Consider the following 288,358-nt stretch of genomic DNA (forward strand, 5'->3'; position numbering starts at 1 on the left):
GACAGGCCTTAGAACTTACCTGAAGGCTACCTGTGTAGAAAGATGAGTAAATGGAACAGGAGCCTGCTGTTTCAGTTCAGGGACGGGAGCATCAAAAATCTATTACGCTTCCCAATAGGATTTAACAGAAATTTGGAAAACCTAAACTGTCCCTGTACCCATGGCGGCAAACAAAGCCTTTTACACTTTACGCTTTTTTGCGGCTTTTATGTTAAATACACCAAACATTTTTTAATGCCATATTTTCGTAAAACTGACCGGCCTGATTTTAATTTAGCTTTCGGGGATTTATTAAGGTTGAGCTCTGATGAAGTTATTTTTAGAGTCAGTTGTTTTCTCAAATCTGCAGTCCACTCAAGAGCGTCATTGAACTTGCCTTGAAAAGTTTTGCACTTTGAATTGCTTAGTTTGCACATTGCGCACAAATAATTGCCATTTGCACATATTATAGAAATGATCTTTGAAGAGTCGTCAATCGTAGTGTATTTTAATTAGTACTCATAATCTGCTGATATCTCTACCCTTGCAGTTATCTGTATATACACACCATGATGAATTAGATGATTTTATTAGTTCTTTTTAAAATTAAGAAGCCCATTGGATTATGTGTTTTGTATGATGTTGTGATTTTATGGATGTTTAATCCGAATAAAGATCTTTGACTGACTGACTGATGGAAGGCAACCAACTGTACCATAGAATGTGATGCCTTTAAAGTGGTTCTTAGGGGGATATGTATGAAAGAGGACATAAAATCAAGAAGGTACTTCTGTGGTACCTCCTAGCTAAAGAGATGCGAATTAGGGACCTAGAGATATTCTACCTGTGACAGAAGATACATCCCAGATAGCCCTAGGTGACCTAGGAAAAGAATATAATGAAACTCTAACACTGCTATGTCATTCAGACTATAAAGAACACAGTGCGTGCCAACAAGAGTTTGGTAATAAGGCTGGGTTGATGCTAGCATGACTGCTTAGGGCAGATACCCCTAGGACTTACCATATGTGTCATTAGTTCCCATGATGGTAGGATAAACAACACAACATTAATAAGGAATTCCATATTTACTCTGAAAACTTGTATAAGGCCCCTCCTGGTGTCACCTGAGATGCACAGACGAGTTACTTGAACGGCCTAAGGCTACCGGCACTTAACTAAACAGAGTGGTAGGAAATAGATGCCTCAATATTACTGCAAGAGATTAGATTAGCCATAAAGCAGATGGTGAGGGGAAAGATGCCTGGGACAGTTGGAGTCCTGTAGAATTTCTATGACACATACACCTCTAAATTGGCACAGCGCTTGCATCAGAAATGAACGGGGACTATAATATGGATAGGTTGCCAGCCTCCAAGAGGGAAGCACTAATAGTTGCTCTCCCCAAGCCTGGCAGGGAATCTCTTAGAGTGGGATCATATAGGCTGCTTAAACTCAAATATTGATTACAATATTCTGGGGAAGATACTGCTGACCCTCCTGATTCCTGTAGTGCAGTCCCTTATACAACCTGATCAAAACAGCTTCATCCCGGTAGGAACATGTTCTTAAATTTACAAGGCTTGTTCAGGACTATGTACTGGGTCAAGAGATATAAATGCCAGCACTAGGCAGCATCACTCAATATCAAAAAAGCTTCCAAGACTCTGAGTTGGCCATACCTTTTTGCAGTGCTTGCTAAACTAGGAGTGGTCTGGATTTCCAAGAGTGGGAATGCCTGCTGTATACAGATCCGATGATATGGGTACGCATCTGTACAAAAGTGTCAGAACCCATTGAAAATCAGAGGGGAACCAGGCAGGGTTCTAGCCTATCCCCAATATTATTTGCTCTAGCAGTGGAGTTTTTGGCATGTCTCTTGTGAAAAAAGGCACCGATTGAGGCACTACTTTTGGCCAACAAACCTACAATAAATCATTATATGCTGATGATGTTCTGATTTATCTGCAGGCAAATGATACCAACATTTCATTATTTATGGACTCCCTCAACAAGTTTGAAGATGTTTTTGTCTCAGGGTCAACTGAGATAAGTCCTGTGTGTTCCTACTGCTGAAACTACCTGAAGAGCAAGTGTCCTAACTGCCAACCACCTACCTCTCCTGGATCTTAGAGATGAAAAAATATTGTTGCCGCCATACCAGTAACACTCAGCTCCTTGTCCTTTAAGAGCTATAGGAGTTACTTACAACCCTGATCTGGGGAGCTGGAAGACAAAGAGTGGCACTGGGGAAGCTATGGGCCATGTTATCGATAAAGGGCGATACATTATCGCCGCTTTTATCGGCAGAAAACTGCCGCTAAAGCAGCGATAAGGGGCTTGATAATGTGCCCTTGTGAATTCCCATAGAAGCCCAGGTTAACACCAGAACCTGGGCTTCTATGGGAATTCACAAGGGCATATTATCAAGCCCATTATCGCCGCTTTCGCAGCAGTTTACTGCCGATAAAAGCGAAAATCATGTGTTGCCCTTTCTTGATAATATGACCCTTTATGTTTCGCTAGAGTAGGGATGACCAGGGGCCCCTAACTATCTGTTGTACTTCGCTGCAGCCCAGTTGCAATGGGTAGTACTGGTTGGCTGGTGGACATTAACATAAAAGAATTGGAAGATATTTTGGTAGACCTGGGAGTATACAGTTTCCTGGAGTACCTGATGGGTGCAGCACCAGAGGTCAAACCCGACAACATGCTATTGAAAATTGGCAAGAAATGCTGGAGGAAATATATCCTTACCCACGGAGGGGCACTCCCATACTCCCCAGAGCTTTCCATATGGCCTTGCCTCAGAGCAGACATTTGAAAGTCTCCCACCAGACCAATAAATGGACTAAAGCAGGCGTAGACATGTGGGGAGACCTAGTAGATCAGGGGCTAATGAGGACAATTCCATAATATGAGACATATATGTGGGTTGACTCCCTGGACAATTCTTGTTGTATAGGGGCGAGACAAGCCTGGGGACTGCACAGAATGTACTCAACTCAGACCAAGGTCTAACCACATTACTGACTCATGGACACCAGATAAAAGTGGTTGCATGCTTTCCTTTGGAAACACCTGAAACATACACCATAGTTACTCAAGGTATGGTGGGAACAAACACTGGTGCTGAAATTCACACCAACCATGTGGAGGCAATGTCTAGGGTCAGTGAAAGAGGTAACAATAGACGCCAGGTTACATTTCATGCATTTCAATATAATGTCTCCCACCAGAAAAGGTAGAGCAAATGCTTCTTGGAGCTTCTTCCACATGTCCGTACTATGCAAAGTCATCCGCAAACTTCTTTTACTAGTATGACAGAGTTCTGTGATAACCCAGTATTAGGAAGACGTGCTCAGACACCTGGGGGAAATTCGCGGTGGTCTCTTCCCACTTAACCTTGTTCAGAGTCTCTTAGATGTACTACCTGTATCCAAATAATGCAAACACATTTATAGATTTCCAAATCTGGCCCTGGTTTTGGCCAAGCGCAGGATCATCATGGCTCTGAAGTCGGCAGCAGCCCCTGCACTTACAACATGGAAATCAAACCTACTGAAATGGTCAAAGGCTGAAATATCAGTAAGGGTGGGAACATGGAGACACTGGAGAGGAGAAAGGGTATATAACAAATAGGATGGGTTCATGGGAAAAATGGAGGCAAGTTGGATACCTACCATTGTGAGGGGATATACTGATGCACGAGATTTCTCACAGGAGGAGTCATTCTGGTTTAAAGGAAATGTATTATGGAGAAGTGCTTGGCCAGTAATAAATCCCACAATCCTGGCAGGTCAAACACACAGTTTCAATCATTTAAACCTGGGCTCAAACCCTCATAGCTATGACACAGAGCAGCCAGGCTTAACGTAGGAAAAAGTGTGACGTATTCAGCCACACTAAAACAGTCAAAGATTCAAACCAAAACAAGCAACATCCCACAACCAATTAGAAAAAATGTACTACTAACATAATGACAAAAATCCAGTCACTGGAACCAGAGACATGAGTTTTTAAAGTTTGAAGTAAAAAAAACACAAAGAAAAAGTGAATCGAGAAAAAAAGTCACGGGATGCTGTTAAGCAGAGCTAAGTGCTAAATCAGGTTGAGTGCGATGGAGCGAAGGTCAAATACACCAAGTAAGTCATCCGAGTCAAGGGTTTACCATTTGACTAAATCTTTTCATTGGAATTTAAAATGCTGTAATGCAACATTCAAAGCTGTGTTCAAGACTGCATCCAACGAAGTCTCCTCGAAGTTGGATAGTCACTAGACAAAGCTCTTATGAAGCTGCTGGTTTGCAAGAACAGCTCTGATCAGGGAAATTCGAATTTTGCAACTGTGGAAGTGCTCTTGTCAGTCTTATACTTTTACACCTTCACCGGATCAAGAGTTCTACTTTCTGACTTAGGGTGTGATTTAAAGTGTGGCTATCTTTACTCAGTTCGACCCTGCTGGAAAGAAGACTGCCATATTTAGAAATCAGCACGGATTCGGAACTGATCTCTATTCCTTGAGGTGAACAGCCAACAAAGCACTTCCTCAGAAGTCACTGCAAGTTTGGTGTGCTGCCGCATGAAAGATGGCAGCTGTGCACCATGATTATTTGTTTTACAGAATCAAATTCCCAAAGTGGGCACTGGTTATTAAAAAAATAAATGACCCTCACACCCTGGGGGTTCTTTTTCTTCTGGTTGGGGTTTCCAGATTTTTACAGACAGTGACTGACAGAAAAACAATAGTCCAACCATCTGCTCTATATAGGGTAGGGGGTCTGATGTCCCTACTCCATTGGTCCAAACACACGAGAAGTTGAAGACAATGCCCAAAAACGTCTTCCTAGTTCTACATATGAATCACACACAAGTGCTTGGGTAAGACTCACAAACCAATGCCAAAGCTCACATGCAAGGCCCCAAAGGTGTCCTATCTAAGAATCAAAGAAGAAACTTGAGGGGTTGTCTCTCCTGCAATTACTCATGGCATGCGTCATCATCGGCAGCCCCCCACACAGTGAGGTAGGTCAGTGCCGCTTTGATGCAGTCACCCATAGAGGGAGTTGTTAAATATTATGTTATACAGGACAAAATGCAGGGGTCAATTTTGGGTTTAAAGATATCTAAGAGTATACCCAAAGCTGGCATGATCTACCTTGATGTGGGAGGTGGTCGATGATGAAGCATGCCAAGAGAAGTTACAATTGAGGGGTGAATTCTCCGAATATTAACCAAATGGAGTTTTTCGACACTACCTCACTGAGATTAACTACTAAAACACGTATGCCAATTTGATGGGTAGCAAATGCAAAAAGAACAATTAATGGACAGAATGCAGAACAATGTCAGACATTCACCCCAGTACAGAGATCTGGGCCTATATCCATGTTTTTTTTGCTCACCTTGCCATTCCAGTTTGGACCCAGCCATATGCAAATCAGTCTTAACTCTGCGCCCAGTGGGACCAGTCCAGCCCGAACTGCCAGGCCAGGTCCTCCCTGGACTGGAAACAAGCATCCTAGGACCGGATTCAGGCTTTCAGCCCTCATCAGCCAGGATAGCTTGACTCCAGTGGCATGAAGAGTACGGGATCTACGTCTAGGCATACCAATCCCACTTCGGGTGACAAATGCAAAAAGAAGAATTGATGGACAGAATGCAAAACAATGTCAGACATTCACCCCAGTACAGAGATCTGGGCCTAAATCCATCGTTATTTTGCTCACCTTGCCATTCCAGTTTGGACCCAGCCATATGTAAATCAGTCTTAACCCTGCGCCCAGTGGGAACGGTCCAGCCCGAACTGCCAGGCCAAGTCCACCCTGGACTGGAAACAAGCATCCTAGGACCGGTTTCAGGCTTTCATGCCTCATCAGACAGGATAGCTTGACTCCAGTGGCATGGTGAGCACGAGACCCACTTCTGGGCATACCCGCCCCACTCGGGGTGACAAATGGAAAAAGAACATTTGATGGACAGAATGCAGAACAATGTCAGACATTCACCCCAGTTCAGAGATCTGGACCTAAATCCATTGTTTTTATTGTTCACCATGTCATTCAAGTTTGGACCCAGCCATATGCAAATCAGTCTTGACAATGCGACCAATGGGAACAGTCAGCTCAAACTGCCAGGCCAGGTCCTTCCTGGACTGGAAACAAGATCCTATGACTGTTTTCGGGCTTTCAGCCCTTATCAGCAAGGATAGCTTGACTCCAGTGGTGTGGAGAGCATGGGACTCACGTCTGGGCATACCCGTCCCACTCCGGGAGACAAGTGCAAAAAGAACAATTGATGGTCAGAATGCAGAACAATGTCGGACATTTGCCCAGTACAGATATCTGGGTCTAAATCCATAGTTTTTTTGCTCACCATGACATTCCAGTTTGGACCCAGTCATATGCAAATCCGTCTTGACCATGCGCCCAATGGGAACAGCCCAGATCGAACTGCCAGGCCAGGTCCTCCCTGGACTGGAAACAAGCATCCTAGGACTGGTACGTAGCTATTTTCACCCTAGGTGGGATGGGTATGCCCAGACGTGAGTCCCTTGCTCACTGTGCCACTGGATTCAAGTTAGCCTGGCTGATCAAGGGTAGTGCCCAGAAGCTGGTCACAGGATGCTTGTTTCCGGTTCAGGGAGGACCTGCTTGACAGTTCGGTCTGGACTGTTCCCATGAGGCACAGGGTCAAGACTGATTTGCATATGGCTGGGTCTCAACTGCGGTGGCATGGTGAGAAAAAGAACAATGTATTTAACCCAGATCTCTTGACTGGGGGTGCATGTATGATTTATGCAGCATTCCGTCCATCATTTAATTTCGTAGCAATTTGATGGGTAGGACACCAACTGCATACTAGACATTGTTTTTGATCATTCCCATCCACTGTTACAAAATACTTCAGCTGCTGGAATAACCCAAGCATTTACGAGATGGACACTGGACTGGAGAGTCATAGATGTATGGCAGAATATTCACACAGGAGAGAGAATATTCTTCTACTCTTTGCCAAATTATATACATGTCCACCTGAATAGAGTTATAGTATTGCAGGAAGCTTCCTTTCTATTTGTGATTATGCAGTCAGACTACTTATGTCACCCCATGTCAGTTTGTAATCCACTAGTGCCTCCCATAACTAGTTGGAGGCTGCAAGGCGTAATGATGGAGGACTCGATAGTTCATGGCAGAATAGGGAAGGTTATTAGTAATTATTTCAAAGATAATCAAGACACATACTCATCACCAGTGGAATGGGAGGCGTTGAAGATAGTTGTAGAGATGGTGGATAGGAGAGACCGTAAAAAGATTCAAATCACTAGAAAAATAATAACTAGGGGGTGGATGTGTCATTGAGACAATTAGAAAAAACTGTAATACCTGACCCCATCTAAAGGGGCACACTGGCATGTCAAACAGAATGTCATGCAGAATTAGTCAATAGACTGAGGGGCTGATTTTTATCATGGCAGATGACCCATTGTTCCACCAAGGCGAAGGTGTAAAATGCTGCATAGTCTTGATGGAAGGACTACCCACCAAATTTATAAATGAGTGCCAGTGTGGAACCCTGTACCATAAAGTTTACTTTTAGAAACAAAATGAGTTCCCCTATTTATGGGAGTCCTCAGCCATGGCGAGGGAGCATTTTGGGATTTTTAACTGCCATTTACTACCAAGGATTTTATATTGGTGGTGGGCAGTGAAAACTGACCTGTAATTCTGCCCATCTAAATTAGGTAGGCAGAATCACAGGTCAGAATTTGACAGCTCTTACTCCGCAGGGCCGATGGGTGGGATTATTCAGACAGAGTGGTCTCCGTCATGATTAACCCTATGGTCTGCCCGCTTATAAATTGGCATGCGGACCACATTCTTGGTGCTACGGATACTCCATCACTGTTGCAACATAGTATCCTTACCGAAAAGAATTGAATCAGACCCTGGCATACTTAAATTGTGCTGAATACCTCGCTAGACTACACAAAGAGAGGCAAAATGTGGAGAAACTCTTGGCCTGGCTCACAAAGCAGAAAATTAGAAATACTATTATTACTCAAATTCATAGACTCAAATGGAAACATACAAAGCTCTAAAGCTGAGATCAATATACTTTTCCTTGAAAAGTACAGGACACAATACAGGCAGCATCCGGACGCACATGAGTCAGTGATCAGGGACTGCCTATGCCAGTGCACCTTGCAAATTCTCAGAAAAATCTAGGGCACAGTTGGGTATCACTATAAATGAACCTGAGGTAAGGTAGCAATTAAGTTAATGAGAAAAGGTCTGGTAAGGGATTGGGCTACCAACAAAGTTCTATCCTTCCTACTCAGACATACTTACGATGCACCTCCAAATATAATTACCATTGCCAAGGAGACCAGGGCTACACCATTAATCACACAGATCTGTAGACCAATAGTTCATAAATGTTTGGGGAGCCTCAGTCATTCAAATCAGCTAATACGAATTCCCTCAACTCAGGGGATAATTCTAATTGGTATAAATGCTGCACGCTAAATGGCTGAAACAACGTTCCACATGTTTAGGGCATTCTGAATGGCTGCTAAGTAGTTAACCAGACACCTCACACAAGGAAGCGAGAGAATCTTTTTATTTATTTATTTATTTATTTTATTTTACGAATTTATAAAGCGTGACTGTCACCATTGCAGGCATCCTGGCGCTGACAGAATCAGAGGGGATCTAGAGGTAGAAACCGAGGGAGTAGGCTAGCCAGGGAAAAGCCAAGTTTTCACCTTTTTTCTAAACTGCAGAAGTTCATTGATATGCCTAATCTCGATGGGGAGAATACTTTAGGAATCAATCATTAATTTTTAGGAATTAATACTTTCTATGGACCACCCCTCAATGCCCCGCTGGCCCTTATTTAGCCACAACTGTCTGCCAGTGTTTTCCCCCAACCTGTGTGATCTGCCTGCTTTTTTTACTAAGAGCAGTATTAATTAAATGTAGCTTGTTATTTTGAGACAGAAGAACATGTAACTCATATAACAGTGTTTGTTAGACTTTTTCAGCGGGTTTATCCCGAGACTTTTTGGCCTCCTGTTTCTGACTGCTTTTTATTGATGTTATGACTCTGGGCATTTTACAACTACTGATCAGAGCTAAAGTGCTTATTTTCTTCATGTAAATTGTGTTTATGGATTTGTGTTTCCATGATTGGATTATTTGATTTACTACTCAATCCCTTGTACAGTGCACTGTGTGTCCACAGTGCACTGTGTGTCCCCAGGCCCAAGGTACCCCTATGGCAGGGTGCAGTGTATGTGAGAGGTAGGACATGTACTGGTGTGTGCGACATGTCCTGATAGTGAAATACAGAGTATTTTGTTTTTCACTATTGAAAGGCTTTCTGTCCCATAGGATAGAATGTGAGATATTTTGTAACAGTTTACAAGTATAACTCCCATTGGGACATGATAGAAAGTTGGAGTTTATTATGCTTGAATGAAGAGAATAAAAATGCATCATAGGTAATTTTTATATTGTTTGTTGGAAAATACCACTTGTAGAAAGTGGCTATTTTCTTGCTTAGCCATTCTGACTGCCTCTACTGTTTTGTGGATTGACTGTCTGGTTTTAGATTGACAGGGGCTGGGGATGTGCATTCACTGTAGACAGCTACTGGGAGGCAGAGGTGTGTACCGCATCTCCTAGATGAGTCAGTGCTGAACTTAATAGACATGGACTGCATTTAAAGTAGTAGAAGGACATATCTCTGCACTTGAATAGGTGCTGTCTGCCCTATACAATGCCGTCTTCACCTTCTGCCGGAAAGCTGGGCCAGAGAGGACAGAATTAGTTTTGACTGAGCACAGGAGCCTCTCTGCCACACGAGAACAAAGAGAAATGGACTATAAATATTGGGGCCCAGACCCCAGAACTTTAGATTACTTCTGGACTCAAGAGGAACGTCTGCCAAGGAGAAGAACTGGGAAAGCACTGCCCCTTTACTGTGTACTGTGTGGGGTTGGCCTGCGGTGGCTGTTTCTGCCAAGGAGATGACCAAGACTTAGCTGTGTGCTGTGTATCCTACTTGAAGAATATCTCCAAGGGTCCAAGGGCTTGGTGTAGAGCGTACCTCTTTTTTTTGAAGTCTCATGGATACAAAGACTTCATTTCCTCTGTCCTCCTGCACCTTTAACTACTTTTTGAGCAACCACAGAGGGAAATTGCAACACCGGCGTAGGCGAATAACGACCTAACCGACACCAGTGCTTCATCATCGGGTAGCTGATAACTGACGTGGATGACCTCCTGAATCTACCAATTCTGCATTGTCGTAAGGAACTGGTGCCTCAGTGCTACTGTGATGTCACCTCCCCGGCAAAAGTAAGGAACTGAAGCCTTACCTCCCCTGCATCGCAGTAAGAAACCAACGCCTCACCTCCCCTGTGGTCGTAAGGAAACAATGCCACACCGGCGCCACCATAGCATCACCTCCCCAATCCCTTCCACCGTCTTTGTTTTCATCTTTTTTTTAGGTACCGTTCTTTGGGGTCCATGTAACTCCAGGGACCGACGCCGCGCACCTCGAGGTCGGTGTGAGAAGTTGGCCTGGCATATGCTGTCCACTATTCTAGTGGGCACCTTGCACCAGTCCAAACAACCCTTATTGATGGTAGGTATAAAGACAACCTACATAGAAAGCTATCCTAGTGGTAATTGTGGAAAGCAGCCTTCAGGCTAAGTCTTGAAGGAATGTAAAGCAGCTTGTTTTACCAGTCTATAATCTCATGAATGACCAAATGAAAGGAGAACCACACCAGGTATATATATCAAATATATGTATTTATTCTAAACACATCCCTCTAGTGCCTTTATGAGGCTTGAGTCAAAAGTACATTCAGTAAACTTAATTAGCACACAGTAAATTAGCACAATATACGTTGAGCCCTAGGGGTGTTCCAAACCATATATTAGGAAAGTGGCATAAGAACCCCAACTGACATAGATACAAGGCCTCAAGCCTTTAGAACCACTGGGGCCACCAGGAACCCCCCAGGGTAGTAACACCGGGGACCCACGGGGGACACGTGCAGAGTTTAAACACAGCTGCGAATAACCATTAACTTCTATGGGAAAAAGTCACATTGGAATTTTAAAGATTAAGGACACTTAGAAGAGGACTTGGAGCAAACCCCTTTAGAAATAGGAGGTTCTGGAGTCAACACCCACGGGAGCACCAGAGTACTTGAGTCACCTCTCCTAGGGAAGCCAGGTGCATAGGTGTCATTTCGGGTCAGGTTTCAACATCGATTTCAATGGCGATCTGCTGCAAGGTGCTGCTGGCGACCAAGTGGAAAGTGTACGGTGGATCCAAGGGTGGATCGGAGATGTGAAGAACCTGAAAGCAGAGGGCACAGAGTCTGGGTCACTTGCCAGTGACCAGGAAGGTGATGAGCGGATGCCCACTGATGTCGGGTGATTTCAGGTGAAGAAGGTAAAGGTTGACTCTTCAGCCATGAGGACCAGGTGGCATCGACAGCAACCAGGTGCTGGATTTAGGCTGTCCCACAAAGGTTTTTAAGTGCTGTTGCTGTGTTGTCGGTTTCCGTATTGGACCCAACAAGCCCTGGCAACAGCAACCTATGCAGAAAGCAGAGATTGGCTTCGATGCAGACCAGCAAGGTCTGATGGACTCACCCCTTGGTGGAGAGTTGGGGCACGTCTGGAGATACCAGGGGAGTCCAAAGGAAAGAAGAGTTACCTTCGTTGGGACCCACCAGTCGACAGACCAGGGAACACGAAGGAGCTTCATGACGAAATGCTAGAAGCGGGCTCACGGAACACTCGGGGAGTGTAGGCCCACAATCTTCATTGCAGATGGTGCTCAGGGCTTGGACTACAAGTAGCCCAATGCACAACTTCAGGAAAGCTCAGGAAGTGGATGTATAAGCAAATGTGCACGGTGTCTACGAGTTCCGGTCCCACGTCACTTGCGAGGGCTCCTGGTCTCAGCATTGCTGGGATCTCGTGTCGGCCTCTTGGAAGTCACGAAATTCATGTCTTGAGTCGCAAATACTTCGGGGTCCGGCTGGAGCCTTGGAATTGCAGACAGGCAAGATGCTTCTTTGGTAACTGTTTCAACAGGGGAGTCACTCCTTGACCCCAAAGGAGATTCTTCCGTCTTCTAGTCGTGTAGAATGTCAAAGTTCCAGAATGTATGTTGCAGAGTTTCGTCAAGGTGTAATTTGAAGTCATAAGGACTGTGGGGCATATTATCAAGCACGGCGTTAACATTACTTCCGCTTTAGCAGCAGAAAATTGCTGCTAAAGCGGTGATAATGGGCTTGATAACATGCCGTAGAGAATGCCCATAGAAGCCCATGTTCACACCAGAACATGGGCTTCGATGGGAATTCACAAGGGCGTATTATCAAGCCCATTATCGCCACTTTAGCTGTACTTTTCTGCCGCTAAAGCAGCGATAATGTTAAGGCTGTTTCTTCATAATATGCCCCTACTTCCTATACGTATACTAAGAAAGGGGGTTGGACATACTCTGGGGACCCACCTATGGGAGGGTATGGGAAGAAGGGTGGTTACACCCATTCCCTTTGTCCAGTTTCGCACCAGAGAAGGGGTTGAGTGCCCCTTCAACTGGTTTGAACTGGGATTTGTACAGGGACACCAAGTGTGCCCCAGCACTGTCTAAAAAGCATTCTCTGAATGCACCCAACCAGCCCCAATACACTAAAACCTGTCTGGGAGGTGTTAACACCTCCCTGTGACAGGAAGCCTATTGTCCAGACCTCCCCTGCTGGAGTTTTGTCCTGAAGCAGGAGGTCAGACCTGTGTCTGTGGCTGCAGCATTCATTTTGTGATGCCAGGGATCTTTTAAACTATTACCAATTCGACCAGTGTGTACATGTCTCTCCCTCTAGAAGGGTGAAATTCTACCCCCGTTGTCAGGACTGGCAGGTGGGGTAGGATTCCAAAGTGTTTGACACCAAACACGACATGTTTCCAGGCAGCCATTCCAAAGTTAGCATTTACTGCGAGGTTGTAATGCACTTAAGAGTATATGGTCTGGCTGCATCACAGAACAGCCTCAGAGAATAGATTCTGAACGCTAAAGAGGGGTCCTACTCATGCATGGGTACCCTCTCACCCAAAACCAAGCACTCTGCCTTCAGGATTGATAAGGCCTGCCATAGGAGTGACTCATGGGTTTATTTGTGTCAGTGATTAAAGGTAGATATAGGTAACCTATATCTTAGTAAGGGGTGCATGCACCACCTTACCCAGGCTGCAGTAGCAGACCTGTGGTGTCATTTTTCGAAGGCTACCCAGGGGTGGCATAATACATGCTTCAGCCCCTGGTAGGCCTCTGGGGTACCTATGCCCTTAGTACCTAAGGTATCATATGCTAGGGACTCACAAGGGTAACCCAGTAACCAATCTGGAGTGTACCTTAAGTACATGCCATCATTTTAGAGAGGAAGCAGCTAGGCTGGGGTCCTGGTTAGCAGGACCCAGCCGGACTACAGTCGAGAAACAGTGAAACACCAGCAAAAAGTGTGGGTAACCATAGTAAGCAGATCCTACTCTCCTACAGTCTGCACCGTACTTTGGTATTTTCATCTATCATGACGTCCTAATAGCCCTAGGTGGAGCTGTTTGTTGCTACAAGCTTTATTATTATGAATAACCTATCTTTGGTGGTACCTTGGTAAATGTATGATGGATATTTGTCATTTTGGTCTTGTTTTGTTAAGATAAAGATTTCCTATTTTTTAAACTAAGTGTGGTGTCCATTTGTAGTGTTTTCACTGTGTTACTGTATGTGTGCACAAATACATTACGCACTGCCTCTGAGATAAGCCTGCCTGCTTTTGCCAAGCTGTCAAGGTGTGAGCAGGGGTTGTCTAAGGGCGTAAACCCTTTACCCTGACTAGAAGCAAGGGTCCTTACTTGGGCAAATGTGCAAAGGTGCAAACCATTGCCAACTAGAGACCCCCATTTCTAACAGAGTTACAGAGTGTGCTCATGCACATGTGTATAGGTGATGTCATCTATGGGTTTTCCAAACAAGAGCCCTAAGCTTGAGCACTCTCCACCACCATGCACATAACACTGTAAGAGAGGAAGCCCAGACTGCCATATGTGTACAATGAGGGCAGGGCCGGACTGAGCACCAAAACCGGCCCTGGCAAAGTGCTCGGCCAGCCCCATGGGGGTGCAACCGAGCTCTTTGCCGGGGCCGGTTTTCGGCCGATTTTGTTACAGGGCCTATTTTGCAGCTATGCTGCAAAAACGGCCCTGTAACAAAAACGGCCCCCAAGGTCCCAAAACCTCCCCCCACCCTTGAGGCGCACCAGGGGATTGCCCGGTGCCCGCAACGGCCAGTCCGGGCCTGAATGAGGGCCAGATTTACTAAGAAGCCACAACTGTATAGAACTACGCAGTGCTTTTATCTTTTTTTACTTTCAGCCATGCTGTGCAGCAGCTGCTCTGTTATACAACATGATTAAAAACATTGACAAAGCCAATACCTCCTATAGGCAAAGTGTGCAGGCTTTGCCAGTGCTTGTTACATTGTGCCTGGTGCCTGAGCAACCCTTCTCCATGACTGCAACAAGTACTATGAGCACCTTTCCTTCTAAGGAAAGTATGTGCTTCTATTGGAATGCTCTCGATATGGATGTGCATGAAAAGTGTTCTAGTTCCAATTGTTTAATACACTATATAATATGTGCAATTTGATATGTGTCCTAACTAATTTCACTAGAGAAGAGCTATGGAACCTTGGTCAGTTAGCTGCTGCTATTACGCATACATTCAAGCTGTTGCCATTGATTTATGTGAGGTTTTTCACATCTCACACCTGTGAATATATGGTGGAAGTGGCTACCTTTGAAGTGGTGTGCAGGTAGATGAGTAGTAGAGCTCTGCAGTCCCTGTTGATACTAGGAGGGTTAATTGGTGGTAGGTACCCATTTCACAAAGGGCATCTACAGCAAAAAACACAAGGTGATGGAAGGAATGCTTGAATTATTCTGACTGATGCTGACCCTCCAATCTAGGTTTGCATCAAAAAGCAAGGAACTTAGGGGTAATTTTTTTATCTAAATTAGCTTTTGGTGACCATGTAAATCAGGTGACATCCTCTTCTTTTTTCACATTAAAAGTCTTAAAGAAGATCCTTTATTTTCTTCCCTTACAGCTGCGGAAAACTGTGAATTTAGTCTTGGTAATCTCAAGGCTAAATTACGGTAATGCCTTGTATGTAGGCTCTTAGCAGCCCCTACTAAACAAACTACAAACTCTCCAAAATGGGACATCCGAAGTGCTGATGAATCTTTCTAGATTCAGCTCAATCTCACAGACCATGTTTGATCTTCATTGGTTACCATTTAGGGAGTGGATCAAGCTCAAGACCCTACACAATGTTGGTCCCCTCTATTTCCAAAAGACTTTTAAATAGTATGTACCTAAGCGTAATCATTGATCTTACATTGCGAGCAATGTAGTTGTCCCCAGAATAAAAAAGACATACTGGGGAGAAAGACGTTTCTCCCATACCACATGTAAATGGTGGAAAGCTCTGCCTGACCGTCGCAGGTTGCAGCCCAAAATGTTGAAATTCAGAAATCAACTAAAAGCGTGGGTTTTTCCTCTGCCGCTAAGCATGTCTTAGTTGTCCTTCTCTCCAGTACATTGTACAGACACCAGCACCAAGATGCCAATCTGTTTGGTGTTCGCGCACAGTAAAAAAATATTAATATAACATTAACGTAACCGGCAATCTCTCCCGTTCATATTCCAGACCATTGTTTCTCACCAACTGTGCCATTCTAGACAGAGACTCACCTTATGTAAACCAGTCTTGGCCCTACTCCAGAAGAGAAAATAAAGCACGAAGTGTAGGCCAGGTTCCCGTCAGATAGAACCACAACCAACTATGTAGCAGTATCCACTTAATCAAGACCCATTGGTGAGATATAGGTTGAGTTCTATGGCACAGATGAGTCGAGGATCCATGTCTGTGCATACTTGTTGCACTTGTGGTGTCAACTGCAAAACACAGGTTGTTGGAAGGAATATTGAAAAGCCACCTGCAATCCTCGGGAGGTATTTCAATTGGATTTGAATCCAACATTTTTCTAGTTCAGGCTGGACAGTTCCTATTGGAACAGTACCAAGGCTGATTTTCCAATGGCTGTATCTAATTTGAGGTGGAAAATTTGGCAAAAGAAAATGATGGGCGGGGATACGGCCCTGAGTAGTTACTAGTGGCTGAGATTCATTCAAGCACTCCATCCATCACGTACTTGTATTTTTCATAATGATGCTCTAAATGTGAAGGGTTGCCCAAATGTGGGTCCTGTGCTCACTGTGTAATTGGAAACAAGCTGCCCCCCGAGCGGGGAGGCCCAATAAGGCCGGAACCAATCTTGGGGTGCTCCTGTTCCAGTATGGAGTGGATCCAGTTTGGGCTGGATTATTTCTTCAGCAGCAGGACCAAGGTTGATTTGCCTATGGCTGGGTCTAATCTGATGTGTGATGGTTGGTGAAAATATGATGGATGAGATGTTGCTCACATAATACCAGTGGCTGAAATTAATTCAAGCATTCCATCCAGCACTTTTTTGTATTTTTTCATTCAAGTTTTTTCAAGTTTCTGTGACTGAGGGGAGAGACACCGATGTATCTAGGATACTACAGGGAATGCTGTATATATTATTTTATATGTGCTAAATTATGATGGGATACAGTTTGAAGTTTTGTGATATGACAGAGGATTTTGGATTCATAATAAAATAAATGAAGGAGAGCAATGTGGAGTTGTGGGCATGTGAGGTGTCTGTGCAGAAAGGTCATGTTTAAGTTAGTTTAGCTGAAGTGACATGTCAATTCCTTTATATCCAATTAGTTTATGAGACATACGCCCTCTCACTATCATGAGAGGGCGCTCCCTCATTTGCGTGGGAGTGTGGGCCAATGCAAAGGAGGGAATCACTTTACTTTTGTGCCCACACTATATTATGGATGCAAACGCAGAGGTAGATATGCCCTCACAAGGCGCTCTGAAAGTGCACCAAAGTAACCCCTCTGAAGGGGAAAAAGGGGCTCCTATGGACCACCCCCAGAGCTGCCCGTGCAAGCGGGTTCAATTACTTACCGCACCTGTCTGCAAGGAGATCTCTCTCCCGTCTTCAGAGTGCAGATGGCATGCCTCCTTCACTGTGAAACAGGGAGCAGCTTAAAAGCAGTTGCTCCATATTTCACTTGAATGCGCTGCCCCAAGGGGAAGCACACGTTTGCGGGTGTCCTAGGCGCAATGCATTCTTTCTAACACGGCACGCTGTCAGTGTTTGCACCAGGCACGCCTTTTGAAAGCTACACCATGGAACAAACAGCAAACGTTGACGTGAATATAATACGGCCCATGGGTGATATTTTCTGATTCTACTTTTCAGTTCAAAACAATTCTTGCACAGCAATGGTGCTATATGAAGTTATGTGGATTCTGGCCTGACAGTGTTGCTTTATATGCAGGTGAATAGGAACTTTGGCCTGAGTGTGGTGCATAACATGTCTCCCCAATGTCTTCTTTACCGCTGGAGTGGCAGTGTTGCCTTACATTACACATGAAATGTTGAAACTGGCATGGCATTGTACACTTTTCCTACTGAGCTTGTGATATAATCTAGGTACAGCAACCTAATAGTTACCTGTCAGCATTTATTTGACGAAGGAGGTTGCTAAGTGCAATTTTGATCTTATTTTCCAGTATCTGTTTTAGAGGTGTAACTCGCCTACACCCCACTCACTGAGTGAGAAAGTCAGAGATGATTTGAATTTGTTGATCCAGGTCTCTTTTGGGGTTGCCACACCCAAGAGCAGCGGGTACAGGATCATCAGGAACACAGCGGTGTTCTTTACTTCGCAGTGGGACAGCACCCACTGTTTTCAGTGCGAATGCAGATTTGGATCCCAGAAACGATTTACTAACCAGAACACCTACATCAATCTATCTGTGTTCTTTTTTTCTTTTACAAAGAACTCAGAAAAACGTGTTCCGTCCACATACATATGGAGGCGCTGCAGCCAATTTAACTCTGAGGCATTCACAAAACACACGATGGGCGGTATTTACAAGAATACGGCTCACCCCTGTGTTTTCCCTTGTGTTGGTACTAAAAAAGCTGCCTAGCGCCAACACAGACTCCCATGCGCCATGGTGCAAGGGTGTCTGTGTTGCAGGGATGATTGTTTATGTGCAGAAAGCGACCCCTTCCTGCACATAAACAATCTTTAATGGTGAGTTGCTCTTTCTATGTGTGCTGCTGATTGCAGCACACATAGGGGCATATTTACAAAGGGATTGCTCCACCCGAGCATCAATTTTTACGAAGCTCCAGTGGCCCAATGCCCTTCTCCATATTTACAAGGTGGTGCTACACCACTTTGCGTGACTTAAAACTGCCTTGCAAATATCCTACCCTATGATGCAGTTTTCTGAGAGAAAGAGGCGTGCAATGGGTGTTTCTGTGGTTGTGCACACACACAACCCCCATTGCTTTTTGAGACTGGACTGCCCCATATTTACAAGAAAGGGTAAGTTTGAAGAACGCCAACAATTGATACCAGTAAAAGGGTGGCATTAGAATGACGCAACAAGGAGAAATACTTGTATTTCTCTTTGCATTCTGCAGCACACATAGAAAGATCTAATCACCATAAAAGATTGTTTATGTGCAGAAACATGTCCCCTTCCTGCACATAAACAAGGGACACAATTCCTGCACATGAACAATCATTCCTTCCACACAGGCACAGGTGCACTATAGTTCAAGGGAGCCTGTGCTAGTGCTAGGCAGCTTTTTCAGTGCCAGCGCAAGGGAAAACACAGGGCTGCACCATATTTTGCAAATACGGCACAACCCTGCATTTTTTTAATGATGCAGGGGCTGATTCACGGAACTAATCTGAGACAAAATCCTAAACTTACTACTTTTGGTATTCACAGAAGACATTTAGTAGTAGTAAAGTTAGGTTTTTGTCTTTTGAATGAAGACAGACTTAAGACAGACTTAAGACAAACTTAAGACATACTTAGGACAGACTTAAGACAGACTTAAGACAAAATCCTAACTTTACTTCTACTAAATGCCTTCTGTGAATACCAAAAGTAGTAATTTTATGATTTTGTCTCAGATTACTTCTGTGAATCGGGCCCGCAGTGTGGCCCAGCTGAATCGCTTGCAGTGCTGTGCTGCGTCATTTCTTTGTACCTATGCCTAATAGAAAGAGCAAAACAAGGAGAAATAAAAGCATTTGTTCTCGATGCGCCAATCTAACACCTGATATTCAGTGGCATTCGTTTTTTGATACTGCCTTAGAGTTACACATCCGTGTAAATCTGGGGCAGCGTCAAAAAGCAACGGGTGGTGCAGTGGTATGCCCACAGCAACTCCCACTGCCCGCCCCTTTCACGCAGATACCACCGTGAAAGGGAACGATTTTACAAAGAGGTGTTCAGCCAGGCAAAGTGGCTCAACGCTGCTTTGTAAATATAGAGCAGGGCACAGCACCACCGAAACATCGGAAAAAGTGACATTCCGGTGGTGTAATGCCCTTGTAAATATGCCCCAAAGTAGAGACAAAACACAACTGTGAATTTGTAGCGTCCCCGAGAGATGTCTATCTTTAGGGTGGCACCCCCTTTAGATTATATTTCATTCAGCTTTGCTTTGGAGACTTTCAAGCTAAAAGCCAGCATTGGTCAGTGAGACTTTCCACACCTCTATTATAACTTTATGCTGCGGAGAGCTGCAGAGACCGAGTGTTGTCCACAATCGGCGGACCGCGCCCTGTCTATCTGCGCACGTTTTTCCCCTTCTTTGGAGTGTCCACGTTGCTGTACTTTTCTCACCCCGTTACAGGTGCAGACAGACCTCTTCCGACCACCAGAGGTCCCTTGGAGCCCACTGTGGGACAGGCCAATGCTGTTTCTGATGTTACCTCAGCCAGGAATGCTGGAAGGGGCCGCTGTCTGTCTGGACGCTTGCAGTGCTGTGCCAGGATATTGTACTACAGCAGCTCTGGATAGAATGGAATCTCCTGCCGGCTCTGTGTAGGCGAGACGGCAGTCTGTGCTGGGAGGGGCACCAGGACGAAGACGCTTGTCGCAGACACCAGGCTCCAAGCACAAATGGACATCAGCTTGCAGGATGGGAAGGGCTCACCAGAGAATCTCCTGGGTATGTGTATATAGATATTCGTATGTATATCAGTTACAGATTACACTGCATGCCAACATAGAAACACGGTGCATGCCAACATAGAAACACGGTGCATGCCAACATTGAAACATGGTGCATGCCAACATTGAAACACGGTGCATGCCAACATAGAAACACGGTGCATGTCAACGTAGAAACACGGTGCATGTCAACGTAGAAACACGGTGCATGTCAACGTAGAAACACACTGCATGATAACATAGAAACACGGTGCATGCCAACATAGAAACACAGTGCATGTCGGTTAAAAGGAGGAGTAGAAGTATTTACAAGAAATCACAACGACGTTGTTAATAACTCCTGCTAACAGACTCCAGAGATAGTTCACTTTGCACAAAGTGCTATAAATGCACCATAATGTACCAGAAAACAAGGCACCTGGTTCACAAAAACGTAGTAACTTTTCACTCGTATGAGTAATTGTAAGCCTGGTGTAGCGTAGCTGTAATGCTTTTTGCAGTTCACATATATTGCAGGTTCTTTGCCCTGAAAGCTGCACCAGTCACAGGTTTCCATGTGTATTGCTGGCAATGGCATGAGACATTTTTACAGATTGCTCCTTTACTAATGAGGAAGTGTATGCATAGGACAATTCCGGACTGTGGAAAACAGCCCTGGTGTAAATTGTTTTCTTTTTCTTTTTTTTTTATACGCTGACGAACATTGGGGATGTTTATTTCACCTTTCCACCCTGGAAGGGCATAGTGGGCCATATTATCAAGAACGGCAACAATATTATTGACGTTTTAGCGGCAGGAATCTGCAGCTAAAGCAGCCATAAGGGGCTTGATAATATGCCCTTCTGAATTCCCATAGAAGCCCAGGTTCTAGTGAGCAGGACAACAAACCTGGGCTTCTATGGGAATTCTCAAGGGCATATTATCAAGCCCCTTATCGCCGCTTTAGCGGCAGTTTCCTGCCACTAAAACGGCGATAATGTTATCGCTGTTCTTGATAATATTGCTGTGGCAAATCTAAAACCATTTCCACGGTACGAAAGGATCGGAGAGATTTCTTAATACCCACAAACTCACAAGACAATCCAAGCCTACATCCTCCCATGTGTCTACCCCTTGGGTAGGTTTACTAAGTGGTGTACAACTATGAAATCGTAAATGCAATTGCACTCTCGAGTTATCCTTTTGTGGATACCTGACAGGCCTAAGTCCAGGCATTTTTTTGCCATAAATATATTTCAAATGCCAAGAATGCTTTTGTGGACCGTGCCCAAAATGTTTTAAGGACAAATTCATTTCTCAGAATAATGTCACAGATACAATGACGTTTTACACGTAGTTCTGAATCTGAAGTATGTTACATATAACTAAAACATTATACTCGGAGGCTCATTTTGAGTCTGCCGGAATGGTGAAGCACCTCATATTGCTGGCCCACCTGCACAGCTTATGTCATGGCTCCCCGACACAGTTAGAGGAGGGGAAAACCGGACCTGTACCTGACAGTAGTCTGTTAGCTACTGCGCCAGCAGGTTGTAATAGCAGTCATCTCGCCCTTTTTCCATAGGGACAATCAATGGATATTCACGCCTGGGATATCTATGCACAACATGGTAGTTCTAAACATGGAAATTAAACAAAACGAAGGGATAAACTCTGCACATCAGGATTATTGATTTTTTGTTTTTCAAAAACAAACTCCTGATTTGGGAGTTTGTTTCTGAAAAAAAAGAAACTTTGTTGAGCAGGACCAAAAACACAAATCTTTTTGTTTCAAATTCATTCTACTAGATTTCAATGCCTATCAAGATCACAAACTATGAATCTTGCGTGGCACAGTAATATACATATTGAGTATATACACAGTTACAGGGTACCTATGTAAGAACTAGTATGTTGAATAAGATGTGAATATTTTTCAGTGGGACAGGTTTTTCACAAAAATATATGCTCGAGAAAAACCTCTAGAATGTTTGCATAAATCCTCAATTTATTCAGTTTTGCGATGCTCTAAATAATATCTGTTACTACACTATGTATGCAGAATAACATGTTATTAAGCTATTTATGACATGCACTGTTTGAAATTGGGGTAGTAGTTGAGGGAGGTCCGTACCCACCTGCAGCTATACCAACAATCCTTGTTAGTGTGAATTAGTAAAGTCACTAAATGAAACTGTTATGTTACTAGTATTTATTTAGTGCACATACACCGTGTCGGTTTCTTAGCGCTTAGGTAACAGAAGCGCAACACGCTGCTCATGCCTTTAGTCATACTCTAGTCTGATCAGACACATTTTTAAGAGTTGCCTGAATCTCACATCGCTGAGGGTAGATCCAATCTCGAGGGGAAGGAGTTCCAAATGCGGGGAGTGAGTACAGAGAATCTGGAACCATCCAGTTTCTTCTTCTTGAAAGTGGCAGCCGCGGCCGGTCTATTGGGGGCAGAAGGGTCTCGCCCCCCACATTTTGCCCCTCATGAACAGTGTCTGTCAGGCTGAACAAAGGTCAGCATGACAGAAACTGTTCATTTTCAGGTCAGGCAGCCTGGAGCCAGACATGAGCTAAATGTGCATGCTCCTGGCTGCCTGAGCTGAACTTTGCAAGGCTGAGGAAGTCACAGCTCTTGTTGGCGGGACCTCCCCAGCATCGCAAAGGTCCCTGTGGCCCTCACCTCGGTGGTGAGTGGTAGCGCCACTGATTGTCTTGCACCTGGGCGCTTCAGTTTTAGGCCCTGAAGCGCCCAGGGCTGAGTGTCAATCAGTGACACTTCATCACAGAGTGGGGTGGGGTCAGCTATTTCACTGACCCCCAGCTCACTCTGTGATGATGTTGGAACTGCTGCCTTACCTCATTGGCTGACCTAGGGAAGGCAGCAGCCTAAAGCTTTCTGGGACCTCTGAGGCAGAGCTGCAGGACAGTGTGTGTGTTTTTTTATTAATATTTGGTGCATGCATGTATGAATGTTTGGTAACAAGTGTTGTAAATGGTTGTGAGCGTGTGTGGATGCACGGCTGTGAATGTGTGTGTGTGTGCATGTGTGTCCCACCCGCCCCCCTCCCTCCTAGGCTTACCGGCCACCACTGGAAAGTGGGGATTGTGAGGTGATTCAAATGGGTGGATCATAAGTTACGGTTGGGATATATTTTTGGATTTGGGCTAAAATAAAGGCTGGGCTTCTGCCATAGAGAGATTTTAACATAATCCAGTCTTAAAGATGGTTCATTGATCCACCGGCATCTAAGTAGAGAGCGTTTGTGTAGTCTATCCTTGAGATGATTAAGGAGATGATGACCCGAACAAGGACTTTGAAGGTGAGGAATTTGCTAATTTTCCCGATTTTGCGCAATTGCAATACACAGGAAGATATAACCACTCTTAATTGAGGTTTCATGGACAAATTTATGTCAATAAGGGCTCTGAGACTCCTTTCTAAGTTCTTGGGCTGGAGGGAGCACCCATCGTAGAGTGCCTGAATGAGGAATTCCACAGATCATACGTCTTTGGCTATAACAATTTCTGTCTTGTCAGAATTTAATTTTAGTTGCTTGCTGTTCATACCGTCACGAGTGAACAACATCATATTTTGTAAGGCTTCCTTAGATTAAAGAGAGTTATCAATAGTAAAGAGAAGTTGCATATTGTTTGCATAAATGTAGACTCTGACATTCAATTTTCTTTTTAGGAAATGCACTAGGGGATGCATATACAAGCTAAAAAGATGGGAGACTGAGAGGATCCCTGAGGTACTCCACAGGTTAGTCAGACCTTGGGTGTGCTGAAGGGAGCAGCCAGACTGATTGAGAGAGGTATTTTAAGAAGATAATCCAGTTGAGCACTGTGTCCTGTAAGACTGCTGCCCTGACACAGTCCACCAGGAGCTCATGGTTGACAGTGTCAAAGACAGCTGATAGCGCAAGGGTGACCAGCGCCGTAGTGATGCCCCTGTTGGCTTCCGCTTGCAAATCATTCACAACTGAAAGGTTGATCACTTCAGTGGAGTGGGCTGACTGAAAGCCTGCCTGATGGGAGTCATTGAAGTTAGATGTGTCTAAAAGGAACACAGATATCTAGTGACATGTGCCTCTTGTACCTCCACCAAATAAGGTAGCAAAGAAATAGGGCAGTATTTTTTAGGGCAAGTGGGTCTCCACTGGATTTGTTTTGGAGCAGAACCACTTTAACCTCCTTAAAGGGACAAGGTACAGTTCCTTGACTATGGGACTGGTTAAGAAGGGAGATGACTGAGTTGGGAAAGAGTGATGAAACAATGTGTAAGACCTCAGAAGGCAGGGGTCATTTGGGGATCCTGACTTGACTATAGTCAGCAGGTACACAAGGCAATCCTTGCTGAGAGCAAGACATTCAGATAATGTGATCTGGTTTCTGTCTTCGATGGGTGTTGCATTGGGGGTAGGGCTATGAGGTGTGCTGTCTTTCATCATCTTGATCTTATTAATAGAGAAGGAATGCAGGGTGTCCCATAGGTTCTGAGTATGTTAGATGAGCGCTGTCACTCTCTAAGGATTTGATGGTTCAGTAAAAATGCCAAAGATTTCCTTAGATTGTTCATGAAATTTAAGATTTAATTCAAGAAGGTGGATTTAGCTTGCATAATTGGTTGTTTATATTCTTTGAGTTGAAGTGAATAGGCTGCCTCTTTGTCAGGTGAGTAATTATTCAACCATTTACGTTCAGCACATTGGAGTTCGAGTTTGGCTATTTGTAGATCTATGGAGAACCATTTGAATGCACTTTAAACAGTTCAGCTTAGCAGGTTGTCCCTGACCTTCAGAGGTCTTTAGAGGCAAAATAATTTGAAGTCCTAAGTTTCAGGAAAAGTTCGTTTTGACACTGCTGAGGGTCTCAGGACCTTAGGGACAACACTTGGGTGTCAAGACTCACTCCGGCAGAGGCGAGAAACAGTGTCCAGGGGAGGTCTAATTGGTACTGACCTGTTGAGCAGTTGTAGAAAAAGCCTCTTTTAGCTTAATGTGACCATGTTGCTTTAAAAGAAATTTAGCTTTATGAGCCTTCGGGTCTACTTATTTGTCCTGTGTACAGGAGAGCGAGCTGGTCTAGTCTTCTAGACAGAAGGTTCAGTCCTCTTTTGATATTCTACAGGTTTAGAAAATGTCCTGAGGCCGGTATTGTGGGTGCCACATTTATGCTTCATCGTTGGGTTCCCACTGGAAGGACCTAGCGTCCTCCCAGTGTGCTACAACGCATGTTTACAGCGGAGCTGGTTCTTGTGTGTGTTGAGGTGATAAGAATAACCCAATTTTGCTCGGTGAAATGCAAAAAAGGGGGGGAATAAAAGAATAAAAAATGCTAGGTTGTGACTGTCAACTATTTTATTAATAGTCCAACCAGCACTGGGTAAAAACAAGTGATGAGTGGAATCATAGGGAAAGTCTCAGTAAATGGAGACCCCTAGTCCTCAATAGATATTAAACAAATTTGGTCAACATGTTTCTGCTAACGGAGCCCGAGTCGCTCAGCATTCATCAGGACCAGTAGTGTAATCCCCCGGCGGTCTGCACGCGCTAAGGTGCATCCAACCGTGAGGATATTAGTGTGAAAAAAAGGTCTAAAAAGCAATACTTTACTCAAGTATACTCACGGCTACTGCCGTAAGGAGGCACACTCAGCTAATTGCTGGGGCCATATACCTGTAAAACAAAATTGTATTAGGCATATTACAAACGCTTCATTAATAATGTTCAAATCTTTCGTGGAGTACTTTATAATATCACTCCCTTCACCAAATTCCACCGTTCCCAGTGATCTCAAATGAGGAACAGATGTGAAAATGTACGAAACACACTCTGCCATATTCTTAAAGCAGCGTATCACAGTGTGTGTCTCGTGTGCCTGTTAACATGTGGCAGGCAAGATATTCAGAATCCACCAAAATTAATGCTAAGGTGAATGAAATGAGGTAAAAACGTAGTTATTTAACCAATAGACCTCCCTTTTTCTAGTCTAATCTTGCCGGTGCTCTGCCCTCAATCCTGTTCTTAGCGCCGAGAAACCTCCGGGTAGCTGTGCGCTCTATAAACTTAAATATAATAATAATAATAATAAAAAGTCCAACAATGAAATTCATAGCTGTTTCCTAGCTGGAGAATAACACTAGAAGATTTAATGTTGCATCCCAATAATTTTCTAAAGTACCACCCTCACTACATTGAAAATAGCTTTTGGGACTTTTTCAGTGTTAGAACATGTTAAACATTAAACTTTTGAATGTCCTACAATTAATATCATGCACCCTGTCTTATGGGCGGTAAGGTCTACTTATAGGTGACTTATCAACCGTTAAAAGGTTTAGGTCGGTGGCCAAGATGGCGACGGAGTAAGATGTGCCTGCGAGCTCCTCCGGCACCCCGAGCCTTTCATAGCTTTGTTTAGCTGCACTGGGGCGATTTCAGCCCCGGCTTTGACTCTCCTGGGGTCGCTGAGGTGTCCTGAATTGGTTTGATCCTTCTCCCGTCGAGCTACGACCTAGGACGGCGGACTTAGCCGAGGTGTTAGAGTGGTGACGCACGAGTATCGGAGCGGCCTACGGAGCTTCGCCTGGGCTGCATCGGCTCTTAACATGAGGGGACCCTGAACTCTGGCAAGTCGACGGCTGAAGCGCTTGCTTTGCGGGTCCCCACCCACTGGGATTGTAGGGAGCCTGCCTGTGACCCCGGCGATCTATCTGGTTGATGTCGCCGAGCGGAGGTGACGAAGAGGCGCCGACTTGTCTGGCGGCTGCTGGACAGCGCGGAAGGCTGAAGGAAGGAGAGGTGGTGCCATCTTGCCTCTCACCCTCTGTGCCCTGGGGGCGACCCAACGGACGACCCTACGGACTTTGAGCGAGGAGGCGAGTGCTGCCCTCCGATCGCATCGGTCCCCCAGTGTCTACGGAGTGGAAATAGCTGAAGGTGGTGGAACGTGGCTGACTATCCGGGACGTTCTGGGAGGTCTTGAGGAGCCTGGATCTAAGCTGAAGAGTCGCACCATATCGACTAGGAATCGCTTGAATAAGCCGGGGAAGGATGGTCCTGGTAAGGGGGCGTCCGGATCGCCCCCCGGCCCTAGCAAGTCGCCGGCCAAGGACGACACTGGGGGCCCGGTCACGAAGGCCTTCCTGATAGAGCTTTTTTCCTCCATCAAGGACAATATCACGGAACTGAAATCGCAACTAGCTTCCGACCTCCGTGAGGTCCGCCGAGATGTGGACGGCATCGGCAAACGGGTAGAGACCCTAGAGGACCACGACTTGGGCCTCAGTGGGGATGTCCATCAGCTACAGCAGGACTTGCTCCAGCTCCGCGAGCAAAATCTGGATCTTCAGACCCATTGCGAGGACTTGGAAAACCGGTCCCGCCGTAATAACATTCGCATCCGAGCGGTGCCCTGGGATGGAGACGGTGGGAACCTACGGGAGTACGTGGAGGCTCTGTTTCTGCAAATTCTGGTAGAGGACGATCGCACAGAGGTCCAGATGGACAGAGTACATCGGGTAGGCCTGCCACATGGAGCGCGCTCGCCGCCTCCCGACATCTTGGTCTGTGTCCACGATTTTCAATTGAAGGAGACAATCCTGCGGAAGGCGAGGGACACCAATAACTTGCTTTTTCGTGGGCACAGCCCTCAGCTTTTTCAGGATCTGGCGGCTTCCACCTTGCAAAAACGATGGGACTTCCGCCCGATCACGGCCTTCCTGAAGGAGAACGGGGTATCCTACTCCTGGGGTCACCCCTTTCGGCTCATTTTCAGGTGGCAAAATAGACTGGTGCAAGTGAGATCCCTAGCAGCCGCCAGGGAACTGCTCGGCATGGAGAAGCTGCCGCGTCGGCGGGCGCCAGCGCCTCCCCAAGAAGACGTCGCCGTTCCCGCTCCCCAGCATGGCAGAGAGTGGGCCGACTTAGTGTGGCAGAGGGTCCGACTCCAGCGGCGAGCCAGAGTGAAAGGGGAGAAGTTTTGGCCTCACTGGCCCTGGTGACTGAGTCGAGCTGAGTGGACAGCTCCTCGGCGGCATAGGCTCCCTCTACGGCAGCCCGTGGGAGCCGGGGGGGCTCTACCATCTCAGGTACTCTGTGGGACAGTTCTCCACTGGAGGGTTACCCCGACCCTGAACTCGAGGGGGGCATTACCAGGGTCTTCTACCCCCGACCCTTAAGGTCATGTCGGACTTTCATTGTTCTCTTTCTAGACTCTTTCCTTTTTGTGTTTTGTTTTTGAGGCTCCTTTTGATTGTGGGAGGGTTGTTTGGGTAGGGACCCAGTGGTGGTGGCTGGGGACTTGGTATGACTGTAGTGTGTTTGGTTTGGTTCTGGCGATATGGGGTGCACTGATTGGAGCGATGGGGGGAGGTGTTTGACTCAATGTCGCCTGTTACAATAGGCTCCTGGAATATTAAAGGCCCTAATTCTCCTCAAAAGCGCCAGAAAGTGTGGAAGTATATTCTTGATCACCAGTTAGATGTGGTGGGCCTGCAGGAGACCCATTTGGCCCGTAAAGATGAATCTAGACTTAAGCACAGGCAATATCCCCTGATTTACAAATCCTCTGCCGCTACTAAGCACCGAGGAGTGGCGCTTTTGTTCCGCTCTACACTTCAATTTCAACCTTTGGGGGTGCGGGGAGATAAGGAGGGGCGGTGGCTGATGGTGAAGGGTATGCTTATGGGTAAGCTTTGCACGTGGGTGGTTGTCTATGCGCCGAATGCGGGCCAAAATGGGTTCCTTGAGGCCTTTCTGAGGGTGGTGGGGGACTTTGGGGAGGGAGCGTTGATAGTGATGGGGGATTTCAATTTGGTTTGGGACAAATGTCTGGATTGTTCACATCAGCAGAGGATGGAGGCGGGTCTCTTCTCCCCGGAACTGCGTGATACTTTGATAAGTCTGGGCCTTATTGATAGCTGGCGTTCCCTCCACCCCCGCACTAGGGACTACACGTTCTATTCCCATGTCCACCACACTTATTCCCGCCTTGATCACATTTTTTGCATCAATCTCTGCAAGGCGACTTGCGGGATAGCAAAATATTTCCACTCTCGGTCTCCGATCATAGCCTTTTGGCGACATGCTTGATCTGGGCCCCGGAGTCGTCCCCTCACCGCAAATGGTATTTCCCTGCATCCCTTACGCGAGATGAGGAATCCTGCAAAAAGCTTAGGGCAGCTATTGGTGAGTTTTTTGAGCTTAACAAGGCTGGTGACACCTCGGTCTACACCCAATGGGACGCCTTCAAGGCGACGACGCAGGGCATGTGCATTGCGTTGAACTCCGCCCTGAACAAGCTTAGGCGCGAGGAGAGGGAGGCGTTGGAGGCGGAACTGGCGACACTGGAAACTGCGCATAAGCAGAATCCTTCTCGAAAGACCCTTCGCCCTCTTGCTGCGGTGCGGGGGAAGCTCAGGGCGCACTATAATAATCGGGCTAAATATACCCTCTTGCGCCTGCGGCGCCTCTCTTATTGCTCAGGGCAACAAAGTGGGGAAACATCTGGCACGGCAGCTCTGTGATAAACGCGAGAGGGAATATGTGGGTGGCATTCGGACGCCTTCCGGCGTCGTGGAACATAGGGATGCGGTTAAAGCAGAGCTTTTTGGCGACTTTTATGCCACCTTGTACTCGGCAGAACGCCTGGCGCCAGCCGCTCAGCGGGAATACTTGGAAGCCCTGTCGCTTCCACAGGTTTCCAAGGAATGGAACGAACTCTTGGAGGCCCCCTTTACTAGGGAGGAGGTGTTGACCGCCATTCGATCCCTTAAACCGCAGAAGACTCCGGGCCCGGACGGCTACACGGCTTCCTTCTATCAGACATTTGCGTCTGAGCTGGGGGACCACTTGGTGACTCTTTTCAACAGCATGAGGGAGGCGGGCCACACTTCGGGCACTATGGCGGAAGCTATGATCTCGATCATTCCCAAAGCGGGGAAGGACCTTTCTAAATGCGAATCGTACCGCCCCATAGCCCTGTTAAACGTAGACGCTAAACTGTACTCCTCTATCTTAGCTGCCCGGCTCCAGGACCTCATGCCTGCCCTCATCCACCCCAATCAATCGGGCTTCATAAAGGGTCGCCAGACCCATGACAACACTAGACGGCTAATCGATCTGATCGAGAAAGCTAATCGCTTCAAGATCCCAGCTGTTCTGGTAGGCCTTGATGCTGGAAAGGCGTTCGATCGGGTGGATTGGGACTTCCTCTTTAGTACCTTCCAGGCCTTCGGTTTTTCTCCCAAGTTTATAGATATGCTTCAGGCCAATTATCATGGTCCGCGCTCGAGGGTTATGGTGAATGGTCATGTCTCACCCTTTTTTGCGCACTCTCGGGGTACGAGGCAGGGCTGCCCCCTATCTCCTCTACTTTTTGCGCTCAGCATCGAGCCTCTTGCCCTTCGGATACGGGAAGACCCGGATATCGTGGGCCTCCCCTTTTCGGGGGAACAGCACAAAATATCTCTTTTTGCTGACGATGTCCTATTGTCGCTAGCTGACCCCGGGACTTCCCTCCCGCGTGTGCAGGACGTGCTCTCCCAGTTCGAAATGGTGGCGGGTTTTCGGGTCAATCCTGGCAAATCCTACATTCTTAATCTCACGCTGCCACCCACTTAGGTAGCGTGCATCCGACCGCTCACGCCCCTGTCCTGGTCTAGCTCCTCCATACAATATCTCGGGGTCCGGTTGACCTCATCCGTCGCTACCCTGTATGGCCAACTTCCCTCCTCTGCTGACCCAGATACAGGCCGAGCTTAATCGCTGGAAGCCCATGTTTATCTCCTGGTTGGGGCGCGTGAATGCCGTCAAGATGACGATGCTCCCCAAGCTCCTCTATCTGTTCCAAGCCCTCCCTATTACTTTGGAAGGGTTTTTTTTTCGGCGTATTAAATCTATGCTTCTGCGCTATATCTGGCAGGGAGGTCGTGCTAGACTCTCCTTTATTACGCTGCGCCGGCCATTGCGGAAGGGCGGGGCTGGCCTTCCAGACATGCTTCTTTACTATAAAGCGGCGCAACTCCGGGTGCTGGCCGAATGGACCCAAATGGAATCGGAAAAGCACTGGCTACATATGGACAGGAGTGTGGCGGGTCGTTCCATATGGGACCTGGTTTGGAAGGCGAAGGGGGATCGGCCACGCAATGCCTACATCAGCACCCCTTCGAGTACTACTCTGAAGGTCTGGGATTCGGTCTCTAGTGATGAAAGGTGGACCTCCTTCCCCTCCCCCTTCACACCTATTCACTTTAACCCAGCGTTTCCGCCGGCTCTTGTTGAGGGGCCCTTTGATGGGTGGAGGGCGGGGGGCTGCCACGCACTCACACATTTGTTCCATGGTTATGAGCCGCTCACCTTCCATAATTGCATGCGTGACTATGGGGTGCCACCTACTGAGCGCTACCGGCACGCCCAACTGCTGCATTGGGCACTGTCACCTGAGGTACGGGATGCCGCGGCGAGGCCTCCCACGGATTTCGAATCTTATATCACTCGCACATCATCTATGAAAGGGGTGATTTCATTCCTCTATGATTTGCTATTGACCACTGCTATCTCACCTCGCCCTAGATACATGGGTTTGTGGGAGGAACACCTGGGGCGGGATATCTCCGACGAGGAGTGCTCTCACCTCTGGTGTGATCTACACAGATTTAACCATTCTATCGATCTTCGGGAGGCCCATATGAAGACTATGCTAGATTGGTATCTGTGCCCGGCCCGGTTGAAAAAGATTTTTCCTTCTGCATCAGACAGGTGTTGGCGGGGCTGTGGTTTCCTCGGGGACTTTCGCCATATCTGGTGGGATTGCCCCATCATATGCCCCTATTGGGAGGAGATACTGTCTCATATCAGGGAGATCCTGGGCTACCCGATTCCAGATTCCATAGGCTTCGTGCTCCTGGTCCTTCGGGACTCGCTTTTGGAGCACCAGACCAGGGCAGACAAACACATCCTTTGGCTCCGCGTAGGTGCGGCCAAGTTGACCCTGGCTGCAGCATGAAAGAAGAGGGAGGCCCCTGCTCTTTCCCTTTGGTTCGCTAGGTTGTGGAAGTTGTTGAGTGTGGAACGTATGGCTGACATTTTCAGAAATACCTTTAAGAACTTTACTTTCAGATGGGGCCCATTGGTCCGCTTTCTCTCTCGAGGGTTGCCGTCAGCGGTCTGCCCACCCACCATACTCGATCGACTCGAGATATTGGGTCCTCATATTCAGAACCTACTTAATTTGTCTTTTGCCAAAGGCCAACTTCCATCTGCCTGGAAGGAAGCGGTAGTGAACCCTATTCGCAAAAATTCCACCATGCCCTGGTCTACACTCTCCAACCTTCGCCCGATTTCTCTCCTTCCCTTCATCAGCAAACTGGCAGAGAAGCACGTCAACACCACCCTCTCCAGTTTCATCGAAGCGACAGGGGGCCTGGACCAATCCCAATCTGGATTCAGGCCCAACCACAGCACTGAATCAGCCCTCCTCTCTGTGACAGATCAGATCAAAATGTCACAAGACAGAGGGGGCTCTATGATTCTAGTGCTGTTGGACCTGTCTGCAGCCTTCGATACCGTGTCTCATAACACCCTATTGAACCGGTTGCAGGGAGTAGGAATCGGAGGCGTAGCACTATCTTGGTTGGAGAGTTTCCTCGCCGGGAGATCACAATCTACCAGCCTGGGCCCCTTTCGTTCCATCTCAAGGGGGCTCACGAAGGGGGTGCCACAGGACTCATGCCTTAGCCCTACATTGTTCAATGTCTATGTGGCCCCCCTTGCTGAGATTGTGCGGAAATACGGGTTCATACCGGTCTCCTACGCTGATGACACTCAGCTCCTCTACCCTTTCAGCTCCCTTGACCCTAAAATCAAGGGGAATTTTGCTGAGGGTATGAGAGCGGTGTCACACTGGATGGCGAGGAACTGCCTCCAGTGTAATGTAACAAAGACTGAGGTCTTGCTCTTTGGCAAAGCAAATATCCTTTGGACCCCTGACTGGTGGCCACTCGACCTTGGCCCAGTACCGGTACCCAAAACACACGTTAAAAATCTTGGAGTGAAGTTTGATCAAAAACTGACCATGAAAGGACACACCAACTACATCGCGGGTCTGTGTTTTCACACCATTGGTCTACTCAGGCGTGTCTTTCCTTTTCTTCCTGCCACATGCAGAAAGACACTTGTACAGGCCTTGGTAACCAGCCGCCTGGACTACTGTAACGGCCTGCTGACATTAGCCAGTACGGATGCAGTAGGCCGCTTACAGGTGGTCCAGAATACGGCAGCCAGATTGGTCATGGGTGCACCTGCCAGGACTCCTTCCAAGCCCTTGCTGAAAGAACTGCATTGGCTTCCCATACGACAGCGCATCCACTTTAAGATCTGTTGTACGGTACACAAATGTCTGTATGGAGCAAGCCCCAAATACCTAGCCCAGTCTCTTGAACTGTACCAGCCTAGCAGGTCCCTGCGCTCCTGCAACCAAGCCCTGTTAAAACCTCCCAATACAAAGAAGACTAGACAGGGTGACCGTGCTTTCTCCGCTGTTGGTCCTGCCCTTTGGAACAACCTTCCCATTAACCTAAGAACCACCATAAATCATTTGTCCTTCCGAAAGGCATTAAAACCCCTCCTTTTCCAAGAAGCATTTCCACCCACATAAACCTCTGGCTGCTCTACCTAATAACCTTCTTAGCTGGCAAAGCGCGGAGATACCCCTCCGGGATTGATTCCTGCGCTTTATAAGAAATTAAAATAAATAAATAAATAAATACGCGCTCTACATCTGTTCCAGGTGTGAAGTCTGCTTGCGCGAACGTCTGTTGCTAGGCTGCCACCACTGGGGGGAGGGACGTAGCTGGGACGTTGGAGCCTCTGGGGGGGGGGGGTTTGGTTCGTTTTTCTTTTCTAGAGGGGGATGGGGATTTTTTGTTTTTTCATATTCGGCCTTGCCGCACTGTCTTCATCATGGCCGGGACGCTTGGAGGCGCAAATGGACTTGGTCGAATAAGCCTCTGATTTGGACAGCTTTGCCCGGTGCCAGTAAGGGCTTTTGCCCCTCCGGGACTTCTCGGGGGGTTTGATACTGTCCCGGGTGGATTTTTGTGCTTTTTCTTGCCCTGAGCGATGACGCTGTACGACCCTTCATCACTATTGCTGCTGCTTGGCCTTATTGAGTTGGCCCCTGCGAGGGCACTTCTTTTTTGCATTTCATGTGATTCCATCCCTTCTCTCTTCTGTTATTTCTGTCTTCCTGTCTTCTCAATAAAAATATCTTTAACAAAAATAAAAAGGTTTAGGTCTGTCAAAAGAGGCTATTTTGTCGGGTCAGATTTGCAGTTTAAAACTGCCACAGTCAGTCTGCAGAAGGTAGCCCTTCAGTCATGCTTCCAGTGCCATTTTAGTGGAGAAATAATGGGTGCATCAGTACACAATTGACATTTAACTTACATACCCTCAGTACACGTTGTATTATAAAGTAGGGAGAATATACTGATCAGGGTTTTGCCAATTCCATCATTTTGAAAAGAGGAGCGCAGGCTCATTGCCACTGGGTTGCAGGGTCAAAATGCACAGAAATCTACAGACAGCAAAAATATATAGGTTTAAAATCGCGGGTATACCATGCAAACAATGGTCACTTCCTACACCTATGTTTTGATACATCCTGTATGTGTTTTCGTGAGGTATACAGCAGAATCAGATACTTTTCTCACACACATGTCACGTCCTTCTTCATAAGTGCAGTTCTGAATGTGGTTTGCTAAAACTGCAGTCTCATATATTTAAATAGTTCTTCTTGAACTATGGTTTAGCTAGTGTACACCATTTAATACTATGTGAAAAAATGTCAAATAAAAAGATCTTGATGTATTGCACCTTTATCAAAACATTGTTGACTAATTTAAGATAAACTTATTGAAAGTAGAACTGTAAATGTGGAAACCAGGCTAATTTGCTCCAGGAAAGAAAAATACAACTTTATCTATTGATGAATATCGTACTACAGTCTTTGTCTCTGGATTGTAAGTGAAGAATGTTCTCTCAAAATGTTTGTGGAGATATTTATCTGTAAATATAATTTAGACCACCATCCTAACCTAGGAATTTGAGCCTCATTTCAAGTACTTGATTACGTTTTTAAAACACAGATACCCAATTTAGTCACCTCCTTTTTATGTAACCCATCTGAGTGTAACAATTGTTAAACTCGAAAGAGAGTAACTGCCTCAGAAAGGTTGCATGCTAGTGCACAGAGTGTATCGGGTTATTAAAGTCTGTACAACCTTTCTGCGGTTGTAGAATGATTGGCAAACAGGAATTAGGTATCTGTTTCAAATATGTTGCTTATCACAAGCCATATCCTCTGAGACACATTTATTGAAATAAAACATAAGATTTGTACGCTACGCTAGATACTTGCGGATCACCTTACATGTCAACTAATTATCTGAAAGAGCGATTGTGAAACTACTCGTTGCCCAATAAAGGGCAATTAAAATGTACTTTAAAATTACAAACTGGTAGCTAAAAATAATTGTTGTGCTTAACAGACATTCTGAAAGATGTTATGCAAAGAAAACTAAATTCCACATCATACAAACCCTCCCGATGTGCCATAGGTTACCGTTTATGGGATGTTTTTGACCACATATCACAATTGATCACAAACATTCAGAATTGATTGAACATGATGAAAATCAGAGGAAGTTGAATGACTCCTCATCAATAATTCCATAGTATCTAAGTCAAGTATCATATTTGCTTCTAATCTCAATTCCTTCTCCCTAATACCCCCTCTCAGTCACGTTGGAATGTTCACAACGCCTCTGTATTTTAATTGTGGTACATCAGATTTTTTGTTTTCTTGTGTGTTATAGAGCGTGAACTCGATCCGAAGATATCAGGTATCAGAGCGCTTTACATGAGCACCAGTTTCGTTACTGATGGACACATTCATTTTTGTTAGGCGTGGGGAGATTAAGTGATTTCACCAGAATCACAGGATGTTGAGTGTCCCTGCTGAGACTCGAACCCGGTTCCCCAGCTTCAAGGTCGACCACTCTAGCCGTAAGTCTACATCCTCTCCCCTAACTTTCAAGCATGGTTCTATAATGTTTTGATATTGGATAGGACAGGTCAATATTATGAATAGTTCTCAGATGTTGCAAAATACGTTTATGCAGTGGTAAGATATTGCTGCCTATTTATTCTGTTGTTATAAAAAGGCGGGGGGATAGGCCCAGCAGAACGGGACCAGGTAGGGCCTTATATATAGTGTACACAATGAATTTACCTGGTATCCTTGTCATTTACCATTTTAGTTAGGACAAATCACTCTATATTCCTTTCGTGATTGGGTTATTTAATCACCCTATTTTTTCAAAATGTCATCATTTTTTATAAGAAGGAATCTGAACTTCACACAGCTACACCACCAATTTACAAACATATATAACATATATTTATATATTTACACAATTTACATTGATACATACAAACGAAAATCTTAAACCAACAAATACAACTTTTACAATAATTTTTACAACCACATAACAACGACACCAATGTGGATCAAGGATTAAACTCTTTTTGTTATACCACAAATGAGAAAAAATTCTTTTTCAATTTAAACGCTATTGTATTTTAATAAAGTATCAATTCCATTCCTTTATCATTATCCTTTATATAAACCAGCTAAGTTAATCGCTGAGCCGACGTGTTTTAAACCTCACTGTTGTCTCTGTAGGCTCTCATCATGGCATCTTAATTTCCCACATTGGACTCATCTATAAACAAAAACACCTGTCACTATTTTGCACATATATCTTGTTGTCTTTACTGTTACCTTTGAAGAATTGGAAACATACCTGCCAATATGGGGAATTTCTTTTCTCTGTGTATAGGCTCTTTGTGTAAGCTCTTGGAACGTAAGCATGGACTAATTTAATTATACCTGTAATTAAAGAATTTCTTATGTTTTATATGGGCCATCAATACATACTACTGTTGGAAAAGGCTAACTAACTGTCATGCCAACGGGACATACCTGAACTCCTGTTTATTCTGTAGGATTTACAATCTCCTTTTCTCGGAGTATTTTCCCTTTCTTTTTTTACTCTTTCAACAAGCCCGCTCACGAGGACTGATTCTCTATCCTTCAATGATAAGGGAAAGTATCTTTCAATCCTCCTTATTCAAAAAACCATTTTGTATTTGCGCCTTCTAGCCTGTAGGTGGTGCCCGCTTGCCTAAATGCGGGTTCTTGTCTGCTCGATGTTTGCTCCGATGTACTTCCGACTCATTTCTGCCAAAGACGTTGCATACAAGTTTACGCTTAAAGTAGACGTCTGTGTACAGCTGGGAATTTTAGTTCTCCATGCTGCTGAGACTTGATAAATGGGCCGTACCTCATACGTAATTCAAAAAGGCACAGCTTTATTGTTCCAAAACTGCAGATCATGGTATCCTTTCCATGATCTCCCTAGCGCATTTATGCCTATTGTTACGTTTTATGCTCTCAGCCAAGTGTTAATGGTGACTTGAGCGAACCACAATTCTTATTACGGAGGCTAGATATTATGTTATTTAATAAATATTCTTCAAACGAATATTGGAAAAATAGACCGCGTTACCAGTCCTGTGACATGTGACCTATCAATGCGGTGTGCACTGTTTGGTGCATTTTTTTATATAATTACAACCAGCATTGACTCAATTACTTTATGTTTATTGACTGGAGACAGTTTATCAAAATTATCTTGGCCGTGTTTCAAATTCTCGAAATTTCCGTCATCTCATTCAACCCTGTCTGTACACTGTTGAACTTCATAATCAAATATGCTTCTTTTTTAAGTAAAAGAGACTCGACATCAGCCTTCTTTTTTGACACATTTAATGCTACTAGCAACGTCCATTTCAGATCTCTCTCAGAGTGGCCAGCAATCATGTAGTGCTCAACCATGGGGGCAGTCAGCACCTTTTCTTTAATTCGGGACCTATGTTGAGTTATCCTTTGGTTAATCTGTTGGCAGGTCTTCCCAATATATAATTTCGCACACGGACATACTGCAGCATGAACAACGTTCTTGATTTTACAATTACTAAATGTGGTGTGTTTCCACTTGACGTCATTATGGACAAATTCCGTACCTTCAATTGTGCATTCACAAGCGACACGATTCCCACATTTGTGGTGGCCTTCTACTGGTTTTAGGCCCCACTGACTACGTAGATCTGTCCTGACCTCCTTTGGAAAAATGTCTGATTGAATTGGCAGTTCTGGCTGGACTGTTCCCATGAGGCACAGGGTCAAGGCTGATTTGCATATGGCAATGTCTGAACTGGGGTGGTGTGGAATGCCCAAAACCGATGGATTTAGGCTCAGATCTCTGTACTGGGGTGAATGTATGACATTTTTCTGCATTCTGTCCATCAATTGTTGGTTTTGCATTTGTCACCCGGAGTGGGATGGGTATGCTCAGACGTGAGTTCCATGCTTCCACACCACTGGAGTCAAGCTATCCTGGCTGAAAACGGCTGATAGCCAGAAACCAGTCCTAGGATGCTTGATTCCGGTCCAGGAAAGACATGCCTTGGCAGTTCGGGCTGGACTGTTCCCATGAGGCACAGGGTCAAGGCTGATTTGCATATGGCCATGTCTGAACTGGGGTGGTGTGGAGTGCAAAAAAACGATGGATTTAGGCACAGATCTTTGTACTAGGGTGAATGTTTGACATTGTTCTGCATTCTGTCCATCAATTGTTGGTTTTGCATTTGTCACCCCGAGTGGGATGGGTATGCTCAGACGTGAGTCCCATGCTCTCCACACCACTGGAGTCAAGCTATCCTGCCTGAAGACGGCTGATAGCCAGAAACTGGTCCTAGGATGCTTGATTCCGGTCCAAGACATGGCTTGGCAGTTCGGGCTGGACTGTTCCCATGAGGCACAGGGTCAAGGCTGATTTGCATATGGCCATGTCTGAACTGGGGTGGTGTGGAGTGCCCAAAACCGATGGATTTAGGCCCAGATCTCTGTACTGGGGTGAATGTATGACATTGTTCTGCATTCTGTCCATCAATTGTTGGTTTCAAATTAATTCTTGGCCAATCCTTCTGTTTTTTTTCATAGCAAATAAAGGCACAGGAAAGCTGCATTCTAGATTTTCGATTAAGTGCCAATTTTTTAACACAATTTGTTTATATTTGTTGGTATCTGGTCCAAACGTTGAGACACATACTGGTCTCTCTAGCGGTGGTTTGCTCTTTTTCTCAAGTAATGGTTTCACGAGGTGTGAACCATGCCCGTTTTTTGGGTGCTTCAACATTTTTTTGGAATATCCTCTTTCTGCCATCTGATCGCAAAAATTCTTGGCATGATGTTCAAAATCCTCTTTTACTGTACAATTTCTATGAATTCGTAGTAGTTGGCCATATTGTGGTAAATAATTTTACCGTACAATTTTTGATTACATTAATTGACAATAAGGATAGCTCAATCAAATGAGAGGCAGAGTCCGTGGTATCTGAGTTATACGGGCTTTAATGAAATGCCTCGAGGCATGGGACATCGGGTTCCATCACCACTAAGGTTCAGGAAGGGACATTCAACATTTTATTAACATCACACATTATATATAGTAAAACAGTATAATTGAAATGAATACAGTAGGCGTAACAGGTGAAAAAAGAGAGATAAGAACACATGTGCATAACAGGAGGCGTGTAAGAAGGCGTACACATGGGTGTGTACTTGACATGTCAGAGGAACGTCACAAGAAACGTCACATGTGGGCGGATGCTTAGAGAAAGTTTGCAGAATCAGCAGAAACTTTTGGCATACATGCGCGCGCAACTGAGCATGACGTGTAACCGGGGAGAGCTGGGGCTTTGACTTAAGCACTAGTAGAGGAGACTAATGTCTGGGATGTCAGAACGACCTGCACTTAAAGCATATCTGATATCTTATGTTTGGAGGATGTAGTGTCTGAAGTAAAAGGTCTCTCGGGCAGAGGCCGTTCATCACTGAATGCTAGTGCGTGCATATGGATCTTCATGTGAAGTGTGGGGGCCATGGGCCTACCATGGTAACGGGAGCAGTAAATTACTTGCATGGAGACAGGAAGGCAGGACCCTTTGCTCTGCAGCCGTGAATATGTTTACCTATTTCACTAGACTGGAATGTGTTTTCGAGGAGGCTGAGCAGATAAATTGTAGGTAAAACATCGTCTTGGCAAGCAGACCAGGCCGAGCCGGGCACCGCTCGTCTGAGCAGGAAGAAAGGCAGAGGTCAGGGATGCATACCTAAACTGTAGCTTTCAGAGGCAGAAAAGAACTCGGAGCCTCGATTAGGGGTCTGGCTCGACTGGGCCAGAAAACATGGAGAAAACGTGTACTTTACTCAAAAGTGTACCATGTAAAGACGTTGGCACCATAGGCCTAGAAGCCTAATTAACGTGATATTCTTGGGGAACTGTATAACTGACATGTTAACGTTGGACGCAAATGCATATGCGTCTTTCTAGCAGGCACGGAAAAGGAATTACATGACATACAGGGGACACGTGTGTTTGTATAGGGTGCGAGTGGGGGACACATTAGCTACCTAAAAATTTCTATTTCCTCATTCCCTCCTTGGCCCCTACTACACCCATTAGGATATATCTATTTTCATGAGACCATCTATCTGTTCATATAACATCATTTGTTCATCTTTTATCATTCGGGAACGGGAACTTGGACTGGGAATACAAGCTGTGGCGCACAAGCCGCAAATCGCTGGCCCACATTGCAGACAGAGACAACAACTGAAGAGGATAAGTAGTATTATTCCTAGGAATGATAGCAATTTCCATCCCCAGGCGGACATTACACTCCAGAGCCAACCGGACCAAGTCCAGGTGCCTGGATTCTGGTGTATCAGGTGAGCAATTTCGTGGAGCCGTGTTATGGCCTTATACACGGATGGTGCGTTATTAGGAATAAACACGCAACAACTGGATCCGATCACTCTACAAGCCCCGCCCCTATCGGCCAGGATGACGTCAAGGACAAGACGATTTTGAAGAACAACAAGTCTCATAGCAGATTGCTCTTCGGTCAGGTTACCTAAAGCAGAAGTAGTTTCATTCACTACCGCTTCCAGTGTTCTAGTTAATCTGCGTATCAGTTTACTGTTTTGAACAGGACCTACAAAGAAAAAGAATCCTTTATTGAAATCTGTATATTGTTCCCATGTTGTCTCAGTCTGATCGACTATTGGGGACTTGATCTCCCTTCTATGTCTTACATGCACAAGGCGTGAATTTCGATGATAATCAGGTGGGGCTAGGAAAACAGGTGGTAATAGGAACGCAATGTAAAACGTCCCATCCCAATCAGGGGGCAGATGTACATAAGCGGTGTGACCACAAATAAAATAAGAATGGCGAGAGGCTTTGAAAGTAGACTTTCCTTTATCGCTGAATTCGACCACAGTATTACAATCACTGTGTCCTAGATGTACTGAACCATTCTTTCTAACGCATAATTCGCCTTTCACTGGCAAAACTGTTATAAACGGCAAGTTCGAATTAGTCTCGGACTGGACGTTCAGGATCATGAGATTGAGGGAAAAGTTACCTAATTCATACACTTCATTTTCTAGGTCGGTCCCTCTCCTTTGGGGAAGACCGTCTGCGTCTGGGAAACATGCTTTATTCATGACTGTATTCAGGTTCCCCCTTTTCCAATTGCCTTGAGAAACTTTGGACTTACTGTCTAAAGAAGACATTAGAGCAAACCATGCTCCACATGAACCATTATGTGTAAACGGATAGGGAAAGAGAGGCAGAGCTCCCTTGTATTTCTGATAAGGTGGGAGTCGGCCACATACCCAGCAATTGGTGGCATTGCTGGTCTGGTGAGTGTGGTGTAACATACGAATGAATGTATTGTTGCGCATTGCTAATCGATAGGATAATTCATGAGGGGGCAGGTCACTGAAAGTGTGCTCTACAGAGTCGTTAGAGGAATTATGTGCATGTGAATCAAAAGAAGGAAAGAATTCATGTAACATGAAGCTTATACATGTAATCGAAATGCTCAGAATAAACATGAAAATTAACGTTATGATACATCTGCTATGCAAATGTTTGCAATATTGTTCTCTCTTTTCGATTCGCCTATCTCTCTGACTCCTTGGGTCTATCTTATTCATGTCAGAAACCTGTCTAACCGCTTCACCCGAGGGGGACTTAAACAATTAAACGCTGTCTAACTTACTAGACCTCAGTTTGGCTCGATACTCCTGCTGCGGAGTTTTCTCTAACAGGGGGAGTTTAGAGTCAGTGTCTGAAACGGGGCAGTCTTTGATATCAGTCTCTGGACACAATCCATAAAACCGCTTCACGTGGCTGGAGTGGAGCCACCCCTTGCGACCTTCCAGTTTCACTGCGGTCCTCGTGGTCATCAACACCAACTTTGGCTGCTACCACCTTGGCTCCAGAGGGCTTGTGCGGTCGAAGTTGCGCACATAGACATAGTTCCCGGGGACGATTTCATGCGGTTTTACTTGGGTGTTGTCCGGGAAGGCAGCCGCAACCTGTGAACGACAAGATAGTAGAGCAGACATCAAGGAAGCTAGGTAATCTGTCAGCATATCACTGTCAACATCCGTAATTCTGTGAGGCATAGGCGTTCCCCACATATTGGGAGGTCGGCCAAAGACTACCTCATAAGGAGATAGTCCTGTTCTGGAATGAGCTACCATGCGCATATAGAAGAGGGCAACCGGCAGTGCTACTATCCAATCTACACCTTTTTCTGCACAGACCTTTGCTAATCGTGTTTTCAGAGTTTGGTTGTGACGTTCGACTAGACCTGCTGCTTCGGGGTGTCGGACACAGTGAAATTTCCACTGGTAACCTAACAGGAGTGATACCTGTTTCATAAGCTCGGACGAGAATGGCTGTCCATTATCTGAGTACACGACACGAGGCAAACCGTATCGCGGGAAGAATTCACGAACCAACTGCTTGGCAGTGGTCGCGGCAGTGTAATCTGGGACTGGATATGCTTCTGTCCATCTGGAAAGGGCACATACAATTACAAGGACATATTTAAATCCTCTACATCGGTCCATCTGGATATAATCCATCTGGAGGACTTCAAAAGGATGGTCAGGAGGATGGAATCCACCTTGTTCCACGGGTATGCCTTTGCCTGGATTGAACTGACAACAGATCATACAGGTACGCACTTTCTGTTTTGCTGCTGCACGCAAATGCTTGTTGAACCAGAGGTTTTGAATGCTGTCTAACATGGCTTTTTCTCCTAAGTGTGCTGGACTATGTGCTGTATTAATGATAACTTGAACCATAGAGTCGGGGAGTAACCATGTGGCTCTACCCTTCGTCATCCATCCCTGATCTGTCTGGATCCCTCCTTGTTCAGTCCATTTCTTGATTTCGTCTGGAGTAGTATGTGTCTGTATGTCGAGTACATCTAGAGTGGGATCCTTCACTGTCATACAATGTGTCTGTGATGATATTTCAGTCTTTGTCGGATCTGTCGGTATGTCTGTTTGAGTCTGAGCTGTGAGTTTAGCTGTTCGATCTGCCAGGTCGTTACCCTGGGAAATGGTGTCAGTGACTTTCGTATGTGCCTTGCACTTCATGATAGCAATGGATGCAGGTAAGTGTATCGCTTCTAATAGAGCTTGAATGAGGGGACCATGCTGTATCTTGGCGTCATGAGAAGTTAAAAAACCTCTCTCTTGCCAGAGGACGCCGAAGTCGTGAACGACTCCGAATGCGTACTGTGAATCTGTATATACGTTTACTTTCAGGTTCTTGGCTCGGATGCAGGCTTGGGTCAGAGCAATGAGTTCTGCTGCTTGGGCAGACAATGTGTCAATACGATGTGTTTCTATGACTTCAGTCTCAGTGGTCACTGCATAGGCAGCCACTAACTCTCCTGTGCTTGTTCTCATGCATGAACCATCCACATAAAGTGTCAGGTCTGGGTCGGGTAATGCAATGTCTGTCAAGTCTTGTCTTGGTTTTGTTACAGTATTGATGACTTCCACGCAGTCATGTGGTGTCGGGTCAATTGTGCTCGAGGGTAACAATGTGGCAGGGTTTAATGTATTGCAACGTCTGATCTCTATGTGTGGCTGAAACAATGTCAATTCATATCCTGTCAGTCTTGCTATGGTCAAGTGTTGTGTCTGGGTTCGGTTCAAAAGAACTTCCACGGAATGTGGAACTTGTACTGTCAGGGGATGTCCTAACACTATTGAGTCGCTTTGTCTGATTGCTAGGGCTGTTGCTGCAACTGATTTGAGGCACGCAGGCAGAGCCTGGGCCACTGGATCTAATGTACTAGAAAAATAAGCACAAGGCTTATGGTGTCCTGCTTGATCTTGTGTGAGCACAGATAATGCTGTGCCATCGCGTTCAGTGACAAAAAGTGTAAAAGGTTTTCTGTAACATGGTGTCGCTAAAACAGGTGCTTGACATAAGGCTTTCTTCAATTCTTCAAAAGCTTGTGTGTGTTCCTGAGTCCAAGGGAAGACAGTCGAAGTCGCTGCCTCCGGTGTTGTCAACTGTATGAGTGGCTTGGCTAGATATGCGTACTGAGGGATCCATTGTCTGCAGTAAGAAGTGAGGCCAATGAAGGCCCGTACCTCCTTCTGTGTCTTGGGTTGTGGCAGATGTGCAATTAACTGGATGCATTCTGGTGTCAACTGTCTCCCCCACTTGGACAGCAAGTGCCCAAGGTATACCACTTGCTGGGCACAGAATTGTAGCTTCGAAGGGGACACTATATGCCCCTTTTCGGCCAAGAAATACAAGACAGTCAGTGACGCGTGCTCGCAGTCACGTTCGGTCCGTGCTGTTATTAACAAGTCATCAATGTATTGCAGCAGAGCAGTGTCAGTAGGCATGTGAATACCATCTAGTTGTCGTTTCAGGGCTTGACTGTAAATACTAGGACTTTCCGTGAACCCTTGAGGTGCACGTGCAAATTTGAAGCTTCGGCCATCTAAAGAGAATCCGAAGAGATACTGGCTTTCAGGATGAATGGGGACACTAAAGAAAGCGTTCTTGAGGTCGTAAAGAACGCTGCTTCGGAATCAATGGCAGTCAATAAGGAAAAAATGTCTGGCACTACTGGGTACTGAGGAATGATGCATTTATTTAATTCGCGAAGGTCAATCACCAATCGGTAGACTGGTGGTGCATTTGGATCAGTTTGTTTAAGAATCGGAATGATTGGAGAATTACATACATTGGAGTCAGTTTCTATAACTACTCCTTGGGCAATCAGTTCGTCAATAATTTTCAGTAAGGCTGCTACAGCCTCAGGTGGCAATTTGTATTGTCGGATTCTGGGTAGTACAACTCCTTGCTTGAGTGTAACACGATAAGGTGTAATGTGCATACAACCTACATCAGTCGGACCCTGTGCCCATAAATGCTGTGGTACATTTTGCAATCTTGGATCAAAATCTCTCAACACATAATGACCTTTGAAATCACGTAAAAACAATCTCACTCCTTCTGGAGAACAACATATCACTGCTCCTAGAGCTTTCAACGTTTTAATACCAAGCAGATTTTCAGGACATGCTTTTGTAAGTAACAAGTCTGTAGTACGGGACAATGAACCAACTTCTAGGGAAACTGGCTTTGACACTTCGTTAACAATAGGCTTTCCAGAAAAACCCAGGGAAACATTCTGTGAGCCTGAGAGGGGTGCCCCTGGAACCTCGTCATGACTGATGGTAGTTCTGCTCGCCCCTGTGTCAATCAAAAATTTTCTGTCTTTCCCTAATACCTGACTATGTACATAGGGACCCTCTTGATCTACAGGAACCTCGATAAGAGGCAAGCCAAACTCCCTCTATGGCTGTTTCATGAGTACTTCTGATAATCGGGGTAATCTGACTGTGCATACTGGTACATTTGCTGTGTGACATGTTGCATGGCAGCAATAGGTTGGGGTTGGGGTACAGCTACTGTCTGTTGTGTGTTCTGTGGAGGTTTCGTATTCTGCGAAATATTCTGTGGAACATGGTCTTGTCTAGGAGGACGTGGTCTTTCGTTCGTCCTGCCTGTAGCAGTATTATATTTCAGAACGGTACATTCGTTGATATAGTGACCTGGCTGTTTACAATAGTTGCAATTCCCTTTAACGGGAGCTGCAGAATGACCTGGCGGTGCTGTACCCTTTTTCTGACCGTCAGCTGGAACAGACTGAGCAACTAGTACTTTCATTTTTGTGTCTTTCATACGTCTCTGTTCGTGATCATGTTCCTCTCTAATTCGGTTCTGGTGGTACTGTAGCATTTGTAACATTTGAGAAGGGGTATTTGCTTGCCATGTACTCTGGACTTTCAGTACTCTATTTTTAACTTGTGGTAAGGAATTCTCGACTAATTTGGTTACAAAAAGATGTGGATATGATTCACTACTTGTTTTCAAGCCGCTATTAATTATGAAACATTTCTCGAATCTGGAATAAAAATCACTAGTATCTTCGTCTTGTTTCTGTTTGCAGGCTGAGATGGCATCCCAGTCTTCCTTTTTAATTGCCAATAACCTCGGCAAGACCTGTACTAATAATCCTGGTAACGCTTTAGCTTTGTCCCCAAGACCAGTACCTGGGACTCGTCTATTTTCTTCGTCTTCTAATTCAGTCCAACTAATCTTTGTATCTCCCACCTCCCATTCTTTTTCTTTGAGTTTTTCGTAAATGCCGGCAGGCAACAATACCTTTAACATTTTAATAATATCGGAATATGTATAATCTCCCATAAGTAGCATGTCTTTTAACTCACGGTGGAACCCTGCTGGATCTTTATCATGACAGGGCACTAATTTCTTCATTTCCAATAGTTCCATTTTAGTCAAGGGTGTGTATACGAATACTCGTTGAAGCTCACCCCCTGGGGTCTGGACGGGATGAACTTCTCGTAAGGGATTCTGTCTGTCTATGTAAAATGGTTGTCTTATTGGAGGTGGAACAGGAACGAAATGTGGAGTCAGGAAAGTTCTGTATTTATGGCGTTTTTCTAGAATGATGTTAATTAAATCAGTACCTAGGCCTCTCCATCTTTTTAGGAGTAATTCTTCCAATATATTATATAAGGGACCTGGATCAGAATGCTGACTCTCATATAGTGTAATGAGATGCTGGATCATGTACATACCAGCTAGTCGCTGTTCGTCTGGGGAAAGAGTAAAAAATGTTTGCGCTACGGAATCATCTTTATATACGCTGTTATTTCCAGCCCATTGTACTGCTGATCGTGCAAGTTCTTGTTCACGCATGGCACTAAGTTCACTGTAACCTATTCGTTGTTTTAGTACTTTATCAGTGTCTTGAAATAAATGTTCAAGAGAACATTGTTCTGGTATGGGAGAAAGAAAACGTTTCTTGCTTTCTGGGCGTATGGGTCTGTCAAAAGGTCTTGCTCTACCTACGTACGCTATTCTACCTGTGTCTGCTTCTGTGTCATCTATATCTTCATCCTCTGTGATTTCATCGTCCTCTTTCTCGGCTTCCCTAGCTGCTTTCTCTTTTTCGTGTATTACTACAATTTCTTTATGAATCTTTCTGTACATGGATTCTACACAACTTTGTTTATTATGTTTACCATCAGCTATATTGTTACTCCAATTAATCAGGATGTCCATCTCTTCCTGGCTTGTACCTGGTCGATCTCGTTCCCTTATCAAACAATTTATCAAAAACTGTAAGATCATTCTCTGTGTCTCAACCTTATTGTGTGTCATGGCCTCGTGAATGCATTCTGGTTTCTCCCCTGTTCTAATGAAATTATATATGTTATCTAAATGTTGTTTAATATGTGGTAGAAGAAACAGATAGTTTGTGACTCGTCGTAAACGTATTGAGAATAGCATCATCTCGTCTTCGCCTGGTACAGGATCATATCTGCAATCTGTAAGGTACTGTCTAAGGGTTGAGAATGACGCCGCTTTTGGAGTACGTTGTAACGCTATTTCTCTAAGTGTCATTCGTTTTACTTGAGGTGGGGTGACAGGTTGACCTCCTGCTGCGCCTCCTGAAGTGGAAGCGTAACCATCAACTAACTATGCTATCGGTGGTAGTAACGGATCTGGTCGAGTAGGTGAAGTAGTAATAGGTGCAGGTAATGTAAATTGGCCATGTGTTGCTGTCCCAAAAGGATTGTTAGGAGCAGTGGCAGGAGGAACAGTAGCAGGTGGGACAGTGGGAGGGGTCGTGTCATCCTGAACAGACTGTTGTGGAACAGTATTAGCAGGAACATTATTAGGAACATTATTAGCAGGTGGTACAGGTACACGTACATTGGTATACACTGGAGCTACATCATCTAAATAGGAAGAAAGGAAAATGTCTGCTGCGGTCTGTTTATGACGTAATTTAGTCGGAACCAATGGTGGTGGCAAGTTACGGGGTACTTCCGGGGTCGCCTTGGGCAGGCCCTCGGCGAGAACAGGATACATGCCGGTAATAAGGGCATTTCTTTGTCTGTCTTGTTGTTCTATTCTGACTCGTTCTCCTTCTTCTAGTAACTCTTTTTCTCTAGCTTTTTCAGATTCTTCTCTACTTCTCTCTGCTTTCCTGATTTCTTTCTCTGTTCTTCTATGCGCTTCTTTACGCCATAATTCTATGGCATCTTTCTGTGATTGTCTGGCTTTCTTTTTCCATAATGCTTCTTCTACTCTCATGATGCAATCGGCATCCCATGTCCCTGAGACAGGCCATCTATATTTCTCTTCCAGATCTTTTGTATACTCTACCCACAAATCTAGCTACAGTATGGCATCTAAGCCATGCTTGTGGTACATAAAATGTCCTGGAGTGTCCCTAGGCGGGACGGGAACTGCTTCTTCGAGTATCCCTTTCCTAGTTCCTATCTGACATAGTTTCGAGAACAGTGGCATTTTCGGACTGATTTAAACGTAAACACAATAAACACAGTAATGAATAGCAAACAATCATTCATACCACGACATGAACCACATTAAAACATTTCAGACTGATATTACCTGGTACATAGAAAAACATGAATACTGAAATCTCGAGATACAATACTAGAATACTGAATCAATAGATGCACTGCTAAACAGTACAGACAATACCGGTCCCATAAAGAGACACGTTTTTACCGTATTCACCTAAGTGAACCCGTCTGAACTGGACCGGATCTGTGTACCCAGACCCGTCTTGACCGGGCACAAATTAATGAACCCGTATAGATGCGTTCCCAACAACGGTACTCACCGGGAAGCAAAAACTGAAGGCCTCAGAAACTGGACTGGACTGGACTGCGACGTCTGGCTGTTACTACGCATGCGCTTCGGAACAGGTGGGCCTCCGGATACCTCGGACCTTGCTCTCTCGACTTAGGGCTCTGGTCGGGATCCTCCACATTCCTGACCGCCTCGTCTGGATGCCGGACCGCAGTCTCCGTCTCCTCCGTGGGCCCGAGGGGGATAGCAGGAGAACCCGCAGGTGTGCACTGGATCCGTCGCAGCTGTAGAAGGCGTCAGGGGCCTGCGTTACATCGCCGGCGAGTGGGGAAGGGGGGGTTCCTGTTCGGGCGCCAGAATTATGTGGTAAATAATTTTACTGTACAATTTTTGATTACATTAATTGACAATAAGGATAGCTCAATCAAATGAGAGGCAGAGTCCGTGGTATCTGAGTTATACGGGCTTTAATGAAATGCCTCGAGGCATGGGACATCGGGTTCCATCACCACTAAGGTTCAGGAAGGGACATTCAACATTTTATTAACATCACACATTATATATAGTAAAACAGTATAATTGAAATGAATACAGTAGGCGTAACAGGTGAAAAAAGAGAGATAAGAACACATGTGCGTAACAGGAGGCGTGTAAGAAGGCGTACACATGGGTGTGTACTTGACATGTCAGAGGAACGTCACAAGAAACGTCATATGTGGGCGGATGCTTAGAGAAAGTTTGCAGAATCAGCAGAAACTTTTGGCATACATGCGCGCGCAACTGAGCATGACGTGTAACCGGGGAGAGCTGGGGCTTTGACTTTAGCACTAGTAGAGGAGACTAATGTCTGGGATGTCAGAACGACCTGCACTTAAAGCATATCTGATATATTATGTTTGGAGGATGTAGTGTCTGAAGTAAAAGGTCTCTCTGGCAGAGGCCGTTCATCACTGAATGCTAGTGCGTGCATATGGATCTTCATGTGAAGTGCGGGGGCCATGGGCCTACCATGGTAACGGGAGCAGTAAATTACTTGCATGGAGACAGGAAGGCAGGACCCTTTGCTCTGCAGCCGTGAATATGTTTACCTATTTCACTAGACTGGAATGTGTTTTCGAGGAGGCTGAGCAGATAAATTGTAGGTAAACCATCGTCTTGGCAAGCAGACCAGGCCGAGCCGGGCACCGCTCGTCTGAGCAGGAAGAAAGGCAGAGGTCAGGGATGCATACCTAAACTGTAGCTTTCAGAGGCAGAAAAGAACTCGGAGCCTCGATTAGGGGTCTGGCTCGACTGGGCCAGAAAACATGGAGAAAGCGTGTACTTTACTCAAAAGTGTACCATGTAAAGACGTTGGCACCATAGGCCTAGAAGCCTAATTAACGTGATATTCTTGGGGAACTGTATAACTGACATGTTAACGTTGGACGCAAATGCATATGCGTCTTTCTAGCAGGCACGGAAAAGGAATTACATGACATACAGGGGACACGTGTGTTTGTATAGGGTGCGAGTGGGGGACACATTAGCTACCTAAAAATTTCTATTTCCTCAATATGGCAAGTTCTCTTTTAAACTCTTAGGGTGCGCACTATTATAGTGCAAAATTGAGTTTTTATCAGTCGCCTTTTGATGCAGTACAACTGTTAGTATCCTCTCTTTCGGGACTACTTCCACATTCAGAAATGTTAATCTTGCCTTACTTTTCGTGTAACTGAATTTGATGTCTGGATGCCTGCAGTTAAATATTGATGCACGCAAAAAAACAGGCAGGATTCGGATCAGATACCAACAAATATAAACAAATTGTGTTAAAAAATTGGCACTTACTCGAAAATCTAGAATGCGGCTTTCCCAGGCCTTTATTTGTTATGAAAAAAACAGAAGTATTGGCCAAGAATTAATTTGATCAGGCATTTTTCCAAAGGAGGTCAGGACAGATCTACGTAGTCAGTGGGCCTTAAAACCAGTAGAAGGCCACCACAAATGTGGCAATTGTGTCGCTTGTGAATACACAATTGAAGGTACGGAATTCGTCCATTATGACATCAAGTGGAAACACACCATGTTTAGTAATTGTAAAACCAAGAACGTGGTTTATGCTGCAGTATGTCCGAAATTATGTATTGGGAAGACCTGCCAACAGATTAACCAAAGGATAACTCAACATAGGTCCCGAATTTAAAAAAAGGTGCTGACTGCCCCCATGGTTGAGCACTACATGAATGCTGGCCACTCTGAGAGAGGTCTGAAATGGACGATGCTAGTAGCATTAAATGTGTCAAAAAAGAAGGCTCATGTAGACTCTCTTTTACTTAAAAAAGAAGCATATTTAATTATGAAGTTCAACAGTGTACAGAGAGGGTTGAATGAGATGACGGAAATTTCGAGAATTTGGAACACGGCCAAGATAATTTTGATAACCTGTCTCCAGTCAGTACACATAAAATAATTGAGTACATGCTGGTTGTAATTATATTAAAAAATGCCATAAACAGTGCCCACCGCATTGATAGGTCAAATGCCACAGGACTGGTAACGCGGTCTATTTTTCCAATATTCATTTGAAGAATATTTATTAAATAACATAATATCTAGCCTCCGTAATAAGAATTGTGGTTCGCTCAAGTCACCGTTAACACTTGGCTGAGAGCATAAAAACATAACAATAGGCATAAATGATCTAGGGAGATCATGGAAAAGATACCATAATCCCCAGTTTTGGAACAATAAAGCAATGCCTTTTTGATTTACGTATGAGGTATGGCCCACTTAGCAAGTCTCGGCAGCACGGAGAACTACAATTCCCAGCTGCACACGGACGTCTACTTTAAGCGTAAACTTGTACGCGACATCTTTGGCAGAAATTAGCCGGAAGTGCATCGGAGCTAACATCGAGCAGACAAGAAGCCGCATTTAGGTAAGCGGGCACCACCTACACGCTAGAAGGCGCAAATACAAATTGGGTTTTTGAATAAGGAGGATTGAAAGATACTTTCCCTTATCATTGCAGGATAGAGAATCAGTCCTCGTGAGCGGGCTTGTTGAAAGAGTAAAAAAAGAAAGGGAAAATAATCCGAGAAATGGACATTGTAAATCCTACCAAATAAACAGGAGTTTAGGTATGTCCCGTTGGCATGACAGTTAGTAAGCCTTTTCCAACAGTAGTATGTATTGATGGCCCATATAAAACATAAGAAATTCTTTAATTACAGGTCTATTTAAATTAGTCTGTGCTTGCGTTCCAAGAGCTTACAGAAAGAGCATATATACAGAGAAAAGAAATTCCCCATATAGGCAGGTATGTTTCCAATTCTTCAAAGGTGAAAGTAAAGACTACAAGATATATGTGCAAAATAGTGACAGGTGTTTCAATTTTTGTTTATAGATGAGTCCAATGTGGGAAATTAAGATGCCCTGATGAGAGCCCACAGAGACAACAGAGAGGCTTGAAATGCATCGGCTCAGCGATTAACTTAGCTGGTTTATATAAAGGATCATGGATTTTTCCAAAGGAGGTCAGGACAGATAAAGGAATGGAACTGACACTTTATTAAAATACAATAGCGTTTAAATTGAAAAAGAATTTTTTCTCGTTTGTGGTATAACAAAAAGAGTTTAATCTTTGACCCACATTGGTGTCGTTGTTATGTGGTTGTAAAAAGTATTGTAAAAGTTGTATTCGTTGGTTTAAGATTTTCATTTGTATGTATCAATGTAAATTCTGTAAATATATAAATATATGTTGGATATGTTTGTAAATTGGTGGTGTAGCTGTGTGAAGGTTAGATTCCTTCTTATAAAAAATGATGACATTTTGAAAAAATAGGGTGATTAAATAGCCCAATCACGAAAGGAATATAGCGTGGTTTGTCCTAACTAAAATATTTATTTCTGCTGGCATGCTAGCATATACCCCACGTAATCATGCCTGCCAGTTATTTTACCCCATACACGAGTTTTGACATTTTCACATGTATAAATAACTTTTAAAATTCTGACCATTTTTACAGGCCTTACAATTATTACACTTGATAAAGCCTTCACATGAAGGCAGCCATGTTCTAGGGCTTTTAGTAGTACTCACATCCCTTTTTACTAGATCATCCCTCGTAGATCTAGCTCATCTGAAAGCGAAGAGATGTCTTTTAGAAACTAAGGGTGGGCGCAGTTGGCGGAGTACTACTCAGCGGAATTCCACAAAGCTGAACAAACACACCATGAATTCCGCAACTTCGCTCCCTCTGACTCCCAATTAATAAATCACAGACCCTATATACCTTTGGTAAAATAACAAGTATCTCTGTCTTTACATGCTATAAAGCATATAGTCGTTTCACAAAAGTGAAAATGAAAATTTAGCAAGCAGTGAGAGAGGTGAAGATTTTGGGATCCTCCCTAACCTAGGGAGGGAACCAAGCAGATGCCTTGAAAATAAAGAGTACATCTTGCTGAACGATTTGGTGGTGGTCCCATCCTCGTAGGACCACCCCAAGCACAGTTAAGGGCAAAAATACAATCCCAACTAAAGGCCCTGCAAAGCATTATGGGATGAGATTAGCAGTGGGCAGTGAATTTTATAGTATCAAATATCAAAATAATTCTACAAAGAGCTGCAGTTCAACTAGTCGTTACTAGGTGTCCCTCACAAGTCAAATGCAAAAGCATTGAAATTATTACATCAAGCTGCAGTTCCACTAGTCATTACTATGTGTCCCTCATGATTCAGATGCAAAAGCATTGAAATTATTACATCAAGCTGCAGTTCCAATAGTTGTTACTAGGTGTCCCTCAAGAGTCAAATGCAAAAGCATTGAAACCCTTTCATGAAGCTGCAGTTCCTCTAGTCGTTACTAGGTGTCCATCATGAGTCAAATGCAAGAGCATTTGACTCATGAGGGACACCTATCAACGACTAGTTGAACTGCAGCTCTTTGTAGAATGTATAGTATTAGCTCTCACCTCAGCCCCAGAGCTGCTGCCCTTTGAGGAATGTTTTGATATTGGATACTATAATATTCACTGCCCACTGCTAATCTTGTCCAACAATGCTTTGAGTGGGTGAGCGAAGGGGTGCATGAATAAGTGCCTGGGTGGGTCTGTGACTGGGAGGGCGAGTGTCTTGGTGGGTCCGAGAGTAGACACATAAACCATGACTGGGTGAGTGAGTGGGTGCTTGTATATATGAGTGATTTCATGAGTGGGTGGGTGGGTTTCTGAGTATATGAGTGAGTGACTGAGTGACTGAGTCCATACATTTCTGAGAGGGTATGTGACTGAGTGTATAAGGGATTGTGTGGGTTTGTGAATGGATGTGTGAGTGTCTGAGTATATCTGTGAGTGGGTGTATGAGTGTCTTAGTGGGTTTGAGAGAAAATACGTAAGTGTATGAGTGGGTCTGCAAGTGAATGCATGAGTCTGAGTAGGTCTGTGCATGGGTGAATGATGCTCTGATTGAGTCTGCAAGTGGGTGCTTGACTAATTGAGTGGGTCTGTGAGTTGGTGCATGAGAGCCCAGGTGGACCTGTGAGTGGGTGTAAGAGTCTCTAAGTGAGTATGAGACTGTATGCATGAGTCTATGAGTGTGTCTCTAGTAGGTGCACAAGTCTCTGAGTGAGTCTGTACATGGGCGCATCACTCTCCAAGTGAGTCTATGAGTGGATGCATGAGTATGTCAGTGGGACTGAATGTATAAGTATTTGAGGGGCAAGTGAATGGGTATATAAGTGTCTGAGTGTGTTTGTGAGTGAATACATGAGTGTGCGACAGTGACGAGTGAGTGTGTACAAATATATTTTCAGCAATATTCACGATGACGACAAGTGAAGTAGTGTGGCTCACTGGTTAGAGGCGGCAGACCCGAGAGCAGAGGACGGCCCGGGACCAGGGTTCGATTCCCGGCGCGGCAGGTTTCTGGACCAGGGTCAGCGGACTCGATAATTCTCTCGCCTCGGTGCCCACTCTGATCAGCGATCACACTCGGCAACTCTGGGCATTAGCTTGCCTCATCTTCACTAACGGCCCCACCAGACCGCTGGGGATGCCTGGTCTCACCCTGGAGATACCCATTAAGGGACCATCTCTCAGGGAAGCCAGGAAGGGTTTCGCAGCGGTCGAAGCGCCTTGGGACCCTACGGGTAAGTAGTGCGCTATATAAATGCCAATACATTTACATTTACATAGTCATAATATCCACGCAAAAACCCAAGGGGGCCACATTGGCGCTCACAACTTCATTGCAAACATCGCGCATGATTAAAAAAATAATTTTTTACACATAACTTTTGTCACTAACACACCTATTTCACAAACATGGGGTTCGAGTATATCCACCCTGACCCCTTATGTGGGCTTTCACACACATTTTCAGCCCCTGAAACCATTTCCAGACAATAAAACTGGCAGCTGCAACTTCATGTTCAGGTTACATCCTGCCAATCAGAACATTCCCATTGGGGTGTACATTACCTGAGCTAACTATAATTCACTCCCCCACAATGCACTCCTTATGACCTCACATATTAAAATCACTCTTCTGACATGGTCAGTGATGTCACTGATCACATCACTGATGACATCTCAAATGACATCACTGATGGTATCTGAACATCACTGATGACATTATCCAGTGATTGTGAGTGTTTTCTAAAAGTTACTGAGTGTTAAAAATATATTCTAAGGTAACTTGCTGTCAAAGTGCCTGTGTGGGTAAGTGAGTGGGCATGTAAGTGATGTGTAGAAGAGAGACTGTATATATCAGACAATGGGTGTGTGAGTTTTCATATATGTCAGTGAGTGGGTGTGTCAGTGCATGCATGAGTAAGTGAGTGGCTATGTGAGTATCTGTATAGTTAGCTGAGTTGGTGTATCAGTAGTTGTAAATGGTGAATGAGAGGATGCATGAGTTGCTGAATTGGAGTTTGAGCAGATTCATGATTGTCTGTATGAGCGAGTGACAGGTTACATGAGTGGCTGTTTCAGTGCATCAATGAGTGTGTAAGTGGGTGTATGGGTGAGTGAGTGGGTACACGAGTAGCTGTATGTAGATGTGAAGGAGTGTTTGATTGGTTGTATGGGTGAGTAAGTGAGTGTGAGAGAGGTTGTATGGTAAATATGTGGTTCTCTCAGTCACTGTATAGATGAGTGAGTATATGTATTAGTATATGTATAAGCAACTGAGTGGACATGTGTGATGGACTATAGGTGAGTGAGTAGGTGTGTGAGTAGGTGTCATTTGTGTTGGTGTGTGAATGGGAATACAAAAGGTTATATGGGCATGTGAGTGGGTGTGGGAATGGTTCTGTGGATGATATCATACGTGCTTTCATCAGTGATGTCATTAGAGATGTCATCTGTGATGTCACTTATTACGTCATGAGTGATATAATATGTGAGGTCATAAGCAGTGCATTGCAGGGTGTAAGTTATAGTTAGCGCAGGTAACTATCACTGCTGAATTTCTATGGTTTTGTACAGGTGAAATCTGAGCCTATCTATAACGTCCCAGTAGTCTTTTGTTTTTACTGTGAATTTCTAAGGTTTAAAAAAAATTATATTTCCTAACTATAAAGTCCCTGTAACCTTTGTTTTTTTAAGTGAATTTCTATGTTTTTTAACTAGTAGCCACGTTTACAGTTTGGTGGAGAAAGGAGGGGGGCTCCGACCAATTCTCAGCAATCTTGCTATGTGGCACTTACTGGAGGTAACAGGAAGGGTTCTTGGTCCCCAAAGAGCCTCCGCATCCAAGAGGTCTTCATCCCCCAACCATTAGTGCACCAGGAGGTGTGTTTGCAGAGTGGTGGAGAAAGGGGGCATGGCCTCTGACTACCACTCAATAATCCAACTGTGTGTAACTTACTGGAGGTAACAGGAGGGGATGTTGACCCCGAAGGACCATCAGCAGCCAAGAGGCTTTCATTCCCTAACTAATTGTGCACCAGGTGGCCCTTTTGAAGAGGGGTTGATGAAGGGGCGTGGCCTCCAGCAACTTCCCTGGGCCGGCCCTTTTAAAAAAAAATTAATGAGGACAGGGGGCTGCACGGCCTCTTCCCCCACAGCCTGGCCATGTCTGCTGGCTGCCCCCTGCTTTCAGACATAGAGAGCTGTTAAACATACAGCTCCTGAAAGCAATTCTACTCTGCTTTCAGCAAGTGTGAGCATTTTGTCAGCTCTCACTTGCTGGAAATGGAGCATTTGCAGTGACTTAGTTGGAGCGTTAAGGCTCCCGCCAAATCAAACAGATATGTCCCAGGGGTGGGCACCCGGGGACATAGAAGGAGCTGGCCTTTGGGGGTGTGGGGATCCCCAGGGCCATCTATGGCTCTAGGTTGTTTGTAGTGCCTGCCTCGGGGAGGTGGCCATGCTCAGGGCTCAGAACTCCTGGGAGGGTGATAGTTTGACCCCTTCACATTTAAAAAAAAAGAATTTGGCCCTCAGGGAAGTGGTTGACCTTGGGGACCAGTGGGTCCCTGAGACCCCCTTTGCAAATGAATATGGCCCCAAGAAAGTGGTGGTTCTTGGGCCCCCAATAACAGTGCAGAAGTCCTGGGAAGTTGGTGGTCCGCAGGCCTTTCTGTGCTACCCTCTCTTTAATTTACAAATACCCCCCAGGACCTGGCACACCTGGGAGCCGATAACTAAAGAAGCACGGAAGCCAATGTTTCTTTTTTTTAACTTTTTGGTGGGAGTCGCGGATCTAGTGTGGGTAGGTTGGACTTGGACCTTTTTGCAGGGTTATCCCCAAAATTTCTTCTTCTTCTTCCAATTTTTTTCCTGACCTGTTGTTTTAGGACTGCTGATCAGTGCTAAAGTGCATATGCTCTCTGTGTAAATTGTTATTATGATTGTTTCTCCCTGATTAGCATATTTGATTTACAGGTCAGTCCCTAGTAAAGTGCACTGAGTGTGCCGGGGCAGGTAAATCAAAAACTTTTAGTGGGCCTGCAGCACTGATTGTGCCACCCACATGAGTAGTTCTGGAACGGTAACTCAGAACTGCCACTGCAGTGTCTGTGCGCAGTTGTTTCCTGTCATGTCGACTTGGCAAGTGCACCCACTTGCCAGGCCCTAGCCTTCTTCTTGAGGCAATTCTGGGCAAGTCCAATATGAAATCAGTAGGGACTCTGTGGAGTTGTGCACGTGGCTCCAAGTAATATTCCCTGGTTTCCAATGCTTCTTCCTGTGGGATCTGAGTATATAGCGAAGTTACATCTGATCAAACAAGACAAGCCATTGGTTCAGGGGGTCAAATGTTTGTCTCAGATTTTTATGAATTTCAGGGAGTAAAGAAATTACAGGGATCCTTGAATGTAATTTGTTTAGGAACTCAAATTATTTTGGCCCTAAAATCTATTGCTCTAATCCCCATTTGAGTTTGTTAGTAATTTCCTTTGAGATAGGGTTACACTGTTTCGATATTGAAAGATTTGGTGTATTTTTCAAACTTTTCCCTCAAGAAGAATTATTTTAAATTTGAGAATACATTTTTCATGCAAGTCAAGGGGACCGCAGTGGGATGTCCCTTTGCCCCAGAGATGGCCGTATTGTTTATGGCACTGTTCGAAGACAAGTTTATCACCAACAATAATCAGTTTAGCAAATTTATTTCGCAATGGTACAGGTACATAGACGATGTCAGGTGCCTGTGGAGTGGCACAGAAGAACACCTGGAACAATTTCATAAATGGCTGAATGTAAGGCACCAAGACATCAAATGTACCATCACAAAGAGCAGGACTCGTATTACATTTCTTTAATGTAGAAGTATTTGTGCATGATCACAAGTCGACAACAACTTTACACGTAAACCTACGGACAGAAATACAATACTTCATTATCAAAGTTTTCACCCGCGGAGTTTAAAGGATAACCTTCCTTATGGGCAATTACTAAGGATTCGGAGGAATTGCGCATGGAAGGAAGATTTCATGATAAATGCTGAGGCCTTTTGTGATCAACTCAAAGAAAGGGGTTACTCAAGAAAAATGCTCAAACATGCCATTAAGAGGGCATGGTATACACCGCGAGAGGTATTGCTTTCAAAGAAAGTAAAAAGGCCTTTGGAGAAACTAGTGTGCGTGTCCACGTTTGGCCCACGCACAAATAAATTCCGTCAGATTGTTTTAAAAAATTGCCATCTGTTAACCCAACTGGATTGTCCAATGGAGAGACCCTTGCAATGAAAAAGAACAAAAGCGTTGGCCAAAGAATCATTAGAGCAGATATTGCTCATACCATCAAGAAGACAGAACTAAGGGCCCAATGGAACATGCAACCCATTGAAGGATACCACAAATGTGGCAATTGTTCCGCATGCAGTACTACCATCGAAGGTCATGAGTTCATATATGACTCCATCAAATGGACCCATAAAGAATTCACCAATTGTAAGACCAAAAACACAGTCTACGCCATTCAGTGCCCGTAGCCAAAATTGTACATTTGGAAGACAAACCAGCAAATCAATCAAAGAATAGTGCAGCATCGTTCTCGAATCAAAAAGCAGGTGCTAACAGCGCCATGGTGTCACACTTTGTGGAAAACAACCATTCAGAGGAATACTTTGTATGGACAGTACTATCAGGAATAAAGCAACCACCACGTGGAGGCAATGTTGAAAATCTACTATTAAAAAAGGAAGCGTATTTAATTCTGAAATTAAACTGTACTCAAAAAGGCCTCAAAGAAATGTCAGAACTAAATCAAGCAATGGACTAATATCCGAGAGTTAGAGCATCTTAAGTATATTCTCTCAAACTATTTGTAGTCTGATCACACTATTTGAATGGAAGTTCAAGCAATATTCAGGCAACCTCATAAAAGAATCCAAGATTTCAAATTCTAAAAGTCCACAAACAATAAGTGAAATCTCAAAGACTACAACTCCCATAAATCCATTCACATCTTCGAGAGACTTCCTGCTTCCAAAAATTTCCAATAGTGGAAGCATCAGCACAAGCACAACATGTTCTCTTGAGCCTGAACTAGTGAGCAGGTGTAAATTGTAGTTGCTTGTATTGAGACCAAATACTTATTCTTTAAGACCTCATGGTTGTATAATAAGTTTGCTTAGTTGGTCTGTTGATATTTTAGCCCCGGGTTGTCTTAGCCAGATCAGTGTCTGCTTTTGGTTGATACCTGGTCAGGCGCCCAGCACCCCTGTACGTGTGGTAGATTCATTTATTCTATTTCTGCAAAGGCAAAGAAGTAACATTGTTTTACTGTAGTATTTTGAAAGATTAGTCGCACGCATATAGTGTTAATGGCTTCCAGAGGGGCAGACGTAACTTTTTTTCAAGCTTTTGTTTCTAATTAAAGACCCCACCGTTACTGAAACACAAGCATAGATATTTACATTTTTTAACCCAACAGAGCTTCAAGACCTGCTGAGATAAGAACTGGGAACAGTCTAGCTTACAAGTAAGCAAAGTAAGCACACAAGAGATTTCAATATACTTGAAAGTGGAGAATGGAAAATGAGATAACTCTCACCAATGATTCTTATTATTCAGAAAACAAAGGTTGCTCTGAAGATACGGCTAGGCAACCAGACGACCTTACGCCTTCACCCAAAAGTACAGGTATACCATAACCTCTTTATAAGGTTATAACATTATGGAAGAGAAGGCCAATATCATGCTAAATATTGTTTTTTTCTTTTAATTTTCACAGATTGCATCGTGGTTCAGCCCTGACGATAATCCCTAAAATTATATGGGGATTGGAAACGCGTTGGCATTTTCCTTTTCTCCTATGAGGGACAAAAATCGCACTCGGACTCTAGAAAAAGTTTTGTTAGTACATATATAATTTCCTTCCCCATAGGCAGCTTGTCTCTAAATAGAAGCCAAGTACAAGGCCCCTTTGATAGAGAGCTTATGTTCAACCAATATAAACTGATGTAATTGTTTGCAAAATTATGTATGCAATTTTCACTTTTTTTTTATTTTCTCATTATTGTTCACTTGTATGTTTAAAATGATGTCTGTAAAATGAAGATTGTATCTTTTGAATGCCCCATTGAATATTAAAATGGTTGTAAAATCTGTCTTAAACAATACAAAGTAGTGAAGTAAGGTACAGTGACTAAACACATTGTTCCTCAGTCTGCTGAAATAAATAGCAGCCTCCAAAACTGGCGGCCAGGCATTCTCTTTTTCATAAACTTTTAGAAAGTAGGCTGTTTCTTGTTTAACCATTTTGTGTGCCCCTGCCTGTTTGTGTATTGACTGTCTGGTTTTGGAGTGACAGGGGCTGGGAAGGTGCATTCTCTCAGACAGCCACTTGGGAGGAGTAACACCTGTACCTGAGTAGGGCTGTGCCTGCCTTCCACAATGCCTGCTCCAACCCCCTGTGGTGTGTCTGGAGCCATGGCTCACACTGACAGTGGATGTTGTTGTGCACTTGCAGAGTGCCCCCCAGAACTGGCTTGCACTGGACTCAGAGCCCCTTGCACAAAGAGAACAGATGTAATATAAATAATTCCCTTGGATTATACCTCACTCATAGTCATCATCTACCATACATTCATCCCCAACCCAAAAGTACGTTCCCTTACTAGCTGTGGATACAAGCACAAAATTAAGGCTACCAATATTAAGAAAATGTGCAATTTTATTATCACAATTTGATATCAGAGATTTAAAACTTAAGCAAAAATATAATCACATAGACAATCCCCCGACAATATAGACACATTAAAATCATCACAAAAAAGACATTTTCTGGTGATTCAAATGTGAAAACACACTAAGTTATTAATTCATCAGGATCTATAAAACACTATTGGGTTAATGTCATCAATCCCAAAAGATAGTCCCTTGAATTTAATACAGTAGAAGCGTTAACGTGTTTCGGTGTATTGCTTGTTACGCACCACCTTTATCAAGACCAAAATAGTTGAGTGTCTCTTTTTTCTTATAGGACATTAAAAAAGATTGTTGCCATCATCTCTAACAAATTACCCCTCCGGTATCCTGCAGCATGAACATCGTATATTGGGTCTGCAGAAATCTTTTAATAGCTGTATTCGATAAAACTATGTATATGCGACCCTGATTCTTCAATTGCAGCGGTCAGCTGAAATAAGTCTTTATATTTCGGACTACGGGTGGTGGCTTCAGCGGTTCAAATTAGGTTCTAACTATAACTACCTCCTGGTGACCACCAGTAGGTTTTATATCCCTAAATATACCCAAAACTCACTTTACCACTATCCAGCCTAAATCCCAAATTTACCCTTACAGTTTTTTACCACTACCCAACGGTGAGAAATTAGGTTACTGATATAGGATGGTAAAGCCCTACTCATGCAGCACCCACAATTCTTGCAAGGGTGAAGTAGAAGGAAACCCCAGATGAACCTTTGCTCTACCCTCTGGTATCTTGGTGCAGAGCAGTCAGGCTTTACGTAGTGGCAATGTGCAGTGGTGTAACTAAGGAGGGCAGGTAGGTGGTCCGGGCTGCATGAGTTTGGGGTCAGCGGCCCCCTTCAGCTCCTACCCGCCATTTCGGGGGTCCAGCAATCCCCCCCCCACTGTACATATCTCATGGGAGCCATCGTCCCCCACTCTGCAATGGGGCAAGAGTGGGGGGGACATCTAACCTGGACTTCTATTGGAATTCTATAACGCATATTAGCAAACCCATTATCGCCATTTTAGCGGCAGTTTCCTGCCGCTAAAACGGCGATAATTTTAATGAGGTTCTTGCTAATATACCCCCATATTTTATGTGGAGAGCTCAGTGGGGCACTGCTTTTGTGATAGAGATGCTTTTGTTACTTGCAGTTCATAAGTTACAATCGTAATATAGCATAGGGAGATATGTACTGCCATCACAGATCTGAATGCAAACTGCACAATACAGATTAGAAAGTTATGGTTTCCTAGTCTTTCTTCACCCTAATGTTGCTGAAAAGCGTTTTTTTAAGTAGAAATTATTAGTAGTAAAGACAGTCTCAACCACAGAGTTATATTTTGAGTCATCGGTTTGTGCTCTTAAAAATGCTTTCTATGTGTGTGGTTTAAAGTGCTTTGACACCCTATACTGGTATGAGAGACACTAAAAAAATGAAATACATGTGGGAGAGGGTATGAAGTGGTGAGGGGCACTGTTAGAGAGTTTTAGTGATGGGATCAGTGGGGGAGGACGTCATTGGAGGTGTGGAGCAACCAAAAATACTTTTCACATTGGAGGTCACCAGCGCTAGAGACCTCCCTTCTGTGCTGCTTAGTTGGTGTAGAGGATGCAAACATCTCTAACAAGCATTTGCAATGCAATAGGTCTCGCATTTACGCATGTTTGAGCTATTGACATTGCAAATAAGAATGCCTTTTATTTTTGTTTTCGTTTTTAAAACATAAATAAAAGGCAGTGTCAATGCCAATAGCTTAAACTTGTGTAAATGCGAGACCTCTTGCATTGCAAATGCTTGTTGATTAATGTGTGGGGGGGGGGGTTGCTTTCCACAACCTTAACAACCTTAACAGTTTATAAGGCATAAAGTCCATGATTTTGGAAGCATACTTCACCGAATAAACTTGGATATTGCAACAAGGCAGAGAGTAAAATTACCTAATCCCCGTTAGTCCCAGCACCCCCGATAGTGGTGGAGGTGGGGCATTCTGTTAAACCCAACAATCCCACAGTTTGCATTTCACCTGCTAAAACGTGTTCCCTCTTCAATACAAATCCAACAGACACAATACCTTCCCTGGATGTTTTCTAAACTCCCCTCTCTCTTGTCTTTCCCCAAATATTGTCCTGCACATACATGTTACCCACATGAATTGTATAATCAGATCAACCAACGGTCCTACCTGCCAGCCACTGGAAAAGAAACAGAAGATAGGTGAATAAATTAAAGCTGAAAGGTCCTACATTGTAAACTGCTTCAGCAGTTTCCAAATAACCGCGTTCACCTAACACCCCAGTCCGTGCCCATTGCTCACTTTGGCGTGCGGACTGGGAAGAAATTGCACTTTTATTTGCCATGTATGGCATTCCTTTGAGACAGAAGGGGGCCTGTGGGCATTAAAGCATTAATCCTACCTTCGTGCCTCTAGAACAGCTCCGGCAGGCAGACAGGGCCATTTCTAGGTGTTTTGCCACCCTAGGCGAGAATTGAAAAATGCCGCCCCCTCCATTTTACTGCGATCTCTATCGCCCCCGTCATCCAGACTAGAGGAATTATTCCATGTACCTGGAGAACACTCTATAGGCAACAGACGCTACTACATACATTTCCTCTCTCAGCATCATTGTAGATGAACCAGCCAGAGCGAACCCTTCCCAGCTCTGGTAGAAGGTCGAATCATGTGAGATCTCCAGGGACACCGTTCTGCCCACCCTTTGCACCAATCACTACTCTCTAAGCCCTATTGGTTCAATATCTCCATGTCTACCTTATTTTATTTATTAGGCCTGGCTAAACGCAGCAGCTTCGGAAAGACCTATTGTAGCCAAGTCTACAAAATATCCACAGAGTAGCCCGGAGGAGAATTTTCCTCTCCTACCTCTTGCTACTGGATGTTTAATGCACCACTCCTGCTTCCATTGCAATGCAGGACGGATTATTGTACATCTCAAAAGCACAAGGAATTCTTGCACATTATGTTTTTTCATTTTATGTGTGCATTGCATACAGAAAGAAAATCGTTTTTTTCTGTGCATCAGGCTTCTTTGCTCTTTTTGTCAGGAAATGTGCATGAGTCATAAACACACATATTTTCAAAAACTTCTATCCAAACAGCTCAGGAATCTAAAATATAGCATTGGCTAAACGAATAGGTCTGGCATTGCATGAAGCACAGGCACTCACACATACAGTTTAAATATTTTGCACGCATACACTTTAAATAATTTGCACATTAACATCAGTTCTATTGGCTTTGCCAAAGCTTGTGGCTCAGAGGCTCGCTATCTTCTTTTTATTTTTTTCGGATGCCTCCACGCACGTCTTTAGTGCTAGCTAGGAGCAGCTTCGCCTTATTGCCTCCATGTTTCCATTCCTGGCTTTTGTTTTAAAAAGTATAATCAGGGTTAGGGCCTGCTGCTGCAACAAACAAATGAAACCCACGCCAACATCAATATCCCTCACAGTTGTGCGCCCGTCTCTGGGGCCGTGAGGACCGAGATGAGTTCATAGACTCACTCACAGGCCTCTTTTAAAATTACAAGTAAGGACTCGTTACAAATATTTTGCATGTTCGCAGTCACATGCAGCAGGCCTGAATGATGATGTTCTAACTTCTTACTCACCTGTGGTCACATCCACACGCACGTCCGCTCTAGCAGAACAGACCCTAGAATCGGATGTACAGTTTGCAGGCTCCGAGGCTCGTGGTTCACTGGTGGCTCGTGGTCCTGCTGCTGCCTGCATGTTTTTGCCGCCCCCACCTTTTGCCACCCTAGGCGGCTGCCTAGTCCTGCCTAATGGCAGAAACGGCCCTGCAGGCAGATGATAAACATGATACCGACTGCAGTGAGGAGTTTCGTGAGCGTGGACTTGGCGCCGGCCCTGCACATGTCACGGTGTATGCGGCGGTTACTGCCATAGCATAGGAATGCAGGGCTGCTTAAAAAAATCAAAGTGCGCGTTGAGAATAAAACAAGCACTGGTGACGGCGGAAAACTAGGAATGTTGCTGGACGGCCTGCCGTCCGCTCCGCCGGAAGGGGGAGTAGCCCAAAGTTGTCAGCCAATGACTGAAGGAGGGCCCTGCGTGGGAGACCCCTAGCCCAGTGCCCATGTCTGTAGCAGTCTCGAGACTAACAAAATGAAAGTAAAAGCGAGTTGAAAATAACAAGCTGTCGCCATTGCACAAAGGCAGCCGCATGTTTATATTAGCATTGCGCTTTCACTTTACAGTATTTGTCAATCTACTGTCCACATCCCAAAAATTGCTTTGCACCAAAGTTAATTAGCAAATTAGATTTTTGGGGGGGAGTAAACAATTTGTCTTTGCAAACAAAGTAACAAAAAAACTAATATGTAAGGGGAACACCATGAACAATGGACACACTAGCAATAATGATATCTCCCTGTAATATTTGAGCAGCTCATTAACACAGTTTGCCAGCACCCTGCACTTGATGACTACGACTAGTAGCATTTTATCTTCCAGCACTAGAATTCTTAGTGGATGTGGAGCCTACACTTTAGTGGGCACTATATATACCGCAACATTGTTTAAAACTGGTATCTTGTCTCTTGGTACAAGAAGACAAGAGTGTCCTAACTACTGCTGATGCACAATGTATCAGAAAGGCAGCATTCTTTCTTCTGTTCCATAAACATTTTTCTGCTGTGTCTCTGGTGCTCATGGCAGTCACACCTTTTTCCTGATATACAACATGTATGTGATAATGCAAAGGGCTCATTCTTCTGGGCAGTGTGGCACACAATGAAATATTGGATTTTAACTGAGCTGTTTTTAGATTCAGCAATCTTTTAAAACATAACTTTCTTGCTCATCCATCTGGATAAATAAGATTAAAATGCATAAGTTCACTGTGCTCACTGCAAATTGTTATTCGTTTTGGACAAAATGTGCTATTGGTTTTAAAAAGAAAAACATGATCAGAATAATGAACACATGAGTGTAATTGATGCTCTGATTATGTATCTGCAATTGGCTGGCTCTTCGAACAGTAGCAGCACCCCACCTCCCCTCAGCGCCTTGAGACCCTCACGGGTAAGTAGTGCACCTTACAAGTACTCTGAATGATTGATTGATTGTAAACAACAGTGGTACCCGGAAAAGGGAAATATGCAAACAATAAATATAGACTCAATCGTTACTATATTAAGTGGACATGTTCAGCCTGAGAGAGGTCTTATATTTTCTTAATAGGCAATGAAGAAATTTTACAAAACAATACATAAAATGGGGCACAAGCCTGTGCCCTACTTAACCAATAGAATACAAAACAGGGGGCGGGGGGGGGAAACGGGACATGCAGCGGGCTCAGGCAAAACTTTTCGGCTCGTTGCACGCAGGGAATAAACAGTGACAAAAAGAACAAATCGCATAACATCTTTACGGTTAATTGAACAAAGGTTTCTTGTGTATAAGGTGTTTTGAAGTGTCTATACACAAGAAACTTTTCTTCACTTAACTGTGCTGCGCTAATTTCATATTTTTCTAAGATGTGAACCGCAGGAATCTTAAAGAAGTGTTTTTGAATGGCTCACATGCTCTGTTTCATTAGGTTCTTTTCAAACAAAATATGAATTGAAAAAGACCGACTTGCTTTCACTCCTTGGTTTCCACCTGCTAAAAATCTACATCCAGGTTCCTGGAAAGATGTGACCTCTCCATCTGGAGCTGTCCAGCCAGTCTGTCCTCTGCTGCCACCTACTGTCCAGGAGGTACCTAGGCACACATCATGGAGACGTCAGGTACGGTCCAAAGTTCTAATGAGATTTAGACCAATCCAATCCTTCAACCTCAGAAGCTGTTTGAGGCTAGCCCCCTTAAGACTGCAAATCTCTTAAGAGCTGCTCACTGTCTAGCCTGAGCTGACTATTTACCAAACAAAGGATCTAACAAACTGCACAGTAGGATTTTGCTGCCTGCTCCGGCAATAAGGGATTTCAGTGCTACGTGTGAGGAGGCCCAGCCTTGGAGTTTTTGTTCCCGACTAAAATTCAATAAATGCCACATCTAGAACCCCTCTCCCCTGACCCCCCACACACACTCCCATTTTCACCTATTTCATGCATTCCAACATTTAAGGAGAGGAAAGTGAGACTTACAAAAATATATAATTGGAAGAATGTATTTCCCCCATTGACTTCTATTGAAACAGGGGCAATTTCAGGCAGGAGACTGCAAAAAGAAATACATTTTTGGCTTTAAAAAATCGGTAGTCTTCTGCTTGGAACTGGTGTATTGCATGTGTTCTATTTTAAATTAAATATATTGCTTTCACACTTAGGTCTTCATTTACGAAGAGGCTTGTATAAATTGCTTTAAGTGTGGCCATAAGATATGAGTGCAGTAGTACATTTAGTTCTCTTAGAGTTTTGGGATCATGTGATATCTTTATGTGGACAGTAAGAAATAAACCCGCTATTACCATGCAAAGAAATTTTAAAAGAACTCAGAAAAGTAGTTTTACACACTGTTTGTCAAATTAACTTTTTCCTTGTATAAATATGTAATTGTGCACGTAAATTAATCAAAATGATCACATTTTAACGTAAAGTGGATTCACGATTGGCAGATATGTTTAAAGGACTAGTGTTGAGGAGGAAATCTAAGCTTTTGCAAGTATGTTTTAAGTAACATTGCTTTGATGCTGTAATTGCTCACAAAAGAGGGAGGGGGTGACACCAAACACAAATAGATATCAGCTTAACATGCCTATAGGTTTGAAAATCACCTTATGTATCACCCTGCATGCTCTTTCACTTATTAGGTACCATGTGCAGTTGGGTTGAATAGAATTCCTTTCTCCTTCAGTTGTCTGTCCACTCCTTTGATGCACAATAGCCCCCCTACCTCAGGCTAGCCATATCAATACCAGGATGAACTGCTTGGGAATGCTTTTCTTAAACATAGGAAAGTATATTATGAAAAAAAGACTGTGGATCGCTGTTCCAAGAATCTTCCCACCTTGCCCTTGCCTACACAGGCCCAGAACTTGAGAGGGGCTGGGGGAGAAAAGCAAAATAAATAACTGAGGGAGAACAGTAACTTTGTATGCTGCACTGCAAAAAAAGATTTTTCTATTACCCAACTTATCACAGGTACTCAATTTACCTACCTCGGACGGACGGAAGACTGAGATGGCTTTGCTGGGATTCAAATTCACCTGCTTGCTTAGCAGTGAGCGATTAACTCACTGAGCCATCCTGCTGGCTATCGGTCTATCCAGTGCTTAATTTGTAAAAAAATAAAGAAAAGTGCCAGGATTGTCGTCAGGAAGCCACTACAGCTTCTACCACACATTGCCTGAGCTGTGCTGCTAATGATCATAACAAAACAAATATTAACCATCATACTCCTACAAGTGTGACAATTCTGAATATTTCAGGACCCCAAAGCTTTAAAAAGGGCTCGGGGAACAAATAATAGTCATTTTTAATTAATATAGCATTAATAATTAACTGTTGCTGTGATCATTTCTATAGACAGTGCCACCTTGTGGCAGGCTGTCTGAAGCGCCGGTGCTGACAATTGTATGCCGGTGCAGAGCATCTGAAACCACTGGCTTAAATTAAGCACCGGGGTCCAGCAGGACCTCAAGAACAGGTATGGTACTGAAGAAGAAAGACAATAACAGGTAATGATGATTTCTCAATGTCCATTTGCGTCCGGCTGCCGTGGCCATAGCAGGTACGCTGGTGACGAGCCCATAGTAGGTTTGAAGATCAGCCACGTAACGCATGTACATGCGTTTCCTCCACAGGCAGAAGTGGAAAATACACCAATTGACAAGATGGCTGCGGCCAACTGCGCCACTAGGCCTCATTCTGCAGGTGAGCCAGGCTGTTGGCGTGGCCAGCACTATAAGGCCCTTCAGCAGGCAGTCCACCTGAGATCTCATTAGGGTGTCAAGCGGAGAGCGTTTCGTTTCCAGTCGCCTTGTAGAGCCCGGGAGTGCAGAATGCAGCACAAACACGAGCTGTAATCTGGCATCTCCCACCTCCCATACCCTCCGGGCCGCAGTTTGAGCACAACGCACTTGGACCCACAGATGCGAAAGAACTGGACAAGCGTACCCTTCTTTCTCGCTGCCTTAATAGAAAGCTTTCGAAACACAAGAAAAATGCGCCTCAATCCCTCTCGAGGAGCCGCTGGAAGACGGGAACATTAGCCGCGTAATCAGCACTCTGGTGCCAAGCTGTCTGCAGGGGCATTCACGGGGGTGCATGCCAGCTCCTTGAAATAAATACATAAATAGAGAGCTCTTATCTCAGACATGACTCCCAAGCTAGCCACATGTGGTTGGATAGCATGGAGGGGGGTGTGCAAACCTGTAATAGAAGATGTGACAATTACCCAAGTTAATGTTCTCAATTTGTCTCACCAGGGCAGGATGAAGGTCTGGGTTGGCCCTGCCAGGTTTCAAACATAAGTCCAACAAGCGGCACTGAAAGTGATCGCAAAAGCGATCGCTATTGCAAAAAAAAAACCACTCCCACGAATGGTGCACGCCCCACTGCGAACCATATGTTTTCAATTATTGCGCCCGTGTCTGGGCACGATAATTGAAAACATATGGGCTTTGGTGCGCGTAAAAGACACCAATGGGTGGAGCAATGCGCCCGCCTTTGGCCTATTGCGTGCTCTGTTTAAAAAATGCACGCACTGAAAGCCCAATATCAGTAGACCAAACAAACAACACACGCAGAAGCGTGTACAATTCCAGGGTCCATTTCAGAACTCCGGACAAAAGAACTCTCGCTGCGCGCGCACGCTGCGCAGTGCATCGCTAGGTGCGAGACCTAAAACTGGTCTTTCATTGTGTTCTCAGCTTGTTAGCTGTTCGTAACAGTGAATGTGTACACCTATGTTATATTTAAATTCATGTTTAATGCTCAACATCTTATTTTTGTGTTCTCTGTAAGAATCTCTCTGGGTATGACTGGGTATCGTGGTGCAATGTTTACTATGCTTTAAAAGCTAACACAATTGAATATATAATGAAAAAGGTGTTTTACAGAATGCACCATTTTTGCCATTTATCCCAAAGTTGACTTGGGTGGAATACACCCAAACCCTTGTGGTAATGGTGAGGCTTGCTTGCAGCTCTTGCTCGCTACACACTGTATGGTGGCTGATCTGATAAAATTGCCAAGGCTGCTTTGGGTTCCCAGTCCGGCACTGACCACTACCCACCCCTGAACTCTAAAATTACCTCCCATTACAAATGATTTAAATGATATATTACATGTATTTATATACTTTAGTATCTAATGCCGCCCTGTTACTTGTATCACATTATTTCACTAAATTCAATCAAGACATATTAGACAGTTTCAATGTACAAAACCATTTTTAAATGCCTTCATATTTGATTTCGAAGAGACTCAGAGACCTGGTACATTATGTGCTATATGGTTTAATACTAATTTAAGAATATTTTTCCAAGGTTATATTGGATTTGATTGAGCAAAACGTTTAAACTCTGCGGAGAGACTTTGGCAACGGTTAGTAGCAAACTGTAATAGGGCTGTCACTGTCTAATTTTCCATCCAGACTGTCTAAGCTTCAACTGGAGGGCCTATTTGAAAACTGCGGAAGTAAGCATTGCAAGGTGAACTTTTAACCTGGGTCTAGGCCGGAGTTTAGTGAGCGAGTGACAAACATTGGACAACATTTTGTTCCATGTTTAGGTTTAAGAAACACCTCATCTGTCAAACTCCCCTTTTACTTATGATTACTTAGCATGGTCTTCGGGTCCACCCCCTTCAGCTACTTGTGTTTTTGGTCTGCCTCTCTCATCCATTGGCTTGACACTTGTCAGTCAATTCAATTCAATTTCAAAGCTTTTATTCGATTTGTAAATACAAATCATACAAGCAAAAACTTATAAAACAATTCATTACATTAAAATTATTATGAAAGGTAAAGTTATACAAGAGAACTCCGGAATATTTCATATGGGGAGAGAACATATACTAACAAGCACTTGACATCAATTCATGATTGGAAATATAAGAATAAACTAGAAAGTGCGGGGATTATACGTGTACAGACAGGAATAGAGAAATTATCGCATGAAGTGCTTATCCTGGCAGCTGTACATTTTAAAACAAACCCAAAGCCAAAGACATGGGACATTGTAAATTGCAATGTAAATTTAAAAGACAGGTAGGTACAGACAGGACGGTGTGAAAATATAGCAGCACTAGACACTTCCTGGCAGCTGTAAATTTCGAAAAATAAATAACTACAAGTGCAATATCTGCGTTATATAATAAAAACATTAAAAATGCTAGAAGTCAGGGGAGCATACATGTACAGACAGGATTAAAAGTAATTATCGCACTATGTGCTCTTCCTGGCAGCTGTACATTTTAAATCAGACCCAGAGTAAAAAGGCAATTTGCATAATTATTTGCCACATGCTATAAAAGAGACAAATAAGTACAGACAGGAGTATATAAAATTATGGCAATACAATACATTTCCTGGCAGCTGTACATTTCAGAATGAAAGTGGCAACAAAAAAACAAATGTCCACATTTTCTAGGGCTGATAGTAACGCAAGGGCATTCTTAAAAGACTGTATATTATATTTAATAAAGATAGGTTTTAGGTACCTTATTCTTAAAAAATTATCAAATTTGCAGAAAAGTAGAAAATGGCAGCAACTCTGCCGTGCAATGTTGTCACAAGGGCAGGGAGTTTCTGATTTGAGTTTCTGTACTGGGAACGCAACAAGATGATGTACGATACCCAACCTGACACGAGTTAGGACAAATTGATGAGATGGACGGCTGACTTTTAAAAGATAGGCTTGGAACCCCGATGGTAAATTAAGTTCCTTATAGAACTTCACAGTAGCCAACTTGCCATACACCTCATCTCGCCCTTTCTTTTTGCACTTTAAAAAAGTTTGTTTAATTTCTTTTTTGAGGATTTCAACCGCCAATTCAGGGTTAAGGAAAACATCAATATCAAACAGAGTTTTGTACCAGAAGTGAATATGTTTCAACCAAAGGATGCGTGATGAAAGGTCCAATCCTATACAATCAAGAATAATTTCTTGAGTGAATCGGGTCCACAATAAGAGTGGGCGAACGGCTGCTAAGTCAGAAATAAACTCGACCCCAACCTCGTCATGGATTAATTGAACAGAAGCAGAATGGGGGACACATAACACTCTTTTTAAAAACGTATTTTCATCTTTTTGTAAGGGAGTGCCATCTATGTGACCCCACACACCCGCCCCGTACAATGCCGAGGGAACACAGCGTATGTTGTATATGTTAATCATATCTCGGATACTTCTCGATCCGAGCTTGGAGGCAAATCGAAATACGCTGCTAGTAGTTCGCAACATTTTCATCCTGATATTATCAAGCTCGGGTTTCCAAGACCCATCGTTGGCATAGGTGATTCCTAAGTAACAGAATGATTTGACTTGTAGCATTTTGTCACTATCTAAATAAAAACTGGACTTCAGTTTATTAGCTGACTGACCACACAACATGACATAGGTCTTAGATTTATTTACGCAGAGTCTCCTGTTTTGAATAAACAGCATAAAACTGTCAATGAGACGCTGTAAACCTATCTGGGTGCGGGATAAAAGGACAGCGTCATCCGCATATAATAAGATTGTGACAGGTTTGCCTCCAATCAGCGGAGAGTCTGCCGGTATAGTAGCTAAGGTGCGATCAACACAATTAATGAAAAGGGAAAATAAAAGAGGGGCTAACACGCATCCTTGACGGATGCCCCTTGACACTTTAAAAAACGGTGTACATTCACCTAGGGTACCGTATCGGACTTTACAAGAAAGTTTCTCGGAGAGCCTTTTGAGCGAATTCTGCTCATGACCTTTACTGAGGCGTCCAATAAAGAAATGGGTCGATAATTGGAGGCCTCGGATTTACTACCTTTTTTAAATAAGGGGATGATAACCGATTGGCCCCAGGAAGGGGGAATGTTACCTTCGGCTGCACAATTGAAAGTCCTCACCAGAATGGGGGCCCACAGGTTAGGTTCAGCTTTTAATAAATCTATAGGGACCCCATCGGGGCCCGGGGCCTTCCCCCCCTTGCTGTTGGCAAGGCCTTCAAGTCCCTCTTCCAGGGTTATCCCCAAGGGTATAGGTGTCCATATGGACGATTCAACAAGAGGTAAGGTTAATAATAACCCTTCTGGGTTAAAGATATTGGTAAAGTGGATGATCCACTCCTCACATGCAACATAAGAAGTAATTTCCGGAATGCCTTCTGTATTTAAAAATGGGCTGTTGACTATTTCCCAGTAGAGTTTACTATTTTTAGTCTCAACTGCTTCATTCAACTTGTCCCATGCTTCTCTCTGTAAGACCTTTTTCCTATTAAAAATAGCCATTTTGTAGTTAGCCCTTGTTTGTTTAATTCTATTGCTATCTCGGGGTTTAGACCCTAGGGCAAGCTTCAATTCCCGTAAGGCTACTGTACAGAAGTTATCAAACCATCCCAATTTTACAGTTTTGTTAGTTGATGATTTCTTGCTAAAAATACCCTCGATAACAATATTGATATTGATGAATTGTGATAACAAGAGATCAGGATTAATAACATCATTTAAACAATAACTGATCTCAGCTTTGCAGCTAACTATGACCTCCCTTTGTTTGGCCGCAGAGTTGGCCCCTGTCCATTTAATCCTCGGGCCATTAGGTCTGCTTGAAACGATATCGGTGGTACAGGTTTCTCCGGTCTCTAATGTGACACACCTTCCGGGAAGGGTGACGCAGATGCTATTGTGATCACTAAGACTTTCTTCTCTCACATACAAGTTTAGGTAATCACCATTGCTAGGGAACAGGATGTGATCGATAAATGTCCCAGCTTCCCTCCCTGTAAAAGTGGGGCAGATGGCATTCTGATCGTTTTTGTTACAATTTAACAGGAATAGATCTAATTTGAGTAACAGTTTATTTAAAATGGAGCCATAGTGGCAATGTGGAAAATGGGGAAAATCCTCGCTCTTGCCCACACCCCCACTAAAATTATCCTGCTCCATCCCAAAACCACATGGATTCCCCTTTGATAGCTGACATGGCTACAGATTAAAATCCCCAGCCCATAGGATGTCTGTCTTCTTATTTGAAATGCCCATGGCCTTAGCGATTTCTTTTTCCAAAGGGAACAAAATATTCCCTCTGGTGGCATCAAAGATGTTATTATAAAAATTAACAAGGACCAGATCATTTCCCTTGCCACATTCAATCCTTAATACCTGGCTATGAGCTCCCACACTTGTGCTGCTTCTAACTTTGTAATTACTCAATCTGTTAGATAGGAGTATCAGAAGTCCCCCCTTTGCCCTGCCTGAGCTGGATTTAATGGCATTGAGACAATAGGATGAATAACCTTCTATATTTATATCCTCCTGGCTCCAGGTCTTCTGGAGGAGGACTATATCAAACCCTTCTCCTATAAACCTGGGCCAAAAAGGGGTGTTTAATTTCCCTGCAATACCTGCAATATTCCAGGAGATCAGGGTAAGATCGGCAGACTTAGTTGCCTGGACTATTTTCCTGGAGTGTCCAATTGCTGACCTCCTAGTGAGGGATTGGGTATTAGTGGGATGGTAACTAAGAGGGAGGGATTGGATGGAAGTACCTTCCGGTACAGAGACCTTCTGTAAAACCATATGTCCACTAGGAGATGCAGGGGCCGCAGGTAGAGACTGCTTGTATACTGGCAAGGGCAGATTGCACACTTAAACCAGATCCTGACTGCCTATTGACTGGTTGATTTGATGGTGGTGGGACATAATGTCAGTCAACCATCTCCAGGCAGTCAAATCTGTTGGTTGTCTGAATACCTTGCCACCCGCCATCTGCAAAATGGTTTTTGTTGGAATACCAGGGGCGAGGTACCCATTCCCTGCCCCTGTTCTGTTGGGTTCGCCATGGGTCACCATAGTTCCATGGATGTTCTTGGGTCATGGCCCAGTTTGGTGGTGGAATTGGGTAGTGGTAGTTAAATGTGGGGGGGTAGAAAAAGGAGAGTCGATGGGTATCGATTCCCCCTTTCTTCTCTAGATCTGGCCATGAACATATATGGTTCACAGTAGAGGCATCCTCACATGTAACGATGACACAATCCCCCTGAATACTCTTGGGGATCTTCCCCACCCATGGTACCCTACGTACAGATGATATTCTGCAGATGATGGGAGGCTTCAGGGGCCTGTTGATGCTGAGCCACTGGAGGATTTTATTCCGGCGGGACCAATGGGGTTCATCTGTTCCTGCTGTAAGTTCAGGTACTCCTGTTAAGATTATGGTAAATGGAAATACCTCAGGAGCCAGATGAACTGGACGTTTAGGTCTGGGCCCCTTCTTACCTACATGGGAATGAGTTTTAGGGGGAGCCTGGTGTTTGCTATTAGATTGCTGAAAGGGCACATTGGTCGTAGTGTGGTTAGCGTCAGTTAACGTAACTTGAGGGGTATGAACAGCGGGAATTTGCTGACTAGATTAAGGTGTCTGTGGTACGGATTTGACTTTGGGCTTGGATTTTGTGCAGTTTACGCAGGTATTTGAGGCAGATGATGTGGGAATTGTAGAGTCTTTTGTTTTGTGTTGTGCGTTAAACGTAACAGACGGTCTATCTACGTTAGCTGGAGGGACCCCCGGACAGACCGCTGGGGACACCCCCCCAGATTTGTCAGTTCCTGCCCTAGACTGGTTGGATGTTTTAACAAGAAGTATGGCAAGCTGTTTTTCAATTGCCATAATACTCCGTTCCAGCGGCTGGAGGTGATGTTTAAGTAGGTCCCTGAATCTTTCAAAAAGCTGAGAAAAATCGCGATCTGACTGACAAGGGACACCCTCCTGAACGTTAACCAAAGTGGGACAATATAAGTTAGGCAAAACAGATGATACAGAATTAGTACTGGAGGTAGCGTTCGTGATTGAAGCTGTTGTTGAACCTTTCTTTTTCTTGTTTTTGGGAAGTTGGTTGACCTTGTTCCCTTTATTTATGAGCACTGGCTGCTTGGGTACAGCACCTTCTCTCACCCCCATGAACCGAACACCTTGAGCAATCTGCTCTAGGTCCGGGGTGATCTCAAGGTTCCCAGTGGTGTCCAGGTCCAGTGACAGATTTGTGGCCGACAGATCAACAGCATTGGGGATAGAATGGACTTGTGCTGTTACATTTCCAGGCTGAGTTAAAATAGGAATAGGTGCAGCTGTTGGAAGCGGGGTTAGAGCCGCAGCTATAAGGCCCAAAGAAGATCTCCTAGCGATCGCAAGGTCCTGGGATACCCTGCGCTCTAGGAGGGAAATATTTAGGTTAATAGCCTCAGTAGTGGTAGATATAAATTTATCGATAGGACCTGTAAACTGCACAGTTCTGAGGGCAGTCTTACTTCTAGATCCCCTTGTTACAGACATTATAGCAGGGGTGCAGGCTCCAAGAACTAAATCCAAGATCACAAATGACAAAAGGAGAGTACCTTTAACAGGAGAAAGGGTCGACTGACGGACGAAAACCAAGGGAATGGGCCCAGCCCAGCCTGGCTCAGTCTGGAACGGGCTGAAACGGGCCCGCCCTTGGCCCGGGCTTGGCCCGGCGTCCCGCTCGCGTCCCGCGAGGGAGGGTAAGCGTGACTTTATGCGCCTCCTGTCGCTCCTTGAAGGTGGTGCTGGCGCAGGGCTTGTTGGGGGATGTAGTTCCCCGGCCCCCGCTCTCCGCTCGGCGGCAGTCTCCCAGAACCAGCGGGAGTCGTGCGGCGGGAGGCGGGGGTAGTCCCGTGGCGCTTCGGCGGGTTGGCGGTGATTCGCTTGGACAGCCAAACAGCTTGCAGGGTAAATTATTCAGCAAAGGTTTCCCACTTGTCAGTCAAATTTGACCTTAGCCCAGAGGAGTATTTTGCTCCCACTTGCCACTAGATGCAATTGGCTATTAGGGTGCATCTTTACACTGGCTAGTGCACCGTGCCACAGAAACGAAAGAGAGTCTATAATAAAAGCTTCCTTGCCAGACCATATTTAGTTGAAATGGAAGCGAAAGCAGAATTGTATCGAAGGAACGGGAGCCTTATCTACAGATTGCCTTTGCTTTCTCTTTCTGTTTTCAATGTGCTTGCCTTGCATGAACATGAAACATACACGTGGTGGCTTTGTTAATGCTTGTTTACCCTGGTAGAAAAAAATCTGTATTTACTATTTACAGGAGCTGATCATATTTACATCACTTCTTGTTACCGAAGCAGCAAAACAATACAAATAAGCAACGACAAAACTTACATCTATATTTTTTTTTACTTGCCACAAGAGTCCTAATCCAGTGATAATGAAGATCCTTTCTATGTATTGTATTTACCTATTACATGCTACAATTTTTAAATGATTTATGATAATGGATGTTTACACGTAAGGGAATATTGCCCGAATTTCTCTATTATATTATTGTATTTTCTAATGTTTCACAAGACTATCCAGATGAAATGTACTCCACACATGCAGATTTTACGCTGATTGGAAGGATGTTTTGCAGCTCTTGTTAAAAACTCTGCCCCTTTGAAATTTGGAAACACAATCCCTTATCACTCAACTCGGAACTCTTGTACTGCACTCTCTAGAGGGGCACAGCGCTTGTATGTGCAGACCATTATGTCCTTAATTAGGCCATAAAACCCTTCGAAACACCACAGGCAGTGCTCTGTCTCCCAGAGGAGGGACCTCCCCTTCATGCACCCCTGATGACAGATAAATGCGCCCATCTGGAGACAGGCATCTGGCTTCAGGGCTGCATGAAGGAATGTCGGATACCAGCTCCTGAAACACAAAGCCAATGAGAGCCAGTGGAAGCAAGTGTGGGCAACGCAGCTTCCTGCTGGGCACTGCCAGCAGGTCCACCAGCACCTAGAAGCATTTACTAGGATTACGGAAGTGGCCTTTGTGGACCCAGAAACACCTAAACAATCAACACAACTTCCTTCATATGAGGAGTGCTGCTTCTGCAACTCTGCTGTTTTGAGATTTTTCATGATCATCTTGTCTTGTTGACTTATAACTAGCTTGTGATAAAAGACCTGGCTCGCGGCAAGAGGATTTCTGGATGTTTCCAAGGCGGTCTTTTGGGTTGTGCTTGCAGCATGAATTTAGCATTGGATGGCAGCCTGGAAGGAACCGAATCGAATTTGAAGGCCCTTTGTGTAGAGGACTATCGCTGCAAGAGTGAAACAGTCTGGCAAATGATATATGCGCCACATCATGCGGACCCATGGCAAGTCACGCATTACCACACGATGAGTAGGTCTGCTATTCTACTATTTTTATGGATTTCTGAGTGCACACCAACACATTTTTCTCAATTAAAAAAAATGTAAAAGTCTACAAAAAACACATGCGTGAGCTGACGCCTCGTATTAACACTCATTTTTGAGAATTGGTTGCTGTCTTTGTACAATCGGTCAATATAATCAATGACGCCCTCTCTGGGCCCTTCTAGTACTAGGCTGACCTTTTTATTTGCTATATTGTTACTTGCGCCCACTGTAGACCCTCACTATATCACATATGTTACGTCACATGACAAATATATTGCATCTACTACTTCAACCTAACCTCTATGTTGCAAGGTAAGAGTAAGTAAACAAACCTGGAGTTAAGAATAACAAAAACATATTTATAATGAGGACGTAGTGGGAGGTGATGTAGGTGATATTTTATAACATTTGTGTGGGTCGAAATCACTCTTGATATTGGGTTGTAGAACCATGCCCGCTGTTGACTTGCGGAGTCATACGGTTCCAATGTTTTTTTTCATGAATCAGTCCTGCGTACCACTATTGCCCCGCCTCTCCCCATGCTCTCTTCTTTCCCTTTGTCTGCCGTTCATAGCGTAAGGCTTAGATATACCTTCTAATGCTGTGAATGAATATGCACGTGTTGTGCAAAAGGGAGCAGTAGTTGGCTCTCCCTTTTACAGGATTGATTTTCAATGTAGCATTGATTTGAGTGGAAGCCTGCTCTTTATAGTTAACACCAAACGAAACGTATAACAGGCATCCTGTCCAGTGCAGAAAGGTGCTCTGTCTAAGAAACTACTCTCTGGTACAAGAGACAGAACTTCCCATAAAGAAAGTGGTTAAATGGGTGAATGCACAAAAACCCTCTCACAATCAGTGCTGCTTTGCTGGAAGGGTCAGGGTCTAAAGGACGCCTAAATATTATAGACTGGCCTCGCCCTAACCAATGACACTACTTCCCAGGAGCGGCCTAGGAGCCTCTCACTCTGTAGACACGTCATTGTTAGAAGTATTACCTTCACTGACCAAGTTGTATAACTACCTGCACAACGAGGGGAGCAGTCTGACATCTCACACGTGAATCCAAAGACATTGCTGCGGCAGAGACACTCTCCACCTACACAACCTGCTCCTTTGTTCTACATCCGAGAGGTGAAGCTTCCTTTTCCTTCAAAATACCTTTATCGTTTGGTTTCCCTTCCCGCGTCCTCTGTTCATGCTCTTGAATCTTTACCTCATTGCATTTTATGTCATTGCCTTTCCTCCATGCGCCTCTTACTCCATGTGTCAACATCGCTGAAATCTCAACTTGTCACTCCCTCATCATACTCATTTTTCCTCTCACCTTTACCAATCTTGCCCCTGCTCTCCACCCTGCCAATCACTGCCGCCACCATTCTCCCCTATCTAACTCCTCCCAACTCTCCATTCCTCTCTTCCCCTCACATTCCTGTTCACCTTTTTCACACCTCCAAATTCTCATCTCAACTTCTGTTCTTCCTCTCATTCACAATCCTCAACCACCTTCCCTCGTCACTCACTACAACCAACCTACCAATACTTGCTCTTTCTACCATGGTCCTGTGATGATTTCCTGTACCTCTCCTCTCTTAGAATCTGATCTTCACTTCCCGGCTTTTCCAGGAGCCGGCCCTGGGGGGTGGCAGTCCCCAGGGTGATCAAGGGCTCCAGGAGGGGGGCCGAGTGGCCCCCTTCCCTCTATTTGTAAAGTCCAGGGGGGGGGGTGGTGGTCCCCGGGGCCGGGGGCCGTAATGGACCCCCAAATTTGTTTCTCAGTGCTTACAACGCACATCCCATCCCTATCTTCTGCCTTATCCCTTAATAATTGTTCCCTTCTCTCATTCTTTCAAATACAACACCCACCCTTCCCTTTGTTTTCACTTCTTCCAACACCAGTTCCACCAGTCACTTCTCTCAACAACTACCCGCACTTCATTTCTTTTTCCTTGCTTTCCACCTCTTACCCTTTTTTTAATTTTTTTTTCCCTCTTGTCCCATCACTTCAGCCACCTTCCACACCCTCCCTACTAACTACTCCATTACCCTTCTCTTCCCCTGTGGCCCTCCAATGTTTCTATCACTTCCTGCTGCTATATCTCTTCTAACTTTTTCAGCACGTTTGATTCATGTTTCCTTTGCTGTGCATTTTAGAAGTTATTTCTTTATTTTCCTCTTATGCTGAATTTTTAGATCCACCTTGACAGCACAGCTTCCAATTGTTACCAATTCTTCGTAATATGTATTGGGTGGACTTTGGGTCCTCCCAGAGGAGATTTACTCGCCCACTGTTCGGTGTATCATTCTTCTCCCGTGTAGTACTTGCATTGCTGTACATGAGGGACTATTTTACATCTGAAACATGTACCGTACTTTGCTTCTCTGTCATACAGGCATTATATCGTTTTTGTTACTTCTTCACTGCATCTCCTTTTTCTTCATTATTTGGTGAGCTGCCAGTATGCTGTTAAACCATGCCAGTCTCTTTATGTTTACAGACCTGAGTGGTAGACTAGGTGCAAACATGCCTCTGTGCAGTTACGTCTGCCCTAACAGATATAGTGCCTGATTCTAAATCCTAACATCAAGGGTCTGAATCCCGCGGTGGTCCCCATGGCAGTGTGCTCCCCCACACCTATTTTATATTAATTTAAGTCCCGTGGAGGTGGTGGTCCCCAGGGCTGCGGAGGGGCCACGTGCTTTCCCCCACACATAATTAAATAAAGCCCCGGGGAGGTGGCAGTTCCCGGGGGCCTGGGAGCCCCCCAAACATCCAATTAGAGAATTTTGCGGTCCCCAGGGCTGTGGGGGGCGGCAGAGGGGCCGCGTGCCCCTGCATATAATTAGCATAGCCCCGGGGACCTGGCCCACCCGGGAGTACATTAAAATAAAGCACAGGAGCCCGCCCTTCAGTTTGTTTTTTTCTTGGCTAGATTCCTGCACCCAGTGCGAATTCTGCAGATTTTTTTTTAATAGGTTTTTGGGCCCTGGGGTTCTCTGTGGGACCCCCTGAGCAGGCCAGGGGGTCAGGGTGTTTCTACCCTGCCCCCTTTTCTTGTTTTTCATCTTTTTTCTCCCTTTTTCGTGAGACTCGGTAACCCAGTCACAAGATGGCTACCAAGACTTCATGGTTTGGATTGTTGGCAGCCATTCAGAGTGAAGCTCGTGCCTGGGAGGGTTCGCGAACTCTCCTCGGTGCTCAGATATCGATACTTTTATTTCTTGAATTTCTCAGCAACTACTGAACTGACTTACACCATTAAAAAAAACTCTCATTCTGAACCAAGAGCTACCTTTTTGCCAAATTGGGTGTAATTCCATTCAAGAGTTTAGGCTGTAACCTGTTTCAATTTTTCCTATAGAAATGAACATGGGGAAAACGCATTTTGGGACCCCCCTTTCTTCTCTGCCCCCACTTGACAAATCACCCCAAAATTATTGAGACCGGAGCTAACCGGAGCAGGGCATTAGTTTTCAAATTTTTGCAAAGATTCGTCACACGGCGGCAAAAATATTACAAAAGAAAAAACGCTTTTTGAATAGAAACAAGGTCCTAACTATAACTGCCTACTGGCGACCGCCAGAAGGAAATATATATACTATAGCATAAGGCAGTGCACATTTTATTGGGATATATAACTATATATATATATATATCCCAGTAAAATGTGCACTGCCTTATGCTATGGGTTGATGCAAGTCCACAGATGAAGATATTTGGTGATGGGTCAATAAATATTTATATATTCACTAACCTGTAGTTCCTCGAGTCATTAGTAGAGGTCCCACTCGAGTCAGATGATATCTCTTCATAGTTCTTTCCCCGTTCTGCAGTTTCTCAAGGCGTTACCAGAGTACACACTTGAGCCTTGAGTCAGATGCAAGAGCATTGACATTCTTTAATGAAACTGCAGTTCCTCTAGTAGTTGCTAGGTGTCTCTCTCAAGTCAAATGCAAATGCATTGATATTGTTTTGTAAAGGTGCAATTTTGCTCATCGTTACTAGAGGTACCTCTCGAGTCAGATGCAAGAGTCCTGAAATTCTTAAATGAAGATACAGTTCCACAAGTCATTACTAGTTGTCTCTCTCAAGTCAGAAGAAAAAGCATTGAAATTCTTACATGAAGCTGCAGTTCCAGTAGTCATTTCTAGGTGGCGCCCTCAATTCAATTGCAAAAGCATTGAAATTCTTACATGAAGCTGCAGTTCCAGTAGTTATTACTAGGTGACACTCTCAATTCAAATGCAAAAGCGCGGATATTCTTTCTTGAAGCTGCAGTTTCACTCGTTGTTAATAAAGGTTGTGCTCAAGTCAGATGCAACTTCATCAAATGACCTATATCAAGCAAAGGGGGCGTGGCTTTAATATCTACATTTGCATACACATTTCTGCTATTTTAACAATCTGTGCTTGTTTACCATAGGATTCATTATTTGACAAAGCTGCTTCATAATAATTAATCAAAATTAAAGATTTCAAGGCATTGCTTGCTTTTTATTAAAGTGATTGCACCCCACTTTATCCAAGCCGTATCAGCAGTCTGGCAATTGACTTTTCTCTGAGTAGCTGAGTAGCATCCTCTCCAAATGGCATGATACAGCACTTCAACATGGTAAAAAAAATCATTTGAAAAGGTGGAGTTCTACAAGTAGTTATTAGTGGTCTCTGTCTGACATGAGTGGTTGAAATGTCAATCACAAAACTGAGGGGTGTGTGGTTTCAAACTGCGTATACACTCTAGGTACCATACTGACTTGTGTTCATTTTCTGTAGGACAAATACATATAGAAAAATTGGTTAACCATGATTAATCAACATTGTAATTTAAAATACGTTTCTTAAGAGTTACGGAAATAGTTGAAGAAATCCTACTAAACTTAGGGACTATCAATCAGTATGAAATGCAAGGGCTCAGCAATCTCTATTCTTGGGGAACTATTTTATAGGTACATGTCTACATGTACAAGAGCAAAATGCCGTCACTCAAAGTGAAATCATCCAATGACTTCAGTGGCCTGCTCTGTAGATCTATATCTTCTGTTAGGGTGAGAAAAGTGTAATTTGAGCGAGATTTCAAGATACCAATGATGAAAAAGTGTTGATTGGGAGCCTTTCAATATGCATGTATTTTCGTATGATACTTTTTGCAAAACATTGAGCTGGCAAGACAGCTTATGCTGTCTTTAGGCGCACACGTTACGGCAACTCGCAGTATTTGCCCGGTCCTGCACCTAAACCGCGAATGCCAAGCGAAGCTCAGTGGTAACACGGTGGCACGCACATAGTCATGCTTTGCACAAAAAGTAGAGGACTTGAGTGTCACTGGTGGTGCCATTTATGTTTGTAACTTGTGATATGATTTGGGACATGATGTGTGAGATCAGTAGTGGTGCATTGGGGTGAGTTATGGTTGCATGGTTCATTGGCAACTTCAGTGGTTTTAGGGCTTAAAGTCTCACCATATCGTCCCTTCAACTGGAGCTTTTACGTTTTAAAGACATTTTTATATTTTAACAAATGTTATTGCCTTCTGTGTCCTTAATCATAACACTTATCACTGTGTAGATATTTTTAGAGCTGATTATAGTCCGTGTTTTTCAACAGTTTCTGACGTTGGCACTTTTTGGTCCAAAATTGTCTATATAGTATGAAACGATCTTTTGGTTAGTCCTGCAATGTCGTTTGGCACTTCTAATGTGCCTGGGGTCGGCTGTGCACGCTATAAAACTTGGTAAATAAAAAAAAAACGTAATCCAAGCACTTCCAAGTAAAACATTTCAATGTTTGCAAAGTAGATTCCATGCAGAAAAGTGAAAAGTTAAACTTCTATGTTACCTTCCCAGATACAACACTGAAGGGCTCACAAGCCAAGCGTTGTGACTCAGTGCCAAGTGCCTTCTTTCTGGATGGATTTTGTGCATATAAGGATGCAGATAGAGTCATACTATGAAAGAGAAAGACACTCGCAACCTGACAGCAACACGAATACAAATAATGCTGACCTTGGCCGTCGCCTGGCTGAGAGAGGTCGAGGATGAAGTGGGCACTTTAGGCTATCAGCACTGCCATGCAACAACCAAAAAAACAGAACACCATGCGTCATATTATGTCTAAATATTCTCTTCCTTCTGTGGCAGTCAGTACCCCCTCCCTGGCCCTTCTGCCTCCTTTCTCCCACCCACCCCCTTTTGAGATTTTTGAGGAGGTGGTGGAAAAGGTGGTCCCAGACCCAATCTCATTGCCTGTTGTCGCGGAGTGGGCGGTCCCTGCTGCAAACCTAAATCCCTGGCTGCGGCTGGCAGGTGCCCACACTCTTCTCCCTGCAGAGGTGCCAGTGAAGCTCGGGGCGGGCAGCAGACGAGGCAGGCATTCGAGTCTCGCTGAGATACCGGACAACAGGTGAGCAGCCAGCGTGTCAGGGATTCTTGGAGAAACTATCAGGGAGGAGGGGAGGCGAAAGCGCGGGCAAATCTGGGGGGCTCGGCCACATTCCTGCCTTGTAAAATCTCTGATAAAGATAGGGTTTCCAATCTAGCCAGCAATGACAACAGCAGCCGTGTTTTCAGCAGCTTTGCCTCTGGGCGTTCTCTTGCATTGAACAAGTACACAAATCACAGGGCTGTCCAAAAAATGTGGAACAAATTTTTCGGAAGGTGACATTTGCCTACTATGTTATTACATGAGCAGCTGAGCTCTGCTGCTGTGCGTCGGCCCTGATCAGTGTTTTAAACTGAGAGAATGAGATGCAAGGGGCTCAACATTAAAGTCGGCAGAATTTTCGTCAAGGGAAAGAGTATACAAGTACCGAATCTGGAAATTGAATAGATCCTGAGGTTGTAAGCTGTCTTCACAAAGTAAGGGTAATAAAACATGTGTATGTGTGTGCTGTGCTCTCCTTGTGATGCACTGCACACGTGATTGCAGCAATCTCTTCTCATGCACTCCGTGTCCCGCAATCTTTGGAAAGATGGTACAGCCTGATAGATAGAAAAAGTTAAGGGACATTATTATTTAAAATATATTTAAAAAACAGCATTGCATAAATGGGAACATTGGTGCTTTCTCAAACATATCTAGATAAAGATTGAATTTGTACCTAGTTCATCTCTGGAAATGCATATTTTCGTCTAAATCACCGTCATTTTGGGATATTAAAATGTTTCAAATAATTGGTCCAATTTTCCAGGGCAGGAGTTCTGTCCAGGAACGTGCAGCCAGCCCCGTCACGGTGAATTTTCTGAATGGTTGTTCAGCAAATTCGTGCCACGAGCTCATATATGAAAAATATTTAGACTGTGCTGAACAAAACGAAATCACAGGGCAATTGCAGGGTGTTTGGAATTTCCACAGAAAATGAGTATATATATTTTTAAGGCTACGTGGTTGTTTGTGAATTTATTTACTGGGATGCCGCTATTGTGACTAGTGACGTCACCGTTATGTATGATAGGACACAGATACACACAGCGCAGAATGAGTCCCAAAAGCTGCTGAAATGAGATGCATTGTGTTCTGTGGAGGGCACTGGTGTAATGTGGGCACCACATACAAAAGTAATATTTTATGATTACAACAGAGCACAATTTTGCGATTTGCTATTTGGTAATCGCAAACACCAATGTACAAATGTGTCATTGATACCTTTTTGAGATTCCCAGTGGGTCACAAATAGACCTACCTCATGAATATTAATGAAGTAAGTCTAGGTCTGCGACCCATTGGGGGAATTGCTAAAATCACAGAGCTGGTGGCCGGCTGGGGTCAGGTCAGCAGACCTCTATGCCTATGATCGCTTTTAAATAAAGCAATCTTTTTTTTGTAAAATGCACATTTTTTATGACTGCCTTAAGGCCGCAAAACATTCACACACACCACTGCGATTCAATTAGGAAGTAATGCCGTAAACACGCCGCTTTCTAATATCGAATCGCAAACCCAATATGAGATAGAGATTTGTACTTGTGAAAAAACATTTTTGCATTTGCAAATGGGCCAATTCTGGGAATCGACCCATTTGCAACCAGAAAAAACCTTTGCACATGTGGCCCTAGAGTTTTTCACCATCTTTCCTTGCAGTGTAAGGTCAAACACTATCTTTATATGTGTGCTAGGCTCCCCATGCTTCCTTCCTATGCTCTGCTGGATTCTTATGTTTGCTCTCTGTTCATATGCTCTAAAATACCCTGGCTGTCTCCCCATGTGCCTCAAACTACCTCAAACTTTCTGCCTACATTTTTGCATAGGGTATCTTATGAATGTTTGCTGTCTTTGGCTGTCTCTTGGGAGGACACCATGTCTACTACAGTCTCTGGGTGTGCCCCCATCCCTATTTGCTGACTTACCCCACCTTACACTCTGGGTTTCATGCTCACAACAATCTTTCCATGTGCTTCCAGCTACCTGACAGCATCCACCCATTTGTCTCAAACTCTTAGCGTGCTTATCCACATGTCCAAAGGTACCTCACAGCATTCACCTGTATGCCGCAAGCTCTTCCAGTGCTCTTCCATGTGCCACTATCCACCCATATTCCTCAAGTTCTCACATCACCCTTCCATGTGCCTCCAGGACAGTGCTCGTCCATGTGCTTCCAGCTACCTCACACCATCCACCTGTATGCCTTACGCTCTTACAGTGTTTGTACCGATTTCTCCAGTGCCTCAACTTCCACACTACATTGAGGTCCAAACTCATGGTCCATACTTGAGTTCCAAAGAGGCTCCTCACAGTGAAACATGCTTCTTACACTGTCTTTGCATGCTCCTCAAGATGCTCGCACTAACTGTGCAGGTGCCTCAAGCTGCTTTTGCTGTCTGTTCATGTTACTCAAGCTGCTCGCACTGACTGTGCATGCGCCTCAATCTGCTTACACTGTCTCTGCATATGCCTCAAGGTGTACGCACTTTCTATACAGCATAGGCCTCAAGCTACTTGCACTGTCTGTGCATGTGCCTCAAAGTGTCTGCACTGTCTGTGCAGCATGTGCCTCCAGCAGCTTGCACTGTCTGTGCAGTAGGTGCCTCAAAGTGACACCACTAGAATCAGTGCTTAATTTGAGCCTGTGGTTTCTGGTGCGAGGCACCGGCACTTAATTGTCAACTCCGGCGCTTGTGACAGTCTGCCATAAGGTGACGCTGTCTGACATGACCACAACAACAGTCAATTATTATTTCAATATACATTAAAAATGACTATTACCTGCTGCCCAAGTCATTCTTAAAGCTTTAGGAGCCTGGAATAGTCTGAAGTGTCACACTTGTAGGAGGAGTGTGATGGTTATTAGTTGTTTTTAAAATGCTATTGGCAGCACTGTCAGGAGCAATGCTTGGTGCAAGCTGCAGTTGCCCCTTGACGAGAGCCCTGGTACTTATATTTTTTTACAAATTCGCACTGACTAGAATGGAGATACACATGGGACACTGGGCAAGAATGGAGTGCCACACAGCTAGAATGAAATAGCACATGTCTAGAATGGCAGAGCACAGTGCTAGATGGAAGTGGCAGTGTTAGAATGGATTCATACAGGGCTAGATTGGAGTGACCCAGTGCTAGAATTGAGTGACAGTCACTGCTAAATAGATTGTCACAGGGCTAGAATAGAGTGACACGTGACTAGATTGAAGTGGCACAGTGCTAGAACGATTTTTGTCATGTCTAGAATTGAGGGGCGCAGGGCTAGAAAGGAGTTACAGAGTTAGAATGGAGTGACTTTGCTAGAATGGGGTGACACATGGCTAGAATAGAGTGACACAGGGATAGAATGGAGAGACACATGAATAGAATAGAGTGGCACAGGGCTAGAAGGAAGTAACACATGGTTAGAATGGAGTAGTATAGTGCTAGAATGGAGTGGAGTGACAGACACACAGCTAGAATTGAGTGTCACAAGGCTAGAAGGGAGCGACACATGACTTGAACGGAGTGGCACAGTGCTAGAATGGAGTGACAGACACACAGCTAGAATCGAGTGACATGAAGCTAGAATGGAGTGACAGATACACGGCTAGAATGGAGCGATGCAGGGCTAGAATGAAGTGGCACAGCTAGAGTGGAGTGGCTCAGTGCAAAAATGGGAGTGACAGACACCTGGCTAGATTAAAGTGAAACAGAGCTAGAATGGAGTGACGCACGGCTAGAATAGAGTGACATAGGGCAAGAATGGAGTGACACACAACTAGAATGGAATAGCAATGTGCTAGAATGGATCGGCATAGTGCTAGAATGGAGTGACAGTGTTAGGATGGAGTGACACTGTGCTAGAATGGAGTGACACATGGCCAGAATAGACGGGCACAGTGCTATAATGGACTGACAGTGTTAGAATGGAATGGCACAGTGCTATAATGGGATGACACATGGCTACAGTAGAGTGACATAGGTCTAGAATGGAGTGACACATTGCTAGAATAGTGTGACACAGGGCTAGAATGGAGCAACAAAATGGAGTGACAAGGTGCTAGAAGGAAGTGACAGACACAGCTAGAGCAGGGTGACACAGGATTAGAATGGTGTGACACATTGCTAGAATAGAGTGACACTGGGCAAAATGGAGCGCCACATGGCTAGAATGGAGTGGTGCAGTGCTAGAATGGAGTTGTGCAGTGTTAAAATTGAGTGACATGGTAAGAATGGAGTGACACATGGCTAGAATGTAGTGACACATGCCTAGAATGTAGTGACACACGGCTGGAATCGAGTGGCTCAGTGCTAGAACAGAGTGACAGTGTTAGAATGGAGTGACAGACCTCCCTCTCCAAAGACATTGATGTGCCCAACTACAGCTGACATAGCTGCCACAAGGTGCCCTTAAGGATGGGGCAGTGGGGTAACATGCTAGTCATAGCATGGTGTATGTCACTCTATCTTCTGCCGTACCGTAGCCGCTTCCCTGTAGTCCAGGTTGGCTCAGTCCACACGTGTATGAATGCAGAGAGTGGCTGCAGGGGTTTCACCCTAAGGCACACCCAGGCAGCCTTGCTGTCACAGCCTGGATTTCGATGTTACTGAACCAAACTTGCATACTACAAAGTTGTTAATGTATTGTTTTAGCTATGTCAAGTCTTTAGTAGGTATGCATTTTACCACTGCCCTGTATGTACAATTGCAAGGATCCCGGACCCCGAGGAATGAAGCAAATAAATAGAGGGGCATATTATCAAGGGGGTTTATCTCCGCTTTTTTGGCTTTAAAAGCCAAGAAAGCGGAGATAAAATTATCTCCCTATTACCTAGCTGTCGCTAACACCAGTTAGCGACAGCTAGTAGGAGATAGCGACCATCTTGGGCCCCACTTTGCATGTCAGTGATATTTATCACTAATGACATGCAAAGTGGGCGTGCCAAGATGTTAGTGACTGGAAACAGTCGATAACATCGCTATCTCCCATTACCAACTTTTGGAGATATTTGCGCTAAGAGCGAATATCTCCAAAAGCTAACACCTGCCCTGAGCAGTTCTTAGCCATGGCTAAGAGCATTAGCTCAGTAATGCATGAGTATCGCTGACTTTTCAGCGATACTCATGCATTGCGGCTGTTTTTTATCGCATTTGCGATAAACCTTGGTAATGCCATAGTTTATCTGCGATAAAAATCGCCGCAGCTCAGCGGTAAATTTTTGTCTCTAACCAAGCATATCGCTATTGCTTGGTAATATGCCCCAGAGTTTCCAATTCATGCACGAGGTTTCCAATTTGTACTCCTTCTAAGGCCCCGCTCCTTTTGTAAATGAAGGAAACGAGGTACGTGGAGATGGCAGGTTATGAGCGGATTCACAAAGAATCGGGTTCACGCGTCTTTCTTGTGCGTCGAAGTCTGAAGCTTGACTTGCGTGAGACCCTCTCTTAATTTTCCACAAGTCAGACACACTTACAGAGGTGAAACCCGGTTGTGATCGCGCACACAACGTGTGGGGTGCAAACAGAGGCGCGGGTCTCAAACCAGAAGAAAGGGTACCAGGTCACCAGGTTTACAGCACGAGACCTCTCGAGTCCCGAGTCTCCATGCCCAGACGTCTGAGGTAACAGAGATCTGGCGACTCGCCAGGTGCTTCCGCATCTACCGGAAAATACCAACGTGGTCACAATTTGTGTGGTTCGAAATCAGAAGACAAGAGAGCCTTGTGATGTGACGAAAAATACAAAAGAAGCTGACTTTTTTTGTTCCGAAGTCAGCAGCCACTTGTCTGGAGATTAACCAAAACTTCCCGACTGTGCTCAAAAACATTTCAGAGTAGGGTACTTCTTTTTAGAAATCAGGAGCCACCTGCCTGGAGACTAATGAGGAATGCCCTAATGTCCCGAAATACAAAAGCAGTCAGATTTGTGTTTGTTTTCAAATGATGTACCAGGATAATTCCTCACTTATTGTCACAGCTTAGTGTTTGGGACGATTGTGAATGATATCCTATTGTTTTCACAACTACTGGGTACCGATTCAATCAATCAATCAATCAATCAATCAATCACGGCATTTATAAAGCGCGATGGTCTCAAGGCGATAAATCAACCACCGGAAAAATGGCAGAGTTGGCAGGACGGATATTCAAAAACTGTGAGCTGCAGATGGTGTACATCTCAGCAGCAGGGAATTAACTCACTGAGCTGACTTGCTATTAGTTTCAGCAAAGCGTTTTAAAAACACAATATCAGCATGCTGGTGCTCTCCTCATTATTGTGTTATTGTCTGAACATTTTCTGCAAAGGTTCAAGGACACTATGGGAAAATTACAGATTTGTAAAAATTGACATACTGTGAAGTAAGTTTCAAAATCAACCTGACATCCAGCACAAACTTCCATAGGGCCCAAACTTAGATTATCAAAGAAGATGGGGGAGATACTTAGTTTAAAGGGGAAAATGCTCTGAATTCAAATCTAAACGAAGAGAGATATATCAGAAAGGGAAACAGATCAGAATGAATTATTCTAATGTCATGAACAAAGCAGCATTTATATTTTATGCATAACTTACATATTCAAATAAACGTTAATACAAGGTAAAAATGTATCACATTTTCGTTTATTTTTCTACTGAAAAAAAGAAAGAAGCCGGGTGGGCTGGTGTGGGCCCTGGCTTCCATCTTTACCGGCTACTCTTTATATGTGCAGTACACGCCTAGTCAAAGTAATGCGCCTTTTAGGATGGAAGCCATGCTCGGTTTAGGACAACACATTGTATATTTCTGCTGAGATGGTTGTTAGCAAAACTTGGTTTACATTTAGCGAAAAAAAGCAAGTGCCCCAAATCGTATCCGAGAAGTAATTCAATTACACAGCCTTCTTTGTCTCGCCTCGGAGCCATCAGCGATTTACTCCGGCGGACGGACAAACATTTCCTAGAAGCTGGGAAATCATTTCAAACTCTCAGATCTCCCATCAGACTTTCTTCTTCGCCCTCCTGTTAGCCGTGTCCACGAGACCCTCTTGCGTTATCGAGATTGTCACATCGGCTTCTTCCTGCCTTCTCGAGCTCCTCCCCGAAGCGCTATGTTGCGACCCTCTGGCCCGCACGACCCTGTACGAAAGCAATCAATAAATGATGTCATAGTTTACATTTCTTCCTCACTTTTTTGAGGCCTGTGACTTTTTATCTGTGGAACAATACGTGGTCTGTAAAATTTAATTTAATTGAAAAACTGATCGGTAACACGTTTGAGAATTCTCTCTTCCACGTGAGACACTGGCGGGGAAAGTTCGGGGAAGAAAAACCATTCACGCCAAGGAGGCGTTTATTTTCAAGAATGAGAACTCTCCGGGCGCAACGGTTCACAGTCTGAGACCCTCATGTGGTCTTTTCAGGACTATATGCTATTTTATTTTACTTTACTAATAATTGTGGCTGATTGCTGCTAGGACGGACCGGCTTTTGTAAGTATTCATAACTGTATAGTCAAAGAGGTAATACTGATCCTACTCTGATAATCTTACACATTAGGAGAAAACAATCTCTTAGTAAGGGTGCCCCGCGGCACATATCATTTTCTGGAATTGAGCTCAATCTTACTGGTGCTGCGATAACAGCTGAGGCTGTACAAGTACTGAAATTCTCATGGTGGAATTAAATCATGCATTAACCAGCTTTTCTTGAAGTCTGGGCTTTGAAGCAGGGTATAAGTTTCGATCCGTGCGGAACTCCCTAATTCCTTCAACAGGTTTGTTGCTTTAATAGGGATTTGTTGATGTCTGGGTATCACTGTGTATATGACTTTCACCAAAACAAGCAACATTCAGCTCCCATCCGACTAATCCCCTCAACAAAGATACCAACACGTTTATGGAAAGAAGCACAGACACCGAAATACTGACACGGACAAGCACATATTCGTAATTCCAGACTCATACTCAGTCCAAGGCCAGAAGCACAATGCTAGAAACCCTTTTATAAACCTCCAGACAAACTTTAACACATACAAACACACACAAATGTAATTACTGACATAAAAAATAAACATATTCCAAAACTCCCAACAAAAATACCTTGACAGAGGAACTTTATATATTTCATTTTCATTCTTTCTTTCTCACCCTCTCTTCCATTTTCTTTGCCGCTTTCATTTTGCATTTGTCCCTTTTATTGCAGTCTCTCTTCATATTATATAACTTTGATTTTTCCCCTCATTATCTCACACTTTCTCCCCTCTCTAAATGTGTGTGGTTCTTTTTCTATATACATTTAACTTTTCATCATGTTGCATTTTCATTCCTTGTTTGTCCTTGACCCAGTCTCCATTAATATTTGCTTCCTTTTTTTGCTCTCTCTCTCTTTATCCACACACGCATACACTTAGATACTTATTTTTCTATGCCCTCTCCATCTCTTCCTCTTAGTGCTTATTTATGTATGTGTCTTTTTCACTGAATATGTCTATTTCTAGTGGTTTGAATGTATATGCCTGTTTCTCTAGCTCCATATTTATGTGGCTACTTGTTTCGTTCTCTCATTTTATTTATGTGCGTGTTTTTTTCCTGTAAAGGGACGGGAATGAAAAGGTAGTCTTGCATGCTTGTCAGAATATAATATGTGAATTCAGAAGAAAGCGGGCACTATATCATGGAAAATGTGCACTAGAGAAGAAAAAAATAGGGCAAATCCACATACACTTTTTTTTGCTACTTGTGTTGTATGGAGGGGACCAAACACCTTTTGGTCCTGTTTATGTCACTTTAATAATTGTGTACCATACAAAAAAGGAAAACAGGTTATAAATCAACTGCAGCACACATGTTTGATTATTATTAGTGAGTCACCTAGATTTTAACAAAAAGAGGCTAATTCAGTAAGGGCTTTTAAAAAGAAAAAACAAAGTAGTTTTGGACCATTCTTTTTTCTAATTTTTCTAAAAGGGAAGGCAGTGTTTTTTCATTAAGTGCAGACAACTATTTCACATTTGAAATGGGAAGAGCAGTAATTTTATGAACGTCATATTGCATAAATACTAAAAATGATCTGAAATCTGCTTGCTCCACGTTTTACTCTGGTTCCTGGGACTGAGCCTGAAACATGAGACTAGAACACATTCATAAGGCTGAGATTTCTATCGGTCCCTCGGGCGTCGCTGAACCATGGGCCATGCAGGACATGTCTCAGAAGTGAAAACGCTCCAGAAGATGCTGCTATCTCGGCGAGTCATGATGGGCATCGTTTATGAAAAGTGTTGCATCGCTGCATGACAACAGTGAAGCAACACCTTTCAGTGCACACTCCTTGCAAAACCATGGATGCGCCGTATTTACTGTACGGCACTTCATGTCATCGCAAGGATTTACAGGTGCGTCAGTATTCCTGACGTACCTGTAGGTGCAAAATTGACGCATTGCTGGGGTGTGTCTGAAACAAACGCTACTCCAGCAATGTGTCCTTTCACATCGAGCAAGCCCATGTGAAAAGGCCTGTGTCAGTCTTCGTCTGCTGTGAGGCAGGCATAAGATTTTAACACAGTTGCATCCTAGAAGTCAAGTGGTGCAGTGAAATCAGATTTCACTGCGCCACTGCTATGACCCTTTTTGTGGGGGGGACACCCACCCTGCATACATTACACCTGATGCAGGTATAATGTAGCGCAGGTCTTCACAAAGTGACGCATCTACTTAAGTGCGTCACTTTGTAAATTAGGCTCAACATGGCACATTTTTTACGCCACCACTGGATCACAAAAAGAGACGCAATGGTGGTGCAAAGGGCTCATAATTAAGCCCAGATATGTTTATGTCCCTACCTGCTCAAGCTGTGCAGAAGATCTCTACACTCTTGCTTCCCCTCATACCTGCTGTACGAACATCAGATCAGCATTGCTGGAAGTGTCTGCAAGGTCCAGGCTTCCGACCTATTTGTCGGCTGAACAAATATCTGGGTTTGGCAGTCGGAGAGCTAGATAAAATCGAAAGTCGGTTGCACTCAGTGAGTTGTCGGGTGGACTTTCTTTGGGGTAGAAGAGAGGAAAGCTTTAAAACCCCCTTTGTGGATTACTAGCTGACATTTTTGCATTAACAACTGACAGCTGGTTTTAGGTTCTTTGTTTCGTACTACAGGTAAATAAAGTGACTGGTGCCTTTTCAGGAACAAGTGTCTATAAAACATAGTGGGTACCCGTATATTCGTGATCAGGATTAATGCCACAAAGTCCACTTACAGCTCAAGCTATATATCTCTGGTTATACGTTATTATAATAATATGGGCAATGTCACTATTAGTCAAAGCATGTCCACTTTATTTCCAGATTTCGCAGAAGCACACAGTCAGTTTTTTTTTAATAAGTACTTTCATCAGTTTCCAAAAATGACTTTAAGGTTTTATTCGAATTTTTTGTGGGATTAATCATTTTAACACTTTTATAACAGCTGTTCTGTTAGGCATCCATGTATGTATGGTTTATGCAATTTTAATACGGTCGTTTTTATGTCTATCGCATCGATTAAATGTGCTGTCTTTCTCCATAAAAGCATCATCTATGGGAAATAGCCTTTCCGAACATGAGTTGAACAAGTGCTGTGTATTATATGTGGCGTTGTATAGGCAAACTTGTGGAGGAGTGTGGCTCACTGATTAGAGCGGCAGACCCTGATGCAGAGGTCTGGCCTGGGACCAGGGTTCAATTCCCGACACGGCAGGGTCTTGAGCCCAAAAATGTCCACGGACTCGATAATTCTCGCCTCGGTGCCTACTCTAATCATGGGGTCCCACGCTGCAACTCTGGGCAATAGCTTGCTTAATCTCCACTATGGCGGCCCACCCTCTGCAGGATGCCTGGCTTTCACCTTGGGGATGCCCAGTAGGGGTTATCTCACAGGGAAAAGCCAGGACGGGCTCCCAAGGCAAGCGCCGTGATGCTTTCGGGTGATACGTGCGCTATATAAGTCGCAATACAAACCTGATGCTGATAAATCCCTTCTGTAATCTCCCTTTTAGTTTCCGAGCAGTAGAATCTAAGGCTTGTTTTCTTTCTTTCATATAGTCTATCTGCACTCGGGTGTTATGCTTTATAGGGAACCTACAGTTTCTCTGTCACCAAGACTACACAATGTGTTCATATGACTTTGTACAACTTTGTAATTATTTTAATTAGAAGAACACATAAAGTTTACTTCCTCTGATTCAAATACGAATTGATAAAATAGGCAGACATTACACAAGCAACAAAAGCTGTGCACATGGATTCCATGGGTTTTCACAATTCTTTTTTATACTAGTGCAAATGTTCTGTGACGTAGCTCTTTGTCTACCGTACAAGTGCTTCGACGCTCAGGGAGGAAGTGACACTACAACGTGCCTCCTGTATGTCTTGTTTGTTCAAATTCATTTCATAAAGAATTCCAGTGCAAAAAGTACTTACATTTCATACCTTAGGTGGAATGCTGAAATGGGTGAATCAGATCTGTTTCTGAAATATCATAACGCCACCCCTGCCCCCACATAGAAATTAAAAGGTGCACCATGACAATGTTTCATATAACCTCTTTTAATTAACAAAGTATTTACTTGTAAGGTGCGCATACATTTCATAGAAATGAATTAACGGCATGTTTTTGGCAAGTATGTCTTAATAAATTGGCACACAAGACTTTACAAAACAGTGCCTTAAATGCTGTCAGTCTTTTAACCAATGTTCACCATTTGTATGTCACTGCCTTAGCCTTCATCAGTAGGCTGAAAACTCTCTTGACTGAAGGCTCCGTTTAGTAGAAACCCTTTTTAGGTCTCGCTAGAGTCAGTGCTTGCGCTGTCTTGCGAGAAATTTAGTAGCTGGGTTTTAAAAGTGCTACCCACAGGCTTTTGCCGGCCACCAGCTTGCTGGTACACGCAAAAGCGCACGCGACATGCACAGCTGCCATCTGGATTTCTGGCACCCCTGCCCCTCCCAAACCACAGAGCGTTTCTCCACCGGCCGTCAAAGGTATTTTTCTGTTTACGCCCCACTCGCGTGTTTTTATTTTATTTTCATTTTGCTGTCGCGCCACTGGGAAACTCACTATACGTAGACACAAATCCTAAAACCAGCACTGTGGCGATACTAACTAGATCACGCCTTATTTGCATCAGGCTTACTTTAATAAGACACAGTCACAGCATTCACCTAAGGCACATCTATTTTGATCGCGCTGCAAACTTCCAGCCCTGTTCACCCTTTGAGTCCTCGGGGCAGGGAGATGCCAGCTTCCCAAGGCTTCCTCTTCCCAGAGCTGGAGGCTGTTCAAGTCACTGTTGCAGGCTCTGTGATGGAAAGTCAACACCTGGCAGCGCACTCCGACTTGTGGCTTGCAGGTTTCCAGAGACCCAGACAAGATAGCGGTAGCACGACCCCCTTGAGTTGCCCAGCGATTCCCCATTGCTTCCCCCACACATGTCGTCAGTGTTGCTTTCAATCCCTTTGTTGCTGCTGCGTTCCTCAGGCTTTTCCTTGTTGCTTTTACATCCCATCCAGTCCTCCCCCTGATTGCTTTCACGTTTCCTCTCCACCCTTTCCGCTTTTTGTTCCCAACATGCCACTTATTGCGTCTGCATTTCCCCCAGCCCTGCATTACATCTGCTACAGCAGCACATCCATGTAAAAAAATATATATATTTTATGCAATTTTTCTTTAGTTACCTGTCCAACTCGGATCTGTAGCTGAAAATAAATTCTTTTAAACCCACCTGCATCATTTTGTAAACATGCGCACTCACAAAATGACACGGATGGATGCAGCAAAGGCTTTTGTTTTTGTCCTTTTTTTCTATCTTATTTTTAACTTTAGCCATGCTGCACAGGATCTGGGATGGCTAAAACCATTAGCAAAGCAAATATGTCACAAAGGCAAGACATATTGGCTTTGCCAATGCATTTTTAGTTTTAACAATGCACAAACCGGTACATAAATAGAAGAGCCTATGGCTATTACAAATTTTTAATGAGGTTTTTTTTTTCCTATAAATGATTTTAACTTTAGTCTCCTCTCCGTAGAGACTTTTTTGACCTTTTTAAAGGGATAAAAAAGCAGCTTCACAAAATTTCTGTGGTAACTCTCCTAACAGATATGGGGGCTTATTTACAAGACCCTTGAGCCACTTTTGCGTCATTTTTAACATGGGAAAAGTGACGCACAGGGGAAAGGCACCTTGCCTGAGGGGTCCCTGTGGATGCTTACAAGCCGGGGATGGACATTTGGGCCCCATTTATGACCAAGGTTTTAAAAGCTGCTGGAGCAGCACAAGTACTCCAATCCTGGGCCTGTTCACATATTATTCCTATCTTTAAAAAGGGGTCGAGACAGGATCTGAAATGCTGCTAACCAATCTTTCTACCCAACTCCTCTGCCAAACTACTGGGAAGGGTCCTACTAGATAGATTGGAAACTTGGGCTGACTCAAATGATATCATAACACATGCCCAATATGGCTTTAGGAAAGGGATGGGATCTGTAGAGCATCCGCTCAACCTAAATTTGTTGATGGGTATATACATCCAAGCTAAAGAGGGCTCCTTGTACATGTGTTTTAATGGTTTAAGTTTTGATTTGGTTAATCTTCAAGTCTGGGAATGTATGCAACAATTAGGGGCACCAAGACAAATTATTTTGCTTCTCTCATACTTGTACGGTAAATTAACTGCTAAAGACCGTTATGCGTTGGAGGGGGAATTGACTGCACTTCCTAACAAGCATTGGCAGAGCCAACAGGTCTCACTTTTGGGACCTTTTAAGTATTTAGGTATGCAACACAATATCCTTGATGCAACAACATCAACTGTTGCATGGCTAAACACTTATGAGGTCCCAAAGGCAAGACCTATTGGCTATGTCAATGCTTGTTCAGTCAGGCTAAAAACCACTGGTCAAGCAGGTGATTATGCGTGCTCTCTGTGCCCAGCCAAGATCATCTGAGCTCAGCATGGAGGGCCCTCCTTCTGCTCTGCCGCATCACATGGGTGACCTTTGAACTGCTGGTAGGATAATAACAAAACACAAAAAAGTTCCTGCCATAAACCAGAGCACTTGCATTCTGAATTTTTGAAAAATGCTCGTGAGAAACTAGGGACCTCACACCCAATTATCACAACATGTAGGTGATGTCACGTTATGTCAAAGTGGGCTTATTGCCGGTTTTTGTTGCGGAGTTTTTCAATCCTTTTAATTTAAATAAGTCACTCAAAAATATTTTGTATTGCTCTTTTTAAAAATTCCACTAGTGAAATAGGGAGAAGTTCAATATTTTTTTTAAATCCCCAAAGTTGTTGATTTTCTTACCTTCACCCAGTTCCACCTTGGAAAGGATTTTCTCCTATTGGCAGAAGAAAAAGTTGATTTGCTATTAATACGAATTAGCACAACTTCAGTTACTTTGTGATGCTTCCCAGGAAACCTCTTAACATGTGACGCAGTTAAGGCAGGCACATTCTCACACCTCCAGCTATCATAGCTCTAAAGATATTGGATTCCGGGTATTCACTTTATCCTTTTTGTTTTCATTATTTTGAGGATTACCTTTGAGAACTTGGCTTGAGCTTCGCCTGTATTACCTTGAATTGAAACACCCCATTTGTCGTGCATTATTACACCTTTTCACAGAGAGTAAGTCTTGATATCAGCTCTTGCAACTAAACGGTGAGGCTAAAATACATTCAAGGAGTCTCCTCGTTTGCCTCCTGGTGTTCCTTTCACCAGATTATTGTGGGAGAATAGGCACATAATATACTAATGTATTTGGCTATCATCTACCTTAAAATGCAAGGAAACTTCATTACCATGGGGTTCAAGATGAAAGCAGAAAGAAACTTCTTGATGACTAATAGAGAAACAGGATAGGTTGGATATAAAGGTCTCATGAAGTGAAAACACTGAAAATAATAGACACGAATGATAATACAAATCACCATACAGAGGAACCTAAATAGCTGATGTTAATAGGCAGATATTTGACCGAGTAGGGAAGTATAGGAAATTGGGTTATTGGTTGACTGGGATGTTAGCCCTGGCGGAGCAGCAACCACAATCTTTGTCAGGGTGAGGCACAACCAATCCTAAATGAACCTGTACTCAAACCTCAGGTAGCTGGGCACAGAGCAATCAAGATTAACTTAGAGGCAACGTGCAAAGTATTTGTGCAACACTTCAAACAGTAACACAATGGAAATACACCATAAAAGGATACCACATCAGTATAGAAAAATAGAGTAATTTTTAATAAATTAAACAAGACCAATATGCCCAAAAAAATGTTAGTTGAACAGAGATATTCATTTTAAAAGATCTTTGTGAAAAATAGTAACAATAGGTTTAAAGCACCAACTGTGGATATCTGGTCGTTTCCGACCAGGACAAAGACACAAGTTTGAGGCAATGGAGGATGGGCCTGCTACAGGCACCTAGTTAGGCCTGCTGAACAGAGTCACTTAAATCCTGGTTTGCGCAACTTTGCGAGGATCCGTGTAGAAAATGCGTTGCGCAGCTGAAGCAATGCATTGGTTCCCAGATACGGCAAAGCTGAGGTGCGAGGTCCTGTGTCATAGTCGAGGATGTCATTGACCAGGCTTGCAATGCTAAGTCAAGAGTCAAGGATGCACCATCCAGTCGGAGCAATGCATAGGTTCTGAGGAGCTGCAATTTTAATTCCGGGATCATCGCTGAAGCTGCCTATCTACGAGGGATGCAAAGGTCTGTCGGAGGATGCATCGCACAGAGGTGGTTCTGATGTTATGATGGGCTGCGATGTGATGTCCCTCTTCGTAGCAGTTCTGATCCATGTAGTAACAGCAATGCCTTGGTTCTTTTCAGGGTTGCAATGCAGAGGAGATGCACAGAATGCCCTGGATCCACAGGGGCTGGCAGAGCACCTTCGGCCCACTTCCAAGGGTCCAGTACTGGGGTGGCGCTACTTGACAGAGTAGACTTACACCACTAGGCAGGGCAGATTCACAGATTACACAGTCCACGTGCTAGGTAAAGGTCTGTGCGAGGCTAAAATCGGGAGGCCAGCCAACTAGCCTTTGCAGTCACTCTAGGGTTCTGGGTTAAGAGATTCAGGTCCAGTCCTTCTCACCCAGGCAAGGCAGTGCGTAGCAAGGCAGTAGTCAAGCAGGGCCGCAGTCTATCAGAGTGGCAGCCCTTCAGCAGCTCAGCAGTACCTCTTTCTGGCAGAGTATCCAAGTGTACTGAAGTGGTGGTGTCTGCTGTCCAGTATTTGTACTCAGTTGTGCCTTTGAAGTAGAGGAAAAGCTTCTGCAAGTGCCCCTGGCATCCTGCCTCCAGACTAACAACAGGGGGTATGCAGCCCTTTATGTGGAGGCAGGACACAGCCTATTCATGTGTAAATGGGGCTGAGCCCAGGTCCTACCTCCCATCCTGCCAGTGATGGCCCATCCATGCAAACCTAAGCAATCTATTATGTGTTGCTCTCTAGGGGAAATACATAAAGATCAACTGTCAGCGACACCCAGTCATGTAACCCAGGTACAGGTTGGAAACACTAAAGGGCTAAGGCAGTAAAATGCCAACTTTCTTTTTGCTGCAGAACTTTCTAAAAGTGGAATTTTCAAAATTTTAATAAAAAATCCGACATCACATAAGTTAGTATTTTTCATTACAATTGCAGAGGCACCAAACATGAACTGGTTACCTGTTCCCATTTGGAAATTACAGCATATTAATTGTAATAAGGTAACTTCAATGTTAGTCTATAGGAGAGGTAGGTCTGGCAGCACTGAAAAGCACATTTTAGAGTTTTCTTTCGCTACAAGGACATGTGAAACTTAAAAGTACACTTCTAACTGTTTAAATACACTGCACCGTGCTGGGCTGTCCAGGACCTACTCTAGTGGGGATTTATATGTATTAAACTGAAAGGTTTCACGCCTTGCAAAAGGTTTCATTTGCCAGGACGGGATGGTAGCTTCAACTGCATACATGAACTACAATGACAGGTCTGAGACATGTTTAAAGTGCTATTTAAGTAGATGGCACAGGCCGTGCTGCAGGCCCACTAGTAGCATTTCATTAACAGGCCCTGGGCACATGTAGTGCCACTTTACAGTTGAGAAAGCAACTGCCGGATCCCCAGCATTGCTTGGTAATGGGAATTCTAGTCTCACTTGGGCAGGAGATGCACTTTTTGGCAGGCGTAGGGCTGATTTATAGTAGTTTGTACACAGTTCTGATTTCCTTCCATTGACTAACTTCACTACTGTAAGTTAGAGTAGGGCCCATTTTTGCCATCATTACCTTATGCAGCTGGTCGTGGCTAGGGCCTTATAGCTTCTGGGCAATGGACGTATAGGCAAACAGTAAGCTGGATCCCTTACTGTTGGTCGAGTGAACATGGTCGGTGAAAGACCACCTGCTGCCTAAGAAGACTCCCAAATACATGTAATCTTTGCACTGTGCTAGGGCTTCACCATTGAGATACCATCTATTTGTCGAGCTGGATCTTAAGCTAAAGGCAAGCATTTTGGTTATAGATTGGTAATTGCCAAGCATGTTTGCTGTTGTGTAGTCCTGAAGCATTGATAAAAGTCGTTGTAGACCTATCTTTGTCTGGCTAAGGAGTACTATGTCGTCTGCATATAGTAAGTGAGTCATTCTTTGCCCTCCAAGCTGAGGAGGTGGCAAATTTGCTTCATTGAGGTGGTTGGACATGTCTGCTATATAAAGGTTGAAGAGCAAGGGTGCCTGCACACAGACTTGCTTTAGGCCAGAATTAGTGTTAAATCCTTGACACGCAGCGACCATCCCCCAGCTTAACCTGCACCCAGGTGTTCAAGTGTAGTTCTATTTTTTATGCCCTCAGGAAAATGTCCGGTAGACTCCAGTCCCATAGCTTGCACCAGAGCCGACTTTTAGAGATGCTATCAAAACCGGCCTTGAAATCCACGAAGCAGGTGAAGACTGTTCCTTTCCATCTAATAGCTGTGTCACACATTAGGGCAAGGGCCATTAGATTCATAGTGGTGCTGCAGCTGTCTCTAAAGCTGCATTTATTCATGGGGACGATCCCCAATTCTTTCACCCATGTTCTGAGGTTATCGAGGAGCAGAATTACATATATCTTGGCGTCATTGTCAATTAGTGCAATCAACTGGTAGTTATGAGGATCTGATTTGGAGCCTCCTTTAAAAATTGGTTGAATAATGCAGCATCTCCATGAGTCTGGAAGGTGTTAGCTGTTAGAACAGGAGAGTTAGTATCTCGGGCCATAATACAGGTTTGGAGGCAAACAGAGCAGTGCGAAGCCTATTGGGGCCAGGAGCACCTTCTATCCGAGGGTGGTTTGCTCGGCAGTATGCTGGAAAGCAATGGACATGTCAGGTGTGTGGAGAAGTGAGCCATGAGGGGTAAGACCCACATGGACCCCGAGATGTTTGCACTTAGGATTCATCTGGGACCAATTGTGACGCGGTTTATTAGTGACCAGAATTTTGTGTGTTTTCCCTTGCTAGCTGTTAGCATTTACATCCAGAAGTCCTTGTTTTTTCCCTTCTGACACATCAGATGGCTTCCCTAAACTGTGATCCTCCTTTGCTTAGGCTGTGTCTGGCTCTGAGATTGAGGATGGTTGCTTTACAAGGGCTCATAATTTGCGGTAATCATTTCTTTTCAGCCACTTCAGATTTTCCGTCAGTATAAGTTTAGTTAGAGGATTGGGCACAAGCTTTGGGGCATGACGGAGGTTTGCCTTGAAAGTCACGCAGGATTTGTTCTATGAGATCGGTTTACTGTGAGATGGATGTGTTGCCTTCTGTTAATGCCTTCATTAGTCAGTCTTGTATCTGTATCGAAAATAAGTGCATGTGTATATGCATGCGGGTGTGTGCATATGGAAGTTGGAGTGTCAATTTGACATGAGCAGTTGAAGCCAGGAGGACCAGTGTCTCAAAGACTGATCTCAAAAGAGGTGTTCTAGGGTTGTATCTTTTTTAAACCTTCTCTGTAGTCCTCCTTGATATTACTCAAAGTGGAGATCCTTATAGTCTGCACTTACACCTGGTAATGTTAATCAGCTTAATATGGAAGAGAGGTAGTCACTGAAGTAGTTGCACTTCATGTGAGTTTCAGGGTGACACTAAGTTTCAGAAATTATGTAGGTCCCTAAATTAAGACTGGGCAGTTGACTGGACAAGGGAGGCCAATGTGTAAAAGATGGGATGGATGATACATACCAGAGAAAATGGAAGATGAAGAATTGACTGTTACAAACCTAGCAAATGAGAAGGAAAGAGTGATGGTAGCTTTAACCAATGTAAGATATGTCTTTTATTGTACCTCAAGAGTGTTATCCCTTGTAAGACAATCAAGATCTTAATGTACAGGATGAAAATTCAAGTTTAGAGAATAATTGCCTTATAGGGGAAGTTATAATGTGGATGAATGGGGATTAAAAGCAAACCAGAGTGTAAGAATGATAGGCTGAAATTGCTGTTAGGGTGTTTTCTTTCTAGGAATTGAATTGAAGGTTGTATAGAGTGCATGGCTACCCGGGGGCTTCCTAGCGCTACGGCAGAGAACTATGTTTGTTAAAATTACTGAGGAAGAAACCATGTCTTTAACTTTTTCCTAAATCTGGATTCCACTAATAGCAGTCTTAATTTGTGAGGCAAGGCATTCCAAAGCTTAAGTACCTGATGGAGGGAAGGATCTGCCACACCATCTTGCTCTCTTAAATCTTGTCGTTCTGAGAAAGCGTTCTTGGGATGATCGCAAAGTTCGTGTGGGGACATGACGCACAACCAGGCTTTTGATTTTAAGGGGACCGCTGTTGTTTAAAGGAAAAAGATAAATGAGAGTATTTATAAGGATCAAAGAAGTGACTTTGTTAATAAGGTTATGGTGTGGTGTGGCAAGGGAAATGAACATTCTGGTGCATGGTGGGGTAGTAAAAGAAAGGTACAATTGAGGTGCTGACAGCCCCCATGCCTCCGCACCTTATGAACTTAAGAGAGCAATGCCCTGGCCTGGAGAAACGTGTTTGCTGTGCCTGGTGTTGGAAAAGATGATAAGTTTAAAGTTTCTTTTTCATACTGTATTGTAGCATGTGTATAGTGCTTATTACGCCTATGTAGGGTGCTGAAGCCTTACCCACAGCAAGCTGTGCAATGTAGGGTGTTTGGTTGGATTGGTATTGTTTTTGTTTGAAATGTTTTTACAATGTAGGCGATAAGCGCTGAGGTGTGGTTGTCTTGCTATAGGATGCACTGCCTGGTAGTGTGTGATGAATAAGTGCAGGTACTAGATAGAAGCCCACATTATAACTGTAATCAGGACTAAAACATGAGCAGATACTCAGCACCAGTCAAGCCATTGGGATACTAAGTGCGTGTACACCAATAAATGAAGAAATCAGAGCAGGCTATGTAATCCATGTTACAACATGCGAAAGGAAGTTACTGTCAATTGAGTTAAAGTGCCAAGCTTTGACCAAAGACCTGCAACTGTACATAGTTTGTGAGAAATGGGATATTTAGATGCTAGCTGGATTCTCATCTAGGTTCTCTATGTTTTATATATTAATTACTCACAGCAAAACATATTTACAATAATATATCCCATATTTACAACTTGACAACACACCACCTACTTAAAATATAATAAGGCAGCTGATAAACACAATGCAGCAATCAAAATTCAATTCAAATTTATTTGACCCACTCAGTATCTAGTTTAGCACGCGTCCTTCTGAAGAGCCTCCCCACAGGACACCATGTCCAGAAGAATGGATGTATCTGTGGTCACCTTGAGCCTCCAGCATCCAACTTCCCTCGTAAGAGCACACCCAGTCCTAAACATTGACCCTATAGCATCCCAGCTATGCATAAAACAATAAAATTCGTTTTTTGTCAAGGTATTATCTGTTTACTCACCTGCTTCTGAATAGGACCAGTGACATGTTCCCCTCCCAGAAAGCAGGCTGAAGAAGCCTTCATGGGGCACCTGTCCTACGAGAGGTCTGGCCACGTGCTAGCGGGGCAGCGGCGTTCCTTTATAGCTGAGGCGGCAACAGTGGGAGGACCCTGGATACAAGTAGCAGGTAGGATTAGGCTCTGCTAGACAATGGCAGGATCCTGCGATCTTGATTTCACAGTGCAAGAGGCTAGGCGCCGTCCGAAAACATCAAGCACACCGCCCTGTCATCAGAGTAGGGATGGGAAATATAGGATTGCTTCAGGAATCAACAGTTAACTAGATTTACAGTTTAAAAATCCATTTTACAGTCACTGATATGAGTGACGAGTTTAGAGCTGAATATGCCAATATCCCAGCTTTCCTTTCTTCCTGCCAGTTTCCCGTGAAGGGTCCAGACCCCTCCTCTGCCCAGAACAACTCTCTCTAGCACTTCACCCAGGAAACATCAGTTACCTGCTTCAGAAGCCTCTATTGGCCTCCACACGCCTAAGTCGCCTTGCTGCTTGCACCAGTTGTCTGCAAGTGGTTCTAGAGCGCCACATAGGGTTACCCGAAGCCCCTTATCTTCAAGCCAAAAGCATCCAAACATGCTGTCCCCTCACCAGCAGCTCCCAGCAGTGCAACCCACCATTCAGAAATTCATCACCGAAGCTCCAATGCTGTCCAGCTGCTTCAGAGATTCCATATTCATGAAACAATCTTTATTCTTCATTTCCTGCCACTTCTTTGGGCATCTACAAACCCCTTCAGTTCTTCAAGCTGACGATCCCACGCCGGTGTGTAGTGCCTTCGAGCTCGGTTGCTGTGATGTGACAGCACTCGTGTGTTGTTTAGACCCTCCGAGTTGTTCCAAACTGCTCTTATTGAATGATTGACAACAATTTTCATCCTATTAAAATCTCCTGTGACCTTGCAGTTTTACTTTTGCTTTTTGAGAATGTTTATGTATTTCCCCTCCACTATGTCACTGATCTAATTTCTTAACACTTTTTTATTATAACATATTTGGTTTAAATATGTAGGTGGTTATGTGACTGTCTGCTCTACAAAGATGCCTTGCTGCATATGCCAAGCGACAAAGTGAGCCAAGGTCAACTTCCAGAAACAGGTTGTTTCAACTTTGGGAATCAATCAAAACTCCTGTCATGCGTGCGGACCTCTCTTTTTCAGAGCCAATTTGATTCGATGCAGCTTTGAACCCTCTGTTTCAAATATCTTAGAGCCCTGAGTCCATTTCACAGCAGAAGAGAAGGAATGTCATAAAATAAACACCCTGGACGACCGGGAAATCATATTTTTCCACACTCACAGATGAAGAGCCCCAGCTGCAAAAAACAATACTGCGGCAAAGAGTCATGCATCGAAATAGCCACACTCAAGAGCTCCCAGATTAATTCCCCTCTTCGGTATAATTGGATAAAATAGCTATCAGAGGCGCTGAAACTAATAGCAATCTGGTAATTCTGACAAGCTTTAGAATAGGGTGTCAAAGTTTGTGTTAAAACAAACACAGATGGTGAGCTGAGAACCGCAGATCCCAAACTCAGAACTCCACTGGCTGTGCACAGCTCCTGTACACAGACTGGTTCACAAAACTGACCCTGGAGCTGTGCCTAACCTTGGAGTGCAACAGATGACATCGACAGCAACAAGGAAAGATCCTGATTCGAACAACCGGATTTTCATAAATCTGCAAGTGCATGTGAGGCGGGGAAGTCCTCAGAGTGGCATCATCTTCAGCAGTAGCCAGTGTAGTTTAGAAGTGGGAGCATGCTTTTTTTCTGAGTAGAATTGCAGGAGTGAGGTAATTGTAAGCACTGGAAATACCCATAACTAATAACTTGCTAGCTACATTTTAATATGTTCAATGCACGAACTAACCTACTTACAAGAAAGGAATCCTTAAACAAACAAAATAACATGTAACGCTCTTTTATAATAATATTCCATATTACCCAGCAGCAAATCACTTGAGAAGGCAATACATTTTTACAGAAACTCTACTTAAAATCAGAGTAGAATTTATATGGCTACCCCAGTGGCGGCTGGTGACATTTCAAAGGGGGGGCGTAAAAGTTGGGGATGACTTTTAAATAACAAGGGAGCGAGCCCGGCTAACATAAGGGCAGTTAGAAGTGGTCTTATCCCTGAGAAAAGTTTGAAAAAAATAGCAGCAAATAGCGCATTTTAAAAATAATTTTAATGAAGAATTTTGAGGGAACAAAAAAAGGTATAGAAAGCAATAATGAACGTGAAGTCTTGAAATATTTAGAACATTTTTTTTTTTTTTTTTGGAAAACCTTTATTTACAATCCAAGGCACACAGCTATTCAGCCTTACATCCCTGAGGCTAGGCAGCATTGTAGAGAACGGATGAAAGGTGCACACAAATCAGATCAAAGAAACATATCAGGTATAATTTTATAATATGAGAACAATAAACCTATAAAAATACTAACGAAAAGGAAACACTAGGAAAAAAAAGGAATTGGCAAGGAAAATACAAAAGCGACAACACAAAGTCCCGGGAGGTGGGTAGGGCCAAACGGCTTCTTAGAGTAACTATACTGTAGAAAGCAAACTAACATGGGGGGAAGAAAGCCAGGATGTCAGCTAATTGGGAAGATGGTTGGAAGGGAGGGCTAGGGAGAAAGACGGACCTCTATCGGATCAGCATCGGGAGGTAAACAAATGTCGCCCCTATATTCGTTCCAGGCCCCCCAAACCACTCTCCACCTCCTGGGTTTACCCCGGGCCACGTACACTGTCTTCTCACGGAGCATGCACCAATCCATATTGGTTTTCCATAGGTCCACGGAGGGGGGAGATGGGGCCCCCCACTTCTGGGCGATATCCCGCTTAGCCACCATGTTTCCCAGCGTGACCCATTGAGTTTGGGCATTATTGTAGTCCGTAGGACCCCACACATTTAACAAGCAGCGCCGGGCCTCCGCTGGCAGGTCCACCCCCGTTACCTCACGCATCACTGCATGCACATGTCTCCAGTAAGAAGCTATAACATGGCACTCCCAGATGGTGTGTAAGAATGTGGCCAGTTCTCCACAGCCACGCCTACAAAGACCGTCTACTGAGAGTCCCATATGAATTAACCTGGGGCCAGTCACATAGACCCTGTGAAGAATCTTCAACTGAACCAGACGCAATCTAGCCGAAATTGCCACCTCTTTAGGGGAGGACACCGCACACTGCCAGTCCTCCTCGTCCAGCTCAATTCCATCACGCACCCACTGGTCTCTCACACCCAGCAAAAGATCCGTGCGAACATTGATCAACTTTTTATAAATCAGGGAAATGGCACTGTCTGACCTTCTCTACAACCGGCAGCGCTGCCGCAAGGGCGTGTCGCAATTGGGCGTATCTAAAATACTCTGTGGCTCCCAAGTGAAATTCAGTTTGCAGAACGCCAAAAGACTTTATCTGACCCCTGGCCATCATGTCATCGACTTTGGAGATTCCAATGAGGTCCCACCGGTCAAACCCCTTCGTATGCCACATCCTACCTAACAAGTCAGAGTCATAGAGTGGAGTGGCCATAGTAAGCCTACCCTGCCACCCCTGTGCTTTCGTAATGGCCCTCCAAATGTGCACTGCAGTCTTAGTGGGGCCAGTCATACTTCCATCCAGAGATCATGAATATAGTCCGTGGTAGTACTTCCCATCGTCCATGACCCACCGATCCATGGCATATCCCGGGCTATCAGCCGGTCCATAAAAGCCATGATTGAGAGCGGCTAGTTGAGAGGCCCAGTAGTACCTCCGGATATCTGGCAAAGCGATACCGCCGTCGTACCAAGGGATCGTCAGCTTGGCAACAGCAATACGCGGCCTGCCCTCCCATAAGAGGGTCCGCTGCAAACCTTCAACCTCCTTAAAATATTTGGAAGGGACGGGGTCCTGTGTGTTCTGGAGCGCATACAAGAATCTCGGCAGGGACATCATCTTAAACAATGCCGCACGTCCGAGCAAGGACAGCGGCAGCCTTCTCCAACCCTCCACGTCGCGCCGAAGGCGCGCAAGAGGAGGAAGCAGATTATTAGAGTATCGTGCCCGGGCATCAGTTGATATATAAATACCCAGGTACTTGAATCCCTGCAGCGCGATCTGTATAGCACAGCCCCTAGGAAGACGTGGGGTGTCTCCACTAAGTACATAAAGGTAGGATTTCAACCAGTTAATAACTAGGCCCGAATATCCTCCAAAAGTACCCAGTACGTCAAAGGCAACAATCAAGGACTTACAAGGGGAGGTAAGGTAGAGCAGGATATCGTCCGCGTACAACGACACGCGGTCCTCGAAGCCCGGCGACCACTTAATCCCACAGATGTCTGGGTGGATGCGTATCCAAGCAGCGAGCGGCTCAAGCGCTAGAGCAAAAAGAAGCGGTGACAGAGGACAGCCCTGTCTAGTGCCCCTGCGCAAGGCAAAGGAAGCTGATACACGGCCGTTGACCGTTACATTGGCCAGTGGGGAAGCGTATAAAAGTCTAACCCAACTGATAAAGTCGGGGCCGAACCCAAACTTAGTCAACACTGCCCATAGGTAATTCCATTTGAGGGAATCAAACGCTATTGTTGCGTCCAATGATGCCAAGACGGTCGGCTCACAAAGTTTGTTAACCCGCGCCATGGCCGCGTGGAGCCTCCTAAGGTTGAGGGCGGTGTTGCGATGGGGTATAAATCCCGATTGGTCCGGGTGGACCAGATCAGCGATCACACCCACCAACCGGTTGGCCAATAACTTAGCCAGAATTTTAGGCTCGGCGTTCAGCAGGGAAATCGGGCGGTATGACCTACAAAGGTCCCTGGGCTTCCCCTCCTTGTGAATAACCACAATAGTAGCCAATCACTGATCCAGCGGGAGCTCACCGGCCTCGCGCGCCTCCAGGAACATACATCGCAAGGGTACAGCAATGGTATCAGCCTTAATCTTATAGAGCTCTACCGGAAGACCGTTGGGGCCGGGAGCTTTGCCAGAATGCAAGGAGCGTATCGCAAGCGCCACTTCGTCCGCCGTAATGCCTCTGTCCATGTCGTCACGCTCGGTGTCCGACAGGCAAGGAAGCTCAATCCCATCAAGGAAAGAAGCCGATTCCGACTCAGTCGTGGTAGAAACCGACGTATAAACGGACTCGAAGTAGTCGGCAAAGGCCGTGACTATGGCGTCGGGGTCAGTAACAACAACCCCGTCGTCACCTAACACCTCGGGCACCACACGGGAAGCCATCTCCTTCCTATCCAGCCAAGCAATAGGCTTGCCTGCCTTATCCCCTACGTCGTAAATCCTCCCTTGTTGTTCTCTGCCCATCACCTTGGCTGCATCAGTAGCAGTGGCCCGGTACTCCGCCTGCTTTAGAGAGAGAGCATGTAACAGGGCAGGCGTCTGATCAGTTTCCAGTTGAGAATCGAGATCCTCAATCTCTGACTCCAACCGCACCACATCCTCATCCCTGCGTCTGCGCACCTCGGATATTAAGGAGAACACTTCTCCTCTCAGGACAGTTTTGAAGGCCTCCCATAGGGACAGGGCCGACGTCACCGAGCCCGTATTCTCGGAGAAATATAGATCAATGGCTTTAGCCAGGAGGTCACGAGTTTTAGGGTTACGAAAATACCATGGATTGACCGGCGCTACCCTAGAGGCTGTCACGATACCAAAATCAAAGGACACCCAGACCGGGGAATGGTCCGATATACCTCTGGCCATTAGGCGGGCCCCCGAGATGGCCGAAGCCTGGGCAGCTGGAGCCAAAACGTAGTCAATCCTGGAGAGGCTACCGTGTGCACCCGAATGAAAGGAATGTTGACGCTGGGCGGGATGAAGAAGCCTCCAACAATCAATAAGTCCCATGGTACTCAGGAAGTCAGGGAGCCAAGATTGCGCACCACGAAGATCTCTGGACGGAAAGCGGTCAAGGGTCCCCGACACAACTGCATTGAAATCTCCACCAACTATGAGCAGTCCCTCAGGCAGGCCCAAAATGGCGCTCCCGAGATCCTGAAAGGTCGTCGATTGTAAGCCAGGGGGGACATAAACAGAAACCAAAACCAGGGTACGCCCCTCCCACCTACCCATGATGGCAACGTAACGGCCTCTATCATCGATTACACTAGTCTCCACCTCCAACGGGAGAGACATGCGCACCATAATCCCCACCCCTCGGGACCCCGAAGAGAACCCCGAGTGTGCCACCATTTTGAACCCTTTCCTATTGAGTGCGTGGCACGTATTACCAATGAGATACGTTTCCTGTAACAATATGATATCGGGCACACACCTTTTAAACATTTGCAACACCACCCCACGTTTTATGCGATCCCCAGCCCATTCACATTCCAACTCAGTACGTTTAATGTCTTACCCCCCATCATCAAAGCACGGGCCCCCCCCCCCCCAGAGAACAGTCACCGCTACATAGTATTCAGAAGAATGGTCACCTTGCCTTGAAAAAAGGAAATAAGGAAAAACACAAAGAGAACAATCAAGCCAACCACCCCCCACCCTGCACCTCTGCATTAGACTAAAAAGCCCCCCCAACTAGCAGTGTGCCTGTCGCCCTAAAAAACTACTCTACAAAAAGCCCCCGGAGGACGAAGGAGACAGCCTATCCCCCCCCGTATCCCCCGATCCTGAAAAAGAACAATAAGAAAAGACAATAGTCCGCGACTGATTGCATGTGCAGGCCCATCCACCGAAGGCTGTCCGAGAAAATTCGCTCACTCCTGAAGATCAGGTCCGCCCGACGCCCCCTCCGACTGATCCTCGGGGGCACTCCGTCGTTGAGGCAAAGTGTCCAGCCAGTCCCCAGCCGCCTCCGGCATGTCGAAAAACATCGCCCGCCGTCGTGTTCTATCCGAAGTTTTGCCGGGAATAACATAGAGTACTTCATCCCCAACTCCCTCAACCTACGCTTGACTCCCATGAAACTTTGCCGACGTTTCTGCACAGCTTGAGTGAAGTCTGGGAAAAAGTTTATGTCAGCATTTTGAAACTTTAATGGTCCACCTCTCCTCGAGGCCTGCAGGATAGCGTCCCGGTCCCTGAAGTTGAAGACTCTGGCAATGATGGGGCACGGAGAGGCTCCCAGTTTCGGCTGGCCTCCAGGTAGTCTGTGCGCCCGCTCCACCGAAAAGAACTTGCTCAGTCCACCGGGAGCTAGGTGATTCAGTACAAGGTTCTCAACAAAAAGGTCGGTGGCATCTTCCTCGTCGCCCTCCGGCACACCTATGATACGGACGTTCTGGCGCCTGGCCCGTCCTTCGAAATCGTCGAGCCTGCGGGCAAACAACGTGTTCGTGGCCTTCAGGTCCCGAATCTCCGACTGCTGGTCGGTCACGTCAGAAGTTAAACTCGACGTCTTTATGTCGAGCGACTTGACTCTGTCATTAGTTTTGCCGAGATTGGCCCTGATGAGGTTGACTTCAATCGCCAACGTGTCGACCTTATGCGTTAACACTTCATGCTGTTTATGCATTTCGGCCTTGATGCCCACAATGGCTCCCATGACATCCCGGAGGGTGGGTTCCGAGTCGTCCGGTGACACATCTCGCTGCGTGTCTTTAGTGCGGCCTGAAGCTCCAGGCGATCCCTTCGGGAGGGTGAAGCGCTCAGAAATAGTGGGCTGCGAAAGGGAGGGTTTTCTGCTGACCCGAGGCTTCCCTTTGTCCGGATCACCCCTGCCCACCATGTTGAATGACGGGGGTCGTCCAGTCCGGAGAAGAACCCAGTCGTCCCAGCAGCCCCAAGTCGGTGGAAATCAGTACTCGCCTCCACCGCCTCTCCAGCACTTCAGTCCGCTGGGTAATCTGGTCCGGCCGCTGTCGCAGAACGGGGCAGGTTCCACCTCATCAGATTGCCACCGCATAAAAGCACCGCCGCCGCCCACGTAATGCCAGGCTATTATGGCGTCGACGTCCCCAATCTTCAACACGGTTTAACTCCGCGTAGGAAACTCGGATCTTCGATCAGAGAACGGGTCCCGCATCAGCAACAGTTCAGCAACAGATTCCCACCAATGTGGGACAGGATAGATAGCAGGATTAATTCGGAGGATCGGAGGGTCTTCGGAGCTCCGAGCTCACGCGGCCATCTTGGCTGCCCGCGAAGCTCCTCCCCAGAGTTCAGACTATTTAGAACATTTAAAAGATTACCCCATATGTTCAACAGTTATTCAAGCATGCAAATTTCAACAGTGCAACAAGTAGGATGTTTAATTATCTCACCTGCACTCACTGCTGTCTTTGCACTGCATCTGGTTGGTGACACACTGCCCAGGCCAGTTTCTAGATGAACCTGAGCCAGCTCGACTGGCCTTCAGCAACTCATGAAATCCGAATTAACAGCCATGCTTGATAAGTGACTAACTAACTTCTTCCAAACCCCCTCTGCGCCCCCCCTCCTCCCCCTTCGCCGGACCTGACATGGGAGCCGCACAATTTCCTGTTTGCTCGTCAGCAGGGTCAACCTTTACGCCAGCAGCACTCTGGGCGAAACAAACATTGGCGTACCTAATAAACTTAAACCGTACCTCATGATTTTCTTTTTTTCAGTTGTCTACAGTGCGAACTCAGCCTAGGGGCATTGTAGTGCTGTACAAGAGCACCAGTTACATTACACAAACTTTCCAAACCAGAAATAGCAGGAAGGAGGGTGTCACATACAGCGAAAAATAGAGAGTCCAGTCATGTGGGCATAAAGAAACAGAGCCGATAATTCACACCTCCCCACTAAAATAAATGTTTACCACTTCTTGATATAAGACTGCAATTCAGTCACCTCTCGTTCTCATACCTTTAGCGTCCCGACTCCCAGCATTATAATATTCATGGCAGAACATTTACCTTACTTGTTGATGAACTGCCCTTTTTAAATACAAAAAACAAGTGAAACCCTTACACTTTTTACCTTTTAAAAAAAATGTCCTTTTAACTCATCTAAGCACACTCCTCAATATGTGGAAAATGTGCCTGGTTTTTACAATAGTAAAATAACCGCAGTGCTCTTTTCACATTTCCATCTCGGGTAACGGAGAGCTTAGTAAGATTGAGACACTCCTTTTTATGACGAGGTGACAAGGGTACATATTGCCAATGCCAATTTTTCCGTCTCCTTTCCGTCTCCTTTCTGTATGAGGAATCAAATTTGCTTTTCGGAGTTCAAGGGATGGTGAACGTGTGCGTCCAGAACTGGTTGGCTAGTGCAACTCAAAATTAATACATAATAAGTTGTTTATTGATTGTTCTAGAGTTAGGGTGGGTTCTTTGATTGCAGCGTGTTTCCATGGACCATCATGCTTGTGACTTTGGGCATCTCAAAGGACTCGCATTGGTTCTCCCCTCCCCATGGAGCCACTCTGATGACCTGGCTGTGCACCAACAATAACTTGGTGAACTTTCGCTCCTAATGTGTACAGCAAAGCGACATTCATGCCTAACAGCAACTACAGTACTCACGCACACTTAATGACACAAATAGACTTAACTGACAATTATACAGCTGAGAACGGGCCTCCTGTACAACACGACACGAGCAATGAAACCTGCTTCTCAGCCCTGGGTGCGTTTCCAGCTGTCATAGCTACAGGCAGGTTAAGCAGCATTTCTCACAGAGTCGCGACCGGCATTACAGGTGGGTGGGGGGGGGGTCTTGGAAATGGGGACGCGACGACCTGCGGGGATGAGGGGGGAGGGGTTTGGAAACAAATTCAAATCAAATATATATATAAAATAGTACACTTACCAGGCATCCGGAGACTCCGTCCCGACTCCCGCCGTCCTGGTTCAAGTCCTGCAGCACGTCATCAGGAAGGCGGCGCGGCAGGCAGCCTCCCTCCCCTCTACCGCTGCATTCTTGATTGGTGAGGCTGGCTGCCCCACCTACGTCATTTCTCTCTGTATGCTGCAGCAGCAGCATACAGAGAGAACAGGGAGAGTGAGTGGGTGTTACTCGAGGGCAGGGGGGAGTGGCTTTCCCACTGTTGTTAATACTCTCTGTTTGGGCGGCCTCAGGCTGCCCAAACAGACAGTATTAACAACAGTGGGCAAACCACTCCCCCCTGCCCTCGGGTAACGCCCACTCTAAACCAGGAAGTTCTGCTTTCTCGCCGTGCGAGATGGCAGAAACAAATGGTAGTTATTACGGCAATAACTACCATCTGTTTCTGCCTTCTCGCACGGCGAGAAAGCAGGGAGACGGCGCCCAAACGCCCCCATGGAGGATCCGCCACTGGGCTACCCAGAAAATTTGCCAATGAAGCCTCATAGATATATCCACAAAAGGATCCCTGTGGACGCTCATGACATGAATAAGTGGTTTCAGGATGACATCAACACATACTCAATAAACATTTTTTGAAGGCACAGATTGAGAGATTTTTTTCTCTCCCACCTCTCACCACTTCTATCACATATGAAAACATGTTGTTGACATTCTGCTACATTAATAATCAGTTTTCAGCTCATATTGAGGCTAATAACCTGCTTCATCTCACCCAGTCGGGTTTCCGTGCCCTCCATTCGTCTAGAATCAGGACTGCGGACTGCCCGGAAAAAAAAGAACATCAGTAATTGAGTCAGTTTGGTTCTACTCAGTGCGGGGACACACTAGCTAGTGTAACCAGGCGCTTTACAAGCTTTATAAATAAATAATAATGTAATCAGTGCTGTCATTTGAGATCAGTGAAGTCGTATGAGGTCAAGAGCAGTCCATGATGAGAATGTGAGTTATGGTCAGCATAGATTATCACAACCTTTGAATTTCAGTGTTTTTAAAAATTTTTTATTCATAACGATGTTTCTTGAACTGTATATTTAAGAGAATTCACGGTGGTATTTATGAACATTTATTAATGTATTATGAGTAAGTGAAACCCCAACTTATCTTTAACAAAGATTTTACAGCCAACTTGTTCTTTTTTTGTTATTTATGCTTATGCTGTGTTCAACAACTGCACTGAATTGAGGTGTGTGCACAGGGGCTTGGGCACATAGCCTAGCCATTGACCATGCCCTGTGATCAGTTGTATGTGCAGCCAACTACTCACAGATTGAGGGCTGGCTTCAGGATCTGTACCCAATCCAACATGTGATCAAACAAGATTTGCATTTCTGCAAGCACAGAAAAGGTTGAGCACAGGGCCTTGCCCACGACCAAGCCATGCACCCAAAGCCCATGATTCCACCCCCTGCAGCACCCAGCATTCGGGTTGGACACTGTGGCCAGGGCCTGCTCCCAACGCACCATGTGTAGGGTGACCAGACATCCCGGATTTCCCAGGACAGTCCCAGTTTTCAGAGGACTATCCCGGCATCCTGAACAACTTCTTAATTTGCGCCTCGAGCAGAGGGGAGACAGAGTGGGAGGAGGGAAGGTGTGTTCAAGGTGGAGGTCCTGCAATAGGTAATGTTATGTAAATGTAGACTTTTAAATGTGATATATATATATATATATATATTCACTGAAAAAAACCATAGGTTTCACACCAGTTATAGTTAGGAATTAGCATTTAAAAAACCTATTAAATTCACTGAAAAAACCATAGGTTTCACACCAGTTATAGTTAGCTGGAAATTTTACTGATATAAAACCATTGAAATTCCCACGTTATAGTTAGTCGGACTCACTATAACTTGCGCGTGCAATGCACTGCTGATGACATCACATATTACATCACTCATGACATGGTCAGTGACATCACTCATGACATCACTGATGACACCATCCAGTGAATATGTGTCTTTCTGAAAAATAAATATTAGTGAGTTATGTTTAAATATTTAAATACATATATTAGTGTTTCACTTTGTGTATAAGTGGCTACATGTGTTGATAAGTAGCTACATGCGTATGTATATGGGTTATTTGATATTTTTATTAGTATCAGTATGAGTGTCTATATGGTTTGGTGGAGGTATTACTTAGCACATAGATGCATGAGTGACTGACTCTTTGTTTGTATGTGTTTTGAAGACAGCATATGTACAGGACTGTATGGGTGGATGAGTGTCTATATGTGTTTGTTAGTGAGTGAATGACTGTCTCACTAGTGTCTTTATCAGTAACTACATATGTTTTAATCTAGTATATATGAATATTGATGTATATAAGTGAGTATATGTGAGAGTAAGAGATTGTAAGATTTCCTGTTTAAATAAGTATGTGTTTCTATAAGTGATTGTTTAAGAGAATAAATATGTGTAATTTTCAATAGAAGTAAGGTGGAAGTGTGTGTATAACTCTATATTCAAATAAATGGTTGTTCAATAGTTTATTTGCACGTGTGATTATGTGTGTGAGTAACTTTTGGATGAATGTCGGTGTGTAACAGGATGTATAGGTGTATCTCTTCATATGATGAGTGAGTATATGTATGAGTGACTATATAGAACTGTTGGTGAATGAGTGGATGTGTATATAGATAGTGGAAGTGCTTGTTGTGACTGGTATAGGTATGTCCATTTTTTAAAAATTTCAGTTTCTATTTTTGAATATGTGTCTCAAGGGTTACTTTACACTGAGAGGAGGTCTGTCACTGTGTCACAAGGATGGTGTCATCAGTGATGTCATGAGTGATGTCACTGACCATGTCATGAGTGATGTAATATGTGATGTCATCAGCAGTGCATTGCACGCGCAAGTTATAGTGAGTCCGACTAACTATAACGTGGGAATTTCAATGGTTTTATATCAGTAAAATTTCCAGCTAACTATAACTGGTGTGAAACCTATGGTTTTTTCAGTGAATTTAATAGGTTTTTTAAATGCTAATTCCTAACTATAACTGGTGTGAAACCTATGGTTTTTTTCAGTGAATTTCAAAGGTTTTTTTAATGCTAATTCCTAACTATAAGTTTCACTTTATAAATAAGACTGTTAGCACTCTAGTTGTTCTTTTTAACACTCTGGTACATTCTGTCATTGGGCTACAGTTGGGCTACATCTAGTTGAAATTTGGGCTACATTTACAATTTTTGATCTCTGGTGGCCATCTTTGGGCTACATTGGGCTACTTTGGGCTACATTTGGGCTACATTTTGGCTCTAACATATATTAAGCCCAATGTAGCACAATACATATTTTTATAAAGTTAATTTTTTTACAAACCACTTCAGAATAGGGCTATCTGTCTCTACAATTATCCCATTTTTTTTTTTTTAATTTTTGGGGGGAGCGCTCCCGGAGCGCGCCCCGGAGTGCGCCCCGAAAAGCGTATTTCTGAAAAGCGCCCCCGGGCGCGCTCCGGGGAGCGTCTCGTAAGCGTCAATATCGCAAACGAAAACATGATCGTGACGTATCGCGTAGCCGCGACCGCGTGATACGCACGGCGTAAGCGCACCCGGAAGTACTCGAGCGAATACGATCGCACAACGTAAACTTCCGGCGCGCTTACGCTGCGCGACCCGGGCCGCGCCCCCGGGCGCGTAGCGTAAGCGCGTCGGGTCATGTGAGCAGAAAATAACACTTTTCATTGGTTCATAACAGTTTTAGTTTCATAATGATGAAGCCCCTGGTCTTGTGACCTGAAAATAACACTTCTCATTGGTTCAGGACAGTTTTTTTTTCTAAATGATGAAAGACCCCACCTTTTTTCCTTATTCTGACTTTGTCCTTTGACTGAGGAAGACCTGTTTGTTGCTCTCTCTACTTTTTTGCTCTAAATAATGGCTTCATTAGTAGCATCAGCTGGTGCATCTGCCCCACCACCACCACCACCACCACCAAGAGGACCAGCTCCAAATTATATTGGTGGTCAAGAACAGGAGGAGGAGGAAGAGGAAGAGGAGGAGGGGAGAAGAAGATGGCTGCCAGAAGAAAATACACCTTATAAACCCAAACCACACATTATTTGGCAGTTTTTTTCAATTCCAGAGGGGAAAAAAAAGGTGAATGCTCCCAAGGTGACTTGCCTCATCTGCAATGATGAACTTTCACGGGGCAACCCAAACAAGAAATATTCTTTTGGTAACTATACCATGATTCGGCACATGACAAGAAAGCATCCAAACAACTACTCTCGAGCAGAGTTCCGGGAACTGGCCAGTAACCTCCCCCAGTCATCAAGGACCCCCTCCCAAAGAAACCAACCCACTTCCTCGCAACCAGAAACATCTGAGGTGATGCCTTGCATTCAGCCGAGATTTGCTGATTTTAAAATTACTTGTACTGCTTGTGGCAAGCTTATCTCCTATGGGGAACAAAGTATTAAGCTCATCGTCCTTGCAGGTGATAATCACAAGTGCCCCAAAAAGAAATAATTTTTTGGGTTTTTTGTTTTTTTGCTCCAGTTGAGCCAGTTTCAATTCCCTTTTTTTGTTTCTCCCCCTAAAAAATACAAAAAAAATATAAAACTGTTTTGAAAAGCCAAAAAAAGTTCAAAAAGTTCAAAAAACACAAAAAAAATATAAAACAACAAAAAGAAGAAAAAAAAAAGTTCTTTTTAGAACTACCTCCAATTTCTAAATAAAAACTTCATTTTTTTGAAAACTCTGTCATCTTTTTCCCTCATTTTACGCTCCCCGGTGCGCTACCTGGTGCGCGCACCGTGCGCTTCCCCCGCGCAAAACGAAAAAAAAAAAAAATATTTTAAATGCCCCGCGGGGCCCTTTTATAGCCCCCACATCAAACCTAGGGGGTCAAAGGGGTCTATCCCTGACGCCTTATGGTCAGTTCCCACTTTGTTTTAGCCGCCTCTTATGTCTCGATTTTACCGAGACACAAGATGGCGACCGCTCTGGACTGTTTGGAATGTTTACAGACACCCGAGAGCCAATCAGCTTTTCATGCGCACCTCCCGTGTCGCGCCTGGAGCGCTCTCCGGTGCGCGCACCGGTGCGCTGCTATAGATATATATATTTTTTTGAACCTAAATTACTCAAAATCCACTGGAGCACATATCTTGAGACATAGCAAAGGCACATCGGGCTACCAGTCCCTACAATTTTGCCAAGTTTGGTGTAAATCCATTCAGCCGTTCGGGCTAAAAGTGAAATCGACCGCCCTATGGAAATTAACATGGGGAAAACGCGTTTTGGGACCCCCCTTTTATCTCGGCCCCCGCTTGACGAATCCCCCCCAAACTTTCAAGGAAGGACCGGAGCTCGACGAGGCCATTTTCAGGAAATTTTCAGGCAGATTCGTCAACCGGTGCCAAAGTTATTCCAAATAGAATTTTGAGATTTAACATTGAAAAAAATCCTAACTATAACTACCTACTGGCGACCGCCAGTAGGTAATATGTATATATATATATATATATATATATATATATATATATATATATATATATATATATATATATATATATATATATGTATATATATATATATATATATATATATGTATATATATTTCGGACTCCCGTGACCAGCATGCACCTGCAAGATCTAACAGCGCAAGAGTAGTTGAAACCTTTAGGAAGAGGAGGAGCAAGTGACCACCTGACTGGGAGTGGTCTCAACACCAGCTTAACAACACTCCATTCTCAGGAACAGTGAGAAACACATGAAACCGGCACTGATGAGGCCAAAAGGATGGCTGAAACGCGTCTGCCAAAGCGTTTCGTGACTTCACTCACCTTGCAATTTTAAAGGAATAAAAGCCTGGTTGTCCCCGGAGCTGTGTCGCGCTTTTTTCCTATGGTGGGAGAGAGCATTGGACTTTGTGTTTAGCCGGCAAGCAGGCGCTGGTAAACGACACACCCTCTCGTTCTGGTGCACCGCGTTACCCCTGCAACACTTCTTGGACTTTGTATGAAATGCAAAACGCGGCGCCCCCCCTACAGTTCTGAGGCAATTGGGACTAAAGGGGAGAGAGTAGGCAACATTGTTTGCCTGATAAGGGGACAACGACGAGGCTGAACCTTTTCAGGTCATTTCGACTGTTCGTGGGAAACAGAATCCAATGGAAATTGGGGCATCACTTGATGTTAAGAGAACCTATCACCGTATATGGCCTCTAAATTCGGACTCCCGTGACCAGCATGCACCTGCAAGATCTAACAGCGCAAGAGTAGTTGAAACCTTTAGGAAGAGGAGGAGCAAGTGACCACCTGACTGGGAGTGGTCTCAACACCAGCTTAACAACGCTCCATTCTCAGGAACAGTGAGAAACACATGAAACCGGCACTGATGAGGCCAAAAGGATGGCTGAAACGCGTCTGCCAAAGCGTTTCGTGACTTCACTCACCTTGCAATTTTAAAGGAATAAAAGCCTGGTTGTCCCCGGAGCTGTGTCGCGCTTTTTTCCTATGGTGGGAGAGAGCATTGGACTTTATATATTTATATATATATATATATATATATATATATATATATATATATATATATATATATATTATATATATATATTATATATATATATATTACCTACTGGCGGTCGCCAGTAGGTAGTTATAGTTAGGATTTTTTTCAATGCAAAATCTCAAAATTCTATTTGGAATAACTTTGGCGCCGGTTGACGAATCTGCCTGAAAACTTCCTCAAATTTGTCTCGCAGAGCTCCGGTCCTTCCTTGAAAGTTTCGGGGGGATTTGTGAAGCGGGGGCCGAGATAAAAGGGGGGTCCCAAAACGTGTTTTCCCCATGTTAATTTCCATAGGGCGGTCTAACTCACTTTTAGCCCGAACGGCTGAATGGGTTACCACCAAACTTGGCAAAATTGTAGGGACTGGTAGCCCGATGTGCCTTTGCTATGTCTCAAGATATGTGCTCCAGTGGATTTTGAGTAATTTAGGTCCAAAAAAAAATATATATCTATGGCAGCGCCCCGGTACGCGCACCGGGGAGCGCTCCGGGCGCGTCACGCGAGGTGCGCACGGAAAGCTGATTGGCTCTCGGGTGTCTGTAAACATTCGAAACAGTCCGGAGCGGCCGCCATCTTGTGTCTCGGTAGGATCGAGACACAAGAGGTAGAAAAAAAAGGGGGGAAACGACCATAAGGGGGCAGGGATAGCCCTACCCTGACCCCCTAGGTTTGATGTGGGGGCCATAAAAGGGTAGGGGGAGCGCCCGGTACGCTCACCGGGGAGCGGACTGGGGAGCGTCCCATGGGGAAAAATGAATGATAGAGTTTTTAAAAAATGTAGCCTTTTTTTAAAAATTGGAGGTAGTTCTAAAAAGAACTGTTTTATATTTTTTTATTGTTTTTTGAACATTTTAAACTTTTTTGGGGTTTTCTCTACAGTTTTATATTTTTTTGTATTTTTCATGGGGAGAAACGAAAAAACAGGGAATTGAAAATGGCTCAACTGGAGCAAAAAAAAAAGAAAAGAAATAATTAGAGTTTATTGGGGCATTTGTGGTTGTCCCCAGCAAGGACGATGAGCTTTACGCTCTGTTCTCCATAGGAGATGGTCTTCCCACAATATTTACAGATAATTCGGAAATCTGCAAATCGTGGCTGAATGCAAGGCATCGTCTCACTTTCCTCTGGTGCCGACGGAGTGGCTTGCTTTCTTTTTGAGGTGGTGCTTGTGGATTGGGGAGGGTTACTGGCCAGTTCCCTCATCTCTGCAGCAGAATAGTTTATTGGATGCTTGCGCTGCATGTGACGAATCAGCGTGTTGTTTCCAAATGAATATTTTTTATTAGGGTTCCCCCTAGAAAGTTCCATGCCACAGATTAGGCAAGTCACATTGGATGCATTTACTTTTTTCTTCCCCTCTGGGATCGAAAACAACTCCCATATAATGTGTGGTCTTGGCTGGTATGGGGTATTTTGTTCTTCAAGCCATCTTCTCCTCCCCTCTTCCGCCTCCTCCTCCTCTTCCTCCTCTTGTTGACCACCAATGATATCTTGTAGTGGTCCTCTTGGTGGTTGTGGTGGTGGTGCAGATGCACCAGCTGCTGCTGGTACTGAAGCCATTATAAAGATCAAAAAGGTACAGAAAGGTACAAACAGGTCTTCCTAAGTCAAAGGACAAAGTCAGAATAGAGAAAAAAGGTGGGGTCTTTCATCCTTTTGAAAAAAAAAACGTATTGAAGCAATGAAAAGTGTTTTTTTCAGGTAACATGACCAGGGGCTTCATCATTATGAAACCAAAACTGTTATGAACCAATGAAAAGTGTTATTTTCAGGACACATGACCCGACGCGCTTACGCTACGCACCCCGGGGCGCGCCCAGGGGCGCATCGCATAAGCGCGTCGGACACCTACGTTGCGCGATCGTATTCGCTCGAGTGCTTCCGGGTGCACTTACGCCGTGCGTATCACGCGGACATGGCTACGCGATACGTCACGATCATGTTTTCGTTCGCGATATTGGCGCTTACGGGAGGCTCCCCGGTGCGCGCTTCATAAAACTACGCTTTCCGGGGGGCTCACCGGGAGCACTCCAAGGCAAAAAATTTTTTTTAAAAAAAACAATAAACAAAAAAAAATTGGCAAAATTGTAGGGACTGGTAGGCCGATGTGCCTTTGCTATGTCTCAAGATATATGCTCAAGTGGTTTTTACGAAAATTAACTTTGAAAAAATATATATTGGGCTACATTGGGCTATATATATGTTAGAGCACAAATGTAGCCCAATGTAGCCCAAAGATGGCCACCAGAGACAAAAAAAAACAAATGTAGCCCAAATATCAGCCAGATGTAGCCCAAATATAGCCGAATGACAGAATGTCCCAGAGTGTTCTAAAGAACAACTAGAGCGCTAACAGTCTTACTTATAAACTGAGACTTATAGTTAGGAATTAGCATTTAAAAAACCTTTGAAATTCACTGAAAAAAACATAGGTTTCACACCAGTTATAGTTAGGAATTAGCATTTAAAAAACCTATTAAATTCACTGAAAAAACCATAGGTTTCACACCAGTTATAGTTAGCTGGAAATTTTACTGACATAAAACCATTGAAATTCCCACGTTATAGTTAGTTGGATTCACTATAACTTGCGCGTGCAATGCACTGCTGATGACGTCACATATTACATCACTCATGACATGGTCAGTGACATCACTCATGACATCACTGATGACACCATCCTTGTGACAGAGTGACAGACCTCCTTTCACTGTAATGTAACCCTTGAAACACATATTCAAAAATAGAAACTAATATTTTTATAAAAATCGAGATAACCATATCAGTTACAACAGCCAATTCAGTAATTCCACCATCTATATACACATCTTCTCATTCACAAACAGTTCAATATACTCACTCATACATATACTCACTCATCATATGTAGTGATACACCTATACATCCTGTTACACACCGACAGTCATCCAAAAGTTACTCACACACATACTCACACATGCAAATAAACAATTGAACATCCATTTATTTGCATACAGAGCTATACACACACTACCACCTTACTTCTATTGAAATTTAAACATATTTATTCTCTTAAACAATCCCTTATAGAAACACATACTTATTTAAACAGGAACTCTTACAATCTCTTACTCTCACATATACTCACTTATATACATCAATATTCACATATACTAGATTAAAACATATGTAGTTACTGATAAAAACACTAGTGAGACAGTCTTTCACTCACTAACATACACATATAAACACACATTCACCCATACAGTCCTGCACATATGCTGTCTTCAAAACACATACAAACAGAGAGTCAGTCAATCATGCATCTATGTGCTAAGTAATACCCCCACCAAACCATATAGACACTCATACTGATACTAAGAAAAACATCTAATAATCCATGTACATTCACATGTAGCTACTCACCAACCCATGCAGCTACTTATACACAAAGTGAAACACTAATACATATATTTAAAAATGTAAACATTACTCACTAATATTTATTTTTCAGAAAGACACACATTCACTGGATGGTGTCATCAGTGATGTCATGAGTGATGTCACTGACCATGTCATGAGTGATGTAATATGTGACGTCATCAGCAGTGCATTGCACGCGCAAGTTATAGTGAGTCCAACTAACTATAACGTGGGAATATATATATATATATATATATATATATATATATATATATATATATATATATATATATATACATATATATACATATATATATATATATATATACATATATATATATATATATATATATATATATATATATATATATATATATATATATATATATATATATATATATATATATATATATACAAACAAGGTGTCCCTACTTCAACAATCAGGGAGCACTATGGGTTCACAGGCCTTTAATTCACTTTGCATGACACGTTTCGTCAACCATGACTTTTTCCAATACTGTTCATTGTGAAAAAAGGAAAGAGAGGTTCTTGAGCTTGTCAATGTCTTTTAAGCCTCACAGGGCTCCTCCCACACAGTTTCAGCGAGGACGGACTGCATTTGCAAGCAGTGCCTCTTGGATGGTCTTGGCTGCCATCTTTGAGTGTAAAAATCGTTGTTTTTTATACCCTCGTGGTGGTATTATCGGAGTAATTTCTCTTTTTTAGTAACTTCCATCCAATGATGGGAATTGAAAAATGCCTCAAAGATTGCACTTAGCCACTGCGCGTTGTATCCGGGAATCCCATATTTCTTTATGCCTGCCCATTCGTCAGCCGCTTTGTATGTTGTTGGAGAGTCCTATGTCTGAGGGCACGGAAGGTGTTCAGCAACATTGGTGGCATTTGGTGGAAGTTTTGAATGGTGCTGCCGGAACCGCCGCAATTTGGAGAACAATGTATTTGCCAGAAACTGGTACATGACGACATGAAAGTGCACAGATTACTGTGGGGTTAATCTGCCAGGTCTGAAATTATTACGACCGAAAATAAATTTCTAAGAGGGTTAATAGCACTACCATCTAGTACACCACTCTTTCCCCTAAGGCTTGATTTGGGCATTAGACCAATCAATGAAGAACTAGAACTCAAACCCTTGAGATTTTGGCGCAGTCTCGGGGTCACCCCGGAGCTGCTGCACTACAGAGAAGAACTCAAGGAGATCCTGTCTTTTTCAGGCTCGGGGAAATTTCCCTGGCTTGCCTACATAAAGAATCCATAAGGTTAGAATTTCCCGAGCTTTGGTCTGATCCAGAACGGGGGTGTAAAATACTCTCACGCACCCAGCTCACGAATGCATTCCGTGTAGACAGACTTATTGCTGCTCAACGTAATCCACAAACTGGCTCCACAACAGCCTCTTTCCTCTTGGATAAATTTTTTTATTTCTTTGAGCAATTTTTAGATGACATCTATCCTCTTTTGGCAAAAAAATAATATGTTCAGTGGAGGCATGGTGTTCTACCACTGCGAGCTTCCACCTGCAAGTGTTCACCCTCTGCCCCGACTAACTGTCCAGCTTGTAAACATGACACTGAAAATGAGCTGCATGTGTTGTTTTTATGCCCAGGCTATCCTAAGGCCAGGAACCATTGGCTTGATCCCCCATGCAAAAACATAGGCTTCCGACGATGCATGCAGGCATTTAGAATACTAAAAACAGACACAACTGGGCCGACAGTATTTTCTGTTTCAAAATTTGTGGCTGCTATGTGGTTTAAGCGCAGGCTAATAATTGAACTAACCTAAGACTGCACTTTTAGCCAGTGGCATATTTTTTTCTTTTACATGTTCTTAAATTGTCAAATGAAATTATTTATTGTTTTAATAATCTTACCTGTGGCCAATACCTATGAAATCTGAATAACCATCTCTGTTGTTAAATGTTGCTGAAACTGGTATTTATATAATGAACTCAGATTGTCATCTATTTTTGCACTGTTTTTAGTAATCACTGCTTTCTTTTATGGCACAAATCCGAAATAGAGATTTTTTTGACTAGATATTGTAGTCATTCATGTTGAGTTTCTGGATACAACTCAATACCTCACCTTCCAACCCTCTCCAGACAATGAACAGATCATCGAAGTAACGCAGCCACATCCGTCCACACATGCTCCCAGTCAGATTGTAGATCAGGTTGTGATCTTATACCTTCCTCCCAGCGACCCTTGAAAAGATTAGCGAAGCTGGGAGCAAAGCAAGATCCCATCGCCGTGCCGGTCACCTGTCGGAACAGGTTGCCATTAAACAGAAAGATGTTATTGGTCAGGCAATACTCTATCATCATGACCAGCATTCGAGGGTGTTCGCGAAATCTGACTGGTCTTGCACTCAGGTAGTGACTGCATGCCTCCAGCCCCTGTCGGTGATTAAAGATGGAATAGAGGCTATGGACATCCAGTGTGATGAGCAGTAAGTCGTCATCCCAAGTAAGATCATTGATCTTCTTGAGGAAGTCCTTGGTGTCCCTGATGTTACTGGGAAGAGTCACCACAAAGTCCCTCAGGAAATGGTCAATATATTTAGAGACATGCTCAGCTGCACTGCCTCTAGATGACACTATGGAGTGTCCAGGGGGTTTCATGGGATCTTTATGTACCTTCGGGAGAAGGTAGAGACTTTTGGGAGAATGGGATAGTCTATCTTGAGATAGCAGCATTCCTCCCAAGTAAGTATATATGTGGGATTTTAACTTCTCTAAATTGAGTTTATTTGTTATATTTTTTTAAATGTATATTAAATAAAAACATTTTAATTAAGTTTATTCTTTAATATATTTAATACGTATTACTTTAATATATATATATATATATCTATATATATATATAGATATATATATATATCTATATATATATATAGATAGATAGATAGATAGATAGATAGATAGATAGATAGATAGATAGATAGATAGATAGATAGATAGATAGATAGATAGATAGATAGATAGATAGATAGATAGATAGATAGATAGATAGATAGATATTTTGTACAACTATATTTAAGACATTGATATTTTCGGGGGATATCTTTGTACTTACCATTCATAATATAGGATGTCAATATTTTTTACATCTATATTTAAAACTCGATATTGTGGTAAGGGTATATTTTAGTTGTTGATATTCTGCCAGTGAATGGTAAGAGTGGCTGTAATAATTTTATTTGCTAACTGTAACCTATAGCCTTTGAGAGTGGGTGTGTTAGTGGCTGTATAGGTCGTTGAGGGGGTGTGTAAGTGGTTGTATAGGTTGGTCATTGGGTGGGTGAGTATCTGTGTGGGTGTATGAGTGGGTGTGTGGGTAGTTGCGGGTGTGTGAGTGGGTGTGTTAGTGAATTTTATAATAGTTGAATGGGTGTGTGAGTGGCTGTATGGGTTTGTGATTGGGTGTGTGAGTAGCTGTGTGTGTGTTTGAGTGGGTTTGTGAGTGACTATAAATGTTTGGCACAGTAGTGTCACGCCTAACCTAATATTTAGGCTATTGGTAATTAGGATAGGTGAAAGCTCATAGATACTAGGGGTATTCAATTGCCAAAGGCCAGGCCCTGCAACTAACACACACTGCATATTGCCAACGATAGTGAATGTACTGTGGGGGTTGGCCACAGCTGAGAACTTGTCTTACTTCGTGGAATTATAAATAACCCAAATGTGGCTGCCTTTGACAAATCAGTGTAGGCGGTCCATTTTTTTCAGCCTATCAAGTTTCATCCCTTGGACACACTTAGCTCACCACGCGATTATGACTGAAACGGTCATGAAGGTGAGCTGGAAATCCTCAAAAGGGCCCCCCCAAATAGGATGAGTGCATTGTTTTGTTTTAAATGGTGAAGGATTGCTATGGTCCTTGTAGAGTTAGTTTCACGCGACGAGTCCCAGCTCTTTACTGACTCACCGTGTGTTCTCGGATTAGTTAAATCTCTGACACACCTCAACTGAACATAAATAATTAGTATTAATATATTTCAATTTAAAAGAGGTTTATTAGTTTGGAAATCCAAACGATAACAGAAAATTCAAGAGCTTGTAAAATGAGGCACTTCTCGCCTAATTAATTATTGCTCTTCGTATTTGCTTCAGGCCCTTTGCACGAGCAATTCCATACACGTGCCTGCCTCATATGCGGTACAGCCCGAAGAAAACTGCCCTGCTGATCAGAGGGACAAATTGTGACACTGTGCAAAGTATTCAACACAGCGAACAAACCTTTATTTCCAAAGAAATTCCATTCGAGATGGCTTTAAAGGTTGTGTAAAAATGTTAAGATAACGGATAGTCGCACAGATGCACTGCCTTAAAAGCAGAAATACTACTATACTATTAATCCCAACCCAATTTATCTTACTTCAGAATGTTATCTTTAATTATTTCTTAAAACACGATGTGATTCCAAGCCACAGTTTGAGACCTTCATCAGGGCCTTGAGACCCTCAAGGGTGAGTAGCCGCACTATATAATCCATGTTTGATTAATTGATTGAGATAGCACAAGTCTACACTGATTATTTCATTGTTGATGAGAACTTCCAAAATATAATTTATTTGTAATTCTCCAATCAATCCCAAACCCACAAGGCATTTCGGACTAAAATCCATCATCAGGGGGTCTGCTTTATCTATCTTATATCCAAATTGCAATAAACAAGCTGAACATGAAGAATAAGAAACATATGCATGTATCAATAAATAAACGTGTGTTTGCCAAAAAAATGCTTTGAATGCCTTCCCAACTGGCTCTCTATATTACAGAAAAAAATTGCATAAAGTGCATGATGTGCTGTTTACAACTCCCTTATGAAAATAACATGGAACTTTAGATCACTTCAGTTATTGCCCTATCCTATAATTAGTAATTGTTGTCAAAGTTTGTATTACCCAGTGTACTTATCACAGCATACACACCACTCTGTAATGCACATCACTGGCGAGTGCTATATGTTGCATGTGATATCGACCTGCGCATTAACCCCTTCACCGTGGTGCGAATTTGGCCGCGGACGGGCGGGGCTAGGGTGTGGGCATGGCGCTCCCTTACTCATGACGGCTCCAGTGTGGAGCTGTCATGACTCCGCCCACTCACTAATTCACCCGCATAGGCGGGGAATTAGTGCCGCACAGGTGGAGGGGCAGTTGAGGACGGCTCCACGCCGTAATGAGCACACGCCGCCTGTGGCTCATGACGGCGTGGTGCCGTCATGAGCATGGAAAGGGTTAGCAAGTAGTTAGTCCCGTAAGAGGTAAGATGTTGCTCACCTTTACTTACTGGATAAAACCTGCATTCCAAAATTAAGAAAATACTACACGCTAAATTGAGCTTTAATTGCTACACACATATATGTACCCCTCATGAGTATGCCTGAAAAGTCATGGTCGTCACAGCGGAAACGCGCATCGGCTTAGTGCGCAGAATCGATCCCTGCAGTTTTCAAATTACAATTCTCACCAAACGGACTTCATTCACAATAGAAATCGGGAGCCTGGTTGTGCTGCTAGTACAATAGCGCAAGAATGAGAATTACATTGTCAAAACCTTATTGAGCAGAGAATTATCTTGAAGGACTTTACACTGTCTTGTGGGTGGCATCACAAGGTGTTTTAATCAATAATAAAAAAAGTATTTTGACTGAAGCTAATTCAAGTTAGGTTGAATTTTTTAGTTGTAGTTTTAATGCAGGGCATCTGAGGTTCTATCTGTTTTTAGGTCGAAGCCTCCAAGTGCAGCTCTCTTATTTGCTAAAGACCTTTTGGGACATTCAGAAAACAGACCTAGGGATGCATTCCATCCTTTGCCGACCATTGGCTTTGTGGTTTGTAACTCATATTTTTAGGCTGTCCTGATTGCGTGCGTCCCACTCATTGCCCAAACCTTGTTTACTGTATTCATTCACAAATGTTCGTTCTGAAACAGGCCTTTAAATCTTGTTCTTATCTTGTCACATATGCTGTACATTCAAAGACAGAGATCATATTTTAAGCTGTCTTCCAGGTAGCTTGATGTTTACTCTTCTTCCTCTGACTTCAAATTAAGAGAATTTATATGACAATCCTGCTGAGTACATTTTGTAAGAGGAGAGGATGTAGGATGTTTTTTTAGCACACACAAAAAAAGCATTTGCAATGTAATAGGTCTTGCAATAGTGAAACTTTTAGCTATTAGTGGTGCAAATGCTATTTTTTTGTTAAAAAAGTACCAGCAGTAGCATAAGTAATAACAAGAAATCTACTAGGCAAAGAAACAGTGCAGTACCACAGGCTGCAAGATTTTTGCTAGCTTGCATTTTAAAATGGCACCATTTAAATAAACAAAAATGTTGCATTTTTAAATCACAAGCTAACACAAATTTCACTTCCAATGAAAATAAATAGAAATGTATGCTGAGCTGAAACCTCTTCCTTTATAATTGCATTAAGGGTGCATAATCTTATGTGGCTCATAGAGGTCCCTTTACAACTCCACAGGGATACCTAGTAACAGCCTGTGGTACTGCACACTTTCCTTGCTTAGTGGAATATATTTTAGTACGTATGCTACTGTTTGGATTTTTTGTAACCCAAAAATAAAATACCAAACATTAGCATTTGCAATGCCAATAGCTCAAAGCTTCACGAATGTGAGACCTATTGCATTGCAAATACTTGTTAACTCTTCAGGTTATTGGGCATTAGGTTCTGTCAAGGGTCGTGGATGGACGGTGCCATTTAAGGTCTGCACTTCAGAGGGTCAAAATGTATAGAATCTCTACAGATACTAAGTTGATACATCTTTTATGGTTAGCTATAAGAAGACGTAAACTGTACATTTTAGTAGGAGTGCGTTCAGCAGGGGTTACAAAGTTATAAGCTACGTGAATACCACAATGGCATTCTCTTTACAAGCCAAACTCTAGCTGTATTCAGTTCTTGAAACTGCAATGACCCAAGTGTTGTATATCCCTTATCTGACACCTTAGAGAGGACAGCGTAGATGATAGTATGGCGTTGTATTATATAGCCCGGCACATATCCTGTTATAAATAAATATATTGCCTGTGCAGGCAGGCGGCTGGCAAGAGAGACATGCTATGTACTGATTTACTGTGACTTGTACAAATATGTGGACGTGCAAATAGATTCTCTGTATAATACCTAAAGCATCAAAAGCAGGTCAGGTCCAAATTTACAAACAGGTCTTGCATATTTTAGGGACAACCTACTCTGTGAAGCATTATGCAGGTATCCCTCTAATGCAGGGACATCTTAAGGATTTTGGGGGTCCTGAGCCGAGCGTATTTTGGGGGTCCCTGTTCAGATAAGTTTTAAATTTATGATCCAATTTCAGCTTTCTCCTACCTTGTTGGGCCGAAATCACTGACAGTGGATAGACACACTCTTCCAAATTCTAAATGTGTTTACATCTATTATACAGTGATAGTGATGTGTGTTTTCAATATTCTAACACAGCAGCAGTTCACTAATATTACTGGAAATAATCTCTGTGACACCCTCCCATTTCTCATGTCAGGTCCTGTTTTATCTAAAAGAATTTTTTTATGGATGTTGCATAAAACATAAACACAACATTTCTCTGAAAAAAGGTCCGCAATTGACTCACATATCATCCATATTAAAAATAAATTGAAGGAAACCGGTATTTAAAACAATCTGTTTAAAAATTATTCAAAGTCATCGGGGCAAGACTCTGCAGAACACAGGGGGCTTTCTCAGGGGGACCCTGAAAGGCTGGGGCCCTGGGCCAGAGCTTACTTTGCCCATGCCTTAAAACGTCTCTGCTCTAATGAATAAAGAGTAGTCAGCCATTCTTGTTTCCGGAATACTTACTGGCCTTTCCAGCACGATGTGCCCTCCAACCTCTATAACACAGAGCCCAAAATCGGTAGGACGAGCTTTAAAGTTTTTTTCCACAAATATGAGAATGTGGCATTTTTCAATGAATTAGCGAACAAATATTTTGGGCTTTGGAAGAACACAGAAGACGGCATTGATCTAACTGTGATTACCTAGATTTATATAATTTTAGAGCGGATGATGAATTAATGTCCATTCTAAATGTCCATACACTGGATCACACTTCGCAGACATTTTTCTCGTCTTGGCATACAATGAGCAAGGTAGGCTTTGAGTATAATTGGACTGGCTTGTTCCTCAATAGTGATTGTGATAGTTAAAAATAGATAATTAAAGAAAACATGCTTAAGGGCTACTGTAGCTGCCTGTCTGAGTCCATACAGTGGCATGTCACTCAAAAAAAGTGGTGACTGTGAAATAAAACGTTTTCGTGTGCCTCTGAGGACAGATCGTCTCTAGGTGTCTGAAATAGTGAGCGCACATACAATTCATGAAAGTTGTGTTTTCTTTTTTTCTGAAGCTGAGGTGGTCCCTTTCAGCACAGATGAAGTTCTCAGATTTTAAATTAGGTTTTTCTTTAGCTAGTCAATCATTTACCACCTCCACGTTAAACATCTTGAATAAGTTGTTAGAAATAGATCTGTGGATGTTGTTCTGAAAGGTGTGCAAAGAAAGATACATTTTAGATGACGGGTTGCTTCTGGGATAACTTCAGAAACTAGAATGAAAAGATTTGTTGACCTGCGTACATCTTATTTAGAGTACTATTTGTTTTATATAACCTTGGCATCAAAAGTTTCACGTCTATGTAAAACAATATTTATAATACCCATTTACAGTGCTATTACAGGGGAAACTTGAGAATTTAAGGGCCCAGGACCCAATCGTATTTTGGGGGCTCCTGTTCATATCAGTTTGAATTCATGACTAGATATGGGTAGATCGATGTAGCATTGGATAGACCGGGGTGGAGTGGAGTAGATAGGAGTGGAGTAGAGTAGGTCTGGGAAGATTGGAGTCGGATAGATTGGGGTGCCGTAGATTGGAGTAGAATAGATTGGGGTGGAGTGGAGTGGTGTTGGGTAGATTGGAATGGGGTGAATTGGGGTGAAGTTGGGTAGATTGAAATATAAATGTCAAGGTATTTGTAGAGCGCACTGCCACCAAGCGGTTTCCTGGCGCTTTTACTCATACCGCTGTGGAACCCTTCCTGGCTTTCCCTGTGAAGTGTCCATTCCTGGGCACCCCCAGGGTGAAGCCAGGCATCCTAGCGCTGTTGGGGCTGGTGTAGAGGTTAAGCAAGCTATAGATTGAAATAAAGTGGGGTAGATTTGAGTGGAGTGTGGTATACTGGAGTGGGGTAGAGTAGAGTGAAGTGGGATGGATTGGAGTGGAGTGGGGTTGATTGGGTGTATTGAAGTTGAATAGTTTTGGTGGATTGGATAGGGTTAGATTGGGTGGAATGGACTGGGATAGATTGGAGTGGAATGGTGTAGACTGGAGTGGAGTGGGTAGATAGGGGTAAGGTGGAGTGGGGTAGAATAGAGTGTGGTGGGGTAGATTGAGGTAGATTGAGCAGAGTGGGAAGGATTGGAGTACAGTGGAGTAGGTTGGAGTTTAGTGTGGTAGATTGGGTGGAGTAAATTGGGGTAGATTGTAGTGAAGTAGAGAGAGGTAGATTGGGGAAGAATGGAGTGGGGTGGATTGGGGTAGATGGGAGTGGAGTGGATTGGGATAGAATGGAGTGAAGTGGGGTAGATTGGGGTGAGTGAAGTGAGGTATGTGATGCGGAGTGGAGGGGCATGGTGTGAAGGAGGCATAGCGTGTAGTGGGGTAGAATAGATTGGAGCAGTATGTAATAGAGTGTCTTAGAGTGGAGTGTCGTTAAATGAAGTGGCTCAGTGTAGAGTCGAAGGGCAGAGAGTGGAGTATAGTGTTGTAGTGTGGAGTGATGTAAAGTGGAGTGACATTGTGTAGAGTATGCATGGTGTAGTAGCGCATTGCCATTTTATACAACACATTTTCAATTAAAATGGCCATCAGATTTCCACAGACATACTGTTTTACTGTGCACAAATAATAATATGTTGAAATTTCATCACCTACTCTACTGATGTGTTTTGATCACATTCAGATATTTGTTTTCACCACATTTCAGAATTACAAAAAAATGTGCTTCGTTTGTACTTTTCTATGTCAGATATATTCTGAAATATCAGCACTGTTCATTCTTGTTGAGTGCCATAATAAATGAAATCCTACAGCCTCCCCTCTCACATGGGTACCCGGCAGGATTGTCACATAAATTCTCTCACTTTGAATAAAGAAAAAGAAAAGTAAAAATCGAGTTCCCTCAGAACGCAGACTGCCATTTGACCTCTGTCTCTGAATGCCCTGCACATGTGACAAGGTAAAAACAAGATTTAAAGACCTGTTTGCAGAAATCAATACCCGAAGGATACAGTAAACAAGGGATGTTCCAACTGGACAGCCTTAAACAAATAAATCGAGCAAATAGAAAGCAAACAACTGTGAGTTACAAGCAGCAAAGCCAACAATGCTCCAACACAAAGTAAGCAAAGAGCGAAATGCATTCCCAGGGATGCTTTCTTAACGCACGTAGGAAGTCGTTAGCAAAGGCTTCAACTGCAAAAAAGGTAGGCTTAGGCGTGGCAAAAGATGCATTTAGCCAGGCCGAATTAGCAGTTTAAAACTGTACACAGGCGGTAACAGCTGGCCTTAGAGGTGTTGCAAAGGGCTACTTCATTCGGTGGCACTGTAAGTACTGCTGGCCCACTAGCTGCAGTTCATTTACTACTTAACTAGGGACTTATAAGAAAGTAAATATAATGTGCCAATCATGGGTAGCTCAATTTTACAATGTGCACAAGCACTTGAGCACTGGTTAGCAGTTGCAAAGTGCACAATCCTAAGGCCAACAGAAAATAATTTTAGCATATAGGAGGGAAGACAGGAAAACGACCACACCAAAAGCTGTCAGGTATAACAATCAGCCTTCCGAAAAATTTTACCAGCTAAAAGGAACATTATAGGAAATGTGCAGAAAAATGTGTCAACCAAAAAGCGTACAAAAGTAAATCCCATACAAGGTACACCTGCTTGGTTATGTACTATATTTGTAATGTTTGTTCGTGTGAGGAGCACCCGCTAGTATCATCTAAGAGTAAACTTAGATGTGTGCAATTTATGCACATGTGAGTTGCACACTCCTAACTCACTCAAGAGTTGAGGAACTTTGCAACTACAGTGTAACCTACACAAGAGAAAACTGCTCCACAAATGTACGCATAATTTAGCCTTAAGTCTGACCGTTTTTCAAGACAACATATTGAATGTGTAGCGGACCCGCTCCGTGTTTTCATCCGATCATCTCGTATGAATGACGGCCGGCGGTGCTGCTCAGAGGGCTGGCTCCCTACGGTTGCCGCCGTGATTTATTGAAGCGCTGCAGTGTTCAGGTTTCTCAATCCCCAGTAGGAGATGCATGATGTAAGGGCTCAGCTTTCTTCCTCGCTGCACGGGCTGCTGGTACTCCGAGCACCGAGCGCGCCCTGGACCATGTGGTTGCTGTGCGCACAAGGTAAGTCTTTCGAGTTTTGTGGCGATATTGATGCGATTGGCATGCTTTTGGAAAGAGTGGGCTGGGCTGAGAGAAACAGAAACCTTTTGTGGTGCTGTTGTGCTGGCAATGCTACACAACAGGTTTATAGTGTGAAGGGAGTTGTAGCAGTGAACTGCTTCCCACAGAGCGCACGGGACCTATGGAAATCGGTCACTGCCGTCCAAACACTAATCTTCATCACGTGTCTTTATGTTTGTTTTACAAAGCAATGTTATACGTTTATGAAATAGAAATTGATTCCAGAGGCAGAAATATAATAATGTGGTAAAAGAGTTTTAATCGGGGGTGCACACGATTATAACTTTGGCAATAACATTTTGTGAAAATTCACCTGCTAAATTATGTTTGTCGTGTTATATGTATTTTTTTACTTATGTTAATAGGTGTTTTAAATAAGTCTTCGGTGTTCCTGAACTTCACAAGTTTGGAGAAATTGTTAAAGAGACTTTGAAGTTTCACAACACTATACTCTCCTAGTTGTAGCGTGAAAACTGTATTTATGGAAATCAAACTTCCAGGGGAATTGGTGAACTAGTATTTTGGAACTATATGGCAAAAAGTATTTGCCTGACAAGACATTTGTGTGTTGGGTGAATTCACTAGATAACTTTACCTACTATTTGCTTGTTGACTGTGAGCTATAACTACAAGTCGCAGAATGCATTACGCTGTTACAGAGCGAGCAGGACAGGATTACTTTGCCATGAAATCATTTGTTAACCTGGCATTAAAAGGAAGATATTGTTTAACCATTAACTTCTGCATACAACGAACCAGCATAATTTTGCAAATGTGTTCTTGGAAGACTAGAATTAATATCAGTGGACCCTGTTTTAGTGAGTAAGACAGGTTGTAACTTAGAGAAGTTATTCTTTCACTGATATAATTTTTGTCTCAAACAGTAGCCCGGCAGCGAAGGGCGTAAATAAACGCGGGCAGGGAAAATGAAAGCAGAGACGTGTTAAATATGTGCTTCGGCCTCAGCGCCGCGAAAACCCCTCCAAAAAGTTTGCATGCAGACGACTTTAATAAATTAGATGCAGTTGAATCTGATACAGGATTATCAAGTGGGCTATTTAGCAATGTAGAGTCAACTTGTTCTTGCCGGCGTCTCGGGTTCTGCACACATGCGGCGCTCTCTTAAGGACGGCCTTACCCCAAGCTGTGCGCGTCTTGAGCTTTGAACGGGCTCCAGGTTTGCTAAGCCCGCCGAGGTCCTTGGATAAAGGCATGGCTAAGCCGCACCAGGGATCTATAGCACGTCACTGCCTCTTGGAGGTGTCAATTATCGCTGAACAGGGGGCTCGTGAATAAAAAAAATACTCAAATTCAATTCAACATGGAAGAAGATTTAGCCACAGAAAAACCAAGTTGCATTACTGAAAATGAAATTAGCTGTCATCATTTCACATTTAGCAGTTGGAAATGGGCATCTTTTGTGTGGTATTTCCTCCATTTTGCTGAACACATTTTTTGGGGAATTAGGACTCTGCACGCTTTAATCCTGCTAGCCGTTGGTAAAGTGCATGCACGCCTCCTCCCAAACATGGTAAAATTGGTATACACCTGATTTGTACAATTAATTTATTTATACATCCCTAGTAGATGGTACTTACTACACGGCACAAGGCCTGTAAATTAAATGCTACTAGCGGGCTGAAGCACTGTTTATGCCACCCACTGAAGTAGCACTGTAAAGCATGTATCAGGCAGGGCCAGACTGGGAACACAAACCAGCCCTGGCAATTCTGCTGGACTGGTTCTGGTGGAGGAATAGGGAGTTTGGGGGGTGCTAATTTGAGGCAGCATTACTGCAGTTTTAGCACTGCAGCCGATTTTGTTACAGCTGGCAGATATTGCAGCACTGTTGAAAAACCACCCCCCACAGCTCGAAAGCTGGCCCCCACCCTTACGGCCCACCGGGAAAACGCCTGGTGCCCTCTACGGCCAGCTCGGCCCTGGTATCAGGCCAGCCATTACAGCTGGTGTGTGCAGTTCTTAAACTGCCATTTCAAGCTGGCAAATAAACCTTTCGCTTGGTCTAAATTATAATTTTCAATGCTTATAAGTCTCCCCCAAGGTAGGGCTTAGCAGCTCATAGGGCAGAGTAAATAGTATTTAAAAAGTAGGACAGGTCTATTTAAAGTTTTATATGTCCTGGCAGTATAAAGCCTCCCAAAGTAGTTTTTCATTATGGCAAGGCTAGCCTCCCATTTACTGACACTAGGTTGCTGTATTACATTTATTAAGTGATAATTTCAGAAATACTTCTTCCACTCATTTGAATTGTAATTTGAAATCCTCTTTAACAGTTAAGAATTAAATTTACTATTTTAAAAATACAAGTTTTAGAAAGTTGGCATTTTCCTGCCTAAACCAAATGTGCATTATCTTCCAGTGTTCAGGGTGACATGACTGTGAATAGCTCTCCTGTGGTCCAGACAGTGGACAAAAAGGCCTTGGTGTAACAAAGGCTGTTCTTCTCCTGAATAGAATGGCCTGGTTGGATTTTGTACTGGGAAACAGCCTTTACAACGAGGTTTTTACCATGTGCCTTTACTTCGCATTTTTTACAGCGCATGTTTTTACAACATTTATGCCTTCACCATGGCTTTACCACAAATTTATCCCCTTGCATGCGGCCGCGATTCTGCGCCTGTGCGGCAAAATCACGAGTGGGCGGGTTTATGAAGGCCCCCAGCCGTCATCAGCACACGAGCGCCGTAGTGCATGATGGATGGGGGCCGTCATCAGCATGCAAGGGGTTAAGGTAAGTTCAAGGGTCAGGGGGTCTCCCCCTACAAATACATTGTTTATCTATACAAATATATAAATAAACAATGTGTGATAAAGAAGTACGTTGTAAAAGCATATGGTTTAAAAAAAAATGCGGGGTAGAAAAAGCAATGTACAGACATACAAAGTATTTGCTAGTGTTGTTTTGTCATGCAACGGATTTTACTCAGCCTTTCCTGACTACCAAAGATGCATATCCTGTCACTGGCAAATGGTAAGAACTGACCAGAACCATTTTAGGGTAAGAGGAAGGGGATGTCCACATGTTGCACTCAGTATATAGGTGGCTTCTCAGAACCTGCAAACAAAACACTTCTGGATCTGAGAAGATTTAAAAGAAGAACTGCTTTGCTTGCCGAAGAAAGAAGACTCAACCTGCTTGCTTTGAGGCCATGACTGTAAGGGTCAGTTGGCTGACCTCCTGTGTGAGTTACAGGGACACAACAAGCTTCCGGAGGCCTTTGATTTTCAGCAGACCAGACCAAATTAGACCTGACCTCGTTCACTCGGATGGCCTTTGTGGGAATGAGACTTGACCACCAAGTGTTATCCTCAAGGCCATAGACCCTTGGCTGAAGTCAGAGTGTACTTCTCCCTAAGTGAAGGCTTCATCAGATCCAAAGTGAAGCGACACAGAGCCTTGCACCTTCCACTCAAATGTAGCTGGATGCAATGATGGGAGATGCAAAGCCTCGCCACACAGCTGAAAGCTTCACCAGATCCGACTCTGAATAATGTAAAGCCTCAAAGAGCTATGCAGCGCAGATCACATCTGGAAGAGTCACTGATTCAACGCGGAGCGATGCTGAGCCACACAGCTTCTATCCAAAGGCTTCATTTGATTCGATGAGAAGTGACACAAAGCTGCAATGCCTTTCCTCCTATCTGAAGGCTTCACAGGTTCTGACGGCGAGCAACACAGAGATTCACAAAGCAAAGCTGTGCAGACCTCCCATCAAGGACAGAAGGTACAACTTCCAGCAGGCTGGACTTAATCCTGTACCCGGCGGCTCTCCATTACGGCCAGCCCGTACGTATGACTTTGTCTTGGTCCAGCAAGACCAAATACCTGCAGTTGGTTCTTCATGCCTCTTGGTACTATTTTTACCTAACATTTACAAACTCATAACTCTGCTTCTACTGATTGGATTTTTGTTGTTTTTTTCTAAATTGGTTTGTGATTGTTCTTGTGTTGCGTTCTCAGTTTATCACTGTTTGAGAACCTCATAAATACTTTACACATTGTCTCTAAGTAAAGTCTGACTACTTTAGGCAAAGCTACCAGAGAGTTACACAGACGTTTATTTAGTGATGTTTTTGGTCCATCCTCACAAGGGTTGTGGATTTTACTTGAGGGAGGCTCTCACCCCTCTCAACCAATAACCACATTTCTTACAATAGCTTTGTGGTATTTGTATAGCAAAAGACTAGCCTAAAGCAGCAAAGGGAGCGCTTTACAGGGTCAAAGCAGACATATTATCAGAGATTGGATCTATGTGGGATATACTGCATTCAGAGAAGAGATACTTGCTCTTTTGCATTGTAGTGTTCCTGAGCTCACTGTGTCACTGGATTCAAGCTAGCTTGGCTGATGAGTGGTAACACCCCGAAACCAGTCCCAGGGTGCATGTTTCTGGTGCAGGGAGGACTGGCTGGACTGTTCTCAAGAGGAACAGGGTTAAGACTGCTTTGCATATGACTGAGTCTGAACTGGAGTGTCAGAAAATTTTCAGCGCTCCGTCCATCATATCCTTGTACTTGCTACACTGCTTTAGCACTTCGACCCTCAGTGTAGTGAGGCAGTGCAGGCCAAGGTCTAGTCAGGAAGCCGGTGTGCATTAGAAAGGTATAGAACACACTAACACTTTCAAAAAGACTTCCATTTAGTGCTTTTACTTTTGAAAAGAAGTAGTTTGCTTCACACAAACGGGTACAACATTATATATTTCTTGTGAGTTAATCTAAGGAGAAGATATTGATGAATGCACACACACTATTTTGAACTCCCAAGCTGTATTATGGTTTTTTTTCTATGATATTTAAACTGGACGTTCTTTCATCCATTTTTTCTTACTCAGTCAACTCATGAGGAATATATTAGTCGCTGAAACCATGAGGAAGAGAACATTCCATGCAATACTGGTGGAATTGTTCAATTCCATTATTTCATTGAATTCTAAGTAGAAACAATTTGAAATTTCTGGACCACATCCTTTGAGGTTCTTTAAGTAAATCTAGTAACACTGCAGTCCGGTGTCTATTAGTGTGCTGTTCGAAGGTCTTTGGATGTTAATGTATTTAGAACAGAGTTCATAAAATACAGTCCCTTCCTGTTTTATATGCCACGGAGGTCACAATTAAATCCATTCCTTTTGCATTAGTGTGAGAGTTCACTAATATATTGTATTTGTGCATGAGTCAAAAATGTAAAACCTATTCCTATTACATTTACAAGAGATGTCACCTAGTAAAACGCGTTCTGTTTGCAATTGTTGGCAAGTGTGCAATATTAAAACTCTTTCTGCAATATTAATTATAGGCTTAAACCATGTAAAGTCTCCTGATACTGTATTTGATACAGGGCCTGTGTCAACATTGTCTCTGTCAGTGTGTTTACTTTCAAAAAAAGAAAAAATACTTAAATGCTCTCGAAACAAAATACTAATAATCAGATTACACATGTATACAATGAAACCGGGCCTTTTGTACGAGAAATGGAACGCCTTCAAAGGTGAGCTAATACTACCACGCCCCATTTAAATACCTGTAAAGAAGGTAAAAAAAGAAATAGGGAGAATTACTTTTTAATGGACATCATTTAGAGCATGGGTACTCACAAACTTTCTCTTGGGGGCCAAATTCACAGTGTGGTTTGTGTCCGAGGGCCGCACCAGTGGGGGCCAGGTCAGTGGGGGAGGGGGCGGGGCTAGAGCAACAAAAACAACAGTGACAAAGAGGTTGAACACAGGTCCCTGCAGCGGACGCCTTCCTCCACTGAGCCACCAGACCCGGCATACACACATCTCTCTTTCTCTCTTTCTTTCTCTCTCTATCTCTCTGTCTCTCTCCCTCTCGATATCTCTCTCTCTCTCCCTCTCTCCCTCTCTCCCTCTCTCTCCCTGTCTCCCTCTGTCTCCCTCTCTCTTCTTCCCTCTCCCTTACTCTGTCTCCCTCTCTGTCTCCCTCGGTCTGTCTCCCTCTGTCTGTCTCCCTCTGTCTGTCTGTCTCTCTCTCTCTGTCTCCATCCCTCTGTCTCCCTGTCGGTCTACCTCTGTCTGTCGGTCTCCCTCCCTCTGTCTCCCTCCCTCTGTCTCCCTCTGTCTCCTTCTGCCTGTCTCCCTCTATCTGTCTCCCACCCTCTGTCGCCCTCCTCCCTCTGTCTATCTCCCTTCCTCTGCCTCCCTCCGTCTCCCTCCCTCCGTCTCCTTCCCTCCATCTTCCTCCCTCCATCACCCTCCCTCCATCTCCCTCCGTCCGTCTCCCTCTGTCTGTCTCCCTCCGTTTCCATCCCTCTCCCTCTCTCTGTCTCCCTCCCTCTGTCTCCCTCCTCTGTCTCCCTCCATCTGTCTGTCTCCCTCCATCTGACTCCCTCCGTCTTTCTGTCTCCCTCTCTCTGTCTCCCTCTCTCTGTATCCCTCCTCCCTCCCTCTGTCTCCCTTCCTCCCTCTGTCTCCCTTCCTCCCTCTGTCTGTCTCCCTCCCTCTGTCTGTCTCCCTCTGTCTGTCACCCTCTGTCTCATCCCTCTGTCTCCCTCCCTCTCCCTTTCTCTGTCTCCCCTTCTCTGTCTACCTTTCTCTGTCTCCCTCTCCCTCCCTTTTCCTCCCTCTCCCTCCCTCACTTTCCCTCCCTTTCCCTCTGTCTCCCTCCCTTACCCTCCCTCCCTCTGTCTCCCTCCCTTTCGCTTCCTCCTCTCCCTCTGTCTCCCTCTCTCTACCTCCCTCTGTCACCCTCTGTCATCTCACCCTGCTTGTGTGTGCCCAGGCTGAGACAGATTCCCGGGCACACACAGCAGCTGCACCAGCACTTCACAAGTCTTTAAAAGACCATTTGCATGTTAATGAGGCTTTGTTTCATTTCACCTCTTCTTAGGCACCTGCAGCTCCACTCTATCACTGGAATTGCCCCGTCCACCACAGAGCAGCAGAGTCTCTCAGAGTCGCGCTGCTGAAACCCTCAGTGTTTGCAGACACTCTAAAAAATGTTTTTCAAAAACACAGGTACGATGTCTGCAAGGTCCGCAGGCCGCCAATGAAGGCATGCGGTGCCGCTGGCGGCCCGCTGGCTGTACTATGAGTACCCGTGATTTAGAGGTTATAAGGGGTCACAGCGGTGACTCCTCGCTTGCCCCTTGCAACCCCTGGCAGTGCTTTAGTGACTCCGTGAGATCAGAGGTGCCACAATCTGTCCCAATAACAAAGGAGAGCCTTTCTTTTGCATCCACCCTCTTTTCAGCACGTTTTTAGGTCTCTGCCTGCGATGGCTGCGCAGACATGCGCAGTCTTGCTGGCGAGACTTAATGACTTAGAGTGAGTTTCACTAGCGAGGTTAAGCCCCGCCCCATCTTTTCCATTGGCTGACTTCACCGTTCATGCTAAACGGTGGCCAGGCATTGGAAAAGAGGTCCCAGTGACGTACTTCTTTCTCTTTAAGCCCCGTCCTTTTCAGACTGGCTTCCTTGACTTACTGCTGTGGTAAAAGGTTTCTTATCTTCTTTATGGGTCCAAACAGATGGCCCCATAAAGAAGATAAGGAACCTTTTACCACAGCAGGAAGTCATGCCGAGCCCATCCAAGTGGGACGGTTCTGAAAGAGAAATTTCTTTTATTTAAGTATAATCGCGGCACCCGCGCTTTACTTTAAAAATGTTGCAAGTAAAGCGTGGGTGCCGCGATTATACTAAAATGAAAGAAATAGATGCTTTTCTATTTCTTTCATTTTAGTATAATCGCGGCACCCGCGCTTTACTTGTAACATTTTAAAAGTAATGCGCGCATGCCACGAGTATACTAAAATGAAAGAAATAGATGTTTTTTCTATTTCTTTCATTTAGTATAATCGCGGCACCCGCGCTTTACTTTTAAAATGTTACAAGTAAAGCGTGGTTGCCGCGGCTGCTGTGTGTGCCTGTGTCTGCCCCGCTCCCATGGTTTAGACTCCGGTCCGTGTGCAATGGAAACAGGGGGATGGGGGAGGAAGAGCGCACAAGCAGAGAACTGCAGAGCATGCAGCAGTGCGGACGACCAAACACTTTGCCTTGGTGTGCTTTCAATCTGAGCTGCTCAGCCTTTTATCCAAAGGAAATGGGATAATTGTCCATCCTTCCAAAGCAATCTAGTGGAAGAGGTAATTCTGTCTGGACTGCTGCAGGCCTGTGGGAGGGACGAGTCACATTTCTGCTTATTGCCCGACCATATTTGTTCAAACATGACCCCTTAGAACCAAGAACTCTGCCCTGCAGCCCGAGGTGTTCCAAGTGTGATTTCTCTTCTGTTGCCTTGAGCTTCTTACGAAAAGTGTAGTGGCAACAAAGTTTACACAGGGGTGTTTTTATCCGTCTTGGAAATTCGAGTTGGCCATTTACAAATGGTTTGCTTTGGAATCAGTTCCCGGAGTGTGGGGTTTCGGACAGACGGTTACAGTTGCATCTTACCATTGTGTGGTATAAATGGCTGGTTTGTGCTTCAGATTTTATTTTAATTTAAGCAACAGAGCCGCCGTCGCATCTTTGCGCTGATTATAAATCTCTTTCCAAAAGTCCATTTCAGGCAAATGCGCCTACCACTTAGCTGGTCCGCTGGAGCACAGCCTGGGAAGTAATTTTCATAATGGTGTGGAAAAGGAGACCAGGCTCACAGGGTGGGGGCTGGACGAATCCCGTGTCTATAGCTTTAGTGTTACCTTCATTTTGTTTGAATTTACCAAATACAAGATTGTCACCGAAAGATGATTTAAACGTAGTCACAGACCAGTCAGTGTGTGTCACTGACACCAGGCCGCATAGTGTGTCCCCAGGACTTCACCGGACCATTCACTTTAACCACACCAGGGCAGACAGAGTCCTTGTTGCACTCACTTTAACCACCCCAGCAGCCTCTTTCTGTGTAACCACCCCAGGGCAGCCTCACTGCCTCCCTCTGTGTAACCACCCCAGGCAGCCTCACTGCCCTACTCACTGTAACCACCCCAGGGCAACATCACTGTCTCACTCACTGTAACCTCTCCAGGGCAGCCTCACTGTCTCACTCACTGTAACCACCCCAGGTACCTCACTGTCTCACTCACTGTAACCTCCCCAGGGCAGCCGCGCTGTCTCACTCACTGTAACCACCCCATCGCAGCCTCGCTGTCTCACTCACTGTAAGCTCTCCAGGGACGCCTCACTGTCTCACTCACTGTAACCACCCCAGGTAGCCTCACTGTCTCACTCACTGTAACCTCCCCAGGGCAGCCGCGCTGTCTCACTCACTGTAACCACCCCATCGCAGCCTCGCTGTCTCACTCACTGTAAGCTCTCCAGGGACGCCTCACTGTCTCACTCACTGTAACCACCCCAGGTAGCCTCACTGTCTCACTCACTGTAACCTCCCCAGGGCAGCCGCGCTGTCTCACTCACTGTAACCACCCCATCGCAGCCTCGCTGTCTCACTCACTGTAAGCTCTCCAGGGACGCCTCACTGTCTCACTCACTGTAACCACCCCAGGTAGCCTCACTGTCTCACTCACTGTAACCTCCCCAGGGCAGCCGCGCTGTCTCACTCACTGTAACCACCCCATCGCAGCCTCGCTGTCTCACTCACTGTAAGCTCTCCAGGGACGCCTCACTGTCTCACTCACTGTAACCACCCCAGGTAGCCTCACTGTCTCACTCACTGTAACCACCCCATCGCAGCCTCGCTGTCTCACTCACTGTAAGCTCTCCAGGGACGCCTCACTGTCTCACTCACTGTAACCTCCCCAGGGCAGCCGCGCTGTCTCACTCACTGTAACCACCCCATCGCAGCCTCGCTGTCTCACTCACTGTAACCTCTCCAGGGCAGCCGCGCTGTCTCACTCACTGTAACCTCCCCAGGGCAGCCGCGCTGTCTCACTCACTGTAACCACCCCATCGCAGCCTCGCTGTCTCACTCACTGTAAGCTCTCCAGGGACGCCTCACTGTCTCACTCACTGTAACCACCCCAGGTAGCCTCACTGTCTCACTCACTGTAACCTCCCCAGGGCAGCCTCGCTGTCTGACTCACAGGAACCACCCCAGGTAGCCTCACTGTCTCACTCTTTGTTGTAACGACCCCAGGCAGCCTCACTGTCTCACCCTGTGTGTCATCCCCAGGGCAGCCTCACTGTCTTACCCTTTGCAACCACCCCAGGCAGCCTCACTGTCTCACCATGTGTAACCACCCCAAGCAGCCTCACTGCTCCTCTCACTTTAACCACCTCAGGGCAGTCCACCCCAGGACGCCCTCACTCAGTGTATCACATTTCCGGCTTCTGAGGCAAGACACTCATAAATAAGTGGGTGTTGTTCCCCCAGACTGTAAATAAGCACCGCTCCGACAGAGGGAGCTCATTGGGCGTGAAATTGTTTAACCTGGCCGGGAAGTCTCACCCCGTGAGCCACATTCTCTCCAGACGGTTGTTCGGCAGAAGGGATTAGCGAAGACAATCGATATTGGGCTGGCCCAGGACAATAATACATCAGTAATTTAGCGTTTTATCCAAATTAAGCGGTCATAGTTGGCCGCCAGGACGGCTCAGTGTTTTAAACGCTCGCCGCTGACACTTACCGTCATCTTTAAGCTATGAGTTCAAATTCCTTAAAGACTGGCCCAGCCTTGCTTCCATCTGTGGTCGATAATTTGAGTGCCACTTCTTAGGCAAAAGTAACCCTTATTGTTAGAAGTGTAGTGCGAGGACTGTATGAAAACACCGTACCGTTGTTGTAGTTTTAAGCAGAAGAAACATCGCCTTTCTCTTCGTGTGGAACATGTTTTTTTTGTGCATTTCTAAAACCCCTCAAATGACAGGGCAGCGGGTACATGGAGTTGAAACTAAACAAGTATGCCTTCGGTGAAGCAGTTGTGTTACCGCTGTGTCCAGTGACCCCGGGACCACGCCAAATTAAAACTCTTCGAAGGGCCTCACATGGCGTTTTGTTTTAAGGACAAATGTAAAACATTTTCAAACACACCAAACTGAAATTAAGTGTGGTGAGGGAAGTGTATGTAAGTCAGTCTCTGAGAATCTATCGTGAATGAAATAATGAACTGGTGGTCGCATTTATTACATTCATTACCCGCAGCCAGTGTCACTGTTTAATGTCAAATACGGCAGTCACTGTCAAATCTGTTTCCTGACGATGATGGTAAAATTAATACAAAAATAATAATATTAATAATACAAATTCTTGTTATTATTCTCATCGTCATCATCATCATTGCACTAAATAAATGTGAACATAATATTATTAATGTTACCATACTCATCATAAAACTTTTTGTCCGTATTCTTAACCTAAACCTGACTGCCTCTGTACTACTGCTTGCCCCAGTGTCAGAAGCTAGTAGTCGCATTGAAGTTATTATTAAATATATGTGTTTCTATTGGCTGCAGTGTCAGTATAGATGTATTAATAGCGCTATCGTCATTTGATAGAATCACATTCTTTCTTCAACGCAACATTTATGGGGTGTGTATGTTTAAACTCCAGATACCCTAGCACCATAATTGAATAATTTGAACCCATAAAATGCCCACGAGAGGTCTTTGCTTCCTCCCTTTTTGGAGATGTGAGATAACTCTACCGCGTTTTTCATTTCTTGTAAAATTGCGTTTATAAAGAGAGCTTAATACTCCCCCCCAAAGAGGGACATTTAGAAAATAAGCAATAAAATGTAAGCAGTACATTAATTAAAATAAAAACGTCAACAACTAGGTGCGAAAATAGCGCCCAGAATACCAAGTGCTTTAAAGGACCTCTCTGCCAGGTCTTTTATTTAAACATTACTGCGGCCGCATTCCTGGACTCCAGAAGTTTGCAAATGAAACTCGCACGACGATGTCAATTGCGGGCTTCCATACTTAGGCGGTCATTAGGATGACAGGCGGACTTAGTCCGCCCGCCATCCTATCGGATTATGGGACCACCCACCATAAGGGCGGGGGTCCCGTGGGGGGTATTAGGATGCGCCCGCCACAGTGGTGGGCGCATACTGCTTTTTTAACATCACATGGTGGCAGGCGGTGCTCTCAAAGTCCCAGAAGCTTCAAGGTCGCACTCAATTGCCAATTTACCATTCCGGTTTTGTTAACAAGTAAGCCAGCCTCTGCATACCAGGTAAAATTTCTTTATTGTTCTCAAACGCGTTTCGAGGCAGCAGCCTCTTCTTCCGTGGGCAGGCTGAAAACCACGTGACACAGACTGCAATCACTTTTTTATGCTGCCCTCAGTGGGTCCTTTTTGGTGCATGCAGGGACATGTGGTTCCTTATTCCATGTTACATTTGATTTACTCACAGCAATCTTCATTTCTTTGAAAAACCCTCCTGTGATGCAGGACAGGCTCATAAGTTCCAAATTGGCAGTGCTATGTCGCAAGTCGGCAAAGTTCCTGTTTGCGCAGCCTCTTCTTTGTATGTGTATATATATATGTATATATACATATATACACATATAAACATCTGCATACCTATATCAATACCAATATTAATGCATACTTACATATACATAGATGCACACATATGCATGTTATGTACACTGGACTCTAAAATACACTAATAAAAGCAAAACTAAAAAGCCACCTAATTACAAACAGAATTGCTTAAGCCTAACTAAAGCCGATACCGTTGCTTTGCAAATGCTTGTTAATTATGCTTATAGTAAGTAATAGTGCATTATTCACTATTAGTGTAACAAAAAATGAAGCACCACGATCTAGAATGGAACCTTCACTGACAGCTGTGAAAAGTAAAATAAAATACTTTTAAATGTATGTTGTATGCTGGCGGGGGAGAGTGTGGTTCAGGCCCGGACTGGCCGTTGAGGGCACCGGGCAATTCCCCGGTGGGCTGCATGGTTGGAGGCCGGCTTTGGGCCCCTGGGGCCGTTTTTGTTACAGGGCCGTTATGTTGCAAAAACGGCCCTGTAACAAAAACGGCCGAAAACCGGCCCTGTCATAGAGCGCGGTCGCACCTCTCCCCCCCTCCCCTCTCCTCCCGGAGGGGGGAGGGGGGCCGGCCGAGCACTTTGCCAGGGCCGGTTCTCGTTCCCAGTCCGGCCCTGGTGTGGTTGTGTGAGAGTGCGAATGTATCTGTAAGTGTGTCTGTATGTGTGAGCATGTCGGTGTGTGCATGAAAGTGAGAGAGAGTGAGTGAGAAGTATTGAGAGGGAAAGTGTGAAATTTGGGGCAGATTTATCAAGACTGTGCTGGCGCAAAGTGACACAAACTGGTACGAAATTTAGAAAACTCTACCTTCCAGCGCAAAACGTTTTTTGTGATGTAAATTAGCCTTAAAGTAGTGCAAATTGCGTTTTGCACTGCTTTGTGGTGCTTGCATCAAAAGGCTATTCATAGTCTTTATTGTGGCCTTCCCCACATATAACCAATGTTTTTAAATTAAAAGTCCTATCTAGTAAAATTATTAGACAGGGCTTTGCACAAAAAATAACACATCCTTGACGTTTTAGTTTCTGCTAACTTTTCACACTTTGGTTCAGTGCTGCACTATACAGCACACATCCAGTGTGTAAAAAGTGTTAATGTTTGTCTAGGCCTGGTATTTTTTTACTAGAAGGGTATACTTCCAGTATAAAACCTATGCTAGATGTCATACATATTTTTGCACCATGGTGCAAAGGTATTATTTTTTTCACCAGGCAGCCTGTTTGTGCACCAGTCCTGGCAAATAGAGCAGGAATGCCATATCTTAATAGATATGGCTCTTCAATGCTCTCTCCCCCTAGTGCAACACAGCGTAACAACACTGGTTGCTATGCTACATTGTGAATTCTTTAGTAAAGGGGCTGATGAGTGTCAGTGAGTATGAGTGAGAATGGAGTGAGAGAAAGATTGACTGCAAGTGAGAGTGAGTGAGTGAGTAAGTGAGTGTGAGTAAGAATGAGTGTGGGGAAGTGTGAATAATGATGAGTGAGAGTGAGTGCCATTGAGCAAGTATAACTGAGTGAAAATAAGTAAAAATGAGTGAAAGCAAGATTGAGTATCATTGAGAAAGTATGAGTGACTCTAAGAGTGAATGTGAATGTAAGAGTGAAAATCAGTGAGAATGACAGAGAATGAATGAGTGAATTAGATTGAGTGATAGTAAGTGCAAGACAGTGAGAATGAAGGTGTGAGGAAGTGGATTATTGGTTGGTATGGATGACAGTTCACCACAAGTAATAGCAGCCTTTTATTTTTGGGTCTAGTAAAGGTTTCAGTAATTTAAACCTGAGCTCAACCCCTATGTAGCTATGGCACCCAGCAGACAGGTTTAAGTACCAAAACAGCCCCACTTACATTTATAAAAATAGAGAATAATGTAATGAACAGAATAATAGAACAAAACAATCCAATAAGGGGAATCAGATATATGAATTTTAAAAGTTTTAAATGAAAACATCACCATAAAGAGTTAAGCTCCAATGATAGTCCTCTGGTTGCACTTGACCAGACCATGGTTAAGGTTTAAGGTTGACCATGATGGAGTGTGGGTTTGATACATGGACTGGGTTTGTTACAATAGAAATATTACTTCCTCGCCATTGACAGCCATCAGAGAAAGCAGGCAGTGGGCTGTGGCTGAGATAAGGGGTCTGAAGTTGATGGATTCCAGCCCCAAGATGAAACCTCAATAAAACTGTTGGTTTAGGGGCGAAAGCACCGGCGGGAGAGGTTCAGGATTTATTGCCCCGTAGGTTTATGGCATCTATCGTCTCTCCTTCAATGTCTGCACGGATTAAACTGTGGGTTGGAAACAGAAAGGGCTCAATATCAATGGATTCCCGCATCAATGGAAGAATGTTATGGGAACTACAACAAAGTCAGGACAAATAGCGCTTCACCCATGTTGGATCAATTAGACAGGTTGATCCCGGTCTCCCCACAGTTTTTCAGGTAAAAGGTTTGTAGAAAGTTCTCAAAGGTCCCAGGACATCCAGAACAGCACTTGGCAGTCAAGACTCGCTCCAGTAAAAGTCATCAGCAGAGTCCAGGGCACGTCCAGTGGAAATCGGTCAACTGGGATCTTCCAGGAAAGTGAGCTTCTTTCAGAATTTGTGTCCCTGTAGCTTACCAGGAGGTCAGCTAATGGAGTACTCTTCATTGTTCTGGGTATGAATGCAGATCTCACCCATGGCATTCTCCTCACAGGTCCCAAGTGCAGGTGCAGTCCTCTGTCTGTCTTCCACAGGCCCAGTAGTCTTCTGAAGAAGCATAAATGTGGCAACCCTGGGCAGAGGGTGCACATACTTGACACATTTACAGGCCTGTGGGAGGGGGGTCTCCTGGCTCCTCCCTAAACAATCGGAAAAAAGTTCCAGAGGTAACCATTACCACATTTGCAGCAGTTCCTGTATGCCCTACTGCAACTAATCTCACAGTGGCCCTCTTTACCTAAATCCAACATGGTAGAGTGTATTTCTTGCCAGTGCAGAGCTTTTGTGCCCACCCTATGAGGTGTGGCCAGCGAAATGAGCAACCCCTCCTTTTTTGTCACTCAAAAGTGGTGCTGGACAGCTCCTTTCCCGCTAGGATTGATCCCTGGCTGGCTTGAGAGACAATAAATGGGTCAGGCCCAGATGTTAGCTACATCTGCCTGAGCAAGCTAGGCCCCTTGAAGGTAATTAATTTCCTGGGCACACCCAATACCTTTCTATCAGTCATGAGTGCAAGTTCAAACCTCATCAGAGAGCTAGTCAGTTCCTGGGGGAAGCTGAAAGCTCATTTAAATTGGCTGCTAGAGGCCTTAGGCAGATAAAAGGGGCATTTTAAAAGTACATTTAAAAAATGTGTAATACATATTCTACTTTACCAATGAATTGGGTTTGCAATAAATATTTTAAAAAGTCCAAGAATAAGCTATTTGTTGGTTCTGAGGTGGAGAAAATATTATTTAAATGTAATATTGTATCCCAAAGCTTTCCTATAGTAGAGCTAACCCTGCTACAGTGATAATAGCTTTTGGCTCTTTGTGACTATAAGGACGTGTTTTATATTAAACATTTAAACTTTTAAATATCCTACTTTTAGCAGAGCGACACAGAGTTGAAAAGAAACTCTGTGAAACTCTGCTGAGCTCCGCTATGCCACCGGCCTCCCACCCGCCCTATTAACAATAAGTAAAAACTTTTAAAAAACAATTTGAAAGTAAAGAAAAACGCCTTACCTTAGCCACGGTGTCCCCAGGCTGCCCTCTTCCTCTTCATCGCGTTCTTGGTTAAAACTGCGCTTGCACTTTCATCCGTGCATGCGCGGGCCACCGCGCATGTGCAGTTTTGACCAAGAACGCAATGAAGAGGAAAAGGGCAGTCCGGGGACGCCGCAGCTAAGGTAAGACGTTTTCCTTTACTTAAATCGTTTTTAAAAAACTTTTTACTTATTGTTAAAAGGGCGGGTGGGAGGCGGATGGCAGCTCACTCTGCTTCGCTGCGGAGTGTGCAGAGTTTTGCTCTCTCTGCATTCTCTGCGGAATTGGCAAATATCCGCACACTTCGCGGGCGGAGCAGAGTTCTACGCCCACGGTTAGTTAATAATCAAAAGGAAGGTTTTGGCCATTCAAAAGGGGCTATTTGGCAGGTCGAATTTGCACTTTTAAAGCTACACAGACAGGCTACAGCAGTAGGTCTGCAGTCTGCACTGGCACTCTAGTGGTGGCACAATGTGTGCTGTAGTCCACTAGTGACATTTAACTGTACCCTTTGTACCATATACTAGAGATGTACAAGCAAGTTAAATATACCAAATAGGAATATAGCCAGATTCAACATGATTTACAGGGTCAGAACACATGCACTGTGGCCTGTGTGCAGAGTCCTATAGCACAGAGTGAGAAAAAACAGCAGCATCAGTCCAAAAAGGGGGATCATCATGCAAAAATAGGCCTTTACCTACAATGAGACTAACAATGACTTCAAGAGTGAGTGACAATGAACGAATGAGTGCAAGTGAGTTAGAGAGAGTGTGAGCATGCATGAGGGAAAGCAAATGAACATGAGTGTGAATGTGGTGTTACATTCGCAACTCTGCCTTTGGGCCTGGCATACTGAAGGTAATTCTTGTCTTAAAGAGCCACCCATTGTAAAATGTTGATGCTGGCATACTCGAAGCAACTGTTTGCCTGACAGGCACCTGTAACAAAATGCACCTGTAACAAAATGCTAGGGTACACCAGAAATTGTTTTTTGCCATATGGAGACAATGATGGCTAAAGTATGGCACTGGCAAACTGAATGCAATTCTTGGCATGGGGCACCTAAAAAAACTGTTGGCACTGGTACACTGAAGGTAATTCTTGCCATTGGGGAAGACTTTCTTGGCATGTGGGTGAGAAAACCATGGCAAATTGCTGGCGCTGACATGCTGTAGGCAATTAGTGATATACATGCATGCTATGTGGATGGCACTAATGGCAACCTCCTGCCATGGTATTCTAAATGTATTTTCTGGCTTAAAGTGACACATTTGACATAAGTGGAATACTCATGGCAATGCTGGGGCTGGCACATTGAAAATCATGTTTGACATACTGGGGCACCCATGGCACACATTTAAAAAAATGGGGCAAACTCCTCTGGAGCTTCAAGTTTCATTGGCCTTGCACACCATGTAAGGACTTGAATGTAGAGTGCCCTTTCAGAACCTGTGGCATTTTATCAAACGTATGTGAAAAAACAGTGCTTTAAAAATGAACTATCTGACCCCATTGTTTTCAACATATTCTTAGGGGGAAACCCACCCCCGCTCCCTTCCATACCCCCCCTCCCACACCGCTCCAGCATGTCCTTAAAATAAGGTCAGGCTCGCTTGCTTGGCACTCTTACTACAATTCAGTGCAAGTGTTAAGGCCCACCACCTTCATAAATCACCTGCTGTCACTCCAGGAATAGAAGGCAAATAGTGTCTTGAGCACTTGTTACTTACTGCAGCTACCACTGGCACAAAGATATTACGCTTTCCACGCCTTCGATTTTATAAAATAAATAAATTAGGTGGTGCAATGGGCACTCGTCTGATTAAATAAAAAAAGAAGTAAAAGAGAAACATGTAATAATGTTGTGCATATTAATCATTAGTGTGAATACTCGAAGAATTCATAAAAACACCTTCATTTATGTGCTCACATAACTGATAGTGCTTTCAAATGTCCTAAAGCCTCAATACATTAGCAATAAAGAATAATGTAGGCCAATAGTCTAGATTATATTTAATATATGGTCTATGGTAATACATGTGCAAATAAGTACTATTTTATTTAAAAATGTTACCCTCCCTATGATTTATCAACACATTCCTCATTGCAACATACACTAGGGGAACTATCAAATCGTGACAATTTGTGATACAAACAATTTAAGTTAGCAGTGCTGTTCTGTATTTTGTGGCACCATTTCCTCTTCAGAAGAACACATAATGCTCCATGCAATACAAAGATAAATGAGTAATAAACAGACATTTGTCTGTGTTGTTATATCAATCACAAAGGAATTATAGAACTTCAGTGATGTCAATTATTGTAATGTATTCAAACAACAAGAGAGGTAGGGATAAAGGACACTCCTATTCCCCAATTGAAAACTCTAGAACAACTAAGGAGTGACGAGTGATATAAAAGAAATCAACCCAAGATGATCTTACTCGGATATATGGTTTCCAAATATAAACAAAAAACAAAAAAGATAAAAGGAAGTACACAATATTAGGGTGTATGACTAAATGTTGAGTACTGCACTTCCGCGGCTCGTTCGGGTTGCGGAAGTACAGTCAGTAGGTTGCCTGTGGGGAGCCGCCAAGGACAAAATCATCCTTGCTGTGAAGAGATCCCCTGCCGCAGTGCCCATATAGCACTATAATACAACATTTCAAAACTGTAGGCCTTGAAAATTCTGAGACTACCTACATCGGGTAAAACCATAAGTTTACCTCTACATGCACATACATCCCCAAGGTTAGGGTACGCCTTAAGGTGCGTAGACCGCCTGGGGAGTTTTTATTTTTATTTTTAATTCTGGTCCTGATGAAAGCTTTGCTGAGCTAGCGATTAAAAGCAGAAACATGTCGACCTATACATTCCACAGGATACATTTGGCGCAAATGTATAGCCAGTTGTGTCTGAATCACTTGTTTTTAATGATCGTGGTCTGACTCTTCATTAAAGTTGCTTTGGAGTTTAGTCCACCATCTTTTAATCCACTTAATTCTCTGAGCACCTTCCTACATGTCCTCTACATACCAGCTCCGCTGTAACTCAGGCATGGCAGCACACCAAGGAGACATTCGGTCTCCTTGGTAGAACCCTATGATGAAGCATGTCATCAACTATGTTGATGAGTGAGGGTTCCACTTTTTAACAAAAGTTGCTTTTCTTTTAGCCATACACCCTGATATTGTGTACTTCCTTTTCTCTTTTTTTCTTTATATTTGGAAACTATATATCCGAGCAAGATCATCGTGGGTTGGTTTCTTTTATATCTCTCGTCACTCCTTTGTTGTTCTAGAGAATTATTGTAATGTCACATAGAAAATGCTGCGTGTCTAATTTAAAATTGTAGTTAAAAATCACAAGTGAAACTACACAGTAGGTTTGGCCATGTGTTAGGCTATTCCAATCATTGATGTTTAAATTCCCAGGGCCTTACATGCTACTATCATCAGGACAACATTATCTATAGAACAAGAATTAAACATGTCACATAATTTTTAAGAACCATTCGAGTGGTAAAAACATTTTTTAACTATGTTTAAATAATACAGTGGGGTGACGACTGTTATCAAACACACCAGCAGACTTTAATAACAGAAGAACACACATATGTTATGAATGTTGCTGCTTATGCTCTGCTTAAGTCAATGCAAGAAACATTATTTTTAATGAGGAGCTTAATTTCGTCTGAAAAGATCGGAATGCTTATTTTGAAAAGAATCCCCCCATCAGGACGAACATGGTGGCAAGGAGGACTGTAGCTCACCCACGTTCTCAATAGTTAAGCACATGATCAGAAGAGCACCACGGCAAAGAGACATAAAGTAGAATGGCTCTTAACTTGATTGAAATTTATTAATGCAGTGCCATCATGGACGTCATTTAGGGGTCACCAGAGGTCGCTGCTGTGACCCCTGGCAAGCCCCTTGCAACTCCTGGCACTGCCTTCGTGACCCCTAGCGTTAGCAGTAACAAAACCAGTGCCAGGAACAGAAGCAACTCATCCTTATGGACGTCAGTCTCTTTGTTTTTTGTCAATTGTTTTTATTATACTACTAGCTTACCCGTCGCGCGTTGCTGCGATCTCAGAAGAAAGAAAATGTAAGGAATCTTGTTATGATAACATTCAATTTACATTGTGTCATTTTTATTGAAACTTATTCATTTTAATATGGAAAACATTTCAAAGTGTTGTTTTAATTCAGTTTTTTTATTCGAGTGCTTGTGGATACACAATATTTTTTGTTTTTCCGTCTGGTGCGTAGACGAATAAATCAGAAGGTTTTCCGATGCGAGAGCTGACCACATACAGTTGTGCATGTGAGAAGCACGGATTCTCCAAATCTAGTCCACACACTTGCAGTGATTGTACTTGTGTTTTGTTGATGGTCATTGCAAAAGCGAGTCGCACCGGAAAGTGTAAACGTTCAGTATTGGAAAGATTATGAGCGCCCTGAGTGGTCGGGGGGCCGATATTTAACAAATATTTCTTTTTTTGTTTTTGCCAGAAACCTTCGCAGGAGTGTACTCAACAACTTTTAACAATTTTTTGTTGTTGTAATTTTTTGTTTTTTCTGTTTTTAGCTAGAACCTTTGCGGAGTGTACTCCACAACTTCCCAAAGTTTCATGCCGATCGGATGAATGGTGTAGTAATGCATGAAGGGCAAACGGACATACTTTGGTTTTTATATATATATATAGACTAGTGAAAAATACATATTACATTATTCGCTATTAGTTTAGTAAAAAAAAAGAGGACACATAGCTGGAATGACTTTCACTGGCAGCTGAGGTAAGTAAAAAAAAATGCTTTTAAATGTATGTATGTTGTGTGCGTGCTTGCGGTTTTCAGTGTGTTTATGTAAGAGAGAGTATGTGTATGTGTGAACGTTTGTGAATGTGTAGGCAGAGTGTCTATGTGTGAGTGTGTGTATATGTATGAATGTGTGAATGGGTGAATCTGTGTGTATGTGTGAGGGAAAGGGAAGGTCAAGGGGCATGTGAAGTCACTTCCACTACTCCTGTCATTTTCGTGAATTTATGTCCATGAATGTAAGTCCGTTTGAATTTCGCCACTGCATAATTTACTTCCAGCCTCATTTCTAAGGCATGGTAGCTCTATTCACTTACCTAGGAGAAGAGCGATGGGATAAAAGATCTTGGCATAAGAATCGTGTACAGCCAGCAACAAGTGCACGTTGAGCAATCCGTCCTGTTGTTCGTGAGAAAACATCAAAGGCAAAAATCATTGCATAGCCAAATCTAATCAAAACGCTTTCAAGAGAGTGCCATAATAAAATTAAAATAATAATTGCCAGTTGCAAAGTGAATGTTAGCATCCTGATACAGAACAGTATACAACCAAAAAAAAGGAAGCGTGATGACCCACAATAAAGCATACATAAATCTATCAGTAGACTACTTTAGTTATTCTAAGCAAGAAAGAGGCTTGGCTTACAGGCCTCAATTTCAGAATAAGATCTTAGAAAAAGGACAAAAAATGTAATGCTGCATTTAATTGTTTGACTATGTCTAAAGGAAGTAGAGAAAAAGAAGCTAACCACCTACCAGGCACCTGCCTAATAAAATAAATCCTAAATCAAAAAATGACAGCAATCTCTGCTCGTCAATAAAAAAGGAGCAGAGTGAAAAAACTGTTCTTACTTTGAGCTAGTCAAAGAACATAAGACAAACAGGATGTATCTAAACATTGAGAGGCCTATTTACAAAGGTAAATTGTCAGCATTTACAAGCTCCACTCCTTCTCCTTTTCACTCTGAAGAAGGTTGTAGTTTTACTCCAGAAAATGGCTGGCATTAATCCTCTTTCAAAGGTAAGAAAGGAAAAGGAGTATTCCCAAATTTGAGGGCGTATAAGACTAAGGGCTTCTCCATATGACCTCTTATTACCCCCTGTGCAGAATTCTCTGCTATGGAAACTCCATATAGAAAGAATAGGATCCCATTCGGACTGTCATACGGCCGAGGAATACACAATGAACAGAGCTGGTGTAACTTTCCATACGTATTGCTGTGAATGTTTGTAAATTTCAGGAAGTCAAAAATCTACTCTCTGACATAGGTGTGAATCTGTGATTGTAGAATTTCAATTTTCTTGCGATTTCGCCCTAAAGTGTTTAAAACCATAGATCTATAAAGCGGACACTCTACGAGATTGATTCACTTGATCTGGATATGCTTCCAGGGCAAATCTTAATGATTCATTACTCACCATAAGGCAATGTCAGCATGTGCTACACACACGTACACGCCTGTGCTCATAAAGCCAGTGTGCCACTTTATCCCTGACTACACGTTTGGTCCATTGAGGTGGATATCTGAAACTTCAACCTTAAGATAGTTGAGAACAGGCTCAAATTGCCAAATATGTTGTTTAACAGGCTAATGGACTCTAGAACAATTTCAAGGAAATAACATAATGAGAATTAGCAAAGCTAACAGACAGCACTTTTAAAAGGTGATTGTAGAGCTACTGATTATGCCAAAACTTGTTTAAATTGACAAAAAAATAATAATCAAAAATCGCTGCTGGAGCACTACAAGGCAAACCACCTCAAGCAGAATTGAACTGTCCTTAGTAAATCTTATTCCACAACAAACTGGTGTCTTGGAAAAGTTACAGGGCTGGAGAACAGTCAGTCATATATTAGGTAAACGCTGATTCTGCTGCATCCGTATGGACTTAGATAGAAAACGGCTGTTGTGGAAATTTTCAAGACAGGCTAATGTCTATTGCCCAGTCAGCCTCGAATCTGTGGTGACTTAGCACTTTAGCCAGTTCCAGCAGAAAATATAACTTTCATGGGCGCCTGCAGCTAAATGTCGCCCCCTCCGTCCTTCTGATTTTTGGTGAGCATTTGTTACAATCTTCACCCATTATGAACATCTGTCTTACAGTATACTACTTTATGTCTCTCTGGAGCCATTAGTAGGAAGAATTTGCTGATTAGAGAGCCAGGCAAGAGTTAATAAGTGAAAAAGTATTGAGCCATTCATGGAGCCGTCAGCACAATGTCCTGAAGCTTGTCAGACAGCCAGTAATAGAGACGGACATGGAGATAGTCAAAGAGGCAGTAGAAGGGCCAGCCACAAAGACGTCACGACCCTTTGAGTGGCCAGTCATGAACCATTCATGACTCAGTCATGTACCTGTTAGACCTGGCATCCTTGGCATAGTTTCCCCCTAACTCTTTTGCATTCAGACCTCCTGTTTTTGCTGGCCTTAGGACTCTGCACACTTCCCTACTGCTAAACAGTGCTAAAGTGCTTGTGCTGTTTCCCTAAAACAAGATAACATTGGCTTGTACCCAAATGGCATATTTTCCTGGTAAGCCCCTAGTAAAGTGGCACTACATGGTCCCATGGCCTGTAAATTAAATGCTACTAGTGAACCTTCAGCCACCCACCAAAGTAGCACATTAAAACATGTTGCAGGCCTGCTATTACACAGCCTTTGTGGACAGTTTAAAACTGCCATTTGTACTGTAAAATAAACCATTTGCCAGGCCCAAACCATCCTTTCTAATACATAATAAGTCACCCCTAGGATAGGCACTCAACAGCCCAGAGGGCAGGACATAATGTAAATGCAGGACATGACAGTGAAAAACTCACATTTGTTTTTCACTATCTCTCCCATAGGATAACATTGGAGTTACCTTATTAGATTTTATAAGTGTAGTTTTTAAATGGTGTCTCTGGAATCACAATAACAGCCAGGAAGTCATTGGTCCATGCTCTGGTCACTTCCAGGTTAGATTATGGCAATGCCCTTTATTTGGGGGCGAATGTGAGATGTCTTCAAAGGCTGCAGCGGATTCAAAATGCGGAGGCACGGCTGGTTTTGAGGCTGCCCAGGAGAGCACCCTCACGTAGGGCTTTGGAGTCGTTACACTGGCTGCCTGTCACAAAACGGGTAGAGTTCAAGGCCCTATGTGTAAGCCACTGGATTATTCAGGGGAAAGGCCCTCTCTTTCTTCAGAATCTGTTAGTGCCACACATCCCGACTCGGCAATTAAGATCTAGCGGGTCGGGTCTTGTACAGGTGCCCAAGGTCAAAAGAGCCAGAATGGGGGGGGAGATCATTCCGGTTCCGGGCTGCCCAACTGTGGAATGGACTGCCCAGTAAGCTGCGCCTGGAAGTCTCGGAAACAGTATTCTGCAATGAATTAAAAACCTTCCTTTTTCTAAGAGGATGTCTTTAGTGTCAGAATAGGTGGTGCTGGGTCACCTGGGGCTGCATGTGAGTAAATGCACTAGCGCGGGGACACACTGTTAGTGTAACCAAGCGCTTTAGAAATTCAGTTTACTTACTTACTTATTAAAATTCAAAATCCTAACCTATTGTTAAGGCAGATTTTAAATAGCAATTCTAAAAAGACCACTTTTAAAAAGTTGACATTTTCTTGCCTTAGCAATTTAGTGCCTGCAACTTGCCTCTGGGTCACATGACTGGGTGACTGGGTGTGGGTGACATTTGGGCTTTGTGTATTCCTCCTAGACAGTCCCACACAAAGGGAAGCTTAGGTGTATTGGATGGGTCATCAATGGCAGGATGGGAGGGAGGAGCTGGGCACAGCTCCAGTTACACTTGAATAGGCTGTGCCCTGCCTCCGCACAAAGGGCTGCTTACCCCCTGTAGTTAGTCTGGAGACAGGGCCAGGAAGGCAGGGCATCTGTGCATTTCAACAACATGCCTCTTGAAGCTTCTGCCGACGTCAAAGGCACAACTGTGCATACATACTGGACCTCAGACACCACTACTTCAGTACACATCTGGACCGCTGGTTACTCTGCCAGGAAGAAGGACTACTGGGATGCTACAAGGACTGCCTCTCTGCTGGACTGCTACTCTGAGGGAGCTACTGCCCTGCTGTGCTGACTTGCTGCCTGCTGACCTCACGCCTGTGGAGGAAGAACTGGACCTGCAACTTCATCTTGCACCCAAGACCCCAGATTGGTTCCAAGAGCTAGTTTGCTGGCCTCCTGATCTGAGCCTCAGATACATGAAAGGCTTGCCAAATAACTCCTGGACCCAGCGGAAGGAATGTCCTGACCCCAAGCGGTGCCTCTCAGGCCCTGGACCTTTGGTGTGTCTTAATTTGATGCTTTTGGGCTCTTCGTGACAGCAAAAAGTCCCTTTTTCACAGAGACCGTGTCGCTCTCACTAATGTCACCACCAGTCCATCTCTTCGCACAGCAAGTATGGATCGTCCACAGAGGACCGCCAACGCAAAACACCATTCCCTCCCATCTGTGATGTCCAGCTTGCTCTTCACACCACGCCGACCACCTCCAACAATGCTCACCTTGCTCACCATGATCGTCTCCAACATGAACGGGACTCTTGCCACAAAACTTGAGAAGATAAACCTTCAGCAGGACTAATATGGGACTGTATCTGACCCTCACTCCTTTGCGGTTGGCCTGAACTTTTGACTCTGAACTGGTCTAGCATGACCAGATAGCTGCGGTTGGCACTTTATGCTCTTAGGTTTTACAGTTTATTCTTTAAAAATTCATAATTCATATTCTACGGATTTATTTTTTGTTATTTTGGTCGTTTTATTTATTCAAACGTTGCTCTATTTTACTAACTTGGTGCAGGATCTTTTTTGTGCTGTTTTTTCACTGTTTTACTGTTTGAAGTGTTGCACAAATACTCTATACATTGCCTCTAAGTTAAGCCTGACTGTTCTGTGCCAAGCTCCCAGGGGGTGAGCATAGGTTCATTTGGGGTTTGCTTGTGCCTTACCCTTACAAGGATTGCGGTCACTGCTTGACTAGGGCTCACACCCCAGTCAACCACTAACCCAATTTCTCACATTATCTAGTAAAGAGCTAGTGATACAGTCATTCAGAGAAAGCCATAAAGCCACCTGTGGAGCAAGCCATGAGGCAGACATGGAAATTGACAGCTAGTTATAGAGCCAGTGATGAAGCCAGTAAGCAGATGCTCCTGTAGACAGAAATATGGCCAGAAGCAAAGCTACTCATGACCCAATGAGGATCCAGTCATGAACCAGTAATGAGCCCATCATTCAGCCAATCACAGGTCTGTAATGCATACAGTCATGAGCTAATGCAGTCAGCCATGAGCCAGTCATGCAGCCTGCCATGAAGCAAGTAATGGTCCGGTCGTGGGCCAACCAGGCATTGAGTGTCGAAGCCAGTCCAAAGTCAGTACTCAATATAAATGCACTTCTTCACTAGCAAAGAATAACTCTAGGCATGGCGACTGCAAGAAAAAATATCACGGGACATGAACTCCATTTATTAACAACCACAGCAAAAATGTTTCTAATAAAAAAGGATGACTGTGAGCTCCAACCTCTGTCTCCCCCACTTCAATGTCTTGCCCCACCATACTTCCACCTTGCTACTGCTCCACACTGAGCCAAGTATCTCTGGAATAGAGTTCTCATGTTATTTGAGCATTACATTCTTGCTGGGCCTGGTGCCCCCTGCAGGGATGGCTAGGTTCCCAGACAGAGTGAGAGACAGCACTTTAAACAAGGAGCCAGGGAAGTGTCATGCAATAAAACAAACACATTTGGAAAGCTTCAGGGAAATGATACCCTTGAGTCTTGATGTCCATCTCCTGACATGCCGCCTCTAAACAACAACACACTAGGGGCACAGACAGCTCATCTATTCAAATGATTGTTCAAACCCCAATTAATAAAGGATTGTGTGCATTTGACGTGGAGGGAGAAAACACTCTTTGTAGAAAGATAAACCCACGCTTGTCAAACACATTTCAATCTGAAATGTCATGGCAAGTGTTTGAGAAATTTACCATGGGGCAGTGTCAGTCTGATGCACAAAGGGCAACGGATTACCCTCTAACACAAGGGCTGTACCTGCTTTTAATGTAATTAAAACTGATAGCATAGTGAATCCTCCTGCTCATACAGTGATGAATCAGTCTGCACTGCACGTTGAATGATTTGTGATGTGCGTTGCCATAAGAATTCCAGGAGCATATTCACAACGAGCTATCGCTTAAATGATGGCACTTTATCGCAGCCAAAGTCGTGATAAATTTACCTTCCCATTCACAAGCTGGTTTTAACAGCTCACAGCACCAGTTAACCCGCGTTAGCAGCCGCAAAAAATATCGCCACAGAGGACCTCCACAACTATCGCTAATGAGATGCAAAGTAGGCGTTTCCGTGCAAAAAGCTGCAAAAACACGACACCTCAACATTCACAACGACCAGCTAGATCTGCGATAAGAACACAAAACACGCGATAAGGCATGTTAGCAGCAGGAAATTAACACCTGCTCTGACCTGGTGTAAAGTTGGATGGCAGCCTGCACCACAAAAGGGAGCCCAGCCCAGGGCGTCATCGGAAGGGCAACAGATGCCATGGAGCCACTCATCATGCAGTCTGGACACCCAAGAGGGCCACAACGCCCACCCGGCACCACCCCAGACCACCACAGAGGCAGCACAGACAAAGACAGCGGCCCCCCAGGAAATGCACCTGCCTCACAGGCCCACCATCCGACAATGTCACTGTCCACTACAGGCTGAAAGGGAAAACCATCCTACGCATCCTAACCATCCTCACCTAACAGGCCAACGGCACCAACACAGCGGACAACCAGCATCCCACCCCACACCAAACATCTGGTTGTGCTGCACCTGTTTGCCCCTGTCACACCCCAACCAACAACCGCCGGAGTCGGCGTAGTCTCACAGCCAGCCACATCCAAGTCCCCCACACCTGCCCTGGACATCACCATCACCCCGGCACCCCAGTCCCCATACGTCTAACAAAATGCACAGGAATCGCTGGAGACCAAGCAAGGACCATACGCCATAGCCGGATGCACGCACGTGTTGGGGGCAATCCACTGCACACTTGTCCCACCTGTGCCCCCTGGTGACAAAGCACACAAACACTACAACAGAAAGCTCATCTCACATATCAATGTGCAGGCAACATCAGAAAACCCTGGGACCTTCAGCAATGCCGCCTCCAAATACACAGCCAGTGTGCATGATCCCTTCACCCTCTGACAGTCCATCAGCTACCAGCATACCCAGGATGGCACCAAGGCAAATGCACAGCCCCTTGGCAAGTTCCAAATTAACACACCACTCACCTCAACTCCACAACCATGTAATCCACAACTCTGGAAATGCACACGTCACAAAATCACAACCAACATGCACAACAACATGTCCACCCACCAGACATTACATAACAACTTACAATGGTAACATGGACAAGCTGTGAACATGACCAATAAACAGCATGGCACCTCAGCCACACAATAGCCGAATGTGGGGAGAGGTGGCAACCAGGCATGTGTAAAGGATGCAGTAGAATAATGATTGCGAAAGCACACGATGCCAAGAGTCATGTGCTGGACAGACCGCAGTATGCAGAACACACCCATATCCACAGCGACAAAGACCACTGGTGTATTGAGTGTAGTGAACAGTAGACGCAACCATGTCACCCCAGTAAGTGGGGGTCCTCACGGAAATGTTGCATGTTATTCCCCCCCATAAGCATGAGCAGAGTGGGATGGCCTGCCCTACGCCAGGCCAGTGAGGGGTGTGAATAAAAAGCACGTAGCCCTGGGGGTGGTCCTCTTCCGGAAAGGTCAATGTCTCTGCCAGGGTGGCGCCTCCCACCTGCCACGAGGCCGACGCCATCCTCGTTAGCGGAGTTGCCTGCGATCCTGTGCACCTGTCACACCCCAGCCCCCTGGACCAAGAATCCGTCAGGCAGGTCACACTGATCACCTGCCAACACTGGCGTGTGTCAAGGAGGGCCCACCATGTGCCTGTGTAAGCTCCAAACCAGAGGCCCAGGACCCTGCCAGCCTCTCAGACCCTCGCTGGCACGCCGACGCTGGCCCACGTTACTCCTTCCTCATTTACATACTCCACTAGCGTCCGGCATCCACATATAGGACCAGTAGGTCCCATATGTGAAACTGTGTCCTGGGTCCTGAATGGCAGTGACCCTAAATCCGGGCCAGCGGCCAAAGTAGCGGACCGCCCGATAGTGAGGCATAGTTCCATATGGGCATCTTGCGACACGTGCTGGCACTAACCCTGTTCAACGCCAGCCGGCAACACGTGCTGCTACAAACCCTGTTCAACGGCAGCCGATGACACGTGCTGCCACAAACTCTATTCAATGCCAGCCGGCGACATGTGGATTAGGGACCAGGACTACCCTGCGACCAGTAGGTCTCACATCCAGCATCTATTCGCGAATCATGAATGGCAGAGTCCACACCAGTGGTCACAAGTAGAGGAGTAAGAGGAAGATGCGGCTCAGTCCGGACGAAAGCCGGGTCACAGTCTCGGCGGTAACACATGGTGCCACTGAACCTGAACTGCGCAGGCCGGTGGGGCCACCAACCTATGCCGGTGACACCAAGTGAATGGCCCGTGCTGACCACTGCCTCCGGGAAGCACTGCTCTCGGCCTAGACTGCTCTTGAATAGGTCACAGACTTAGAATTGAACATCGATAATGCAAAGGCAGATTACATATCATTGCACGCAAAGAGAAGTGTAAGAGGAGGACGCGTTGCAACTTAGTGGAAAGAAAGGATCATTGTTACAGAGGTGATCGAACACTACCAACAACTGCCCTGGTGTCACTAACTCTGTGCATCGCGAGCCAACGACACGTGGCTGAGGGCCACTGCTGACTGCTGCCTCCGGCCTACACTGCGGTCCAGTATGTCACAGAGTCTTGATTTTGCAATGGCAGAGTTCATATCAGTATACCGGCATTATTGCAGACTGCATCCCCTCTTACACCCGGAGCCACTAAGTCTGTTCCCCGACATTCATGGACACTCTCTGTTCAAACTTTGGTGGCATCTGAGTGTATGTACTAAGGAGCAGTTTTCATCCTCATGTAGCTGTTACCACTCCTCTATTTGCGGCTTCTGGATAAAATCAAACCTTCCATTAAAAATGCCCTGGAGGACACCTTCCACTGTCCCCACACAAACCTCCACAACGTACACCTCGGACATTGATGAGGACCCTCACAGGTCGCATGGCCCATCTGACTGCACTGCAAGTCACCATCCTGTGGCTGGGTGCCTGCGCTGGCCGTAGTGCTTCCGGGCCACTAACTCTGTGCTGGTCCAGGTAGGGACCCCTTATCCTGAGATAATGGATGGCCCCTGTAGCATTGGACTTGGGGTCATCAATGCCATTTCTCTGTTGCCTTGCGCTGTACGCAGCCTTCAGGCCCAAATGCATCTCATCAGGCCTCACACACTTAAGCGAGTACAGACCGCCCCGAATGTCGCATCAGCGCAGGGGGCATACGCCACCACCGCAAGGACCACCTCTAACTGCTATCAGCCTGAGTCGAAACAGTGGTCCTGACAGACTTACAGAGTTGCTCAGACTGCGGATGCCATCATTGGCCTGATACCCCGCTCAGGTGCCAGTGACTCAGTGCACCGCAGGCCGTTGTCCGTTGCTGAGTGTATTTTGGGCTGTGGAGCGGCTGCGCAGCTATGTCACCTCAAAACAGTGTGGGGGCCCTGAGACGTTGATAGTAAAGATGATGCAGGTCTAACACACCCCACTGCATCTGCAGCAGGAATGTATTAAGGGACGCAATCGAAGACTTTTTCTTCACATGAGTGCGCACATCTCAAGTGTCCCAACCCCAGTGCACTGCAACTCACGGACACTTCTGTTTGCATGTTGGCTGTCCTCTGGACTTTCTCCAGCTCCCTCCATGTTGCTCAGCAGTTGACACTGTGATGCATGTGTTTTCTGTTTCCATTGCAGTGGTGTCTAAGGTTCAAGTGGTTGCCAGCACCAGACATTCCATGTGGAATGGCTTACACTCACCCCACACACATACAGCACAGGCATCACTAAACATGTGGCCCTGTCAATAAAGGGGCAGGGCGCATGTGCCCATAGCCAGTTTAACATGATATCTGCGTGTGTCCCTGTGGTCTTGTTGTATGAATGAGGGCCCTGGGCCCTACGACATTACATTGTGCTGTGTACATCGGATGCAGACATGCCGCTGCAGGCAGCAGGTTGAAGCTTAGACATGTAGCTTTGTCATCAGCCAGTCAATTTGTAAGGGGAGTGCCCAGGGCCATCATACGCATTGCCAACATGGGTGTGTGACTGCTATTTGAGCACCCCTGGGCGTGGTTGTGTACTGTGAATGTGCATCTGCATGTGTCTCTATGGCAGTGTGGGTTTCCTTAGTGGGATGTGTGTGGACCCTGAAGGGTGGTAGACACCTATGTATGTGTCCTGGTTCGCATTCCTTGGGTCCGGCCCCCACTAACACCTGTTGGGCCACCTCCTTTTGGCATGCCGACGCATGGCATTGGGATGCCATGTGTGGTTGGGTGAAGTGTTGTGAGTCAGCTGTGCTTGCGGGTGCTTCCTGCTGTGTGGTCTATAGCAGACTTAGTGTTCTTCTCTGAGTGGCTTGGCTGGCCGGGTCCTGGTGGGGGGGTTGCGTGGGATATTTATGGGCAGTTGTAGGGCGTCGGTGTCGACTGTGTGGTGGTCCTCTCGGGCATCACAGATGTGTTGTATTCTGTGCTCTGTTGAAGGTGTTGTGTGCCCCTATGCGATGTGAAGGGGAGATGTATGTTGACTTTTTGTTGTCAAGTAAGTTGACGTATTGTGCTGGTTTGCATGGAGACTGTATGGCAATGTACATTGTGACTATTTGGGGGGTGCTGGATTCTTCTGAGGCACAGTGTACATTTGAACTACATGATGAATGTGAGGTCGTGAGCGTACATTTCCATTTCACAGTTTCCGGCTCCGTCAGATGTAATAGGCATGTTTCTGTGCATGTGCGGAGCCAGTTATGTCCTCTGTTCTGCAGTGTAGGCTATGGGCATTGTACCACGTTGTTGTCAATGTGGGTGTGCTGTTCTTGCTATGTGTGTGTGTGTGCTGCAGTGTGCCAAGGGGTCTGGAACATGATCCTGAGTGATTGTGGGTGTGCAGTGTGCTACATTTTGTTGTGCATGTATGCCATTGTGCCCATCTCCCCGTCCCCAAGTACCTGTTCGTTTCATTCCCTGTTGATGTTGTGTCAGGTCCTCTCGAGCTGTGTCCCTGCTCCCTACTCCTTGCACCTTCCCCACACTGATGACTGTGGCCTGGGTTTCCTCCAGCTCCTTCGGTGGCACTGGACTGCCACCTTCTGTAGCCATTGCTGCCTTGCTGTTGGCAGCAGGTTGGTGCCTGGTTTAGGTTGTCACGTCATGCTGGCGCCTATTGGCCTTTTCGGCACTCCGATTGCAATCCAGGTGGTCTGCTATTGGATCAGTTGCTGGTAGTGTTCTGTCACCTCTGTGACGCTAGGCTTGTTTCCCTGCGGTCTGCTCCCCGCCTTTCTCTCTCCCTCTTGTCCTTGACCTTCCTCGACCCGTTGTTCCTTGCTGGTAGTCTGTGGGGGCTTTGGGGTTCGAGTTGGCCTCTGTGCTGGGTCAGGGTGCATTCATGTTGCTAAGTGCTTTGGCTTGTTTCTGGTGTGTTTTTGCTTTGGTTTTTATGGTGCATTTTCTAGGCCTGGGCGGTAAATTCTGTTCCGTTCGCGGAATTTGCAAAATTTGGGTAATATGGCGTTCTGCAAAAAAACGTGAAATTGCCCAAAATTCTGCGTTCCGTGGCTTCGAAATTTTTTGCTTGTTCGCGTTCTTAAATGCGTGTTTGCGAGATATTTCCCCCGAGCACGCACACAGCGATTGCAAACAGTAAAAAAGCATTGAGAACAAACAATTCAGTGTGTTCGCAGAATTTCTGCGTGTTCGCAGATATTTTTTACCATTTTGCGGAGATTTGCGTAACCAGATTACGCAAATTCTGCCTACCTCTCCCCAGGCGCGTGGGATTTGCAGGCCTGTGGCTAGTTTTCGCTACTTATTGTACCGCTATTGGCCTAGTTGCATCTTTTTTTTTTGCATTCGCATATCGCATTTTTTCAGCATGGCGTTGATTTTGAAGCAGACATTTGACTCATTATCTGGTGTCTATCGCATGCTACCGCCGCGTATTGAATTCCACGTTGACACAGGGTTGTTTTCCTGCGATAGGCTGCAAAGTCGAAAGTAGTGTTATGCTACTCTTGCTGTACTTATCATTAGTTCTTGTCAATATACCAACCAGTGTTTTGGCATCACTTACAGATAGATTTCCTTAGGCTACAAAAGAAACTCCAACCTTTACAGAGAAAAAGAACCTGGACAGGCATTTCCCACCTCTCACTCTTACTAAATTTACAGGCGTCAAGAGTACTTAGGATTGAACAAATCTGCAGAGAAACTCTTGCTCTTCTAAGAGAAATACTTCAGCGCCCCACCCCAAACCCCAGAGTCAGTGCAGACACAAACCTTGGTCACTTATAATAATTAGTATTTATTACATGATATTCTTCTGAAAATCATCATAATAATGATAAATAGTATCAGGGTGGATGGGAGATACACCACAAGCGGATCTCATCACAGATCCCTAACCAGTGAATGTCTTGTACAATGAAATTTTTCCTGATTAGTTTGGTTTAGTCTTGCAGTATTCACACATATCTATGGACAAGAGGGTTTTATATTCAGTGCCTCAACAAACAGTCTGTCTCCTAGTCACTATCTATCCCTCAAAAATAAGGGCTGGTTTATATCCCTTTCATGCCTTAGTCTTTCCATGAAGCAAGCAGGGACATACTGAGAACCTCACATTGGCAACATTAAGCAGAAAACATTGCTTTCATTGTGCGAAAAATAGGATTACATTGGTCGTGGTCCCTCCATGTTTTCCTAACTGATTTTAATTTATTTATTTATTTATTTATTTCGCATACTTATAGAGCGCATACCTGTCACCCAGAGGGCATCCTGGCGCTTTGATCAGAAAACCCCACACTAAACAGCGCAGACACACAACCAATTACTTGGGAAATAGATAGGTCTTTAAAGCCTTCCGGAATGGAAGATAGTCCTGGTGGCTCCTCAGAGTGAGTGGGAGAGAATTCCACAATTTGGCTGCCGCCACTCTGAATGAGCGGCCACCCATCCTCACTCTTTGAAACCTAGGCACCACCAAAAGGTGAGCCGATGACGACCGCAAAAGACGTGGGGCAGAATACCATGCAAACATGTTTTGTAATGGGATAGGGCCTAGGAGGTGTACCGCTCTAAACACCAGACAGGCCGCTTTAAATTGGACCCGTAGATCTACTGGAAGCCAGTGTAGATCGCGGAGCGCAAGAGTAGAAGAGCTGGATCTGGGTCGTGAGAGGGCCAGTTTAGCAGCCATATTCTGCACCCTCTGCAGCTTCCCTATCAAGTTTTTTGGGGCCCCCAGGAGAAGACCATTACAGTAATCCAGCCGGCTTAAAATAGTCCCGCGGACTATTTCCGGCCTGGCCTGGGCGGGGAGCAAAGGCAGGACTCTGCGTAGCATACGGAGCAGCATCATACATGTTCCCGTGGTTTTATTGACATGTAGGTCTAATTGTAAGTTAGGGCCAAACATGACCCCTAAATTACGAGCTGACTCCGATGCTAACACTGGTTCAGAAAAGGTGCTAGGCCAGAAATCAGTGGGTAGAGGCCGCGGGATCCGATCAGTGGAACAGTGGAGCACCTCTGTCTTCGCGCTATTAAATTGCAGAGAGTTTGCTCGAAGCCAGTCCGCCGTAGCTGCCATACAGCGATGGAAGGTGCTCAACGAGATTGCATTATTCCCTTCTAAGGAAAACACCAGCTGAGTGTCATCCGCATAATTAAATGCCGAGACCCCAAAAGATTTTATTAGCTGGATAAGTGGACGAAGGTACAGGTTGAACAATATCGGGCTGATGGCCGAGCCCTGTGGCACCCCCTGTCCAATTTTCCTTGGCTCCGAGCTGAAAGGTGGAAGTGACACCAGCTGTTGCCTGCCCTCAAGATATGAAATCAGCCAGTCTCTGGCTCCCTCGCCAATCCCGCACTCTTCCAGCCTCCGAACCAGGGTCCGATGGCAGACCGTGTCGAACGCGGCCGACATGTCGAGCAGCACCAGAAAGGCTGCCCGACCACTGTCGACACGCGAACGCAGGTTGTCCAGCACGGTCACAAGTGCGGTCTCCGTCCCATGACCAGGTCGGAAGCCAAACTGGTCCTCATCGAACCACCCAATTTGTTCCAGGTGGCCGGAAAGAGAGCGAGTTACCCACTTCTCTAAGATCTTTATGGGAAAGGGAAGTAAGGAGATCGGCCTATAGTTAGAGAGGACGGCTGGATCCAAGGTTGGCTTTTTTAGCAGAGGCGACACCACTGCCAGCTTCCAGCAATCTGGGACAGATGCCGATTTCAAAGATTGCAGACAGATTGAAAACAAAGGAGGGAACAATTCTTCATGAAAAGTTTTCCAAAATTTGGCGGGCAGTGGGTCAAGCGGGGAACCAGATGACACCATGAAGGCCGCTTTACAAAATTCATCGAAGGACGGAAGGGGGAAAGAGTTCAACCGTGGTGGACTGGGTGAGGTACCTAAGTCCTCCGACCCAGATGCCAGAACGGCCGTCTGGGGTCGACTGGGTGAGCAGCCCGGAGCTTCCAGATCAGAGACTTCCATGTGCGTCTGGGGTCGACTGGACTGCTCCCCCGGAGCTCCCACACCAACTGGCTGGGGTCGACTGGGTGAGCTGCCCGGAGCTCCCAGAACGGAAGCACCAGTGACCATCTGGGGTCGACTGGGCTGCTCCCCCGGAGCTCCCATACCAACCGGCTGGGGTCGACTGGGTGAGCTGCCCGGAGCTCCCAGAACGGAAGCACCAGTAACCGGTTGGGGTCGACTGGACTGCTCCTCCGGAGCTCTCATACCAACCGGCTGGGGTCGACTGGGTGAGCTGCCTTGGATTCCACACCCCCTGTCCGCAGGGCTAGCAGGGCAAACCTCCTCAGTTGCAGGAAGTGTTAGGCCAGCCAAGATCTTGGCGGTCTTCTCCTCAAAAGCCAACGCCAGCGAGTCGCATAGAGCCTGAGAGGCCCGCACTGAGTTAGCTGCACAGACCGGATGGGACAAGTCCTTAACAATCTTAAATAGGGCTTGAGATTTGTTAGGCGCCTGTAATAAGGATGTTTGTATAAAGGTCGCCTTGGCCTGCTTGATCTGCTCCTTATAACCTCTCAGTGCAAGTCTAAACAAGGCTTTAGCCGAGGGCGAATACTCCCTTCTCCATGCTCTCTCTGCCCGTTTGCAGCTCAACTTCAGGTGTTGTAGCTCCACCGTAAACCAGGGAAAGGCCCGATTCACCCTCGCTCTTGCTTTCCGAAGTGGCACGATGTTATCGAGGGATTCGGTAATAGACCGGCAGAAGGAAGAGTAGCTGTCGTCCACTGAATTCCTCAGGTCAAAGCTGGCAGATAGCAAAGGGGGCAGGGGGGCGAGACTGAGCAGTTTGGACCACGATCGACCCACTTGCGAGACTCCTACCCCTGCAACCTCCGGGGGGCTGTTCCCAAGGCATAGGGAGAAGACCACCAGCGCGTGATCCGTCCAACATTGGACAAGGATGTCAATGATCGCCGCTAAGTGGGCGCCTGCAAAGATAAGGTCGAGCATATGGCCGCCCTTATGAGTCGAGGAGCCAACCAGTTGTTGTAGATGGATGTCGGCCAAAGCTTGATTGAGTGAAGTAAACGCTCCATCTAAAGGACCCCCCTGCCAGAGATTAAAATCTCGCAGGACGAGCAGGTTAGAGTGAGTATTAGAAAGATCATACACTAGGTCCAGGAACTCCGGCAGCGAGGAAGCCGAGCCCGGCGGTCTGTAGCATAACACGCCAGATAGCAGCGTTCTCTCTGGGTTGCTGAGCGAGAAGCCCATGAGCTCAAAACCCAAGACTTCGCTGATTTTAAGCTGGGAAACATCCAACTGTTCGCGGAAGATGATACCAATTCCGCCGCCACGATTTAGTGGACGCGGAGTGTGAATAATTTTAAAACCCGGGGGACAAGCCAGGCCTAGTTCGACTAGACAGTCATCCCGAGTCCAGGTCTCCGTCATGAACAACACATCCAACCCGGAAGTTTCAACCAAATAGGCGATCTCCGTGTGGTGCTTGCAGAGTGAACGCACGTTCAACAGACCGCAAGTGAGTGGCTGGGGCGACGGGCGAGAAGTGGATCCGAGTGTCGAGGGGTCACCCGGTGGTTTCAGAGCGCACAGGTCTGAATAAGAGTAGACCAGAGGGGATGAGTGCAGGTGGCCAGAGGCAGCGGCCCCTTGCGCGTCCGTTGCGCGAACGGGCGCAAACGGGCTTACCTCTGGCGCACCTCCGGCGCGTCTACGGCGCGTCCGCTGCGCGCCGTCGCTGCGCGCCTGTCCAGCCGCCATGTTAAAAGCCTGACCAAAGATCACGTGGGTCCTGGCAGGGCGAGTGGCTCTCCCTCAGCAAAGATGGCGCTCCCACAAGAGAGAGCTTCCCCCAATCCAAAATGGCGCTCTCCGATCGGCGCGAGGAGTAAACAGTGCCCCCGAGTCCCTTCTACCCCACAAGTGTGGGTGTGCAGTTAATTAAATGCGGGTAAGTAGCTCCCTCAATTCCCACTAAGCGGAAGAACAGGAGGAGAAGAGGACAATTACAGGCTAGCGCACAGCGCAAAAACACAGTCAAATTAAAAGGTTAAAAGCAGGCTAGCAGTTCTGTTATGCAGCGCGAGTGCAACGCGAGTGCAGGGTTTAAAATCTAACGAGGCAAAGAAGGAGGTGCTACTTATAGTACCTCCGCCTTCTATGCGTGGGTCCTGGCAGGGCGAGTGGCTCTCCCTCAGCAAAGATGGCGCTCCCACAAGAGAGAGCTTCCCCCAATCCAAAATGGCGCTCTCCGATCGGCGCGAGGAGTAAACAGTGCCCCCGAGTCCCTTCTACCCCACAAGTGTGGGTGTGCAGTTAATTAAATGCGGGTAAGTAGCTCCCTCAATTCCCACTAAGCGGAAGAACAGGAGGAGAAGAGGACAATTACAGGCTAGCGCACAGCGCAAAAACACAGTCAAATTAAAAGGTTAAAAGCAGGCTAGCAGTTCTGTTATGCAGCGCGAGTGCAACGCGAGTGCAGGGTTTAAAATCTAACGAGGCAAAGAAGGAGGTGCTACTTATAGTACCTCCGCCTTCTATGCGTGGGTCCTGGCAGGGCGAGTGGCTCTCCCTCAGCAAAGATGGCGCTCCCACAAGAGAGAGCTTCCCCCAATCCAAAATGGCGCTCTCCGATCGGCGCGAGGAGTAAACAGTGCCCCCGAGTCCCTTCTACCCCACAAGTGTGGGTGTGCAGTTAATTAAATGCGGGTAAGTAGCTCCCTCAATTCCCACTAAGCGGAAGAACAGGAGGAGAAGAGGACAATTACAGGCTAGCGCACAGCGCAAAAACACAGTCAAATTAAAAGGTTAAAAGCAGGCTAGCAGTTCTGTTATGCAGCGCGAGTGCAACGCGAGTGCAGGGCTTAATGGCCTCAGAACTACTGAACAGTCAGAAAGCACGCGTGTTTTCCCTTAAACAGGTGCTGTACATTACAATTTCCTCTTTAGCACAGATATCTTCTGTATATGTCTAATGCAAATAGTGCCTAAAAGACAGCAATGGCGTGGATAGCTAAATGGCATACATGGGCTGCAGTGTGATCTTACACCACATAGGTGACACAAAATGACTTAGCTGCCATGTAGAAAGGCCTGTTTTTTTAGATATAATTAAGTCACCCCTAAATTGTACATTGTTAACCCAAAGCACTGGGTGCAAATATATAAAAATAGGGTACACCTCACATTGAGCTTAACGTGCTCGCATGGTGAAAGAAAACCTAAAAGCTAGTTTCACAGTATAAGCTGCAATTTTGATTATTCCACACCTTTGCCTGGAAAACAATTTCTAAGCTATAATTCAAAGATATTTCCCATACTTGCCAAAGAGGGCTTGTCTGTTTATCCCCAAAGAGGAAGTACTTCAATAGATGGGCAGAGGGTCATACAATAGCCAAGATTGGGTTCGAAACAATCTCCAATAACTGGCTTGTGGAGATGATTTATCTGGAACCTCAACCAACACCTCCTCAGAATATCCCTGGACTGCAGAGACTACAACTGAAGAAGTCCCTGCTGGAAGAATAGAACTGACTCATGGACTCCTAACTCTTGCGGGACTATCATAAAAACCTGCACATGTGTTCCATAAAAACGAAAGGTGACCAACAGGAGACAGAATAATAAGTAGCCAAGGGCCAGATGTCTGGAAGCGCTACGAGGCCTCCAGGTAGTATAGGCGCGATATAAATATTCTTTCATTTCATTTCATGTCTGTAGGTAACAGTTTGTTATTACCAAAAAGCACATTTTTGAGATACGCTATTTGGTAAACGCAAACAACAATGTACAACTGTGTTTTGACACATTTTGCGATTCCCAGTGGATTGCAAATAGACCTACCTCATTAATATTCATGAGGTAGGTCTCGGTTTGCAACCTATTGGGAATCACAAAAATCACAGTGATGGTGACCTGCTGGGGGCCACCATATGTGTGATTGCTTTTCAATTAAGCAATTCTTTTTAGAAATGCAGCCCATTTTCCTTAAAGGAAAACAGGATGTGTGTCAAATTGGACCACTGCCTGCTCTAAAAAATGTTTTTACAAACATTGCCACCTACTTAAAGTTGGTGGTAAAATGCAAATGTTTTACAACCACACTCAGGTTTCAGAACATTCACACATGCCACTGTGATGCGGTATTAGGAAGGAACGCCCCTTCCTTATACTGAATCGCGAACCCAATTTGCAATCTGGTATTAGTTTACCTTATTGCACATTGGGCCTCTGTACAATGAAAAATGCATTTTTTTGGTTTACAAATGGCCCATTCCTGCAAATCGGGCTGGTTGCGAATGAAAAGAAGCTTTGTACATCTGGCCCTTAGTACCCAAAAGGTATGCCAGCATGTTAATTTTAGTACCAAACACCACATCAAAACGGTGTTGGAATATTTGCTTTTTCTCAGAAGAGTAAAATTACAAAATTATTGTACACATTGTTAATTATTATAAACCATAATTCACTTCATTGGCTTTGCATGTGCCATTGTTTGCTGTATCTATTTTTAGTAAATTCCCAATTTGTGCATTAAGAGGCCTGAGGAACATACCAATCAGTGAGCTGGGATTCCCTCAAAAACTATTCAATTGGGTGTCTAGAGGGTAAAGAAACCCTGTTGCCGCTCAAAAGATATCTTGCCAATTGAGTGGTTAAACAGAGCTTTCTGAATAGGACAAACCTGTTCCTTAACTTAGTTACCATAATCAGTGGAACCACTTTAAAAGCATGTTTCAGAAATTGAGCTAACAAATATTATTTTTGGTGCACTGACCAAAGCAAACTCATTGACTTCCAGTGGTGGCTGTAGACTTTGAAAGTGGTGGGCAAACACGTGAAAACTTTTGCATACTTTTGCTCATAATACAACTATAAATTGAGAGACTGTTAAAGAATCTTACCTTGGTGATTTTCATATACTAAAAGCCATTACACTTTGAGTACTGAGGTTAAATCTTCCCACCTCGAGCTGCCTGGATGTACAGCTGTGTTTCCAGCCAATCCAAGTACTGCTCTTATGCTGCAAATAATACTATGCAGCATAAGAGCCGTGCTAGGATTGCTTGGGGCATGCAAGCACAACACTCCATTAAACACCGAAGGAGCTGTCTTTGCTCATGCAACTCCATGGTAGCCTTCAATGTGGAAGCCTGAACTGCGCATGTCAGCCTTGCCACAAAAAAAATATCAGCCAATCTGACATGCGCAGCTCAGTTAACAGCCTCAGCTGCTCATCCCACCCATGGACTACTCCATAGCCCCACCTCATAAGGAATTTAAATAATCAGTGAAAGTTTGGGTATAGTAAATTGAAATTTTGACTTCCTTTTCCATCTCAATTTGGTTCATGTATTGCTCTCATCAAGTATGACAAAGGTTGATGACAGGTATCTGCCTTATAAGTAGTGGCCCACATGCATCAATATCGGCTTTTGCGATTTCTAAATTGCGAAAAATAGCGATTTGCAATTTAGAAGTCGCAAAAGCGTTTGCATGATTATTTTTTCATTTTTTATGCAATTCGGTAAAAATCGCTATTTTTACCGAATCGCATAAAAAATGCGAATTTCAAATTGCGAATTCGCAATTCCCATTCATTTCTATGGGCCAAAATGCCCATAGGAATGAATGGGAATTTTCAATTTGAAATCGCAATTCATCAATCCATTTCAAGGGTGGAGAGGGGGGTCTAAATGACACCCCTGCACCCATGAAATGTACTTTTCAGTAGAAGTTACATACACACATGTCCTAAGGACATGTGTGTCTGTAACTTAACAGTTTAAAAAATGCATTTTTGTGCATTTTTAAACAATCTCGCAAATTACCACGAGGTTGAACTTCGTGGTAATTTGCACTTCCAATTTGAAAAATCGCACATTTTTTTGGAAATGATGCATAGCATTTAAGAAATCGCAAAATTGCGATTTCTTATATGCTATCGCAATTTTAGAAATCGCAAAAAAGGTGCGATTTCTAAAATAGCATGATGCATCCCAAACAGTACTTTTAGAATCGCAAACGGCCGATTTTAAGGAATCGCACCGTTTGCGACTTCAAAAATGCTTGATGCATGTGGGCCTATGTCTGTAATGGTTACAAAAGCGGCCCTGTTATACACGAAAAAGGCTCGAAGAGTATGTCAGTTTCTCTATATCTTGCATACTCCGCTGTAGTAGATGCTAGTATGCAAGTAACGAAATAAGATAATGCAATGCAAAAAGATATTTATTTAAACAACAAATCATAATTGTAATAACTACAGAGAAATTCTCAATATATTCTGATTGTAAAAATACTATAGGTCATTTAGAAGTTCTCCTTTAATTTGTCAAATGCATGACAAGCTGTTCATACAGTTTTTTTATTAAGGAAACATACACTCCCATGTGCCAAGATGCCTTTTTGGTATTAGCGCACTCTATAAAACCCATAACATAACATACCATGCTGGAAATTAGGAATGAACTAACAATACAGGGGCGGGATATGCTCCAGTTCAGGGAGTAGGTCCTCGGCGATTACCATTGGCGGGAGTGTAGCCGCAGCTGAATGTAGTGATGTTGACTTCTGATATTGTTGGGTTTTAACCTATGGGGAGTGAAAGATTATGTTACTATTACGTATATTTATGCTAACATGATACTACTGATTGGACTGTTATTTCTAGGTCGTCATATACTCAATAAAAATATATAAGAAAAAAAAAGAATGATCTAACAAACATGACTAGGAAGGGATTGCGCAGCTTTTTACAGGCTCTGGAGAGCAATTATAATATGTTAAACTTATGTTTCTTGTAAATATTTTATGATTTGCTGTATGCATTTTACAGACTTGTTGGCCGCCTTTGTCTAATGAACAAGCTTTAGAGTAGAAATTGTCCGTAGGTATGGAAGGAGGAAAATGGATCCATTATGCTGTAACCCCTTTAATAACAATGAGCACAGGTAGAATTTTATCCTAGAAGCCTGGAGCCTTAGCTTTGATTTATAAAACTCAGGGTCATATTATCAAGAATGTTGATAACATTATTGCTGATTTAGCGGCAGGAAACTGTCGCTAAAGCGGCGATAAGGGGCTTGATAATATGCCGTTGAGACTTCCAATAGAAGCCCACATTTGATGTCCTTCACACCAGAACTTGGGTTTCAGTGGAATTTCCAAGGTCATATTATCAAGCCCCTTATCGCTGTTCTATCGGCAGTTTACTGCCACTGAATCGGCAATAATGTTATCGCCGTTCTTGATAATATGGCCCCTAGTGTCTGAGGAAATGAGCCTGGAACATAGCCAAACACTCATTCAATCTATATGATGTACTCACTCGATCCTTGCATGAGATGCCGTATAATAGATGAAGTCAGTGTTGAAGCATTCAGGTTAAAGACAGGGAACCTAACTTCCAGGGACAGCGTTCATTCTTCTAGGGGCCAACTTGGATTCTAATCCTTTTAGGGGCTTATGAGTCATAACCTTCATGGGTAGGGTAATCATCATGCTCATGAAACCTGATGGCAATTCAATCCCTGTTCGTGCTTCTATAAACATTTTCCCTCCGCTTCCCTATAAAAAATCTTGTAAAATCAGACACTCATATTTCCTTTCCTTCTTCATCTAGTATTTCAAGCGCAGTGTTTTCTGCTTTGTTTCCACCAATCAGAGATGTGATGTCTTTGGCACCCACAGCGGTTGACTCGATCATACTTTTGCATCAATGCTGTGGGTAGACATGATGTATTTTGCCATCCCTAAACCGAACATAAGTTATTTTTTATGAGCCAGCCGCTTCATATTGAAATGGGGATGAATATTGTAGGGCACTATTTTGACTTTTTGCCCTGTTACCTAATCCATTGAGAGCATCCAATCCCAGAGGCACAAATGCAAAGGTAAATGAAACACCTTACCATATAAACTCAAAGACTACCATGCTGGCTGACATCTTGTCGAAATCCTACCTACCATCACCATTCAGAAAATAAATGTTGGTCTTTAAGTATGGAGGACCACTAACACCTTGCTCGGTTCCAGTTAAATAGCTTTATTAACAATATCATACGACAAACTTCTTGTTAGCATCAATAATTTCTAGTATGTGTAGGGGAGGATATGAATAAATTGATTAACACAAGTATGTTAGAAGTGCTGAGAAACCATTACTGATAAAGTGAGAATACTATTATGTAGCATTACCATGTTAAAGCTTTAAAAAAGTTAAAGAAGGAAAACAGGAAGGAAAAAGAAGTAGAGGAAAATATCTGCTTTTCATCATGCAAAGCTTCTATAGTATGATGCATTTGTAAAACCTATGTGAACTTAAAAAGGGCAATTTAACAATCTTAATATTTGATTTAATAATTTAAAGAAATATTAAGCAAGATAGGTTTAGAAAAAAAGTTAATGGTGTTCTCGTCATAGCTCTCTTAATAACCGAAACAGACAAGTAAATATTCCCTTAACTACCTTTGGTCAAAGACCATGTCAATCAACCAATTAGTACTTAGTTTAAAAACAATTACTAAAAATAAATCAGTAAGTTTTCCAAATGTCCCAGAAGCTATCCAATCACTTGATAGATTGTCAGTTAGAAAATTATATGAGATGAAATTGTATGAGAAGGGAGCATGTAGAATTGTTGACAAGGCCTGTATTGTTTTTAATCATCACTTCACAATGTGGGATTGTGCTGTGTATCCTAGATTTCTAGGTCTCTTAAATACAGTTACTGGCTTTGTGGAATCTTGCACTGCCCATCACACCACAACATTAGCAGATGTTGTATAAGCAAGCACTGACAAAGCTAATAGGAGTAATAGTTGCAAATATTAGCAGTACAAAAGCTATTAAAAAATTTCTACAGACACTTATTGGATGATGTCATCAGTGATGTCATTGAACTTGTCATGAGTGATGTAATATGAGAGGTCATAAGCAGTGCATGGCGGGGGTGCAAGTTATAGTTAGCTCAGTAAACTATACATGGCAAATTTCAGTGTTATTCAGTGTTATTTTTAGTTCAACATTGTATTTTTTACTGACATTTTCATCTACCTATAACCTTACTTCAATCTTTGCTCTCTTCAGTGAATTTTGACGTTTTTTTTAAACATAAAGTAAAATTCAGGAGAGAGTGGGCACTCCACAAAGAGCAGCCCAGAGAGAGAATTCTGTGCGTAGTAGGGTCGTGCCCTCCTAATCAATCAATCAATCATGACACTTATAAAGCGCACTACATACCCGTGAGGGTCTCAAGGCACTGGGGGGGTGGGGGCTTTCTGCTAGTGATTGAAGAGCCAGGTCTTGAGGAGTCTTCTGAAGGGCAGTAGGTCTTGGGTCTGCCGTAGGCTGGTGGGGAGGGTGTTCCAGGTCTTGGCGGTGAGGTGGGAGAAGGATCTGCCACTGGCGGTCGTTCTTTGGATGCGAGGACTGTGGCGAGGGCAAGGCTGGCGGAGCAGAGCTGTCAGGTGGGGGTGGCGAAGTTGAGTCGTCTGTTGAGGTATGCTGGGCCGGTCTTGTGGAGAGCTTTGTGTGCGTGGATGAGGAGTTTGAAGGTTATCCTCTTGTTGACGGGGAGCCAGTGCAGGTCTCTCAGGTGGGGTGTGACATGGCTGTGGCGGAGGATGTCGAGGATCAGACGTGCCGACGTGTTCTGAATACGTTGCAATCATCTCAGGAGCTTGGCCGACGTTCCTGCATAGAGGGCATTTCCGTAGTCCAGTCTGCTGGTGATGAGGGCCTGGGTGACTGTTCTTCTCCTCTCGGTAGGGATCCACTTGAGAATCCTGCGAAGCATTCGGAGGGAGTTGAAGCAGGATGAGGGGACGGCGTTGACCTGCTTAGTCATGGAGAGGGTGGAGTAGAGGATGATCCCTAGGTTGCGTGCGTAGTGGGTGGGTGTATGGCTGTTCCTAGTGTTGTCGGCCACCAGGAGACGTCCCAGGCTGAAGAGGTGGACCCAAGGATGAGGACCTCCGTCTTGTCCGAGTTCAGCTTCAGTCGGTTGTTCCTCAATGAAGGTTGGCCTTCATTCCTTCGTGGAGGTTGGTTTTGGCAGTGTGAGGGTCTTTGGTGAGGGAGATGATCAGCTGGGTGTCGTTGGTGTAGGAGATGATGTTGGGGTCGTGCTGTCGGGTGACGTCGGTGAGGGGTGCCATGTAGATGTTAAACAGCGTTGGGCTGAGGGAAGAGCCGTAGGGTACGCTGCAGATGATTTTGGTGGCAGTGGAGCGGAAGGGGAGGCGGACGCACTGAGTTCTGCCAGAGAGGAAGGATGTGGTCCAGTCCAGGGCCTTCTCTTGGATCCCGACCTCATGTAGGCGTGTTCGTAGTGTGCGGTGGCAGACCGTGTCAAAGGCGGCTGACTGGTCCAGGAGGATGAGGGCTGCTGTTTCTCCATTGTCCATTATTATAAAGAACAGTGGTCCCTATAACAAGTATTTTATGAACAATGATCATACACTTAATAGATTGTATGTCTTCTGTCCATCCGGACAGGGATTTATTTTAAATCAGAAGAATAGTTTTGATTGTTAAAAATGTCAAGCGGGCACAGCCGTGACCTTCAACATATACAGGACAACAACAAAAAGAACAAAATGGAAAAAGCACAAAATATGTCTGTACACTTGTGTTTCAGTGGGACAGACGTCAAATGTTAGACCGCACCATTGCAATTATCCATGTTACATACACATTTTGCATATGGGGTTTATATGTCGACGTTTCGATGCCTTTCCTAGAATGTGGGCATCATCATCAGGACATTGGATGACATTATTGTTGTCTTAATTATAGAAACCATAATAATTGGCATGTTTAAGACGGCCGGTGAAACCTGGGTTCTTGCAGTTTACCCGGTTGTGTTCGCAGAAAATTCTGCAGCATCGCGGTGCGTTTTAGATTCCGGCGCGAGTTTAATCACAGCGTTTGCTTGAATACGCCGAAATGCACAATGGCTATTTCGGGATAAGTAGGTAGCTGCCACGGGTCTGGCGATCTGGTGCGATCTGGTTTCTCCATTGTCCAGCAGGGTCCTGATGTCATCGGTGGCGGCGATGAGGGCGGTTTCGGAGCTGTGGGTGCTGCGGAACCCGGACTGGGACGGGTCCAGAGTGCTGTTCTCCTCAAGGAAGCGAGTCAGTTGTTTGTTGAAGATGGCTTAGGTGCATGGAGGGAGTGGGGTTTACATACAGTCTCCACACTGAGCACAGACTTCGCTTCGTAAAGGCTTCTCTCCTGATGGGGCTTGGATGTGTAGAGTAAGTGGGCTCTGCACAGTCTGTGCACTGAGCACAAACTGTGTGTAGTAAGGGCTTCTTCACCTGATGGAGCTTGGGTCTCCGGATGGAATGGGCTGTATGCATAGTCTGTGCACTGAACGCATACTGTGCATAGTAGGAGCTTGCCAATCAAATCGAGGCTTGTGACTCTGTAGGAAGTAGACTTTGCACACAGTTTACGCTCTCAGTGCTGCCTGTGCATAGTAGGGGTTTGTCCACCTAATGGGGTTTAGATCTCTGACGGTGTGTACTTTGTGCAGACTGTGTGAGTAGGGGCTTGCCACACCTTCATGGTGTATTGGGTCTTTACATTTACTTTTATTTTTTTTTAATTGGCCTATGGGGACCCCCACAAGGGCTAGGGGATCAGGGGATCTCTAACCTGTTGTAGACATCCTTTTTTTTAATTACTTTTCAGGCCTGGGGACTCGGTCTCCGAGTCCTGTAGTGGCAGCCCCAACATTTCTTTCCTGTTGCAGCCAATCAAATGGAGTATTTTGTCCGTTTTTCCAGCTGTACATCCTCTGTAACAGATATCTATAGATTTTGATCCTTAACTTCTCTAAAATAGCTAAACAGATTTATATCAAATCAGAAAAAAGCACGCTTTCTGGGTGAAGTTCTAGCTTTCTGCCAATATTGGTGTAAATCTAATCAGCTGTTTAATTGCTTGTGAAAAAAGAGCTTTGAGACCCCTCTTCCCTTTTTCCCTGGCCCGAGTGACAAATCACTTCAAAACTTTCTAGGAAGCAGATGAGGTGGATGGATTTCTTTTTTATTGGGGGAAGGGTGGAGTTGTAGTTTCGAGAAGATTCATCAAATGTTATTAGTGAAACTAAAAAAAAAAACAATCTTTCTGCCAACAGAACTCTCCCACAGCACGGAAATAGGTATGAGTATTTGGAATGCTGGGAAAGCACGGTTTAGGTTTCCAGTACTGTACAACCAGCAGGGCTTAAAACAAGGAAAACCTGAAAGAGGAGGAGGAAACAGTACCACTCCAATACTTTCAGACGTGGAGAAAGAAGAATATTCATGATTACAGATTTTCTCAACATACTGAAATAAACATAAAAAAGATATTTGGTCCAGAGAGATGAACAAAATAGTCATTGCTTGTGCTATGACCCGCCTCCTAAAAGAACACCAGAAAGCCTTCTTTGCAAGTTTGGGGAAGCACAGGAGAACTGAAAAGAGTTAAAAAAAAATGTAAACCATAGAAGTCAATTGTTAGACCTGGGATCCCTGGGTGGCTGAGGTAGGTACCTTAGGCCAAGTAGGCACCCACGTTCCAACGTCAGGGAAAGGAAAGTCACCTTCTTAGATAGCCCCGCTCACCCCCTTCAGTAGCTTGGCACAAGCAGCCAGGCTAATTTTCAAGGCAAATGTGTAAAGTATTTGCAATCACGCTCACAATAATCCAATGATGACATCACAAATAGACTCCATACAAGTTTCATAAAACGAGTATAAACTTTATGTAAAAAGATATACGATAAGACCACACTATATGAAACCAACATATGAGGTTCTGTAATATTTCTCCTGGGTGGTTGTTAGGCCAGCCAGCCCTTGTAAATTCTGGCAATGTCAATTAGCCCTTCTAAACATTCTCCTGTGCTCCATACATCATGTCATACATTTTATTAATGTTAGAATCAGTCACTTTCCAATGTAAAAATACTGTAATACATAATGTTGCAATTAGACACTCTGCAATGAAAAGAATGCAATGCGTAACGCAACAATCAGGCACTTTGCAAGGTAAAATAATGCAATGCTTAATACAACCACCAGATATGTCGTGCTGCAGAATTAAGGCAATGCGTATACTCTAATCAGGTAATTTGTTATAAAGGAATAATGCAAAGCGCAATAAGCTAATCGGGTAGTTCTTTATTCAGAAACAAGGCAATGTGTCATCAGGTAGTTTGTTATACAGAGATTATGCAATGTGCAATACGTCAGTCAGGTACTCCGTTCTGCAGAAATGGAATACTACGTAGTACACTCAGGCCCCAATCAGTGGGCCAGAGGCGGTCTCTCTGCCGCTCCTTCTGACCTGCAGTCAACCTCTCACAGTTGCTCCAACATAGTAAGCCCAAAATGAAGCTTCACACTCTGTACCCTGTACCGCCACTCCGTTGGAAATACGGGCCGCGATACGAGGCGAAGCAGAGGCTAGCGCTGCCAACACGAGAGAGAGGCCGAGAGCGTCTCCCTCTGAGCCCGTGCCCCACCCAGGAGTCAACACACATTACCTGGGGGGCGCAAACCAACTTTCCTCTCCTCGTCCAGCGGCTGGGCCTCAAATGCAGCTTTGTGAAATGGAAACGGTGGCCCCGGCAGGCAACTCAGCTCCTCTGGGACTGCCAGTCCTGGCCACTTCACCTACGAAGATCTTGGGCTGCCACAAAGCACACACACACAGTGTTGCTGAGTCTTACTTCTCTCCAGGTGCACGACAACTGGATACTCCACACACAGGTCTCAGGCTGCCAGTAAATCATGTGCACAGTGTCGCTGAGAATCACTTAACTCGGGTGCACATGATAACACAGCGAATCCTCCCGAAAGTCTCCCGGTGCACAACACACACAGCGTTGATGAGACTCACTTGGATTCCGGTGCACACGATCACTGGACAATCCTCACAACAGGGTTCAGACTGCACACAGCACACACACACAGCGTCGCTGATCCATTCCTCGATTCCAGGTGGTCCCGATCTCAGGCCAATCGTCCTAAAGTTCCCACAGTGCACAAGGCACACTCTCACAGCGTAGATGAGACTCACTTGGACTCCAGGTGCCCACGATCACAGGGCAGTTCTTACGAGGGTCTCAGACTACAACAGGCACGTTCACATTGTGCAGCTGAGACTCTCCTGGAAACTTTTGTGTTCCTGTGTTTACGAACAGAGAGCCAGCTCACCTCAGACCCTTGGGGATAAGTTACTTCAGGACACGGCACACAGCACAGTCCTTCAGGCATGGGGACACAGCACACAACAACGTCCCTTCAGCTTTTCCTTGCTTAAAACAGCAAACTGCAGGCCAGCCCCAGAACACACAGCAAGGGTCAGTCCTATTCCTCAGTCTCTTCAGTTGTTTCTTCCTTGGCAAATGTCCACTTGACCACGAAGTAGCTCCAGTCTTGTTCACATTTGATGAAGCCATTCTCCAAAGTTCAGGGCTTCAGCTCTCATAGTTATTTTTGTATTTGTGTTTTGTATTTGTAGTAGTATAGCGCTAATCACCGGCAGGTCTCTAAGCGCTTTTGGAGGCGAGGCCAGAGGTCGTGGGCAGATCAAAAAGAGGCCCCACAGTGATGAAGCGGTTAGGCGGTAATCAGTGCTTTTCTGAACAGGAGTTATACCCCTCAATGGCTTTGAAATCTTTGTGTTTCAGGGGGCACTGACCCCTGTTCAACCCAGTTCTGGGTGCCTCCCTGCCAGTGACACCTTTCTTGCTTTGATCAGTGGGGGTCTGGATTCTCAATCACTCAGCAGGAGATGAGCCAATTGTTGTATAGCAGCAACCCAGGCCCCTTCACCTCTATGGGCTTCTCCTCCCCCTTCACTCCAGATGCAGGTCAGCCTGTTGCTGTCTCACCTCCTCCCCGTGGTCTAGGCATTTTCTTAGATCCTATTGCTTCCAAATCCAGACAGTCAATCCACAGCCAGGTAAAGACACACAGAAATGTTAGAGCACAAATACTCAGCCACTTCTAAAAGAGTGGCTTCTGAACACACAATGCAAAAGCCACCTATATAAAAAGATGTGTTATTACAATGTGAGTTCAGGCATACTAAACTTCACCTTTCCATCTTAAGCCTTTGGAAAGATAGGCTGGAAAACATATTAAACAGCCTTCACATTCTATCCTAAGGGCAAGATGGCCTTTGAACTGTGAAAAACGAAAATGAAGATTATTTCACTGTCAGGACATGGACCTTAGTACATGTCCTACCTTTCACATGCACTGCACCCTGCCCAGGGGGTACCCATGACCTACCATAGGGGTGTCTGATGTGCATATAAAAGGGAAGGGTAAGGTCTGGCAATTGAGTGCACTTTACAGAACAACATGGCAGTTTAACAAACTGCGCACAGGCCCTGCAATGGCAGGCCTGAGTTCCCTTTTTAAGGTTACTTGTGTGGGTGGCAAAATCAGAGCCGCAGGCCCACTAGTAGCAGTTCTATTACCAGCCCTAGCACACATAGTGCACTTTACTAGGGACTTTACTTAGTAAGGGAAACATATCAATCATTGACAACCAATTACCATTACACTTTATACAGGGAAGACAAGCAGTGGCAAAGTATCCAAATCATCTAAGTTGAAAACACTATGTCAGAAAAAAGGTCTAGGGGGAAAGCAAAAGGTGTAGTCAAAAAGGGCCAAGTCCTACATCAATGTTTAAAAAAAGAAGTGAAACGGGTGCCACTATAAGAACTTCATATACAAAACACCCCCAAAAAAAACCCCAAAAAACAAAGAGAAATAACACACACACAATCAATAAACCCACAGTTGGGTGGTCCAACTATGGTGAATTGGGCACAGGCCAAGCCCTTTGTCCTTCCACTGGTGCACAGGCCCGAAGGCGGAATACACCAGGGACTGAGTCACTGCGAAAGGTTGAGTACAGGGCATGGCTGCAGGCCAGCACCTGAGAGCAAAATCTCACTGTGCACATGAAGTGTGCACAGTGTTTTCTTCTGAGTTTTATATACTTTTCATTTTCATTTTGCCCTTTTCTTTTACCAAATCATAGTTTCCAATAGACATAATGCATGACCCAACTCTTAAATCAGATGATGTTGTTGCAGGAAAATGTTTCTTTTTTTTTGATTTAAAAGATTTTTATTGAAAAATAAAAGTTGCATATACATATACATAGGCAGTTGTTCATAGTACATTTGTTGTCTCTTTCCCTTAGAGAGAGAGGGAGAGGGGGGGGGGAGAAGAAAAAGAAGAGAGGGGGGGGGGGGCTCAGTAGTGTGTCTTCCTCAAGTGTTCAAGTGTTCGTCAAGACGTTCCCACATTAGCTCTTTGGGGGTGTGTTCTTTCGAGAGGTTGCCTGTGATGTTGTCTGCTCCTCTTAGGAAGGTGACCCAGTTGATCCATGTCTTGAAGTTTGCGTTTGCCGTGCTTTTCCAGTTCGTTAAGATTATCTTGAGGCCAGCTGTGAGAAGCAGGTCTAGTAGGTCTCTTTCTTCCCTGTTGTTAAGATCTGTCGTTACGTGCCCCGTTGCCAAGGTTGCATAGTTGATGGTTAAGTCTGTTTTGAACATGTCGTTTATGAATGCGTTTATTTGGCTCCAGAACTTCTTGACTTTGATGCATCCAAAGATGAGGTGTTCGAGTGTGCCCTCTTCTTTTTGGCAGTTCCAGCAGTCGCTTGATTCTGCTATGCCACTTTTGTGGAGTCTGGATGGGGTCCAGTACGCTCTGTGGAGTAGCCAGTATTTTGTTTGTGCTAGTTGCGGGGTAATTTTGTTTTTTGTGGCTGAACACCACATTTGCGCCTGTTCCTTTTCGTTTAGCTGTCTACCTAGGAGCGTTGCCCATGAGTTTGTTGTCTTCTTGTTTAGAGACATGGTGGCTGGGGCAATTAGTTTGTAGATCTTCGCTGTCTGGTGGCCTGCCGAGTTTAGCATTTGCACGTACTTGACGATGCTTGGCTCCTCTCGGGTTAGGTTTGCTTTGGTTATGGCAGTTCTTATCTTTAGAAATGTGTATAGCTCTTTGTTGCAGGAAAATGTTTCAATAAATAGGAGCCATATCCCAACAAAGCCCTCCAAAATGTTTTGTTGAACAATGGTTATCTAAGATAGAGCACACTGTTTTAGCTCAAAGTAAGACTGAAAGTAAGACTTTGTCTTTTATGAAATATTAAATGCACAAATCCTTGTTGAGCTATTTACAAACTGTCTGCTGTTTTCTTCTCACTTCTAGCAATGAATCTCAACACAGGTCTGGAGGTAGCCTCAATGATAGAGGAGATGATGCAGTTGACGGCTCAGAATCTGGTCCGAATGGAAGTGACCGACCACTACAAGGTCATCAAGGAGCTGGGGAAGGGCAAATATGGATTGGTGACTCTTGTCACCCATCGTAAAAGAGGTAACAGCTGGCCTCGGAAAGGTCAAAACTGTGCTGCTACGCTTGCCCACATTGTTATCGGGGTAACTCCAGGCTTGAGGGAAAGCTAATGTGTCACACTTTATAGTTAGGTAAGCTGGGGAATGGCAAATGTGGATTAGGAATTCTAGAAAACAAGGATGTCCCCACGAGAGAACAGTCCAAGACTGAAGTTCACACCTGGTTCTTGAGTTCTAGGGTGAATGTCTCATTCTCATAAAGAATTGTTTATGAAGCATGCCACTAATATGGCGGGAGAGATAAAGTTACAATGATTTGTACACAAATTCTATCCGTGTATGATGAGCCTAACTACATGCTTATATTCCTAAAGATGCCGAATTCATAAGGAGATAGCTGTAATATACCCTTGTTCAGAAATGTCGTTATATGGTACTCCCCACCAAGACCTGTGATTCTTTTGTTTTTTAACTGTGTTTATTCAAATGTATTTAATAATGTGTTTTGAAAATTTTTTATACTGTGTAATAATGAAATTTTAAAATGTATATATACAATAAATGTTTGACAGAGTAACTCATGGTGTGAAAATCTTAATTTTTCTTATTATTATATATATTTTTTTCTCGACATTGTTGACATTGTGTCTTGTTTATACTCTTTTGTTTCAAACCAAATATTGTGTTCATGGTGGGGAGTACCATATAACGACATTTCTGAACAAGGGTATATTACAGCTATCTCCTTATGAATTCGGCATCTTTAGGAATATAAGCATGTAGTTAGGCTCATCATACACGGATAGAATTTGTGTACAAATCATTGTAACTTTATCTCTCCCGCCATATTAGTGGCATGCTTCATAAACAATTCTTTATGAGAATGAGACATTCACCCTAGAACTCAAGAACCAGGTGTGAACTTCAGTCTTGGACTGTTCTCTCGTGGGGACATCCTTGTTTTCTAAGATTTACTATCCCCCCAGTCCCCTATTAGCCTGTGCGGGGTCCTCCTTTAATTTTTCGATTAAGAATTCTAAACATTCATGATCTGTGATGTTACAAGCGGTCTGGGTAAAGAAAAGACTAATTAGGGATTCATTCACCCATTGTCAGCCATACATTTACAGCAACTCCGCTAGGAGTCTGTGAACATTTATTTATGTGACAATGAAGAATACTGCTACGTAAAAAGAGGTTTTGGAGAACCCATTATGAAGAAAATGCTGCTATGGTGTCATTTAGTTTGCAACCCTCAGAAAAGGGTATCTGGAAAGCAACTCCGTTTGTACAAACGTGATAGTGGGCCTCACCTCAAATGGGCCCCTCACCACTGGCCCTTCATTCGGAGGGGCCCACGCCTTCCGCAGAGAGGCAGTGTTTTAAATGCACCTTTGCATTCAAAGTGCATGTTTCTTCCATCGAGTCCTGTTTACTGTTACCTGTTGACATTCCCAATGAGCCAGGGGTCGCGGAGACTCTGTCAGGAGTCGTAGAGTTTGGCGACTCCTAATACATGTCCATTACCCTAGCCTATTGCTAACCCTTTCCCTAATCCCAAATGAACTCAGTCCTAACCGTATCACAAACCTTGACATAACAAGGAATGGGCATCATTTTCTCTAGTGTAAATATTTATAATTACCTCAAAATTACTTGCAAATATGCATAATTGTGTGAGACGCGTAATCCAGACTAGTTCAAAAGTTATACATTAATTGTCAGGAAATAAAAAAAAAAAGATGATTTCGGAGATGCTGAATCTTAAACTTGAAGCTTTTCAAATGTGATGCAATCCCAATGAGTAAGTACTTCAAAGCAAGTAGTTTTACTGGAGCATAGTGAGGCTGATTGAGGCAGAAGCAGTGCTGGATGCAGGGGCTCAAAGTCTCAGGTTCCAACTAATGCTGCACATATGTCTCAGTCTCAGTTGGAGTGTAACCCCCTCTTGCAATTGCAACTCAATTTTGATGTGGCAGACTCTGCTTGAATAACGGGTTCAACATTAAACATGGAGGTTTGCCAAGGCTCGAAGCGAGGGTGTAACGCAGGCCTCTGTGGCACTGGGGACCCACAACACTGCAGGGGGGCTTTAATTTTCAGGGGGACCGATTTGGGTGAATAGATATCTGAGGTATTCAGGGTCCCATCAGTGTATTCTGCCAGGGGGGGGGGGGTGGGGGCGGTATTCATTTTGTGTTACACCATTGACTCGAAGTTTCATATTTTTATCATGATCCAACTTTTGATTTCTTCACAGCTCTACCTGTAGTGTAGTTCCTATTTTCCCTATAGGCCCTGCGCATTGGAATAACATAAACAGCAGTTTAGACGTAGGACTGAGGTCTTCTAGGTCTCTACTGACTATGTTAGACTTAATTTAGGTTCGCGCCAGCTAGCTCAGAGGTCACTGGAAACTTTCTTGACTGAATAGGAAGTGATCAGCCTCCCTGGCTCAGACAAGAAGGAATTCAGCTTCCGACAACCGCATAAACTTGACAACTTTGCTCCCTCAGAATAAGAGTCAATCTCTAGAGTTGTGTGAAACAATAGACAGCTATTTCACTCAGTCAGTTGTGCATATTTAATTTCACCAGGGTGCAGAGAATAGAGAGAAGGGCGTTTTCAATAAAAGGTATTATTTATTGAGCAGTCTTCCTTCCCATGCAAGAGAAATGAATTGCCACCATTGCAATACTTATTGTAAAGTAAAGTACGTACAGTAAAAGGAGTATTATGAAATAATACTGTAAAAGCATTGATATGGTTTCTTAGCCATAAGACACTTTAAAATGGATAAAACATATATACATATATACATAGGCTAACGTTCTCAACTGGTGCTTCTAAAATACGCCTACCCCGGTGTACCTGACCTAAGCCTAATACGTGGGAAGGAGTAATTAAGTAGCAGTTCAAGTTAAGTAGGTTTGTTGCCAAGGATCTGTTCAAGAATTCTCTCTAAGGGTTTAGTCAGCACTGTACCTTGGGAATAGAATGTAGGAGGTTTGGTATCTCCCTCTCAGGACCCGATATCCCAGTCACCCGCAAGGGTAGGCTGGAAACGCCGGAGCTGGATTTTCTCGGCAGGAGAAAATACAGCGTCTTTCTCAGCGTGTCAAAGAGGAGGGGCAGCGTCCGTGGGCTTCTCGCTTCTGCTGGTCTCTCGGAAAGTAGATTAGCTGCTATGCTCCAGAATCACCACTGTGTGTTTGCTTAAGGCAACGTTGGTATATTTATACCTGAAAGGTGCCGAGTTTGACATAAGGTTTGGACATAAGACGTCAATAAAGATGTCACTAAGAACTGGCCGTTCTTACAGTGCTCGCAGGAGTTCTATTACAAATCCAAACAAAGCAAGCGGGGCTTTCCCAGGTTGCTGGAGGTTTGGTGTGTCGAAAGAACTCGGTGTGCTCTCCAGGAATCTAAGGAAGTAGCTTCTGCCGTGTCTTGGACTGCAGGGGCAATTTACTGAAATATAGCTCTGATTATTATGCCATTATAGGGATATTATTGATTATAGCCGTATAAGGGCATAAAGTCACAATATTGAATCGGGTTCCTAGATAAAACACATCATACCATCCATCTCTAGCTCCCTTTAGCAGTCTCTCTTAGAAACAGATTATTAACTCAGGCTATTCTTAGTTCCCTCAACACTCATTATCCACAGGGCATGGTCCTGCTACACAAGGCAGCACATCCAGCAAGCACTTTCTTTTGAGTGAAGCAGCACTGAGGCTTCTTGAAGCACCTGGACCACACCTAGTGCCATGCTTCATTGCCCACCCGCTCACCGCAGATACACCATCACTGAGCTCAACCACGGACGCCGCAACAAATAGTGCCACTGAGCAAAACCACAATCCACAGTAGGACCTTTCACAAGCACCCACTGCCATCAACCAGCACCGGCGGAACACATCACAGACACCACATGAACAAAAACACCAACTTGCATGCACCCTTCTCAACACAGCTCGCTGTGCAATCACAACACAGAGATTTGGGACCTCATCTCAACTCTCAAACCCATCATCCTCTTCCTCCTTGAGACCTAGCTCAACCCCACTTCTGCGGCCTACATCACCACACCAAAACTCACAGGATATAAGTTCACCCACTGTGACATCCTCAAGAAACCTAGTGGAGGAATCGCCATCATACACAAGGACTTCAAACAATGCACTACCACAAATGATGACATATTGCCAGCCATGGAACACCTCACCTTCAGATTCAAACAGACAGCAAACGCACCATCCGGGGCAATCTTACCTACCATCCACCAGGACCGCGTCCAACCTTCTGCAACCTCCTTGCCAACTTTATCACCCCCTCACCATAGACTCCAACAACTGCATTTTCCTTGGTGACCTCAACTTCTAGCTCGACGCCCACAATGACACCAACACTACCAAACCTCCTCAACAGCATGAACAGCATCAGACCCCAAGCATACCTCAGGTCACACTAGATCCCATCTTCACCTCCAGTGACCGCATCAGGTGCAACCACACCATGGAACTTACCTGGACTGACCAGTCCATAATCCACTTCAATATCACCAGCTCATGGGCCTCTGCCCCTAGTCTGCCAAATGCCCCCCATCACAGCTAGAGCAAAGTCACAAAGGACACATGGATCAATGCCCTCAACAAAACCACCCCATCTCCTCCAACAACCTAGACAGATCGATTTCCCTACTCCCGTTCCCAGCCAAAGTATTAGAAAAAGCCATCAACCGACAACTCTCCTCACATCTGGAATGGAACTTCCTACTCAACTCATCCCAATCGGGAATACGAGGCAGCCACAGAACCGAGACAGCCCTCATTACAGCTACCGACAACACACAAGTCTTACTTGGCTGAGGCGAACTGTTGCTCTGATCCTATTAGACCTCTCAACAGCTTTCGATATGGTCTCCCACCATACACTTATCACAAGGCTGCACAATATAGGTATCCAAGGAACGCTCTCAGATGGATCACGGTTTTCCTCAACAGAACAATGCAAAAAGTTTGCCTTTCCCCCTACACCTTCTAACCCAAGGAAGTCATCTGTGGAGAACACCAAGGATCCTTGCTCAGTCCATCCTCTTCAACACTTATATGAATATAGCATCATCAACACCAACAGACTCAACATCATATCAGATGCGGATGACACACAACTCATCCTTTCCCTCTCCGAGACACCAAGACAAACTTCCATAACTGCAAAATAGATGTTGCCAACTGGATGAATCCCTGGAGGAGGACAACTGCCTGAAGCAAAGACAAGACAAAATGTCCTCATGAGATACATCCTGATGGCTCTCAGAATTCAGACCTTCTCCTACCTCCACTCACCATGCTAGGAACCTAGACATCATTCTGGACAAAAAGGCTAACCATGATGACTCAGATCAACTTTGTCTCCTCCTCCTGCTTCTTTAACCTCTGCATTCTTTGTAAGATGTTCAAATGGCTACCCCAAAGCTCAAGACGTACCATCACTGAGGCCCTCATCTCTAGCCGATTGGACTACAGCAACAATCTCTACACAGGGATCACAGCTCACCTCCTCCAATGAATACAGACCATACAGAACGTCGCAACCAGTCTCACCCAGGATCTCCCTAGATGAACCCACATCGCCCCTACCTCTGGGAACTCCACTGGCTACCTGTACAGAAAAGATGCCAATTCAAGCTCCTGACTCATGCATACAAGTCCCTTCACAAGTGTGGACGGGCCAACTTGAACCACCTCCTGAACTTCCATCAGCCCACCAGACACCTCCTCTCCGTGTCCCTTTCTCTAACCCTCAGCCCCTGCATCCGACGTAGCAGATCCGGAGGTTGTTCCTTCTCCTCCTAACTAGCAGTGAAGACATGCAATGAGATCCCCATTCATCTACGGACCTCTCCATTAGGGGTGGGAGGAATTTGCCATGTTCACTCTGTGGTATACTGTGGAGTTACATAAAAACTCACTGTTAGCACTGATTTTTAGCACGAGGAGCTTGCTGCATGCAGTAAAATCAGTGCAAATGGTACCATGCAGCATGCCAGACGGGGTCTGCTTTTCTGCTACTTCTCCAGTAGATTTTCTACTCAATTGGAAGCTTTCTGACTGTGAATGATCACGACCGCTCGTGACCATTCGTGACCGCCCGCTTTGAGAATATCTCACTGGGTGCCCTCCTAGCACCCGAAGATCATGCAAGGGAACACCAATTCCTGTTCGAGTTCGCCTACTTAATGTTGGCGAGCCATGCATGAGAAAAAATTTCACCACTCTGGGGTTTGCAGTGTTTTGCCGATACTCCACGTTTCAAGCATAATGCGGAGTGGCAAAATTCCATGAACTCCACCGATGGAGAGGAATTTGTGACCACTCCTGCTCCCCATCTCTTCCAGAGTTCCTAAGGTCCCTGAAGATCCAGCTATTCGGCTAATCAACTGGACACTGCTAGCACCTGGATACCCTCACGGGTGACAAGAAGCACTCTACAAATCTTCTGTTTGATTGAGTTCATACCATAGAAGGTCATAGGTATGGGAGACAGAGTCAAATAATCCTCCCACAATTTGTCTATCGACCGCAAAACACACATAATGAGCCGTATTCACAAATAAAAACTAGTAGATGTTCTTGGAGAGATTTACATCTTTGCCGGAATGTACATCTATGGTTTTGTTCTGTCCACTTACATTCACAGATGTATGACTAGAAAGTTACTTAAGTCAGGAGCAGGAATCAAAGGTGTACACTGATAATGCCACATTCCATCTCTCGGAGAGACTTTTTCCCTCTGTATGGAATTCTACATTGCACAGAATTTAGCACCGTGGCAGTGGACTCAATGTGCAAATGTGCATTTTTTATTCTATGGCGAAAACATTTTTCTCTGTGGAAAAAGCTCTCACCCTACATCCTAACCAAATATATGGCTGATTGCTTTCCCTCTCCATCATATGAAGGGAGTCACTTCAGCCCATAGTTGAAATACATCTCCAAACATTTGCAGGATGCAAATGCCCACAAACATATATGTTTGTAGGTATTTTCCAAACTATGTCTTAGAATACCTCTTTAGCAAATTTTACTATTTTGGATTGCTGTGCACTTGTGTTGGAGAGATCTGGAGTAATAGATGAACTTACTCCTACTATGAATCTTTTTGTAAATTCCTGTAAGTGATAAATGAGTTATTTTTGGCAATAAATTGACAGCCAAAAATGCATTTGTTCAAGGAGGTGAAGTCACCTCTGACTTCCTCTTTGCTTTGTGACTCAAATGGAACGCACTGCGTTCATTGCAACTACCAGTAGAAAATGTAGATCATGATGCACATACATACATTGGAGGTGGGCTTTAGCCATTTGTAAATCCTACAGTATTTATCAGTGGTACCCTTCTGTTTGGTGGACACCAAGACATGGGGCCTCATTTAGGAAAAGTGACGCATCGCTGCGTGAAAACAGCGATGCGTCACTTTTCACTGCGCACTCCTTGCGACATTCCTGATGCGTCATATTTAATGTATGACGCATCATGTTGCAAGGAGTTACAGATACATCAGTATTTCTGACGTATCTGTAAGCGCAAAAGTGACGCATTGATGGAGTGTGTCACAAAAGTGACGCAACTCCAGCAATGCGTCCTTTCACATGGGGAAAGCCCCATGTGAAATGGCTTGCGTCAGTCTTACGCCTGCTGTGAGGCAGGCGCAAGATTTTGACGCAACAGCGTCCTAAAAGTGACGCAGTGAAATCTCATAGATTTCACTGCGTCACTATTACGAGGCTTTTTGCGGGGGAACGCCCCCTCTGCACACATTATACCTGACGCAGGTATAATGTGCCGCAGGGGTTTAAAAAGTAACGCATCTACCTAGATGCGTCACTTTTTAAATATGGCGCAACAGGGCGCATTTTTTACACCGCTGGTGCGTCACAAAAAGTGACGCACCGGCGGCGCAAAACTGACGCAAGGCCTTCATAAAAAAGGCCCATGATGTTTACGATACCTGTACTAAGAACTTTTCGTTTCTTGTTTGCAAACTATATCTTTTAGGCTTCTGCACAAGTAACTATCTCTGTCTCTCTGATTTTTAAGGTACGCCCATGGCACTGAAGCTTCTTTCAAAGACCAGCACCAAGCGCTACAACTTCCTGTATGAGTACTGCGTGGCGCTCTACCTCTCTACGCACCCCAACATCATCAGCATGTTTGGCATTGCCTTTGAGTCCATCGATCATTATGGTTTCCTGTATGAAGCAGCCCTCCAGCGCGATCTGATCTCCATCATCAAACCCAGGGTGAGGTCTGATGCAGTACACTAGCAGGCAGAATATGCAGTAAAGCCGCACATGAGATATCCTTGCTTCAGAGCTCTGAAGACTGGACGCTCTAACTGAGTGGTTGTGAAAAGGGTTTGAGCTGAGCAGTTGTGGACTGACCATCAGGTGCAGGTGATAGAAGCAATTCTTAATAGAAAGAGTTTAGTCTATCTTCACAGTCCTTTATTATTAACTACACCTCTTGACTCGATAATAGCAATAGCTTGTATTTAGGAATTACATGGTAATGCAAGTGCTATCTATAACAAGCAGAAGAGGCAGCATCCAATCACTGATTGGCTTACACATGCTTCCAGGAGCGCAGCCAATGCAGTTAAAGGTCCAGTGCAATCTCTTGGATTTCTGCCTCTCTTTGTCCTAGGTTGTACATTACACAGTCCTGATCACTTATGACCACTGCCTACCCCCACCTCTTCACACTGAGACTGCTAGAAGAAAACGTGTTAGTCTGGCATCTTCATGAAGCATAGAAAAGCAGACAAGAGGCCAGCTCAGTGGCATTTGTGTGCTCAGTAGACCGATCCCAACACAAAACAGGGACCGGGGTTTGGCCAATTTAAAATATTGGGTCCAGTTTTCAGCCTGATGTCAAATATATAAAGTCTACTTAGTCTATTAGTGGTGATGGAAACACATGTCATGTTTTAAGGATCAGGAAGTTAGAGCTGTTTCTTTAGGGAAATGGGAACCAGAGTAGTTTAATCATCCCATAAAATTGCAAATATGAGGAAAACACTGCAACAGCTGGACAATGGGGAGAACGCTAAAGCAGGAAATTTTCAGAGAGAGGTTTTCTGCAAACCGAACCATGATGCTATGGAACAATTGTCAGTAAGGGTGAGAAAGTGAACACTTAGCAGTGAAGAAGCAGAGAACTGTAAAAGTGAATGGCTGGGAGATGGGGATGGAAGGGTCTCGGAGTACTTACTCCTCTCAGGGTCATTGTTCACATAGCACCTGAGGGGATATCTTTGTTGTAGAAAATTACTCATTATGTATTCCCTGAAGAACTGAGGGGCATATTATCAAGGGGGTTTATCTCCTCTGTTTTGGCTTTAAAAGCATTATCTCGGTAATGCATGAATATCTCTGACTTTTCAGCGATACCAAGTTTATCTGCGATAAAAATCGCCGCAGCTCAGCGGTAAATTTTTGTCCCTAACCAAGCAATAGCGATAATTATCACTATTGCTTGGTAATATGCCCCTGTGTTTTTTGGATTAACTTTCCACAGCTGTTGCTTTCATATAGTGCTTATTAACAGTGATTTGGAGCACATACTGCAACAAACAACAAAGTGATTAAGGGAATATTTGAGTTATTCTCAGCCACTGGTGATCCCTAGGGCCACACTCCAGTCCATTTTGTTTCAACCAGCATGCCAGACTCAGCAGAGACAAGTCATATCTAAATTAGGCTTGGTCCCGCTCCAATAGGAACTGCCGAGGTTGAATGGCCAGGAAAGATTGCTTCCTTGTGGTAACACAGCCAACCCCAGAGTGTTTTTATCAGCGAGGAGCAGTTTGAGTCCTATGGCCCAATGAGCTGGGATCCACATTTGGGAATACCCATTACAGTTAGGGTATATGTTGCAACCAACAAACAAGGCCAAAACTGGTCTGTAGTTGCAAAGAAAGGTGGACTGAAATGTGACCCGAGTAAGTACCTGTGGCTGAGGTAATAAATGTGAACCGATCCAGAAAATGTTGCCTCTGTAATCCTCTCAAACACTATCCCATCAAGTGCAACAAAGGGTGTGTCATCCTTGCTTGCATTATAAGGTGAGACCCTTGCCTCTGCAAGACTCTTTAGACCTTCTCAAGAAGAAAATAAGTCATCTGCCTTGATGGAAATGCAAAAAATCCCTCCCCCAACATTCTCAGGCAATGAAGGACATCAAAAAAAAAATGGCATTTGTCAAGCAAAGCCGGCTTTCTTCTGGTCTAAAATCAATCAACCACAAAACATTTCAATATATAGAAATATGGTGCAACTTATTGGAAAATACAACGTGTCAAAGAATAACTACTATAATGCAGTCAAATTCTTTGCACAAAACGATTTTCACAAGCTGCGGGTGCCCAAAAACAACAGACTACATCAAAGATGGTTGAACTTCGCACCCACTGACAGTATTTTAATCTTCAAACAGGTCTAGACCCATGACCCATCTTCCATTCCTAGCCAAACTCCTGGCAAACCAACTGGAACACTGTAATAGCAGAAAATATCCTAGTAGCTGATTTCCAATCGGATTTGCGATCAGGCCACACTACAGAAACTGTTACCATTTAGATGTGGTTGATGCCTTCAACATCATAGACTTGTAAAGTCTGGTCTTGCCCTTCTGTCTCTCTCTTTGGCAATCAATAAATACCATTGGCCATCACAGTTTTCGTGACACCATGCAGAAGAGACTAGGAGTTGGGGACTTGGTAATAACATGGTTTGCATTATATTTCTATCAGTAAAATAAAATCCATTTAGACAAGCATCACACCCCCTCATACCCTACTCAGTATGGAGTAGCACTGGGTTCTACCCTGGCTTTCCAACCTTATTATGAAGACAACCTGAACAATTTTGGTGTGGATTATCACCAGTAGATTGAGGATACAAAGCAATACATCAAAATCAGCTCCTGAGAAGAGTAATAATTTTCCGCAAATTATCTAGACCTAATCAAGCATAAATTTACAAATATTCTATATAGTTCCAGTGTTAAATGATCTCCAGTAACTCCACCTGGAAGCATGATGTCAATTTAAACTCATGATTATTACTTACAAGGCGGTCCATTTAAACCTTCTTAAGTATGTGATATGGCAGATCTACATCTGAGGTGGCACTTCCAGAAGCAAAACAATTTTCAACCTCTAAAATAAAAACTATTCACCAATGTAGCAGCCCCCAAACTGTGAAACTTCCTCAAACTCACTACATGGACAAGTTTTACTCTAAAGATATTCAGGACTGAACTAAAAAATGTCATAGGTAAGAAGGTAGTAAGCTATGCCTCACACAGCAAGGTCATCTATATTCCTTTTACATCCTTAATGACTCACTTTCTCTGACAGTACTACAGGACCAGCCATTTGTTCCTCTTGGTGTTGTTTTACTTTTGCCTCAAAGTCACTTTGCTGACTAATAGACCCCACTGTGTGATGGCTTTACTATACTTTTTTTTTTCAAAAAGCCCACTTGCCAAGTTCCATTTGTTTGTATCTTAATGGAGACTGTCAAATGAGTGTGGCAATGTTCATAAGACCTGGTCCAAACATTATAAAATCTGTCAATAAATCACTGTGAAACAAATATTTTGCATCTAATCCTAACTTTGAGACTACACTCAACCCTGCTTTCACATACCAAAACAGACCATACAGCTCTGCCAAGTCACCTCAATCCTTATCTTTGCTCCTCATACTTTCACACATCAACTGACCTTCACTACGCCCTGTTTTCTTTAAGAGATCACTTTCTTGCTACTCGTTTAAGCTTTCTGATTCTCCACACTGAGACAACAAAAACAACAAAACTGTGCCAAGTGACCTCAGCTCTGGCTCTCATGCTCACCAAGACATTACTCCCCTAACCTAGTTCTAATCCTCACCCACAACCACTTAAATGGAAATGGGACATGTCATTTTGTTAATTGCTTGTAGACCTCTGTTGCTTTGAGCTTTATCAAGACTAAGAGACGGCCAACCTCCCCTCTGTCAGACAAAGTTTGCCTCATATAAGACATGTTTGCTCAGCAGTCTACATAGGCCTAGTTATTGGCTTACCCACTCCAGTGGCATGAAACGCTTTGGCAGTGCAGTACAGTCCTGCTCTGGATCGGCAAAGTCTGGCTGTGCTTGATCATACACAGCAGCACCCGCCAGGCACAGGCTCTCTTCCTCGAGTCACAGTACTGGCTGGTTCTGGCAATCTGGGGTGCTCCTGCTAAGGGCAATTATGTGGTAAGGCTCTTTTACCTCTGCAGGGGTGGTCTCCTTGCTCTGACGGGGCTCCAGCATTGTCTTGTCGATCCTCTGGCCTCATTTGGTGCAGTTTGCAGAATGTGGGAGGGTCCACCTCGGGTACAGCAACAGTTTCTGTGTCTCAGCCGACAAATCGGACCCTTGGCCTCATCATCTCTGGTGCCCCTCTTGCCATACGGGATTGCTGCCACGGCATTCACAAGTCCTGTCACGCTGACCTGGCATTGGTGTCCACAGAGGCCTCTCCTCACATACAAGGTTGCCAAAACAATCGGGCACACCGGGTATGGCCCTATCAGTACAGGAGCGGGTTTATCACACCTCGCTCCTTGGCTCTATCCACGGTGGCCCCTCCTGGCATAAGGGGTCTCTGAAACCATCTGCAACATGTACTACAGCCTGATTGATGCAGGAGTAGATTCCTCACACATCACACAGGGAGTCCACAAATACAGGCACCCCTCTAGAGCTTGGTCCCGCAAAAGCTCTCCTCTCCATTACAGAACAAACTGTTCTTGGCGAACAGGCTGGCGCTGGTGCTCCAGGCTCCAGGGCAGGTGGTCTTGGTTTCCCTGGGTGATGTCCTCTCACCCAGCAGAGAGACTAGCAAGCTTGGGCCCCCAGTTCTAGTCACAGGCAAAAGAGTTGCAGTGCTTGCCCGCCTGGCTGCTCGCCAAATGACGGCGTGTGGGCTCTGAAACACCCCTACTTATATTCCTTTTCCAGGCACAAAATGTAATTTAGTGCTTAAATCTTTGATGTTTTATGTTGGGATTTTGCTTCTTTGAAATCAACATCTTTCCTCTTTTTTCATACTTCTGAAGGATGTCTGTCACAACAGGCAGGACTCTGAAGCTGATTTACCCACAACAAGATTCATGGGCATTATCAAGGTTCACAACTGAATGTCAGCCACAGTGATATGAGCATCAAAAGGTTAAATATTGGGACTTCAGCCTTACTCTTTATGATTCCCTTATCAGCCCCATCTCTCTCATACTGGGATATGTCCAGGCCCCTTCCTTGTGATCCATTGTTGAATCAAATCAATCTTTATTTTACATTAAGTTGAATGCATAAAAGTACATGAATAAAACAGTACATATAATAAGTATTGCATATCACAAAGTGCAGGTGCAATTACAAAGCAAATTAGGCAAAAGTACAAGTTGACATTTTTTGAAGTAAGTAAAACTATTAGCTAATACTCTATGTACTAAATCAATAAGTTGAAAACATGTATGAATAACATACACAAGGATAAAAGCATAGTTAAAGCAAAATTCATATCTACTGCAAAACCAGTATTTAATACATACGTGCAAAAATAAACCTGTGCAAATTTGTCCGGAAATGGAAAGCTAGGCACAAAAGGCAGTAAACAATTGTTTTGTTCATAAATATGCTAAGTGTACAAAACTAGTTAACATTAAAAGCTAGCCATGGAAAACTATTAGAATAATGATCTACCACTGGTGTAGGTTCATTCAGATAAAATGTGACGTCCATTAGCAGACTTTCGACTTCCTAACGCAGCTTGTAAGAAGGAGACCATAGTAAGACAAACAAATGGGAGTTCTAATTCCTGTAACATAGCAAGAGCCAATGTTGGGGAGCGATAGCTACATTTCCTCAGCAGAGGGATAATATATTGTTTCCTATCTTTAACATAAAAAGTGCAAAAGAGCAGAATATGCAAAGTTGAGTGAGGTGACCTATTATTACACAACAAGGGGGGAGTTGTGAGGTATATAATTCAATTGAAATCTGGTTAGGATCTGCCAGTGCTGATTGTTCTCAGCAGAAGAAAGATACGATGAAACCCCTTGCTGTGGGTGTGTTACACCAAAACAGAATTTTTGCCCCTGCAGCTATCTCACCTGTCAGCTGCATTTTTCTTAAAGAAAAGTTCCTTTAGCATCGATTTAGGAAAACCTTCACAAAGGCTTGGAGTGTCAAAATGTTCTTATAGCCCCAGTAACTTGAAAGTATGTTTTACGTGGGGTAATCACAGGATTTTATGATTGTGCCTGCCGAAGACTTGAGAAGAAATGGGACCACGAACAAACACCAGACACCCATCCAGCCCTCAAGAATGCCAGCCCCAGGCATCACCAACTCATTCAAACCTCCAAAAGGACCTTCTTCAAGGAACGCATTAACAAAAATGCACACAACAACAAAGAGCTCTTCAACATCATGAAGGAACTCACCAACCCCAGCTCCAGCTCCAGCGACATCCCGCCATCACAAGACCTCTGTGACTCCCTAGCCACCTTCTTCCACCGCAAGATCATAGACATCCACGACAGCTTCAACACTCAGACACACCCCCGACAGGCGCCGACACCTTAGACAGACCGCCCTCCAGTCACACTGGCATCCTGACCTCCAAGACCCATGTCAACGACGAAGATACCATCAAACCCATGAACACCCATCCACTCCGGCTCACCGTCTGACCCCTGCCCCCACCACATCTTCAACAAAGCGAGCTCCATCATCGCACCCCAACTCCGAAAGATCTTCAACAGCTCATTTGAGACCGCCACCTTCCCAGATAGCTGAAAACACGCAGAATTCAACGCCCTACTCAAGAAACCCAAGGCAGAACCAAAGGACCTCAAGAACTTCCGGCCCATCTCCCTGTTTCCGTTCCCGGCAAAGTCATCGAGAAGATCGTCAACAGACAACTGACCCACTTCCTCGAAGAGAACAACACCATGGACTCATCCCAATCCAAATTCCGCAGCAACTACAGCACCGAAACCGCCCCCATCGCCGCCACCAACGACATCAGGACCCTGCTGGACAACGGCGAAACTGCGGCCCTCACCCTCCTGGACCTCTCGGCCACCTTCAACACCGTCTGCCACCACACCCTGTGCACACACCTCCATAATGCAGGGATCCACGACAAAACCCTGAACTGGATAACCTCCTTCCTCACCGACAGAACCCAGAGAATCCGCCTCCCTCCATTCCGATCCGAAGCTACCAGGAGCACCTGCGGCATACCCCAAGGATCATCCCTCAGCCCGACCCTTTTCAACGACTACATGACACCGCTCTCTAACATCATCCGATCGCACAACCTCAACATCATCTCATATGCCAACGACACCCAGCTGATCCACTCCCTCACCAAAGACCTTGCCACCGCCAAAACCAACTACGACAAAGGTATTAAGGCTGTCGCCGAATGGATGAAGAACAGTCACCTGAAACTGAACTCGGACAAGACAGAGGTCCTCATCCTCGGCTCCAACCCCCCCCCTGGGACAACTCCTGGTGGTCAGCCTCGCTGGGAGCTGCGCCAACTCCCACCAACCATGCATGCAACCTGGGGTTCATCCTGGATTTATCACTGTCAATGACCCAGCAAGTCAACACCGTCTCCTCCTCCTGCTTCAACTCCCTCCGTATGCTTCGCAAGATCTACAGATGGATCCCCACTGGAACCAGAAGGACGGTCACCCAGGCCCTCAACACCAGCAGGCTGGACTACGGCAACGCCCTCTACGCGGGAACCATGGCCAAACTCCAGAAGAGACTCCAACACATACAGAACGCCTCTGCACACGTCATCCTTGACACCTCCCTGCCACAGCCACACCACTGCCCACCTGAGGGACCTGCACTGGCTCCCCGTCAACAAGAGGATGTCCTTCAAGCTCCTCACCCACGCTCACAAAGCACTCCACGACGCCGGACCAGCATACCTCAACATATGACTCAGCTTCTACACTACCAACCGCCAGCTTCGCTCCGCTAACCTCGCCCTCACCACCGTTCCATGCATCTACCGAACGACCACCAGCAGCAGATCCTTCTCCCACCTCGCCGCCAAGACATAGAACACCCTCCCCATCCACCTGCGACAGACCTAGGACCTGCTGACCTTCAGGAGACTTCTCAAGACCTGGCTATTCGAACAGTAGCAGCCCCCCCTTAGCACCTTGCGACCCTCACAGGTGAGTAGGGCGCTCTACAATTGTTTTGATTGATTGATTGATTGATTGATTGATTGTGATCTAAGGACAAAATATCGTTCAGAATCCTTTGATTTAGATCAACACTGTACCTTTTCCAGAATGACAACCACAGGGAGAGTGGGCCAATTTGATAGTATCACTGATATAAGGCAGATCGACTTCCTTGTGTGCAAAAAACTTACTGCAGGCAGGTGGAACTGCTAGCTGCCTCTTAATGAAATTGTCTTCTATTACTTGCAAGGGAGCGATGTCCACCATCCCCCAGATCGCAGCCCCGTAAGTAGGCACTGATCTCGATTTAGCCAGGTAGATTTTAATCATTTCTGGTCCGGGCTTACGGCCCATTTTTTTGAGAAGTGGAAGATTGTGGCTATACTCTTGCCCAAGCGATCTGCTCTATTCTGTACTATCGACTTCTAGGACTGTTTTGAATCGAATACCACCCCTAGATAGTTAAAGCTTGAGACTTGTTCTATTTTTTTCCATTGTGATAAAAACTTGGTCGTTTCTTCTTGGTGCCCCTCATAGCTAAAATAAAGGTCTTAGATGTATTTACTGTGAGGTCCAGATCAGACATGAAGGCCATATAATCAGAGATAAGATTTTTAAGTGTGATGGGAGTTCTTCCTAAAAGCACCGCATTATCTGCATAAAGCAGAATCGGCAGGTGGTGGTTTGTGCTTACGGGGAGTCTTTTGATGTTTTAACTACAGCTTCGTACAGGTTATTTGTATAAAGGGCAAATAGGAGGGGGCCAGAACCCAGCCCTGTTTGACCCCCCTCTTGATTTTAAAGGTTTTTGTGCATTCCCCTAGTCTTCCAAATCAGACCATAGAAGAAGCATCCGAATAAGATTCTCTAATAAAATTGGTTATTGCAGCCTCCACTCCCATGGCCTCCATGATATTCCACAGTTTGCTGAATCAGCCCATTGAAATGCACAGAGATAGCCTGGCTCTTCCATCTACTAGTGCATGTCCCACCCAGCTTATAGGAATGCAGCAATACACAAATCTGTCTGGGGGGATTCCTGTCCTCCACAACCTTTCACCAGGCAGGCCTGGGCTTACCAAGATGGAACCCAAGGTCCTCCAAGTAATGTACCAGTGCAGGCACTTCTGCACACTTACTGCATAGCACTGTTATCCTCATGTGTTATGCCATCACAAGCATACCCACATGCAGGACACACATTCAGTCTGTGCACACTGTAGTACTACAGCCTTTCTGTATTGAACCACAATGTGTTGTATTAAAGCACACACACATTTTTCATGTACGAACTGCACCACACTTCTCCCTTTGTGTAGTGTATTTTTTTGCAAGAGACACATGCACTCAGCACATGTTTCCCCGGCGCATGCACTTCCACATAAACTTGATGTAGGCCAAGGGTGAGTTAAGCAAACAGCAGCAGCACTTTTATGAACCTGAGTAAAACTGTAGGCCTCGCTCCAGGGGTAAAGGGGTAAAAATGAACTGTTCACTACTACTGATCACTACAAGTTATACTAACATATTGATCGGACTGTTGTTTATGTTTGCATAGCGCTGTTTCAAAAAGTCCTAATGGAGTAAACTAGAATGAAATCAAATAATGCGTTCTTTGAGTTCCTTGAGCCACATTTATAAGTACATCCTGTTATCTGTTCTGTTCGTTCTTTGATGTAACGTTCATTGTTTTCCACATAGATTGTACTGTGGGATACATTTGTAAAGCGTCCTATAAATTGAAAACAAATGAATGAAATGAAACCCAAAATAAATGTAAACAATTGTTTTAGTTTAACAGGACTTTAAACCCAATGGGGGAAGTGTAGTCTTTGTTTTTAGTACGTTTGGGCAGGGGTGTGTGCCAGGGAGTATGCACCCCTGTGCTCATGATATTTAGTGTGTTAGCCAGTGACGTGGGACAGGGGATAAATAGGAATGGCGTCACATGTGTGGAGTTAATAAAAGAATAACCCACAATGTTCTCATGTGTCCCATTACTCCGCTCACCGTTTGTGTACAATACTGCCAGAAAGGAAGAAATGAGTGCTGCTTTTGACCATACTGTCTAATCTTAATCTTTCCCAACTTTGTCGCCTTTAGGAAGGGGTCCCAGAATCCGCAGCCAAGCAGTGTGCCAAGCAGGTAGTCAGCGCTTTGGAGTTCATTCACAGTCGCGGCCTAGTCTACCGTGATGTCAAACCTGAGAACGTGCTGCTCTTCGGCCGCGATTGCCAACGTATCAAGCTGACAGACTTTGGCCTCACCAGACCCAAAGGCACTATCCTCAAGCTTGTGTCTGGAGTCATCCCTTACACCGCGCCAGAGCTCACAAACCCTGTGAACACGGATGGACTGCCCATTGATGCCACCCTCGACTCCTGGGCTTTTGGGGTCCTCCTCTTTTGTCTGATAACTGGATACTTCCCCTGGGAGAAGACCATGATCTCGGATCCATTCTTCGATGACTTTGTAGTGTGGCAGGAGACGGGCAACAGTGAGGAGCTTTCAAGACACTGGAAGAAGCTGACCTCAGATGCCATGGACATGATGAGCAAGCTCCTGGCTCTAAATCCCTCGGAGAGGAGCCCCGTCAGTAAGGTCATACAGTACCTGGACTGTCCCTGGAGAGTAGACAACTGGAGGAGCGTGGAAGGTATCTGAGAACTGAAGGGCTTTCTGGACATGTACCCTCATTTCTCCATGTTCTAGTCTGGGCCTTCTGCTGACGAAAGGCCTTCTTTTAACGTGTCTCTAGGGAACAATTACAGGGTAAAGAGTTGTATTTTTCTTAAAGACTGAGTAGTTGAACCTTCACTATGCCAAGAAGTACAGATTACACCATGTCCTCAAGAGTAGAGTCTGCCCACGTTTTACTGCATGCAACTTGTTCACCAGGCTTTTTCCCTTTGGCTTAGTGTGCTTGATGATGAGAAATCGAAGCATTTATTTAAATGAACAGTCATTTGTATTTTGATATCCATTAAGTGTGACATCATGTCTCTACTATCACTAGATGTGTATGTAGCGCACTACTTAACCCACTACTGTGGTGTTTTACCTAAGGTGCCTGTGCTTACTTGCATGGTCTATGATTTTCAGTAATGATTTCCCACGCTCTCTGCACCTTTTTCACTTTTGTGCAGCAAGAGTTTTTGGAAATTGTCTTTTTGTGGTCAGAGGTATTATTTAGGCCTGGTCGTAGTTATTCCAAGGGTGGTAGTCGTTCAACACGAGTCGCACGCTCGATCACTCTAACCCATTTCTTCTTAAACAGCAAGCAGACATATTTGAGGATTTTGTATGTTTTTTGTTAAACACCAGGGACTAGAATTACTAAGGGCTACGCCGGGCTCACAGAGCACTGCTCAATTTTATGATGCACTTGTGAGATTTTATAATGATAAGTAAATCTACCCAGAGCTTTGCATCATTCTGTGCAATGTAAGCTCCCTCCCTAGACCAATAAATAACCTCACCAGGGCCACATTACTTAGACTGCACAGGTGCGAGCTCAATTTTGCACCTTTTCCAGATGACATGAATTACACCAATATATGCAGCAACAGTTGGGTAGGCACGTGCAAATTACCTTTATGCATTTGTCAGGAGTGAAAATATTGGTCAATAATTGCAATCGCACCAGCAAATTGTTTTTGTTGTTGTTGTAAAAACAGCACCGTGCTCACCTGCTTGAGGTTTCACCATTTGCATTGCTCATTTAAATAGTTATTTTGTTTTGTTTTGACAAGCTCGCCATGTCCAATCCACACACGATAACCGCAGCACTGCAGCATTTCTGCAGCGATTGAGCGAGGCGTGCATTATGTTTTCAGTGGCATTTGTTTTCACATTGCGGCTTCCAACGGAGCAGAAATTGCTTGTGAGTGCCAGGCCGACAACTGGCTGCAGGTCACGTGTGATGCTCGGCCGGAGTTGGTTTCCGCGATCTTATTTCAAGATGTCACCCTGGCACCCGAGCTTCACAATGGAACGAGGATGAGGGATGTCTTGGCGCGGAGAACCAGGGCCGGCATTCAGGCAGGTGGCCTGGGGTTAGCCGGCAGACGGGCAGCGGGTGGATATAATCCGCAAGGAAGCATCTTTTCTGCGCATGTTGCAGTGACATAAAAACGTAACCTACACTTTCCGTTTGTATATCTGTGTTTTTATTTCAAGGTTTCACTTTAACTTCGTTCAAATAAAGATCTAGCTGCACTAGTTTGTCTTTGCAATGGAAACATTACATTTTGTGGTTAATACAAACAGATATACGCTTAAAAAGAATGCGCCAGAGTTTGAGTAGTTTCTATGGCACACACCGCAGTGTTTGTGTTCTGTGTCCGACTACTAGTTTGAAGAGTGAGAATTGCCTGTAAAGTTAAGGTTATTGTAATATGAATGCAGAGCCTGTAGAACTGAAATCGCATAAAGGTCAAAGAAACACACAGACCGTCCACATAGAACATAGAACTCGATCTCTCCCCAACCACAAGATTAGTAGGCGGCTCCTCCGTTAAAATGGAGGAGCATCGCCCTGCCTACTGCGAGCGCAGCAGGCACACACATTAATTAATAAAATGGTAATATTTACCATTTTATTATGTGTGGCAGGCTCCCTCTGTTGCAGTAGGTGGGCAGGGAATGGGCTGATTAGTGCTTATGACTATCACAGTGGAGAAGTGTGGCTCAATGCTTAGAGCGGCAGACCTTGATGCAGAACGCTGGCCAGGGACCAGGGTTCGATTCCTGCCTCAGCGGGTTTCGGGCTTAAATTCCTCTGACCGGATATTCTCGCCTCAGTGCCGATACTAAGCATGGGTCCCATGCTGCAACTCTGGGCAATAGCTTGCTTAGTCTTCACAAAGGCCCCCTGATACACAAGGGATGCCTGGTTTCACCATGGGATGCCTAGGAGTGGACACCCCACAAGGAAAAGCTAGGACTTAGAAGAAGAAGAAACTTTATTGTATAGTTAATTAAAACCATTACAAAAATACAGATATGATAATATACTAAAAACACACTGATGTGAGAATAATAAAATTTAGAATTGGTGATAAAAACAAGTGTCTTTCTGGGGTAAAGAATAACAATTTCCATGTTCAACATTTTGCCTATGATCTTTGTTTTTTCTCAAAATGTTCGATACATTTGATTGATCTACATATAAATTGGGGGTCTGTGGTGCATAATGTTTTTATAATCGCAGATCTACAGGTACGTGTTCCAAACTGCTTGAACTTGGCTTTCAACCAATTCCGACGTTCCTCTATGAGAGCCGGGCAGATGCAAATTAGGTGGATAAAGTCTTGCCTTGCTGCACCGCATAGCCCGCACCCTTCACTTTCTTGGGGCTTCCACTTAGGACGCTCGGCGTTGGTTGGCAAACTACCCAGCCTTATATTAAGATATTTATGTTTGATATAAGGCGAGAAGGTCAGATCCAGGTAGTGTGCGGGCACTAGTTTTTTGTATGATTGGATAGTCATCCAGGCATGTGACCTGAGACTGAAAGCTATTTTGTCATCCAACAATGAGTGTTTGATGGCTGCCTTCCTGACCACCTGCTTGAATAAAGGTACTTGGAGCTTGGTTTCCCAGAGTTCAATCAGGTTTGTTGTTTCCAATGAAATTTTGAGGTACTTGGCATAATTTGAATTTGGACATTTGGTGATGGGTTCCCTTGTGGTAGGAGTACAAGCGCCGGGATGCCTCCGGGTCACTGTTCGCGCTATACAAATACGCCACATTTACATTTACATTTACTTCAGCCCCTGCCAGGATGCAGGTCAGATTGGCTGGCTCCCTACAGCCGGCCAATATGACTTGCGCACCTCAGAACCTGCAATCCCAGAGCTGAGAAACAGCTGAGGGATTGCAGCAGCAGGCCCCCAGCCTCAAAATGAAAGCTGGGTTAGCCTGCTCCGGTCCAATCCTGGAGCGGGACAGCTCCAGGATTGGTTGGTTTTGGGTTGTACAAGGAAGGAAGTCCTTCTTATTGCGCCACACCATATTTAAATGATGCAGACCGCTACTGCATAGAACAAGCATTGGCAAAGCCAATAGGTCGCATATTTGATATTAGTGGATCTGTCTTTGCTTTTTGTACATGCTGTACAGCATGGACATTGTCGACTTTAATAATCATTTGCATTCATACTATGTCTAGAAATAATAAAAATAAGCTTTGGTTTAAACTTAAAGGCACGCCACAGCACTGGGTGTAATCCCCAATGACAGGCTGCACACACAAGAGGTCCCTGTTGGTTTAGTCGTGCCTCATGCGGTGGAGCATGAAAGGTGCAACTACAACATGTAATACACACCTTGCAAATGCACATACTGTCCGCAAGCCAATACCGCTAAGCACACGCGAGGTACAGGATAGTGCTGCTGAGTGCACATGGGACCGCACATGGGGTAATCCTGTGGAGAACACACAGAGCCAGGGCAGTACTGCTGTTCACACACAGGACTGTCATGCTGTTCGCACTCAGAAGTAGACAGTGCTGCTGAGAACACACAGGGCACAGGGATGTACTGCTGAGCACGCAAAGAGCTGTCATGCTGAGCACACACAGAAGCGTGCAGCGCTGCTGAGCGTGCATGGGACATGGGGCAGTGCTGCTTAGAACACAGTGGGTATGGGGCAGTACTGCTGCGAGCCCACAGGGCACGGGCAGTACTGCTGTGCAAACACAGAAACGGACAGAGCTGCTGAGCACACACAGGACATGGGGCAGTGCTACTGAGCAAATACAAGGCATGGAGCAGTGCTGCTGAGCACCTAGTGTGGTGTTGAGCACATACAAGGCAAGGGGAAAGCTTTGCTGAGCATGTACAGCAGTGCTGCTGGACACTCACAGAGCTCTGGCAGTGTCGCGGAGCACGCAAAGAACTATGGTGTCCAGCACACAGAGGACCCTAGGCAGTGCTGTTGAACATATAAAGGGTGGTCTTACTGCGCATAAACAGTGGCGGGTAGCCTTGCTGAGGGCACTCAAGCGCACAAGGTGGTGTTGCAGTGGATGAGGCTATGCTTCTCTGCACACACAGGGCCTAAGGCACTGCTGCTTGTATGTACAGGTCAGGGAACGAATGTGTCAGTGGCGCTGAACACAGACTGGGCTGGGAGCAGTGTTGCAGGTTAGTAGTACTGAGCACACACCAGGCTTTGGTGCTAAACAAGGGGGGGAGGGTAGTATGTGCGACCAGCCATCGGTCTTTTGGAACTCTGAGCAATTGGAAAGAGCAGGAAACAATAAAAAAACAAGCATTTACAATGCAATGGTCTCGGCATTATTAAAGGTAGAGCTATTGGCATTGCTCATGACATTTATTTTTTTTAATCATAAATAAATATCATTGTCATTTACATTGCCAACAGCTTAATCGTTAAATAAATGGCATTGTCATTTACAATGGCAATAGCTTAATCGCTCGCAAATGCATGACCTATTGCATTTACACCCACACAGAGCCACACACACAAAGCCACGCACACACACATACAGAGCCACCCACACAGAGCCCCCCCCACACACACAGAGCCCCACACATACAGACCCCCCCCCACACACACACAGAGTAGAGGGGTCTCACAGAAGCTCTGGGGCTGCAGAGGTCGCGCAAGACTTTGGAGGAGGAGAGAAGGGCCGAGGAGGATTCCCCAGGCTGGAGCAGGCTCAACGGACCGGGGGCTGTAGAGCTGCTCAAGGGTGAGGAGGACTGAACCTGGGTTGATCCGTGGAGCACAGAGAGGGCGCGGGAGCGACAATGGTGCGTTTAGAGAGGCAAGAGGGAGGAGTATGGATGTCAGACCCTGGGGCTGCCGGTTCATGAGCAAATTCGGAGCACCACTGAAGCTCTTGGAGAGGGAGTGCAGACAGGCCCGCTGGGGTATGAGGGGTAAACGACTGAAATACGAGCCATATACTGACCAGAACCGGTGGCCGCGCAGGGCAACTTCAACTTTTCCTCATGTGTCTGAAGCAAATGATTGTAAAAAACACAGTCATTGACATAGAAATGGGACTCTTCTTTACCGAATGAAAGTGACTATTCCAAGATGGCGGCAGGCTTGCCTGAACATTCTCCCCGCTGCACCACCTTGGGAAAATGCTGGTCTCACGAAGAGGCCAGACCTACACAGTTAACTGACCCACTCTTCTTTCCCGAGGCCATTAGAGCCGTTGGTTTGGGTCTTTGTGGAACAGACAGTTTTGCAGAGTTAAGTACATGAGCTGACAAAGAACAGGCACACCCCCCCCCTGCAGACCGGCTCCCATCCTCAGGCAGCTGACGCAAAACTAACTTCCGCATCTCAAACCCCGCGCTTTCCAATAATTGCCCACCTATGCGCCCAAAATGAATTTGTGCCACTTAAGTATACCCCTAAACTTCCTCTCAGGAATAAGAAAAAGCAAGCCGTCAGGAGGGCAGTGGAACACCACCACATTTCTCCGAAGCGAGGCAGAAATGCCTCGGAGAAACCACTGCCATTTTCGTGATTGGGGGAGTGTTTTCGTTCTCTCCTCTTCCCATTGGCTGGAAGGTAAAATTCCAGCCATTGGGAAGAGGAGAGAAAGAAAACAAGAAAGAACCTTAAAAAAATGCCCCGAATCCGAAAAAGACTGGCCTTGGACCTAGTGACGCCCCTCTCCTCCAATGGCTGGCCAGCATTTACTAGGCCAGCCAATGGAGAAGAGGGGCGGGTTCCAAGCCCCCTCTAAGAAATATAAAATCTTTGGGCTCCGCCCACACTGCTTACAGCAGTGCGACTGAGTCCTTGACCAGAAAAACTGTTTCCCAAACGAACAGATAAACAACCTAAGCACAAATATACAGTACTGCTCAGAGGGAGGAAACGAAAAACAAAAAAGAGGGACAAGGAAGAAGGGTTGAACGCTAACAAGCAAGTATTTTTAAAGGAGACTGAACATACACAGAGGGAATACAGCATGTCTCAACTAGGCTTGACCTAAAAATGACTCTGATGCCTTCTGCACTTATACCTTTTAAGGAAAAGCGTATTAGCCCTGGATGCGTCATAACACTTTTAAAAATTAGTATTTGCGACACTGTGAAACATCTGCACTGCTGTACAGCATGACTACAAAACATTGCCAAAGGCAGACTCGGACTTTAATTAATATGGCATTGTCAATAGTCCTGGATGTTAGTTATATAACATAAACAATTTATGTTACAGAAGAGACTTAATTTGATGGTGTGAGATTTGCTAGTAGATAAGAAATAGCCAATTCAAAGCCACTTGTAACAAATGCCTCTCACTCTGGATTTGGAAATCAATCAATAGTGATTGAATATATTAAAAGGGGCCTCTCTTTAGGGTAATTTTGCCATCACTCAGTTAATTGTAATTTCCATTAGCAGGCAGGACAAAAGCTGCATTGCCTTGGAATGCTTTATTGTCTACTGTTAATGGCATTATTCTTAGTCCTACTCCCTCGCTTTAATTTAGAACCCATGAAACTTCCTTGCCTCCTCAGACACCAATCCCAAGCCAACCTTTGCAATAAAAGCCTCTCTACTCGACAGCTACTCCTATTCATTTTTGTCTGCCGACAGTGCCTTCCGGCCATACCTGTTTGTCTGGTCAGTCGGTGGTCGAGGCTGTTGTTTCTGCTATTTAAAGACAGTGTGAGTTCCAGGGCTTCTTCTGGGGTCTCATGGTCACCCTTGCTTCTGCATTTCCCATGGCGTTCGGGAACTAGGAAGTGAGTAAGGGCGCTGAGACAAAGTAGGGTGGTCCTTAGCATCTGTTCATCTGGGCCAAGGGTCACAATGGCACAGTCTTCTGTTCTTAAAGAAATTCAGTTTACCAAACAATTCAGTTGCTTCAGACTGGTAGGGAAGGAGGCTCTCTGATGTAAAGCAATGGAGTACGACTAGGTGCAATGCAATTACCGGTAAATAATTGAAGCATTACCTTCATGTACCTCCCTCACTTGAATTCAGAACCAGTAAGACAAAGCAAGCAAAAAATAGAAACAGGACTGCTAAATTGGATGCCCAAAACAACATATTCTTTATTTATCAAGACCACACCCCATTGCTTGATAGAGGAGGGAACTTTATGACCAAAAACACCAGCATTGTTTTCACGTTCCACAACCCTGCAATGTTTCACAAAGGTTGAAGGAGTAGCCCACGTAGCTGCCCCACATATTTCAGAGAGTGAAGCTCCTTGCAATTCTGCAATATAAGAAGACATGCTCCAGGTAGAGCTACCCTGTATTCCAGAAGGTGGAACTTCACCCATTACTTCACAAACCATGACAATCAAAGACTTTATCCACCTACCTCAGGTAGAAGTAGTTGGTTTCACCCCTTTCCTAGTGGGCATAAGGTTAATTAACAAAACCTCACACATTTTGAAGGACACCACCCTTTCCAATTAAGAAATTAAGTCTTTCTCACATATAAGCAGTGTAACTAGACCTTAACTTAAGAAGGAGAAAGAAACATGTCTGGTAAAACCAATCAATCAATCAGGTGTTTGTTAAGTGCGACTACTCACCCGGGAGGGTCTCAAGGCGCTGGGGGCTGGGGGAGGGTCGCATGTTCCAGTCCATCAAGGAGGGGGTCTGTCGAAGAGCCAGGTTTTGAGGATGGGGAGCAATGTTATCTGTCTGAGGTAGAGCGGAAGGCCGTTTCACAGTCCAGGCTCTGGCCACACGGAAGGAGAAGGAGCGGCCTCCCGATCTGGTCTTTCTGGTGCGGGGGACCATGGCGTAGGAGATTTGGGCTGATTATAGGGTCCTTTGGGGTGCGCGGAATTTGAGTCAGCTGTACAGGTATGCTGGTCCGGTGTCGTGGATGGCCGTCTGAGGGTGGGTTAGCATCTTGAAGGTGCCTCTAGCTTTTATGGGGAGACAGTGGAGAGTGCGCAGGTGCTGGGAGATGTGGCAGTGTCTTGGAAGTTGAGTCTTGCGGCGGCGTTTTGGATGTTCTGTAGCTTGGGGGCGAGATTTTTGTTTGTTCTGGCATAGAGTGCGTTGCCATAGTCGAGCCTGCTGGTGACCAGGGCGCGAGTTACAGTCTTTCTGTGTTCAAGGGAGATCCATTTGAAGGTCTTACGCAGGAGGTGGAGGGAGTGGAAGGAGGAGGACGAAACAGAGTTGATCTGGCGCTCCATTTTGAGCTCTGAGTCCTGGATGATTCCCAAGTTGATTGCGTGGTCCGTAGGGGTGGGCGGGCTTCCGAGGGCGGGGGGCCACCAGGTGTCATTCCAGGCATCAAAGAACCTACGGACTCAACGTTGTGTCATATGCAGACTACACCCAACTCATCCTCTCCCTATCCAACGAACACAACACCGCCAGACACAACTTTTGAGAAGGCATGGAAGCTGTCGCTAAATGGATGAAAAACAGCTGCCAACAACTAAACACCAACAAAACGGAAGTACTCATCCTGGGCCCAAACCGTGATGCCTGGAATGACACCTGGTGGTTGATCTGAAGGGAATGGAACACAATCCACAAGGGGGAACCCCAGATCGCTCAGGTGGTCCCCAGAAGCCAAAAACGCCAACCTGCATTTCGGTACACAGCCCCAGCCGGGGCTACACCTTCATCAGGGCGGAAGCATACAAAGGCAAGGTGGGACAGGATGTCTGTGAAGAGAATGTATACATACTTAAAACAAACTCAAGATATTTTTTGATCATATAAAGGGTAAGGAAGGGGTTCAGAGGGATCAAAAAAACAATTGAATTTAATAAAAGGAGAGAAACCGCATGATTCATAATGGTAAAAAAAAGGCTAATTGTAACATAACATAAAGGTAAGGATTACATGCCTAACATGTGAATTAAATAATGAGTGGGTGTTGTGTATGTTTATTGCTTTTCCCCACTTACCTACCTGTTAGTGACGAGGGGTCCCCCTCTTTTGAGAACACCACCTTCATCTCACACCGCGACGCTGGTCTCACCGACAACGCCATCTGATGCTGGCACTAAGCTGCTGCTTGCACCGCGACCTTAGGGCACCGCACCGCTGCACTTTCCACTAGGATGCTTGATTCTGGTCCAGGGAAGACATGGCTTGGCAGTTCAGGCTGGACTGTTCCCATGAGGCACAGGGTCAAGACTGATTTGCATATGGCCGTGTCTGAACTGGGATGGCTTAGTGAGCAAAATAACAATGGATTAAACCCAGATCTGTGACTGAAGGTGAATGCTTTGCCATTGTGCAACATTCCATCCATCATCTTGTGTGTTTTGCTGTTCACCCTATGTGGGAATGGTATGCCCAGATGTGGGTCCTGTGCGCACTAAGCCACTGAAGTCAAGCTATCCTGGCTGAAGACGGCTGATAGCCAAAAACTGGTCCTAGGATGCTTGATTCCGGTCCAGGGAAGACATGGCTTGGCAGTTCTGGCTGGACTGTTCCCATGAGGCACAGTGTCAAGACTGATTTGCAAATGGCCATGTCTGAACTGGGATGGCTTGGTGAGCAAAATAACAATGGATTAAACTCAGATGAGTGACTGGAGGTGAATGCTTTGCCATTGTGCAACATTCCGTCCATCATCTTGTTTGTTTTGCTGTTCACCCTATGTGGGAAGGGTATGTCCAGACGTGGGTCCCGTGCTCACTAAGCCACTGGAGTCCGCCTCCCCCCGTTTCGATCCGAGGCCACCGAAGTCATCTGCGGCCTTCCGCAAGGCTCATCACTCAGCCCCACCCTCTTCAACGTCTACATGCGACCTCTTGCTGCCATCGCACGCCAAGACAACCTCAACATCATCTCCTACGCCAACGACACCCAGCTGATCCTCTCCCTCGCCAGAGACCCCGACACCACCAGAACCAGCCTACACGAAGGGATGAAAGACGTCGCCGAGTGGATGAAGGACAGCCACCTGAAACTGAACTCAGACAAGACAGAAGTCCTCATCCTGGGACCATCACCCTCCGCCTGGGATGACTCCTGGTGGCCCCCAGCCCTGGGCACCGCTCCCAAGCCAACTGACCACGCACGCAACCTGGGCTTCATCCTGGACTCCTCCCTCTCGATGACCAGACAAGTCAACGCCGTCTCCTCATCATGCTTTCACACCCTACGAATGCTTTGCAAGATCTTCCGATGGATCCCAACCGAAACCAGGAAGACGGTGACCCAGGCCCTCGTCACCAGCCGATTGGACTACGGAAACACCATCTACGCCGGAACCACAGCCAAGCTACAGAAAAGACTCCAACGCATCCAGAACACATCCGCCCGACTCATCCTGGACATCCCCAGACGCAGCCACATCTCTGGCCACCCGAGGAACCTGCAATGGCTCCCCGTCAACAAGAGGATCACGTTCAGGCTCCTCACCCACGCACACAAGTCTCTCTACGACCTGGGCCCCAAGTACCTCAACGACCGCCTGACCTTCTACACACCCACCCGCCAGCTACGGTCCACTAGCCTCCCCCTCGCCGCCGTACCACGCATCCAAAGAGCTACCGCCGCAGGCAGATCCTTCTCCTACCTAGCGGCCAAGACATGGAACTCCCTCCCCATCCACCTTCGGCTGACCCAGGACCCTCTCGCCTTCAGGCCATTGTGCAACATTCCATCCATAACCTTGTATGTTTTGCATTTTGCACTGCAGCACCCGACGCCTGCCAATGCCAGCGCTCCTGATTCCATCAGAGAGGAGATTGACCTGCAACGGGAACTGTGTTTTTCAAGACATCTTGCAACGCAACTATTTTTAAAGGACTGTACTGTGGATTCTTATCTTATTTGGTCTTGTTGAGCATATAAAAATATTGGATATTTTTCTAAACTCGTGTGGTGTCCGTTTTTAGTGCTTACACTGTATTACTGTTAGTTATGTGCAAATACTTTACACACTGCCTCTAAGATAAGCCTGACTGCTCGTGCTAAGCTACCAAGGAGGTGAGCAGGGGTTATTTTAGGAGTGTAACTCCCTTATCCTGACTAGAGTGGTGGTTCCGGCCTGGCTTCTGTGCAAAACTTAGCCAACCCGAAATCCCATTTCTAACATTGGTTGTCAGCGGTAAGGATAGGACTTGTGTTTGCACTTGAATTACAGTAATTGGTGTGCACTACCACCACATCGCAGACCATTACGTACCACGTACAGGTTCTTCTTCTTTTTGACCTATTTTTGATCTTACCAGTTTTCAACTTGCTACTTCAACATGTTGGAATCCATTGCATCATCTGTTGCATCAGTAGAAATTGCCTTTGATGAGGATCGATTGGAAGTCTACAATGTGAAGGAGTTGAAATCAATTTGCAAGAACCTGAAAGTCCAGGTCAGAGGCCTCACCAGAAAGTATGACCTACAAAAGACGCTGAGGGCCTGGGTAGCAGCCAGACATGCCAGTGGGCAATCTGTCAATCTAAGTGGAGAGGTGGATGAGCTTGGTCCGAGGGAAGATGTGTTTTTGGGAGGAGGGGAAGCCTCCATGCCAGGCAGCAGTAGCTTGTCCACAGAGGAGCAGGAGGACAGGCGTGAAGCAAGGAAGTTTGAACAGGGGAAACTCAGAATAGAACGTGAGAGGGAAGACAAGAGAATAACCATGGAGGAAAGGAAGATGATGCTAGATCATGAGAGAATGATCAAGGAGCTGGAACTAAAGAGTCAAATGGCTTAGATGGTGGCAGCAACTCTTCAGCACACACAGACAGGGTTGTACACATCCCCAAGAACATAGGTAAAGAGTACAAGAAGGGTGATGACATTCAAAGGTGGTTTCAAAGATACAAGTCATCTATTCATATGCATGGGGTCCCTGAGAGGAACTGGGGAGCGGGGTTGAGTCCTCTCTTTCCACAGGAAGCTAGGGATACCCAGATAGCTTTGGGTAAGGGGCAGGACCTCTCCTATGCTGACATGAAAGACGCTCTCCTCACTAGGTATGGACTAACTCCTTTGAAAAGTACAGGGATCAGTTTAGGTCCAGTAAAAAGTCTGAGACCAACGCTTGGTTGGAATGTGTGGATATGTTCTGTAGGTCACTGGATGGCTGGGTGAAGGGCAGTAATATAACTGATTTTCAGGGGCATTCCACCAAGTAGTTGCTGTAGACAATTCGGAGCACCACTATAAGGTGATGCAGGTTCCCTTTGAATGGGGGGTCTCAGGTCCCATAAGGGTGGTTGTGAGCCCTACCATGCCTGTAGATTGTCTGCTAGGTAACGACCTGGAACATTCCTTATGGAAGGATGTTGAATTCAGGTCTCACTTGGAGATGCTTGGGTTGCCAGAGTGGGCATGTGTGTCTACTCAGTCAATGGCGGCCAGAAAGGGTGATCGAGAGGACTTGAAGCCTGAGACAGTGCCTCAAGTCCCTGCCAAGAGAAAGGGCAGGGGGCATGGGAAACCAGCCCCCAAAGTTCCCACGGACTGGGAGGAGGCCGACCTCAAGGGGAAGGCCCCGGTGCCTACAGGGGAGCAGGTAGCCGAACTGGGAGACATTTCTGAGCTCACCCATTGGCAGCAACAAAGGGGTCCCAATAGGGAGGAGTTCTGCCGGGAGCAGAGCGAGTGCCCTACTCTGGAGGGTCTGCAGCGGACTGATTACCAGCAGACCAGGCAGCTGGTAATCAGTCTGGGTCACATCTGCTCTACTGGGAGAATGGTCTCCTATACAGTGAGTCTAAGGTCGTGGAGCCTGGGTCAGCCCGTGTGCTGGTGGTACCCCAGCGCTTCTGGACCTTCCTACTGGGCCTGGCTCATGACGTGCCTTTGGTAGGACATTTGGGGCAGGACAAGTCATTTGACAGGCTTGTCACCCACTTCTTTTGGCCCCAAATGCAAAGGCAGTCAGATGCACACTGTAGGTCTTGACAAACTTGCGCAGGCAAGTGGTAAGAGTGGGAGGAAGGTCAACGCTCCTCTTCAAACTTTTCCTGTTGTTGGAACACCCTTTGAAAGGGTAGGAATGGATATTGTGGAGCCACTGGATCCCAAGACAGCCATGGGTAACAGGTACATCCTGGTCTTGGTGGACCATGCCACCCTGTACCCGGAAGCAATCCCTCTCAGGACAACGACGGCGCCAGTGGTGGGCCGGGCGTTAATGGGGATCTTTTCTTGCGCGGGATTCCCCAGAGAGCTGGTTTCTGACAGGGGGACCAATTTCATATCCAAGTATATGACATTCCTGTGGAAGGAGTGTGGTGAAACCTACAAGTTTACCACTCCTTACCACCCCAAGGAAATGGTCTGCTGGTGAGATTCAACCAGACCTTGAAGGGCATTATCAAGGGTCTAACCAAACCCATGAGGCGTAAGTGGGATGTCCTCTTACCATGCCTGCTCTTCGCATACAGGGAGGTGCCTCAGAAGTTTCTTGGGTACAGCCCCTTTGAGCTACTGTATGACCACCCTGTCCGAGGACCTCTAAGTTTGGTAAAGGAGGGCTGGGAGGCAGCTCCCTGGAAATCTCCCCAGGATGTGTTTAGTTACATGCTGGCCTTCCAAAACCAGACTGACCGCTTCAGGAAACTCGCTCAGGCGAACCTAGAAGCAAGCCAGGAAGAAATGAAGAAGTGGTATGACCAGAATGCCACTCTAGTCGAATTTCAACCTGGGCAAAAAGTGTGGGTCATGGCATCTAGTGGAACCTTGTGCCTTGCAGGACAAGTGGACTGGGCCGTACGAGGTGGTGGAGCGTAAAAGTGATGTCACCTACCAGGTGAATTGGTAGACTCCAAGGAACCCTCCAAGGGTCCTTCAGGTGAACCACCTCAAGCCCCACTTTGAGAGGTCCATGAAGTGAAGTATGCTCTTGGCGACATATGATGGGGTGCAAGATGTATGTGTAAGGTAGGACATGCCTTGGTGTGTGTGGCATGTCCTGATAGTGAATTACAGCCTACTTCGTTTTTTTTTATTGCAAGGCTTCCTGTTCTCCATAGGCCAGAATGGGCAGTTTGATCAGTATATCCTATGATGATCCTAACTGACCCAGGAAACATGGTAGAAAGTATGCCTGAACTCAGAATTATAAAATACATCTTTTAGTGAAGTTGGTTTTAACATTCTGTGTTTGAAAATGCCACTTTTAGAAAGTAGGTATTTTCTGACCTAACCATCCAGCCCACCACTGCTAGTGTGTGTATTGTCTGTCTGGTTTGTGTGTGACAGGAGCTGGGGGAGAACATCAAAGACTTCGAGCCGCTGCTTGCACCGCGACCTGTGGGCACCGCACTTCGCACTGCCTCGCTTCTCGATGACGCCTTGGTATCTCCGACGACGACGCTCCACGCCAGACTCAACACCACTGCTTGCACTGTGGTTCGGGGGCGCCACTTGTAAAGTCATACGAAGCACCGCCCTCATTGCACACCGCAGCCTTGTCCTACCGACACCGGTGCCATCGACTCCAGTTGTCAGCGGACGACAGCGCTTCAGCAACAGCGAAGCCGCTGCTGCACCGTGACCTGCCAGCACCGTGACGAGCACCGCCTTACTCTCACACCGCGACCCTAGTCTCACCGACGACGCCCTCTGATGCCACCACCGAGCTGCTGCTCGCACCGCGACCTGAGGGCACGGCATGCCGCACCGCTGCACTTTGCACCGCAGCACCCGACGCCTGCCAATGCCAGCGCTTCTGATTCCATCAGAGAGGAGATCGACCTGCAACAGTCATGACAACAAGAGGTCATCGACGACCTGCATCTCTGAAAGGTACTGTTGGCGGGTCTTCCCGACACTGCAGCTGACCCGCGATACCACGGCTGGCCAGAACTGTTTTGACTTGCTTGTTCACCACACTGTGATAGCCCGGACGGAGCTATCAACATGAAGGAACTGTGTTTTCGAGACATCTTGCAACACAACTATTTTTAAAGTACCGTACTGTGGATTCTTATCGTATTTGGTCTTGTTTGAGCATATAAAAATATTGGATATTTTTCTAAACTCGTGTGGTGTCCGTTTGTAGTGCTTACACTGTATTACTGTTCGTTATGTGCAAATGCTTTACACATTGCCTCTAAAATAAGCCTGACTGCTCGTGCCAAGCTACCAATGGGGTGAGCAGGGGTTATTTTAGGAGTGTAAATCCCTTATCCTGACTAGAGTGGTGGTTCCGGCCTGGCTTTGGTGCAAACCTTAGCCATCCCGAAATCCCATTTCTAACAACCAGTCTCCCCACTGAAGAAAAAGCAGATTGAAAAGTTCTGGTTGAAGAGAGAAGTTCAGAGACAATGGAATCTCTTTGCGGAAAATGTCCACACTCACACTGAACACTCCCTGAATGTGGATCACAGACAAATCAGAAAATTCTGAGCCAACCTACAATTTCCTTGGTGATGTTGTTCAAGTCGCAATATCTGGCCCTTCCTTGTTTGTTGATATATAGTCTTGATGACCATATTGTCTATTCAAACCAGAACCACCTTGTTTAGAATCTGATGAGTGAATGATCAAAGAGCCATTTGCGAAGCTTGAATTCTCTCTAGTTGGATGAGTTCTGAACCTCCTACATTGTCGAGAAGCTGTGTGCCGCCTGATCTCCCAGCCAGGCATCGCACCCTGACAGACTGAGGTCTGTAGTAATGATCACTGGGACACAGAGCTCTAACAGAATTCCATTCAGCAGAGGATAACGATTTAACCTTCTCCTGATATCACTCCTAATCTGTTGTGTCCTTTAGATTTTGAGAGCCAGATTCTGCGAGCTTAGAGACCAACTGTTCAGGACTCATCTCATGTACTTGTGCAAATGCAACCTTGCCCAAAGTACACAGCTACGCCATCCTGAGCCTGAAGACAGTGCAAAAGTGTTGGCCCTCTGTGATACAGAATCTGTAGAACATGAGACTGTAACTTGAGCAATCTTTTTTCGGGAAGTTAACACCTGCCCAGTCAAGTCTGAAAAAATGAGGTCTTGAGAATGAGTTAGAGAGGACTTTTCTAAATTGATAAGGAATTCATGCTCTTGAAGAACAGCCAGCATCATCTGGATGTGGGATAGGGGTGGGTCTCTCCTTGAAGACTGCAAAATAACGGTGAACAAAACAAACCTTAACATTAAGTTTTGCTATCAGTGGATCCATCATCTTAATAAAACACTTTGTGAGGATTTTAACCCAAAGGGACGGATGCAGACCTGGAAACAGTTATCTATGATTATGACACGAAAGAATATCTGATGAGAACGTCTGAAGGGGGGACATGAAGCTAGGCATCCCGCATGCAGATTTACTGATTCTAAAAAATCTCCTGGTTGAAAAATAGGATAGATGGCCTGCAAAGTCCCAATGGTGAGGTGAATTGACCTGATCATGTGTTCACCAATTTCAGGTCTAACAACTCATGATATGCCCCTGATGCCATCTGCACCAGAAAGAGTATGGAGTAAGTGCCCTTCCCCCTACTCCCGCACTGGAAACTTGGAAATTGCATTCTTTCTTATCAATTCTTTGACTCCTTCTGTTAATGCCAATCCTTTCTAGCAACTGAGTGTGACTAACTCCAGTTTCAGGGGACCATTCCAAACATTTTATGACATAGCCTCTTTCCACAATGTACAGTACCCGATGATTCATGACATTGTCTCTCCAACCCTGATGAAAGTATCACATTTTTGTTTCAACTGAAAACAACATGAGGTAACCTCACTAGTCAGGATCTTTTCTTATCTGCCTCTTTTTGGTTTGATGAGCTCCTTCTTCATAGAGAAATATCTTGCCTGAAACCTCCTTCCCCTAAACGATGAGAATGATGAATCATGCGCCACAGAAGATGCAGATGATTTTTCCCAAAACTACTTGCCACTAGATTCTCCCATATAAGGGAGAGTGTGCTTACAATCCTTAAATGCTTTTGAGATCATTATATTTAAATGATCCTCGAAAAGCATCAGCCCTTCGAAAGTGATTTGTAGGAATGTTTCCTTTTCTTCTGGATCCACTTTGCATTCTCTCATCCAGAGATTTATTCTGGCTCTAAAAATATTGGAAAAAATGTCAGCTGTCAAACTATCCTGATGCTCCATTGAAGCCAGGAGACCCAGCATTCCAGCCTTTCCTCGATAGCTGCTGCCAAACTATCAAAATGTTGCACTATAAACTAGGTTGAATAAGCTGCATAAACACTAGTTTTAGGGCAAAATTCTCAGCTAAAAAATACTTCTTCATGCTTTAATCCAGTTTCCTATCAATCACATCTGACTGGGTAGAATCATCACTATTATTGGATGTCTTCCCAATTAAAGGAGAGACAATTGTGTCAACCTTCACAGCATGAGGCAACACATCCTCCCATTCCATCAAATATAACTTCTGTAGAAACAAGGGAACTGGCAGTTTATCCAGATTCTTCTATTCATCATGACCGTGCCAATGATCCTCCATGAAATAGAATTGCCAACGTGGAAGGTTTCACATATTGGGAAAAGAGAGTATCACCACCGTCCTCCAAGTGAAATAGAGCAAATCCCAAATTGTCTCTAGTGTGAAAGAGAATTTACCACCTCTCCTCTGTCCTCGCATATTTCACCTGTGATGAGGGAGGTATCTCCATGTCCAAAGCTGCAGAATCATCCGCATTCAATAAAGCTGCAGAAGCATCCGCATTTAATAACGTTGGAGCCATGGAAGTCTTTGAACCCTATTTGGGTTGATATCCCATAGCTTTTGAAACTACTACCTCAATCATTGCCTGAATCTTCTCCTTCAGTGGAGGTGGAATATTCCTTGTCAGATACTCATCCCCCTTCAATCTGAAATGCCTAGCAGGAATAGGACCTTCTTCCAAGAAAGAAGCATAAGAAGAAGAAGTAGAAGAAGGAAATATAAGAAAAAGTAGAAGATGATGAAGGACATGCCTCCTTTTCATTGATCTCTTGCCCTCCATCGTAATTAGTCACAAACTAAACCCCCAGATAGGTTTTCTTGAAATAAGGAAACCCCCTAAAAAATACACCAATCACAAATAAACAAAGTAAAAAAACACTCCAGTAAATCAAGAGCAAGAAGTTGACCAATGAAAAAACAAACAGACAATGCCTAAAAATGACATAAAGTCCTGTACCAAATGAGTCTCTTAACTTACTAGGACCCATTTAGATGAGCTCCGCTTTGCTGAGCACAAGTCACTGTCATAGCGACCCTTGGGCCGAATGCGAAGCCGCCAAGGACCACCAGACTTTATTTTGGTATCCTTACTCACTTCTGAGTTCCAGATCTCCGAGGAGGAATGGAGAAGCTAAAGCGACCATGAGCACCCAGAGGGAGCCCCGCATCTACCTGAATATCACACTGCCTTCAGAATGGCAAACATGATGGCCTCCACAGCCCCATCTGTCCAGACAAACAGGTATGGCCGGATGGCACTGTCGGCAGACAAAAAAAGAGCATGAGGAGCTGTCGGGGTTGCTTTTATTGTAAAGGTTGCCTTGGGATTGGTGTCTGAGGAGGCAAGGAAGCCTCACTGGTTCTGAATTCAAGCCAGAGAGTAGGACGAAGAGGTAAAACTTCACAAGGGTCATTGGCCGGTGTCAGATTGCAGAGCTTGAGTGTTGCATAATGATCTTCATTCATCCCCTTGTTTGAATCATGATATCACCGCTGGAAGTGAGTGGCATTTTAGCAGATGCCTGAAAGAAAAGAAACAGAGGCTGAAGAGGGGTGCACAACAAGGCGTAACCACTTAGCCCTGCGTTGGTAATACCACTGCTCTGCTAGCTCCTATTGTATGCCTCTCTCTATTTCAAATATGTAGTACGTGTGCAAACGTGCGCTTTAGCAGCTCTCATTGGTTGCATAACGTTGCTCACCTTTATGAAATTGTTACTTAGCTACTGTGCCCTGACCATCAGCCTTCCAAATTGACATGGTTTTATTTTTTATTAAAACTGTTACATTATATAATCAAGTTGGTGTTGCCAATGTATGCTCAACAAGAACAGATACCCCTTACGAGCAAGAGATGAGGAGCACTTTTCTCAGATATGATATATTAAATCCACCCAGCGTCCTGAAAAATCAAAATTAAGCCCATTCTGTTATGGACATGAGCCAATAATATGTTGGGTGAAAGCACTGGAGGGTTAGCATGCAGTCATTTTTGACACTCTCAAGGTGCTCTCGCATTCTCACAGTCATTAACTTTTACTCCCACTGGTGAACAGAAGTCAATATTTTTTATGTCACTGAAAAACCACTGCTAACATTTTAAAGAGATGACTCATCCATGAGTCTGGCAACCGTACTCTGTGAGGACTTTCCTTAATTAGCGCCGTAAGCAGGGTTCTGCCTCCAATTCATGCAGAAGGCTTTGCTTTTTATTCCAGCGGCACCCTAAAGAGAACCCTCCTTTAAGTACAAGAGGAGGAAAAACGATGGCTGTAGGGTTTTAGAATATAAGCCAACACAAGTAGTACCAACTACAATTCCAAATATCTGCATTCGAACGTCAGGGGCGTCTCTAGGCTCATGGTGGCCCCGGGCAGGGAGCGTAGGTAGGGGGCCCTGGAAGATGGGGTCCGGTTGGGGCGGAGTGCGGAGGCCAGTGAAGAGGGGGGGTTCAGGGTGTTTGGAAGTGGAACAGAGCCGGAGGCCGCCAAATCCCTGCCAGGGGCCGCTACGCAAATATGTATCCATCCTCAGAGGATTGTTATATTAAGAGTATATACTGGCGTGGTGGCCCCTGGGGTTTGGTGGCCCTGTGCAGGTGCACAGCTTGCACATACCTAAGGCCGCCCCTGCGAACGTATGCCGCGAGGGCCGCACTAAAGGAGGGATTGGGAACCTACTGCTGTGCTTCATTCCCGCTTTTAAAACACGCAAGGAGGGCGGAGGAGGAACAACCAACACAGAATAATCTGGTGGCACGGAGAGCATAGACGATGGGAGAAGAATTTATTTCAAAGTACATGAATCCGAGTGCAAGCAGGGGAAGGACTCCAATTAACACATTAACTAGTACTTGGACCATGTTCCATCAATGTGACTCACAGCTGCGGGGACTGACCAATGATGATTATGGGAATGAGTGTGCTGAAGAAGATAACCAATGGTAAGTAATGGGCTGGCTAAACTCCCCGTTTTCGATTTTCTTTTTAGGAACACAGATCATCGCAAACAAGAGTAATCATGAGTTGCCTGCAGGTTTGACTTAAAGAAGCAGGCGGCACTGTGCGATGACAAGTGATGGCCTTCTGAATTGGGTGTGACTCCAACTCCAGCAACGGAGATAAAGAATCTGGGGGTATTGCTTGACCCGTCCCTCGGTTTCATCTGCCATACCAGGAAGGTGGCAGCTTCTTGCTATGGCATTATTAGAGGACTCAGGCCAATCCTTAAATTCTTTATTGCTTCCACTAGGCAGCTGGTGGCTCAAGCATCAGTGTTGTCTCGGCTGGACTATGCCAATTCACTTCTGGCGGGGATCAATCAATCTGAACTTTCTAGACTGTAGCGAGTTCAAAATGCGGCAGCCAGAGTAGTGATAGGTCTGCCAAGGCGTTGCTCGGTCGCTAAAACTCTACATTCTCTTCACTGGCTTCCCGTACACCAGAGGATTAAATTCAAGGTTTTATGCCTTGCATTTAAAATTCTCAAGGGTACGTCTCCCCAAATCTTGGAGAATTTGCTGACACCATATGTCCCTTCGCGAGCCCTCAGATCCTTGGGTCAAAATCTGGCTGTGGTTCCGCGTTTCAGACTAAGTAGAGCTGGTGGCCGCTCCTTTCGAGTTTTAGCGGAAAATTGGTGGAATTCTCTCCCTCTGCATATCCGAGGTATTGACAATCTTCTTCAGTTCAGACGGGCTGCCAAGACTATTTTATTTGTTTAGCCTCCTTGCTGCGTTCTATGGTCCCCTTGATATTCTGTGGTGTTGTGTTGTGTTGACCTTGTCAAAGCGCCAGGACGCCCCTTTGCTGGGGCAGCTGTGCGCGGTACAAATAAAAATACTGTACTGTACTGTGCCACCAGAGCGGCGGACATCTTGGGTGGCGGCTGGGGATTGGAGCGGTCTAGTCGTCACAAGGACGCTAGACCGGTATTTAAAGCAGGCAAACTAGGCAGCCGAACACTTGGAAAGTGCATTGGCGATTTTAGCAACATAGAGAGGCTCTGCTAGTTTGTGGAGCGCAGCGTGCTCATCAGGAGCATTATAGCTTTTTTAAAAACTTCTTTGTTTTATCTGCTCACTGATAATTTTTCGCTCACATTATATTTTGATGTAAATTGTTTAAAATGTTCAGTTAACTGCCGCATACCTGCACATAATTGTTTAAAGCACCGCGTTTGGAGCGGATCCCTTTCCCCTTTGGGGCTGTACTGTGCCACCAGAGCGGCGGACATCTTGGCTGGGGGCTGGGGATTGGAGCGGTCTAGTCGTCACAAGGACGCTAGACCGGTATTTAAAGCAGGCAAACTAGGCGGCCGAACACTTGGAAAGTGTATTGGCGATTTTAGCAACATAGAGAGGCTCTGCTAGTTTGTGGAGCGCAGCGTGCTCATCAGGAGCATTATAGCTTTTTAAAAAACTTCTTCGTTTTATCTGCTCACTGATAATTTTTCGCTCACATTATATTTTGATGTAAATTGTTTAAAATGTTCAGTTAACTGCCGCATACCTGCACATAATTGTTTAAAGCACCGCGTTTGGAGCGGATCCCTTTCCCCTTTGGGGCTGTACTGTGCCACCAGAGCGGCGGACATCTTGGCTGGGGGCTGGGGATTGGAGCGGTCTAGTCGTCACAAGGACGCTAGACCGGTATTTAAAGCAGGCAAACTAGGCGGCCGAACACTTGGAAAGTGCATTGGCGATTTTAGCAACATAGAGAGGCTCTGCTAGTTTGTGGAGCGCAGCGTGCTCATCAGGAGCATTATAGCTTTTTAAAAAACTTCTTTGTTTTATCTGCTCACTGATAATTTTTCGCTCACATTATATTTTGATGTAAATTGTTTAAAATGTTCAGTTAACTGCCGCATACCTGCACATAATTGTTTAAAGCACCGCGTTTGGAGCGGATCCCTTTCCCCTTTAGGGCTGTACTGTGCCACCAGAGCGGTGGACATCTTGGGTGGGGGCTGGGGATTGGAGCGGTCTAGTCGTCACAAGGACGCTAGACCGCTATTTAAAGCAGCCATGCTGACGCGCAGCGGGCGTGCGCGGCGGGCTCGCCAGAGCATCGCCGGAGTCATGCCAGAGTCCAGCCCATCTGCGCCCGTCTGCGCACGAACGGGCGCAGGGGCCGGGACTACTGGCCAGCGGCGTATTCACTCCATGGAGGAGCTATACACCCTGAATAGAGGTGAGCCGCTTGTAGATCAGGCAGTCCTACTGACACTTAAGAAATACGCAATACTGCATCCCGATAAGGTCACGCCCCCGCCGGGTCAGTACCCTATATTAAAGATAGTCAGCCTTAACACTCGTTCGCTCCATCGCCATCATTTGGAGGTCTACAGCATGCTTCAGGACAATGACATCAATGTCCTGACTCTTTCGGAGACCTGGACGGGTGAGAATTCGATGCCGGATATCATCGCCGCTCTCCCAAGCGGATATGATGTAATGTGGCACAACCGCCCAGGTGGCTCACGGGGAGGAGGGGTAGCTATCTTCTATAGGAAGACCCTGCTAGTTGAGAAGCTGCTATCAGAGACAATTGACCTGACTGATTTGCTTGGGGTAAAGGTCACTGTGCACAATGTGTGCTGGGTGATTTTGTCAGTCTATCGTCCACCCAATTAAACTCCACTCTTCCATGATCTATTCTGCCCTATTATATCTGACTTATGTTCCAGATATATGAAAATTCTGGTAACTGGAGATTTTAACTTACATTGGGATAAACCCAACTGGGACCTGCCCACGCGCCAGCTGGACACCTTAATGTCTGCGGTGGGTTTTAAACAAATTGTGGATGTCCCCACACACGAAAAAGGCCACACTCTTGATCTTGTGTGGACCACAGATGCTAGTCTAACCCTTAAAGACGTAGCCCCTTGCATCTGGTCTGATCATCACTTGGTATCCTGTGAGGCCCGCATTAAAGGCTGTATTACCAGCTGTCCGCCTGGTATCAGGAAAACCCGGAAATGGGCCGAGGTTGATCTAGCATCCCTGACTAAGGTGCTCCTGGTAACATCCCAGGTCGCTGATCTGGGACGCAGCCTGGACCGTGAATACTCTGATCTAACCAGGAGCATGACCCGGGCCATTGACCAAAAGCGCCGGTGAGAACACAGCGAATAAAGCGATCCGGTAAAGGGGCTCCCTGGTTTACGCCAGCCTTAAGGGAAACAAAAAGAAAGCTTAGAGCTCTGGAAAGAGTGTGGAGGAAAACCAAGCAGGATACTGACAGGAAACTCTATAAAGCCTCCCTTCATCAACATAAAAACCTTATGACCCAAGCTAAAGCGGACCACTTTGAGTCCCGCCTAAGTAAGGCAGCGAATATTCAGAAAGAGACCTTTAAAATACTGGCAGAGTTGAGAAAAAAAACAGATAACTCCAAGGCCCCTATTGACTGTAACACCTTTCAGGCTTACTTTTTAGAGAAGGTGAAGATCATCATCCAGGAGATAAAGAACGGGGTGGTAGGGGGGACTGCTATAACATCAGCACCTGAGATCGTGACCGACTGCTCCCTTGAAATGTTTCCAGAGATGGATGCATTGATTCTAGAACAGCTGATGAGTAAAATTAGATCTAGCTCCCCAGCTGATCCATGCCCACCTGAGATCTTCCGTGTTGCGCGCTCCTTGTTGGAGGAATGTATCATCTCCCTCAATATATCGTTAGGGTACCTACTGGTTGAGCTTAAGGAGGCGCGTGTAAGACCCCTACTGAAAAAGTCTGGATTGGATCATACGGTGTTAAAGAATTACAGACCTATTTCCCAGCTGCCTTTTCTCTCAAAAGTTCTTGAGCAGCATGTATTAAAGTCCCTGTCCCTCTATCTGGAAACTCATCATCTACTCCATGAGCGACAGGCAGGTTTCCGAGCTCATCACAGCACCGAGTTGGTGATGCTCTCGGTGTTGGATGAACTAAGAGGCATGGCTGACTGCAAGAAACCGAGCGCCCTGATTTTGCTGGACTTATAAGCGGTGTTCGATACTGTCAGCCATGCCTTGCTTTTGGAAAGACTGAAGGACTTCGGGATTAAGGGCCTGGCCTTTCAATGGTTGCAATCATTCCTTACAGGAAGGACCCAAAAGATACAACTGGGGGACGAAACATCTGAGATAGGGATTTTAGAGTGCGGGGTACCACAGGCGTCCGCCCTGTCCCCGCTTCTATTTAATCTCTACCTGCAACCATTGATTGCTTCTTTGGCCACCATGGGCTGTAAAGTCTTTAACTACGCGGACGACACGCAATTGCTGTTAAGTGTCGATGACACTATGGCCGCACAACTCCAAGCTCAGAACATCTTGCGGTTCACAGTGCAATGGATGACGGATAACCTGCTAAAAATTAACCCTGACAAGACTGAGGTACTAGTGATTCCATCCACTGCCTCACCTTGGTGTGATCTCTATTGGCCCACAGAGTTAGGCCCTGCTCCAAAACCAAGCCCGTTCGTAAAGAGCCTGGGGATCAAGCTGGATGATGATCTGTCAATGGCCCCTCAGATCTCTGCGGTTGTGGGAAGTTGCACAAACATCATTCGGCAACTGCGGAAGTTAATTCCTGTCCTCTCACAATCCATGATGCGATCAATAGTAGCGGCCACCATCATCTCCAGAATTGATTACGGTAATGCCCTCTACCTTGGCTTACCTAAAACTCTGTCCAGTAGACTTCAGGTCATAATGAATGACGCTGCCCGGTTGATCTTCAGGCTACCGAGGAGATCTAAAGCCACTCCCCTACTACAAAGTTTGCACTGGCTCCCCATTAAAGAAAGAGTGGAATTTAAGAACTTATGCACGGCCCATAGGGCAATCTATGGCAAGGCCCCAACCTACATCAAGGATCGTCTGCAACTTTACTGCCCTATGAGAACACTTCGATCGTCAGACTCCCAATTACTGGTCTGTCCTCGCTAGAGGTTAGTGACTAAGGGAGGGAGAGCCTTTTCAGTGCTAGTTCCTCAGCTATGGAACAGGCTGCCGGAGGTGCTGCGCCGGGAAGGGAATCTATTACGATTCAGGAAGAGCCTAAAAACATTTCTGTTCAGTAAAAGCATGAGCACAGTATAATCTAGCTATGACCTCAGCTTCCATCTTGCTAAGTTATTGTCTGTTACCATCTTTCCAGGCGCTTAGAGACCTGCAGGTGATTAGGCGCGATATAAAACCTCACTAACAATAACAATAACAATAACAGAAGCGTATTGTTTATTCTACAACTTCCACATTATCGTTGTCTCCCTCATCGCTAATATCATCATTTTTCTTTCAGTGACTCTTCTCGTCTTTATCCACATTTACCCAATCAAACATGTCACTTGACTCTTTTACTGCCCTACATGTCGACATCATTTCGTTCACTGGGCTGTCATGACACACCTCCATGCATGGAACATGTATCTTCCAGACCTTTAGGCAACTTGTTCATACACTGAAATCCACTGGCGTTAAGCATGGGCGAATTTTGCGAATATGCGTTCGCGAATTTGCGTATTTGCGAACTTGCAATCCGCAAAATCCGCGAATTCTCGCAAATGTGCAGATTTTTTTTGTGTGTTCGCAAGGGTTTCTGCCAGTTCGCGAGGGTTTTGTACCAGTTCGCAATTGCAAACTTACTTGTCGGCTCGCAACGGTCGCGACTTTGTTGTTTCTACATCTAGTTCATCATCACTGGTTCACAGCACCCTCTGTTTCACCACTGCCACCCTCTGATTCACCCATGCCACCCTCTGGTACATCACTGCCACCCTCTGATTCATCACTGTAGATTATGGGGGGGAAAAGCAAGCACACCTGCCCTGCTTCAACTGACATGAATTAATTTGGGGTTGATTAATGTGTCACTGAATTTAAAGTTCCTGTCGGGCACCTGCTTCCTTCTCTGTAATTTGCTTTCTGTTGCAGTGCAATTTTTTTTCCCAGGACCTTTGCGGCCTACTTGTAGCTATTCTATGAGCCTGCTGTTAGGGTCAGAGCAGGGTCATAGAATAGTTGCAAGTAGGCAACTGAACTCTGGAGGGGCCCCTCAGGAAGCACTACAGGAAATGGTTACTAATGATGAGTTTGAACATTTGCACCTGCTGAGTGCTTTCAGTTTTGCAAAACTCGTTTTTATGCAGAACAGCAACTGTAATGCCCCAAACAAACGTAGGCAACTGAACTCTGGAGTGGCCCCTCAGGAAGCACTACAGGGGATGGTTACTAATGATGAGTGAACTTTTGCACCTGCTGAGTGCTTTCAGTTTTGCAAAACTCGTTTTTCTGCAGAACAGCAAGTGTAATGCCCCAAACAAACTTACTTGTGAAAGTTGATTTCTAATCCAAAAGTGATCCAAAGAAAGTCAAAAAGGCCTCAAATCCAAAAAAGTGCAGGCAAATGTCAACCTGAGGAGTTATTCTGATAAAAATCATCATTTTCAGAAGGTTTATGCTGCTTGCTGGTGGATTTCTTGTGCAGAATTGCAAATTTTGTAATTTCACGAGTGCAAGATTGTTGCTGCCCGCCGCATCTACATGTTTGCAATTGTGAACTCTCGCGATGCGTCGCCAAACTCCCGCAGGTTCCCGCAGCAAGATCCAAAATGGCGCAGCACTCGCAAAATACCAAGAAAAACAACTCGGCAAACGCTGAATGATGGTAAGTGAACGCCGCACGCCGCAATATTGTATCACCAAGCAAAAAAATCCGCTGCGTGCGAATTTGCGGATTTTCTGTAAATTTGCGAGAGTTTGCGGATTGCGAATTTACCGAAAATCCGCAAAATCCACGAGCGGAACGGATTTTCCGCCCATGCTTAGCGCTCACCTACTTCTATGGCCCTTCCACAGCATCCACCCAGGGGTTACCGTGTTCCTCCTTACCTCGAATAGTTTAAAATTCTGTGGCAGCTCTGTGTGACTATAACATTATGCCTTCCAGCATGCTAGATGCATGATAGCCTTCCCCACTCTTACATTTTTGTATGAAACCGTTTCTGCTTGGGCTGTATAAAACGGTTAACGTATGCTCCATTCTCTTGCTCATTAAAAACACTTATATTTTTGTTTACCAACATTATATTCCACTGTCACTGACTGACAAAGCAAGAATCCCCTTGAGGATAGAATTATTTTTCTTCATAAAACTAACAGTACTACAATTCTAAACTGAAGCCCACTTACACTGTGCAGTTATCTAGCCCATGTCCTGCAATATTTTCTTATTTTTGGAATAGTTACTACCGAAAGAGGTCAAAAAGTATGCCAGATCCTACTAGCTTTTTATCACCCCACTGCAGTGCACACAGTTCTCACTCTTCGCTCCTTATGTAAGTGAATGATGCCAGGTCTTATCAGTCTAGTATCACTCTGCTAGAGGGTACACACACATTTCTCTCAATATGTAAGTGTATGGCACCAGGTCTTATTCAGACTCTTATCACTCCCCTAGAGTGCACACAGATCTCACTCCTTGATCATTATGTACACGTGCGGTGTAAGGTCATATCAGCCACAATCACTCTGCTTGGGTACACAAAGATCTCACTCTTCCCTCATTATGTAAGAGAATAGTGTAAGTTCTTATCAGCATTCTACCACCCTGCTCGAATGCACTAAGATCTCACTCTATAATCAATATCTAAGCAAATATTACCAGGTTTTATTGGTCTTCTATCACTCTGCTAGATTGTAAACCTTTGCTCCATATGCCACCGTGAACGTGTCATGTCTTATCAGCCTCTTATCACTGCTAGAGTGCACACAGATCTCACTCCTTACAGTGCTTAATTTGTAAAATATGAAGTCGAGGTGCTCAAATGTTTGTCGGAGGCCACACCCACATTTCCCTGGCTCCACCTACTTCCTCCACTGGGTCGACCCACTTATTTTATTGGCACTGCTAAAAGTAAGATTTAATACACTATCTGAATTGCAGCAAGGGAGCCTTCCTCATAGTAAGGTTTTGACATGAGGTCCCAAACTTACACATTTGAAAAATAAACTTCAATTAAATGACTTTTGGGAGTAAGAATTGGAGGCCTAAAGTATTATAGAAAGGTTTTATTGCAGGCCAGACTAGAGAAATATGTTTGCTCCAGAGCAAAACAGAGTACATTTTCAGTATGACCTTGTCCTAAAAATTACAAATATCAATCAAAGCTGTTGAAGAGTCACAGACGTGTAATGCCCTGTTGGGAGAATAATGTAGCGGGCACTTTAATAAAGGGTGATGATTCAGCTCAAAACGTATGATTCAGACATTCTTAATGTGCAAATGGGTGCAATGCCTGATATTTATATGTTTCTCTCGTCTTCATTGCTTGATTTTTCCCATCAGAAAGTGTCATGCACATTCGTTGGAATGACACTCATAATTACATTGAATAGACTGAAATTATGAAAATGGCACTCATAGGAATCTGAAACCTTGGCAGCTATGCAGCAGGTGTCGGGGTCACTGGGTGAAGGGTGCACTGCAATAAGAGCAGAAAGACTTCACTACCTGGCAAATGAAAATCTCCACTGTGAGCCCTGCTGCCAAGAGAAGAGAACTTCCTTCCAGACCTGGCTGTTCCCTATTTTCCATTCCCAGCCTCTGCTGCGAGGTAACCATGATGCTTTCTGCCCCTTTATTTGATCCCACACTGGTAGAGTGTGGCAAACGTGGGAAATACAGAAAGAAAAATGAAATCCATGTTGTTTAATATACTTTTATGAATTAGGTATGGATTGGCTGAGGGGAGCAGCACTGAATGTGAACAATATGTGGAATATGAGATGTGTTTTTCTCTTGAGTAACTTGTTATGTAGCATTAACTCACTGAGGTAGTTGGGTTGGAACTTGGAAGTCTGTTACAGACTGATGGCTGTGACTGACGTCCTATAGTATTGGTCCCCTCTCGAGTATTATTTTTCTGAAAGCATCACTACATCACACTGGTGTGTGCCACGCGGTGTGATTCACTTCTGTGTTTTCCATGTCCTTTCAGAGATGACTGTCTGTGATTGTCCAAGTGAAGTTAAGTGGGCCAACGTTTAACGTATGTGATTATTCAAAGCTTTTTCTCTGATTCAATTAATCAAAAAACATTCTGTTTTTATGGTTATGAATTTGTGTTTGTGAGAAAGTGCTATCTTTCTTGCATAGGTATGCCCCCACTTTTTGCTTAACTGCTGATGTGCTTTGACTGAGTGTGCCCTGGGCTCCTGCCAAACCAGGTACCAGGACTTGTGTTCCTTCCCTAAAGCTGTATAGAAACAAAACCCAATTGGCATCGCTGGCCACCTATTAGCACCTAGTAAATGGTACCCTAGGTGCCCAGGGCCTTGTAACCAGAGAAGACCCCTAAGGGCTGCAGCACTTATTGTGCCACCCTTAGAGGCCCTGTACCCTGATACCCACACACTGCTTTGCAGGCTGAGTGTCTAGGTACAGAACTAAACAGAGAGTCGACATGGCACACATCCCTGCGTGCCATGCCCACAGAACCCGATGCCCTGGCATGCTTCATTCACCCCTCTAGCTGGGTGCCCTATGACAGTGGTGTGGGCACAGGCGCATGAGCTACAGTACCCAGAGCCATTCCTGGGCACTGTAAGTGCAGTGATGCCATTAAGAGTATATGGTGCCGGGAGGTTGTCATTATGAACTCCACAGCACCATAATGGCTACAATGATGACTGACAAGTTTGGCACCCAACTTCTCAGCACATTAAACCTGCACTGATGCCAGTGTGGGATCTAATGTAAAATGCACCCCTGAAAACCTAACCTACAATCCACGTCTGGTCTGAGTGGCTGCAGAGGCTCTGCCTCACAGCAGACATGTTGCTGCTCCCCTGGGTGGAGAGCCTCCCGCTCTCCTGGGCTTGCAACAATACACATCCTGGGCCAGGTGCTAGGTCTACTCCCCCAGGATGGGCAGGGAAAAGCTTCAAAGGCATGCCGCCTCTGTGAGCTTCTCCGGACCATTTGCTGTAATCAGCAACTGGCCCCCACCAGTTCCAAACCCCACTCTGGCGGGAAGACTGGCGAGAAACCCCACGTCACGAAGGGGGGTGTGCCAGCCTGTGCCAACCCCACCCCTCAGGTGGGAGAGGCGAGGTGAAGCGCAACCCCGGGCTCTGGCCATCTTGAAGATGGGGAGCCCTGCTCAATCACAGCTAGGCTCCTGCCCCCCTCCCACAGGAGAGGAACAGGCTAGGAGGTGTACCCACACCAGGACAGGGACCTATTGGTCCCTGCCCTTGCCCTACCTGTAACGCCCCTAAATTTAGTATTTAGGGGAACCCTGAACCTTCCTTCCACAGATACCGATAAGAAAAGAAGAAAGAAGATCAAGAAGAAGAAGACCCACTGTGCAGCTGCTAACAATAGGACGACACCCACTGACTTGGCCCCAGCCCTACCAGCCTGTCGATCCTGGAACCTGCTCCTGCTCAATTCTGGTGACTCCTGCGGACAGCAGCCTTGGTGCACCCAGAGGACCTGCCTGCCTTGACCCTCTTAAAGACTGGGACTCCCATAAGCAGAGGCTCTGCTTCAATGACCAACCCCTGGTGCCAGCCAGGAAACTCAAGACCTGCCCACTCTGCACCCGCCGAGCCCGGCCCGTGCCCGAGTGATCCAGGACCATGAGGACATCCCCCCAGCAACTGGGACCCAAAGTCCAGTGCCCAAAGACCCTCCTCGACGAACCAGACGCTGCCTGCAGCCTCAGAACCAGGGACCCCTCCAACCGCGACCAGCCAAGGGTAAGATTTCTCAACACGAAAAGACACCCCTGCACCTGGCACCCTGCGACCACCTGTGCCTCCCTTTGGGGTACCTATCTCTTCTCCAGCATCCCAACTTACCTCTCGAAGTGGTGGTCGCACCTGAAGAATCACTGTCCCCGTGTCTGCAGCCTTTGTTTCCTTTTTACCTTTCCCATTGAATAACATTGAGCGTCCAACGGCTCAAAGGCACCCTGCACCCAGCCGCCCGAGTGCCCCTGGCAGTACAACCTGTGCCCTATCCTACTTCCCCCTTTGCCCCGAGCAAGTGACCAGGAGCCCAGCGCCCACAGCCGTGGGGTCTGCTAATCATCAACCACGAACCAGAGGCCCCCTACCCCTCATTGGATAACATTGGGCCTAACTACCTCTGGAACGGGGCCGCCCCTGTGCCGCTGAGGGTGAGCCAACTGTGCCTACCTTACCCTGGGGGACCCCTAAGTCTATGCCCAGAACCCTAACTTCCCCAGTCGAGTACTCACCTGGAAACAGGTAACTAACTTACCTGCCATTGGATAACATTGACTGGTTTGACTCGAAAAATCTTCTGTCTACTTTTGGAAACTTAAAATATTCCCATAAAATCAACCGAATTCCGAAGTGCTCCCCTGTGATCAGGAGAGAAGCCAGTACTGCATCTTGCAGCCCAGTACTGAACCGCAAAAGTAATCCTAGCCAGGATTACTAGTAACTTGAATTTTCTCCATAGGAATCCATTGTGTGCTTTTCTGTGAAATTTCTTCTAAGTGTCTACTTTTGAAAACTTGAAATATTCTTTAAAAATCATACCAAATACTGAAACTTAATTACTTACCTGTTTTAAGTTGAGACCCCAGTGCTGGACCTAGGAGCCCAGTACTGGATTACAAAAGTAACGAGATCGTACTTTAACTGCAACCTGAATTTTCTCCCGTTGGGTAACATTTCCAGTTTTTCATTGAAAAGTTTATGTGTGAACTTTAAAAAAAGTTTATATTCCTGAAAAATCGCTGCAATAACAAAAACGTTTTTACTAAACTGTTTTCAGCTTAGATCCCAGGACTGAATCTAGGATCCAGTCCTGGAACTACCAGAGTAATCTACAAAGTAATCAGCTGTATTTATATAGAACCACCCATTGAGCTCAATGCTAAATTGTGTTGCCTACTGCAATCACCGTACCTATTGTGTTACAAAGTTTCTTGCCTTTCTGCAAAGTACTCATCTGAGAACTCTTATATTAAGAACAGTATATTTTTGATACCTGTTGGTTCTAAAAATAAAATAACTATATCTTTAATATAAAAACAATTGGCCTGGAGTTCAGCCTTTGAGTGTGTGAAACCTTTTGCTGACTGAGTGTGTACAACAAATGCTTTACACTGTCCTCTGGTACTGCCTTACCGCTCGACCAAGCTACCACTTTAGAGAGTAAGGTCACACCTGGCTTTAACCTCTGTTATACTGGGGTTTGTGGACTCTATACACACTGTACCTTACCTTGGACCAGTATATATAGAGCCACTTTTTCACAGTATTCACACAGACCCCACTTGTTCCTTGAATCAGGAGTTGAATGGGCCAGAATTGTCTATGGATTTTTTATATGAATGTGTTTTTGCATATTTTAATTTATATTTATGATTTTTTAACTTTGTTTTTTCTGTCATAGAGATTGCTAGGTATTAACGGATCTGTTACACATGACTCGTTCTAACTTCTGCCTGGCCTGGTTTGGTGTGTGGATTTTTACTTAATAAAGAAATAATGATAACATTAGTAAAACTGTTTAATTTCAGGTAGAATGTCTTCTCCTTAATTTCACATTCTAAATTCATAGCAATTATTTAAATCATTGATATTCCCGGACAGAGACAAAGCCCTTGCATGAGAACAGAGGCTTAAACAAAATGCGAAATTCAGTTTGAAGACTAATTAATATGATGAATAATTCACATTTTGTTTTAGGATCAGGTTTCATTGGACTGATAAGATTTCATGACCCTTGATTAGCGGTGGAAGGGCATGCAGAGCAGAGGATGACAGCACCGAGTGTTCTCAGAATCCAAACTCAAAGTCTGAACTCTGATTGAAAAGAGATGAAAATGCTGAACATCGACAGCTATTGTGCCCCCAGGTCCCACAGCACTGCAGATTTAAAGTATCTGGTCACCACAGTACTACCACACTCGGCTAAACTCTGCGCAGAATGGGCCTCCAGGGCCTCGGGCAATCCAGCAAATCAAACACATACCAAACGTGGCCGGCTGCTGGCAACGGCAAAACATCACTGAAACTAAATGCGCAATGAAGGAAGTCAAGTTAAACATCACCCGCAAACTAAGTGAGAGAAGCCATGCGAAGCAGATGGAATAGCCCGCCGCCCAACAGGTCCGTTCCCCATGTGACATCAGAAACCAGTGACCACCACTGCACCGCTGCATGCAGAAACAAGCACGAGGCTTGACGACGGTAGCCTAGAAATATACTTTCAACTGGCACATGTCACCATATTGCAAAGCACCGGCACAAAGTAAGCTTATGTACACATGTGATGTAAGGTCATATCAGCCACTATCACTCTGGTATAGTAAACAAAGTTCTCACTCTTCCCTTATTATGTAAGAGAGTAGTGCAAGGTCTTATCAGCCTTCTACCACCCTGCTAGAATGCACTAATATCTCACTCTTTAATCAATATGTAAGCATATAGAACCAGGTTTTATTGGACTTCTATCACCCTGCTAGATTGTAAACCTTTACTATTTATGCAAGCATATTGTGTCAGCTCTTATCAGCCTCTTATCATTGCTGGAGTGCACACAGATCTCACTCTTTGCTCAAAACGTTAAGTGCATGGTGCCAGATCTTATCAACCTCTATCACGTCTCCTGAGTGCACACACACTCTTCGCTCAATATGTGAGTGTATAATGCCAGGCCTTCTATAACCCTTCTAGAGTGAACCCTGATCTCACTGTTCACTCAGTATGGAAGTTCATAGTGCCAGGACTTTTTAGCCTTCTATCACACCCAACTAGAGTACACCCAGATCTCACTCTTGGGTCAATATTGATGTCTATATTGCCAAATCTTATTAGGCTCCTATCACCCTGATAGAGTGTGCTTAGATCTCCCTCTTTGTTCAATATGTGAGTCTATAGACTCAGGTCTTCATAGCCTTCTATCACCCACTGATAGTGAACCCAGATCTCACTCTTTGCTCAATACATAGCATTATTATGACTGTTTTTATCAGCCTCCTAACACTCTGCCTGAGTACACACCGATCTCAGAACTAACTTTTTTGCAGAGCAAGCACATAACATCTGGCCAATCAAATCCTGTACTCCTGACACCCAACTTGTGGGTGGAGCCAAAGCTCCTCTCCTTGTGATTCTCACATGATTGTCTAGAACAGCTACACTGTTAGGCCAGACCATAACCAAATGAAATTATTATTATAAGGTGTGGAAGGGGACCAATGATCCTTGCAGATCACAAAATAGGAATGTCCATGAAATTAAATGGGCTGTGGTTCTTAAGCCACCTATTAGTCTTTCGTAAATTGGGGGGATTACAGTGTTATGTTTCCAATTTTATCATCAAGTTCTACAAAGCTACATGAAATTGATTGGTGGATGTGCGCTAAAGGCCTGAAACCAAATATAGACAAGATGAAATTAAATGTTTTGTCAAAGGAAATGTGGCTTAAACTACTTAGAATGCCCACTCTTCTGGTGCTAAAACAAGGAAACTGGGATTTCTCTGGATAACTAGCTTTCAATTAAAGGTGATGTTTTCTGAAGTAGTCCGGGAGGTGTTGTTTTACCTCTTCTGCCTAACTAAGAAAAGCTTTCTTTTTTTGACCTTTCTACATAAAATACAAGTCATTCTTGCTGTTGTGAGCTCACTGCTTAATTTTTCACATAGTGCCTATTTGGCGATAACTTGGGGGCATATTAACAATGGCTTTATCTCTGCTTTTTTGGCTTTAAAAGCCAAAAAAGCAGAGATTAAACTATCGCCCTATTAACAAGAGGGTGCTAACATGCATAATCGCATGTTAGCACCCCTTTGCCCGACGCCCCCCTTTGCAACTCTAACAGCCGCTGTCGGTAGTGGGTGTACCTGCCGGACGGTGACGTAGGGAGGAGAGGCAGGGTGGGGCAGGGGATAGTAATCTATGGATTACGGAGCTTTACAGGCAAGTAAGCATATAAATAAATAAAACAAATTTTGTTGCGTGCACTGCATCCCCAAATGCGATGCAGTCCGTGCAACGAAATTCGTTTTATTTATTTATATGCTTACTTACCTGTAAAGCTCCGTAAATCCATAGATTACTACCCCCCACCCTGCCCCTCCCCACGTCACCTACCGACTGTGGCTGATCTCTAATGAGATGCAAAGTAGGCGTTCCAGGCATAAATAACGTGAGAAATGTCACTAACTGTTATCTCTCCAATTAACAAGCTGCACGCTAAACAGCACAGCGATAAGAAAAGTAGTGCTAACCTCGGTTATCGCTACTTTCCTTAAGCCTGCTTTCAGTCTGATTCAGCCATTATATTCAATGGAAGGTGGATATGATGGCTAAGTATGCCCTGCCCTATCATCAAACTATCGCCAAACGTGCGATTATCGCTGGGTTGCCAGTATAGAATACAGTTCTTATTAGGATCTTGCTTCTTATTAGGATCTTGCTTCTTCTGGTCACCAATGGAAGAGTTCCTTAACCTTCCAAGGTGCTCACGGTTCACAGAGTTAGAAGCCGATTTTCATAGACGTTCTGCAGCTCTTAGATGTCTACGCTCCATAGTCATAGTCATAGTCATAGTTTCTTGTATAGCGCACATTTCACAATAGTCTCAAGGCGATCCAGGTTCAGGCCATCATTGAACTAAGTCTTGGAAATCGTAAAGGAGACATTTTTTACTGGAGGATTTCGAGTAAGGTGTCATTGTAGAAGGTTCTAAGGTCGTGCTCATCAGTTATGTCCGTCACGAGGGACAGAGCGGAGATGGGGTTGATATTTTGTAAATTCCCTTTCCATTGCCTTGAGTTTGGAGGTTGGCCCCTTTTATGAGTGGCTTCGATATTAATGGAGAAGAGAATGCAGTAATGATCAGACCAATCGCATGGAGTGATGGATTCTAGTAGGATGATGTTTGATTTTGCAATGATGAGGTCCATAGTTTCTCCCTTGTTATGCGTTGGGGTGTCACAGAATTGGGATAGATCCTGTTCTGATAGTAACTCTTTAATGAGAAGAACGGTCACTCAGGCCCTGGTCAGCAGCAGGTTGGACTACGGAAATGCCCGCTATGCAGGAGCCTCGGCCAAACTCCTGAGACGGCTCCAATGCATCCAGAATGCCTCTGCATGCCTGATCCTCAATATCACTCACCACAGCCACATCACACCCCACCTGAGAGACCTACACTGGCTCCTAGTCAACAAGAGGATAACCTTCAAGCTCATCACCCACGCACACAAGGCACTCCACAACACCGGACGAACGTACCTCAACAGATGACTCAGCTTCTACACCCCCATCCTCCAGCTCCGCTCCGCCGACCTCGTCTTTGCCACAGTCCTCCACTTCCGAAGAGCGACCTCCGGTGGCAGATCGCTCTCCCACCTCGCCGCCAAGACCTGCAACACCCTCCCTATCCACCTACGGCAGACTCAAAACCAGCTGACCTTCAGAAAACTCCTCAAGACCTGGCTTTTCGAGCAGTAGCAGCATTCCCCACCCCAGCTCCTTGCAACCCTCACGGGTGAGTAGTGTGCTTTACAAATGATATGATTGATTGATTGATTGATTACAATATGATCATTTGCGTTGTTCCAATGGAGGTTGAAGTCACCCAAAAAAACATGAGGAAATAGAGAGTTGGCATTGGATGCCATGATCTCCATAATCTCATCGATACAAGTCAAGTTATCACCTGGGGGGTGGTAGAATATGTGTAACTTGCTGGTGATACGCTTAGCATCTGAGATATTAATGCGTAGATAATCACAAGAGGATAGCTGGAAGAGATCTGCTTGCTTAACTGATATTGAGTTACGCTAAATGCAGGCTACCCTTCCCCCTAGTTTCCCGATTCTATCGAGTCGGATTAGGTCATGGGAAGGAGGAACCAGTAGGTCGCGAATGGGTGAGGAGGAGCTATTTAACCTAGTTTCTGTGAGGACCATAATTTCTAAATCATTCTCTAGAATGAGATTGAATATATCAGTGGCATGTTTGCTAGCGGATCTGCAATTTATGAGCCCACACTTCAACTCGTTAGTCGAGGGGTGTAAGGTAATCTGTTCTAAGTTGATATTTGTGAGGTTATCTCTATTTACAGATCTGTTATTTAGTGTCAGTTCTCTAAGTGGATTGGTGACAATGGTTTGAATAGTGTCACAATGGGACTTACTATTATCAGAATCTCGGGCATAGGATATAAGGAGGTCATCTATGATGCTGTCTAATAGTTCATCGCTTGACCTCCTAGGCCATGAGGGGGAGGGTAAACTACCCAGATTAGTGTTCATACAGGGCCGGACTGGCCGTAGCGGGCAACAGGCAATCACCCGGTGCGCCGCACGGGTGGGGGTCTGTTTTGGGCCCCTGGAGGGCGATCCGCCAGTCTGTTCAATATGCAAGCTCACATTATCCATTAGCCTGGGGATAACTTCAGTAGGGGTCAATGTGTGAAGCTGACCCGGGAAGTTTAATGTGGGATCCATGTCTATGGTTGGAGTGGTATAGAGGCAATGCAACTTGCTGGGGTCTTCCTCGTGAAGTTGGGGAAAGGTCACTGAGTTCTGTGAATGGATTGGCAGAAGGAATGTAGCGGGTGTAAGGGTTCCCTCATATAACGAAGAGACTAGTGGGTGAGGGGGTCTAAGAGATCCGCTTTGTGTGAAGGAAAGGAGAGGAGGGCAGTGTTGGTGGCATCCAGTTTTGTGTCATCCCACGATGAGGGCCCGGGTAACGATGGAGCATCAGTCATGATGGGATCAATAGCAAAGACTAACCTTGTCTCTTCTGGTCTGGGGGATCCAGGAGTGGATTCGACCAAACAGCCTGGGTGGTAGGGATTACTGGTGGTTTCAGCACTGCTGATGATAGTGGCTGAGTAAAACCCTATCACGCCTGGGCCATGGAACCCATGTGTGTTTGTAACAGACGTGTCTGGGGATCTGAACGCCGTGACAGGAGCTACATTTGTCAGATTGGGAGAGTCTGATGTGGTATTTTGAAGAGGAGGAGATAGGGAGACTTCTAAATCCTGACAATGCAAGGGTGGAGTGAATGTGCTATTCTTATTGTTTACTGCTTTTTTGAGAGTAGGGAAGAGCCTGTCAAAGATATTGAGATTCTCGTCAGAGGCTTGTACAAGAATATTACCATTGTTGTAGATAGTAATGGTGGCATTCATTTGATTAAGGTACGAGGCAGTAACCGTCAGTTTGAGGGCATGCAGGGATTTCTTCGTTATGTCAATTCCGAGTATAGCGTAGAAGGTATTTCTCCATTGGGCACGTTTTATCGTCTGGAATATAAGGTCGTTGGCAATAATGCCCTTGTTAGTGCAGAAGTAAGTGTCTAAAACAAGAGTCTCCAGATGATTTAACCTAAGCGGATGCCTGAATTTCTTTGTCGTATTTTTGGAAAGGTTGGGTGGATAGAGAATGGTGTAGGCAGTGTGCCCTGCAGGTTCACGGTCTATGGACATTTTCTTTTCTTTCTTTCTTCTTTTTTACCCTACTCTTTCTCCTCCTTTTTTTTTCTTTCTCCCTCTTCCTTCTTTTCTTTTTATTCTCTCTCTCTCCTTCCTACCAACTCACGTCAAGTGGGGGTAGATTTATACTAATAAATGAAAGAAAAAATAATTTTTTTCTTTTTTTCCCTCTTTCCCTTCTTCCCTTCCTTTTCCTTCCCTTCCCTTCCTTTTCCTTCCCTTCCCTTCCCTCATTCCCTTTCTCTTTCCTTTCTCCTTCCCTTCCCTCTTTCGTCCTTTCTCTCACCTTCCTTTCCCTCTCTTTTGTCTTACACGTATATTAGAGAACAACTCAGTGAGTATGATAGGAAGGAGAGAAGGGGTGTCAGATCTTCAGCCTATACAGCTCGTTATAGCCATTGAAAGTACTCCCTCGCTCTAATGCTGAATTGAAATCCCCCTTATTTCCTATTTCTTAATATATCCATGTCCTAGTCCAGACACTTAGATCTGTTTCACTGTTAATAACAGTGTGGAAGAGAGGCCCGATTTATTTAATGTCTCGAACAGGCGCCATTATAAGGTCAGTCAGTCAGGTTGAAAGTAGAATGTATTCCTGTTTCAGTGTTTATTACCAGTGGGACTGTGCCTCGAGCAGGCGCCATTTTAAAGTCAAGCATCCAGCTCAAGGCTCATACCTATTCAAAGGACCTTCTTGATGGAATGCAAACCACTTCCCCAACTATAACTCCTCACCTCATGCAGTTAGGCAGAGAGACCAACACAAGGTCAAGATGGAGGGGCAGACAACAGGGAGAGATGGGCTAGCCGAAAACAAATGGCACCCATCCCATACGAACCCCAGAGAAAAGCATCTCTGCAACACACGAGATCAACAGCTTGAGGATCCGAACGACCGAAGTTGGCAGGGCGATGCAAGCGATCCGCCCTCCTGCTGCTCTCACCACCTGCAAAGCTCTGGAGCAGATACTAGGCAATGCACAGTGCTCCGAAGACCGATGTAGACCGATGATGGACTCCGGTGTTCATAGAGTAGAGACCCCGAGCCTGGTACAGCCAGGAGGTTGGTTATACTTTTGAAGTTCAGGGGCTTCCTATTGACACTAGCCTATGATATTCTATTAGCAGGACACATAGGACAAAACAAGACTTGGGACAGAATTGTCCCTCACTTTCATTGGACCCACATGTCCGAAGACACAAAGGAGTTTTGTCGCTCCTGTGTCACCTGTCAAGCCAGTGGTAAGGCAGGTGGCACCACAAAGGCCCCCTGATACCACTACCTATGGTGGGGGTTCCCTTTGAGAGAGTGGGGATTGAGATTGATGGACCAATGGATCCTCAGACAGCATCTGGGCACAGGTTTATCTTAGTGGTGGTGAACCATGCCACTAGGTACCCAGAGGCAATTCCCCTTGTGGCCACTATAGCACCTGTTGTGGCAAGAGCCGCCCTCTTGGGAGTGTTCTCAAGAGTGGGTTTCCCTAAGGAGGTAGTATCTGACAGAGGTACAAACTTTATGTCTAGCTACTTGACTATAATGTGGAAGGAGTGTGGAGTGAATTACAAATTCACCATACCCTATCACCCACAATGCAATGGTTTAGTTGAAAGATTCAACAAAACCTTAATGGTTTTGATCAAAGGTCTCCCAGAAAAGTTTAGGCGGAGATGGGACATCCTACTACCCTGCCTTTTATTTGCATACAGGGGGTTCCTCAGCAGGAGGTTGGCTACAGCCCTTTTGAACTTCTGTTTGGGCATCCTATAAGAGGCCCATTGTGTCTGGTGAAGGAGGGATTGGAGTTACATCTCAAACCCCCTAAACAGGACATAGTGGACTATGTACTTGGTCTCCGCTCCAGGATGGCTGAGTATATGAAAAAGGCAACTAAAAACCGTGAGGCTAGCCAGGAATTACAGAAAGCCTGGCATGACCAAAAGGCTGTACTGATTGTTTACCAGCCAGGACAGAAAGTGTGGGTGTTGGAGCCTGTGGCCCCAGCAGCTCTCCAAGACAATTTGAGTGAAACCCACACTATTGTTGAACTGAAGGGAGAGGTTACCTATTTGGTCGACCTAGGAACTCCCACGAGCCCCCATAGGGTGCTTCATGTCAATAGACTGAAACCATATATTGACAGGGCAGACATGGGCTTGCTTATGGCTACTGGTGAGGGACAGGAGGAGGAGAGTGATCCTCTCCCTGACCTGCTCTCACAGAACCCTGATGATGGGTCAGTGGACGGTGTAGCCTTGGCAGGCAGCCTGCCTCACTGCTCAGCAACAAACTGATTGCAGACAAGTGCCTATTCAGTTTAGACATATGTTCTCTCTGACTCCAAGTCAGACCACCTGGTGCACTCATGAGGTGGACACTGGAGACAGTCTGCCTGTTAAAAATAAGATTCACAGGCAACCTGATCATGTCAGGGACTGTATCATGGCAGAAGTCAACAACATTTTGGATTTTGGAGTTATTGAACCTTCAGATAGCCCTTGGGCTAGTCCAGTGGTCTTGGTGCCAAAGCCTCATACCCAGGATGGTAAAAGAGAGATGATGTGTTGTATTGATTACAGAGGTCTCAATGCAGTCCCTAGGACTGATGCCCATCTAAATCCAAGAGCAGAGGAGCTTATAGATACTTTGGCCTCAGCCAAGTTTCTGAGCACATTTTATCTTACAGTGGGCTACTGGCAGATCAGATTAGCTGATGATGCAAAGCCAACAACAGCATTTTCAACCCCTAGTGGGCACTATCAATTTGTGGTAATGCCCTTTGGTCTGAAGAATGCACCTGCTACTTTTCAAAGATTGGTGAACCAAGTCCTAACAGGTCTGGAAGACTACTGTGTAGCATATCTAGATGATATTGCGGTCTTAAGCTCCACCTGGGAGGATCACCTGGTCCACCTGAAGAAATGTTTTGGAGGCCCTGCAAAAAGCAGGCCTAAATTTCAAGGCTACTAAGTGCCAGATAGGGCAGAGTCAGGTTGTGTACTTGGGCCACCTTGTAGATGGAGGCCAAGCTCAACCATTGCAGAGCAAAATCCAGACTATCATGGACTGGGTTGCTCCAACTATCCAGACTCAGGTCAGAGCTTTCTTGGGCCTGACTGGGTACTACAGACGATTTGTCAAGGGGTATGGTTCCATTGTGACACCCCTGAATGACTTAACTTCTTAAAGGGTGCCTAAGAAAGTTCAGTGGACAGTTAGCTGTCAAAAGCCATTTGATGACGCAGGCCATGTGCACTGCACCAATTCTGCAAAGTCCTAACTACTCCAGAGAATTCATTGTCCAAACCGATGCATCTGAGTTGGTGTAGGGGCTGTGCTATCACAATTGAAGGATGAAGGTCAGGACCAGCCAGTAGCATTTATTAGCAGAAGGCTGACCCCTAGAGAGAAACGTTGGTCAGCTATTGAGAGGGAGGCCTTTGCTGTGGTTTGGGCTCTGAAGAAACTGAGGCCATAGTTGTTTGGCACTCACTTCACTGTTCAGACTGGCCATAAGCCCCTCTTATGGCTAAAACAGATGAAGGGTGAAAACCCCAAACATTTGAGGTGGTCCATTTCCTCACACGGGATGACCATACAGTGGAACACAGACCTAGGAGTAACCATGCCAATGCAGATGGACTCTCCAGGTATTTCCACTTAGGCCATGAGGACTCAACTGGTCAAGGTTAGTTTAATGTCCCTACGTTTGGGGGGGGGGGTTATGTAGAAGAGTAGGATCTGCTTACTATGGTTAACCTCACTTTTTGCTGGTGTTTCACTGTTTTTCGACTTTAGTCATGCGGGGCCCTGCTAACCAGGAACCCAGCCTAGCTGCTTCCTCTCTAAATTGATTGCATGTACATTAGGTACACTCAAGATTGGTTATTGGGTTACCCTTGTGAGTCCCTAGTATATGGTACCCTAGGTACTAAGGGCATAGGTACCCCAGAGACCTACCAGGAGCTGAAGCATGTATTATGCCACCCCTGGGAAGCCTTCCAAAATGGCACCACAGGTCTGCTACTGCAGCCTAAAGTATAGGTTACCTATATCTACCTGTAATAACTGACACATAAAAACCTATAAGTCACTCCTATGGCAGGCCGTATCAATCCTGAAGGCAGAGTGCTTGCTTTTGTGTGAGAGACTGCCTACGCATGAGCAGGACCCCTCTGCAGCTTTCAGAATCCATTCTCTGTAGCTGGTCTGTGATGCAGCCAGACCATATACTCTTAAATGAATTATACCCTTGCGGTTATTGGTAACTTTGGAATGGTTGCATGGAAACATTTCGTTTTTGCTGTCAAACACTTTAGAACCCTACCCCCGCCAGTTCTGGTGGCGGGGTTAGAATTCCACCCTTCTAGAGGGAGAAAACATGTACACACTTACCTAGCCAGTAATAGTTTAAAAGAGCCCCAGCATCACAAAATGGATGCTGCAGCCACACACACAAGTCTGACCTCCTGCTGCTGGACGAAACTCCGGCAGGGGAGGCCTGGAAAATAGGTTTCCAGTCACAGGGAGGTGTAACCACCTCCCAGACAGGCTTTAGTGTATTGGGGCTGGATGCATTCAGAAAATCCTTTTCAGACAGTGCTGGAGGCACACTTGGTGTCCATGTACATATCCCAGTGCAAACCGGTTGCAGGGGCACCCATGCACGAAACTGGATAAAGGGAAAAGGGTGTAACCTCCTCCTTCCCTGGATACACCCATAGGTGGGTCCCTAGAGTAAATCCAACCCCCTATCTTAGTATAAGTATAAGAACCCAGTTCTTAGGACTTTGGATTACCCTGAACGAAATTCTGCAACATATATCCTGGAACTTCGACATTCTATTACGACTAGAAGACGGAAGAATCCCCCTTGGGGTCAAGGAGTGACTCCCCTGTTCAAACAGGTACCAAAGAATCATCTTGCCAGTCTGCATTTCCAAGGCTCTCTCCGGATCCCTCCGGATCGGTGACTCTGGACATAGACTTTCAGACTTCTCAGAGGCCCACACGAGATCCCAGGAAAGCTGAGACCTGCTGCTCTCACGAGTGATGTGGGACCAGAACTCCTGCACACCAAGCACATTTGCAAGTGCATTACCTTCCTGAGGTTTCATAAAGTTGTGCATTGGGCTACTTGTAGTCCAAGCCCCGAACACCATTTGCACCGAGGGTTGTGGGCCTACACTCCACGAGTGTTCCGTGGGCCCGCTTCTAGCATTTCTGCTTGAGGGTCCTTTGCGATCCCTGGTCCATCGACTGGTGGGTCTCCACAAAGGTAACTCTTCTATTCCTTGGGCTTTCCTGATTGCTCAAGATGTGCCCTGACTCCCCTCCAAAGGGTGAGTCCCTCAGACCTTGCTGGTCTGCACCAAAGCCAATTTTTAGTTTCCGCGTGGGTTGCTGTTGCCACAGCCTATTGGGTCCCATCCGGAATCCGGCACCACAGCACTCGACATCCTTCGTGGGACAGCTCGAATCCAGCTCCTGGTCATCCTCGACGCCTCTGGATCCTCGTGGCTGAAGAGTCAAGCTTCACCTTCTTCACCTGAAACCACCCAACATCAGTTGGCATCTTCTTATCGCTTCCTGGTCACTGGCTAGTAACCCAGACTCTGTCACTCTACTTTCAGGTTCTTCAGATCTTCGATCCACCCTTGGATCCACCCGGACACTTTCGACTTGGTCGCCAGTAGCACTTTGCAACAGATCGCCATTGAAAACAATGACGAAACCCGACACCAAAAGTGACCTATGCACCCGGCTTCCCTGGGTGACGTAACTCGAGTTCTATGGTGCTCCCATGGGTATTGACTCTAGAACTGCCTAGTTCTAAAGGGGTTTGCTTCAAGTCCTCTTCTAACTTTCCTTTATCTGTAATTTTCCAACTGCAACATTCCCCATTGTAGCAAATGGTGATTCGAGGCTGTGTTTAGACACTGCACGTGTCCCCCAAGGGTCCCCTGTGTCACTACCTTGGGTGGTTCCTGGGTGCCCCAGCAGTTCTACAGGCTCCAGGCCTTGTATCTATGTTAGTCGTGGTTCTTATACCACTTTCTTAGTATATGGTTTGTGACGCCACTAGGGCTAATCATATATTGTGCTAATTTACTGTGTGCTAAATACGTTTATTGAATGTACTTTTGCCTCTAGCCTCATAAAGAGACTAGAGGGATGTGTTTAGAGTAAATACATATATTTTATATATATATATCCGGTGTGGTTCTCCTTTCATTTGTTCATTCATGAGATTATAGACTGGTAAAACAAGCTGCTTTACATTCCTTCAAGACTTAGCCTGAAGGCTGCTCTCCACAGCTACCACTAGGATAGCTTTCTATATAGATGTCTTTAAAGCTACCACCAATAAGGGTCATTTGGATTGGTGCAAGGTGCCCACTAGAATAGTGGACAGCATATGCCATGCCAACTTCTCACATGAGTGGCCTGTTTGGCCGCTCAGGTACTGCCTGGTTATGCTGGGCAGGTTCTCCACGGGGCTGTGCAACACAGCCCTAACGAGAACATGCCAAGTTCGCATGTCTGTCAAGCCGTCATGCGCACATAGGGAGGGTCTGCAAACCACTCCTGCTCCCTCTGCAGTGAGCCAACACGGCCCGCCGTACATGGCGGGAGCAAAGATATTTAAAAAGATAATAACTTCTTGTTATTATCATTTTCTTTTTCTTTTGCAGTGCTCAAGGAGCAGAAGGATGACGCTCCTCCACCTTAGTGGGGGAGCCGCCACTGGAGACTATGTATAAACTTACTCCAGGTTTTGTAAAATAAACCACACTTCACACTGAGTACACCAAATTACCGTGTCCATCATAATGTGTGACAACAACTTATGAATATTAACTACACAGGAGCACCTAACACAAGGGCATATTTACAAAAAAATGGCGCAGTGCTGTGCTACAAGCAATTCTACTGTGCAGCGCTGCGTCATTTTCTGAGTGCAGGAATGCACCATATTTACAAAGTGCATTCCTGTACTCACTCTTGTATCGTTGCAGAAAAAAACAGCCTATCACCAGTGCAGTCACCTTTGCACAGGGGTTAATGTGTTGCAGAGATGATTGTTGTTGTGCAGGAAGGGACACCTTCCTGCACACAAACAATCATCAATGGCAGTTTACTCCTTCCATGTGTACTGCAGAATGCAGCACACATAAGAAAGAGCAACAAAAAAAGACAAATAAATGTTTTTCTCTTTATTGTGGCTCTCCTACGCCTCCCCTGGGGATCCTTGTAAATCTTGAGCAGTGTCAAAAAGCAATGGGCATTGCAAGGGAACATCCACAGAAACACCCACTGCATGCCCCTTTCCCACAGAAAACTGCATAGAGGAGAATCATATTTGCAAGGAGGGGGTTAAGCCAATCAAATATGAAGCAAGGCACAGTGCCACCTGAGCGTCACAAAAAGTTTTGCTCAGGTGGCTCAATGCCCTTGTAAATATGCCCCCCAGTTCTCATCAACAACACTGAACAGAGTAGGCGGAATTCACATAGTGCAAACTTAACATTATTCACATAAGAGTAAACTGTATGATTTATATGCAGGCCGCAGCAGTATATTACTGTAATTCCCTTTCTGGCAGTTATTCTTGAGTCAGAGCAGAGCTTCGGGCCAACCCATCAAAACATCCTGACTGTGAGGCTGCGCATCCATGCCCTTGCACAGAGGAGACAGAGACAGGAGCGAATATTCAGACTGCGCATCACGCTGTTCCAGCAGACTGAAGAGGACATCTATGATAAGTACAGGCTGCACCTACACACCATCTTGGACCTCATAGATGGGCTGAAACTCTTTTTAGAGCACCCAACAGGCAGCACACAATCAATTCCTTCTCATGTGTAGGTATTGTGCTCACTGCACCTTCTGGCCTCAGGGTCTTTTCAAGGAGTCATAGCAGAGGTTGGTGGGGTTTCCCGGAGTGCTCTTTCGTGCTGTTTTCATGCCTTTTTGGATGCAATGCTGAACAGGCTAGGACATCACATTTACTTTCCACGCACCCAACAGGCATTACAAGAAACAAAACTTGATTTTTATCAAATTGCACGTTTCCCCTATGTGATTGGCTGCATTGATGGGACCCAATTGGCTGGCTTCTGCCCAGTTGAAATGTAATGAGCAAAAAACCGAACTCCTTCTCTACGGGCAGTTTCCACCACTGTTCAGAGAGTCGATATGGCTGGCTGGTTTTCCATTTCCAAGCTCTGTAAACATCCCAGCCAAAAATCTGGGGGTATGGTTTGGGAAAGATCTACTATTCGAGGCCCACATTAGGAAACTGACTCATGGCTGCTTTGGCACTCTCAAGGCTCTACGGAAATTGTTTCCCCTTCTTCCAAATGCAGAGAGAGAAACAGTGGCTAGAGCACTGATTCTCTTGTGTCTTGACTATTCCAATGCTCTGCTGTGCGGATCACCGGCCTACTTGGTTAAGCGTCTTCAGGTAATTCAAAATGCGACAGCCAGACTCTTGTTCAACATTTCCAGGCGAACTAGTGTCCGGCTCCATCCGTGTAGCCTGCATTGGCTCCCAGTTTCACAGCGTAATATCTTTAAGATGCTTACCTTTGCTCACAAAGCCATCTATGACCAAGGCCCGTCTATCTGAGGAAACGCTTTGCCTTCTATCTTCCCAATCGGTCTTTGCGCTCCGCTTCCCAATATCTACTGGCGGTTCCACGGTTCCAGGGCTCCCGTCTTGGAAGCCAGTCCATCGCGGTCAAAGCTGCTATTCTTGGAACTCTCTGCCATTTGCCCTCCGGTTCAACCCGAATTTCATTCTTTTTAAGAAGGCACTTAAGACCCATCTGTTTAAACTAGCATTCTAAGTTCTGTTTTTCTCATTCTGGCCTCTAGAATTTCGCTCTCTCCTCGTGCCAGGATACTCCTGTAGTAATTGAGCGCGCTACAAAACCGTATATAACATAACATAACATATTGCCACCACACCACCAGCAGCTACAGAATATGTCTTCAGGAATCAGAAAAGCTACCATTCACTGACTATCCAGTTTGGGTGCAATGCCAAATACATTATCAATGACATTGTGGCAAAATACCCAGGCAGCATACATGACTCTTTCATTTTCCGACATAGTGGGATACATGGACGTCTGAGTGCTGGACAGTTTGGAGAGGGATACCTGCTAGGTAAATACATATCACACATCCATCCATCCATACATTACTAATTTGTCAGTGGAACATTTACTTACTACTACTTTCCATCCATGCAGGTGACAGTGCCTACGCAGTGCGAGACTTCATCTTAACACCAAATCTGAACCAGCAAATGCAAGTGAGAGAGGAGGTACAACAGGGCACACTGGTCAACCCGCAGCATCATAGAACGCACATTTGGCATTTTGAAAAGCCGTTTCAGGTGCATACATAAAAGTGGAGGGGCATTGCAGTACAGGCCTGAAAAATGTTGTAAAATAGTAACAAGCTGCACAATGCTACACAACATGGCAATGAGGAAAGGCACTGAAATTGAAGTGAGCGACTCAGACACATCTGGTGATGATTGCACACGTTCCCCTCGCAGGGCAGCAGTAGGAGTAGGAGCAGCGGCTGGATGCCAGAGAAGGTTTGAGATCACACAAATTACTTTTAGGTAAGAAATGAATGTAGTCTCACAAAATATCTGTGTCAGATGTGCTGTATTTATTCACACATTACAGACCTTATTGGTATTGGAACCCATAACATGTTACAACACAGCCATGGCACTGTTAATTAGAGTAATTTCAAAATGATAGTTTTGTTGCTTCACCATTTTAAATAGTAGTGTACTGAAGCACTTCACTTCCTTCGGTGGCGGCTGGGTGCAGGGCAGTGTTCAGATTGTGTGCTCTCCATTCCATGGCTACTAGCAGCACCATGTCTGCCACTTCTGCGTTGAGTAACTGGCAATGTAGGAGTGTTACTGCTCCTGCTGGAGGTCTCTTCACTTTCTCCAGAGACCATTAGGGTGCTGGCACCAGAGTTGGCTGTTTGCAATAGTTCCACAGCATTTGTGACTTGCTCTAGTCCTGTAGCTATATCTTGGCTGCAGTGAGTCATCTGCATCTGCATGGTTATGCTGCGCCGTGTGAAGTTGGATGTCACTGTGCAGAGGCAGTTTACAGCCTTCGTGTAGCTGTGCATACGTGCATATGCACGTTGTGCAGCCCTGTTTCTAGCACTTTCAGTGCGTTCAAATGTAGAACATAATTTTTTTATTGTACCTGCCATCGCCATTATGCCCTCACCCATGTTACGCTGATTTCTGTTCAAATTGGACAGTTGCTGTCTGGAAGACTAGTGACCCGTCTGGGTCGAGCCAAGATGGCGGCAGAGTGAGACCTCAGCACTCACCTCTGCAGCCCTCGGCTCCTCCAAGGAATGCATACCCATTGATAATGCGCCCCAGCAATCGATGTTGGCCCCGTGGGCTGTCGGTGCTGGGATTATCCAGGCTGATCGCCGCAGAAGCAAGGATCACGTCCTTCCTTGGGAGACGCTGGCTCGGCTGCTTCTCACCGCGCTTGCCGGCAGAAGCGAGATTGACATGAAGGGAGCCAGCAGTGGGTCGCTTAGCAACTACGACGCCAAAGCGAAGGAGGAAGCTCACACGAGGCAGGCAATGGCAGTGCGTGGCGGAGCAAGGAGCAAAGCTCGCTCCACTGTGCCTCTACCCTTGGTGACTGCGCTGCAATCCGGGACCAAGCCTGATGAGAAAACGGGGAAAGCAGAGGGGAAAGCAGAGAAAAAAAAAGAGATTGTGAAACCAAAACCCGGCTGTAATTCCGGTAAGGCTGGCAGGAATTTGCATGACAATGTTGCTAAATCCCCCCCACTAGTGGTCATTCTGTAGGTGGTGGGATGAAACAGACTGTCCATACTAGCGTTTTCCAAAAAAAAAGCGGATGCTTCTGTTTCAGTCTCTGCTGCAGCTAGTGGCAATAAGGATTCAGGGGGGGATGAGGATACACAACAGCAGCATTCGCCTCCCGTGCACCTACCTGATACAAGGAGATGCACACCTCATGGGGGTCAATTAGCGAGATCACTGTGCTGGTGCAAGATCTTCCCATGACGGATGACGGAAAAGGGGTGAGTGAAAAGGAGAGCCAACCTGCAGTACCACAACATATGCTTAAACCTTCTCCAGACAACACTGAACAGGGGTATCTGTCCCCCGATCCTACTGAAAACTTCTTCTCTCTAAATGAGGATTACGACGGCTCCCAGTTCTCAGGATCTCCAAGTGAAAGCTGCGGGGAGCAGGGAGTGGATTCCTCACCGAGTGATTGTAGCCACTATGAGATCAAAACCCGGAGGAAATTAAAAAGAACATCAGAAGGGAGGAAACGTGATCAGTTGACAGATACAGAGGAGGAGCAGGACCTTGGATGGGATTATTCGGACACTCAACCACTCTCCCAGTTGGGGGGTCACGGCCTGACCAGTCTGATCAGGAGATCCAAGGAAGGTGTGCCTGCACAGAGGGGATCCGTACAACCAGTAGAAACTGAACCCTCATTAACCACAATTCTACACTCTCTAAATGCCTTCCAGAGGGAGGTGAAATCCGAGAACAGATTCGATCGAAAGGCTGGTAAAATACTACAGGAAACTGAAAGGAAAATCGGTAAAACATGCACCAAGATCGCTGCGAGAATGAGCATGGTGGAGACCCGAACGGAGGTATTGGAAACCACAGTTTAAACTTAAAACTCAGGTAACGGCACATGGCCACACAGTGACAGACATCATGTGGAAACTGGAAGAGGCGGAAAATCGTCAGCGGCAGAATAACCACCGAATTCTCGGGATCGCCGAAAATAGCGAAGGGAATGACATATGGGCATTCACCATCAAGCTTTTCAAGAATGCATTTCCTGAGCTGAAGCAATGGGACTGGGACAGAGAAATCCAGCGTGTATATAGATTTGCACTCTCACCACCTAAAAAATCACGATCGGAGCAGAATTTTCCTAGAGCCATCCTGATATTTTTCGGGAACTTCATACTCAGACAAGCAATATATGACCTAGCTCGTCCGAACAAAAAAAGGTCCTGAGAAGCGTACACATTTTTTGCAAATCCGGATTTCGCAAATGCTACGGTCGAAAGGCGATGGAGGCTTCGTCAGCTGATTTCACCTTTTCAGAAAACAGAGGCCCTTGCTTTCCTTCAGAACCCAGCTAAATTGAAAGTGGTATCACAGGGCAGAACTTGGTTTTTTACCTCCGAAATACAGGCGGAGCAGGCACTGAAAGATATTATTGCGAGCTCAACTAGGGGTGCTGGGAGCGGTACTGGGAACAATGGCTGATGGGGGGAGGAAAAAGGAAAGAGAGAGAGGGAAGGGAAAAAAAGCATGAAAATGCCAAATAAATTAATAATAATGATTCTTCTTTTATGATATTTTTCGTTTTTTTTGGGGGGGGAAACTTGTGGGGTGTTCCTTTGTATGGCGTAAATGTAATAAGTTAATATGATGACGTTAGCAAAGACAATGATAATGATGCATGGTTATTCTGCAATACTTTTCCTTTTTCTTTGCTTTCTTCGGGGCACTTTTGCTAAGTCTACCTATTTTTCTTCCTCTTCTTGCTTTTTCGTGGTCCTGTATCCATCTGGGGTGCATGAATATTGTTAGTTAAAATGGAGGTAAAAGGGCTGTGGAGAAGTGGTGAGGTCGATTAGACGCCATCGCACAGGCTCAGGATTGAGCCTGGCGGCTTATATTTTAGCTCAAGACCAAGAGATTTCGAGTACAGGAGGGTTGGAAAATAGATTGTTGTGGGGCACATAGAAAAAGATGTAATGATCAGAAAAATAGGGCAGGGACATGGCACTAGGCAACCGGTAACAGCTCTAATGATAACATGGCCGAGCTAAAAAATTGAAGAAAGAAAGAGGAGTTCTCTCAGTTAATTATAGGCCAAGTGGGGGGAGACAAGAGTGAACTAGGCATAAAGGGTACCTCTTAAAAGACCTATATTGCTTTTGTCAAAGGAATAAATCCAGAAAACATTTTCATATAGAAGGATGCTGTAGTTAGAAGCCAAGACTTGTAGATATTACAAAAACATTATTTTATTTTCCTTTTCTTTTGTCTTTTTTTAACATTTTACTTTTTTAGAAATTTATACATATGTGCATTTTATCACATAACAATACATGCAAAAATTCATAAATAGTCATTATACATTTTATAGGTTTCAAAACAGTGCGATTGAATAAAGTGCAATTAGAAAAAGTTGTGCCCCTAATAATGTCGTATCTTGCTAACATACATTCTTTCACACATACCAGTCATACAACTACATTCATTATTCTTTATAAAAATACATAGAAACATGAAAACAGAACGTGACAGAATGAAACGATAACCCAAAGGTGCATATGGTGGTTCACTGTTGGTACACAAAATTGAGAATTCCACCAGTTAGACGTTGATCTGTATGTTATTGACCAATCTTTGATGATTTGTCCAGATCTTATTGGGATGTATGGCCTACGTACGTTTCGGTGATAGTGTATGATAAGATCACCTTCCTCAGGGCCAAGATGATTAAACACAAAAGACTTATACAGACGACCAATATACAAAGGTTAAAAAGAAGATGGGGCAATAAGTATTTTCTTTTCTGAAAGTAAAAGAAACCAACTATAAACATTTATTCATACTGTTGTTTTTACTTTTTTGCTTACAATTTTTTTTTAACATTTAGCATTTTGCAAGATAGCATCCTATAAGTACAATAGTCTAGTAGATCCATTTTTGAACATGTATCTAATTTGCAAAGACTGCTATAGTATAAAGTATATAAGAGATCTAGTTGAAGACATGATATGAGGGTAAAGTAGAAAGCTGGCCTTAGAGGTGGAGCAAAGGAACACCCAGTGTGGTCATAATGATGACAAGTTTGTAAGAGATTGAAAGTGCTGTGGGCAGTCAGACATAAAGTTTCTATTACCAAGGTTGATAGATTTTATCAGAAAATAACATCTACAATGGTTACCTATTACAAGTCACAGAGGTGTACAGGAGAAGAGATACGGGTCTACTCTTCCTGCTACAGGTGGGGTAAAATCTAAAGAAGAATGATTAAACTGGTAAGGTAATGTTTTTTAGAGGGAAAGAAACCTACAGAGATTATGCTAGAAGGCATTACCTGCTGTGCAAAATAGGACGATTTTGTGAATTATTCCATGGTTTGATTGTAGACTGGATAATACCGTGTATTACTGAGATAAGCGGTTTACATTTATGTTATATCCTCATATGGTTCTGCATAGAATAAAATGCAAACACTATTATAAGAAACTATGTTTGAACTGAATTGGCGACTGTATATTGGATACATTATGCATAGGGGTGGTGAATGTACCTGGACATGTAGCTCTGTACGTGCAATTGCCAAAAATTTGATTGAGGGGTTTGTCCTCTCCACCTGTAAAATATGTTGAAAGTACAGAGATAGTAAATCACAGGGTTGCGAGTGGAGGTCGTAATAGTAACTATCTATCTAATGTCAGAAAGTTGGTGATGGAGTGGGATCACGAGAGACCCGATAAATGTATAGGAGTGACTCGTAGAGTTTGCAAATAACGCATCAATAAGACCGTCAGATGCTTGGGCTACAACACAACTGTTATGTAAGCAGAGGGTGGCAGACGGTAACAGGGTAAAACGTATACTGATAAGATGACATTGCTCAGGTGTGAGTTGGTGGGGAGCGCGCTGCCTATGGGGGAGACCGCCGAGCCAACCGGAAAGCAGATGGCGATAGTAGTGCATTTTGGTATGACGCCGAGACAAATCTCCTAACAGTTTTACAAAACACCAAGATATTGAGACGGTTTAAGCTCTGCACTGTGATACCGAAGGGGCAGGAAATTATGCCACATGTACATCAGTCACTACGGAGATTACTTACTTTAAATGTTGTGGAGATCGCCGTAGCAGGGGGTCCCAGGCATGTCCGCACAGCGTACGAAACAAGGGAAGTAAAAACGCCGGGTTATATAAGCCGGTTCCCGCCAGCTAAGATCTAAAATGATGCAGCTGAGTGCCGAGTTTAAAAGAAAGAAATTGATGTAGGACTGTAAACAGACACGAAGCGTGACCCGACTCTGACTGAGCGACTGAAGACACAAAGATAGGACTACTGTGAGAACGAAAACACCAATGGTATAAGGTGTTAATTTGCACTGATGGACATGAGTGGAGATATATAGTTAAAGAATGTTTATGAAGCCTGTTTTGAAATAATATAACGGTCGTGGTTGGAATGTAGTGATTGTGCAAAAAATTGATAGAATAAACAATCTGAATGAACATTAAAGATACTTAAAAAATAAAGAAAGCCAGTGGGTGATATTGATTAATTTTTCTCGTTTCAAATTTTTAAGTCGTAATAGACGGGGACCTACGATATTTGTAGAGGTCTATAGTCAGATAGCATGATAACCAGCCCAAAATAAATGGAGCTGTGCGCAGATATTAACGGTTGCAAAGAGAGAGACCTTTGTGGTAAACGATGGGAGCAGTCATAAGGTCACTATCCAAGAGATCTCCTCATTGTGGCCATAACGTACTGTGTCTAGTTGGTATATCCAGAATGTCTCGCGTTTTTTCCTGACATTTGTGGGGTCTTTGCCTGGTGGTACATGGATACGTTCTAGGATCTGCCATCTCATGTCTTTTTCAGTATGCCCATATTGCAAAAAATGCGATGCCAAAGGAGCATTAGTTTTCTGTGTTCTTATAGCAGACTTGTGTTCTGAGAATCTCGTCCGAAATTCCCTAGATGTTTCTCCTATGTACCCTATCTGACAAGGGCACATGATAAGGTATATTACATTTGATGTTTTGCAATTGGCCATTTCTCTCAGATTTCCTTTTTTTGGGCCATACGTCCATCTTTCTCCCGGAATTATTTGATCACATGCGTGGCAGTTGCCACATTTGTGGTTTCCTTTAGGTTACGGGTTCCCATCGATGGTACTCTGTCGTATTGGGTCTTTGTTTTTCCATCTGCTGTGGACCAGTTTATCCCTTAAATTCTGATTGCGTCTGAAGGCTATGATTGGTTTACTTAGTTCTCCTTCTTGTTCATTAGTGTTAAGAATCTTCCAATTGCTGTTGATCACTTTTCTGATCCTGTTATTGATGGTTGAATGATTTAGAACGCAGACAAGTTTTTGATTCATGGGTTTTGCTGTTGAATGGAGCAAGGCATCTCTATTGTAGTACTTCGCTCTTTTCATCGAATTTCGTACCAGTCTCTTGGGATACCCTCGCGCAAGTAGGCGTTCTGTTAGGATGCTTGCATGTATCATGAAATCTTTCATGGTAGTGCAATTTCTTTTTATCCTTAGGAATTCTCCAAAGGGGATGGAGTCTTTTTGACAGCTTGGATGAAAGCTACCGTGTTCAAGGATGGTGTTTTTGGCTATCGGTTTTCTATATAAGTCGACAGTTAGTTCTCCTTCTATGTGTCGTATCCATATGTCAAGAAATTCTACCTTGTCAGGTGAGTAGTTACAGGTAAATTTGCGGTTTCTGTCTGCTAAATTGAGCCATTTGATAAATTCTTCAAGCATGTCCTCTGTGCCAGTCCAGATGAAGAAAACATCATCAATAAATCTATGCCATCTTGAGATGTTTTCATAAGTTCAAATTATCCCATATAAATGTTAGCTATACTGGGGGCACAAGAGGCCCCCATGCTAACTCCTTTGATCTGGTGGTATAGATCCTCTTTGAATTCAAAAAAGTTGTTTTGAAGGACTAATCTGAGGCATTCCAGTATGAACATATTAGGTCTGGATCCTGGTGCTCTGGCTAGGAGTGCTGCCACCGACTCTATAGCTTTGTCCTGAGGTATGTTGGTGTATAAGGATTCAATTTCACATGTGACAAGTAACTGTGTGACATTATTGAAAGGAGAATGTTCTAGAACACTGATCATATGTCCGGTATCTTTGATATAGGATGCATAAGTAGTGGTGAGTGGACATAGAAAGGTGTCTAGGTATTTCGACAGGGGTTCCGTACTGGAGTTAATAGATGCGACAATGGGTCTAAGCAGAGGGTCAGTTACATTTTTATGTGTCTTAGGGACACCGTAGATGGCAGGGACCACTGGGTTAGTATTGATGAGATAATCCATTTCTTTTTGACAGATGTATCCTTCAATGAAGGCATTGGTGACTACTTCTTTTATTTCTTCTGCTAGAACAATTAAAGCTTGTCTGTTAGTTTTTTTATAGTGTTCTTCTATTCTTAACATCTGATTGATTTTCTCCGAGTAGTGGTTAGTATTCATAACCACTATGCCTCCTGCTTTGTCGCATGGTTTAATTATAATGTCTTTATTTTCCTGAAGCAGTTTTAACGCCTGTCTTTCTTTTATTTCTAGATTGGTATGAGGTTTCGGAATGTATTTCAACACTCTGGCTAGTTCTTTGAGAACACTTTTCTCAAAAATACTGACCTCAGGACCTAGCATGTCCAAAGTTGGTGTGAATGTGGATGGCGGTTTGCATCCTGACTGATTTTCTTCATCTTCTCTAATTTCCATCTTGTCAAAATATTTCTTCAGTCTGATTTTTCTGAAGAAGGAGAAAATGTCCTGATTAATTTTGAATTTATTTGCTCCTATACTGGGGACAAAAGAGAGTCCTTTGCTTAAGCCTTTGATTTCCTCTGATGATAGAATATGCGAAGACAAATTGAAAATAGGTATAGAGATGTTACTTTGTCTTTTCACTGTTTCCAATATTGCTGTCTTCTCGTTTGTACATATGGTTGCGGATGTGGAGGGTTCGGCTGTTGATATTGATTCGAGTTCATTGTCGGGTATCGAGGTCTCCCACGTCCTCTGCCTCTCGATAAAAAAGGTTGCCGTGGGCCTCTATTAGATCTTCCAGAAAAATGGCCTCTTTGGTTACTATTTTGATAGCCATAGTCAAAATCATCCTCAGCCATTAGTCCTTCTGGATCAGAGTCTGAGGAATTTGTTTCAGAGAAATTTTGAATTCTAACTCTTTTGTTATATCTTGGGTTTGGGCCCAGATCTTTTGACTGGGGGAATGTGTGACATTGATCCACATTCGGTCCATCACTTGTTGTTTTTGCAATTGCCGCCCTAAGTGCGCTGGGGATGCCCAGACGTGGGTCCCAGGCACTCCACACCACTTGGAGTCAAGCTAGCCGGGCTGATGAGAGGTGTCACCTCGAAACCGGTCCGGTCCTCGGATGCTTGATTCCGTTCTGGAAAGGACATGGCTTTTGTAGTTCGGACTGGACTGTTCCCATGGGGCAACAGGGTCAGAGCTGATTTGCATATCGCCATTGTCTAACCCAGGGTGGTGTGGAGTGCAAAAAAACGATGGATTTGGGCCCAGATCTTTTGACTGGGGGAATGTGTGACATTGATCCACATTCGGTCCATCACTTGTTGTTTTTGCAATTGCCGCCCTAAGTGCGCTGGGGATGCCCAGACGTGGGTCCCAGGCACTCCACACCACTTGGAGTCAAGCTAGCCGGGCTGATGAGAGGTGTTACCTCGAAACCGGTCCGGTCCTCGGATGCTTGATTCCGTTCTGGGAAGGACATAGCTTTTGTAGTTCGGACTGGACTGTTCCCATGGGGCAACAGGGTCAGAGCTGATTTGCATATCGCCATTGTCTAACCCAGAGTGGTGTGGAGTGCAAAAAAACGATGGATTTGGGCCCAGATCTTTTGACTGGGGGAATGTGTGACATTGATCCACATTCGGTCCATCACTTGTTGTTTTTGCAATTGCCGCCCTAAGTGCGCTGGGGATGCCCAGACGTGGGTCCCAGGCACTCCACACCACTTGGAGTCAAGCTAGCCGGGCTGATGAGAGGTGTTACCTCGAAACCGGTCCGGTCCTCGGATGCTTGATTCCGTTCTGGGAAGGACATGGCTTTTGTAGTTCGGACTGGACTGTTCCCATGGGGCAACAGGGTCAGAGCTGATTTGCATATCGCCATTGTCTAACTCAGGGTGGTGTGGAGTGCAAAAAATCGATGGATTTGGGCCCAGATCTTTTGACTGGGGGAATGTGTGACATTGATCCACATTCGGTCCATCACTTGTTGTTTTTGCAATTGCCGCCCTAAGTGCGCTGGGGATGCCCAGACGTGGGTACCAGGCACTCCACACCACTTGGAGTCAAGCTAGCCGGGCTGATGAGAGGTGTTACCTCGAAACCGGTCCGGTCCTCGGATGCTTGATTCCGTTCTGGGAAGGACATGGCTTTTGTAGTTCGGACTGGACTGTTCCCATGGGGCAACAGGGTCAGAGCTGATTTGCATATCTCCATTGTCTAACCCAGGGTGGTGTGGAGTGCAAAAAAACGATGGATTTGGGCCCAGATCTTTTGACTGGGGGAATGTGTGACATTGATCCACATTCGGTCCATCACTTGTTGTTTTTGCAATTGCCGCCCTAAGTGCGCTGGGGATGCCCAGACGTGGGTCCCAGGCACTCCACACCACTTGGAGTCAAGCTAGCCGGGCTGATGAGAGGTGTTACCTCGAAACCGGTCCGGTCCTCGGATGCTTGATTCCGTTCTGGGAAGGACATGGCTTTTGTAGTTCGGACTGGACTGTTCCCATGGAGCAACAGGGTCAGAGCTGATTTGCATATCGCCATTGTCTAACCCAGGGTGGTGTGGAGTGCAAAAAAACGATGGATTTGGGCCCAGATCTTTTGACTGGGGGAATGTGTGACATTGATCCACATTCGGTCCATCACTTGTTGTTTGTGGATGTAAAGTGGGACATATGAATTTGTGTTGTGCTCTGCATCTTAGAACAAATAAAGTTTACAATTTTGAAGTTCTATCAATCCTGACACTCTCATGTAGCCTAAAATCCTAAACACAATGTGAGCATGTGCATCATTGCTCTCAATTACAAAGTATCCTACATGAAACTACAACTCCCATGATGCATTTGTATGTGTATGGTATGGAGTGTACCTGGACTTAGACTTGTTTACTTCATGTCCCTCTATCTACTCCGTGTGCATGCAACACCAAAATGATAACATCTTTTTGCCATGCATCTTACCTTGAGAACTCGAAGCTGGGTCGGAGCTGTCAATATCAGCCACTCCACTAACACTCTCAGGGAGGAGAGTGACCTCCACTAGTTCCTCATGTGGTGTGGTTGTTCAGCTTCTTCTCTGCCTCCTTCAACCTAGCTGCCACCCTCTCTTTAGATCTCTGGTGCATATTGTACCGTCTTTTTCTTAATTCCTCTATGGTACGTGTGGTGACTCCAACAGCATTCACCTTTTGTTGTATTTCAAGCAAGATCTTCCTCTTCCTTGACTCTGGAACCTTCAATGCTTTCTTCCCAAAAAGCAATTCATGGCTGCAAACCGTTTCCTCAATAAAAACCTCTTGCTCCTTTTCAGAAAACCTGTGCTTCCATTTCCTTTTTTCTGCCTCCTCAACATATTTTACAGGTGGAGAGGACAAACCCCTCAATCAAATTTTTGGCAATTGCACGTACAGAGCTACATGTCCAGGTACATTCACCACCCCTATGCATAATGTATCCGATATACAGTCGCCAATTCAGTTCAAACATAGTTTCTTATAATAGTGTTTGTGTTTTATTCTATGCAGAACCATATGAGGATATAACATAAATGTAAACCGCTTATCTCAGTAATACACGGTATTATCCAGTCTACAATCAAACCATGGAATAATTCACAAAATCGTCCTATTTTGCACAGCAGGTAACGCCTTCTAGCATAATCTCTGTAGGTTTCTTTCCCTCTAAAAAACATTTCCTTACCAGTTTAATCATTCTTCTTTAGATTTTACCCCACCTGTAGCAGGAAGAGTGGACCCGTATCTCTTCTCCTGTACACCTCCGTGACCTGTAATAGGTAACCATTATAGATGTTATTTTCTGATAAAATCTATCAACATTGGTAATAGAAACTTTATGTCTGACTGCCCACAGCACTTTCAATCTCTTACAAACTTGTCATCATTATGACCACACTGGGTGTTCCTTTGCTCCACCTCTAAGGCCAGCTTTCTACTTTACCCTCATATCTTTTATGTCTTCAACTAGATCGCTTATATACTTTATACTATAGCAGTCTTTGCAAATTAGATACATGTTCAAAAATGGATCTACTAGACTATTGTACTTATAGGATGCTATGTTACAAAATGTTAAATGTTAAAAAAAAAATTTGTAAGCAAAAAAGTAAAACCAACAGTATGAATAAATGTTTATAGTTGTTTTCTTTCACTTTCAGAAAAGAAAATACTTATTGCCCCATCTTCTTTTTAACCTTTGTATATTGGTCGTCTGTATAAGTCTTTTGTGTTTAATCATCTTGGCCCTGAGGAAGGTGATCTTATCATACACTAACACCGAAACGTACGTAGGCCGTACATCCCAATAAGATCTGGACACTGCATCAAAGATTGGTCAATAACATACAGATCAACGTCTAACTGGTGGAATTCTCAATTTTGTGTACCAACAGTGAACCACCATATGCACCTTTGGGTTATCGTTTCATTCTGTCACGTTCTGTTTTCATGTTTCTATGTATTTTTATAAAGAATAATGAATGTAGTTGTATGACTGGTATGTGTGAAAGAATGTATGTTAGCAAGATACGACATTATTAGGGGCACAACTTTTTCTAATTGCACTTTATTCAATCGCACTGTTTTGAAACCTATAAAATGTATAATGACTATTTATGAATTTTTGCATGTATTGTTATGTGATAAAATGCACATATGTATACATTTCTAAAAAAGTAAAATGTTAAAAAAAGACAAAAGAAAAGGAAAATAAAATAATGTTTTTGTAATATCTACAAGTCTTAGCTTCTAACTACAGCATCCTTCTATATGAAAATGTTTTCTGGATTTATTCCTTTGACAAAAGCAATATAGGTCTTTTAAGAGGTACCCTTTATGCCGAGCTTAAAAATTGTTTCACTTAATATCTGTGGCCTCAATGATACCAAAAAAAAGGCAGAGGGTTGCAGTGGGGCTGCAATTAATGGAAGCTAACATTTTTTGTATGCAAGAGACGCATATTGAAGGCTCTTAGCAATTTTTGCTCAAAACGCTGGGGTATAAACTTATCATTGCTTCAACACAGGGTGACCGAACTAAGGGGGTATTGATTCTAGCAAAAGGTGGGGGGATCCAATTCAGCAGAGTGTTGGCCGATACATTCGGTAGATGGGCAATCTCTGAGTGCCAGTATAATAATGAGCTAAATAAGATGACACTCTGCACCATCTATGGTAGTGTCTGCGATGAGCCAGAGATGCTGACTGATATCTCCAATGAAGTAACATACTGGCCCCTACCCCTGATCGTATGCGGGGATCTCAACCTACATCTTCCAGAGGACTGGGGAATTGGTCCTGAATTCAAATATCATGGTAGGAAACCAAGAGTCTTCCATGCGCTTAAAGATATGTGCATAGTACATGGCCTAATAGATGGGTGGCAACATAATCATATAGGAGATCCTGGATTCACGTTTTATTCATATCCACACTCCCGACATGCACGGCTAGACTATATGCTCATGTCGAACGCATTGAAATCTTTGTGCACGATAGAAAAACTCCCGCTCGTATTGTCGGACCATAGTCCACTAATATTAAACTTACTATGTACTCAGAATAGTCGTCCGATTACGACTTGGACATTTGAGAGGGCTTTATTGAAGAGTGAAAACTACTGTCAACATATGAGGGGGTGGATTCCAGGCTTTTTAGGGGACAATCTGGGTAGTGCGCCTATTGCGATAGTGTGGGATGCCCTGAAGGCGGGCATAAGGGGTGAGACACTGCAATTTTTACTTAGGTCAAACAGGGAAGGAAAACTCCATCTGGCAGCACTACAACACAATCTAGGTAAAGCCGAGAAGGACCTGATTAAAGCAGCACAACAGGGCCAGGTGCTAGATAACGTTTTGGCTCAGTTTGCCGTAGCTAGAAATCTTATCTCAGAAATATTAGTTGAAAAAGCTATCATCAAAGCCTCGATATATTAGGAGAAAGTATACGAGCTAAGTGAACAGGTTGGGCATCAGCTGGGAGCACGTACAAGAGAAGAGATATCAGCTAGTACTATAAAAGAAATTCAGGATCCCAGATTAGGTTTAAGGTCTGAACCATCTGAAGTAAGGGCATTGTTTCAGAAATTTTAACAAGACCTATACACAGAACCTGCAGTGGGGCCGGGGGTCCCTGATTTATATCTAGATGTAATCCCGGGGACTAGATTTGAGAAGGAGGATAAGGATATGCTGGATGATTTGCCTCACTGCGAGGAGATTCTCCTCTCTTTAAATTTGTTATCCAGCGGAAAGGCAGCAGGGCTGGACGGGATCCCGAAAGAGTTCTATACGAAATTTGTTGACCAACTAAAAACAATAATGGTAGAACTCGTTATTCATATATTTCAGAGGGGGAAGCCACCCGCCTCTTGGTCAGAAGCTAAGATTGTGGTTTTCTTGAAAAAGAATAAAAAACCCTCTCGATTTAGGATCATACCGCCCTATTACTCTGATCAATGGGGATTCTAAAATGTATTCGAAACTCTTAGCAGCTAGACTTGCACCAAATATAAACAAAATAGTATCAAATTACCAGAATGGGTTTATACCAGGAAGGTCAACAATTGACCATGAACAAATGGTAATCTCTCTATTCGATTATACGGAGACAACAGGAGACCCTATGGCGCTTATCCGGCTCGACGCGGAGAAAGCGTTTTGATACGGTCTCCTGGAGATTTTTATGGGCTGCAATGTCTCATTGTGGAATTACTAATAGATGTATCACGGCTACTCAAAGGTTATATGATAAGCCAAGCGCCAGAGTTTTGGTCAATGTGCTCTTATCAGAGAATTTTGCAATTTCGAGAGGGACCAGGCAGGGGTGCCCTTGCTCCCCTCTTCTTTATGCGATATATATTGACCCATTCATCCGGTGGCTGGATAAGCTTGTATCAATACCACCGATTCAAATACGTAATCACAATACCAAAATCTTAGCATACGCCGATGATATCGCGCTTGTCACCAGCAACCCCAATAGAGCTATGCCTGTGATAGAAGAAGAGGCGCATCGGTTTGGGTTAATGTCTGGCTACAAACTGAACTCTAGCAAAACCCAGATTGTTCTCAACAATAAAATTGTGATGAGAGACTCAAGAGTGACTGAGGAGTCTGTTTATTTAGGTGTTAACATAAGTGCCAAAACAGAAAATATCGTTTATAATAATTTGAACCCACTGATATCACGAACTAAGAAAGAGCTGGTTCGACTGAATAATTTACATCTGACTATCGGTGGTCGATGTAATGTGATTAAGATACTTTTTTTGCTCTGCTTTTTATATTTTTTCTGGACTATATGTCTCGAGTTTTCTCCCCAAATTTGTAGAACTATCGATTCCATGTTTTCAAGTTTTATTTGGGGATACAAGAAACCCCGATGTGCCTTTAAATGGATTGTGCTACCAAAGGAAAGAGGAGGGTTATCTCTGCCTAATTTTAAACTTTACTATTGGGCCACCATTTTAAAATATTGTGCTAAATTGATCTCTCACGATCCTATCAGTCAAACGATCCCGACCCCTCAAGAAATCATACTAGGAGAAGAATGTGCTGGTTGCTTTTGGCGGCACGTCAATGATAGCTACTTTTAGAAAGTTAAGTTTAAAACTATGGCGGGGATGTACAAAGTGCGTAAGCTCTTGGGGTTCGGGCGATACTCATAATGTTGAATATAATATTAGCCACAGGGAAGTTTTTGCAGTTTAGAGATTTTTTAGCAAGAAATGTGGTGGGCAGTGCAATTTTCAAAATAATCAACTGATTGATAATCTTTGCAAAAAAATACACCTAAGATTGGGGAAATATATGAACTCAGCTTTTCCAGATGATATGGAAAAGCAGTCTTCTGTTTGGCAGGTCAAGCTGGGAGTTCAGCCTACAATCCCCCGCCGTGCCTATGATTTAGCCCAAACATCGCTAATGTCCATAAAGCTACAAACACAAAGCAATAAAACATTCTTTTCTCTATATTATACACCAAATAAAATCACCAAATGGGGGACAGGGAAGGGAACTACGTGCCCACGGTGTGCATTGTTCGAGGCTGATATTATACATATGTTTGCCACATGTAACACGCTTAATATCCTGATCAAAGATATATCTGAATTTTTATCAAAAGTGTGCCAAATAAGAGTGGATGTTTCAACTGAGGAAATTTTCATGGGCGTAGCAAACTGTGGGCGGCCGACCAACATACAGGGGTTGATTTTTGTGGCTATGGCAATCTTGCGACTCTGTATAGCCTCAACCTGGCTCAATCCTCATCCACCTGCCTTCCAACAATGGAGGGCTAGACTACTTGCGACCTGCAGCCTTGAGGTGGCAATCTATAAAAATAAAGGTTCTAACAAAAGAAGAAGGGGTATACTGACCTGGGCACCACTGCTGCAGTGGATTCAGAGACATACATAGGTTGCCATTCATTTATTATGATCTCGTATTTTTTTTGTTTTTGTTGTGTCCTTCTATCTGTTTCTAAAACACTTATAACTAACGCAATGTATATTTGGGGCACACCTCTGATTTATTTTTGTTGCCTCCTTATGTGTTTAACGAACTATAATGGATTAACTTCAGATTTATGATTGTAATAAGTCTTTCTCGTTTATATGGTATGATCATGGGCTGGGGGTGGGGTTGTGTATATTATGAAAAATTGTGAATAAAAAGGTTTAAAAAAATCTAATTGGACAGCTGCCTGTTTATTGACTGCAGTGCCTTGTGTTGCAGGCGCTGCACTTGAAGCATGTCCTGCTCCAGTCCTGCAAATACAGTGGGTGTCTCTACATTTACACTACTGTTCCTGGACAAGGACCTTTGTGCTCCATATGTGCGTGATCTTTGCTGTAGCTGCTGTTGTCTAAGGCTCTCACCAGGTTCCTGAGTGTCTTCAATACTGTCTCTTGTATCCACATGAATGTCCATGTCATCCTCCAAAGGAGGCAGAGGGGGCACATTTCTACGCTTCCTTCGCACTATTGGTGTGGTCACACATTCCTCACTGCTTTCCCCTTCATTGCCAGTATCAACATGGATTTGGGAGTCCTCTCCCTCAGCAATGTCCCCTGGTGCCCTTGATTGTGCTGTGGATGTAAAGTGGGACATATGAATTTGTGTTGTGCTCTGCATCTTAGAACAAATAAAGTTTACAATTTTGAAGTTCTATCAATCCTGACACTCTCATGTAGCCTAAAATCCAAAACACAATGTGAGCATGTGCATCATTGCTCTCAATTACAAAGTATCCTACATGAAACTACAACTCCCATGATGCATTTGTATGTGTATGGTATGGAGTGTACCTGGACTCAGACTTGTTTACTTCATGTCCCTCTATCTACTCCATGTGCATGCAACACCAAAATGATAACATCTTTTTGCCATGCATCTTACCTTGAGAACTCGAAGCTGGGTAGGAGCTGTCAATATCAGCCACTCCACTAACACTCTCAGGGAGGAGAGTGGCCTCCACTAGTTCCTCATGTGGCGTGGTTGTTCAGCTTTTTCTCTGCCTCCTTCAACCTAGCTGCCACCCTCTCTTTAGATCTCTGGTGCATATTGTACCGTCTTTTTCTTAATTCCTCTATGGTACGTGTGGTGACTCCAACAGCATTCACCTTTTGTTGTATTTCAAGCCAGATCTTCCTTTTCCTTGACTCTGGAACCTTCAATGCTTTCTTCCCAAAAAGCAATTCATGGCTGCAAACCGTTTCCTCAATAAAAACCTCTTGCTCCTTTTCAGAAAACCTGTGCTTCCATTTCCTTTTTTCTGCCTCCATGCCCTCCTGTGGCATCCGGGACTCCATTGTAGAGGTAGCAGTTCTGTGCAGCCTTCAAACACTCTCCTAACTGCCACTGGGTGTGGCTCAGGCAAGCAGGTGCAGGTATTCACTTCCTCTTCCTGGTTGTGATGTCATCAACCTGCACCTGCTTTGCAGATTCCCGTATTTGCGATGTCTTAAATCGTGAATTTGGCAATTAAGGAATCGCAAACCATTATTCTGCAAATGTTTAGCAACATTTAAGAAATCGCTAAAATTTAGCGATTAATTACATACATCCCATTTTGCAAATCTGCAACTGCGAATCCCAAAATATCGCAAATACAGATACGCAAAAAGGAATCTTGATACATCTGCCCCTTAAGTGTTTATGACTACTTATTGGAACTGATTTGAACCAACCTTACGGAAATAAATGATTGAGTTAAAAATTGCAAGATTTCAGACGTATGCCTTTTAGGTTGCATGGAGCTGTTTGAAGTGGGCACATAACTCAGCAATCTATTTTACTGTAAAGTAAGGATTTCTGCAACAAACAATTACCCAATCAGCTCTCCTATAGAAAAATATAAATCAGTGGCCTCTACTTACACACAATATTCCGGGCAAATTACCCATCTGAGTTATTTTATGATGATTCAAACCCGTGACCAGAAAGTTTACCCAGATTTCTCCAGAAAATACATTACCCACAACAACTATCTCACCAACATTACAACTTGAACTTATGGATCACAATTTGACCTCTGCTGTAGGAGCACATCACCTCCTACAATGCAGTCTGTGACCAATTAGGTAAGCGATACTACCTTTTCTGTTCTTCTTTTCCTTGCTGACAATTTCCTCGGCGGCCCAGTTTGTAAACAATAATGCATAGGCTGACTTAATGTATTCTAATCACCCTAAGCAAAAACACATACCCCGGCTTACTGGATTCTGAACTTCACTCATGACTCCACCCCCTTTCTACCTTGTTTGAGTTATGTAATAAACAACATCGATTATCAGAAGGTACTCAAGACTCCTCACTTCTCCTGCTGATCGTTTCTGCTTCAACCAATGTCGAATCGCACAGCACTGTGAAGAATTTTTTTGGTGCCTTTGTCACTAAGCAGTCATTTAATAATAACTATACTTAAAATGCACACAGATAAATGCTATTGGAGGACATCTGAGCCCACTTGATGCCTATTGTGCCTCACACAAGCCCAGCACAGGTAGATGGAAGATGAGCAGCACACACCTTTGTAGGAATTGTCAAAATATTCAGATCAGGTCTCCTTATGGCTTTCTTGATCAGGCAAAACATAAGGACAAAAAGGCAAAAGACTACACTTTTCAGTATGTCAGTTAGGACAGCCTACTACATGTGATCACAGACAGACAAGGCCATTGACTGGGAGGATGGTGGCACATTGTCAACTCTCGTAATGAACTCTGCATCCTTTCCACTTCCTTTCCTTTTAGGTGAATAGTGACTTAACAGCAGCCATCTTGCCTGAGCCAGGCCCTGCGGTGCCTCAACAAGCCCACAGACACCTCATACAATCGGGCTGCATAGCTCCTTAAATAGTTTGTGTCCATTATCTCTCGTAAGCTCTGCTCACGTTGTAACCTTTTGATTTAACAGGCTAATAAAATGGCTGGTAATCCCACTTTTAAAACCACTGTGACCCCAATGTTTTTCAAATTATAGACCAATGACCAACTTGACGCTCCTGGGTACTTTACATCTTTGTGTTTAATGACTCTGGCATGTTCTTTTATTCGAAGCTCTAAGTTTCGAATACTGCTCCCAACATATAGTTGATGAAACACACAACCCACTATGTAAATAGTGAATGTGGTGCTGCAGTTTATAAAGGAATTGATTGTATATTCCCTGAGTACTATATGTACATTTGTTCATTTTATTATGCCCCAATAGGTTTGCAATTAGATTAGGCCCTCCACCACAAAACCCCCAATTACCTGGCGTAAAAGTTAACACTATCCGGAGGGGGTAGACCGTCGAGGAGTGCTAACACCCTCCTCCAGAAACCCCAGATCTTCCGTAAAAAGAGAACATGTTAACGAGCCTCCTCGGGTTCTGCTCCAAAAATATGGAACTCTCTCCCACCGGAAATCGGGAGCATCGCCTCCAAGGTTACATTCAAATGGGAAGCAAAACGATTCCTGATGAACAAGTGCAACTGTCAGCCATTTAGGAATCGGACACACTACAAGAAAGGACATCATTCTGGTATTCTACTGTTGTATTGGCTCCCCTTTGTCGTTATGTTTCAATGCATAACACATTATACTCCTAGCCAAGGCCTTTCTTGAGTCTTCTACATGTACAACTATTGTATTGCTCTTGTATACTCCCTATATGTCTCTATGTTACCTCATTCCCTCAAGTGTAAAGCGCTCTGATATCCTTCGGGATTAAGTTACCGCTATAAAAAACTTTATAAATAAAAAAATAAATAAATAAAAAATGATCTGGTCCCTTGAAATTCGATATACTGGCCTTATGCTTATGAAATAGTATTATACTCATTCCATTGATTTACTGCATGGTTTATAACAGTTCGGGATTTGGCTTTCAATATAAGAGTAATCAAACATCTTTGAATGTGTCTCACTTAAAGAATGAAGGACTTATATACAGCTCTTTATTGACCATAGGATCGAGAAATAAAATGACCCTCTATATCAAATGTCCATGTCAGTATGCATATTAAGCAGCTTGAATAGATTGTACAACAAGAAATATTTTCATATTAAAAAAATCTTTCTCGAAATCGTTTACAAGAAATGAGTTATGAAAACGTTGTTTTTGCCAAATGCAAGGCGGTCCCCTATGAAAACATATGTGTACCAGAGGTGCGAACAGAAAATATATGTATCCTTCACTTTCTTGCTCTCTTACTGTATCCCCTCCCAAGTCACTAATTAGTATTAGCTGAACCAAATGAAGGAACTGTGAACAATGGCTTCTTTGAATCTCTGTAGGTTCCAAGGGATAATCATTAATGGAAATTGACCAAATATGCATGAGTTTATTGTCTCCAATAAGAACAGTTTTGAAATAAAGGTATGTGGCTATTATAATGACGTAAACAGAATTGGCTCCAACCATGTAATTTAAACAATCTGTCCAATGAAAAACGTTTTAACAAAAAATCTTTAAAAGAAAATAATTAAAACATATATAGAATTAGGCACCTCAAAATGTATTTTAAATAATAGTTATATCATTATTTTCAAAACAGAACCAATATGGTCAATTATTGTTTGAATCAAATGAATTGGATCTTAACACCCTTGCTGTTTGTGCTTATGGTATATAATTTGAAACTTTTAACGCAACATATAATGGGTTCTTAATTTTTGTATGCTTAACCTATTGTATGATTAGGATTCCCTGTACATATTGTAAATAAGTCCTTTTGTATTCATATGTATTTTTAGCCCTGAAAAGGTCCATCAGGATGAAACGCGTTTGGCTACCGTGAATAATAATTTTAAAAGATGAAGAATGTGAACAAGAATAAAGAATTTTCTTCAAAATACACTCATCAAAGAATATGAATTATTGAAATTGTGCATGGAATATTATGAGTTTTGTGTAAAATTACTAAGACTAAGAAGAAATACTGTATTGAAGAAGAGTGCTGAACCATTACAATTGTTCTGTGTTGGAAATTTCTTCAGTTGAAAGGGGTTGAACTTTCGGTTCTGTGTACCTTTATAAGCATCCAAGTATTTTTCCCACAGTAAGTTTAGGTGCAGTAGGATATTGCCTCAAACTCTTTTATATATTGTATTCCTTTTGTTACATATCTCTCTCAAATAGCTCACCTTCTATGTGTCGTTCTCATGGCTCCTCACTTTCACCAACTCCCTTAACCCTTTCGATGCTCATGACGGAACGGTTCCGTCATGAGCATCGGTTGAGCTGTGCTCATGACAGAACCGTTCCGTCATGACCACGCCCGTTTTCGTTAGGGCTCAGCACCCGGCGGTAAATCGTACCCGCATGGATGTGGTGAAATGTGTACCAAGTAGCTATTTTTGATGTCATTCAAGGTTCGCTAAACAGCATTCACTCCTGGCCTGAGAACAAACTTGTTTACGTTAATGGCCCCCAGAACTAAGGTCCTCATGCAGGACCACAGAACAAACAGATCTGTAGATTCTTGTGCTCAAAGTAGAGACATGGATGTTGAAGAGCCACCTTCTGCTCAACAATACTAAAGCCGAGTCTAGTGTATTAGTGTATTGACTTTCCTTTACTTATCTTATTTGAATTGTTAGATGTCATGTTAGGAATGTTACCGGTGTCATCTGCGATGTCACCGAGTTCCATTAGGTTAAACTTAATCAGTTGCTGTTGATGCCTGCCTCTGAGTGGATGGGATCCTTATGGAATAACCTTGAGATGAAACAGCCTTCCTGTGTCCAGTCCTTATGTAACAGGAATGCTTCACTGGCGAAGTCGACAGGATATCCAAGTGGGATCTCAACACTGAAGATTGGTGAGAAATACCTTATTTTTAAGAAAATAAGTCTTTCTCCAAAACATTAGCTTAACTTTCAAAATGTTTCTCTAAAACTTTCTCTCTGAAATTCATCAAAGAACCTGTGAATATTAAGGGGAATTCTAACAGGGTTCTCTTGTTAATCCTAATTTTTTTTTAAAGGATTTGGAGCTTCGCCGCATAGTTCCTCTAGAGGTTTGGGTGTTTATGTAATCGATGTGGGCTAATCCTTAAAATTCGTGTGGAAAGGCTCTTATTTGCTAAGCCAAGATATCTTTAAGCAGCACCATATTCTGGAAATGTATGTTTTCTTTAAGATGGAAATTGAGTGCTCTGACAATCATTATTCAAATCATCATATACTGGGAATTGGTGTCTTAAGACAAATATCGAGCACTCTGACGTTCGTCATCCAAGAGAAGCAAAGTGTTAATAGTAGTAACAGTGAACACTCTGACGATCGTTATTCAATGAAGTAAAATATCGATAACAGCAACACCTGTTGACAGCGATACCCGTTAAATTGGTGGAAAGATATTTAGAGTTTATTCTCACAATCATCATTAACATCAGATGTGCTGTCAGTGCGTTATTAGTTAAAATATTATGCTGCTCAATGTGACTCGCCCTAAGTGACTGTATGGTTTGTTTTGGCAATTCGAAGAGAGAAAGGAAAATTTCATTGGTTGAAACTCAAAGAATACATTCAAATCTTAAAAGTAAACATCAACGTTTGTTTCATTCTCATTACCTTGGCCCGAGGTCTTAGAATTGGAATTCCTTAATTCGTTGTTCTCGGTGGAATATTAAGGGATTGCCTCTTCTAAGATTGTCACAGGACGTCAATCTCTACAGTTACGTTTGACGTCATCTCGCAGAGTGACTCTGAACGGATTGGTGTCGTTACAACGCAGGCTATTACAATGCCTATTGTTACAACGCGGTTTTTACGTCGCATACCACTACAACGCATAGTGCTTTTAAGCGCTGGATAGTGATTTATTTAATTTACTATTCCAACTCCAGTCCCCGTGGATAGTAGGGAAGGTGTTGGATAGTAAGTTAAATATATTCCCTATCCTAGAGCGCCCCCCAGCGCAATGCGTTGTAATGGTTTGCGTTGTAATGGTTGCGTTGTAATGGTAGTGCGTTGTAATAAATGCGTTGTAAGTGATGTTTCCCCTCTGAACGTAGGGGCCATTTTGGAAAGCGGCAAGGTCTCTTAGCAACTCATTCACAGTGTTTCAGGTATCTTAGCAACCTGAGATTTCACAGTTCAGTAATATATATAGGGCAGTGTCAAGATGTACAGTACAGCGCATTGCATCTTTATTTACGCTGATGCGCACAGAACGGTGATCGGGGGTCTTTTCGCTGATGTGCACAGCTTTCACTGCGCACCGCACTGTGAATGGACATTTATTCGCTGATGCGCACAGCAATCACTGCGCTTAATAAGTTCAACATGATGCCAATTATAATTTGAACTTTATGAAGATTAGAGGTTAAATCATACATTTAGAACTTATATTGTCCATGGTGCAGAAGATAAAATAATATATTGATTTCTAATATTGTTGCACCTATGCTTAAATAGAGTGATGAACTTATACGAAGTGAGGCAAAAGTATTACGATTTTGCATAATATTTATTCCTTCATATATTAATTAAAGTTTGTAGTTATATTTAGGAAATCAAAGATGCAAAACGTTACTGCTGCACCATTTTTTCTTACTAGTGCAGGAAATCCACCTATACAATGGACAAAGTGGAAGGCTTTGTTCGAAAGGTACGCTAGGGTATGTGGTCCTTCACTTAGCGCAGAAAGAAATTCCTCTCTACTTTTACATTGTTTAGGGTCAGAGGGCCAAGATGTTTTTGATCATCTATCAGATTTATGACCTGAAGAAGCTAATGGGCTTAATGACTATGAAATATGCATAAAAAATGAGATAAACATTATTTACCAAAGGTGAGCACCATCTTAGAAAGGTATACGTTTGCTAAAAGTATGCATGGTGATGACGAAACGGTGGAAAGTTATGTAACTGTCGTGAGAAAACTTGCATCTTCATGCAAATTTGATAGCTTAACTGGTGAACGAATACGTGGCCAGTTTATGTTCGGATGTAATATGGAAAAGGTCAGGGAAGAATTATGGTTAAGTGATGAACCTACCTTGGACGAGGTTCTCAGTGTAGCCAAAAGGACTGAACATTCAATAAAATGTGTTGCTGTTTTAAAGAAAGATTCTATGAAAGACTACAAGATCAAAGAAATTAAAAAGAAAAGTAAATTGAACGCTGCAACTAAGGATAGGAGTTATAAAGGAGCCTCACCAAACAAAGAAAGACCAAATGAAAAATGGATTGATTGTAAATGTTTTAGGTGTGGCAAAATGGGACACTTGGCGAATAATAAAAAATGTCCGGCTTGTGGTGCAAATAGTAGGTGGAGAAAAAAAAGAAGAATTGTCCTTGTGATGACATTTTAGTTGAAGGAGCTAGCACTAACGTTTTATTTGATTCAGGATACAAAATTACTATTGTTTCATGTGGATTTTACATGAACAATTTGAAAGGTAAAGTCAATCTCTTGAAGCCCGACATAAGGTCTTTGGCTTATGGGGGAGGGGGTCCATCAAACTCCATGGATATTTCATTGGTCTGATTGAGTATAAAAATAGATTGATTTCAGGGAAAATCTATGTATGAAAGAAAGGTGATAGCATCATCAGTTGGATCCATAATAGTGATCTTTAATCTCAATGCTGATGCTCACATTCAACTTAGAAGTGATGTAAATTCTATTCTGGAGAGGATGGTGATTTGGCTGTTGACCTTAAAATATCATCCTAATGTTTTCAGTAAAGACTTAGGGTGCCTCAAAGGTTAAAAGCATGAAATTATATGTAAAAAATATGCTATTCCAGTATGTTGCAAAGTGAGGAATGTTCCTATTTCAGTAAGGGAGGATATGCAAAAAGAAATTGACAAATTAAAAGATTGGGGAATCATAGAAAAGGTTGAGGACACTGAATGGTTGGCCCCCTGTGGTAGCAACACGCAAACCTAAATGGGATTTGAGGCTCTGTATTGACTTGAGGCAATGAAACAAATGTGTAGTGATCAACAAATATCCTTTACTGAATATAAATGAGTTATTGTCTTTGTTTAGTGGGGCCAAAGTTTTTAGTACAATTGTTCTTACTTCGGCGTACCACCAAATAGAATTAGAAGAGTCATGTAGGACTTCACCTCATTCATCACACCTTTTGGTTCATATAGATTTATACACATGCCCTTTGGCTTAGTGTCAACCTGTTCAGTGTTTCAAATGGAAAATATTCTTCATGTGTTTATGTCTACCAAAATCATATATTAATATTTGGGGATGATGTGTGTCAGCATGACTCTCATTTAAAATTAGCAATAGAAAGACTGTCTGATCACAACCTAACGATTAAAGCTGAAAAATGCAAATTTAGGACTAACTCCATATATTACTTGGGGCAGAACAATACTAGTGAAGGTGTAAAATCTAAAGCTGACCTGATTAACAACACTCAAGAGATGAGTTCACCTTCCAACAAGAGTGAGCTTATGAAATGTTTAGGGATAGTGGAATATTATTCTACAATTGTAAAAAAAAATTGCAAAATTGTGCAGCCAACATGAGGTATTATTAAAGACAGGTGTTGATTTTGAATGGACTGAATGCTGTGAAAAGGAGTTCATTAATATTAAAGAAAAACTTAAAGCTGCACCTTCACTTGGAAGTCTTAACCCTAAGATCAAACCGACACTCATCACTGATGCCAGTGAAAAGGGATTGGGAGCTGTCTTGCAATTGACTTTCCTTTACTTATCTTATTAGAGTTGTTAGATGTCATGTTCTGCGATGTCACCGAGTTCCATTAGGTGATTTTAGAAGTAAACCTAATCAGTTGCTGTTGATGTCTGCCTCTGAATGGATGGGATCCTTATGGAATAAACTTGAAATGAAACAACCTTCCTGTGTCCAGTCCTTATGTAACAGGAATGCTTCACCGAGCTACTGTTTTCGGTACTAAAGCTTCTTTAAATGTTATATTACTCCTTGTACCAGTACTTCTTAGTCAGCCCTCAACTCTTGCTACTAAAGAATGAGTGCTTCTATTTCGATGCTATGTCATAAAAACATCAGATGGGGAATGCTTTGGGAAGTTGTTTTTCCCCACTAAGCAAACTATAGGGACTGTTATCAGTTCTAGGGCTGGGCAAAATGTTAATTATGCCCACAATATTCAATCAACTTTCAAATTTCACATTGCGAAAAATTTGCACATTTTCTTTGAATTTCACATCATGGGCTTTTTACCATTATTTGCACGTGTGATGTTCATTCACAAAGAAAACAAGTCATGCAGACAGAATTTTTTTGCCTGAACCTGTTTCCTGCTAGTATCTAGACTTTTTTGTGGTATTGTATATAGCGAGATTTTTTTACACAAAGTGTACTCTTTTGTGAAAAAATGGCATGCGAGATATGTGCAACCCACATTTTTCTGTAAAAGCATAATTTTAAAAATATTTGTAATGAGTATCTCAAATTTGGGAAACAAAGACACAAATGTGCACAACCCTAATTTTCTTTTTACTGGATTGGACACATGAACTTTTGCAAACACCAATGCACATTGAGCTTCTGCTTTGACCAGGACACCAGTTTTTTGTTTGAGTAAACTTGCTGCAGGTGTATTATTGCATATGTAGGCAAGACAAAAGTGTGTTAACTTATGGGTGATCCAGGATGGGCAGTGGATGAGCAACCTTTTATGACCACCCACCTGATTGGCATATAGCGCTTAGCCTACATACCAACAGGTGCTCTTACACTTGGGGGTCCTCGCTCTGTGACCGCCTAGCACTGAGCTCGTGCCAGGTGGCGGAGCAGTAACGGGCAAGCCCAGAGGTGTTCAGGTTTACGACTGCCCATGAGACTAATATGATGTAATCGCTTTTATCCCGGGGGTCCTGTCATAAAGACTCGTGGGTAGTTGGCCAGGAGAACACAAACTGTGCTCTCACTGTGTTTGCATTATGCACCATAAACCCTTTGATCACCCCATAACTTTGCCTGCCACACAAATAAAATCCACAATTGCAAATGTAATGAAAAAGTCCAGCTACGGCAAACCTAGGAAGAGGGAGGGGGGGTTGTCACTACAGGCCTGCCAAAGGAAGGTGAGGGTCTGTGGTGTCCAGATATTTATCACTGCCCACGGCCCCTCCCCCCTAAGGTGTGCCTGCCCCGGAAGAGTCCGCCTTGACCCCTGAGGCGGGCTAGTGATATCCTGCTGGCTGGTTGCAACCCCCAAAACCGGATAGTCTTGGGGAGGGAAGCAGCTCGCGGGGCATAGTGATTCGGCTCTAGACCTCTGCCCACCAAGGTGGCTACATTGCGTGTGCCATGGGCAGCCCCATAGTGCTGGTACACTATAGCCCCCTCTGCCCCCCAGGCATGCAAATTACCTATGAAATGAGTGACCCGGACAAAAGACTAGGATTCCTGAATTTTTGTTTGCGGAAACTTGATGTGGGTTTATTGTTGCATATGTAGGCAAGACAAAATTGGGTTAACTTATGTGCGATCCATGATGGACAGTGGATTAACAACCTATTCTAACTTCCCACCTGATTGGCCACATAGCGCCTGGACTACATACCAATGGGCGCTATAGCTCTTGGGGGTCCTCACCCTGTGACCCTCTAACACTGAACTCATTCCAGGTGGAGGAGAAGTACCAGGCAAGCCCCCCGTAGCTCAGGTTTACAACTGCCCAGGTCTTTTGTTTTTCAGTCAATTTCTAAGGTATTTTTTAATTCTATTTTGTAACTACAATGTCCCTGTAACCTTTGTTTTTTTCAGTGAATATTTATTTATTGAGGGGACCCACTAAACCCCACCTTTTTATTTTTGTAATGGGTGGCTTACCCCCACAAATCACCCTTTTTATAGTGCTTATTTTGAGGGGACCACCCAAACCCCGCTTTTAAAAAACATCTTATCTCCCTTTATCTCTACTTATTCCTAAACCTAAAAATTCCCCCTACCTCCTTTACCTTTACCCACCCCTTAAACTTAAAATAGCCTTTATCCTCTTTACCTCTACTCGTCCTTTTACCCGTCCTTTAACCCTAAAATCACCCTTACCCCTTTACCTCTACCACCCGTAAACCATAAAATACCCTTACCCCCTTCACTTCTGCCCACCCTTAAGCCCTAAAAAAACACTTAGCTATGGAGTGATGTATCTCGAGTAAAGGCATGTGGAGTAAATTCATGTGGGCTAAAGGGACATGTGGAGTAACGGATAAGAAGTAAAGGCTAAGTGGTCTAAAAAATGCTGAGCAAAGATAACATACCCAGCTAGACTCGGAGCACCAACTTTGCAGTAAGTACCATGACCTCCTCCATTAAGACCTGGAAAGTTCTTTGTTCAATTAATATTTAATCCAGTTCAAAACTGCAATGAGACCATGGGGATCTCCAATAAATGCTTTAACTGAATGGTAAGATCAACTTCATCAAATTCAGCAGAAAACTCCTGCAGCACTAACAAGGCAGGTAAATCCATAAATAAGTGATCTTATTTACATTCCACATTGTCCAATTTCACAAATTGCTGGGCATAGGACTCTGGATCACCATAACCTTGCAGTTTTCAGGGCTGGGTTTGACAATCTGTCAAGACAAAGACCAAAGAGCACTTTTTGCAGAACTAGGAGTAAAGTGCCAATGCCACCCCATTAGCATGCTTAAATTGGGGTATACCTGATTTACCTATTGAATTTGCCAGTACATCCCTAGTATATAGTGTAAAAAATGCAACCAGGGCCTGGAACTTAAATGCCTCCCCGGGACTGCAGCACCTATTGTACGATTCACTATGTATCAATGCAAACATGGCTACAGGCCTGTGTATCCTGACTGCTGCAGTGTAAGACCTGCAGTGCAACCTTTCAAACTAACCCTTTTTGACATGTAAAGAACTCCCTTATAAATATTAATAAGTCACCCAACCACCAGAATGCAGGTATCCCACTACCACTGTCTGGGAAACTGTCTTCACCCTTCATCATGGGCCATGTTCCAAAATGGATCCCACTTGTACCAGCACTGTAGCTCTCACTGTAGAAAATCTGCCTTTTCGGCATGGTCATCCTAGATCAGTGGTCTTCAAACTGTGGGGCGCGACCCCCAGGGGGGTTCGTGGAGTCCTAAGAAAGGGGTCTCAGATTCCCCAGCTTCACTTGTCCCTGCAAAAAGACAGCTGTCCTGGGACAGCTAATTGAGATTGTTATCAGCTGCTTGCCTGAATGAAAGGCAAATGTGCCCTATCTGTTAATCTGCAAGCGTAAAGGATGCTAGGGAGCAGTTCTGGCTCTTTGTGAAGACAAAGATGTGTTTTTTTGAGTGGTAGTGCAAAGAGTTAACAGCTAGGGTGGAAGTTCTTGCTTTTAATTTTAACCACATTTACACAGCCTTCAGTGCCCCAAAAGAGGTGTTGAAGGGACAGTTATGTAAAACAAAAAAAAGCATTACATACGCTCTGGTATTACTAAACCCACATTTTGAAAGCACCATTCTATTGTAAAACTATTTTTTGCAGCATTCTATCTTAC

The 288,358-nt window shown here is 44.5% G+C and overlaps 1 protein-coding gene across 2 annotated transcripts; it reads left to right on the forward strand.

The window, feature by feature from the left end:
* The first annotated feature begins 85,669 nt into the window (after nucleotides 1-85,669).
* LOC147701844 (serine/threonine-protein kinase SBK2-like) lies at nucleotides 85,670-211,821 on the forward strand. Of its 2 annotated transcripts, none has more exons than XM_086930476.1 (4): nucleotides 85,670-85,817; nucleotides 191,130-191,297; nucleotides 199,384-199,586; nucleotides 209,704-211,821. In XM_086930476.1, the coding sequence occupies exons 2-4, from the start codon at nucleotides 191,132-191,134 to the stop codon at nucleotides 210,262-210,264; spliced, it is 930 nt and encodes a 309-aa protein (XP_086786602.1). In that variant the 5' UTR covers nucleotides 85,670-85,817; nucleotides 191,130-191,131; the 3' UTR covers nucleotides 210,265-211,821. The 2 variants fall into 2 exon arrangements, with proteins under 2 accessions (XP_086786602.1, XP_086786601.1); XM_086930475.1 differs by lacking the exon at nucleotides 85,670-85,817 and adding an exon at nucleotides 137,888-138,002.
* Nucleotides 211,822-288,358: the final 76,537 nt, after the last annotated feature.

This window comes from Lissotriton vulgaris, chromosome 7, assembly GCF_964263255.1.
Source record: "Lissotriton vulgaris chromosome 7, aLisVul1.2, whole genome shotgun sequence".
Lineage (NCBI taxonomy): Eukaryota > Metazoa > Chordata > Amphibia > Caudata > Salamandridae > Lissotriton > Lissotriton vulgaris.

Bases quoted from the DNA above. Each gene is read 5' to 3' on its own strand.
- LOC147701844 (XM_086930475.1), top strand. From the start codon at position 137,903: ATGCATGATGTAAGGGCTCAGCTTTCTTCCTCGCTGCACGGGCTGCTG. The intron at 138,003-191,129 runs GTAAGTCTTTCG...TCTCACTTCTAG, and splicing joins GTGGTTGCTGTGCGCACAAG to CAATGAATCTCAACACAGGT. The intron at 199,587-209,703 runs GTGAGGTCTGAT...TGTCGCCTTTAG, and splicing joins TCTCCATCATCAAACCCAGG to GAAGGGGTCCCAGAATCCGC.